Below are 235,744 nucleotides of genomic sequence, written 5' to 3'. Positions count from 1 at the left end.
ATTAGTTTTAAAAGTCTTCTGAAACCATTGTTGCCTATGAGAATTTAGTTTAGATTCCTGACGCTGAATCTGATGACTCATGTTCAAAGGCCACGAGGTCTCTGCGTATGTTTTCCCCTAGATATTCTAAACTGGATACTCGCTTTTTTACCCTGAAGAGGTTGTGTGGGCTGATCTAATGTGATCATGATTCTCTTTTGTGGTCAGTGGCAGGTTCTTGAGTAGCATATACATAGAGTGGGATTGAACATAACTCAGTACTTAAATTGTCTCAAAACTTGTGGGACGGGCTGGTGCTTCTGACTCCGAGTGCTGAAGCTGTGCACCTTCGAATAGAAAGCTGTCCCAGAGTTCTTGAAGAGTTTCGTTTTTTGGTTTGGAGCACGAAGTGGCTATGGTCATGATGATCTTGATTTGTACGTGCGAGGCGCTGCCAGAGGTGGGATATGCCGTGAGTACCTCCCTCACCCCCGGATTCCATTCACTTTATGGTCGCTTGTATATGAACACCTAATGGTAGCCACAGCAGGGACCTGGTTCTCTGCGGTGAACTCTGGTGTGCGCCCTGCAAGCTGGTCATTGACTTCCTGGGGAGGAGATGTGGGGGACATAGGCTCTCTGGTCAGAGGCATGATCGCTGTAATGTTTTTGATATGGCAGCAGAGGTGGCTTTAGCAAAGTTGTCCAGTTTGTAAGTAGGGTCCCAGCTTGCAGCCAGCAGCCACAACTTCTTAAACACAAGGTGCTGACCGTGTTGGTACTTCTAGGGGCAGGGATCAAACACACCAGCCCAGAACCATAACATTTTGTCACCTCACAAGAACAGTGAGATGCATCCCTCATCGTCTTCCTTTAGGGAGTTGATGGATAATGGATCCAGGATGAAGCCTGTGAATGTGGTTGCTACTTCCTCAAGTACCCCTTTAGCAGGCCAGTATGGCCTTTGTAACCTCAGATGGCCATGAATGCTTCAGCCCATGGTCAGCTGGCCAACCAGGTAACATTCTCAGTGAGCAAGGTGTTAGGGCTTCATCTCTTAAGGGTGACTCTAGAAAGAAGTCATTCTTGGCTCCTCAAGGAGCTAGAAGAGGATATAAGTTTCTTTTATAAACTTCATTGTGTCCTTGACCAGGTGGCCCATCCTAATGACAGGAATCTACTTGGATCCTATGTTTCTGAGTCCAGGACCCCTGGGCATCCAGCCTCCCCTGCGGGACAGGCATCTCCTGTCATTTGGCGAAGAAGAAGATGATGCCCTTGAATGCTTTTGTGTCAGGTGTGCAGAATGGAACCTCAAAGGGTAGAGAGCCGTGATCTGATGAGCTTGAACATTCATATTTTAACTCCCATGTTCAACCTTGGGCAGGACAATCTTTTTTAGTATTAGTTTTCTGACCTGCAAAATGATGCTGCTCATTAAAGAAAATTGATTAATAACTTGGAGCCCTTGGGAAAAAGTTTTCCTGTATATGGTCTATGTGATACCATATTGATTACAACTTTGGGCCCTGGTAATTTCCATAGCAGGAGGCTCTATGGATCTGGGGGCCGTTGGGGATGTTAGAGTGGATGGCTGGCAGGGAGTGGGGCTCCTTTCCCACCTTGCCATGTCCAGGTAGGCCAGACAGAATGGGTATTTAAGACACCCTACCCAAACACTTGTGAAGAAGACCCAGGGTCAGAAGAGACCACCCATCTCTCCTTCACATGACCCATCAAAGGCCAAAGGAAGTATTTGAGGAGACTGCCTCTCAAACCGTGTCATGTAAGCAATCTAATACCCTTGACTTTCCTTAACTCAGCTTGATTACTGAATCATGATAATAGCTACCATTTCTATGCTGGGAGATTTGCTATACATTGTATCATATTAACTATGACCCTGCAAGGAAGTCTTGTTCTCTCCATTCTACACGAGACAAAATTGAGGCTCGGAGAGGATACGTTGCTGCCAAGGTTCCTTACCTAGTGGGTGGCAGAGCAGTATTTGAACATGGGTCTGTTGCCTGTAAAAGCCCAAACTCTCGGAGTTCCCGTCGTGGCGCAGTGGTTGACGAATCCGACTAGGAACGATGAGGTTACAGGTTTGATCCCTACCCTTGTTCAGTGGGTTGACAATCTGGCGTTGCTGTGAGCTGTGGTGTGGGTCGCAGACACGGCTCGGATCCCGCATTGCTGTGGCTGTGGCGTGGGCTGGCAGCTACATCCCTGATTCGACCCCTAGCCTGGGAACCTGCACATGCCATGGGAGCGGCCCAAGAGATGGCAAGAAGACCAAAAAAAAAAAAAAAAAAAAGCCCAAACTCTCTGCACGTTGCTGGTTTGTCTCTAGTAGGTTAGCCTCGACTAAGAAACAACCCAGGCACTGGAACACCTGTGTTCACTGACTCTGTCTCACATTCACTTGGTGTCACTATGTGACAGATGAACACTTTGTACCTTTGTTTACCTGTCAGTCATTTGAGGATTTAGGATTTATGAGAAGAAGGCCCCGCTCATTTACCATAGAGAGCTTCTAAGAGATACAGCTATTGTTACTAGCTTTAAAATCTTTTGCCTTCTGGAAAGTTCCATAGAATACCAACTAATGACTTGAGGGAAGTGACTTCCAAGTTTAAATGAATCCTGCATAAAGTATACAGGATACCCTTGAGGATATAACCGAGGAAGAAAATCCTGAAGTTTTAATATCCCCGCTTTGGTTGAAAATCCACAGGTTGCATGCAAATGAAATATTAGAATGAGGTCAGACATACAACACAATACCCTGATGTTTATCTCTGGTAACTAAGTCTGCAGAAAAAGACTCATTTAAATAAATCTTTTGTCTCTAAACTCTCCTTACATGAAACACAGCACCATTTGGCAAAGGCCAAATCTCTGGTGGTTATCTCGCTGAGGAAGCAGACATTTTCAGGAATTCCAGAGTTAAAGAGAGACACACACCTCAAACCAGACTGATGCTATTGGAACTAGAAGCATCGTATCTCCTGCAGGGTGAGGGGTCCTGAACCTCCCTAGGATGAGGTCACCGTCTCTACAACCCCCACCCCACCTGCATCATGGATTTGCACGTGGAGGAGTCTTTCTGAATCTTCCCATCTTGCCAAACCAACAATGCTCCCTCTCTACTCAGAACTCCCCCTCGAAAGAGTTGCCAAGACATTCTTCTGTTTGCCCATTAGCAGAGTCAGGGATATCAGTTTTGTAAGCCAGCTGGAGAGGCTTTGATGGCTTTCACGATACGCTGAAAACAAAATGTTGTGTTACTGTGTAAGAGGGAGATTATGTGTGTGTCATCGTTTTGCACTAGTTCTCATAAATCCTAGGTCTAATCCTCCTCTCAGGTTGTCATTTCATTTCCTATAACTACCTCCCTTGCCCCCACGACCAAGAAAAAAAAAAAAAATTCTGATATTTCTGTTCCATCACTGGGTTTATGGCCTCCCTTTTCCCTTTAGTTCTTTGTATCTCTGCATCTCCACAAACATTTCCAGGGTATCGGGCCTTGTGCAGGAAGCTAGATACACACAAGACAATGTGATCCCTGCTTCTGAACAGCTCACAGACCTGGCAGGAGTGGGAGACAGACACACAAACAACCATTTTCCTTAGCATTTCCTTCCCCCCCACCCCGAGGCTTGAACACCCAAAGCTGTCGCCAACCATCCCCAGTTTCTCTCATTTCTGTTTAATTGTGCAGGGGGAGGGGAAACATTTCTGTTTATGCGTTTGGAGATTTTCCAAAGTATAGAGTAACAGCTCCAAGTGAAATTTGTTGAGTTCCTTGCACATATGCAAAGGGAGGGAATTTAGTCTCCCTGTTGATTTTCGGAGAAGCGAGAACACTTTCAAAGGTGGATTCCAAACTAAGACCCAAGGAGCAAGCCCCTCATTGTGCCATGAATAGGCCATCACACCTGAGCAGTTCCCAGAAAAGGTTAGGAAAGGGCAGTCCGTCGTCGTCGTAGGACCCACTGCGCCTTTAACCTACTCCCGGACAAAGCAGACCTGAGGTGTTGCCTTTGGCAGCAGGGGTGGGCTATTAGCCTGCAGATGGGTGAATGAAATAAAAGACAGAGGGAAGACAGAGTCGTGTTGGTTCCTAGGAACCCAGAGGCATGAAGAGGCAAATGAATTGCATGAGGCGCCATGAAGCCAGTTGTGGCCACTAAAGAGGAAACGCCAAGCTTTGCTCCAGCTCCCCTGGATGTTAATCAAACCCAGGAAACCGAGGCCCTTGGTCATCACTTTGCTGTGTGCCATAGCTGGTGTCCTCTCTGGGGTTTGGGTTGATCTTAAAGTTGATTCCCCAAGCTTCTGGGCTGGATGGGCCATTGCCTTGAGGAAAACCTTCACGCTCCTTTTCCCAGAGGGATTTTTCTGCTGTCTTGTCATGATGATGCCAGCTTGTGTCTCCTCAACAAGTCAAAGCAACAGAATCACACTTGCGCATTCTCATCCACCTGACACTTGCCATCCCATTTGGGGCAGCAAGCTTGTCAGATCCTGGCAGGCTCCTGTGTGCCCCTCTGGAGATGTCTGGAGGTGGGCGTGGCTATGGCAGCCATGCATTTGCCTGCTCCGCAAAGGTCTGGTTTCAACAACTCTGAGATTCCCCTCTACCTTGAAAGTTGTCTTGTTTTGGCATTCCAATTGTGTCTTCCACACAGCCTCTCACATCCGGAAGTAGCACAGAACTCTTTTGTCAGATCATATCTTGAATTTGGGGTCCAAAGTGTCATTGGTAAATAAATACCTATGGAGCGGGGGGAATGAAAAAGGAAGAAAACTCCAGTCCTGGAGTTCCCATCATGGCCCAGCAGAAATGAATCTGACTCAGAACCATGAGGTTGCAGGTTCGATCCCATTGGCCTCGCTCAGTGGGTTAAGGATCTGGCATTGCCATGAGCTGTGGTGTAGGTCGCAGACAGGGCTCAGATCTGGCGTGGCTGTGGCTCTGGCATAGGCCAGCAGCTGTGGCTCCGACTGGACCCCTAGCCTGGGAACCTCCATATGCCATGGGTGTGGCCCTAAAAAACCCCCCCAAAAACAAAACTCCAGTCCTGACTTTTCAGGGGTCGGGCAGGGCTTAGGAGCTTTTGGCGTGGTGGGAAGAGGGGGCCAAGAGAGTGGTTGGCACAAGGACATGGAGAACTTTGGAAGCAGAGCCAGAGACTCTGAGGATTGAGGCCCAGGGAAGTCTGGCACGAGTAAGGCCGGGTATTTAACTGGGAACAGTCGCTCCATTTTTCTCCGCCTTGGCAGTGGGTCAGGGCAATGAGCAGTTCCAGCAAGGGCCACATCCTTCCTATTGTCTCCGCCCCAGCCTCGCTCCTCGGCCCAAACATCTGCTTCAGATTTGGGCCCCTGCCTTCTCCCTGATTCCTGAACCAAACCGCGGATGGCAAGGGTGAGGGGGCAGCTCTGCAGGTGTGGGGCGGGGAGGAGGAGGGGGGAGTCTCTGGGAAAAGCTGCACAAAGGGCTTGTTTCAGGTGCTGCAGAAGGGCCTGACCTTTTAAAATTTTTAAAAATGTGTATATATAATGCACCACGATCTAACCGGTGAGTTGTTTCATTCTCTGGGTAGAGGGAGCAGCCCAGAGTGGGAATTGGGACCAGCTGGCAAAGTCTCTGGGCATCACATGGGCTGCTTTTCAAAGGCGGCTCCGCGTCACTCCAGAGGCAGCAAGTGATTAGTGCCCACAAGGAGCCGTGGAGCAGTGGGGAGGTGCTAACGAGGTCTTAAACACTTCTGCTAGCAGCTGGGGATAGCAGCCCCTGAGCCAGAGCCGCCAAACGAGCCTAGGACCTGAGGGGGCAGGAGGATAGGAACAGGCCCGTGCTAACGGTTAGTCACAGCAGCCTCAGAATTCTCCCTGGAAGGGATTTAAGTTTCTCTGGTACTTGCCCTGAAATCCCAACCCATTTTAAGTGACAGAAACACCCCCAAGAGAAAATGCTGGAAAGCCTAAGGGAATAGTCTCAAACCTCTTGTAAAAATAACAAGAGCCAGCATCTAACATGGTGCCTGCCCTGTTGTAAGCACTGCCTGTATTAACTCATTTAATCCTCACAGCCTACAAGGTTAAGGCAATTACAATAACCATTTTACAGATGAGGAAACTGAGGCACAGAGGAGCAAGATTACATGTCCAGTGATGAGTCTACGTGTCAAGTGGGCCCTGACACCTTATATCACACAAGGTCGAAGGAAGTGGAATTTGGGGGCAGGACAGTTAAATCCAGAGGGTCTGTTCATCCTCCAAACCAGAGACAGAGTGTATGGACCTCTGACTTCTGGGACCACCGAAGCCCAGCTGGCAGGCACTTCTCCATCCAGTCCCGCCATTCTGTGCCTGCTCAGGCTTCTGCTGCTCTTTGAGCCACGCTTTCCACCCACCCCTGCAGGGCAGGTGGTGCCCCTCCATCTCCAGACCCAAGTCAGCTGTAGGAGGTTCCCCAGCGAGCTGCCTGGGCTCCCGGCCCCCAAGGGGGGAGTAGGAGAGAAGCTAAAGGGCAGGAGCTGGCCACGGCCCAAGGACCAGGAGTCCCGTTAAACTTCAAAGCTGCGTGCTGGGAGCCAAGCCCATCACTTGGCTGAAGAGCTGGGGGCCGCAGCGACATCCAGCTCACCCTGATAGGCTTCTGTCTTGAGTAGTGACAGGCCACAGGCCTCTTCCAGCTGCTTCCCCCAGGGCTATGCCAGAGCCCACTTTCCACTTTATATGGGAGCAGCCCCTTTCTGTCAGGAGAGAGGTGTGCTGGTGAGAGGTCCTAGGAGGCCTACCTGACGGGGCCGGAGGCCCAAGGACAGTGGCTCTGCAGGCCTAGTGACTGGTCTGAACAGGCTCAGTTCATCCTGTCTTGGAGCCTCTGTTTATATTATGTGCTCCGTGAGGAGCGCTGCCCATCTCATTCCGTCCAGCATCCTTATCCTTTAAACCCAGCTCATGCCAGAGAATGTGAGGATTTGTGAAATTTCGTGCAAAGTGCTAGCACAGTCTGACACATACTAAGCTTTAAAAAAGGGTAGGTATTGGAGTTCCCGTTGTGTAATGACCTCAGTGGAGTTCAGTAGTAATGAACCCGATTAGTATCCACGAGGACTTGGGTTCGATCCCTGGCCTCACTCACTGGGTTAAGGATCTGGCGTTGCTGTGAGCTGTGGTGTAGGTCAAAGACGCAACTCGGATCCGGAGTTGCTGTGGCTGTGGTGTAGGCCGGCAGCTACAGCTCCAATTTGACCCCTAACCTGGGAACTTCCATATGCCCTGGATGTGGTCCTAAAAAGACCAAAAAAAAAAAGGTAGGTATTGGAGTTCCCTGGTGGCCTAGCAGTTGAGGATCTGGCATTGTCACTGCCATGGCACGGGTTTGATCCCTAGCTGGTGAACTTCTGCAGGACATGGACATGGCCAAAAAAACAAGGTAGGTATCATCGTCATCATTATTATTAATGATGGTAGGAGTTCCCGTTGTGGGGAAATGGAAACAAATCTGACTAGTATACATGAGGATGAGGGTTCGATCCCTGGCCTCGCTCAGAGGGTGGAGTTAAAAGGAAAAGGTTAATCAGTACTTACAGCTATCTTTGGCTTTGCTGTAGATCTGAATTTGGAAGATCTGGATTCAAATCTTGACCTTACCACTTCTTCCTTTTCTTTTTTTTTTTTTTTTTTTTTTTGCTTTTTAGGGCCATACCCGTGGCTTATGGAGGTTCCTAGGCTAGGGGTCCAATCAGAGCTACAACTGCCAGCTGTCCTACGAAGCCAGTGAGGCTTACACCTAGGCCCTCTCACTTGCAGGAGCCACTTCCAAGGTTATGTATTTTTCAAGGTCATATATTTTATCATATTTGCTAAAGATTTTTTTTTGTAATTGTAGTAGGTTTAGAGTACTGTCTCTAAGCCACATTTCTTCTCTGTCACATCTCCCTTGGTGTCAGGTCGAGGGAGGTAGCTGTGGCATCTGGAGGTAGAACTAAGAGAATCTGAGTGGGGAATGTATTCAGTTAGGTTTACTGTCCTGTAGTCATTTATGTTGTGTAATATATTATCTGCTAGCCAACCTGGCTAGAAATGTCTTTCTGGAATATTCCCATTGCACACTGTAGGGGCTTACCTGATGCAGTGGCAGGTGCAGGGCCAGAGACTTACCCCTCTGGCACCAGAAGTCTGCAGGCAGGAGAGGAGAAACAAGGGTTGCGATGCACGGAGCCAGAAGCCAGTCTGCAAAAGATTCTTCCGCTCATCAGGCGGTCAAAGCATATTGCAGTTTTCTGTTGTCTGAAGCTTTGAAAATGTGAGGGGCCGCTTTAAGAAAAAGAATACAAAATTAGGTATGAAGGAGAATATTTATTTAGAGTAAGAAAAAAAAATCAAGTCACAAAATTTTTGAAAAGCTAGCAAATACCACAAGCATCACAAAGTCCAGGAAAGTGATCCAGACCAGCATCTGGATCTGCCCTGCCAGCCACTCCGGGTAGGTCTGCCATTTCTCTTCTGATGGGATGTGGGCAGAGGGAAAGTAAAGATTTCACTTCAGCTTACCCACTTGGGGTTCCCAGGAATAGAGAAAGATGGCAATGACTAAGGATGAATTTTATGCAATCTTTGGGTGCCCTGTGCAGGTCCCTGGAGGGAGGACAAAGATGCTCCCAAAGCCAGCAGCTCAGACGGTTTCCTGAATTGAGGGCTGAGAGCTACAGGCCGGCCTCCCCAGCCCTGGCCTTTGCCATGTTCAAATACAGGCAGCACAGATGTTCTCAGAGGTTGAAGACTACTGTGCCCGATTCCTTAGGAACTTGGGAGGACCCGCCTTGGCCAGCGGGTGGCTCTGCGGGAAGACGAGGTCACATGGCTTCAGGGACACCTCCTAATGTTTACTGGGCACGTCCTTGTGTCTTAAACTGTGTGCCCAGAAGCAGACCCTGCAACAAGGATTTGTGTGAAAGTGAAATTCTTAGGAATCTTCCCAGGGGTGGGGGAGGGAGGCTTAGAAGAGAGAGGCCGAACAAGGATGCGAGGTCACGCAAGAGGCCACTGGGGGACATGGCTCAGTGTTCAGGCAGCTTGGGAGATGGAGGTGTTTATGTCCCTCACCCGGGGCCGCTGGTTAGGGGCTGCCCTTGGGGGCTGAGGGCAGTAACTTCCCAGGCGCTGCCCTGACCTCCACACAGGCGGCCAAAGCAGGTTCTGGCAGGTGATATGGGGACCGGAGGACACGCGGGCAGAGCACTGACCACACACGCTATGCCTGGGCGCTGTCTGCTGCTGCAAATTGCTTCAGCTGCCTGGTCCTTATTCGTGGCTCATTATCACTGATTTTACCACGTCTTGATGATGTCCAAACTGCCCTGTTATTGCCCCCATTTCATGGGTGAAGGCCCTGAAGGTCAGAGACAGCGGCTGTGACATGATCCAGGCCCTTCCTGACCACCACCTCAGGTCTCAGGACTCCTGTTGCTGGCTTCACGAGCCGAGGTGCGGTGTCCGGTCCGCTCACACCTCTCACCCACTGCCGAGGGCAGTGTTGGCACGTGATTGGTGCTCAATATGCGAAGGATTCCAGAATCAAGGGCTCAGCCCCCATACCAAATGCCACGCCTCTGGGGAACCATGTCTCGTAATATGGCACTGTGGTGATGCCCCCTAGGTACCAGCCTCGGTACAGGGTGCCCTTGTGTCCTGGAGCAAATGCCTGCTGGGAGGAGAAGGCAGCCCTGAGCGGGGGTTTGGGGAGTGGCAGGGAGGCCCAGATGTATTCTGACAGCACCCCCATTCACGTCTGCAGCAGCATGTGTGAAATTGCTCCTTCGGCTACCCCAGTCTCCTGAGAATGACAGCTGCTTATTTGGGGATGATTTTCTGTGTGTCCCTTGAGGGCCCCCCAAGTTGGGTGGCATCCTCAGCCTGCACATGAGTTTAACGTCAACGTGTGAGGTCATCCGTAGCATCTGGAATGGGCCACAGAGGGTCGCAGGGCCCTGCCTGGGAGCTCAGAGGGCTGTGGGCAGATCCATAAAGGAAAGTAAGGTGGAGCCTGACTGGAGGTGGAGCCCAGAGCAATTGGATAAAGTATTTAGACTGTTCACAAGCCAAAGAAAAAGCACATTTGCCTTTGGAGACTGTCTGAGGCCCTGCAGAGGTTGAAAGGGAAGGGCTGCCTCCAGCTCTGGGGAGAGCAGTGAGGGGGCCAAACACACCCCCTCCCGTCCTGCCTCCCCTTCACCTGCGCCTGCGTCCCTGGAGAAACAGTGACCACGGTGCCCCGCGGGGCTGCCTCTCCCTGCTGCTGGAGTGGGCAGGGTCTAGGCCAGGAGGGAGAGCGAGATGTCACACTGAAGGGGACCTCAAGCTGGGGAGGGGCTGCAGCCGAGCTGCTCTTGCAGGCTCAGGAGCTCCAGGCTGGTTGCCACCTGCCCTCCCCAACTCAGACTAAATATCCAGCCCCGCGGGTAAGTGAGAAATTCTTGGCCTCAGCCTGCCCGGGCCTCTCTGGCTTAAAATCGCTTTCCTTCATGGAACAGGGGCTGCCGTCTGCCCTTGGCCTGTTCTTCCTGTTCCTCACTCCAGGGGCTCAAGCCGATTGGCAGACTTATCCAAGCATGGAGGGTAGGGCACTGGCCTTGGGACGCAGCCAGGGAGAGGGCGGGAGGGAGAGCCAGAGCGCAGGGACCGACATGGAGTCGGAGACTGTCTGAGAGCAAGAGACAGGCCAAGAGAGGCATGAAGACGAAGCGATGGAGGGAGAGAAACAGAGAGGCTGGAAGACAGAAAGAGAGGGAGAGGAGCAGAGAGAGACGGCGGGGCAGGGTGGGGGGGGACGGACAAACGTATCCCATCGGAAAGCCAGAGGAAGAGAAATGCCAGCGAAGGAGAGAGGGCAGATGATGGGGGCAACAGCTGAGACTGGGCCTGGAGCAGGGGCTCCTGCATCTGAGCGCAGCCTTGCCCATCAGCCTTCAGCGGGGAAACGAAGGCGTTCTCCAAGGTGGGCCGTAGGGGATGCAGCGGGGACTTCCCACATCCCCACATCTGCTTCCCATCTGCATCCCACTCACGGTGGATTTGCATCCCTGGGCTTTCTCTCCAGAGCCACAATCCATTCAAAACAAACCTCAGCTTTTCCTTCGTAGCTGCAAATCCGTGTAGACGTCTGTGGTTCTTCGCGGTGGTGTGGGGCCCCATGGGCTCTGGCAGTGCCAGTGCGGAACCAGGGATGGGGAGTGGATGACAGAGAACGAACACGGGGAGGGGAGAGAGTGACCCCCCTGGCTCTGACCTGAAGAGGACTCGGAATCCTCACTGAAAGGCTTTTTGGAGGCACCCCAAGTCCAGCGGACCTCCCAGGCCCTTCCCCAGAGGCCATACCTGGTGTGCTGGCGACATGGCCGGCTCGTCCTTCCCACATCTAGGGAAGGGATGCACCAGAGCAGAGTCCTCAGCCGTCAGGACTGGCCACATCAAAGCAAGATGCGCAACGTTTTTGGCAAATGGCTCTTATATTAAAAAAAAAAAAAAAAGTTTTAAAAGCGAATAAATGAGCTCTGTAAAAGAGTCCAGGCGCAAGCCCCAGCGTCTATCTCCCTCATGCCATTCTGCCGTGTAGCTGCCTGTCCTCCTGCCTGTCTCCTTCTTCTGCTGCTCCCCTCCCTGGGCCCAAGCTCCATCCCTTCTAGGGCTTTTTTTCGGGGGGGGGGTGCTTTTTAGAGCTGCAACCATGGCATGTGGAAATTCCCAGGCTAGGGATCAAATTGAACAATGCTGGATCTGAGCCAAGCCTGCGACCTATGCCACAGCTCACAGCACGCTGGATCCTTAACTCACTGAACGAGGCCAGGGATCGAACCTGCTTCCTCATGGATACTAGTCAGGTTCTTAACCCACTGAGCCACAATGGGAACTCCTTTTAGTTGTCGTTGTTTGTTTTTCTGGAGCTCTGTTCTTTGTCATTCCACTCCAGCCTCTGGAGCTACTGCCTCTCCTTACCAGCCTTACCCGTTGGTTTATTTAGTCATTCCCTCACTCATTTCACCATTCCTTCAGTAATTCACTTATTCAACCACCGATCTCTTCATGCAGTGTTCACTGAGCACTGTGCTGTGCTTACAGTCCAGCTGCTGTGGATTGAATGTTGTGTCCCCACAGAAATCATGTGCGGGAGCCCTGATCCCCAGTGTGACGGTACTGGTTTGGGGGGGTGTTGAGAGGTGGTCAGGTTTAGATAAGGTCGCAAAAGTGGGGGTTCCACGATGGAATTAGTGTCCTTCTAAGAAGAGGAAGATACCAGAGCACGCTCCAGCTCGCTCTCGCTCTCTCCCCCTCCCTTCCTCTCCGTCTCTGCCCTGTGAAGACTCAGCAAGAAGGCAGCCATCTGCAAACCAAGAAGAGGGTTCTCACCAGACACTGAATCTGATCTCAGACTTCCCAGCCTCCAGACTGCGAGAAATACATTTCCGCTGTTTGAGCCACCCAGTCTGGTATTTTGTTCTGGCAGCCAGAGGTGACCAAGACACCAGTCAGTCAAAGATGCAAATCATATACTGACTGAAAGTTAACACGAGAGGGGGTCGAGAACGGACACTGTAAGAGGTGTTGTAGTCAAGGTATGACAAGGAGGTTTAGGCAGTAAGTTCCCTAGAACTTTGGAGAAGGGAGATGGAAGTCTCAAAGGAAGTGGAAGTTTGGGCTCCCCTGGTCTGCCCTTAGGACATGGCTTCTGCAGGGCACGAGGTGGGAGAGCGCCAGCATGCTTGAGCCACAGCCCTGAAGCTGCCCAGGCCCAGAGTTACAGGAAGACCCCAGGAACAGATGAGGTAATGAAAGGGGGCCTTCCAGGGGGTGAGCCTCTGAGTTACTTCTGAGATTGCCCATAGGGCTCTCCTGCTGACCCTCGGGGACTATTCAGGGCTCCCTCAGTCCTGCCAGAGGGGAGGAGGCATGGCCACAGAAGGCAAGGCCCAAGGCTGGGAATTCAGCCAGACCTGCCTTGCAGGAGAGGCTTGGGCAGCAGAGTTGGAGGGGTGAGAGGATCTAGGTGAGCGGTGGGGAGAGGCTCCAGCTCTAGAGGATAGGGGAGGGGAGGCTGATTACTGTCCTGGGCATGGGTCCCCTTGGGAGGAAGCAGGGGTAGGTGGGCCGGACGTGGGAAGTGGGATGGAGCCGAGACATGTGTAGGAGGGGTCGGGGTGGGGTGGTGGTTTACATCTGAGGACAAGGCAAGAGACAAAGTGCTCAGAGCAAGGGCAGGGGCTCAGAACAGAGTTCGGCGTCCTGCTCTGGCGTCAGCTTTCTGAGGGATGGGAGTTAGCTCAAGACTCCTTCAGTAATGAGTAGGAAAAGGGAATGCATTGGCTTGTGTACCTGAAAAATGCAGAACAGGACAGCCTTCAGGCCCATCCTCAACCTGGGGGCTTGAACAAGGTCATCAGGATTCTGTTTCGCTCGCTTTGGCTCCGCCCTCAGTGGCGTGGCTTAATCGCAGGCCACGCCCCACCTCTCTCCGCTCTCGGGTTCTGACCCTTAAGGAGCCCTGGTGGCCAAGGCAATACAAATGCCTTGACTGTTTAAGACGCCATCCCATGATACTACGGGGAAAACGAATGTTTAGCTATAGGTTTTTTGTTTTTTGGTCTTTTTGCCTTTTCTAGGGCCACTCCCTTGGCATGTGGAGGTTCCCAGGCTAGGGGTCCAATCGGAGCTGTAGCCGCCGGCCTACGCCAGAGCCACAGCAACACGGGATCCAAGCCTCAGCTGCGACCTACACCACAGCTCAGGGCAATGCCGGATTCTTAACCCACTGAGCAAGGCCAAGGATAGAATCTGCAACCTCATGGTTCCTAGTCGGATTCGTTAACCACTGAGCCATGATGGGAACTCCGAAAACGAATATTTAAAAACCGGAAAGTGTAAATGGTTTTGGTGGCAAAAGTACAGCTGTTCCCATGCGCCCACTACTGTCTTTAGAGAGTATTGCAGTCTCAGGGGTTGCGGCTGTGGTGCTAGGGAACAGCAGTGTCTTGGGAGCATTGGGAGACAGGTTCTATCTCTCAGTGGGTTAAGGATCCTGCGGCGTTGCCACAACTGCAGCTTAGGTCATAGCTACAGCTTTGATCTGGTCCCTAGCCCGGGAACTACATATGCTGCGGGGTGGCCAAACCGCAGTCTCTTGCAGGCTTGGACTCCTGGGTTTTCATTCCAGAAGAGTGTAAGCTCCATGAGAACAGAGACTTCCTCTCTTTTGTTCACTGATGGAAACCCCTCCACATAGCATATCGGATAATACGATCCTCAATAGGTACTTTCTGAATGAATTCAGCAGGCTGGGTTCATTGCTAAAAATGCCAGACTCCTGGGTAATGATTATTCACTGTTTAATGTACCAGAATGTTCTAAGCAGTTTAAACATTTCAACTCACTTTGCCATTACACGGCTCCATGGTTAAGTAATGTTATTATCACCTGCATTTTACTGATGGGGAAACAAAGGCACATGGAAATAACACAGTAACAGACCTAGGATGCAGACCTAGGCATCTGGCTCCAGCACCTGTGCTCTTAAGCACCAGGTCATACTGCTTGATAGATGTGTGAAGTCCATGAACTGGATATTTAGGGCAGATAAATTTCCTAGACTGTAATTTCTACAGATACTGTTTATTTTGTCTCCAGCTTCCCTTTACCCTCATAGAGCAATGTAAATGAGTGAATCTGTGGGATCTTGAGACATCTCCTGGCCCTCCCTGCAGCTGAAAATTTAACTGACTACAGCTTCCAGTTGTAGTTGGAATCGCAGAGGGGCTCAATTTCTATGTGTGCGCCTTCTTTTTTTGGCCACGCCCATAGCATGTAGACATTTCCGGGCCAGGGATTGAACCTGTGCCACAACAGTGACCCAAGCTGCTGCAGGGACAACCCTGGACCCTTAACCTGATGTGCCACAAGAGAACTCCACAGGCACCTTCTTTTCCATTCTACCATCCAGTCATTCCAAAATATTTACTGAATCAAATGAGACTGGAACTTCTTGTGGCGCTTGAAAATAAGGAAGTGTTTGGAAAAGAACGAGGCATGGCAGAAGGCCTGGAAACTAACCTGTGGGAGCTTCCAGTGGATGGAGCAATTTGAACAACAAAATAAAATAATAATGACACTGGACTATAATCCATAGACTAAAACAAAGAGCTGTGAGTCCCTAGTGAAGTTTTTTAAAAATTGAAAAACATGAGGAAGAAGGAATAGCTCTTCTTTATAGAAGAATTCCAATAAATAAATATAGGAGTAGTAAGAGAACTACAAACATTAGGCAAAATACCATTAGGCAAACACAATAGTGATGAATGCTAAAATCAGTGGGAAAATGTATGAGAAGGATCAGGATATTTGCATAGTTTTTTTTTTTTTTTTTTAAAAAAACCTTCCCCCACCAAGATGCTAACTAATTACCAAGGGAAGGAGAGTAGTAATTTTACAGTGGAGAAACTGGAGAAACCCGGCAGATACAAGCTTAACCAAGTGATCAAGTTTAACATCATGAGTGATAGACATGTCCTCATGAAATAAGGAGAGCACAGCATCCCTTCTGTGGTTTTCTTATCCAAAATGCATGACCTCACTGTAGTCACAAGAAAACACCAGACATACTCAAGTTGAGAGACAGACTGAAAAACAAAACAAAACAAAACACGGAGGCATACTCCGTACTCATTAAAAGAGTCAAGGTTGTGAAAAACAAGGACAGACTGAAGAACTGTGGCGAATTAGAGGAGATGAAAGAGACTCAACAACTAAATGCCACGAGGAAATGAAACAGAAGGACATTAGGGAACAAAGGGATGAAATTTGTAAAGGGTTCAAGATAAAAAGTTAACACACATATTTACTGAGCACCTGCTTAGCGCAAGCACCCAGGATAAAAAAGCTTCTTGCGGGAGTTCCCATCATGGCTCAGTAGTTAACGACTCCGACTAGGAACCATGAGGTTTCGGGTTCAATCCCTGGCCTTGCTCAGTGGGTTAACGATCCGACGTTGCAGTGAGCTGTGGTGCAGGTTGCAGATGCGGCTCGGATCCCACATTGCTGTGGCTCTGGCGTAGGCCGGTAGCTACAGCTCTGATTGGACCCCTAGCCTGAGAACCTCCATATGCTGCAGGAGTGGTCCAACAAATGGCAAAAAGACAAAAAAAAAAAAAGCTTCTTGGAGTTCCCATCATGGCGCAGCGGAAACGAATCCTACTAGGAACCATGAGGTTACGGGTTCGATCCCTGGCCTTGTTCAGTGGGTTAAGGATCTGGCATCGATGTGAGCTGTGGTGTAGGTCACAGACACAGCTTGGATCCTGCATTGCCATGGCTGTGGTATAGCTCCAATTAGACCCCTTTAGACCCCTAGGCTGGGAACCTCCATATGCCGTGGGTGCAGCCCTAAAACAAGCAAACAAAAAGCTTCCTAGTACAAAGATAACTCTGGTGAACATAACTCCTGCTTCCAAGTAGCAGTGTTTCTCAAACTTCAATATGCATCCAAATCACTGGGGATCTTGTTAATAAACAGATTCTGGTCCAATATGACTGTGATGAGATTTTACATTTCTAATGAGCTCCCAGGTGACTCCGTTGCTGCTGGCCCACAAAGCACATTTCGAGTGACAACGACTTGAAATACAATAGGAGAGCAAAACTTGCACACACATGGCCACAATAAAAGCCAGAGAGTGGGAGTTCCCACTGTGGCACAATGGGATCATTGGTGTCTCAGCAGCGCCAGGACCTAGGATTGATCCTCGGCCAAGCATCGTCGGTTAAAGGATCTGGCGTTGTCACAGCTGCAGTGTAGGTCGCAGCTGTGGCTGGGATCTGATCGCTGGCCTGGGACCTCCATATGCCGTGGAGCGGCCAAAAAAAGAATAAAAAGGAAAAAAAAATAACAAGCCAGAGAATAACTGTGCAGTGAGACCGGAGCGCACATGGGATGGGAGCCAGGGGCTTCTCTAATGGGATCCTGCACCGAGAAGGATCCTCCAGGCTATTCGCTCCTGCTGGCCTCAGCCTGCTTCTCAGAAGTGTTGGCCATTTCTTTCCAGGCTGCCTCTGGCTACAGCCTTTTTGAGCCAGGCCAGGCTGGAGCTAAGTGTGAAGGGACAGGTGCAGGGTGGCTGACGCACTCAGAAATTCCATCAGGGCCTGTGAAAGCTGGTTGCCCACGTGTTCCCGATCAGACCACTGCTGGCCCCACGGGCCTGGTTTTCCCTGGGGCTGTACCCTTTGACCAGCTCCTAGACCGGGAAGTTCGGTGGACGCATTGGATAAGCCCCATGGTTAAGATTCTTTTTTTTTTTTTTTTTTTTTTTTTTTTTAAGGCCGTACCCACAGCATATGGAGGCTCCCAGGCCAGGGGTTGAATCGGAGCTGTTGCTGCTGGCCTACACCACAGCCACAGCAACTCGGGATCCGAGCTGCATCTGCAACCTACACCACAGCTCGTGGCAACGCCGGATCCCCAACCCACTGAGCAAGGGCAGGGATCGAACCCACAGCCTCATGGTTCCTAGTCGGATTTGTTAACCACTGAGCCACAACAGGAACTCCTAAGATTCTTAATTACTCCATTTCTCTATCAGTAAAAGAGGACTAACAGTGGTGTCAACTACATAGGGTTGTTATGGGGATTAAAATAATAATGTAAGCTATCCACCTAGGAGCTGAACACAGAGCCTGCCTGGCAAATAGTGTGGGCTCAAAAATACCCTTTTTTTTTTGCTTTTTAGGGCCGCACCATGGCATATTGAGGTTCCCAGGCTAGGGGTCCAGTCGGAGCTACAGCTGCCGGCCACAGCCATAGCCACAGCAACTCGGGATCCGAGCTGCATCTGCAACCTACACCACAGTTCACGGCAACTTGAGATCCTTAACCCACTGAGCGAGGCCAGGGATCAAACCCGCATCTTCGTGGATCCTAGTTGGGTTTGTTACCCACCGCTGAGCTATGGTGGGAACTCCTCTTTTTTCTCTCTTTTACAGTGTCAAGATGCTTAGCATTGCTGTGCATACAGCGAGGTCCCTGAGACCCAGCGTCTACTCCCAGTGCTGTCTGCCCTGACTCCCTGCCGTCAGCCCTGAGTTCAGTCCCACCTTGTTGATCCAGCTGGGAGGTGATGTTGAAAGCAGCTGATGCTGTTGGTTTGGGGACTTTGGATTGTTTCTGGACCTTGTAGCAGCAGTGTTAAGAGGGCCAGGTTACAGCCACACTTAACGAGGAAAACAGGAGCTAAGTGCCTGCCAGAGGGCAATGGAGCAGAGAACACCAGCCCTTCCTCTGGAGCAGACGCTGTCTGCCTGGGCTCTTGGCTGAGGGGTGTTGTGAGAGCTGACTTCTCTCTTTCCGTTTTCTCTTTAATAGAGAAAAATCTTTCCCAACCTCGGGCCCTCACCGCCCACTATCCAGCCCAGTTTCTAGCTTGGAAATGAGGTTTAAGACCCTGGCTAACTAAGTGATAGCTAACTAAGGCCTTTACCTTGGTTTTCTCAATCATTTCTACAGTCCTACGAGGTAGGTCTTCTTCTTTTTAAATTTGTTTTAAAGGCCACACCCTTGGCACATGGAGGTTCCCAGGCTAGGGGTCCAATCAGAGCTACAGCTGCCAGCCTACGCCACAGCCACAGCAACACCAGATCCGAGCCACATCTGCGACCTTTACCACAGCTCATGGCAACGCCAGATTCTTAACGCACTGAGGGAGGCCAGGGATAAAACTTGCCACCTCCTGGTTCCTAGTTGGATTCATTTCCCTTGCGCCACGACGGGAACTCCTTCTTAGTTTTTAAAATTAACTCTGTGTAGTGGACACCACCGCTTGGATGTCCCCTGGCATGTCATAGTCTAGAAGTATTCATCTCATTTGTACAGAACAGGCAGTGGCGTCTCAGAGAGGCTGTGATCTTTACTGAAGATCATACAGCTAAAGTGGGGAGCAGTGAGGACTTGAATCCAGGCCTCTGACACCTGTTCCCTTGTTCCCCTGTACCTGCTTTCCTCTGGAGAAGGATGGCGGGATGACAGGTACCTGATGCTCACAGGGCAGGAGGGAGAAGTGGGAAGCAGGGGGCTGATGTGGCACAGTTCCACCTCAGGCCAACCTTGGCTGATGAAATCACCTTCCAGGCCCCAAGAGGCTTCCCTCCACCACTCCTTCTAAACTAGCTGGGGGGCAACTGCCCCTGCCTCCTCCTTCATCTTCAGGATCTTTTCACCAGCTTGATCTGCTTGACCTTTGACCCCTTGCAGGGCTGCCGAGGGCTCTGCAATCCCTGTGCTCCCTGGGCCCTGCTGGGGGGCTCTCAGTCCAGCTACTGTCCCCCGGGGGGTGGCTGCCTTTGGCTTCTGCCCCAGGACCTGCAGAAGCCAGCAAGGGTCTCTAGAGGGGCCAGACCCCGGGGGGGTTAGATGACAACCAGCTGGATCAGGGCAGGAAAATCCTCACCTTGGCTCAGATACCTGCAGTGCAGCCCCTTTCGCATCACTGACTTCAACTTCCCTACTTCCTGGGGCTCTCTCTCCCTGCAGCTCTGCTCCAGGAGCCTGCTGACTGCTCCCCTCTCCAGCCCAACTTCCCTGCTAGCTTCCCCTCTAGCTCGGAGCAGTAGCTGTACATGTCAGGAGGCGCCTCTGTTCCCCAGGGCTTGGGAAAATACCCCACATCGGACCTTGACCCCTGGGGTGGAGAGGAATGTTGAGGCCAGAGCTTAAGAGGGATCTGCTGTCCTGGCGGGCAGCCTGCCCCTGCCTCGGGATGAGTGATGCGGAGAGGCCCAGGGGGTCAGGGACTCTGGCAGCGAGGCGGGAGAGACGGAGGGCTCCAGGGGCAGGCAAGGGACAAAATCCCATCCTTGGGGCCCATCCTCCATTCCAGACGCCGGATTGGCTCTCGAGGCTCCCTCTTGAAACATTTGATGTGTGGTGTTCTCAGAGCCTGTCCCAAGATGACACCCTGCCAGCCTTCTCTCCAGGGAAGCTGGAGTAGATCCAGAGTTAACAGAGAGGGCACTGGGGGTGGATGACTGTCAGGTCCTACTCTTCTCATCAGAAAATGCCAAGTAGGGCTGGATTTGGGCTTTCCAAGCTATGTTCTGATAAGCTGTGGGTGTCCTCCGAGGGCCTTGGAGGCTGCAAGGCCAGGGGATGAGACTGTGTGTGTGTGGGGGGGGGGGGGGCTAGTCAGGGGTTCGCGCCTTTTTAGCCAGAGCAGCTCCCCAGTTTCCTGTTTTCATCCTTGAGCTGGCCCGTGAGGTCCTGGCGGTCTGGTGCCTGCCTCCCTTCGTCTTCATCTGTGCTGCCCTGCTGGCCTGGCTTCCCCACAACCATCTTCTGCAATTTCCTCCAGCACAAGTTGCTTCCTTGCCTCTGGGATTTTTCTTGTAATATGTCCTGTCTGGGCTCTCTTCTACCTCTTTGCTTATTTCCTGTGCATCCTTCAGATCACAGCTCAAATGTCACTTCTTTGGGGGATGCCTCTCAAGTCTATGTTGGCCACCTGGCTGCATACATCTTTTTCACAGCGTTACTTCAATTGCAACTCATTAATGATCTACTTATTCAATTATTTGTTCAATGTCTGCCTCCTTCTCTAAACTCACGAGGGCAGGAATCAGGTCTGTGTTGCTGCTGCTGTGTCCCCTAGCACAGTGCCTGGCACAGAGTAGCCATTCAATATATTTGTTGAATGCTGAAATACTGCACGAAGATTTTTGCTCATTTTTTGAAAAGTCTGACACCACTGGCCTACAGCTTCCTTAGGCCTTGTACCATTCTGCATTTACAACTTTAAAACTTGGATGCAGTTAGTTTCATCACCAAATATTTAAACAATTAAAACCTTACCTGGCCTTGGAGTTCCCACTGTGGCTTAACAGGTTAAGGACCTGACGTCTCTGTGAGAATGTGGGTTCGATTCCTGGCCTCTCTCAGTGGGTTAAGGATCAGGCATTGCCATAAGCTGTGGCACAGGTCGCAGCTGCAGCTCCGATTCGACCCCTAGCCCAGGAACTTCCATATGTCACAGATGTGGCTGTAAAAATAAAGCAAAAGATAGGAGTTCCTTTCGTGGTGCAGCAGAAACAAATCCGACTAGGAACCATGAGGTTTCTATCCTTGGCCTCGATCAGCAGGTTAATGATCTGATGTTGCCATGAGCTGTGGTATAGGTCAAAGACACAGCTTGAATCTGGAATTGCTGTGGCTATGGGCCAGCAGCTGTAGCTCCACTTTGACCCCTAGCCTGGGAACCTCCATATGCTGTGGGTGCAGCCCTAAAAAGCAGAAAACAAAACAAAAAAAAAACAAAACCTTTCCTGGCCTTAACTTCCAGGGTGCTCAGAAGGCAGTGAAATGGACAGTAATGGGAAGAAAAATAAAGGAATCCCAAGAAAGGCAGAGCAGGAATCCCAAGAAAGGCAGGGCAGTAGCCCCTGCCCCCAACACAGGAGAGGCACGTGGGGGTGGAGAGGACAGCCTTGCCCAGGGCCCAGTATTGAGTCCCAGGGGTTTCACTTGTCCTAGGGCACAGTGTCCCATGTACATCAGGCTGCCTGGTGAGGGAGGGGTGGCATCTGCTCAGGTCACAACGACCACAGCTCTCAGGCCAGCTGTTTCCTTGCCTTTGAATTGGTGGCTGACCCTGAGCCGTCCCCAGCCTGTTCCAAGCAGTCTAGGAGACTTCCAAGCATGTCTTTTGCAGGCCAGATGTGTGTCCACTGGCTGTGAATTCTTGCATGGAGAACAGGTGGGTGGTAATGACTCTAGCAGGAGCCGAGCGTGACTGGAAGCTGAGGAGACAATTCTGTCGAGTTGTCAAGAACAGAAAAACAGTGCTCTTTCTCTGAGCCTGCTTTTATAGCGGGACAGAGAGATGGAATCCAGGCCTGGAGCGAGAGCCTTGGCCCCCAGGGCAGATTCTGGAGCGTCCGGCCCTTTCCCATACCGCGCCCTGCTCATCTCCCTCTTCTGGAAATCGACATGCCATGTGTAGTGAACATCTGTTCTACACATATGCCCAGCACTCCTTCTCCTTCCTCGCATAACGGAAACTCAATTTTCCTTTGGAGAACTCTGCCTCCCCAATTCCAGGCATTCTTGGTGGGGCTGTCAGCCTTGGGGACCCTTCCAACCATCCACCCCCAAAGGGTGGTCACAGGAGCCCAGGTATGTCCATCAGACTCTCTCCTAGGGGGAGTTCCTGTCGTGGCTCAGTGGTTAACGAATCCGACTAGGAACCATGAGGTTGTGGGTTCGATCCTTGGCCTTGCTCAGTGGGTTAAGGATCTGGCATTGCCGTGAGCTGTGGTGTAGGTCACAAACGTGGCTCAGATCTGGTGTTGCTGTGGCTGTGGCGTAGGCCGGCAGAAACAGCTCCGATTAGACCCCTAGCCTGGGAGCCTCCATATGCCTTGTGAGTGGCCCTAGAAAAGACCAAACAAACAAAAAAAAAAAACCCCAAAAAAACCAAAAAAAACAAACTCTCTCCTAGGGAATTTGAATCTGGGGCGGAGCTGCTACTGGCCATGGAAGGCAGGTGGCTTAGAATCATTCAAAGCCAGCCAAGCCAGCCTGTGGGTTCCTGCCACCTGGGTTCCCATAACTGCTCTGATCCCTGGCTTCCCAGGCCTGGCTGTTGAATAATTCCTTCAGAACCCTGTACCTTTCCAATAAATTATTTCTTCCCACTTAAGTTTATTAGAATCAACTTCTAGAAATTGCAGCCAAAGCTGACGTGTAGAACCATATATGCCTGCATCCCCTGCTTTTCCAGCCCCTGCCCTTCCTCTCTATCCACCTGCAGACCCCCTCTCACTCTCCATACCCTGAAAACCTTTATGCCCCCAACCCTTTTCTTCCCTCCAGGTCTGCTTTCAGGTAAGGTTCTATACCGTCATAATACTGCAGAGTCAATGAAAACGCTGTCTCGGAGTTCCCGTCGTGGCTCAGTGGTTAACGAACCCGACCCATATCCATGTGGATTCAATCCCTGGCCTCACTCAGTAGGTTAAGGATCCGGTGTTGCCGTAAGCTGTGGTGTAGGTTGCAGATGCGGCTCAGATCCCTCGTTGCCGTAGTGTAGGCTGGTGGCTACGGCCCCGATTTGCCCTCTAGCCTGGGAACCTCCCTATGCCGAGAGTGCGGCCCTAAATAGACAAAAGACAAAAAAAGCAAAATACAGACAAACACGTTGTCTTGCTCTTCTAGAGGGATATGTATTTCCAGCCTTGTGTCTAAATGTTAACCGAATGCCTTTGTCTCTTGTTTCCGGAGTGAGAGGTGTTCATGAAGAGATGGAAGGGATATCTGGGGGACAGAGTGGGCCATCCCCAAACACCCTGAGATGGGTCCTGATCACAGCTCCCTGGCACTTATCACTTGCATGCAATGGGAATCACCTTCTCTAGTAGCTGCTTATATCTTGCCCGCCACATACTGTCCCCTGATACTTGTTTTGTCCCCATTGGAGTTACTTCAAGCTATAAGATCTTTTTTTTTTCTTCTTGCATTTTAGGGCCACACCCACAGCACATGGAGATTCTCAGGCTAGGGGTCCAATTGGAGCTACAGCTGCTGGCCTATCCAACAGCCATAGCAACTCCAAGCTGTGTCTGCGACCTACACCATAGCTCATGGTAACACCAGATCCTTAATCCACTGAGCGAGGCCAGGAATCGAACCCACGACTTCATGGTTCCTAGTCAGATTCGTTTCTGCTGCGCCACGATGGGAACTTCTCAAAACGTAAGATTTTGATTCAATGCAACCTACCATGTGCCAGACCCTCAACCATTTGTATCTGGGACACAAACATGCTTAGTTGTTGATGTTTGCAGTCTTGTTATACAAACAGACTCTACCCCACCACGTCTGCTACATGAGCCAAGTGCTCTCTGGGAGCTGAGCCAATTGCCCTGGGACCACAGAGGAGCGAGGACTGCAGAGAGGAGGGGCCCACCATCTAATCCACTTGGCTTCTCTCGCTTGGCTTGTATATAAATTAGGATTCTTGGGAGTTCCCATTGTAGTGCAGTGGAAATGAATCTGACTAGTATCCATGAGGTTGCGGGTTTGATCCCTGGCCTTACTCAGTGGGTCGGGGATCTGGCGTTGCCGTGAGGTGTGGTGTAGGCCAGCAGCTATGGCTCTGATTCAACCCCTGGCCTGGGAACTTCCATATGCCACTGGTGCAGCCCTAAAAAGCAAAATAAATGAATAAATAAATAAATAAATAAATAAGGATTCTTTGGTTGCAAGTGACGACAAAGGATGACTAATTTGTACATTAAAATTTTATTTGAAAGAATAGGGTTAGAAGGAAGACGTTAGGAGCAAACAGAATAGAAATAAGAATTGAACAGGTCAGTATCAAGAAGGTTGGGAATCTAGGCAGTGGTGGGGCTCTCGGGCCCAGAAACTCCTTGGAGTATGTGTGTTTTGGGAGCTGCTCTTGGGCATTCTGGTTATAAACTCTGTGTCTCTGGGTCAAATCATGGGAGAGAATCCTATTGTCCAGTTTGGGTCCTATGCCCTGTGGCAGGTATTGTAGTTGGCTGGCCTGTCAGAATGATATAGAAAAATGGAAGGACAGTTACTTAAGGAGAAGGGATGCTGACACCAGAATAAGGGAAGAGGAGGAATTCTTGGGGTTCCCGTCGTGGTACAGTGGTTAATGAATCCGACTAGGAACCATGAGGTTGTGGGTTCGATCCCTGGCCTCGCTCAGTGGGTTAAGGATCTGGTGTTGCCATGAGCTGTGGTGTAGGTCGCAGACGTGGCTTGGATCCCGAGTTGTTGTGGCTCTGGCGTAGGCCAGCGGCTACAGCTCCAATTCGACCCCTAGCCTGGGAACCTCCACGGGTGCGACCCTAGAAAAGGCAAAAAGACCAAAAAAAAAAAAAAAAAAAAAAAAAAAAAGAGAGAGAGAGAGAGAGAGAAGAGGAGAGGAGAGATGCTGGACAGACAAGATGACAAAGCTCTCCTTGATCACAGGTGATACGCCTGTCTGCTGGATCCACCTTTGGCTTGGGCTGTTTCCATGGCAACCGCAGTCTGGGGCCAAAGGCTAGAACCAATGAAAACTGCACTGTACAGAGCAGACTCAGTCTCCTCATGTTGCAGGTGGAAGAACTGAGGCCTGGACTCCAGAGGTAATGTGTCCCTGGTCACAAGCTCGGTTCTAACCTGCAGCCAGTGCTGAATGAGGAGCACTCAGAAAGTCAGACTGGACTCACAGGCTTCTGCCTCTGGCAGAAAATTTCCACACCAGAAGTGGAGTAGGGCTGAGGGTCCCTGTGGACACCACCAGGAGCCCATGGGAAAGGCTGATGTGGATGCTCCCTAAATATTTGTCTAACGGCCCTGGCCCACCCTGGTGCTGGGAGACAAAGTGGGCTCCCCCACACTTCTGGTGCCATGCCCAAGGGCCAAACAGAAATGCCAGTCTGGATCTCTGCGGGAGTGACCTTCTGGGGCTGTGCCCATCTCCTGTCTCTGGTGGGGCTTTCTAAGCTGGCCCTGGGGCTCCCCAATGGGACCCTTCTTCCAGGCCTCAGGATGGGCCACTGCAGAGAATGCCTCTGTCTTGGTCTTGTCCCTCCCCGGCTAGGCCTCGCCAGGTCCCTGCAGACCCAGACAAGGCCTGAACCTCTTGGTGTTTACAGTCTGTGAATACTTGTGGCCATTTCTGCCGCCCCATCAGAGCCAGGAGGACACATCCATCCTGCCTGCCCTTATTAAGTCAGTCGACCGTCCAGATTTGTCTCTGTTGGGCTACAGCTGACGACCGCCCTGGGCCTTCTCCCTCCCTGGGGTTGGCAGGCTGCCTCGGCAGCCCCTTGGCTCTCTCTCCCCTTTGCCACCGTCGCTCGGCATCTTTCTAATCCCCTTTCCCCCGGGAGGTCTCATTTCAGCCTCAGCTGATCTGCCCTCACCTCCCAAGTTCCTTCCACTGGAACTTCCAGCCTCCAGCTTGAGAATTCAGGGTGTGGAGAGGGGACGGGCCGTGTTCCCAACCTGCTCGGTCCTCTCCTGTCCAGCTGGCATGGGGAGGGCCTTCCCTTTGCTGGCCTTCACATGCTGAGCCGTTTCCGCCCGCTTCCAGCTCATTAGCGCAGGTACGCCGGGAACCAGACCTGTCTCCTGCCCAACACTGAGCTCAGGGCCCACTGCTGCCCAGGGAGGCAGTGGGGAGGGCCCTTCCCACCCCCACCCCTGAGCCCTGGGTTTCCCACCCAGTCTGGAGCCCTTGGCCCGAAATGTGCAGCCCTCCCCCCTCCCCAAACCCGCAGGTCTCTCTCTCTCTCTGGTTTTCCCTGGTCTGGCTCTCCTTCCAGGGTCTGGAAACGGGGACGCCTTTCTGCTTGGTGATTCTATGGATCTAGCCCAGTCTTCCTCAGCCAACCCAGAACCAGTGTGAAAGTCCACAGGCAGGTTTGGCTGGGATGAACTGAGGAGGTCAGGACTCCTAGGGCTGCATGGACTGCCTCAAGCCGTCTAGCCCTTCCCCTGTCTTCTGGAAAAAACATTAAAGCCATCCCGCTTCCTTGGCACTTTGGAGCGGTTCCCCTTGTACTTCAGAATGAACAGACCAGAGGATCTTAGAGGGGGGTGCCGGCACATAGAAGGTGCCCCATAAATGTTTTCTGGATGAATGAATCACCGCTTGAGTGTTTTGGTGAGCAGGCAGCACCGCAGCTTGTCAGATCCACTCTAGGGGCGGTTCGGGAGGGTTCCTTTCCCTTTGCAGTGGAGTCAGAGTTCATGCTGGAGCCATGCCAGCAGCTACAGTCATGACCATTGGCAACTGGGGCCGTGCGGAAGCTCCACACGTCTTTCCAAGCCTTGACAATAAGGCTCTTCCAACTTCTAGATGCTGGTTTTCATTTCTGCACAGTGGTGGCCATTCCTAGCGGGTGACAAAGACAGGGCATCAGGCAAACAAAGCCCCGGTTACAAACGCTGCCTTCAATTCTTCTTGAACCCTCTCCCATGATGTCCCCAGCTCCCTCTTGCCCCTCAGGAGCTGTGTTCCCTCTCCTCCTCTTCCTCCAGCCTCAGGAACCCTCCACGTGTTTACCATGAACTTCATCTTGAATCCTCTCCTTCCCACATCATGCCTCCGGGGAGGGGGTGTCGGATGAGTGTGAGGCGGAGACACAAAGACAGCTGTGGGATGGACCTTTTGGCACAGGTTTTAAAATGAGCGCTGGTCCTCTTATACCGCCTCTCTGGTGGTGCAGCCCCCTTCCTCCGGTCTCCGGGGAGTCCTCGGTTCTCTGCATTGACTTTGGCGAGACCTGCTGTTGTGTGACCACTGACCCCTGAGCTAGCTCATGGCTCAAGGGAACACTCAGTGGCTGAAGGACTCCTGGACAATGGCAGCGGGTTTCAGGAGGCAGAGCCACTCTGCCTTCCCAGAGGTCAAGGCTCAGTGTCTGAGATGCGGAGCCCAAGGGCGTGGATTATTTTTATTTTCACTCCGGTCACCTTCTCTTAGACATACTTCAGGGTTGTAATAAGCCATGTAGGACATGGCAGCAGAATTAAGCACAACTGCCACTGGGTCCTAACAGCGTGGAGTACACCGTTACCCTCCTTGTTCTGAGCCCTGGATTGTACCTAAGATGGCACTAGACCTTTTAGAGGTTTACAGCGTTGGTTTACTTCAAACTAATGGTCAACAGTCTCTGCCCATCCCCACCCCCAAAATAAGGTCATTTCACATGAACTGCTATGGGAGCAAGTATCCTTCATCCTTTAATTATTGCTTTTTTGGGACCAAGATGCAAGACTTTTTCCACTTATCTCTATTATCTCAACTTATCTATATCAGTATATATCTTGCTTCTATCATCCAGTTTTATCATGTATTCCTCCAGTTCTATGTCATGTGAAAATTTGATAAAAATGCTTTTACTGAGTTCCTGCTGTGGCGCAATGGGATTGGTGGCATCTCTGCAGCGCTGGGACATAGGTTCAATCCCCTGCCCAGCACCGTGGGTTAAGGATCTAGTGTTGCCACAGCTGCTGAGTAGGTTGCAACTGTGGCTCGGATCTGATCCCTGGCCTGGGAACTCCATATGTTGCAGGGTGGCAAAAAAAAAAAAAAAAAAAAAAAAAAGAAAAAAGGAAAAAAAATGCTTTTTCTGTCCAACCTCATCCAAATTGTGAGAAATCTTGTACAGGTCCCAGCCCCATCTCCTGGGTCACTATAGATATCAGTGCCCTCCATCCATTCCTCAATGTGGGAAATAACTTTTTAAACATAAATATGTGTGTGTGTACAAATATGTGGGAGATATATATACATGCACACATATATATGTTTAAATATGTATATATATATAGAGAGAGAGAGAGGGAGAGGGAGAGGGAGAGAGAGCCCCTATCCACACTGAATATCATTTGAATTTCTTTTGACTATATTCAAAAACCTGGCAAAATTTCTCAGATCAGGAGCCCCACTGAAAAAAGAAGTGGGGTAGACTCCAGGGTGATTTCGTTTTTGCAAACTTGGCTTTGGTAATCACCACTGTGCCTCTTCCTCGCTGTCGTTTCCACCTTCTCTGTCGTTTTCACCTTCCTGCCTTCCAGAACTCATGCAGATAGAATTCTCTCCAGGATCCTCCCTGGCCAGTTGTCCCACATCCCCAGCCTGGAGTGTTCTGTCCTTGTGTTCACATTGCTCCCTGAGATCATCTCAACCATGACACTTACCATGATAGGCGCAGTGTTCCCCTACTCTGGAAGCTCCTTGAGGATAGGGGCTAAACTTCGTTCTTGGCAATGTTGACACCTGACAAAAAGGGGCTCAATTAGTAAGGGCTGAAAAGCATAGGGCCCTCCCCAGCTCGCTAGGTTGACATCAAGCTCCTATGGCTTATCTGTCTATGGGGCAAAGCCATGAGGGAGGCTGCAGAGTGGGCTTGGATCTTTATGACACTTAGTCATGACATAACTTCAGCTACATTAGCTTGTGGGATTATAGAGGGACCAAGGAAGAGAGAGCCTAGGGGACAGGAGTCTCTAGGGATACAGAGAGAGTAGGCAGTTCAGACAGGAGAAAGGAATGGCAAAGAAGGGACACAGTCGGGTTGGTGGGTCAGGGCATCAGGAGGCTGGGGCCCAGGGCAGACTTGCTGTACTGGCAGCTCCACAATTTCTGTAAAAGAGGAGCCATGTAGGGAGACAGACTGGATGGAAGCAGGTGTGGGGTTGTTTTTAAGCATGACAAGCTCACTGGCCTTGTCGACTGGCATCTGCTTGGGATGGAGATTCAGAGCATGCTGCTACCTCCCCACACAAACGGCTCCTTGCAGTTGACCAGAGGATATCAGTTCCAGAGCTCCAGAATCCCCAGGAGGGGGCCAGGGCTGCCTGGTGTCTTAGAGGTGGAGCACGGGTCCATCTTTCTGACTAGAGCCGGGCACCCCATTAACTCACCCCAGCCTCCCCTTCCGGCCTCATCTCCTTTCCTAACCGCATTCCTATCCAAACTCCAGGCACATCAGTTACTTGCAGTTCCCCCACCAACCCAGCCTTTGTCTTCCATCCACGCCTTTCCCTACGCAGTGCTTCTCCCTGGAATGTCCCTCTCCTACACAGTGAACTCTCCCTTAGCTTTCAAGATTCAAGTCCAAGTCAGGGCCCTCTTAGACACACTCCCTAGCCAACCCCACCTACATAGTTAGTGGTTTTTCTTCAGTGAAACTGCCAGACTGTTAATTCTCATCACAGGGGCAGTGAGGATGTCTTATCCACCCCAGGGCCTAACACAGTGCCTGGCACATACTAGAAAGAGAGGGCCTCATGGTCCCAGCCAAACAGGCTAAGCATTAGAAGGCAGGAGCTTAGAGGCAGCTCAGGGAGCAAGAAGAACTCCAGGCCCCACCACCCCACCAGGTGGCAGGTTGCAGCAGCTAGATAGAGTCTACGTGTGTGTGTGTGTGTGTGTGTGTGTGTGTGTGTGTGTGTGTGTGTGTGAGAGAGAGAGAGAGAGAGAGAGAGGGTGGGGGGGGGGGAGAGGCTAGTCCTCTGCTGAGCAATGGCTCAACCAGAAATGGGGACTGTTTCCCCTCAATCATCATGGACCCTTCTATGCTTCTTCTTGCCATCTGGAAGAAGAGAGATGCTGACAGCTTATCTCCAATATGCCCTCCCTGGCCCTGGGCCGGGCCCTCTCTCTCCACCAGCGGCTTTGGCACTGGCACCTACACTGTCAGAGATGTTCCCAGGCTCTGAGGCCCCACTGCTGACATGCACAGCCACTCTCGGCTTCCTTGGCCCCAGCTTCTTGGGAGAGCTGAGAGAGAAAGAGCTGAGAGGCCTGGGAGTCAGGAGACCCCGGTTCAAGCGCTGGTGCTGCCAGTAGCCGGTCATGTGACCTTGCAAAAGCATCTCTCCCATTTTGGGCCTCAGTTTCCTCAACTGTAGTTTGAAGGAATGGGCTGGCTGATCTCTCAGGGAGGTCTCCTCCAGGGTTCACATTCTGTGGATCTCGCAGTTCTTGGATCCCCGCCCATCCCTTGTCTGTCTGCTCCTCAGATCAAAATCTTAGTGTTGACAGGGAATTTGAGTTCATCCAGTAAAATCCTCTCTTTTTACACCAAAGCCTGGAGAGGGCCAGGGGCATGAACGGGAAACACTGGGGGCACGTGGGGGACCAGAACCAGGGTTTGTGCTCCCTGCTCTGATCTGACCTTGTCCTTTAATGACTGCCTTGTTCCAAAGCCGCTCGGAATAAGTTGATGCAGGGCACAGTGGTGCCTCGATCTTCTTCATGCAATCAGCTCAGGGCCACTGCCTTCTGAGCCTATCACAGAGGCCAACCATCCTGGACTAAGCCCAAGTCCGGCGACCTGAGCTCCAGCCCTCTCTGTGTTACCGAGAACTGCAAAATCCCAGGCAAGTCTACACCTCTCTGGCTTTTATTGTTCTATGGTTATTGCACCCCTTTGGACTGGGAGATCTCAGGAACGAGGATTTACCTCTTATTTTAATCCTAGGGCTTGGCTTTCAAAGTAAAGTTGCTTGGTTCCAACTTTCAATGGGGAATTTGATTTGTCCAGTAACCAGTGACGTCTGCATTCAAATCAGACCACAGAAGTCTTAGGTCACTAACCAGCCAATGAAAAGGCTGCCTTTGGGTCATGTGCGCATCTCTGGTCCAATCAGCTGTGGCCTGGGCTCTCTCTAGGAGCAGTGTTTAAAGGGACTCCTATTACCATCTCCTATTGGTGAGAAAACTGGCTCAAAGAGGTTGTGTCTCTTTAGCCAAGGACACGTAGCTGGGGAATGATGGTGCTGAGTGGAATTCCAAGGCCCCGTGTACTTCCCACTGCCTTGGGTGGGAGAGCTGTGAACTGGTCATGCCAGGCAGAGTGCGGTACAGGCGTTCAGTAGAGGGAGCCGGACCTGGCAGTGGGGTTCTGGAACGTCTTCTTGGAGGAAGCGGGAGTTTTGAGATGGGAATTAAAGGACAGGCGGGCAGGGGTGGGAAGAAGATTCCAGGTAAAGAAAATGGTGCCAGTTGAGGGATTTGGAAAGGGGGAAATTGGAGGGAATTCAGAGTCCCTGGCTCTGTGTTGAATTTGTGCTGTTAGGAGGGGAGGGGTAGGATACAGGCTTGTGTGCCCGGCCCAGTAAGAAGTTGGGCTTGATTGTGAGGTGGTAGGGAGCCTTTGAAGATTGTTGAGTGGGTTTTGGCCTCAGCAGACCTGTGCTACCAGAAAATGTATGATGAGTTGCTTTCAGGTCTGTTTCTCTCTCACTGTTGCCTTTGGGCAGAGGTGGGAGGTGTGGAGTGGAGCCGAGGAGGTGCTGGTGGCACCTCCATCTTCAGGCGCGGACCTGAGGGGTGAGAAGAGAGCGGGTAGTGACCAGGGCTTCGAGACTAGAGGTTGGAGACGCCTTTCCTTCCTCCCTTGGCCATCAGCCTCCTCCGGCCTGAGGTCTGGTCTGGTGAAGCAGAGCACAGAGCATGCCTCTGCTGTCTGTGTGAGTTCCTGAGGAGTGAGATCTTTAATTTTTGTCTGCTGAGTCCCGATGGGCGAGGGGCCAGCCTGTGTTACAACCTCCCAGAGGCCCCTGGGCCAAGGCACTCAGACCAGAGTGGACGGAAACAAGGAATGAGTCATGCAGACCGGCTGGGGCCCACTGGGATCTGGCTGCACCTACCCCTCTTCCCCCACCAGCCTGGTGTCTGTACCTTGTCCTGGGAGTTTGGGGATTTGGGTCTGTCCCTAAGGGCTTGGGGTCCTAGAGAGAGTCTGGGGAGCACTAGGCTAAACCTCCTTGGGTGTCCCCATTCTCAACATATAATCCAGGGGAGAATGAACATCAGAAGATGATGGCAGAAGGTGTCATCCCTCATTCTTCGTCTCAATGAAGAGTGAGCTGCTTTGGGCTTATTCTGGGAAATAGCGGCCCCTGTTTTCCGTCTCCCCAAACTCCTATCCCTTGAAGGATGAGGGATGTCACTGTGTCCAGCAGGAAGCTGAGGTGGTGACAGCCTAGGAGACCCCAAAAGCCAAGAGAAATTACTTCCTGCTCACTTGGTCCTTAAATTCCTGCACAGCCATTCCAGAATCTAGGACAGGGCTGCTTCATCCCTCAGCCTGCAGGGCTTTCTCCCTGGAGATTTGGAAAGGCTAACACAGTGTGTGATTTCTCCGCATCCAAACCACCACACACGGCCCCCACCCCTGACTCCCAGGGGAGCACTCGGAGCCCCTGTGGTCTTACTGGGGGAATTAAAAGGAGGCCTGCCAGGCTGCCCACATCATTTTCCTGCTCAGGTCTTTGGAGACTCTGCCTGGGGAGAAGTTACGCTTCAGCCCCTAGGAGTTCGTGAAGATTCCACTCCAGCCAGAGGCTAAAGGGACTTATGCAGGTAAATAAGAAATGTGGTCTAAGCTTTAGCTAAATGCACAGAGCTTTCAGATCAGCCTCTTTCCCCCCCCCCCCGCCCCCCTGCCCGCCGCCCCATATCAGGGACTGGAAATGAAGGGAAACGGAGTGAAATCAGTTATTTGAAGAGCTGCCCGTTTCACATCATCGCAGGACATCCTGGAGCGAGTGCAGTCTGCTGTAGTGGAAACAGCACGGACTTTGGAGCCGGTCAGACTTTTTAGTCAAATGCTGGCTCAACTCCTAGCTGTATGACCTTGAACAAGAGACTTCACCCCTTGGCGTTTGTGAAATGGGAGTTACATGGCCTACCATGCAGGGCCACAGAGATGCTCTCTCTGTATCCCCTCTCTTTTCCAAAGAGAAAAGCTGAGGGTTGAGATGAGTCTTACTCAGCAATTGAAAATGACTTGAGGAGTTCCTGTCATGGCTCAGTGGGTGAAGAACCCAGCATAGTGTCCCTGAGGACGCAGGCTTGATCCCTGCCCTGGCTCAGTGGGTGAAGAACCCAGCATAGTGTCCCTGAGGACGCAGGCTTGATCTCTGCCCTGGCTCAGTGGGTTAAGGCCGGCGTTGCTGAAAGCTTCGATGTAGGTCACAGATATTGCTGTGGCTATGGCGTAGGCAAGGCACCTGCAGCTCCGATTCAACCCCTAGCCTGGGAACTTCCATATGCGGGGGGTAGGGCCATAAGGAGAAGAAAGAAAGAAAGAAAGAAAGAAAGAAAGAAAGAAAGAAAGAAAGAAAGAAAGAAAGAAAGAAAGAAAGAAAGAAAGATAGAAAGAAAGAAAGGAAGGAAGGAAGGAAGGAAGGAAGGAAGAAAGACAGACAGGTGGGAGGGAAGGAAGGAAGGAAGGAGGGGAGAATGGGAAAAAGAAAGAAAAGAAAAGAAGAAATAAATCAAGCCTACTCTTGATGTAGGGTAAACTTGATTTCCTCCCTTCTCCTTGGTCAGCAGGAGTCAGAGTCTCTGAAACGCACCCTGATAGCTTTTGTCTGCCCTTGACCCAAAAATAGACCCCTAGCTGTAAATAAGACCTAAGGTGGGATGTGCTTGGTGAGGGCTAGTTCGTGACAGCGATTTCAGGTGGTCATCGGCACCCCCCTCCCCACCCCACGGATAGCTGTGAATGCTTCCAGTTCCCAGAGAACCGCAGCTGGAGGTGTGATTCCAGAGCAAAATTCCTCTGGAAACTGACATTTGTTTAGCGTCTGGAACCAGACAAACCAGGAATGAACCGTAGCACAGCCATTTACCAGCTTTGTGACTGTGGGTAATTCATGCTACCTCACTGAGCCTTCGCTTCCTCATCTGCTGCCTGAAGAAATAATAATACTTCCTTCGGAAGATCACGATGAGGATTAAAGGAGACGATGGCAAAATCATGGACATGGAGGACAGATTGTGGTTGCCAAGGGGGAGGGGGATGGACTGGGAATTTGGGGTTCACAGATGCAGACTCTTGCCTTTGGAATGGATAAGCAATGAGATCCTGCTGTATATCACCGGGAACTCTATCTATCTAGTCACTTATGATGGAGCCTGATAATGGGAGAAAAAAGAATGTATACATGTATGTGTAACTGGGTCACCTTGCTGTATAGTAGAAAATTGACAGAACACTGTAAACCAGCTATAATGGAAAAAATAAAAATCATTATGAAAATACAGAAAAAAAAAGAAAAGGAGAAAATGGCCATAAAACACCTAGCACAGTGCCTGGTACCTTTTTACGCTCAGGAAATACCAGCTGGTAATGAAGTAGCAGCGATCGAGCCCCTCCCATCCCAGGGGGAGATAGGGCTGGTTATCTAATTTGCCCTGAAGGTGGGGGTGGCAAGAAAAGCATCCTTATCTCTATATTCAGATGGGAAAATGGAAGCCAAGCATAGCTGAGAACTGAGCTCAGTTCACAGGAGACAGAAACACTCACGTGTCTCCGGAGGGGATGGCGCTGGCAGACTGGGGCGGAGTGCTTGGGAGTTCAGCGGGGAGGCCAGGCCACGGTGGCTGAGGTGGCAGGGTCTTGGCCTTGTGGACCTTGAAGGCCTCATGCAGGAAGGAGCTGGGGCCTTTCCATACAGCCTCCACCTTCCATATTGGAGGCTGAGGCTGCACAGGGCGGGGTCCCCGACAAAAGCAGCTGAGCCCACGGAGCTGCTCCCATCTGGGACGCTGGGGACCCCATCAACCATCCGTCAGCTGTTCTGCCCACTGATTAACCAGGAAATGTGTTATTTGTTCTGAGCTGGGGAACGAGCTCTCCTGGGGAGAGGAATTTGGGACTGGAGGTCCAGTCACTTCCAAGGAAGAAAAATCCCTGGAATTCTTTCAGGAGCTTGGGTCTCAGTAAAGGGAGCAGAAATGAGGTCCTTTTTTTGGGTCCTGATTTATCAAATTAGTTCAGGTTCTGGTAGCTCTCTGGCCACAGTGTTATTCCAACAAGACATGGGAAAACAATTAGCTTGCCCAGGGTGTCCCAGAGCCTGCCATTCCCTCTTGTGGTGCACAGGTCCTGGCAAGCCTTTGCCCACTGGAATCTCTTTATCAGTCCCTTGAGACTCTCTCTGCAGGGCTTGCCAGAGATGATTGCCCTGCCTGGACCTACAAGATGGGTTAGTATGCTTTGCATCATTTGTGCCTCTTTAGGGAGGAAGCCGGAATCACGGGTAAGGAAGTGACATGTGGTGAGTCGGGGGCTTTGCTGGCAACCCTTAGCTCCCCTTCCTTTATGGAGCAGGAAGGTAAAGGGATACAGAAATTTCAGCTACCTCCACATCCCCAGGGAGCTGAGTGGTGGGCTAGCCGGCAGGGAAGAGGCTGGGGGATGCACAGTGGAGGCTTTTAGGTGGTGACAGCTGCAGAGGTGGCTGAAAGAGGTATCATTTCAATTGTCAGGACGGCTGCCGAGGCTCAAGCTCAGGGGAAGGCAAGATGGTGCGGTCTTAAAAGCTTGGGCTCAGTGGGAGATAACCAAGGTTTGGCCATATTTAACACCTGCTACCTACCAGCTGTGTGATCGGGGGCAAACCAGTAGCTTTTCTCAGCCTCAGTTTCCTCTGTTGTGTATATGGAAACGCAACACCTCCTTTCTTTGGTTAAACGGGCCCGTATTTGTAGCATGCTTAACACAGTGCTTAGACCATAGTAGACTCTATACATTTGGGCAGCTTAAAGAGAAAAACAAACAAAAAACTCAACTATTTATGGGAATGGAGATTCTGAAGAACGGCATCAACAGATTCCAGCAGTTACAGGGAAAGGGAGTGATGGGCAGGAAGTGGGGGGCAGACAGGAGGAGGGCGCTGGGATGGGGGGTAGGAGAGGCCGGTATTTAGAGTAGATTAGCCTGGCTGTGGGCCCCCAGGAGAAGAGGGTGGGAATGTCCGAGGACCCCTTGGACTCCCCAAGGCGTGGGAGGGGCGCCTCGTCGGGAGGGAAGAAGTGTGTCTGCACAAGGAGTTTGGCTGAGGTGGACCAGGGAGAGGCTGAATGGGCGGCAGACTTCCAGAAGTGCAGACGGAGGAGACGGAGCGGTAATAATGACTTGGACACATGGGAGGAAAAAATAGCTCAGGGACAAAGAGGATGCCAAGGTTTCTGGCTTTGGGAGGTTCGTGGGGATCTGAGGTGAGCCCTGATGGGTGAAGAGGAGAGAGGAATCAGGCAGGTAATGGGGAGAGAAAGGGAGCCCAGAACTTAAGGATTGACTGGCTAACAGGGCACAGCAAGGGAGGTGTGGTGCTGAGGCTGTCCCATAGCAGTGACGGAGCGGTGTCTCAGAGAGAGAACTGGGCATTCTGGGAACTGGGATGGCATTCGTCCCCAAATGCAAGGTGTAGGATTCAAGAAGATCCTTAGGGCCAGCCCTAAAGGCAGCAAAGCACATGAACTTGGACCAGTAACTACCACCAGGAACTCAGTTTTTCTCTCTGAAAATGGGTCTGAGGATACCAGCCTTCCCTACCCAATGGGATAAAGCTGTCATTCATTCAGTCAGCCATCCATTGAACATGTGTTTCTTGGCTCTCTATTAAATGCACACACTGTTCTAAGTTCCGGGGAAACAGCGGCAAGCCAGGCAGGTGGGCTATCTATTCCTTTGAGTTATCATTGCGGTTTGGGAAGTCAGGCAATAATTTTAGAGGTGGTCAAACAGGATTTTTCCTATGGTCTTTGAACGTCTGCTAAAGCTGCAAAGGCTAGAACAAGAACTAAATGTTTTCACATTCCAAAGAGAAGTACTAGGCATCTTATTAAAGGCAGAGCCAGTTCAACAACTACCCAGCCACATCTCTGGATTCCAGGCTACAAATGGATGGGATTGAAGGAAGTCATTGAGTTATAGGACCATTGCATTAGTAAGCAGGGCTGAGGTTTCCCCAGAGGGTGCTCCCCAATGCAAACCAAGTGAACAGGGCCCTAAGAAGACCAGGTATAGATATTGGCAGCTTCCAAAGAAGATGAGAATAGCATGACTCCCCATAATTCTGCCTCCACTGAGTCTAGTTGAGGTGCTGGAAGCTGCAAGCACCTCTGATGCACCAAAACACAGCAAGAAAGATCTTGGGAGAACCCAACCTATGTCTTTAGGAATTGGAGATGTACATAAATGAAGGCACTTTTGTGTACTTCCTATCTGGAGAATCCTGACTTTGGAGCCTGGCTGGAGTGGCTCTTACACCAGCGTGAGATGCAGCCAACTCACCACTGGTTTGTTGGCTTGGATGGAAAGTCCCATGGGGTGGTAGGGGACACAGGGAAGTTGTCCAGAGAGTGCTTTGCTGAAGTGATGCAGGGTGGGGATCCTGCAGAGAGCATCCCAAGAACCCAAAAGTATACCCATGAAAGAGCCACCACTTGGCACCTGCCAGCCAAGGGCACCTGTCACATACAACTTTGCCACTTGCCCCCTAATATCTGCCCCCAACCCTGACACAGAGAAGTCTTGGCAGAAAAGGAAAGTCAGAAAATCAGACCACACCCTACGTTCCCCACGACAAGGTCTGGAGCCAGGGGACAGGCCCGGTGGAGGGAGAGGAGGGGTATTCAGCTGGATACAAGATTTGATTCAATTGGATGAGGTTTTGATTTGGACAGGACCAGACTTTTTAGAGCCTGGAAATTGGTCTTAATTATAGACATGAAACTGTTCTTGTGACTGGAGGGGATGGGCAAGCCAAGGACTCTGCTTGAGATGTCATTAAGGGTGGAGAAGAGAAATTCACCATAATGTGGCTGAAGGCAGTGAGGGGAGAACCACAGAGCTGCTTCCTGATTGCCCCTCTTCAGGTTCAGCCCATTCAACAAGTCAGTTACACGGGTAAACAAATAGGAGAATTTCAACTAGTCTAGAGCAGTGAAGCTGAACCAGGGTGATGGACTAGAAAGTGATGACTTGGGAGTGGGAAGGCTGCTCTGCGTTGGAGGGGTCAGGGGTGGCCACTCCAGGCGGTGAAGTTGGAGCTGAGAGGTGAAATGATGATGAGGAGCTGGTCCTGTAAAACATCTTGGCGATGAGTGTTCCCAGGGAGAAGGAGCGGGCATCAACGTGGCTTGTTCCAGGAGCAGAGAGGACGCCAGGGCAGCTGCATTGCGGTGGGTGCCCCACAAGAGGAGAGATAGATCTGAGAGGTGGGCAGTCCTACAGGGCTTTGGAGGCCAAGGTCAGGAGTTGAGGTTGTATTTCAGCATGAAGCATTAATTGAGTCGGCCCTTTGTATGGAAAGTTATAAACTGGTGCCTTCCTGCCTGCTCCATCCCCCTGCCTCTCTAGGAAGCCCATAGGCTGCAGGGGGCTGGGACAGCCATGGTTGCCAGGCCTTTAGACTTTAGGGCAGGGGACCATGTGTGTACATAGTGAGCTCACTCTTGAGTGGTACTAAGATGGGTGGCCATTGGCATTCTAGCAGCCCTGCCCTCTCCCTGCCAGCACAAGGAGTTGAGCACACACCCTGGATCCATCAGAGGCTCATCCAATCCGTAGGGAGTGAGGGGTTGAATGGGAGTCTAGGGAATGGACCTCTGAGCCCCAGGCAGGAGGCACCTGCATTTCATTCGCCTCTTGGACACACGCTGTCTCCTTGAGTGACCTTATTCCAGGTCTTCCATGTTTTTTTCCTCCGTGAAAAAGAGGACACCTCTTGCAGGTTCTGTCAACGCCTCAGGCCTGGGCTCGACCCTGACGCAAACAGGAAAGGGATTAAGATCAAGGAAGGAAGGCGGCTGGCAGCGGCAGGTCTCTACAAGACGCAGGACGGCTAAGACGCCGCCAAGTCCACCAGAGGGCGCGCTCCCTCCAGGCGACCTTCCAGCGCGCCCGCGTCCCACCACTGCGGAGGGAGGCGAGCGGCCTCGCGCTGCCCCAGCCCTAGAGGCACCCCTGGCCGACGCCCCCAGTGGCCCGGGAGGAAAACGAAGGACCCGGGGCCCATCCTTCGGAGCCTGTCTATCATGCCGTCTTGGCACCTCTCCTGATATCCTTCAGACGTTCGAGGCTGTAGCCTTGGGTCATCCAACCCGGCGTTTGTCCCTGAGGTCAGGGGCTGGAGATGAATTCTGGACAGGTCAGCAGTTTAGCCTGCCCAGGACAGGAGAAAGGTGGCTCGGGGCTGCCCCTGTCCCAGCAGGCGTCATTTCCCCTACCAGACCTTGGTCCGCCCTGCGCCGCCCCCAGTTCCTCACGGGTTAACCCCCCTCGCCGCCCGCTCGCTTCCCGGTGCCAAAGTGGGTGTTGCTGGAATTCCTCTCTCCCTCTCCCGTAATGAGGGGGCTGAGCTGTCCCTCCGAGGAGGGGGCATGGTGTGGATAAAAGAGACGAAAAGTCAGGGGGAGGTTTCCAAAAATAAAACGCTCCGATTCCCCTTCAGAAGGCTACAGTGACTGGGAGAAGGCGCGAAGGTGCAACAGCAGTGCGCGCGCAGCTGGAGACAGAGCGCGATCGCTGGGCTCAGGGCGCGCAGCCCCGGGCCGCTCCCGCCGCCAGGCCCTCGCTCCAGAGAGAGCCCGGCCCGTAGTCTGACTCGGGGGCCCTAGACGGGGAAAGGCGGGCCACCCGGTGGGGTCCGGAGCGCAGCCCGCTGGCGGCCTGGCGCACCGACAGCTAGCCCCTGGGCTGTTCCCCGCGCGCACCGCTCTGCAGCCGCCCAGGCGCCATGAGGCCCTCGACCACCCGCCGCTGCCCCGGGCGCGCCCTGAGGAACCCCTGGAGGAGCTTCCTGCCGCTCACCCTGGCTCTCTTCGTGGGCTTGGGTCATGCTCAGAGGGACCCGGTGGGAAGATACGAGCCGGCTGGCAGGGACGCGAATCGGCTGCGGCGCCCCGGGGGCAGCCACCCCGCAGCGGCTGCAGCCAAGGTGTACGGTCTGTTCCGGGATCAGGACGCGTCGGTCCCGGGTTTGCCGCCCGAGGAGCGGGCCCAGCCTGGCTGGGGCAGCGCCAGGAGGCCCGCCGAGACCGAGGCCAGGAGGCCGCCCCGCGCGCAGCAGCCGCGTCGAGTCCAGCCACCTGCGCAGACCTGGAGAAGCCGTTCCTTGAGCCAGCAGCAGCCGGCATCCCGGGACCGGGCTGCCGCAGCTCTCCCGCGCCTCGGGACGGTTCAGCGGCCGCGAGCTGCGCGAGGGCGGCTTACGGGGTGAGCATTGGAGAGGGAAGCATGGGGGCTAAAGGGAGCGAGGGCCAGTCTCCCGTGCGCTCTTTCGTGGAGGGATGTGCAGGCGAGAGGAGAGGGCGCCCGGCTCCGCCCTTCGTCCCTCTCTCCTTAGTACTGCAGGGAAACAGACCGAGGTCCCAAAGTTGGGCTCGATCTGACCCGCTTTCAAAGAAAAACACCATCCGTACCCTTTCGTACCAGCTCGTGGTGACCCGACGTTAAATCCTTACCCAAGGAGTGGGTGCGTTCTCCCGCCCTCCCTCAGCCCGCCTCTAACCGGTGCCTGAAGACGCCCGCAACGATGCAGGGATCCGAAAGGGAGGCGAGAGGGGGCAGGAGGGTAGACGTTCCAGGGCTTGAGGCCCAGGGGAAGCCGAGTGGGCTCAGAGCGCGGGTAGGTGGAGGATGTTGAGGCTCCGGAGTGCGAAGGCAGATGCATCTCCAGGAAGGGTGCTGTCAACGAAGTCTGCTCTTGGGGACAAGAGTATGGATTGGGGCACAGATCCGCCTGAGCCCGCGGATGGCTGGGCTGGAAGTGGGGGTAGGCTCGCGGGCAGGAGCCCCCGATATGGCTGAGACACTGCGGGTACGTGGGGTTTGTGTGTGCGCCTATACCGCTCGGTGTCCGCGCGACTCTCACGCTTTTCAGGGCTGAGTCTCCCTGCCCACTCTGCGATTTGCATTTTTCCCTCTCCCTGGGGGGCGCCAGCAACTGCCCTCCGGGGGCACCCTCGCAGCGTGGGGGAGGCTGCCCAGCAACCTGCAGCCCCAGTTAAGGACCCTCACGGCTGCGGAGCGCTTGGCCTTGCCTGAGTATAACAGGTGTCTCCAGAATGGAGGGCACGGGAGTCCCAGGCAGTGCGGGGTGGGGGTGGGGCGTCGCGGTGTCTGGGGAGGAACCCTGCAGGCTTTTTTTGCCTGGGCCCGTTGGGTTCAGTCCCCCAGCATGAAGGACCCGACACCCCCGTTTCTACTCCTGAGGACATTCTTACCTCCTCTCCACTCCTTCATTTCCTTGGCTGTAGCAACCTTCTCTTATATTTCAGCAGGATTCCCTCCCACCCGGCAGACCTCTGCTTAGGGAGGCCTGTCCTGTCTAGTCCTGTCCCAGCTCCCTCTCCCTTCACCCTGCTTTACGTTTCTTCACAGCACTTATTCCCACTTGACCTGTTATGTTTCTGTTTCTGCATTTATGATCTGGGGTCCCAGCCCACACTCTGTAAGCTCTACGAAAAGAGAGGCTTTGTCCCAGCGCCTAGAACAGTGCCTATGTATAGTTGATGCTTGTTACGTATCTGCTCAGTGAGTGAGTGAACGCACCGCTGCCCGCAGAAGGCCCAGCTTAAGGCAGAGTGTGGCCCCACGCACGGCCAAGTCGCTTACATGTAGGATCAGTCAGCAGGCCATAATGGAGCACTTGCCAGGTTTCAGGTTTTTTTCCGTTCCTGGCCCCGGCAAGTGAATACATGCTTCCTAAGAGCCAGTGTGCAGAGCACGGGCCAGGGGAATGGGGCCCTGGGACAAAGGCCATTGTTTCTGCCAGGAGAGCAACTCAATTACATCAAATTGAGCTGGAAAAATGACCAGGTAGGCACTGGTGACATGCTTTCTAGTACCAGGAGCCTCACGTTAAGCATAAAGGAATGAACGGTTGTGGCTGAGGGGCCCAGAGGAGAAGGAGGCCCTGTGAGCCGGAGCCCCTGGGGTTTGATGGGCAGCATGTGGGGAAGCAGAGAGAAGGTGACAGGAGTGGAGCTCCGAGGTGCAGCCCTGCCGGAGGACAAGGGCTTGTCACTGTTGGCCCTGGCCTAGGGGCGGGGCTGCACCCTGGTGTAGGGGAGCCACGGGGCCGAGGTTGGAGGCATAGGCTGGGTCAGATCATAGAGGAGCTTATCCTCTTGGCGTTCGGGAGTAGGGAAAGGTGGGAGAGGAGAGTAGGGGTGGGAGGGTGCACTATTAGCAGTTGTGAAATGAGGTGGTGATGAACAAAGCAGATTATTCCCATAAGGCTGGTAGGTGTGCACAAGTGTGTAAGGACCTGGGCTGGGTGCCACCCACAAGCACCTGCCATACACAGGTGCACACATCACATCACATGCTGAGTTTGGCTCCTCCTCCAGATTATTTTCTGCAGCTTTGAGAAAGAGTGGGTTCCCCTGGACTCCAGCTAGCCACCCCAAGACAGCTGGGAAGAGGCTGAGTGGCAATCTTGTCCATCGTTTTCCTCCACCCAAGTCCATTCCATCTAATGGCTTCGGGCCAGGGCGGCCTCTCTAGCTATTGCCTTGTGAATTGCTCAGGGCCAAGGACTAAGTGCCACCTGCTGGTGAAGCCTGGAATTGCACCACCACTGCTGGGGAGTGCTCATTCATTCAACAACTATTTGGAAGGCCTCCTATATGCCAGGCGTTTTGCAGGACTATGGGAACACAGCAGCGGCCAAGACAGCCTCTTTCCTCCTGGAACTTGCAATGTAGTGGGGATTTGTTGCACACAATGAAGATTTTAAATATGTGCCAGGCACAGTATTAGGTGTCTGTGACACAGCATTGCCAGAGCAGAAATAATTCCTGCACTGTTGAAATTTACAGTCCATGGGGGACTTTTTAAGTCCTTGTTTCCCAATATCCAGTATTTCTTAAACTAGCCTCACAGCATACCACCTTTGTAATATTTTCCTCTATCTTTTTCTTCTTGTTCTATTATTTTTCTTTAACTTTATAAACTGTTAAAAGTAACAGGATTTTGTGGAGTTCCCTTCATGGTTCAGTGGCTAACAAACCCAACTAGGATCCATGAGGATGCGGGTTCAATCCCTGGCCTCTCTCAGTAGGTTAAGGATCTGGTGTTGCCATGTGCTGTGGTGTAAGTCACAGATGCAGCTCAGATCCCGTGTGGCTGTGGCTGTGGCTGGGGTATAGGCCAGCAGCTGCAGTTCCAATTTGATCCCTAGCCTGGGAACTTCCATGTGCCACAGGTGTGGCCCTAAAAAACAACAACAAAAAAAGTAACAGGATTTTATGCTTCATCTATTTTCAGGTACTTTGTATTACGAAGTTTTACGCAAACCTAAAAAAGGTATTGGAAATAATACAACTAACAACCCAGCCTTTTGAAAACTTAATATTTTGGCATATTTTGCTTCTTATTTTTTTTTGGGTAGAGCTCATGGCATGTGGAAATTCCCGGGACCTGGGATTGAACCCCTGCCATGGCAGTGACCCAAGCCATAGCAGTGACACCACCAGATTCTTAACCCACTGCACCACCTGGGAAACTCCTACTTCTGATTTTTTTAGTCGAAATGTCCTGTATACATTTGTCACCCTCTCTCCCCAGTTAACCACTACCTTAAACTTACTCTTGACTTGAATCGATGTTTTTATACTATTACTACAGATGCGTGCATCCATAACGTACACAATATTGTTTTGCATATTTTAAACTTAGATAAGTGATACCATACTGCATCATCCTTTTACAGTTTGCTTTCTCCTTTCCTCATTAGATTTTTGAGATTTAACCATGGTAATACAACCAGTCCAAGTTTACTCATTTTTAACTCTTGGATATTATGCCCTTGTCTGAAAATACCACAGTTTATTTACCCATCCTTCTGTCTTTGGACATTTAGATGAGTTACACATTTTGGTATTACAAACAGGGCTTGACTCATTTTTTTTTACATAAATAAATTCATTTTCAAGGACACTTTGTATCACTATCATAAGTTGAAAATAGTACCACTTGTCATAAAGAGAAGGTATCTGCAGGGAAATTGAAATAAAAACAAAATGTTTTCCAAGTCTAGTCAGATACCATCATCATGGAAGCTCAACCTTGCGGTATGGTCTCCCCATTGGAAAGGGGGGGTTTGCCGGTGTTGGCGGGGGAGGACCTGGCATGAAGACCCAACCTCGGACCGAGACTGCGCCCCCCTGATCTAATCAGATTAGGAAGATCGCTAAAACGGGGATGGCTTTCTCACTGCGCATTTCAGCAGGGCTGCGTGTGGTGAATATGGAAAGCTACAACCCCCTTTCCTACCCTCAGTAATGTTTGTCCACCTTTTTGAGAAACACTGGATTAAGTGAAGCAGAGAGGTATTCAGTGTATGGCACACGTCAGGCACTGACGTTAGACCCTAGGGGCACAAAGAGGAATAGGAAAAAAACCTTCCAGATCCTCAAGACAGAGGCACAGACACCCACAACCTGAGACAATTGGTACTGAAGGGTGTGGTGGCTGGAGAAAGGGGGACGCTGTGCAGATGTTTTACGGGAAGGAGGTGACACTGAATCTGGAAGTCTCGGAGCGTGTCAAGGAATTCACTTGGCAAAGACGACAGGCAAGGCATTCTTGGCGGAGAGAGCAGCAGCAGCAGCAGCAAAACATTGAAGTGAGTCCACATGTGGCGCAACTGGGGGAGAACAAACTTTGCATCCTCGGAGGGTCATAGCTTTGGTTGTGGATGCTGGTGTGATAGGAGCCATTAGACCACACAGGCAGGGGGGTCTGACTGGCTCTGTGGAGGCCAGTGGAGAGCCTTGAAAGGTTTTGTGGGTTTTTTTGTTTTGTTTTGTTTTGTTTTGCTTTTTAGGGCTACACCTGTGGCATATGTAAGTTCCCAGGCTAGGGGTCAAACTGGAGCTACAGCTGCTGGCCTATGACATAGCTCACGGCAATACCGGATTCTTAACCCACTGAGTGAGGCCAAGGATCAAACCCACATCCTTGTGGATCCTAGTTGGGTTCATTTCCGCCGAGCCACAATGGGAACTCCCAAGAGGTTTTTAACAGAGGACTAGAATGATCAGATTTGTTCCAGATGGAAGAGCAACCATCCCAGGCTGTGGGCCACATATGTCCCCAAGGGCTGGGCAATGATACTGAGATTGGGCTCGTGTTTGCCGAGTGGTGCTGCCTGAAAGGCCGGGCTTATATAATCTCTGAGTGGTATCTTCCAGAGAGTCAGAACCACTGAGTCATTCACCCCAGCTAGTCAGGCTGGTTAGCTCTCTCCAGCTGGTCAGAGTCCACTGACTGGTCATCTCCCATCTGGTCACCTCCCAGAGCCTGTACCCGAGACTCTGATTGGACCCCTGTATCTCTCAAATACCCTCTTAGTCCGGGGCTGCTCCACCTGCTTCTCGGCAACCTTTGGTCCCCGCCATGGTTCTGATGACCTTGAGGGCTCTGCCATAGGCAGGCAAGGCAGGCCAAGCTGCTGCCTTCCTACGGTCAGCGACATAGCCATCCTAAGGGCATTGAGGCTGACAGCTGGCTCGGGGGCCTCCTCGAGCTGGGCTCCATGCCGTGACCCTCTCAGCCAGGTGGGCCCCTCAGTCTGTGTCCTCTGGGCTCCCCCAGACCCTGGTTCTTAGAAAACCACCAGGGTGTGCTGTCAGTTTCCTCTCCAAGACCTCACAGGCCCCTAAGAGGCTGGTCACCACCCCAAGGGGTAATGACTTTCAAACGGTGGGGAGTTTCGCCCTCCCGCCCGAGCGCATACACGCAGAGACCCTGGGTCTGAGGACCAGCCCCCTCCCCAGAACCCAGTGTCCTGGTCCCCAGTGGGGAGGGGACCTTCACGGCACTGGGAAGCTGCTGCCGGCAGCAGACCAGAGAGACTTGGATGTGGCCGGAATGGCACAGCCCCTGGAGGAGCAACCTGGGAGGCAGCTCCTCTCAGCTTTGGGCCAAAGGGCCAGGAATCGGCCCCAGCTTTTTCAAGCTGCAGAAATTTATTTTGAATATTTCAAAAGGTTTCAAAAACCACACACGCTTCGGGGTCCACACAAAAGTCAAACAAACTCCTAAGTGGGACCAGATGCTGGCTATGCTGGCCACGAGGTCACAGCAATGGCCCCTTGGTCTGTCACTTGCCCCGACTCTTGGGTCTGTACTTCTGCTGGCCCGCTCACCCTGAGTTTCAGTGTTAGTGGAAGATTTCTGAGGGTAATGACAGGGCCTGTGAAGCCAGAGCCAGGCCCAGCCTGAGCCAAGGAGGCAGAGCAAATGACAGGTCTTCTCCAAGGAGAGCCCTTCTAGGGAGTTCCTTGGGTCAGGACATTTGGTTCTTGAGATTGAGAGTCAGGGGAGGGGCGGGAGTGAAACCTCCTGGTGCTACAGGGGCCTGAGAGCAGAGTGAGCCAGGTGGGTTGATGGCCCGGTGACAGCTGCGGGTCAGTGTCTCCCATGGGTGTCCTTGATGTGAGCGCCAAGATGTAGCTGGGGAGGGACTAGTCCCCATTAAGGGAGTCCCATCAGCCCCCCCCCCCCGAGAAAAGGTTGCTCGCCACACAGAGGCAGCCGAACCCAAGGCCCCATCTTTCTACCAGCTTGCCGCCTCGCCAGCTCCTCTTCAAGAGAAATCCTGGAGCCCCGCTTGCTTGGGGAGCTCAGTCTCACCACACACCAGCCTGCCCGAGGGCTGGGGCCCCTCCCACGGTGCCCTTGTGGCAGGTGATGCATATGTATGTTCTTGAGGTGGTTGTGCGTGTGTTTTCCAGCTTCCCAGGGATTGTCAGCATTTGTTGGCAGGGGCCATGGTGATTATTTTTGGTGAGAGGCCATGTGGAGTTGGAGCATGACTTAGAGTTGGGCCAACTCAGGTTTGACTCTGGCTCTGGCACTTCTTATTGTTTAGCCTTGGCAAGTGTCGGAACCACCTTGAACCTGCTTTTTGATCCTCTTCCTGATCCCTGTCTCCGGGGAGTGCCTGTTTCCATGTCAAGTGCTACATATTCCCATCTCGTTCAATCCTTGTAACAGCTCCTTCAGGCGGGTACTGGTATCTCCATTGTACAGATGTAAAGAGTGAGGCTTCCCAAGGTCAGGCAGAGGACGGCAGAGTCAGGATTCAATCTTAGATGTGAAGGGGAGTTCCTGCTATGGCACAATGGGATTGGCGGCACCTTGGGAACGCTGGGATGAAGGTTCGATCCCTGGCCCAGCACAGTGGGTTAAGGATCTGGCATTGCCCCAGCTGAGGCTTAGGTCACAACTGTGGCTTGGATCTGACCTGGGAAATCTGCATGCCTCGGGGTGGCCAAAAATGGAAGAAAAATAATTAGGTGTGAAGGATCCCAAAGTGCCACCCCCATCCCCTCCAGAGCCATGCAACCTTCCCCAGGAAGCAGGACAGAGCCCGGCCTGGCAGAGTTCCCCCAGGCCCTGCCTGTAGTGGGCGGGACCATCAGTAGGGCTCTGGGAATAATTTGGCTCAGAGCAGCCTTATGCTGACCCTGTTTCGGTGACCCCACAGGAGGAATGTCTGCGGGGGACAGTGCTGCCCGGGATGGACAACGGCAAACAGTACCAACCACTGTATCAAACGTGAGTGCCTCCGCCCCACCCCCTCCCTCTCTGTCCCCCAAGCTGGGCTGGGCACGGCCACCAGAACCTGGAGCAGAGGTGTCTTCCCCAACCTGCCTCTTGAGCAGGCAGCCCCTCTCCAGGGGGAGGCATTGGGAGGAAGGAGATTTAAAAATGCCTCCAACTGGAGTTCTCATTGTGGCGAACCGACCCGACTAGTATCCATGAGAATGCAGATTCGATCCCTGGCCTTGCTCAGTGGGTTCAGGATCTCAGGTGTTGCTGTGAGCTATGGTGTAGGTCGCAGACTCGACTTGGCTCCAGGATTGCTGTAGCTGTGGTGGAGGCCAGCAGCTGTAGCTCCGATTCAACCCCTAGCCTGGAAACTTCTATATGCTGTGGGTACAGCTGTAAAAAGAAAAAAAAAAAAAAAAATGCCTCCAACTGGAAAACAACTTCTCAGATAAAATTCCGGCTTGGGTTTGGGAAGCTTCCTGTATTCCCCACTATGTGGGCTCACCCTTGACTTACCCTGTGGAGCCCCACAGCCCTGTGGTCTGCAGCACACACCTGGCCCCGGAGCCTCTGCACCGCACACTCCCGAGGGCAGCACTCACAGCGCAGCTCTGGGAATCCACCTCTGCTCTGGCCCCTGGCCCGGGGTCCCGGCCCCTTCAGGTGTCTTCCTGGGACTGTCAGATGAGCCTCTGATCCTGTGTCTGGAGCCCCCTCTGGACTGCTCTGAAGCCTGGCAGTCTGGCCCAGATGACAGGAGAGAGAAGTCATGTTCATTACGTGGCGACCAAGGAGGGAGCAGGGAGAGTTGGACTCTGTGCCGCAGCCTCACTGAGGGCGGCAGCCTCGGAGGCGGAAACAGCAACCTGAGAGCAAGTGCCCATGAAGCGCTCTGTGCAAGCGCCTTCATGGGTCCTGTGGGGTGGAGTAACTTGATTCCAAGGCCCTTCTTCTTTTTTTTTTTTTTTAGGGCTGCACCGAGGCATATGGAGGTTCCCAGGCTAGGGGTCGAATTGGAGCTGCAGCTGCCAGCCTACACCACAGCCACAGCAATGCAGGGTCCAAGGCACATCTGTGACCTACACACAGCTTGTGGCAATGCTGGATCCTTAACCCACTGAGCAAGGCCAGGGATCGAACCTGTGTCCTCATGGATACCGGTCGGGTTCGTTACCTCTGAGCTACAACGGGAACTCCAAGGTCCCTCTTCTTAATCACTGTGCCCAGCTGCTAGATATCTTACCTTTATCTTTCTGGGCCTCACTTCATGTGAACCGGGGATGTAGATGAGCTGCTATTACCATTATTATTCCTTCTCCTGCTGCGTGACAGCTACTGCCATTACCATTTCCACCAGCCCTACTACTGCCACTGCTGCCACCATCACTACCACTACTGCCACCACTACCACCATCACTACCACTACTATCACTACCATCACTACCACCATCACTACCATCACTACCACCACTACCACCATCACTACCATCACCACTACCATCACTACCACCACTACCATCATCACTACCATCACTACCACCACTACCACCATCACTACCACCACTACCACCACTACCACCATCACCACCATCACTATCACCACTACCACCACTACCACCATCACCACCACCACTACCACCATCACCACCATCACTACCACCACTACCACCATCACTACCATCACCACCACCACTACCACCATCACCACCATCACTACCATCACTACCACCATCACCACCATCACCACCACCACTACCACCATCACTACCATCACTACCATCACCAATACCACCACTACCACCACCACTACCATCACTACCACCATCACCACCATCACTACCATCACTACCACCATCACCACCATCACCACCACCACTACCACCATCACTATCATCACTACCACCATCACTACCATCACTACCACTACTGCCACCATCACTACCACTACTGCCACCATCACTACTACAACCACCATCACTACTACCACAACCACTGCTACCACCATCACTACTACCACCACTAACATCACTACCACTGCTACCCATGTCACTATTACTACCACTACTATCACCACTATTACTACCACCATCACTACTACCACTACCACTGCTACCACCATCACCAGCACCACTACTACTACTGTCACTACTACCACCACTGCTACCACCATTACCATTATTGCCACCATTGCTACTACCATTACTATTGCTACTACCACCATGACTACTAGTGCTGCCTCTACCACCACCACCATTACTCCTACAATAACAATGCCTACTAGCCAACAGCTGAGGGTTACTCTATGCCCAACACTGTGCTAAGCTCTGCACAGACATCATCTTAGTTAAGCTTCTCAATGAGCCTATAACGTGAGGATTTACGGATCATCCCACTTACAGCTGAGGAAGCCGAGGCTCAGGTTGTTTAGGAAACGTGGCTAAGGAGTCAGTCCTCCGAGTCCTGGAGCTGGGGCTGGATCCAGGCTGTCTGACCCCGTACTTTTATCTATGGGACTTTGTTCCCTCCCAACACCAGCTGAAGCTGGGGCCTTGTGGAGTCTGGGGTCCCCACAGGTGACGACAGACATGGGTCTTTCTTCCTCACACCCAGAGCCCGTCTCGAGCCCTCGTTGGTGCCTAGGTTTTTGTGGCAGCGCCAGAAGCTTGGCCCAGTTGTTCCTCCTGGAGCTGCCTGTACCCTCTGCCCAAAGCCTGGCTGCAAAGCCCTAGTCTCACTTGCACCCCTTCCTGCCCAAGGACAAGCCCCGACTCTTCAGCGTGAGGGCTTCACAGCTAATGGTCCGGACGCATGACAAAGCCCATGGCGTTCCCCTCCCTGGTGGATGCCCTCATTTCTGGTTCTCCTGATGCCTCCTGAGAAGGGGTGAGACAGGAGCGCCATGGGGATGCTTCCACGCCTGTGGGGCCGGGATGCTGGTTCAGCAGCCTCTGGTTCTGCCTCAGACCTCATGGCCCTGCCCCTCTCCCAGTCTGATGCTGGAGCTTGGGCAGAATCTTAGGTCTCCCTGAGGACTCCAGATACAGAAAGCAAGACCCCAAACTCATAAACAAACAGCAAAGCAGATTTCTGCTTGAAAATTCTTTCCCTTTGGGGGGAACCTGGATTAGTGGGGGGCTCTCAGAGGACAGGTGCTTCGTGGCTGGGGGTGGAGTTGGGGGAGGGACCCCTCTTCGTAATTTTAAAGATGAGGACAGCGAGCCACAGATGACTTGCTCAAAGTCACACAGCTCATAAGACCAGGATCTGAGACTCAAAATCAGTGACTGTTCTGGGCAGAGGAGCTAAGGTAGCCCAGTAAGTTTATGCTCAGGAGAAGCCCTGGGGCTGGAGGCTGGACACTGGTATGTTTTAAAGCACCGTAGGTGATTCTAGCCAGGGCTGAAGGCTGCTGAGCAGAGTTTAGGGTCAGTCACAGGAAGATCTGCCTTGGGGGGTGGGGGAGGGTGCTGCTCAAATTTGAATGTTCCCATAGAATCCTCCGGGATTGGGAGTTCTCATCCTGGCGCAGTGGTTAACGAATCTGACTAGAAACCATGAGGTTGTGGGTTCGATCCCTGACCTTGCTCAGTGTGTTGAGGATCTGGTGTGGCCGTGAGCTGTGGTGTAGGTTGCAGATGCAGCTCGGATCCCGCGTTGCTGTGGCTCTGGAGTAGGCTGGTGGCTACAGCTCCGATTGGACCCCTAGCCTGGGAACTTCTATATGCCATGGGAAGTGGCCCTAGAAAAGGCAAAAAGACAAAAAAAAAAAAAAAAAGAATCCTCCGGGATCTTATTAAAGTGCAGACTGCTTCAGCAGGTCCTGGGTGGGGCTGGAGAGACTGTGTTTCTAACAAGCTCCCAGGGGCTGCTGCTGATGCTGGTCCTCGGACCACCCTTTGAGTAGCAGGGCTGAGCAGGGGGTGTGGGGGGTGGGTGCTCTGGAGGCTTGAGAGGGGTTTGGGGCTGGAGATGAGGAGGAGGGTTTGTAAGTCTTAATGAGCTGAGCAGAGAATGTTGCTGAGGTTTTCACTGAAGCTGGAGAGGGGGGCTTCAGAGGGGGTGGGCATCTCGCCAGCTGCCAAGGGGTCTGGGCATGGGCCTGGCTGAAGGTCCTCAGCTGCCTAACTTCAGGACTTTCCAGCATCACTCTCTGCCAGACTGGAGTTTCAACACAGGAAACTCAAGGTTGGGTGAGTCTGCAGATTTTCAAAACGTGTGTGTGTGTGTGTCTGTGTTTGTGTGTGTGTCTGTGTTCTGATGCTCCAAGTAGGGGGCTGCTCCAGCATGTTGGCAGTGCCCCCTTGGCCCGGGGGGTCCTGGGCCCCATCGTTTATCTCCCTGGCCCTCTCCCCCTGCTGCTCCCCCCCCCCACTCCCCTCGTCCTCCCCATGACCCTGGCATGCAGGCTGGCCATGGTCCTGGAGGAATTGCCAGTGGGCGTTAGCCTCTTCGTCTTGCCCACTGAAGGTCTGTGTGCTAATTAGCTGGGCCCAGTGCTGTTTGCTTGTTGCTATTTTGCGGCTAATGAGCCTAATGAGAACCACGTGGGCGGCAGCATGTTGGCCCTGGATGGCTGGGTCCGGAGCTGTGTCAAGTATGGGGCTCTTGGTTCCACACCCGGTCAGCTGGCTTTCCTGCGTCCCCCGCCACCCCGCCCCACCTCCCTGCTCCCCTGTGTCCAGATCTCCTGAGCCCCTCCCCACAGCTGCCCTCCTGGCTGGAGCCGAGACTGCCAATGCCGGGGAATGCTCATGCCTCCGGCCTAGCAGTTTGGCACTAGCAGTTTGCCTCCCCTGGCCTGGCGGGAGACGGGGGCTGACAGGGCGGAGTGTGTGTGTGACATCCCCACAACTGCCAAGAACGAAGTCTAGTCCCAGAACAGCGTGGGGACTCAATCTGTCCCCTAGTCTCTCTCAGAAATCTGTGGGTCCAACCCACTGCCAAGCATGGGGAGTGATGGCCTTTGTCCTCCAGCCCCCACCTCCCACTCTGGATCCCCATCTGCCCCCTTTCCCAGCATCCTAGGTGGCTGTAACCTGCCAGCCATCCCCCTGGCAGGCCCTTCATCCCTGTCCAGTCACCTGACCTCGGGGAACTATGGTGTCTGCAGGTGTCTGTTGCTGGAAGCCCAGCTGCTCTCTTCACCCTGGCGGGGCCTGGAGCTGGGCCCTCACCTCCTTGTCTGGTCTTGGTATCTGCCTTTCCTTCTGTGGCTTTGCCAGCTCTGCCACACGATTTATGTGTTTATGTGTTTGTGGCGGCAGCTGACTGGGGCCTGCTGGCCCTCTCAGCTGAGGGGAAGGACGGTAGGGTGTGGGGTGACTGGATCGTGTTTAGAGTTCGGGCTTTTGGAACTCTGTCCCACCTTCCCAGACTGGCCCGCCCTAATATCCACACACAGCCTTGCGGAGGCTTCTGAAGGCTCCCATGTGGGAAGAGGATTTGAAGAATTCTTTGGCTTCTCATTATCTCAGCCTAGATGAACAGGGGCTGGGGCTGTTCTGGGGGAGGCAGAAGGCTATTGGGGAGGGGGCTAGGTGGGTTACTCTTCCCCACCCCCTTCCCCGACCCCAGCAGCAAGGCTCAAACTTCACAGCATGTGCTTTAGATTCTGATGCCTGATTCAAGGAGTCATGGATTTGAATCCCAGCTATGTGTCCTCAGGCAAGTGCCTGGCCCTCTTCCAACCATAGAGCCTCATCCATTAAGTGGGTCTAACAATCTCTAGGGAGCTGCTTTTAAAGATGAATAATGATAATAATACTACACTGTAGCGCTTACTGTGGATTAGAACTTGATTATTCATTTTCAATCCTCCAACCAACCTTAAACTAGACTTGATCTTTATTCCCATTTACAGATGAGGTTAACTATTTGTCCTTGTAAGGCGGCTGGGAGTCAGCAGAGCCTGGGGATGAATCCAGTTAGCCGGCTCCAGAGGGCAGGGCTTTGGTCACTGCTCATGGGAAATGAGCAAGTGTGTGCAGGGAGCCTGGCACCTGGGAAGTTTAGCTGTCATTTTAATCTAGACCCAAGAGACCGTGCTGCCTGCCTGGGTGTAAGTGCTGACTCTGTTGCTTAGCAACAGGACCCTGGGCAGGATGCTTGAGCTCTCGGAGCCTTGGTTTCCTTTTCTGTAAAATGTGACTCATATTCGTCCCTGCCTCACGGAACTCCAAGGATCAAATGAGGTAACTTAGGGCAAATGTTTAGTTCAAGGCCTGGCATGTTCTGTGTGTTCCATACGTGTTTGGCCTCCATGTTGAGGGCGGGGACTGTGTTTCACAGCAACCGGGGCCTGCAGCACAGTGACAGGTGTTCACTGGATACAAGATAAAGACTCAGCAAGTGTGTACCGAATAACACAGGGCCTTTCCCAGGTGTTCTGCTGCTTCAGGTCCCCTCAACCCTTTGGGAAAACTCCCCCTGGTGCTCAGGAGACCCTGGAATGACCTGGACATTTGCAGTTGTCTTCGGGTCCCAGGCCTCTGTGTGCACAGGGCCATTAGAACAACAGGCCCTCTGGTCCAGTCTCAGTGCTGTGATGTCCCCATGCCTCCTGATGTGAGCTTCTCCTTGGCTTCCCTGAGGGAGCTCCCCCAGTCCACCCACCCCAGCCCTGTAAGTGACCCCATTCCAAAAGGCAAGCCTATGATCAGGTGAGGAGGAGCCCCAACGCTGAGCGAGCCTCCCTGAGTTCAAACCCCTGCTCCACCACTTATTAGCACAGTGCTCTCGGCTAACCTGCTGGGCTGCTCTAAGCTTCATTGTCACCATGTGTCAATGAGGATGAGAATAGTACCTGCAGTAGTTTTAAGACTCTTCAGAGGAGCACACAAATTTAAAGAAGTTGGCCCCAGGGCCTCGTAATGATAAGTGCTCAACAAATGTTAGGGGAAATCATGGGATTTGCAGATTCTTTACTGACCGGTTAAAAACTGCCAGGAGCCAGAGGCTTGAGCCTGTGTGGCTCATCTCTGGATGAACCATCCTAGCAGTTGGTGGGAGTGGTGGGGAGGAAAGCGGAAGGCGCTAAAGGGAATAATCACATGACCTTGGTGGAGACCCCACTGACATGAAGGGAACAGTCCTACCAAGAGACCCAGCCAACATGGTACCTTAGATCTTCCTGTGAGCAGGTGTGTGCCCCAAGCCTTTGTGCTCAATGAAGTATTTAGGAGATGCTCTTACCCAGGGGGTCCTGGAGCAGGGGCCTGTGTCCTGTTGATACCAGGGGGGTACCTACTTGGTACCTGTCTGTTAAAGGACTCAGTGGGTGAAGGATTACACGGAGGACCTGGTGGTTTCCTCCCGCCATGTGCAGCTGCTGCTTCTCGCCCCCTGGGCTGGCTTCTCCTTTCCTACCCAGCATCTTAAGGTTGGACTGCCCCAGGACTTTCCCCAGAGCTTCCAAACCCCCCACGCAGAGGGGGGCCATGCGAAGCCAGTCCAGCATTCGTTGTCCCCCGTTATTGAGCACCCGGAGGCACTGTGCCAGACAGTTAACCTGCAACAATAATAAGAGTGGCAACAGAGTTCCCATGGTGGCGCAGTGGTCAACGAATCCGACTAGAAACCATGAGGTCTTGGGTTCGATCCCTGGCCTTCCTCAGTGGGTTAAGAATCCAGCGTTGCTGTGAACTGTGGTGTAGGTCGAAGACGTGGCTCAGATCTGGCGTTGCTGTGGCTCTGCCATAGGCTGGCAGCTACAGCTCCAATTAGACCCCTAGCCTGGGAACCTCCATATGCCGGGGATGCGGCCCAGAAAAGAGAAAAGACAAAAAAAAAAAAAAGAGTGACACGCCTGCTCTGTGCCAGGGACCACGATAAACCCTTCAACCCCCTTCACCCTATGAGTGGCCACCATGTCACTGTCTGTCCGGGCTCCCTCCTGTGTCCCTGGCAGCTGCTTTTCCTCTACCCAGCAACTGAGTCCTGGGTCCTCGTCTTTTGTCTCTCGCTGCACCGCTCCTGGAATGATCTAATGCATTCCTACGGATGTAACCATTGTCTCTGGGCTCACGACGCCCAGATTTATATCCTTCTTCAGCCAGGCCTCTCCTCCAGCCTCCAGACTCCTTTGGTCCTGCTGCCTCCTCGACATCTGCTCTAGACGCCGTCCAGCCATCCCCAGTCCAGCTTGTCTGAAGCAAGAGGATGGCTTCCCTCCCTCCCTCTGAGCCGACTCCCCTGCACAGTCTTACGCATCCTATTAAAAGGCCTCCCCATCCACCTGAACGCTCGAGCCAGACACCTGGGGACCACTTTGGACAACTTCCTCTCACTCAGTCTTCAATCCAATCTATCATCGAGCCCTGTTTGCTTCCTAAATCTCTTGGGGGAGGCGGTCTGTTGGCTTCTCCCTGCCCCACGGCCACTTTGCACCATTTCCGGGCACCAGCCAGTGACTGCTGCCGCTGGCTGACTGCTCCCACTGCCCCCCTTACTCTCCAGATCTTTCCCCGTCGGTTAGATCACAACACATTCCTATTCAGACCTTCTGTGTCCAGCCTTGTCTCTCAGCCCCTTGCTCACCGCCTCCAGCCTGGGTTCCCGGAATGTGCCGCCCCTGGGCTGTTGCACGGGCTGTGCTTTCTCTCTCTGCGTTTGCTTTTCCTCTTCTCTCTTATGAGGCTGGCTCCTTGTTCCAGGCTTTCCCTAACCACTCTGAATCGAGCTGCCCCGCCAACCTTGTTATTCTGGATCCCGGCCTCTCAATGGTTTCCTCCATCATTCATACCCCAATTTCTGTTCCTCTGCTTGTTTGTTTACTGGTTTTATGAGTCTCTCTGACTAAGTTGGAGGCTCCGTGAAGAAAAGGACACTGTCTGTCTTGCTTACCATCCAAGGCAAACAGTAAATGTTGGACGCATGACCACTTTCTAGTTGAGGGCCCTGGGGCTTGCAGAGGTGAAAATACTTGCCTGAGGTCACAGGGTTGAGATTTAAAGGCAGGTCTTTTTGACTGTCAGGCTGCTCTCTCCTCCACACTTCTGCCCTGGCCATGGCTGAGTTATAAGCGGGAATGGTGTAGGCCTTTCATTTAGACCTTCGTGGGTCCTGGGCGTGGAGCTAGGACCCACGAAGGTCTAAATGAAAGTTTCAGGAGGGCTTGGGTGACTCCACGTCAGCCATAGAACTGTCTTCCAGGCGCTGGGAGAGGCTGGGTCCCTGCCTCGTCCCTGTTGGGGGCTGCTCCAGGACCCTATCCCACCCTTCTCTCATCTCCAGTGGCCTCTCTGTCCCCGAGGCCTTTAAATCCCTGTCTCCTCCCAGACAAAGCCTTTGGGGCTGTGATGGGGTGGACAGGTGACCCTTCTGCTTTAGGGCAGGAGCTAGAGACAAACCCAGGCTTCGGCCCTGGGCCATGAGCCCTGCCCGGGGGTCCCCTGCTCTTGCCTGCTGATCTCTGCCCCAGCCCCCAGCCCCCAGCCCCCAGCCCCCCAGCTGGCCCAACATCTCGGTGTTTGTTAATGCAATTAGCAGGGCGGTCTCTGCTGAGGGGCTGGGGGCCAAGGTCTGACTCACACCTCCCCTTCCTCCCCTCCGGCCGCCAAACGGTAGAGGCCCGCTCGGCCTGCCAGACGGCGTCTGCAGAGCACGCGCAAGGGGCCAAGAACGGCATCTTTCTCTCATTAGAGGCTTTTATGTGAACACAACTGCTATTTTGGAGCCGGGCGCTTGGCTGGCCTCTGGGCCCTGGTGCTGTTTCCAGCCGTCCTAAGCTGTGGCCCCAGCACAGCTGTGGTGAGAATGGGCCGAGTCCTCGGGGACCAGACTTGTCCTAGAGCTGGGGGCTCAGGGCTGAGGTCGGGGCCTGGGGGACCCCGCCCCTGGGCAGAGCTTGGGTGTGGATTCTGAGGGTGCGTGTGGGCCAGACAGGCATTTTCTGGTCTTGGGGGCTATGACATCAGGGTCCCCTTTCTGCGGAAATCACAGGTCAAGGCTGTGGAGAAACAGCTCAGGGCCACAGGTAGACCCCCAGTTAAGTGAATTCCAAGGGCAATCTCAGGCCTGCAAGTAGGGCTCTAAGGGGGGCTACTGGGGGAAGGGCTGAGGTCCGAATCGAGAGATAGGGGACCATCCCGCCTGCAAAGGCTTCTGGGGGTGGAAGGGGACGGGGCCCCATCCGGACGGAGGGATCAGGTACTCAGAGATCCTTAGTGGCCCTCTGACACAGAGTTTAGGAAAGATGGGGGTTTAATCTGGGGAGCAGCTGAGCTTCAGGTGTGGGGGGTGCTGGGCACAGCGTCTCACCTGGAACCCAGGTCTATCTCCCAGACGAGAGGGTATGGTGCTGGGGACCTGGCAGGAGGGCACAGGCACAAGGGACCCACACTGTAGTCAGTGCTTACAGGGATAACTGATGGCCGGGGAAGCATCTCCAGGTCCCAGGAGAGAGAGCTGATGACAAAATCCCTGCCTGATGGTGGGGGTGGGGGAGGGGGTGGGGGAGGGGAGAGCGGTGGGGGAGGGGACTGGCTGTATTTAGCACCAAAAAAGCTGCCCAGCCTCTGCACTGAAGTGCCTGATCCCTCTCTTTCTCGCGGACCCACATTGTCATTGTCTTTTCCTGGGAAAAAGGTCGTGGCAGAGAAGTTCAGAAGCCCTCTGGCTTCTGCCACAGGGGGCATGGTGTTTTGTTTTGTTTTGTTTCTGTTGTTTTTAAGCTTTGCAGTGCCGGCCGGCACAGCTTTCCGTGGAAACATTCTACATCTTGCCATGAGCCGCAGACGCCACGAGCCGCTGGGCTTGAGCTCTTGAAATGTGGCTGGTGCAACTGGGGAACTGGATTTTAAATTTTACTTAATCAGTTTCAATTTCAATAGCCACATATAGCTCATGGCTACAGCAGTAGACTGCATCGAAAGGGTACAAAGTACCGGAGTTCCTGTCGTGGCTCAGCAGTTAATGAAACTAACTAGCATCCATGCGGACGTAGGTTCAATCCCGGGCCTCACTCAGTGGGTTAAGGATGGGGCGTTGCTGTGAGCTGTGGTGTAGGTCGCAGATGGGGCTTAGATCCCGCATGGCTGTGGCTATGGTGTAGGCTGGCATCTATAGCTCCGATTGGACCCCTAGCCTGGGAAGCTCCATATGCTGCGGGTGTGGCCCTAAAAAAAATAGTAAAATAAAATAAAGGATACAAAGTACTTCCACATCCGTGATCTCTGTAGAGACTGACACAACTCTTTGAGGGGGGAACTGTCAGGCCATGTTATGGATGAGACAGCTGAGGCACTGGTTGAGGCATCCCAGTGAGATGGGATGTGCCAAGGTCGCACGGCGGGGATGTGTCCTGTTCTTTTTGCTACTCAGTAGCTGGTCACAGAGGCTCCGAGTGGATGGTAGGAGCAGCCTGCACCGTGGGAGCTGTTTCCAGAATCTCCCGCAGGCTTGCCCATTCTGAGTTTGGTCTCTTCCCAAAGGTAGGGGTTTTGTGTGGAAAATCTGAGCAAACCTCTGCTCGACTGTTTTGGAGTAGAGTGCAAGCAGAAGGGGGCACAACTGGGGGTTGGGGGGCGGTTGGGGAGAGCGAAGCCTTCTATCTCTTACTTTCAAAGCAATTTCGGGAGTTTTCTTTTTATTCCCCTCTCTTTGGCATCCTGCTAACTCCATAGAGCTGGATTCCCAAAGCTGAAACTTTCCACATGTCCAATCCTCAGTGAGAAAGAGAGTGCCAGGGGAGTGTGGAAAAGCCAGGGTTCAGGAGGAGCCCAGATTATGAATGGCTAGAACCTGGCATGAGCGAGCAGGTAGGGGGCGCTGAAAGAGGCATCACCTCAGGTCTCAGAGGGTGCTGGCCTCCCCCAGGGAGGGGCTGGCTGTGTCCTTGATGGTTAAACATGGACCTGGTGGCATCATGCTTGATAACCCATCACCAACACTCCATCAACGAGGGCTCGTTAAACCAGGTATCCCATCCTGGCTGCACTGGCTCAATTGGCTCAGTTGCTCAAATATAGCCCATGGCCTTTGCTCTGGTGGGAAAATGGGAGGAATGAGGACCCAAGAGCCAGACACAATGATGCCCTCCCTGCCATGGCTGCAACTTTTCTCTCTAAAACTCCCCACGGCGCTGCATGAAACTGCCTCTCAAGAGTCTCTTGGCATTTCCTTCCTTGCTTTTTGCAGCGGCCCCGCCGTGGGCCATTCTGCGATGGCCGATCCCCTTTCTGATACTTCGGTTTTGAAATCTGTGGTCAGTTGACTTAGGAATGTTTTGCTTTGGTCTCCTTTAAACAAAAGGCACATGACTGCTATTGCCCTCTCCTTCCCAAAGGGTTCTGAACGCTTGGATTTCATGCACCAGTACATGTCCAAAAATATCTTAGGTACCAAAGGCCAGCTTTTTCGTTTTGCCAAGAGAGGATATTAGAAAAACAAACTACCATTTGCCATCACCTTTAATTAAAAAAGAAAATTTTAACACCAAAAAATAGGAAAGACATAATCTCAAAATAAAAGACGCTTTTCTTTCTGGCGGTGCCCGTGGCATGTGGAAGTTCCCGGACCAGGGATGGAACCCAAGCCACAGCAGTAACAATGCCAAATCCTTAACCTCTGGGGCACCAGGGAACTCCCAAAAGACACTTAAAAATATATATTTTTTGGAGTTCCTGTGGTGGCTCAGGGAAAGCAAATCCGACTGGTAACCATGAGGTTGCGGGTTCAATCCCTGGCCTTGCTCAGTGGGTTAAAGATCCAGTGTTGCCGTGACCCGTGGTGTAGGTTGCAGATATGGCTTGGATCCAGTGTTGCTGTGACTGTGGCTGTAGCTGGCCCTAGCCTGGGAACCTCCATATGCTGTGGGTGCGGCCTTAAAAAAATTTTTTTTAATGTTTTTTATTTACAATGTTACATTAGTTTCAAGTGCATAGGAAAGTGAATCAGTCATGCATATAAATATATCCATCCTTTCTTCCCAAATAGGCTTTAAAGACTATTAAGTAGATTTTCCTGTGCTATACAGTAGGTTCTCGTTGATCGTCTCTTTTATACAGTAGTATGTGTGTATATCATTCCCACCCTCCCAATTCCTCCCTGTCCTCAACAGTTTCACCTATGGTAACACTAAGATTGGTTTTGAAATCAATGATTGGTTTCTGTTTTGCAAATAAGTCCTTTTTTAGTATTTTTTTATTAGATTCCATGTATAAATGATGTCATGTGATATTTGCCAAAAACACTTTTTGAATGGGGAAAAAAAAATAGCCTTACAGGAAACACAGAAAACTGTTTTTTTGTTTTGTTTTGTTTTATGGCACACCAGTAAGGAACTGTCCTAAAAATGTCCTCTTTCAGAGATGGGCACTTGGAGCCATGCTTTGGGGCTCTTTGTGGGTGGTTTCGGGGAGATTGGAGGGAGGGGGAGAAGGTGATGGTCCCATCCCGTAAGGCAGATGCTTGGCCCAGAACGACATGCTTGCACATCTTAGTGAGGAAATCACTTCCTGCTGAGACTTGAGAAGACAACATGGGAGAGGATACCAAAGAGTTGGTGAGAGCCGGCTCCGAAACTCTGAACACCCAACACTTGTTGGAGGACCTTTCTTAGAGGATCTGGCCTTTGTGCAGTTTCATAAATGGTTGGTCCAGAAAGGTTTTCTTCCCAGCGAGTGTTTTCTGCCAACGATTCTGGCTGGTTTGGAAGGAAGCCTTTTGAGAACGTTTATTGGCCACAATATTAAATGTGTACATAAATGCCAATTTTATTTTATTTTTTGGGGGGGTGCACCCATGGCATACGGAAGTTCCCAGGCTAGGGGCTGAATCAGAGCTGCAGCTGCCGGCCTACACCACAGCCACAGCAACACAGGATATGAGCCGCATCTGGGACCTACACCACAGCTCAGGGCAACACCGGATCCTTAACCCACTGAGTGAGGCCAGGGATTGAACCTGCATCCTCATGGATCCTACTGAGGTCTGTTACCTCTGAGCCACAACGGGAACTCCCTAAATGCCAATTTTATAGTTTTTCCCAACCGCCCACTTTCCATGAGCTCTTCATTATACCCGCCAATGTTGCCAACCCTGGTCCTCATTGACTACCTAACTGCCTGGTGGCAAGGGGCTTCCATGGTTCTGAGAACGCCCCACTGGGCAGAGCTTGCCCCATACAGGGAACAGTCTTATCTTTGTACCCTGGGCACCCAGTCTGACCAAGAAAGGAAATGTTTGCGGATGTGTTGGCAAATAAGGCGGAACCAGAAGTAAGGGAATCATAGGGAGGCATGGGGCTTGGCCTGCAGGATTTGGGGTTCTGGATTTCTAGAGAGTGAAAGGTCTTATTGTTGAAGTCAGGATGGGCTACCCTTGGGGCCCAGAAGGGGAAGGATGGAAGGCAGATTGGTTTTCAAAGGCTGTCTTGGGGTTCCTGTTGTGGCTCATCAGGTTAAGAGCCCGACATAGTGTCTGTGAGGATACAGGTTGGATCCCTGGCCTCACTCAGTGGGTTAAGGATCTGGCGTTGTCGTGAGCTGTGGTGTAGGTCACAGATGCGGCGTGGACTTTGTGTTGCTGTGGCTCTGGCGTAGGCTGGTGGCTACAGCTCCGATTTAACCCCTAGCCTGGGGACATCCATATGCCACAGGTGTGGCCCTAAAAAAAAAAAAAGGCAAGGACCACCCACACAGAGGTGGCAGTGAAAGGAAGACTGGGAGAAGCTTCTCCTCACCCACACCAGGTTTGGCTGCAGAGAGGTGTGGGTCTGAGGGGTTAAGCCTGATGGAGCATCTGTGGTCCACGTGGGAAACCTCTCGGGCCTTTCACTTTTACTCCTCCCTTGAATAAATCAGGGCTGACACCTGTCAGGCAAAGCTGCTCCCTCCTTGTTCGCTGGCCCTGGTGTGGCTGCTGGGCTGGCCCCAGGTGACTGTGTCTCTGGCAGTGGTGGTGACAGGAGCCAGGGGTAGCCAGGGGGGAATGGGGGGAAGGAGGGCTAACTCTGTTTGGGCAGGTGGAGTGTTAGCCAAGCAATAGGCCAAACGCCTGCCATGGTGGCAGTCTATGTCCAGGGTTACAATTCTCTGCCATGGTCTCTTTCTCTGGAGGCCTGGAACCTGCCACTGCCACAGCCTCAGAAGCAGGCATTAAGGAAAATGCTCTGGCCTCAGGATCCAGCTCGTGGTCGGAATCAGGCAGTGAGACCTGCCATTTCCCTACTCTGCTCTGAGTAGGCAGGCTGCTCTTGGTTGACATGACGCCCAATGCACTCATCCTTTGCATCTCTGGTCAGCATCACCTCCTCCAGGAAGCCCTCCCTGACTTTCCCTTCTCCTTGCCTCAGCCTGGGTTGGGGCTCTGGCCCACTCTTATCCCATGACATATGTCCTGGCCTCCATGTGAGATGGTACATGCCTTGAGAGAGGACCCTCTTTACCACATGCCTCACATCCAGTGAGTGCTTGGTGAATGTTCCCTGAATGAATACATGAGCTGTAAACATCCTCCCTCAATCTAAGATTGACTGTGTGGGCTCTGGAGCGAGATGGGGTCCTGAGGTCTCCACCTCCAGAGCCAGCCTGGGATGTGCAGCTTCCTAACGGAGCTGTGGGTGGCTAACTTGAAGCCTTTGTCTCATCATCAGCTCCAGGCCAAGGTTCAGAGATGGGTCAGCCCCGCTGGGAGGCAGCGGGGTGGAAAGAGTCAGACAGACCTGGATTCGAATCCTCGATCCACCGTGGACTAGCTGCGTGACCTCAGGCATATCGTTTAAACTCTCTGAGCTTCAGAGGCATTTTTGGTCGTATGAGAATCATAATCACACTTGCTACATGGGATTGTTTTAGGCTTAAATGAGACAGTAGGCAAAGCACAGTGCCTGGCATATCATAAGAACTGAATAGATAGTAGCTACTGTAATAAAGATGATGATGATTGTGCTGTTGTTGGGCACATGCTAGGAGCTAAGGAGGCAGAGGTGTAGGGGACAGTAGCTGCATGTGGGGGTGCTGGCCAATTAGTTGGGAAAATGAAACACATACATAAAAAGCCAGCACACCGGAGTTCCTGCTGTGACGCAATGGGATGGGCAGCATCTTGGGAGCGCGGGGACACGGACGGGTTTGATCCCCAGCCTGGCACAGTGGGTTAAAGATCCAGCGTTGCTGCAGCTGTGGCTTAGGTCGAAACTTCCACTCAGATCTGATGCCCAGCCTGGGAACTCCATAAACTGCAGGGCTGCCAAAAAAAAAAAAAAAAAGCCAGCACAGGGACAGTGGCCTGGCAGGCATGAGTGGCGTGCACTGCCGGTGCTCATCCCAGATGCTCTTCGGAGGGAGCAGTTGCTGGAGGCAGGTCCTCAGGGATGGGGAGGGGCCCTCGAGGAACAGTAGGACTGAGGTAAGTGGAGAGGAACAGGAAGGAGCACCAGGGAGGGGACACAGCACACACAAAGGCAGGGGGAAGAGGAGGTCATACCAGCAGGCCAGGGCCCCAGGGGGGACAGACGACCAAAAGGGGGCACTGAAGTGTATATGTAACCCCACGTCGTCATCATCACTGGGGTGTCCTTCCAGGGTGGTGGGACTGGTCACTGGGTCTTTGATGGCTTGTCCAGAGCAGACAGGCGATCTTCCCCCTCTCCCTGTGCCCCCAGCCGTGTGCCAGCCGCCCTGCCAGAACAGGGGCTCCTGCAGCCGGCCCCAGCTCTGCGTGTGCCGCTCCGGCTTCCGGGGAGCCCGCTGCGAAGAGGTCATTCCTGAGGAGGAATTCGACCCCCAGAACTCCAGGCCGGCACCCCGACGCTCAGCCGAGGGGTCCCCCAACCTGCGCAGGAGCAGCGCGGCCCGAGAAAGCAGCACGGCCAGAATGCGGCCACCAGCACCGCAGCCTCCACCGGCCAGGTAAGTCCCCTCCTTGGTGGGACCCCAGGTCTGGGGCGCAGCCTCTCTGGAGGGGCTTCTTCCTTAGGCCTGTTTGGTGAGGACCTTGCTGAGGGCCAGAGGGTCCTTCCGTCCCCCTCTTCTCACCTCCACTTCCCTGGCCCCGCAGAGGGGCGGTATGCAGGGGAGTGGGTGTTGGGGTGGCACAGGCTCTGGCAGGCGGGGTGCGCGGTGGCAGTGGGAGGGGAATCCTTACCTCTCAGGTCGGGGGAGGAAGCTGAGGTGGGCACGTGCCTGCGACCAGGCTCTCTTGTTTCGAATCCTGGTGTTGCCACTTCCTGGGTGGGTGACCTTGGGCAAGTACTGTGGGGACTATGGTGATAATTGTAATACTGCAATTAATCGGGCTGGTTAATAGGTAAGGATCAGGCTAGTTCATATGAGGAAAGCACTCAGAATGGTGCCTGGCACATAGTAAACCCTATAAATATTTCTTCTCCTCCTGCTTCTCTGCCTGTGGTCCCTGTGACGCGGGAAGAACACTTCTGCCAGAAAAAGCCCCTTCAGTTTGCTCACCCTCAGCGCTAAACTCTCTCTTTGGAGGGGCCAGCGGGAACACGGAGGAGAAGGGGGATGAGAAAAAAGTGGGAAGAGGCGGCGTTCAAGGGCAGAAGTCCCTGGCCTGCTCGCCAGGCCACCTGACTAGCCGTTTCCTAGCTCAGGACAGGAAATCGGAACTTGGTAAACTGGTCCATTTCTGGGAGCTGTGTTTTCCTTTTGGTTTTTCAGGTTCGTTTTTCCATTTGCTTCCTACTTCGGAAGTTCTTTCTGAAATATTTGAACCTTGTCTTGATGAACTCAGGGGAAAAAAAAAGGCTTTGCCCTCGCAGAGGAGGCTGGGAGAATCAGGGCGAGGAGCGGACCTCGAGGCCAGGTGCCCTGCAGGAAAGCTCGGCAGAGAAGGAAAACAGCTTGAGGTTGTCCAGCAACTCTGAAGGGGGAGGGGGAGGGGTGGGGAAAGACCAGGGTCTTGGTAGGGGGGTTTCCAGGGCCCTGGCCCCCCAGGAGAGTGATTTCTGGGGGCAGCCAGGACCAAGAAGAGGGTAAACTCAGGTCAAGTCCCAGGAAGCTGCTAGGTCAAAACCGGAAGAGCCAAACCCTTTGGCCAAAGCTTTGAGATGCTGGGGGAGAGAGGGGGTGGAGCTAAGGACCAGGTGGACAATGCAGGGGGGAGGGCCAACAGCCTGGGATTGGCTGTGACCAGGTGGGCAGGGCTTGAGCCTTGTTCTGGCTGGTCCTGGCTGTGGGTCCAAGGTGGGTGGGCCTGGCATGAAAGCACCTGGAGGAGCCCCAGAGGTGGCAGCTCCAGGGCCAGCCCAGGGCAAAGTGGGAGCAGAGTTCTTCCAGCCTGGCTGTCCCCCTGCATGCTCTTTTCTGGCTTGTGCGATTCATTCCGTTTATGGTGCATTTCGCCCCTGTGTGCGTGCGCGTGAGTGGTGGGGGGTGGTTGCTTGGCAGGTCATGCTGTATGTACCTTGTACCCCGGTGTCAGAGCTGTTTGGCATCCCCTCCCCCAGCTTCCCAGCCTATCCTGCTCCTTCTATTCTTCAAGGCCTAGTCCTACTTCCTCCAAAAAGCACCCCCCTCCATCACTTCCGCCAAGCTCTGACCCCCTGTGGCTCACCCTGGGCAAACCTCCCTGTGGGTCTGTGCCCTGGGACTGCAATCAGACTGTGTGGCCTGTGACCCAGAAGGCAGCGTCAGTTTCCCACTCTATGGATTTTCCCACAGCTCCGCCTGCAGTCCTAGCTCGCAGAAAGTGCTCCATCTGCATTGCTCTCTGCCACTGGTCCCGATTGAAGAATCACCTAACAAAGGGCCCACTTGGCCCTGAACCTTCACCCTGTACTTGGAACCAAGGGCATCATCCCAGTGCTGCTGAGAGCACTGGAGACAGTGAGGCTCCAGGCTTCCCCAGCGCTGCACGTTTCAGTCGACCTTGGGATGGTCCGTGCATTTGCTCACTGGGCCTGAGCTCCCTCCCTGAGAGCAAGGACTCCTGTGTCCCAGTCTCATGAATGTGTCCCTGGTGCCTAACCCTGTGCCTGGCGCCCTGGAGGCACACAGTCAACGCAAGTTGAATGAATAAATGGACAAGGCCGATGCTGGGAGAGGAGGAGGCTGGGAGGGGAGGAGAATGAGCTCTGGGAGGCTTCTTGTGTGTGAGAGGCGGCAGAGGACAAAGTCCCGCGGTAAGGTCTCCGGCCCACAGCAGGACTGTCCTTTTTGAGCTTTGCAGGCTCCCTGTCTAGGGGCTACTGTGATGTTTTTAATGAGCTGCAGCCTCCAGGCCAGCCCAGTCTCTCTCTGCCCTGGCGCCTCAATGCCATGAAATCCGGGAAAGTCCAAGCGGCCTGCTGTCGGCCCAGCTGTGTTTTGCTTTGGGAGGCCAAGTCCCGCTTGCCTGGTGGTGTCAGACACTTCCTGTGAACTTGGCCAGCTTTCCCAAGCACCGCTGGCCTCTCTCCTGATGGCAGCTTGGACAGGCCTTTGGTGTTCAGATAAAGGGAGTGACATGGTGCAGAGGGCATTCTAGGAGGGGAGGCGGGTTTGTGCAAAACATCCAGGGAGGGGCGACACTGCAGGGACAGGCGATGGCCAGAGGCCACCTTCAAGAGAGCACGCAACAGAGGCCAAGAGACTTGTGTCTCAGAAGGAAGACAAGCAGGAGGGGCCAGGAGAGTCTCGGGCAGCACGCAGCCTGCCCTACAGAGAGCCAGATGTGGATTGATGTTGTCCCGCTGTGGCCTGGGCTGGCTGCAGGGGCCTAGAGACTCCCTCCAAGCCCCAGGTCCAAGCTTCATCCCTGAGCTGGGCAGAGAGCAAGAGCCAGGCTGCTGGAGAAGGGCTTTGAGAGACCGGGGAGGAGGTGATTACAACAACCTAGGACCAGCAGGCCTTGGACAACGGTGCTTTCCACTCACGCTTCTCAGGCTGCGACAGGCATGTGAACAACCTGGGAACTTGCTAACATGCAGCTGCTGATTTGGCAGATTTGGGGTGAGCATCTCTAACATGGTCTCAGGTGATGCTGATGCTGCTGGTCCATGGACCACCCCTTGAGTCGTGAGAGTCTGAGCCTGGGCTTTGGATTCAGATAATCCTGGGGTCCATTCTGGATTTATCAGCTGTGAGACACCAGGCAAAGACCCTAACCTCTCTGAGTCAGTGGGCGTCACCTGATAGAATTGCAGCGAGGACGAAAAGAGACCATGTAGGTAGAACACTTGGTATGGTGCCTGATACAGGTTAGTGCTTAATACACGTTAACCATATGGTTCTCTTTGCCATGGGGATTTGGGTGGCAAAAAGCAAATAGAAAACTTTGGTGTGTGTGTGTGTGCACTTGTGTGCGTGCGTGCACATGCGTGTGTGTGCATGAGCACAGACTTGCTCTGAGGAGAAATCCCAGCCCAGTCGGAGCCTCAGGGGTGGTGCGATCCAGCAGTAGCACCGGTAGTGGTTTGGGGCTGGCTTGGCTGTTCCATCAGGACAGTTCTCACAAGCCCTATGTATGTATCGTGGGGCAGGGGCATTGAAGGAGGTGTCACCATATTTCCCAGAATGAGAGGAATCGCCACTGGGTTCACTCCTTAGTCCGACCTGAGGACCTATCGGCAGGGACATCCTCAGTGGGCTTGGTCAGCACTTGGGCAACAAGAGGCCTGGAGGACAGTGTTGAGCAGGACAAGAGGGGCTGCCAGGGAGACAGTGGAAACTGTCTGGGAAACTGTGGACCCCATGGTGGTGGCTCATTAGGGGCATGTTCCTGCTGAAGGCAGTTGGAATCAGCCTTCTTTGTCTTGTCCCTGTCAAGTCTCTCCCTCTCCTTCTGGATCTCCTCCTACCTGCACGTTCCACAAATTGAGCTGCTTAAAACAATGCACACGTATGATCCTACAGTTCTATAGGTCAAACATCTGACATGAGGCTCACCAGCTAAAGTCAAGGTGTTGGCAGCGCTGAGTTTCTGGAGGCTCTAGGGAGAATCTGTTTTCTTGCTCATTCAGGTTGAGCAAGAAACTTGTTGGCAGAATTCACTTCCTTGCAGTTGTGGGACTGAGGTCCTTGCTTCCTTGCTGGCTGTCACTTGAGGGCTATTCCATCTAGAAGCCGCCCACACTCTTTGGCTTGTGGCCACCCTCGTATCTCCAAAGGCAGCAACAGCGGGTGCACTCTTCATACTCTGACCTTTCCCTTTGCCTCCCTTTTTGGCTGAATCTCTCACTGACTCTTCTGCCTTTTCCCACTTTTAAGGGCCTATATGCTTACACAGGGCCCATCTGGATAGTCCAGGACCCTCTCCCTCTTTTAAGGTCAACTGATTAGAAATGGTAATTCCATCTGCAACTTTAGTTTCCTTTTGCGGTTTAATGCAACATATTCAAAGGCATAATGCCAGAGACAAAGGTCATGGGGGCTGACCACATCCACACTGCAGCCCATTCCAGCTGGGACCCTCTGCTGAAGTGTCACAGCTCCTCTTATCAAGGGTTTGCCACAAGGGCAGCTCTACATGAATGATCTGGTCCCCCAAACCCTTCTGACATTCCCAACGTCAGCTCTCACCACTCACTCCCTTCATTCACTCTGCTTCTGTCCTGCTGGCCAACTGTTTTTTTTGTTTCAGACACACCAGGGGTGCTCCCACCTCAGGGCCTTTGCACTCGCCACCCTCCCCCTGCTCCCTGGAGTACCGTGTTCAGTTCCTAGGGCTGCATAACGAATGACCCTAGGAATTGGTTAAACAGAATGGCTTAAAACAATGGAAATGGGTTCTCTCATCGTTCAGAAGGGCAGACAGCCAAAGTTAAAGTGTTGGTAGGTTGTTTGGAAGCTCCGAGGGAGAATCTGTGCCATGCCTCTCCCCTGGCATCTGATGGCTCCCAGAAGTCCTTCGTGTCTCTTGGCTTGTAGCTGCATCATCCTAATTTCTGCTTCTGTTGTCACAAGTCTTTCTTTTATGTGTGTGGGTTGAAGTGGGGGGGATTCTTCTTCTTCTTCTTCTTTTTTTTTTTTTTTGCCTTTTGTCTTTTTAGGGCCACACCTGCGGCATATGGAGGTTCCCAGGCTAGGGGTCCAATTGGAGCTGTCGCTGCCAACCTACGCCACAGCCACAGCAACTCGGGATCTGAGCCCCATCTGCCACCTACACCACAGCTCACGGCAAGAAGCCCTGAGAGGCCTGGCAGTAACACCTTATATTTTGACTTATTCTTTCTCTTACTTCAGTAAAACGGCAGGCCCAGGAGGACAGGGCCTTTGCCTGTTTTCTTTGCAAATGTACCTGTGGCACCTGCGACACCACTGGCCCTGGGTAGAGTGGAGTAAACACGCACGGAGGGCAGCTCAGCTCTCTCCCCGTGGTCTCCCCTCTACTTCTCACACCCCTTGCAGCAGGTTCCCAATGTCCCTGTCCCACTGACAAGGCTCAGAGGTCAGGTCACTTGCCCACTCCTGCAGCCCAGGCTGAGGCTGCCAGGCCTCTTGGGGCTTTTGTCCACGAGGAGAGGGAGGAAGGGAAGGGACATCAGTGCAGCTCCTGCGGAAGGCCTGGCCTCCTTAGTGAGCCCGGGCCACTGAGCATATGTGGCCGTGTGTGCTTGAGTGTCGGGGGGTCAAGGAGCTGAGAGCAGGACCCCAGCATCATTCAGCCCCATGGCTCCACTTGGGTTCTGGGGCCCTTCCTGACATGTGACCTTTAACCTGCTATTGCTAAGAGTGAGCCCACAGGTTTCCCATGAGGGGGTGCCAGGCCTCCTGTGGGGGGTGCGGGGACTCTGCCCCAAGGGGTGCTCTGCACCAGAAGCCACTCCGGGGGTGGGTACCCAGGCATCCTTCCTGACAGAGTGGCAAGGGATGTTCCCAGCTCAACGACCTAGGATCAAATGAGGCCCCTGGAGAGAGGGCCGCATGTGCCAGGAAGCACCCCCCGTGTGTATGCCGGGAAAGCGCTGGGCTCTGGAGTCAGGCCGAATTTAACCCTCCCGAGTCCTCACACACGAGTCATGCAAGCCGCTTCACCTCACTGAAACTCAGTGAGTTTCTTTGACCCTGAAGTGGGAAAACTGATGCCCATCTCACAGGGTGGTTGTGAGAATTCTTTGCAATGATGTACATAGAGTGACTCGCGGGGCGTTTGGCATAGAGTGGACCCCAAAGATGCAAAATCTCACCCACCTATAACAAGTCAGTGAGACACCACATTTGGCAAAGGGTGTTTTCTGTGTGCTACCAGCTGGGCTTATGGATGGGGAAACTGAGGCAGGACAAAGGTTGGCAGCTAGCTTGTGGGCCTATCCTGGGAAAACAGGAGACAGCCAGGCCAGTCTGAAGATGTGCAGGGGCCTCCAAGACTGGCTCCAGCCACAGCCACCTCCCTCTCAGACTCCCTTCTTCCACTCTGGCTGCGCGTGCCTCTGCTCACGCCTCCGGGGCGACAGGACCCCCTGCTGGTCCTCCCTTCTCCGCATTCAAATCCCTCAGACCCAAGACTATTCTCCAATAGGCCTGGGACCTGATAAGAGACCAGCTCATGCTCAGAAACCTTGGAGAGGTCCCTTGTCCTCCCGAGGCCTCAGTGTCCTTTTTTTTTTTCTTTTTTTAATAGTTATTTCCCCAATACAATTTTTTTTTTCTACTGTACCGCATGGTGACCCAGTCACACATACATGTACGCATTCTGTTTTCTCACATTATCATGCTCCATCATACGTGACCAGACATAGTTCCCAGTGCTACACAGCAGGATCTCATTGCTAACTCATTCCAAAGGCGATTGTTTGCATCTGTTAACCCCAAGCTCCCCAATCACCCCACTCCCTCCCCCTCCCCCTTGGCAACCACAAGTCTATTCTGCAAGTCCATGATTTTCTTTTCTGTGGAAAGGTTCATTTGTGCCCTATATTAGATACCAGATATAAGTGACATCATATGGTGTTTGTCTTTCTCTTTCTGACTTACTTCACTCAGTATGAGAGTCTCTAGTTCCATCCATGTTGCTGCAAAGGGCATCATTTTGTTCTTTTTATGGCTGAGTAGTATTCCATTGTGTATATATACCACATCTTCCTAATCCAATCGTCTGTCGATGGACATTTTGGTTGTTTCCACATCTTGGCTATTCTGAAAAGAGCTGCAATGAACATGCGGGGGCATGTGTCTTTTTTAAGCAAAGTTTTGTCCGGATATATGCCCAAGAGTGGTCTCCAGGCCTCAGTTTCCTTATTTGCAAATAGAAGCAACATGTGAATCTTCTCTGAGGTGGAGAGTTAATAGTCTCAGACTCTGACCTCGAGCTTAGCCATTTTCCATCTCTGATGGTGAAATGTGCTAACACCTGCCTGACCCATTTCCAAGGTCATGACAAGGACGCGTGATGACTTTCACCAGGGCAGACCTTAGCTCTCCCTGACAGTGAGGCTGCAGTGGAGTTAATCAGCCTGCATCTTTCCTGCTGTATCACCCGCCTCCTTGGGGCCACCAAGTGGTGCCTCTGCTGGGTTGACTCAGCCCTACAATCCTGACTGAGTCAAGCTTTGGGGACCTCCAGGGGTGGAACGGCTTCCTTCCTTTCCTTTCCTTTTTTAGTCTTATTTTTTTCTGAGTTGTTTTTGTAACTCTGAGCCTCAAGCTTGCCCCTTGGGGGTTTTTCTGGAATTCCCCAACCTTTAGGATCTTGACTCTACTATGTTGAAAAGACTTAAAATCAGGATAATCAGTTTTGCTTGCCAGCTGGGCCACTAACTAGCCTTGTGCATTTGGGCAAGCCACTTAACTTCAGTAAGGCTTAATGTCTCTATCTGTAAAACAGGAAGGCTCATTCGCTTCTCTCTGGGAGGTCGTAAGGATTAACTAAAACAATGGGGCTGAAAGATTGCTTTGTGAGCCGACATGTGCCTTGCAAATGCTCTCATTGATCTTATTTAGCAGTCCTGACAGTGGGCTGGGGTACTTACTTTTGCCTCCTGTACAAGCCTGGGCCATTTTCAGGAGCAGCTCCTCACTGAGGCCCTCCCTGACCACCTTTTAAAGGTTTTAACCTTAGAGTTAGCCTTAGCCACTGGACACAACACAGGGGAAGGTGGGTACTCCACAGTTGTGCAGTATACAACCTGTGCAACTGTACATGAAGACTCTGAACCTGGCTCTTTCCCTGTTTTCCTATTGTTTAATATTGTAATTCTCAACTTGAGAGTTCCCTCCTCTGGTTCACTTTTTAATTTCCAAAGTACTTTTTATTTTCCATGATTTTCCCCCACTGTAATGTGGACTGTTTTGTTCGCTGACATAACCAAGGTCCTAGAACAGTACCTGGCATATAGTAAGCACTCAATAAATAAATAAATATGTACTGAGTGAATATCCCTGTCATCGTGTATCCTCTGTTGCTGCCTGGAGCAAAGAAAGTTGATCTCAGGTCCCCTTCCTTCTGAGCTGACACTCAGCCCACCCCTAGGCATGTGGTTGATCAGGAAAGGGCTCTCCCAATGCTCCCAAGAGGTGGGTACCTGCTTCTTCTGTGCCCCTTGGCCTCAGGAGCCTGGAGCCAGGCAGGCAGAGGGCAATGCTTCTCTCCCCAGGGTGCCTGGAGCACAGCCAGAGCAGGGCTTTGTATACCCTCAGGAGTGCCAGGAGTTTGGTAGGGGCTGCGGCAGCTGTAAAGGGGTCTCCTCCCACATCCTTCCAGCTCTTGGGCCTTTTGAAGGATCCCCTGAATGATTTCCCTGCGGCTGTGTGTTTGGGGGAGGGAGGGCCCAGGGAGAAGGCATCACAAGGAGATGCTCACTTGTGGGTCTCCAGCCAGAACAAACAGGAAAGGTTTCATTTTCCCAAGCCTGAAGTCACAGGAGCCCTGCTGCTGCTTTTTGAAGAGAGTAAAAGAGACCCATGTCTCAGCTGAGGTTCTCCTGCATTGCCCTGCTCTCTCTCCCTGCTGTTTGCCAAGGGTTCTCCAAGTGTGGATGGGCCACATTAAGATTTGAGCAACGTCCCTTGGCACTCAGCCCCTGCCAGCCCCACCCATCCCTGCCCAGCAGAGATGCTTGGAGTAATGGGGTGGATCTGAAGCATTCCATTTCCACCCAGGAGACGAGGGAGGCAGGCTGTGTGTACTGGACTTTTCAGTCCCTAGATACAATACCAGGAGACGTTGGTCTCATCGCAGTCTCTGTGACAGGGTCTCCAAGAATTGTGCAGTGCACAGCCTGTGCAACTGGATGTAGTGACCCTGGACCTGGCTTCTTCCCAGAAGGGAATGGACTCCCATCTCCCCCACAAAGCATGTTGCCTCTCCAGCTGAGTTTGGCTTCTAGGTTTCTCTGAAAGGGACGTGGGTCTCTGAGGTTTGTAGAGTGTTAACATACCCCTCACCATCCCCCATGAATAATTGAGGCCCGGTAGCTAAGGGCCTCAGTGGTCATGAGGAGGGTGGGGCTGCTGTGCCTTCTGTCCGGGCGAGAGCCAGGGCGCTTCTGGGTTGATGAGGATGCCCGCTCAGGCCTCTGAGTGTTCAAGGGAGAAAGAGGGCCATCTAACCCTTCTCTGCTCCCCACCCAGGCAGATTCAAAGGAGGTGATGTCTGCTGCTTGCACACTTCCTCTTACCCTCCGCCCTCTCATATTGAAACTTGAAGGTGAACATCCAGCCCAGGCTGGCCCCTAAATCTTTGATGAAGACTGCATGACTCCCTCTTCTAGGATTATCCCAGGGCTGGGGATGACCAGGACCCTCCCTAGGTTCGGTTCTAGAGAGGGCCTCCCTCCCAGCCCAGCTCAGGCCCCAGCCGTCTACACATCTCTGTGATGGCATCTTCACCTCCTTTCTACCCAGAGCTTGCAGCCAAATGATGGAGAAAGCTGGGAGCATCTTCCTCTTCCGATTTTCCTTCCTCGTCACCAGCAGCAGGGTGTCTTGCTCTCTGCTCTGTTCCAGGCATTGTGCTAGGGCCTCCCCTCCTCTCCTGGTTCCCCCCACACCAAAGTCACCAGCTCAGGTTCACATGGGAAGCGGATGTTGTGAAAACGTCTTTTGGCCAATTGTGTTGAGTCCAACTAGGGGGAGTGGGGGGCAGGGTGCATCTGCTGCTGGGATGGGGGGCAAGCACCCAGGCGCAGAGGGTCAGGGAGACTCCCCACAGCCCCGATCCTAGCCTCACCCTGAGGGGGTGTCTAGCTTTGTGGTTACTGGGATGAATGTTTGGGTTGCAATTGGCGGGCCTAAAATTGGGGTTGAGGTTGATATACTATTTCATAGCAGGGTGGTGATTAGGGGACGATTAGAGTCTAGCCTCAGTGTGGTATTTAGAATGAGGTTTCAACCTCAGGACTGTGGTTAGGGTTGGGTGAGTGTGATGCTGGAGGAGGATTTAGGACTGTGGGTTTTTGGAGTGTGGTATGTTTGTTATTTTAACCTGCCATCGATGGAGCCTTACCGAGCGAGCCAGCCCTCCTGTGCAAAGCCCTTCGCAGTATTAAATGAGGGCACCACCTCATTTAATACTGGGGATGATAACAGCACAGTGGGGAAGTCAGACCTCAGCTTCATCGGGTTCAGTGGCTCCCCAGCCAGTTCATGTGGTGTGAACATACATGCCCATGAGTCCAAGTGGATAATGTCCTGAGTCACACAGCTAAGGGCTCCAGCCTGCTTAGCTGAGACTTTTATCCGTATCAGTCAGGGTTCCAGCAGGAAGCAGATGGCTCACTCAGTGAGGAGCACTGATAAAGGGTCTGTGCAAAGGTGCAGGAAGGGTCAGAGGGAACAACAAGGGAAGCAATCCCCCCCCCCCCAGCTGGCCGGGGCAGAGGGTAACTGTGCAGCGAAGCCCTTCGCCCTGCAGCTCAAAAGGCAAGGGGTCACAGTTACTGGAACCCAGAGTAGCTGCAGCCACAGAAGAGGGTCACAGCGGGGCTATGGGCTCCAGTCAAGGAAAAGAGCCACCCCCACCAGCAGTGGCCCATCAAGAGGGAGCTGGAGGACCAATACCTCCACTCCCTCTGCCGCCTGCTGCCTTCTTGCTGGGGTCCCGTGCGGGCTGAACAGAACTGGATCTCGGAGGGCAAAGGAGCCTCCCAGGGCCCAGAGTGGAGTGGAGAGAAGCCCACAGGAGCAGGTCTCCCACACTTTAACCCATCCTCGCCCTGACTCTATGGGGAGGATACTCCACCAGGAGGAAATGGACTGCACGGGCCATCTGGCACGGCTCCACCCCCCGGTTAGCCGTCTGAGCAGGTGAGCGCAGGCAAGTGCAGAGCAGCAGTGGGAGCTGTCAGGACTGGGTCAGGCAAGGCATCCTGCGTCTTTTTTGAAAAGAAGGAAGCCAGGGAGAGCCTGGAGCAGCTTTCTCCACCACCATGTGCAGAAAGCAAGGAGCTTGTTGGGGCCCTTAAGATGTGAAGGTATGCGATTGCTAGCATCTGACTTTAAAAAGTGGTAAAAACAAACATTTCAAGCTTGTGAGCATACTCATAGCAGTTTAACTGAACTAAGTCCTCTAGGATTTTTATTTTTATTTTTATTTTTTTTGAATGGAAAGTTTAGGGAAAGATGAAGCCAGAATGGAATGGAAAGACAGTCAATGCTCTTTTTCAGATGCCCCGGGGATTGTTCATCCCATCCGGTTGCTTCGTAGGAACTGTAGCTGCCCAGTGAATATCGCCCTCTGTGTGTGTGTGTGTGTGTGTGTGTGTGTGTGTGTGTGTGTGTGTGTGTGTGTGTGTGTGTGTGTGTATGTGAGAGAGAGAGAGAGAGAGAGAGAGAGCGCGAGCGCGTGGGTGGAAAGCTGGGCAGAGAGAACATGCCTCAAAAATCATAGTGTAGATTTTTCAGGCCCTGTGAATTCTCCTTTTGAGCTCAAGGTTTTCAAATATATATCAGGTTTCACCCCTTGTCCGGGATGTAGAGGAAGTTTCTGATTTATGGGTCCAGTAGTTTTTCCAGTTATGCAATCTGTAAATCTGCCATCAGTTAATTAATTTGCCACTGTCAGAAAAGGCACTGTAAGTTTCCCAGGTGAAAATCACTTTAGCAAAGTAAAGTGCTGTTATGATGACAGCAATAAAAAAGGGACTCTGAAATGTATACTTGTTTCCACTTGCGGAATTACTTGAATCAGTGTCTCAGCATTCCTCCTCCTCCAATCACTGGCATGCATACACGTGCACACACACTCACACACACAGCCTGCCTCTGGAGAGGGGCTAAGGAGGAAGATTTAAGCCTTGCGGGATAATTTCCCAGAAAAGGACTAGAAAGGGAAAAATGGGTGAAATGCAAAGTCATCGGATGACCGTGTTTGTAAGATTGGCGGCTTAGGACCCAGAGGGGTGTGTCTGCGTGTCTGTCTGTCTGTCCGCAGATGACATAGTGAAGATTGCTACATGATTTCCAATAGCGAAATTTGAAAACACACTGTTCCTTTGTTAGCCACATAGCTGTGGTTTTGTGTCCATGATTCATTGTGGAAGTGAGTAGCTGCGACAGGCATTTTGTGAGGGTTTTTTTCTTCTTTTTTCTCCTAAAAAAATATTTGTGAAAGGTCTAAAATCCAAAGAAGTCCGGTGCTTTTTGAAAAAAGAAAAAACAACCCTCATTCCTTGCAAAATGAAGATCGCAAATCAAAACTCTGGAGCTACCATATTTCTGCTGCTGGCTGGTCACTACCCTGAAGTTTCCTCCCGGAACCTCAGCCCCTCACCGCTATGTAACATGTGTACCCACGTGTGCACCTGACCAGTGGGGGCGGGGGTGGCATCAGAAGCCTCTCCAGGGACTCTGGTAGTGTCAGAGGTGAAGGGGGTACCCTCTTGAGACCTCAGCCAAGCTACACCCTTGGGGAACAAATGGATTCCACATGTCTTTCTTTTTTTCAGATTCTTGGGTCAAGGTCAAAGCCCCTAGAGCAGGTATTTGTGTGCGGGGGTGGGGGGGTATTGTGACATAATTTATGTCTCATGGTTAGTTAAGTCTGGGGTTTGAAACTCGGCTCTGCTGCTTCACAGTTATGCTGCCCACAGGAAGTGATTTAACCTCATGAGCCTCAGTTTTCTCATCTGTAAGATGGGGTGGCCCACTGCTACCTTACAGAATTGTCAGGAGGATTTACTAATACATGTAAATGCATCTGGCCCCCTTCTGGTGTCCTAGGAATGGCACTCACCTTATTGTCCCCAGACTCTAGAGGTACCTGAGTCTTTTATTTAGAGTAACAGTGCTAACTGGAAACTCTGAGAGCCCTTGAAGGCTTTTCTGGCCCTGGCCAGGTTTCCTGTCACTGCCATGGGTGAGCGGCAGGATGCGGAATATCATCTACCAAAGGCAGAGAGCTTAGGGCTTGAGACCCCATCCCAGCACCTCCCTGCCAGTGGTGTCAGTGGGCAGGTAAAGAGCCTCTCTCTGCCTCAGTTTTCTCTTCTGTAAAATAGTTCTTCTAGGATTGCACTGATCAAGTAGCTCTTGAGTGTAAAGAGCCTAGTAAAAATTTAAAATGAAGCGCCTATACCAGGTGCCTAGCATATGATCGGTTGCTAGGGTCAAGCTGAATGAAGGCTTCAGGGTTGGGCTCCCGGAGAGAAATCTCCTTTGGTCATGGTCCTGGGGCAGAGTTCCAGACCCTGGAAGAACAGCCTGGCAGCAGGCTGCCAAGACTCTGGCCAGCCCTTGAGAAGTATATCCCTGACCCAGAAATGTATCCTTTACCAGCTGCCTTTGTCTATAATAGGCCTGTCCGGGCAGGTCCAGAAGTGGGGTAAAGTCATCTGAAGTCACACGCCTGTGTTTGCTGTCGAATAAGGCAAGCTTGCTAAGCTCTGTGTGTGTGTGTGTGTGCGCGCGCACTTGTGCGCGTATGCAAATGCACACATGGGGGCAGCATGTATGGAAGGTAGGTGAGTCCCCAAACCTCAGGCTGGGAACTCACGGTTCAGGAGGTGGGCGTCTCATGGCCACTTTGGCGATGGTGAGAGGTCCATATACCGAGGTTTTCATGGCTTTGGGAAGTGGTCCAGGCTCAACCCCTTCAAGCTAAGCATCTCTCCTCTCCCTGCTCCTCCCACTCCTCCCCCTGTGGTCTCTAGCACTTGCCAGGTGCCGCAGTTTGTGTCTTCTTTCCCTCTCCACCTCTCCAAGCACTTCTGTTTCTCATGCACTTCTTCGTGGCTCATACAACACCAGCTTGTGGTGAGCATGAGTTCGCAGTGGTGGGAGGAGCCTGAGGAGCTTGGGAGCCCTGCAGACCTGGTTTGAATCCTGGGTGTCTCATAAGACACAAGAGCTAAGACCGCAGGTGCTATGGGGATAGTGAGACCCACCTCACAGGGCACCGGGGACCTTTTAAAGTGATATTTATTCCATGCCTGGGGCTCAGTAAGTAGAGGCTCCAGGAAAGAATAGTCGCCTTCCTAAGAGACCATTTTTAACGGTGTTCTTTCCTGGTAAAAACCCCTTCCTTCAAGTCTTTCCTCTTATACGTGAAATCCTAAGGGTAAGGCCTGGCTGGACTCCTGCTCTAAAGCTCCCAAAGCACAGCTCTCATAGCGGATTAGAGAACCAAATGCAGATGTTGGCCATCTGTGTTTCATTCCCAGCGCCGTTAGTCATTAGCTGTGTGGCCTTAGGCAAGTTACCTAGCTACTCTGTGCCTCACGTGTAAAATGGGGCTAATAATTCCTAGTTCTTAACGATGATTAGATTAGTTAATACATGTAAAGTGCTTAGAATAGTACCTGGCACGTAAGAGCACTATGTAGCCGTCTGCTGTTGTTTATTAGCATCCTTGGCCCCTCCCATTTTCCCAGACAGGCATCCCTACCCCTTGAACACCATCACCAGTGCATTCCTGGATTTGTCCTTTTGCGCTCACGGTTTTCTCTGCCTTGGGTGGACTCTGCCCTCACCATGCTTTCCTCCTGCTCACATCACACAGCCTCTACAAGGGCTTCCCTAGGCACCCAGACCCACGGCTGCATCTGCCCAGGGAGGCCTGGAGCACTGGGGCCAGGCAGCTCACCTGGCCACCTGTTGCTTTTCAGTGCCTGAATTCTATGAAATGCTCACCTGCAGGGACTTGTCCCAGGGCTCCTGTGTCCACATGAGTGTGCTGTGCCCTACGTAAAGGTCAAGGAATGAATGGGGCTAAAATCTAGCCTGCATTTGGTTTGCTCAACCCTGGCCCCCTCCTAAGGAAGCAGGGCAGCCTCTGTAAACTGCCTGCTCAGGGGGCCCCTTTTTTAATCCACACAAAGGAATAGGGTATACTAGCACTCCCCACCCCTCCTGCCTCCCTGCCTGGCTTGTAAGCCCTCAGTGCCCACGTGGGAGCCTGCACCTGCTGAGGTGCTTGCCAGTGGACCGTGGAAGTGGTTAGATGACACATTCGTGACATCCAGGATCCCCACCAGCTGACATGTCTTCCTGGGGGAACTTGGAGCCAAAGGCTTCAGACAGCTCACTGGCCCTGGACGGCTGCTGTGTGGGCCCCAGCCCTGGCTGGGGAGGTGGCTTCAGGGAGGCCAGGAAGCTGGAAGCCACAGCCAAGTTCAGAGTTCAATGTGATGACTATTTGGGGGGTGGAGTGGGGTGGCGACAGCTGTGTGCCCAGCACTGTGATGACTCCGTGAAGGGCATAAGGAGGGTAAGACCCAGTGCCCCCCCCCCAGCCCCCTGCCACTTCCCCTCTGGGAGTCTGTGTCCCTGGCCACACCTCAGCCCTTTAGGTGGTCCTGCTGGGCCCAGAAAGATGCAGAAGAGATCTTGAAGGGGCACTTTCCTTTTCCGAGCTAAGTGACACTGGTGCAGAGAATGACAGGCATTTCCTGGGGCCCTGGGCAGCCCCTCAGAGTACTTTCTTATCCACCTTCTGCCCTTGAGGTTGCCCAGGCATGATCTTATGGCCTGGGCAGCCCACTCTGGCTTCCTGCCTAGCTCCCTGGCCAATCCAGGGGAGAAAAAACACGATACAGAGTCTCAAGGGGCAAGGACTGGGCAGCGTGGCAGCCTGGGAGGCAGACCCCTCAGTGGAAAAGCAGTTGCAGTTGATGGAAGCATGAGGATCCGGGGGGGGGCAGGGCACAATGAGGTGCAGAAGGGTCTCTGGACCCTTGGGAGACTGAGGCAGCACTGCCGTAAGTCTGTTCTAGAGGCGGGGACCAGGCCTCCGGCCCTCACGGGGTGTCCTGCAGATGCTCTCCCAGATGTGTATGGCTCTTAACTTCCTGCCAGGATGTGGGATGCTGTGCTCTCTCCAGAGCCACCAGCTGAGCAGAACTAAGTGCAGTTCTGGGCAGAAGAGGCTCCCCCAAGGTTCTGTCCGTTCCCCCTCCCCTCAGCCTGGCAGGGGCGCCCCCTGGGGTCTATGTGCTGGAGCTGCAGACCTCTCAGACCTGGGTGTGGCCACAGAGAAAAGGTCCAGGCATAGACCCCAGGGCAGAGGAGTGTGACCCACAGACAACTGGGTGGGGCTGGGTGGGGGCCTCAGGTTGACCAGTGAGGCCCTAGGGTTCAGGTGAGTGGGCACAGCAAGACCAGCAGCAGGACAGACCTTGAGACACATGGGGAGGCTGGCTCTCGGCCCTTTTGGCGGGTGGAGGGGCACCAGAGTATGAGGATGCTGATGGTGGTGATGCAGCATCTGTGTGCCAGGCTGCAGGGGGCGGGTGGAGGCGGGGTCCCATGGGACCCCACCCCCACCCCCGCTGAGCATGCCACCCCACTTGACTCTCAGAGGTTGTGGCCCTGAGCCCTGCCCTGAGCAGGAATGCCTGCTGCTTCCTTCCTGGCACAAACAGGAGCCCGGCTCCTCAATTCCACAGACAAGTTGCTCCTATCTCTCCAGGAACCACTGTGTTGCTGGGAAACCCAGGCTTTTTAGACATGCTTCCTCATGCCAGGCTGAAACCTGGCCCCCTGTGACATGGTCCTGGGACCATGTCTTTTGGAAATCCAGTCTCTTTCCTGCCACATCCTCTTGACATCTGGTGACACATAAAGCAGTGTGGAGGCAGGACAGCAAGGTTGCTGATGCCCCCAACACAGGACCGTCAGGGGACCCAAGTGCCTGGGGACAAAGAGTGCACTGTATAGCCAGGGGAAACTTATAAACACCCAGCTACAGGCCAACATAGACTTTCAGGGTTCAAATCCTGACTCCTCCATTTTCTACGCCGCGCTGTCCAATGTGGTAGCCACTGGCCACAAAGGGACTATTGACATTTCATTTCATCTCATGTAAACTTCAGTTCCTCAGTCACACCAGCTGCAGTTCCAAGTGCTTAAAAGCCACAAGGGGCTAAGAGCTGGCGTGCTGGACGGCACAGACCACAGAGCATGTCCAACATCACAGAAAGTTCTCTTGGACAATGAGGTTCTAGATGAATGACGCTGGACGAGTTCCTTCACCTCGCTGTACTTCAGTCTCATTTTCTGAAAAATGAGGTTCATCACAGTCCCCTAGCGCCTCGGGTGGTTGTGGAGGTTAGATAACGCCATGCAACTATGACGGTTCATACACAGCACGGAGTTAGTGCTCAGTAAATGTCCATTGCTCTTGTCTAGGACAAGTGGGGCAGAGTTCAAGTCCTCTCCTTCTTACAGGGGTACCTGGGAATCCACCAGTGTGGCACCTCTGATGCTCAGAGGCTAGGGAGTGAGGGTTGCTGTCTTAGCCCAGCCTGGGCCTCACCTGCTTGGCCCCCAAACTACATATCACCTAGTAGGCTCCTGGCTCTGTACCAAAGCCACGGTGTCCCCTCCTCTTCACCCACCAGAGCCGGAGGCCCCCTTGTTCCCTGCCAGGGCAAGGCAGGTTTGCAACGGGAGCTGGAGCCCCACGCCTGGAAACACTACCTTGGGTCCCTGGGGATTTGGCACAAGGACCTTCTGACCATGGCCTGGGTGTGAGGCCATCAAGGAAGAGAGAGGGAGCAGAGCATTCTGCTGTGAGGGCTTCCCCCTGCCTCACCAGGACCCAGATTCTCAGTGAAGGCTGAGCCATGTGGTAGGTGCCAGAGTGCATTCATCTGCAGTGAGCTGTGCCTGTCATCGCGGGAAGCAGGAGTGGGGGCCTGGGGGCAGAGATGGAGTTCCAGGACAGCTCTCTGGTCTGGTGCTCTGCCCCGTTCCCTCCTACCTCTCTGACACCTCCAACAGCCTCTTCCTCCATCTGCCCCTCCAGCCTTGGTGTTCCCCAGACCCCCTCCACGCCCTTATTTATTCTCTCCTCCTGTATTTCTCGGTGTTGAGGTGTCAGGGCACCTGGCAGTCATAAGGAACCCCAGGAATGGTCAATGCGATGCATTCCCTAATTAGACTTTGGGAATAGTTTTATCAGCAGAAACAACGACGACAGTCATCTCTGTGCAAAAGAAAAACCTGCTCTAGGCACACGCACGCAGGTAGCCATGAAAGGAGCAGGCTGTCAAGTGAAGTGTCACGGGCTGTGGCCACAGTTTCCCATCAATGTTCCTGGACGGCCTGTGTATCTGCTTTACCGTGTGCCAGTGGGCAAGCGGTAGCCGGCGCCAAAGCGCAAGGCAAATTTATGGGAGCAAAACCTAACCCTGAGACCAGTCTATTTGTTCACACACTTCCCTCTTTGAAACCGGGAAGTGTTCGCAGAGCTCACGCCTCCGTGCAGCAGTGGAACTCTGAATCGTGGTTTGTTATGCATACTCTCCTGGAGTGAAACCCCCCTGCAGCCACCACCTCTCCACCATGAGGCCTTTGGCCATGTCCGCAGCCCCAGCCTCTCTCCTGAGTGCTGCTTCCTGGGTGTTTCCACCTGGAGATCCATAATGAGGCACCAGCTCTCACCATGGCCCAGACCGAGCCACTCATTGGATCTCTTGTTGAGATCTTGGCTCTTGGAACCCCCTCGACTGGTTTGTCTAAGCCACAGCTGGGGACTATCCGTGTATTAAATATCCTTGAATCTATGCCCTCTTCTTGGTCCCATCCTTGGTCCCTGCTAGCCTAGACCACAGCCAAAGCCTTCCAGTGGGCCCTCCCGTCTCTGGTCCATCCACCACCAGGGAGTCTTTCCCAAGAGTCATGAGCATTTGAAGGTCGTGTCCTAGACCTGCGTGAAGACTGCTAGCATCTCAAGGCTAATATGTAGCTCTCCCTGTGCCCCCACACCTTTGCTGGGGTGCTGGTTCCTTTGCCCAGTCTCCACTGGAGCAGAGAGGGTCAGAGGGTCTTTGCCATCCTTGGACCTAGATGCCTGGCACATAGAAGGGTTTCAGTAAGTGCTTCTTGGATGAGTGAAGGAGGGTGGGCTGCTCCAAAATTGTCCAGGGACTCTCCTTCACCCATTTGGTACAGCCCAGGCGCCTCTGATATTTCAAGCTCTCCACCACATGGATCCGAACCTATTCTCCTTTAATCCCTGACAGCCTCAGGGAAATGACAAACAATGGAGTGGGGATTGGGGATGAATTTAGCCAGTTTAGAAACCTTGCTTCTGCACGTAGGAGTTCTGTAACTGCAGCAAGGCGCAGAGCCTCCCTACCCTCTATTTTCTTTACTAGGACATGGGGAGAAGGAGTGTCCGACTCTTGGGTTTATGGAGAGGCTTTCATGAGATTACACATGTGGCACGTGTTGTTGGCACGGGATCTGGCACAGAGCAAGCATTCATTAAATTGTAGCACCAGTTTGCTCCCCATCCACCCACTTCTGACTCCCTCTCCCAGCACACACACACACACACACACACACACACACACACACACACACACACACACACACACACACAGGAAACCACTTCTTAATTCTCAGGATGTCCTTCCAAGGTTACTTTATGGATATACAAATAAACTCAACATGTATCCTTATTTTCTCTATTTTTACACAAAAGTTTATACACCCCACACCAGGAGTCAGCAAACTTTTCCCATAAAAGGCCAGATAGTAAATATTTTCGGCTTCGTATGACACGTGTGTCTGCAACTACTCAGCTCTGCCACTGCAGAGCAAAAGCACTTGTAGACAATGAGTGTGGCTTGTTGCAAATGAACTGTATTTATGGAAACTTTCGTTTGAACTTCATATCACTGTCTTGTGTCATGAAATATTATTCTTCTTTTGATTTTTGCCAACCATTTAAAAATATTAAAAAACCACTCTTAGGTCACGGTCTTTACAAAAACAGTTGATGCGCCAGATTTGGGTGGTTTTGTCACTTTTCTATGTATTTTGGAGAGCTTGTCCTATGAATGTAAATGAGCTGGGCCTTTCAGTTTTGAAAGCATAGGACTCTTATCCGGTGGATGTTTTTTAGTTTGTTTAACCAATCTCCTACTAAGGGACACTTAAGTTGTTTCTATTCTTTATAAAATATTTTGCTCTTACAAAACAGTGCTGCTATGAATAATCTCCACCCACCATTTTGGACATTTACAAGCGTCTTAGGTCAGATTCCCCTACAGGTGGACCTGGGGCATGAATTTCGGTATTTGTAATTTATTGGGGGAGGGCTCGGGGGAAGAGGAAAGCGGAATGGGGAGGTGAAAAGAGTCAAGCAAGAATTGATCATGAGAAAATCAAGCCAAGGCCTAATTAAGAGTGGACCTTGGAGAACTGTCCTACCTTAAGACAGGGGCATGAGCTGTGAGGGGTGCCGTAGGTCAAAGACTCGGCTCAGATCCCACGTTGCTCTGGCTGTGGTGTAGGCTGGCTGCTACAGCTCCAGTTCAGCCCCTAGCCTGGGAACTTCCATATGCTGTGTATGTGTCCCTAAAATAAATGCAATAATAACCCGAATAAGATGATGCATTTAGGAGTTCCCTGGTGGCTCCATGAGTTAAGGATCCAGCATTGTTACTGCTGAGGCTCTGGTTACTGCTATGGCATGGATTCGATCCTTGGCCCAGGAATTTTGTATGCTGTGGGTGCAACCGAAATAAAATAAAATAAAATGCAGGTGTGACTCAATGGTGGCCGTGACACTTGAAAAGTTTTAAAAAAGAAAAATATGCATTTAAGGCCCTTGCTCAGTGGTCAATCTGTGGGAGCTATAACTATTCCATGCACCTTGTGGTAATGTTTTAAACTTTTTTTTGGCAGCAGAACACTTATTGAAAGAAATAGGATGTGGAAGCCCATTTATAAATTAGCGTGAAGCCACCAGGCTAGGGTGAAAGTGGGTGGGATGGGGGGGCAGAGATGTGTCTCCCTATCACTGTTTGAAAGCCTTAGTCACTGTGTTGGGCAGGATGTGGGCAGGCCACATTTAACTTCATGGCATCATTATGGGTAGGCACTGTCCAGGGGGTTTTCATTCAAGTCTGAGGACCTCAGCCAGCTGGGATGGGAAAGTTTTCTTCCCAAATTGGTCAAAAAAAGCCCAAGAGTCCTTGGATCCAAGCAACTCTTGGGGGATCATATAGCCCAGTGGCTCCCCCCTTGGCACCATACTGGTCTGTGATGGAGTTTTTGTTGGTCCATAAAGGCATGAAGAAAATAAAATCAATGAGGTGAGAGGTCCATGAAGTTTAGTGTATTCAAAGGTTTCTTATTGGCATTGAAATGTCTTTTCTTTCCTGAAATTATGGCGAAAATAATCAATAGTTGTGTGTGTTTGTGTGTGTGTTTTAACATCTTAACCTCAATAAAAAGTTGGCAACTTTATGTTGGTCCCCTAAATGTGTTTCACAATTTTATGGATCCATGGAATCCTGAAATCTAGAGCCAGCAGTTCAGCCCATCATGGCAGCTCTGCCTGCACCTCCCTGGAACAATCCCAGAGAGATAATCTTGTGCCAAGCGAGTTGGAGAACTGCTATCCTTTGATGAAATCGTAGCCGCTCTTCCAAGGCTGAGAGTGGACAGAGCCTCCCCCAGGGACTGTCCTCCAAGAATGTCACCTCCCCCATGAAGCTTTCACTTGTCTCTTTGCCACCCCTCTCTCGGAGCCAGCGCTGGGCTGAGAGCCCGCAGCCCTCCACACATGGGGGACCTCCCTCCCGCCCACCACCAAAGACTGGGCTGGGGCTTATGATGGGAGACAGTAGTCGGCCTTAAAGGGGTGCTTTCAGCGTAAGACATAGGAGCTAGCAAAGAACCGGGGCTTCCTTCTTTACTTTGTTGTGAGCCTCTCAGAAGGCAGGACTCCTCCTCTTTCTCTTTCCTTAGGACTTCTTGATTTTTTCATTTTACCCGGCATCCCCATCACAGCGGTAGATGACAATGGACTGGGTTCAGAAGGGTGTGGTTGTTTAAAATGTGTTGACAGCAGATTAGTCACTTGGCCCTTCATATGTAAGGATGCTTGGACAGTATAACAAGATAGTTGGGATGTCTTTACTTAGATGAAGAAGAATTTTTAGTGGCTTGGGGAGAGGTGTTTTGTCTGAATTGTAGCTGGCACTTTTTTCTCTTTGTTCAAGTGATTTTAAAGTTCTGGCATAGTTTCCTACTTGTGACCATTTATTTATATATACAAAATAACCACACGGTCTCATGGTTCCTCATCATCCTCATCACAGCCCAATGAGGTGAGTGGCACTAGTCCTGCTTTACTGATGAAGAATCTGAGCTCAGTGACCACTCAAGACTGTACTGCGGGCAGGCGGCAGAACTGACACCTGCCTGGCCCAAATCCTGTCCTCTCTCTGTATAGTCAGGTCCTACCTACAACTAGAGAATACAATTTTTTTTCCTTCTCTGCAGAGTGAAACCACTGCCCCTTAAGGGATCTGAACTCAGGCATCTTGAGCCATTAGCATTGAGTTCCAATGAGAGAAACAAATGACAGCAACAATAACAATCATGAGAGCAAACCACCAAGAGAGGATCCTTTGAGTTTCCACCTAAGCCAGATTGGAGAGCTCTTTGTCAGCGTCAAGTTCAGAGATGTCCCAGGCGGTCTGGGCAGACCCTTATCTCCCTGGATGCTCTGTGATGCTGACATGAAGCCGAGCCATGACACTGGCTTGGTGCCATGAGGAGGAGATTCCTGCGGACCCACCACCTCACTTACCTCTCACTCTTGGGTGCACTCGGGGAAGCCATTGAAAGGATCGGGTTTCTGCTGCAGCTGGTTGTGCCGACCTTCTCCTGGGAATGAGGAGCAGGTACCTGAGGGTTGGGCTCCCAGTTCTGGTCCATTACAGCTCTGGCCAGCTAACGGGGCTCCTCTCCCACTCCAGCCCTCAAACTTGAGAAGCAAGATGAGTCATGGTTGGGGCAGCCAGGGTGAGGATTTGCTGCTGGTCGCGCTGGAGGGAGAGCAGCACTGAAGCTCACGGGAGCCAAATCCCGGACCAACAGGGCTGAGGCAGGGCTGGAAGGTGCCAGACTCTGACACCACTCCTGGTTTGGCTTCTGCCAGGAAGGGGTAAAAGGAAGATTGCTCATGGCTCGGGCACCCAGGGCCAAGTGAACTGGAGGAGGGATGATGGAGAGAGAGCAGGTCCCAGGCTCTTGAGCCCACTCGGGCAAGGAATCCAGTGGAGAGGCAAGGGGTGGGATCTCCCAGAGGAGAGAGCACCATCCCAAGCCTGAGCACATGCTCTGGGCTGGTTTGTTGGCTGGTACGAGAGTCAAATCGCCCTGGGTCAGAATCCTGGGGTCCCGATTTACCTGCTCTATAACTGTGGGCAAGTGTTGCTCTCTCACCTTCAGTGCCCACAATGTGCTCACACCTGCCACCGCCCAGACACTGTCAGGTATACAGTGGCTCGTATACATTGTGACAGTGACAGAGTATTTACAACAGAGGCTGCCTTGCAGAATGGCCTGTCTGATTATAAACGTGAAAAGTGTTCAAACTGATGACAAACAACTCAAATAGTTAGGATATCAAAGGAGATGAGCAGAAAATTTTCACAAGTGGTAAATAGATGTATGAAAAAATTCAACCTCAGAAATAAGTAAAAAAGGAGATAAACCACCATTGAATATCACTTATGATTACTATTGAGAGTTATTGATTTATGAAAAATTAATACTATGCTATGCTGGCAAGGCTGCACTCTGAGTGGTACATTTATACATTTTGGTGTTTTGGGTTTTTTCAGTTTTTTTCTTTATGCATTTTGATGCAGCCCTTTCAGGGAGCCCTACCCCAGTGTATACCTACAGCCATAAATGTCTGTAACTTTGATACCATCATTCTTGTCCAGGGAATTAATCCTAAAATAATAATCTTTTTCAAAATGTTTCTTATAAGAATTTTTCAAGTATATAGAATAAAAAATAATTGAATTCCCCTAAACCAAGGGAACTTTTTTTTTTTTTTTTTGGTCTTTTCAGGGCCACACTAGCGGAATAGGGAAATTCCCAGGCTAGCAGTGGAATCGGAGCTATAGCGGCTGGCCTACACCACAGCCACAGCAATGCCAGATCTGAGCTGCATCTGTGACCTACACCACAGCTCATGGCTGTTAACACCACTGGATCCTTAACCCACTGAGCAAGGTCAGGGATCGAAACTGCATCCTCATGGATGTTAGACAGATTTGTTTCTGCTGAGCCACAATGGGAACTCTCTCAAGGGAATATTTTAACAGAAGAAAAAAAGCCATGGGAGTCAGTCTGCTCACAGTTAAAAATTAAAAACAATCTAAATATGTAACAGAAGAATGTCTGAACAAATTGTGTGATTCGTCCTCAGATAGACTATCATGTAGCAATTAAGATGATAAATAGGAAAATCGTGGAAGTATGTAAAATACAATCTACATTAAGTGAAAAATCAGAATTTAGGAGTTCTTGTTGTGGCTCATCAGGTTAAGAACCCGACCAGTATCCATGAGGATATGGGTTCCATCCCTGCCCCTGCTCAGTGAGTTAAGGATCCAGCGTTGCTGTGAGCTGTGTGTGGTGTAGGCCACAGACGTGGCTCGGATCCGAGGATCCGGTGTTGCTGTGGCTGTGGCAGAGGCTGGCAGCTGCAGCTTCAATTTGACCCCTAGCCTGGGGACTTCCATATGCCACAGGTGTGGCCCTTCAAAAAAAAAAATCCAGGATTTAAATTGTATCTACAGGAGTTCCCTGGTGGCCTAGCAGTTAGGATCTGGTATTGTCACTGCTGTGGCAGGAGTCCAGTCACTAGCCTGGGAACTATGGCACGCTGCAGACAAGACAAAAAATAAATAGATAGATAGATAGATAGATAGATAGATAGATAGATAGATAGATAGATAGATAGATAGTATCTACAGTGAGGACAGTGTAAGAGCATATACTTGAGCAAAAGTTGAAAGAAGATATGCCAAAGCATTTGTTGTGTTTGGATGAGAGGATGGTGAATTCATTTTTTTCTCCTTGAATATTGCTGTGTATTATTTTTACAATAAAATTAACGAGAGGAATATTTGAGGTTCCGCCCTTGAAACAATCTGTGAACCTGTATTTGATGGGCACCTATTCCTCAATCAATGTGTATGAAAGGTTGTATTAAGATGTGGCAAGGGGTAGGCACAGGATTAGGTTTTAGGGAAGGGGCTGGTGCAAAAGGGTCTCAGAGACGCTTATGGGACCAGTCTAACACCCTCATTTTGCAATCGAGGGCCCTGAGGCCCGGGGAGGCTAAGTGACTTGCCCAGAATACTCGGCTAAAGCCTGGCCAGTCCACGTAGGGGCAGGCACGCCCACTGAACTAGCCAGCTGGCCTAAGCTCTGGCCCCCTGGCCCAGAGCACCTCCATTTTCCTGGAGTTGGCAAGAAGGCAGCCAAATCAAGAGCACCCTTCTAGTGCAGAGGTGGGGGGTGAGCATCCCAGAGAAGAAGGGTGCAGAGACTGCTCCTGGGATGCAAGCCCCGCCCCCCGGTTGTCTCCACAGGACCCTGAGCAGGCTCAGCCAAACCCACCCCTCCCAGCAGCATATGGGGCTGTCCCAGACTGTCCGACTTTATCCGGCTGCAGCGGCCAGTGGCCAGCTGACTTCCAATGCTCTGCCCGTGGGGCCAGGCCCCGAGCGGAGGGATGGTGCCCAGCAGACAGCGTATGTGGACCACCTGTCATCCCCCTGGGGTAAGAACGCCCTGACTCAGGAACCTGGAAGAGCAGGGCATCTAAATCTCTGACCTTCTTCTCTCCATCTTTAATCCCCCCCCCCGAAGGGCTGTGTTGTCACCCTGTCCCTCATCCTTCAGCTAATGCACAGTTGTCAAGCACTGGCTTTGTGCCAGGCTCCAGGGGTCCCAACCCAGCTGATGGGGATTTTGCCCTTTTGAGATATCTAGACTTTGATTGCTGCTCCATTTCTTCCCCATCTGTCACCAGTCCTGCCTTTGCTTCCTTCATATCTAGTCGTGAATGTCACCTCCCCGGCTCTGATCCTTTCACCTCATCCTTCCCACAAACCCCAACCCTCCTGGACCAACCTGACCAGTCGCATCCTTAGCACCTGCTTCCCAGAGGAGACGGCCGAGCATCCCTACATATTCACGCCTCCGAATGCTCTTGGTCATTGCCCAGCAATCCTTCCCTGGGTGCCTAGACACTCTTCTCTCTTTCATTCTTTGGAGCAGCCATTCCAAGCTGCCCCCACCTTCCACAGCCCCAGCCCATGGCCTTGATTTCTACTCCCCAGAGCCCTACACCTTCCTGCCCACCTGCTCCCCCACACACATGGGTCATTCCCTTACCTCAACCTGTGCTTGGGCTGACTGCCTTTCTTTGTTTTCCATTTTAAAAATTGAGGTGAGGAGTTCCCTGGTAGCCTAGTAGTTAAGGATCTGGTGTTGTCACTGCTGTGGCTCGAGTCACCACCGTGGCTCGGGTTTGATCCCTGGCCCGGGAACTTCTGTATGCCTCCAGCTCCGCCAAAACAAAATGGAGGTGAAATTAACCATGAAATTAACCATTTTAAAGTGTCCACATCAGTGGTGTTTAGTATATCCATGATTTTATGCAGCCACCACCCCAATCTAATTATAGAACATTGCTGTCACTCCTCAAAGAAGCCCTGTGCCCGTTACGCAGTCACTCCCTTCCCCACCCCCACCCTCACCGAGGCCCCTGGCCACTAATCTACGTCCTGTCCTTATAGATGGGCATATCCTGGACATTTCATATAAGAGGAGTCGTACCATTAGGGGCCTTTTGTGTCTGGCTCTCTCACATTGTGTGATGTTTTGGAGATTAATCCATGCTGTGGACAGTGCGCATCAGGGCTTCAGTCCTTTTTATAGCTGTTGACCTTGTCATCTTGAAAAGGAGGCGCCCGTGTTTCTGTCCCCCTCTCTCAGCCCTCTCCCTCTTTCCCTATAGCGTACAATTGCTTCCAGCTCTGCCATTCTCTCTCATGCTGTCTCTCTCTCTCTCTCTCTCTCTCTCTCTCTCTCTCTCTCTCTCACACACACACACACACACACCCCTGGCCATCTCTCCCCTTCCCTCCGCCTTCCCTTCTCTCTCCTCCCTTCACATTCCAGCTACATAGACTTTTTATATTTCCCTTCCCAGCCCCTCTGCTGCCTGGCTTCCCTCCCGGGGTCCCCTAAACTGAATGAATGCCCCTCCTTTGTATGTCCACTGCCAACCCCCCACCCCCCGTGTTAGATGATGTGACCTCAGCTCACACTGCGGCACTGGCCTCCCAACAAGTCACGAGTCACGCTGCTTCCCCATCCACCTGCGCACTCCAGTTGGAAGGCATTCGCGCCCCCACTTCCTCTTTGATCTCCTACCGAAAACTTTCCACGACCTCCCACCACCCACTGCATGAAGTGCCCTAGTGCCCTATCCTTGTTTTGGCCGGCAGCGTCCCCCAGACCTGACTCTGATCATTTTTTCAGGCTTTATCTTCCTCCACGTCTCTTGAAAACCTTTCTATGCTGGCAAATCCAAGCAATGTTCTATTCTCTGCCCTTTGGCACAAAGCCCAGCTGTGGTCTTTGCCAGCCGTGTGACTTGGGGTGCCACCTATCCTTCTCTGAGCCTCAGTTTCTTTAACTGTCCAATGGAAATATTAGCTTGGATGTAGGATCATTGCCAGTCTTCAATCATCTTCACCTACCCCCAAATGGCCATTTCTAAGGGTTCAACCTAAAATAGTACTCAAGCGGGTTGAGAGTTACTGTGTGTGAAGCATGAACTTCTTGGCTGGCCTGGTGGCATCCCTCAATAGATGTCAGACCATGCGCTGTTACCCCACCCCCACTGTGGGACTTTGCACCCAGGGTTACTTAGCAAATGCCCTTAGGATGGATTCCGCTCAGTCCCGTGGGCCTTTCTAACCAGCCTCTGGAGGTCACATCTGTGGCTCTCAGCCCTGCCCCCTGGACCCAAGCCCTCTCTCTGCAGGGCTGAACCTCACAGAGAAAATCAAGAAGATCAAGATCGTCTTCACACCGACCATCTGCAAGCAGACCTGTGCCCATGGGCGCTGTGCCAACAGCTGTGAGCGTGGCGACACCACCACCCTGTACAGCCAGGGTGGCCACGGGCATGACCCCAAGTCTGGCTTCCGCATCTGTGAGTCCATTCCCGGCTCAGATGATTCCCGGCTGGTCCGGGGGGTGGGTACAGGGGTGGCCAGGGGGCCGGGCCTATCCCCGGCTGGAACCTGGCTCTTCTGCCAGAAGGAAGCCCAGGGCTCTCACCCTGTGGCCCCTGTGGGGTCTCCAGTCACAGAGCGCTGAGTCCTCCCCTGGTTCGGTTGCATGTGACTCGAAGCAAGTCACGTAACCCCTCTGAGTCCAGGTTTCCTTTACAGAAAACTGAGGGGGTGAATAGGGTCACTCCCCCCCTCCCCCGCCCCAGTGTGTGCCGGGCTGAGGAAAGGCAAGACTTGGTTATTATCCATCCTCCTTTGCTCCCAGGCCTCCTGGAAAGTCCCTGCATTTCAAGGGGCACGGGGTTCCCCAAGCCATCCAAATTTGGTGTCCTGCTCCCCCTGCTGCCCTGTTGTCACCCACCAGCCACATAGCAGATGCTGCTGTGTTCTTCCACCGCCGGTCACCTTGAGGTCGATGTTGCAGATTTCTGCCAGATCCCCTGCCTGAACGGAGGCCGCTGCATCGGCAGGGACGAATGCTGGTGCCCCGCCAACTCCACCGGGAAGTTCTGCCACTTGCCCGCCCCCAGGCTGGACCCGGAGCCTCCAGAGAGGGGCCCCCGCCACAGGACCCCACTGGAGGGCTCCTTGAAGCAGTCCACCTTCACGCTGCCTCTCTCCAACCAGCTGGGTGAGTGCAGGGCTGGGAGGCACCCTGGGGAACTGGGGGTATGTGTGACGGAGGTGCTGGCACCTTGATGGAGGGGACGGGAAGCTGTCTCCAGCCCTCCCTTCTCCTCCACCCTTAGGGCTCAGTCTCATCCACTAAGGTTTTCTCTGCCCTTCTATCTGGATTCATCAAGTTTTTGTTTGTTTGTTTTCTCCCCTGCCCACTACGGGGCGCTATGGGTAAGACAGATGTGTACAAGGGTAGAGTCCTGCCCTCAAGGAATCCATGGGCCTGGACAAGAGAGGGAGAATGGATGAGAAAGACAAGAGCATCGCAGTGCACGTCCTTTCCCCTGCCTTCCATTATTAGGGGCCAGATAAAGGGGACACAAAATTCAGAATTCCGTAGGAGGTCCGGGGATGGGTGAGCCCTGCGCCCAGGGCATTCAGGGAAGGCTGCATGGAGGAGGCGATCTTCAGTTAGGGCTTAAGCCACAGGGTAGGCTTTGGTTAAGCAGGAGAAGTGGGAGGGGTTCCTGAGCAGATGGACTGGTGTGAACAAGGGTGGGGAGTTGGGACCGCTCAGGGTGGGTCGGGCTGAGTATAGGGGTTCATAGGGGGTGGGGGAATCAGGAGGGTCGTTTGAAAGTCGGTCGTGAAGGTTCTTCATGAAGAGGTAGGGAGCAAAGGGGTTTGTGCTTCGTCTTGTCCTCACTGGGGACTTGTTCTCAAATTCTAGACTTTGAATAGAGAGGAATGATGTGATAGGAAAGTACTGGGGAGACCCACAGCCCGTGGCCCTCCTGGCCCAGGGCTGGCGGGCACTCCTCAGAGGGTGGGGCCCTAGTTCCCCGCCTCTGATCCCAGCCCCTGTGCCCAGCCTCCGTCAACCCCTCCTTGGTGAAGGTGCACATCCACCACCCGCCTGAGGCCTCCGTGCAGGTCCACCAGGTGGCTCGGGTGCGGGGCGAGGCTGAGGGGGCCCCCGAGGAGAACAGCGTGGAGACCAGACCCTCGCCCCGGTTCCCCACCGGCCCTGGCCACAGCCCCTGGAGCAGCAACAGCATCCCCACTCGGTCCAGAGAGGCTCCTCGGCCACCACCCCCAGCGGTGCCCCGTCTTCGGCCACTTCTGGGGCGGTGCTACCTGAGCGCTGTGAATGGACAGGTGAGACGGCAGCGCCCACAACTCCTCCCTCCACTGCCCCCCCTCCTCCCCCCTTCCTGTTGGATGGAATGCGAGTGTCTGTGGGGTCTCCCATTCCCCAGATGGGAAAAGTCAGGGCAGAAATTTGCCTGAGAGTGGAGAGGCTGGACCTCCTACCTGGGCTCCCCTTGGTACCTGTCAGTGCCAGGCACACAGAAGAGGACCCAAGCAAGGCCTCCTCTGAAGGGGAACCAGCATCCTCAGGTCCCAGCAAATACTCTCCTGGAGCTGGGTATGGGACCCTAGCTACGTGGACGGTGGGGTTATTGGATCTGGCAAGGAGTTTGGTATTCAGTTAAGAGTGGAGTCACAGAGACGTGAAATTAGCAAATGCAGGCTTGAACCTCAAAGCCTTGGGGGTGCAAAGAGAAAAGGCACCCCATCCCCTCCCGTACCCGGCAGCATCTGCCTTTGCTGTTGGGACATCAAGTGACCTTTTCTGAGTCCAGACACCTAAGAACAGGGGCTAAGCCAGACCCAGGGTGCTTTTCCCTCAGGTTGCAGTTAGATGTTTCAACAAACCCCTCCTGGGATTAGGGAACTGGAGGAGGTGGGGAGTAGCCAAGTGACAGGGACTCTGAGTCCCCAGGTCTCCTGCCTCTCAGCTGTGGTATCGCCAAGCATGGACCCTGCTCCCGGGAGGTGGCCCTGGCATTCCTTGGGGTTTGGTGGCAGACGGCCCATCCTTTGGGACCTCTCTGTCTGTGGGCTGAGGACACAGATGGGGGTAGTTTGCAGACTTCGCAGAGAAGCTCTTGTCCTGTCTGGATGTGTCCCCAAGCTGAGGGTCGGGCACAGTGGACCTCAGGTTTCTCTGCTTCCTTCTGGGACAACTGCTAACTCCCTCCTCCCCTCCCTTGGGTGGGGATGTCCTCTGGCAGGATGTGGGGGTGAGCTCATGTCTCAGGCTTTCCTGGGACATCTCTGTGGACGACAGGGGAGGGAAGCAGGTGACAAGTGTCTATGGCTTTTTCCCAGTGTGCCAACCCCCTGCTGGAGCTGACTGCACAAGAGGACTGCTGTGGCAGTGTGGGAGCCTTCTGGGGGGTGACCTCCTGTGCCCCCTGCCCACCCAGACCAGGTGAGTGCTGGGTGCCTGGGTTGTGAGCAAAGCCCTCCCAGGGCCTTCCCAGGGCCTGGCATCTGCTGCAGGTACCTACCCCCCTGAGTCTCCTACTAAGCTCTCAGAGGCCAGGCGGGTAGAACAGGCTGGTAAACTGGGCAGGCTTTCCAGATCTGCCCGGAGTGTGTTCTGGCTGGTGGCAGAGGCTCCTGATGGCTCAGCCAGCTAGGACCCTCTGCCAGGGCAGCGTGGCCTGCCCCCTCCATCTGACTGCCTGGGAGGGCTACTCCCTTTTGTCAGTTGTTCTTGCCCACATTTGAGGGATTCCCATTCCATGCAGGGCCCTCTCCTATCCCTCTTCCCCGCTTCCATGTACCCCCTCCCCGGGGGCCAGAGATCTTGATTTAGTGACTCAGTATTTCCCTCATTCTCTCCCTGTTTCCTGCCTCCCCATCTTTGAATCAGGGTTGGGCATCTGTCCCAGAAGGTCCTTGGCCTTGGGGTATGAGAAATTCAACTCTCAGCCCTCTTTTGGAGGATGGGAAAACCCAATGTATTCATTCATTCATTCATTTCTTCAGCAAATACTAGCCAGGTGCTTCATGTATCCTGCGCACAGACAATTGAGGAGTGAGAGCAAAATGCTACTCTCACCGGGATCGATCTGCTGTTGGGAGGCAGGTGACAAGGTGCCTGTGCCTGTCTTCCTCCCGCAGGCCTCACTGCTGGGCCTGGGCCTGGGCTGGGCATGTATTATTTTGCCTGTCAGCAGTCGACTGGGTGAGTCAGCCCTGTGGGGGGCCTGGCCCAGCGCCTGAAGGTGGGAGGGGCAGGACTGTTGCTAACTTCAGGCTCAGCTGTGGAGCACTGGCCATATTTTCCAAACTAAAAATAAACATGGGCAGTTTCACAGCATGACAGAACTTTTGGTGAAGTGGCAAAGGGTAGTATTAAGCTTCCGAGGCTTGAGCATCCATCACATGGCGGGTACCCATCCCAGCTCTCTGCCGGGTCTACGATCTGTGCAATGGAGACTAGTAATGCCAGCCTCGCAGGGCTGCTGTGGAGAGTAGATGAGATGGTGCCTGTACTTAGCATTAGGTCGCGAAACGGCAGCAGTTATATTAAGAAGTATCCCTCCAAGAAGGGAAAAGGGACTGGACCCACTGTCCCATGGGAAGGAATGTGAGCAACTGCTCAGCATCTCCCCCTACAGGCCAGAGATGTTTTCACCTCTTTTCTTCTTTCCTTGTTTTCCTTCCTCCTTCCGGTCAGACCCATCCTTGAGACGTCTGTATCCTATACCCCATTCAGCCAACGAATATTTGCATAAATGAAGATCCCATCCGAAGTATCCATAGTGTACAGTCCTGAACAAACAGTGGGGAGTTAGACACAGTGTCCCCCTTCTCCAAGCTTGCAGTCTGGTGGGGGAGGGAGACACAGACAGCAGAAATGGGGCTACTCTTAGCTCCTGTAGCACCTTTGCGCAAATTAGAAAAAAAGCTGCCCCTTTCATATTCTCAAAACAGTCTTTATAAATAGACAAATCCAGGACGCCAAAGATTCTGTTAGATATGGTACTTTTGTGCAGTGCACAACCTGCACATCTGTACATCCTTCCCCAGACTGGTGGATGAGGGAAAGCTTCTTGTAGGAGGTGACATCCAGGATGAGATCTGAAGAAGTAGGCCAAAGAGATGGGGAAGAGCATAACAGCCCAAGGAAATTGCAGAGGCAGATGAGATCAAGAGAGTAAGAACAATCCTGGAGCATAGCACACCCAAGGCAGAGCTCTCGCCCCCCTCCCTGTCCCAGGTAGTGAGTGCCTCCACTCACCACTCCCTCGCTGTGTTCAGCACATCTCAGCAAGCTGGGCACCAGGGTGCAGACCCTGGAATGTTCAGCATTCCAGCACACTGAGCAAGAAATTACAAAGACAGGGCAATGTAAACATTTAAAACACATTCAAGTGCAGCTGGGCATTGTACAGAGAAGGCGCGAGACGCCGGGGAACTTTGTTTGTGTTGACAGCGTGCCAGCCACCTCGCTCCACGCCCGAGCCTGGGGCCAGGGTGGGGAACGCTTCTTTAGGTAGGCAAGACAGGCCAGCTACTGTGCGAGAAGCAGAGGAAGAGAAGGCGAGCTGCTGGGAATGGGTGGCAAGACAGGCACGAATCCTGAGTTCTAGAACATTCTCAGCCCCTGTGGCTTTGCCCCCTGAGCCTCTATTTCTCTTCTGATAAAATAAGTCTGTGACTCGCAAGAGAAGGGCTTTGTCATTCCAACAAGGTGGTCTGGTAGAATCCGGGAGTGAGGGGAGCAAGAAAGCCAGCAGCGGGCGGTGCGGGAGCCACATGACTGTGGCTTCCCCTTAATCATCTTTGGCTTCTGAGGCTGTGTGGGGTACTGAAGAAGGTCTCTGCAAAATGCTGCTACTTCTGACACAGCAAAGGGCTGCCCTTGAAATCTCCGTTACATAGCATAGACAACTCCCTTTTCTTCCAGAAAAATCCTCAGTGCCTTCTTTCTCGGGGAAAGGGCTCAAGGAGTCTGTGTAGGGTAGGCTTTGGTCCCCACGCTTTCTCCCTTCACCGGGAACGACAGATGCAGCTGATCCGCCAGGATCTGGCCTGGGCCATGTCTTCCTGACCCCTGGGGAGTTATCAAAGGTCCCGCCTCGGAGCTTCTCCAGTGCCCTTGCCAGGGTCTGGAGAGCACACAGCTCTCAAAAGCCACTTTGATGGAGGCCACATTTTGGAGTTTTCATCCGAGAAAGACAGACATCTGGGTTGACTGGAAAGTTGGCCGCTGCCCCATCTGGCTTGGCACTGGCTGTGGCAACCCCAAGACCCCTTCAGGGGGGCAGGCAGGGCTGGCACACGGTGCGTGGCCCACGGTGGTGAGACCCAGCTGTCTGCCATGAAACCATCGCTCCATCTGCCTGGTGTGGGATGAATTCACCTCAGAACCCAAGCCCCTCCCTTTATCTCCAGGGAAAGCTGATTCTATTGCTCTGCCCCTTCAAGGAATTCTGCCTCTTTCCCCCTAAAAAACAATAATAGCCACCAGTCCCTGAATTTTTACACAAAGCGGTACTTTTCACCTTTGGTATCTCATTTCAATATCACAACCTGCAGGCTAAGGATCTTTATTCCCATTTGTCAGATGAGGAAAATGAAGCTCAAGGTGGGCTGAGGGACATGTTCAAGGTCACATGACGAGGAGGGGGGAGCTAGGAGTCAAATCACGGCTGACCAGGATCTCCCGTATCTTTCTGGGGAGGCTGGGGGCTGCCGACAGACACACGAATCGGGATGCTGGACTAGTTCGCCGTCAGGTGGATGCATCTCAGGGTGGTGTTCCGTGTGGACAGAAAGGACAACATCCCGCAAGGAGACCGGGTTGAACAGACAGGGCAGCAACCTGCAGTGCAGGCTTGAGTGACCAGTGTTGAAAGAATCACCCAGGGGTAGGCTTGTTCCCTGTGGCTGGGGGGACAGGGGTGAAGCGGGGGTGGGGGTTGGGGAGCAAATGCCAATATGCAGACGTTTCTAGTAGGCAGAGTTCAACTCAAAACTGAGCAAGGTGTTCTCATGATGGCTCCGTGGGTTAAGAACCCAACACAGTGTCTGTGAGTGCAGGTTCAATCCCTGGCCTTGCTCCGTGGGTTAAGGACCTGGCATTGCTGCAGGCTGCAGTGTAGGTCGCAGATTCGGCTCAGATCTGGTGTCGCCATGGCTGTGGTGTAGGCCGGCAGCTGTAGCTCCAATTCAGCCCATAGCCAAAGAACTTCCACATGCTGCAGGTGCAGCCATAAAAAAACAAAAACAAAAACTGAGCACAAGGAACAACTTATTAAAAACTGCAGCTTCCCAGCAATGTAATGGGATGTTTCCAGAAGTCCTGAGCTCCCCACCACCAGGAGTGTGTCTCCCAAGAACAGATGCATGGAAGGAGTTGGGGAAGGAAATTGATGTTTGAGCGAATGGAGGTCTGTACATACGTCTGAACATTTATCTGAAACCCTCCAATGGGAGGAAAACCTTGGTTTGGCTTGGTTTGGCCATGGCCCTTGCCCACGCGGAGTGTTCCAGGCATGGATCTGTGATGCCAGCCCCTGGGGAGGGCAGGCGTGTGGAGGTGATGTCTGAGGAGGTTGAAGCAGAGAACCCTGCAGCATTGCTTTCATCACGTCCTCGATAGCAGCTCTTTATCCAGAGGACTTCGTAATTGCCAGGCCCCATGCTGAGTTCCTTCTCACTTCCTTGCATCCTAACGGATCTCTAGGTGGGTGTTACTGTCTTCATTTTCCAGATGAGGGAATCGGGCCTGAACCCCCAGGTCTGTGTGTCCCCAGGTCCCTGCTTCTCAGTGCTCTGCTTCTTGTGTATTTGGCTTGGATGTTTGCTAAACTAGAGGACCTCAGCTGGGGGAACAGCTGTGCCGGGGTGGGGCTCCTGTTCCCTGTGACTCTGGGTCAGACGCCCAGTCTCCTGCCCTAAAGAAATGAGATGTTCAGAATTCCAGTTGTTGGGGCTGAAAAAAGCCATGACTCTTTGGCTTGGGGATGTTCTGAGAACTTCTTCCAAGGGACTCGAAGCCTCCTGGGAATTGTGACTTGGTTCAAGTGAGCGCCCTCCCTACCCCAGCAGGGGTGTCCCTGACACGTAGCCTCTCTGACCTGGAGAGCCCCAAGGAAGGATGGGGTTGGGGTGGGTGGAGTGGCACCTGTCGAGAGCCAGGGGTCTAACCAGACCCCTTTCCACCTCATTGTTGGTGGTGACCAAGACACCCACTTTGGCTCTGGTGCCACCCCAAGGAAGCAGACAGAGCCCATCTTTGGGTGGAATTTCAGCAGTCATGGGGGGGTGGGGTGGTATCCATTGGGACTTCCCCAAGGAGGAAAATATGGAACAAGGGACATTATGATAATTGCCCTATATGACAAACATCATGCTCAGTGTTCCATATGCTTGTTGAGTGTTCACAATAACCCTTCGAGAAAGGAATTGTCATCCCCATTTTACTGATAAGAAAATCAAGGCTCAGAGAGGTTGGGTAACTTGCCCAAGCCTCTCCAGCTCGTAAGAGGCAACAGGCCAGCTTGCTGTCCTCAAAACTGTGTTGCTGGAAAGAAGGAAGGGAGGGAGGGACGGAGGGAGGGAGAAAAGAAGGAAGGAACGGAGGAGGGAAGGAAGGAACAGAGGAGGGAAGGAAGGAACAGAAGAGGGAAGGAAGGGAGGAAGCCTTGGGGAGCATCCACAGGGACGGTGCCAGGCATCGTGCTAGTTTAATCTGACATCGAACGTTTCAGTAAAGTTAATCCTTGCAAAAATCCACGGAGTGAGTTTCTGTCCCCACTTCTACATATGAAGAAGTTACGACCGAAGGAGGTTAAGCAAGGCGCCCCAGGTCACACAGTCAGAGTGGAGCCAGGAATTCGAGGCAAGTCTGGCTGCCTCGGTACCCACCCTCTTTCCACTGCTCCACGGGAGACAAAGTTTCTTTCCAGCTTACCCACCGGAGGTTTGCCACTCAGGGGTGCGGCTCCAGCCTGCTCACGTGCCTCCGTGCATCAAGCTAAGCCTCGTCTGGGGTGTGTGTGGCTATCTCTGTTCTCTGGGCAGAGGCTGGGTGGCAGGGGACCCTCCACATCTCCCTGCTGCAGCCATCTGTCATTGCAGACTGAGATCCGCATGGCTTGTAAACAGCCCCCTGGCCAGACATATGTCTCCACCATCTCCTCCCTGAGCTCTGTTGCAGAGTCAGGGCCAAAACTGTCTCCGGCAATTAGTTTGCCCTTGTTGAGGCCTCCTTGGGAATTCCAGCAGCCAAGGGTGAGACCCAGCACGGCGGGGGCAGGCTGCAGTCAGGGGTTCCTCTGCTTCCTTCCCTGTCTGTGAGTTCCCGAGCGCAGCCGTGAGTGCACGGGGCCGGGACCAGCACCAGAGACCGGAGTTCCAGGCACACCTGGCCCAGGTTTCCTTACCAGGAAAGTCACGCACATCTGCCCTACATGCTTCCCAGGCATTTGGTGACATTCAGATTCCTCGGAGTTCAGGTTGAGCCCAGTTAACCCCTCAGCAGCTGCTTTGGCTTCTCAAGTCAGAGTCTCAGCTGCAAGGCCACTGGCTGCTCCCTAGAAGTCTCTTTGAAGCACCCGTGGGAATTCCAGCATAGGCACTCTCTCTTTCCAGATCTTGCAGGTCCTCTGCTCTCTGCCTGTTGCTTTGTCCTTGATCTGGTCGAGGGTCCGGGAGTGGTGGTGGATTTCCCGATTCCGCGTGGTGCCTTGGTCGTACATGCGGTGGAGCGTTTACCCCGTGTCTAACTAGCTCCTCTGACCTCCTTCTGGACATCCCTGCCCTTTTTGTCCCATGCATTCTCCCAGTCCCTTGTTCAAAAAAGGGAGAGGGGGAGTTCCCAGGAAGGGTGCTGCTCTTTCTGCTGGGCAGACATCTCCCTGTGGCTTTCTGGGCCCAGGATGCTTGACCGAGATAGCTCCTAAGGCTTGTCATGAATTCATTTGTTCATTCATTTCTTTGTAGGCATTAGAGGGGAAGGGGTCAGAATTTATCCTCTGAAGGCAAATTGTCTAGGTTCATAATCCCAGCTCCATCCACCAGCTGGGTGACCGTGAGCATATTCCCTAACCTCTCTGTGCCTCAGTTTACCCATCCGTAAATTGGGGATAATATTCATATCTCCAAGGGCTGTTATAAGGATGAAGTTACTACCTGTAGAGTCTTTGTTTTTTGTTTTCGTTTTTCACTTTTTAGGGCTACACCTGCAGCATGTGGAGGTTCCCAGGCTAGGGGTCCAATCGGAGCTGCAGCTGCCGGCCACAGCCACAGCCACAGCCACGGCAAAGCGGGATCCAAGCCATGTCTGCGACCTATACTGCAGCTCACACCAATGACAGAGCCTTAACCCACTGAGCGAGGCCAGGGATTGAACCCAAATCCTCATGGATACTAGTCGGGTTCTTAACCCACTGAGCCTCCACGGGAACTCCTGTAAAGCCTGTTTTAGTGCTTTAGTAAGCACTGTTTTAGTGTTTGCTATTATTATTATTCATCCCATTTTGATTGAGTGTCTCTACTGTTCCATGTGCTGTGCTTGACTCTAGAGACAGCACAAGGACAAAGAAGGCAAGGTCCCTGTCCTCACAGAGCTTATGCTTCAGCAGGGGAAAGGAACACGCAAATGGGCAGCCGCAGCACAACACACTAAGTGCTGTGACGAGGGAAGGCCTGTGTGTATTGGGAGCACTGGAGAGGGGGGCCTGGCGACACCCGCCCTCCCCATCTGTGCCCAAATCTCTCCCCAAGCCAAGCTTTCTCCCCTCCACACTTCCTGCACCTTGGCCTTCTTTCCCCTGAAGAGATGTAAGCAGATTTTTCTGGATTGGAGGCTGCCCTTGGTCTTATAGAAGCCGGGAACCAGCGCCTTGTGAGCGGCCTCTGTGCGGTACGAGCAAGGGAGCTGAGGGCCCTGGTTCGGGGTAGGGCGGGAATTGCTGGCAGAAATGGGTGTTTTGCCTCCGGGAACACAGGCTTTGACATTCCCTTCCCTCTGGCAGCCTGCCTTCTCGAGGGGTTGTCCAGCCAACCGTTTCTCTCCAGGCCAGCGATAGGGCAGAGTCCTCTCGGGAGGAAATGACTTTATAGAAAAAGTGCACAATTCCAGCCTAACAAATGAGCCCAGCTCCTCTCAGTTTACACATTCCTTGGGTTCTCAAGGTTTGCTGCAGGTGCCACTGCGGCTTCCACCCTTACTCTGATCCCAGCTCTCTGCCGCTCCTCTCCTGCCCATTAAAGAGGCCAAGTCCTGGAGCTCCCTGGTTGCTTAGCCAGTTAAGCATCCAGCATTGTCATTGCTGTGGCGCAGTAGCTGTTGTGACAAGGGTTCGATCCCTGGCCTTGTAGCTTCCACATGACACAGGTATGGCCAATGCCCTCCTCCACCAAAAGCACCACCGAAAAAGCAAGGTCCTTCTGCCTCCTTTCCCCCTCCTGGCACCAGCTTGCTGCCCTGGCCTCCCTGCCCCTCCTCCCGGTATGGGAGGGATGTGCCCTTCCCAGCCAGAGGCTTGGCTTCAGCTCTGATGGGCCCCCAACTGAGCTTCACCTTCTAAATCTGCAAAATGGGCATAATGCCCCCTGCTCTGCAGGGTTATTGTGAGAAACAGGACAATATGCATCAAAGGCCTTGTGCCTCTAAAATGCTGTCCAAATGTCCCCCTGTCACTGTTCCTTGGCCTCCTGGCATCAGCCTTGCATTATTCTTTCCACCTTCTGCTCCTCATAATGTCCTCAAATCAATCGGCTTGCTTTCTGAGTTTCTCCAGACAACTTCCCCGCTTTCTTTCCTCCTCCCTGTCCTCCATTCATGCCACCAGGCCCTGTGCCAGGCGCTCACACTTCCCAGCCTCAGCCCCATCCCTCTTCTCCATGTCTGTGTTTTCAGAATCCTCACTTGTCCCCACACAGCAGCCTTGTAGGCTGGTGCTTAATCCCCGTGTGGAACAACAGGCCAACACTGGAGAAAAGCATCCTTGGCAGAAAAAAAATATTACAAATCCAACTTACAATTCTTTAATCTTAAAAAAATTAAACTTTACTAATTTATGTCCTCACTTGGTCTCCATGTCGGGCTGTCACATGTCCATCCTACTTGGCGCACAAGTGTCCTCAGGGAAGAGCGGGGCTTCCAGGGGACCATGGCGCCTCCTCACGTTTGTCTTTGGAATCACGACATGTAAAAAAATAAATAACAAAAACCAAGAAACCAAAAAGCCAGCATGTAACATGTGACGATGCTCCGTGTGTGTAGGTTTTCAGTCAGGTGGTCTAGTTTAACTAAAGCAACTCTCACCAAGTGGAGAAATGACTCTAAAAAATTACTGCAAAGAAATAGGATTTAAAATAATACAAATAATCATTTAAAAATGCAATGCTGACACTTCTCCTCTGCCAGGTAATCAGCCCTATTCCAAGGCAAAAATAATGAGGTCCTCTCAGATGTGACCCAAAAGGGACCCCAGGAGTCAAGTGATCAAGAGCGCTCTCTGAGGAGTTCCCATCGTGGCTCAGTGGTTAATGAAGCCAACCAGTAACCATGACTTTGCGGGTTCAATCCCTGGCCTCGCTCAGTGGGTTAAAGTATCTGGCATTGCTGTGAGCTGCAGTGTAGGTGGAAGACGCAGCTTGGATCTGGCGTTGGTGTGGCTGTGGTGTAGGCTGGCAGCTGCAGATTCGATTTGACCCCTGACCTGGGAACCTGCCACTGGTGTGGGCCTAAAAAGCAAAAATTAAAAAAAAAAAAAAAATATATATATATATATATATATATATATATAGAGAGAGAGAGAGAGAGAGAGAGGAAACTCAATATTGTGTAAGCCACTAAAGGCTCAAGACATATTCTCATTAGTAATTGACTTCTTGAATAAAAATAAGGCTTACCTGGAGTTCCCTGGTAGCTTAGTGGGTTAAGGATCTGGCATAGTCACTGCTGTGGTGCAGGCTCAATTCCTGGCCTGGGAACTTCAGCATGCCACAGGCACAGCACATGTATATACATGTATATACATAAATATACATGTATATTTATCTGATTTACCCAAAAACTCTGTCCGTGCAGCCCCTGATGTTAGGGCCGGCAAGGTGATGGAGCTGGAAAATGCTTATGCCAAGTCCCCTCACCACAGCGTTCACAGGCAAACTACGGCCACAAACAGGTCAAAGCCAGGAGAAGACAAACTGCCACAGGAAGTTCTCATGCAGTTAAATTTATAAAACAAGACCTCTCAAGTGTAATGGTGTCCTTATGGGACTTTGTATCTGAAGAGTGTCTGTGGAAATCCCTGCAGCCCTTGAGAATGGCTGGCTCTGTTTTGGCACAGGAATCACCGAACTGAAAGATGAGGTCTTTATTTTTCTAAACAAAAAGATGGGTGTTCCACATTTGCTGGCTTTTTCTGTGATGACAGGTGGCTGTTAGGAGTATGCCACCTGCTAGGGCTTTTCAAGAAAAAAAATTTAAAAACCCACCTTCAAAGCACCTCTTTGGAGGTTGACATACGAGTCTGTCCCTCCAAGGTAATGATGGTTTTTCTTTCCCCTGTTTTTACTGAATGTCAATTTTTTAAGTACACATTTTTCTCTCCCTCTCTTTAAAGTAAAATGGAATGTTACGAAATCAAGATAGGACCTGTATCCAGCACCAAAATACTGAGAATTATTGCCTTGTTGGTCCCTCTGGACTCAGACCTCTGCCCAGTTATGTTCGCTATAAACTTCAAGCAGGGCTGCTTTTCAAGAAAGTTGTGGTGGAGAGAGCCTTTTGAAAATGGATGTTTGGAAACAATTCCATCATGGTGTGATTTGTTGCTATAATTCCTCTCTATTTGCATACTTGAAAACTGAGATTTTCTAACTTTTTTCTTGAATTTGTAAAAACAACTTACTGACCTCAGGGAGCATGGAAATCTACTAAGTAGATTTCAACAACGGCATCAGACAGTTGGTGAGTGCGAGTGCATGAATGTCATGGTTTTATAAGAACAGCCAACAGCCAGTTTCTTCCATCTCCATCTGGGCTTCTTTGCCAGCTATGGCAGCGTTGAAACCACCGATCAAAATAAACTGAACCAGACTGTGAATCGTCATATCCAGACATTTAAAAACTAATAAAATCACAGCGTTCTCATTGTGGTGCAGAGGAAACGAATCCGACTAGTATCCAAGGATGCCGAGTTTGATCCCTGGCCTCACTCAGTGGGTCAGGGAACTTGCATTGCTGTGGCTGTGGTGCAGGCTGACAGCTGTAGCTCTGCATCGACCCCCAGCCTGGGACCCTCCATATGCTGCAGGTGTGGCCCTAAAAAGCAAAGACAAACAAACAAACAAAAACCTAATAAAAATCAGTAAGACCACTATAGTTGTACAAGGTATAACCAGTAGGAGAAAGTGGGTGATGGAGGCCCAGGACCTCTCTGTTCTATTTTTTTACAACTTCCTGCAAATCTATAATCATTTCAAAAACCAAAAGTAAAAATACATACCTAAATAAAATGTGTTCAATCACCTTACATTGTGGCATTGCTATCACATAATATATAATGTATCTAATGTTATCAAGATGTATACTCAGTATCATTTTTAGTAATAACAAGGTGGGAGTAGCTTGATAAGAGCCAGGGGAGGGATTTCGGCCAAAGAGGCACTGCCACTCAAGGCAGTGGTTTAGGGGAAGGGGGCCTCAGAGCTGCAGACCAGGCTGGACATCCAGACTGCACCCCACTTCCCAGCCTGGGTGACAGAGGAACCCCAAGGGGCTTCTAGTGAGACCAGTCTGTATCTTCACTCCTTAGCCTCCCCAGTGATTGAAAATGGCCAGCTGGAGTGTCCGCAGGGGTACAAGAGACTGAACCTCACTCACTGCGAAGGTAAGGATGACCAGGGCCCGGGCTGGGCTTGGGGAGGAGAGGACACCCCCACCCCAGATAGATGGAGCGGCTGTCACTGTCAGTCTCCGCGGGGCACCTGGAAACCCCAGCGTGGGGGAACTGCAGGGGCTGCGGTTTCCAGGGTCCAAGTGGGTCAGAGGTTAGTGAGAGTGCAAAACTGAGACAGGCCCTGGGAGCCACCCCCGGCCCCCATCTCCACTCACCCGCACCCAGACTGTACCCTCTCTAGGGCTATGCGTTGCTGTGTCTGAAAGTGCCACGCCAGTCACCACACATCCACTCACCTCCTGGGCTGCTCTTCCTGGAATGGGAGCCTTTTGATGCCTGGGCGGGAGATCAAATTGGCCTAAGTTGGAGACTTCTGTGGACTTCCCCCTAGCAAAGCGTCTTCAGCTGCTTAGGCCTCCTTCCCACAGCGGGAGGAGGCGAGGGAGGGCACAGTTGGAGGAGACAGAGGTGGGGTGGGGGTCGGGGGAGACCATTAAGCCCAGTCCCTGACCTTGCTTCCTGGCTGGGGCCTGGGTGCTTGGCATTAGAGAACACCCAGAGGGGCAAGGCCCAGGAACACCTCAGGACAGGGAAGTGGGAAGGGGGCTTGCTCTGAGCAGGGAGCTCTTGTTGGCAATAGGTGTGCTATAAACTGGGCCTTCCAGCCGGCGGGAGGCTCCTGAGGCAGAGGCAGCTTCCTGCATGGAGAGCTTGGAAACCTGAGCAAATCACTGTCTATATGGCTTGCTTTGGGTAAAGCCAGGTCAGAGACAGGGGATTGACTCAGATGGCCTCCCAGTCCCCTCCCCCAGGGGCTTCTTCAGGAGAGAGGATTTTGAGGAAGGCCTGGGGTGTGAGGGGGCGGGTTCTCTGCCTGTAGGGTGCCAGGACCTAGAGGGCATTTGGGAGCCACAGATAATAACGGTGTTTGGATGGGGCAAAAGGTCAGGCCTCTGTCCCAGCCCAACCTGGGGTCAGCCTCCCTTGGGGGCCATAAACCAAGGACCTAGTGGACAGGGGGTGTGGAGAGAAGTCTGTATATCTGCCCTTAGGGAGCATAGTAGCTGTTCATAACCAAACCATCCCCGGGGCCTCTCCGCTGGGCAGGGTTCCCAGTCTGCAGTGTGAAAGCTATTCCCAGGATCTCAAATGAGTTCTCCATCCTCCCTCCACTGAGTTCCCAGGATACAGGATGCCAAGGGCCCCTCCCCAGGAGGCCTGCCCTGAAACCTCCCCCTTCCCTGTGGCTATGACTGTGTCTGGGATGGGCCCCTCGCACCCCCACACCACATGCACCATCCCTCCTCTCTCTCCTTCTCTCTTGCTTCCACGGGGTACTTTTAGGGTGTGGCTCTGAGCTGCATACATTGTGCTAAGTGTGATGGATAAGACACAGCCTCTGCCCTAGGCGAGGAACGATGCCTAAACAATTCACACAGTGAGAGAAGGTGTCTCAATGGAAAGAGGCACTGGGTGCCGTGAGGATCCCGTGATCCTCCACATGCCGCAGGTGTGGCCCTAAAAAGACAACAGACAGGAAAAAAAAAATGAGTAGAATTGGAGCTCCCTTGTGGCTCAGCAGGTTAAGGATCCAGTGCTGTCACTGCTCTGGTTACTGCTGTGTTGCAGATTCAATCCCTGGCCTGGGAACTTCTTTATGCCTCTGGAGCAGCCAAAAAAATGTTTAATTAAATTAAATTAATTAATGTATTTAGTCCTTTCAGGGCTGCACCTATGGCACATGGAAATTCCCAGGCTAGGGGTTGAAATGGAGCTGTAGCCACCGGCCTACACCACGGCCGCAGCAATGTGGGATCCAAGCTGCATCTGAGACCTACACCGCAGCTCATGGCAACGCTGGATCCCTGACCCACTGAGCAAGGCCAGGGATCGAACCCACATCCTCATGGATACTAGTCAGGTTTATTACCATGAGCCACAACAGAAACTCCAAAAAATGTTTTTAATGAGTAAAGTCCATCGGCTGAAGGGGCTGGGAGATTCCAGGCTGAGGGAACAGCACAAGCGAAGGAGCGGTTTACACTGGCCGATGTATGGCCAGTGCACCTACAGGAGATAACCCGGGCATCTCAGGATCTCCTCGGAGCCACCAGCCCACCCACAGGCTTTTGGAAAATGGTGAAGGGCCTTGGTTACCAGGTGAGAGTTTAGAGGCTCCCTTTAGAAGGCGATGGGGAGCCCAGAGGCTTCTCAAACAGACGAGGGCAAGTCAGGTTTGTGTTTAGACATCACTCTGGCCACAGTCTGGAGGCAAATGGATCAGTTCCCCTTCCCAGCTCTCCCACTCCATCGAACATCCAGTCAAGGAGCAGTTCCCCTTAGTGCCCAAGCTGGGTCATCTTTCAGCCCTTTTATTCCTGTGCTCAGGGCCAACTTCCCCAAAGCCTGCAGGTGAGCAGGTGGTTCTGAGGACACCTGGCCGCCATGTGTTACCTCCCAGCCCTGGAGGTGGGTGCCCCTCATGCATTTTTCTTGCTCACCATCCTTGCTGCCATCACCATCAGCAGCAGAGTCCCTGACTTCCTAGAGCTTAGAGTGTGAGGGTTGGGATTTCCTCTGCCCTTTTAAGCCTCCTCCCCTGTTTCCCAGTGCCTGCCCCCAACATCCCACCTCCTCTTCCTTGTCAGGTCCCCTCCATCCTGCATCCTCTTACTGCAGACGTGGTCCTTGCATCTTGGGTCTGGCAGAGATGCTCCAGCGTCTCTCAAGGAAGACTGAATAGGAGGGACTGGGCAGTCCATTCTCCACCCTCCAACTCAAACTCTCCCCTCATATGCTCCCCCTGTTCCTTCCCAGGATGTCACTTACTAGCTGAGTGACTTTGGGCAAGTTACTCCTAGAGCCTCAGTTTCCTTACCTATAAAATGGGACCCTGTGGACCTACTTGATAAAATTGTGAGACATAGGAGTTCCCCCTGGTGGTCTAGTGGTTAAGGTCTCAGCATTGTCATGGCTGTGGCTTGGATTCGATCCCTGGCCTGGGAACTCCCACCATAGGCATGGCCAAAAAAAGTAAGAATTAAATAAGGTATCATATGTGAACCACCTGGCACATACCAGGCACTCAATAAACATTAGTTCTTAATGTTATGATCATTATTATCAGTTACTAGATCGAGTGATTTGCAATTTTTATCTCATTCTATCCCTCTGATAGGACTACATGGCAGTTACTATTATTATCCGCACTTTAAAAATGAGAAACTGAAGCCCAGAGAGAGGGACCGCCCTTAGTAAACAGCAGCTCTCTTGTTGTTGGCCTTCTACTTGGAGAAGCATCCACGGGCTCTGGCCCTGCCCCTCCCCTCCGTCAGGCCTCAATGGGGAGGGTGCTTGGTCATCTCCCCCAACCTTGCAGATGTCAACGAGTGCTTGACCTTGGGCCTGTGCGAGGACTCAGAGTGCGTGAACACCAGGGGCAGCTACCTGTGCACCTGCCGACCTGGCCTCCTGCTGGACCCGTCCAGGAGCCGCTGCGTGTGTGAGTGCTGGCGGGACCAGGGTGGGGACACTGGGAGGCGAGAGGGGACCCTCGGGGTCTATGGGCCAGGCTGAGAGCAGAAATGCCCCCAGGCCCCATCACAGGGCCCAGGGGCTGATACTCCCCTGGGAATTGGGCCCAAAGTACCAAACCTGATCTGCCCCCTCCTGCAGGGCTGGAGCCGGTCCCTGCTTCTCTTTTGGCTTCAGGTTGTTTCTTTGGGGCTGTTGCAGTTGAGGATTTTCTCCTTCCTCTGTTTTTGTTTGTTTGTTTGTTTGTTTTTTAATCGCTGCTGTCCCATCTGTTGCCTCACTCACTTTGGTGGGGGTCGGGGTGTGTTGCCTCTGCTGGAACATCTGGCTGAGCGATGGCTGCCTCGTCCAGCACCTGAGCTTAGCAGCCTGGTCCCTTAGCTTCAGACCTTTCTTAAGAAGCCTGCCCACAGTAGGAGCAGCCCTGCTGTCGGCGCCAGGGTTCTCACAATCCTGCAGTCCCTGTGCTTCTGAACGTGCTCCGTGTCCTTGTCGCTAGTCACATCAGCACTGTGTCTGCATGTGTACATGTGCGTACATCCGGGCCATGGTTTCCAGTGACTTCTGTGGCTTCCAACTGGGACAGGCCCAGGCTGGCAGCCGCCCCCACCCCCGCCTGTCCCTCCCCACGGCAGAGCTGACACCACAGCCCAGACCAGGGAGGCCTGACCAGAACTGAATAGAACCAGAATCAGAACCAGAACAAGCTGGCCTCTGCAAAGTTGCAGCCCAGGTCAGGTGGGCCCCCCAAGACCTGGCAGAGCTGCCTCTAGTCAGCCCAGCCCTCTGTAAACCGCCAGGTACTGGGTCTGGGAGGCCACGGGGTGAACAGACTCCAGCCCGCACCATCCAGAGGAAGCACCCGCGTACGAGGGAGACGGGGCCCAGTGTTGCCAGGGCAAGGAGAGAGTAAGGGCCTTAAGAGGGGACAGCAGAGAATGAGGGGACACAGGCCACTCTCAGGAAGACGTCATGCCGACAGAGCCTTGTCATCAAGGCCTTGATGGGTGTATAGCTCTTCCTTCTCCCCTCCCCGTCCCCAGCCCTATGGCACAGGTGTCCAGCGTCTCGGGTGACTTTCATTTATTAGTTGCTGGAAAGAGAGCAGGAGGCAGAGGTGGCCCTTGGGGGCTTGGATGTTCTTTCATTTTTCTCCCTCCCTAGTGTGACCCCCTCCAGCCGCTTCTAATGAGTCACCTCCCTGAAGGTGGGAGGGGACAGACGTGAAATTTCTATTCCCTTCCTTTTGGAGCTTTGCCCCCTCCCTGCCCCGACACAGGCCAGGAGAGCAGTGCCTCTGCAGGATCCTCTGTGCCATTGCAACCTCCTGATAGTCCCAGCTGGGTCTCTTCCACCCTGGGGCTCGACGGGACCAAGCCTTTCCCTACAGTATTCCAGGGGAAGCAGCTGCTGGAGGTGGAAAGGGCACTTAGAGACCCAGGCACATGGACAGGCTGATGATTGCTCGGGGCAGAACATGGGACCTCTGACAAGGCATTTGCACATACCTCACTGTGAAGAAATTTTCTTTGTCAGGAGTCTTTGGGTGGCAAGTGACAGAAACCCAACTCAGACCACCTGAAGCAAAAATAATTAATTGGCCCACACGACTAGGAAGTCCAGGGAGGTCAGCATCAGGCTGGGTTGGATCCAGGCACCCACAGTGTCTTTACCATGTGTCTTGCTCTGTTTCCTCTGTGTTGACTTCAAAACCCTTCAGAAGTGGCCACCTTGGAGTTCCTGTTGTAGCTCAGCAGGTTAAGGATTCTATGAGGATTTGGGTTCGATCCCTGACCTCTCTCAAAGGGTCAAGGATCTGTTGTTGCCACAAGCTGCAGCGCAGGTCACAGATGCACTTCGGATCTGGCATGGTTCTGGGTGTGGTGTGTAGGCCGGCAGCTATAGCTCCGATTGAACCCTTGTCTCGGGAGCTTCCATATGCCATAGGTGGGACCATAAAAAGACCAAAAAAAAGTGGCCACCAGATACTCCAGGCCTATATCCTCCTAGCCTTGCAAACTCACCCAGAAAATAGAAAAATAAAAACCACCTCCTTTCTGATAACCCAGGAAAAGTCTTAAAGTTGACTATTATCATTAGGTCAACTAGGTCATGTGCCCGTCCCTGACCCAATCCCTGTGACCAGGGGTATAGACTACACACCTTCAGCCAGGCAGTGGGGTCTGCCTCCACTCCACATGGGCCAAAAGTAGAGGAATGGGTGGATCCCATAGGAAAACCATGATGCTGTTACCAGAATAGGGAGCCTAGAAGCCAAACAGGCGGAAATACAGGTGTCCACTGCCTATGCCATTGTCATCATAACTCTTATTTCACCCATGAAGAAGGTGAAGCCCAGGGAGGTGATGCGGCTCATGGTAGACCAGGGATTTGAACTTAGTCTGCTGAGTCCTGGGTCCTGACTAGGACCTCCCCAGGGTCATCCATTGTTCAGCTTTGAGTGTCACCTTCTTCACCCCACCCACCCCATCGCAGCCCTCTAAAGACTTCAGTCTCTCTCTGTCTTTTTTTTTTTTTTTTTTAATTTTATGGCTGCACTCATGGAATATGGAAGTTCCTGGGCCAGAGACTGAAGTCAAGCTTCAGCTGCTGCAGCGCGGGATCCTTTAACCCTCTGTGCCAGGCAGGGATCGAACCTGCACCTCTGCAGCAACCTGAGACGCTGCAGTCGGATTCTTAACTCATTGTGCCAGAGCGGGAACTCCTCAGTCTCTTTCGATATGGCGTGGCCTCCTCATTTTCCATTGAGATGACTTCTAAGATTATGGTTTTGAATATTTTCTATCTAAGCACAAGCAGGGGGCTATGGGGATGGGATGGTTACTATCTAAACCCAACGTGGCTCACTCTACAGTCCACAGGATTTTGATTCATGCATCCAGCCAGGCAGCCACCAGTCCAACGAGCATTTATTGAGTATCCACATGCACCAGACACTGCCCGGGGTGCCCGGCTGCCAAGATGACTGAGGCAGGGCCCCTGCCCTAAAGCTCCCCATCAGGCCCCTGGTTCTCCCCTCCTCTCATCTCCCCAGGGCTGTGGCCCTCAGAGCACGCTGCTCCCCACTCGTGCTCCCCATGCTGGGCTTTTGTCAACTCTTGTGGACTCAGCACCTGGAGACAAGCAGAGCACCCCCATCCCTGCCTTCAGCTGCCCCACATGAGGGTGAGCGGCAAGGGTCCCCTCAAACAGGTGACACGAGGAGGTGCTAAAGCGCTCCTGCAGCTGCTCTTCCTAATGTGTCTGAGCATTTTCAGAGCCCCAGCTGAGCACAGGCCAGTCCAGTCTGAGTGCACACCGACGGCCACTCCTCCATCCACTGGCCCGGGCCTGCCCTCTCCCCTCCCGCTGGCCACCTGCCCATCCCCTCCCGCCGTGTGTGTTGCAGCGGACAAGGCCGTCTCCATGCAGCAGGGGCTGTGCTACCGGTTGCTGGGGCCCGGCACCTGCGCCCTGCCTCTGGCCCAGCGGATCACCAAGCAGATATGCTGCTGCAGCCGAGTGGGCAAAGCCTGGGGCAGCAAGTGTGAGACGTGCCCCTTGCCTGGCACAGGTAACCTTCTGTCCCCATCCCAGCACCGGCCACCAAGGGGCTTCCCTTCAAGCCAGTGGCCCTTTTCCCCCACCCGGACCTAACCTCAGGCCAGAAGATGCTTAGTCTTTGTATTCAACTCCTTCACCCAACCCGGGTTAACCCTAACCCTCCCTCCTTGCTGCCACAATTGCCCTGTCTGCCAAAGGGAGGGAAGGGGGGGGCCTGGGTTCTTGCATTGTCCCCTGACTGTTGATCGTGCAGAGGCCTTCCGGGAGATCTGCCCTGCTGGCCACGGCTACACCTACTCAAGCTCAGACATCCGCCTGTCCATGAGGAAAGCCGAGGAGGAGGAACTGGCCCGGCCTTCATGGGAGCATGTGCAGAAGAGCCATGGGACCCCACCTGGGCCAGCAGACAGGCAGCCACTCCGGGCAGCCACCGGCACCTGGTTGGAGGCGGAGACCATCCCTGACAAGGGTATCTGGGCTGGGGAAGATGCCTGGGAGAGTCCCCCGCCTGGGTGGGGGGGGGTTACAGCACCTCAAAGATCCCCTGGGTGGCATCCATCTCGGGGGGCACTGGGGAAGGGAGATTGGAGCAACTCAGCCCCAGGAACCTGCTCTCATGGGCTGGCTGGCGGGAGCAGCCTCACTTCCTCCTTCTCCCGTATGGGGTCGAGAGGTACCCATGTCCCAGGGAGTTGCTGGTAGAGGTGGGAGGCATCAGCAGCATCCCCCTGCCTCAGCTGATCAGACCTTTCCATCCCCTGTCCCCAGCCATGCAGCCTCTGGGGCTGGTGCTTGCTGCAAAGCCTGAAGAGCTGGCAGGTGGATCTTGGGGAATCTGGGGGCTTTAGAGCCCCTCCCCTGGCCTTAGAATGAGAGCACTGGCACCACCCCAACTGCCTTGGGCCCAGGAGGGGTGGAACTGGAAAGAGATGGGGATGGGCACCCCTGGCAGGTGCCCTAGGGGACCATGCAGAAGGCACATCCCAGTTGCTGGTGGCACGGAGCACAGGAGGCCACGGACACATTAGGACAGGGAGAACTGTGGTGGCCAGGGCGTCTCCAGGAATCTGGAAGAGACCGACAGGGCAGTTAGGCAGAGCCCCGGTCATTGTGGTAACTGGACACTGGTCAGGCCAGGGGCAACTCTTCACCTTCTTAGAACCGTTCCCCTGGCCCGTAGCCTGGGGTGGGGGCGGAGTGACCCTGTGTGTCGGGGGCACTGGGGAGGGAGGAGGGAGCATGCAAGGAGTGGGGTTACAGCCAGGACTGGTGCAGCGGACTGGCCTGGAGCGGGTGGGACTCCTGCCACCAGAGGTGTTAAAGGAAAGCCTGAGGTCTCCTCTCACCAAGCAAGTCACCTTGTGGGCTTTCTAGACCCGGATTCTGGGATCTGTGCCCGCCAGAAGGGTGGGAGGGGCAGGGGCAGGTAAGCAGAGACTCAGCTCGCTCTGCTGCGCCGACCCTGCTGGGGACAAGATCAGGAGGTCACCAGCCTGAACCAGCCCAGCCGTGGGTGGAGGGGAGGAGGCAGCCAGACTGCCGCTTCTGCCAGCTCATGCTCTCACCTTCCCTTCCCAGGTGACACTCAGGCTGGCCAGGTAAGTGCATCCTCCCCCCAGGAGCCAGGCCAGGGTGGCAGAGAACAGGACTCGGTAGCACTGAGGCTGCAGGGCAGTGACCTGTGAGGGAGGACACGGGGAAAGATGGACTGGGGGGTGGGGGGCTTTGGCTTGCAGAGAAGCTGATGTGAGAGTTGATCCAAAGACCCAATTTTTCCCTCAAGAAAGTAATAACAACAGCTCCTGTTTTTGGAGCAGCTGCCACGCAAGGTCTCTCGTTCAGGATGGCCTGGGGCCCCTGCAGAAAGGAAGTAGGAACGTGGTCTGTTAGTCCTAGCTGTCACTCAAACTTGAAACACAGCCGATGGAGTCTAGAACTGAGTCCAGATTAACTCCAGATTCGGCACTCTGTGAGCCCGCCTTGCCAAAGCCTCAAGGTCTCCTCTCTGAGTGGCTCCCGGGGAACTAGAGGCAGAACTGTGAATGGCCTCAAACCACTGCACCGAGAAAGGGGGATCCCGCCCCCTGTCCCGAGCCCGGGATTTCCCTGCAAAGAACTGAGTGTCCGCCTAGGAAAATCTTCCAGAAGAGTGAAGCTGCTTCTTCCCTCATCAGTCTGCCAGTCCCGACCTTGTCCCCTGTCCCTCCAACCTACCTCCCTGACTGTCCCCATGTATCATTTCTCCAGGCAGCTTTTTCTCTTCCTGGAGAAGCCCCCATTGTCCTCGCAGACCAAAACCCTACTTCTGTGTCCTCACAGCCCCCAGCCAGTCTCCTTGCCCTCTCATTCCCTGGCAATTCTTCTCCCCCTTGCTCCCCACAGCCCACCTGCCTCTGTCTGTGGGCTGTGGTGAGGGACCCCAGGCCACACCACACGGGGGTCAGTGTCATTACCCTGGCCCTGTGATCCTAGGTAGACCCGTTGACCTCTCGAGCCTCCATTGCTCTAGTTGAGACATGGAGCTCACTGCACGGACACGATGTGTGGGGGTATAAGCTTGAGATGGCACATGACATACATCGGCTCATTTAATCCTTACAGCCCCTTATCACAAAATAATTGAGAAGATTAATTAAGACGGTGGACCCAAAGTGCTTAGCAGAAAGCTGGGCATGTTGGTAAGAACTCACTCACGCCTGAAAGGGATGAGAAAATGAAGCAGGGAGTTAGTTGGACAGCAAGGCTGCAGGCAGGGGTGAGTGTGGCAGAGGGAAGCACAGCACGGGATGACAGAGAAGCCAAGAGTGACTTTCTCCCATTTCTGCACAGGTCACAACCAGTGTTACCCAGCTTGCTACCTGGGTCCCAGGTGAGTCCCTCCTCCTAGTGGCTCCCAGGACACAGAGAAGGGAGGGAAGGAGAGACCTCAATCTAGGAGCGAAGACAGAGCACATGAGTTGATGCATGAGGCTCAAATTAGATGAGGCTGTGGATGATGTGACGTGTGAACACTTTTTCTGGGGGCTCTGGATATCTAAGGTGTTGTCAGTTCAGTGAAAGACACCACGATGCCTTTCTGCACTCGGCGGTGCTGCTCAGCATATAAAGGAGACCAGAGTCTCCGGAGGAGACAGTTTGGGGGGGTGGGGGGATGTGCTTGGGTTGCAGGATGGCAATCCTGTGAAATTGGATTGAGATGATCATTATACAACTACAGATGTGATAAATTCATTGAATAATAATTTAAAAAAAAAAAGGAAAAAAAATAAAGAGACCAAAGAGGAAGGGGCTGGCTGCAGCGGGGGTGGGTCGGGTCCCAGAGCCTTGCTTCCTGGGGCTGGGGACAGGACATGGTCAGAAGTCAGGTCTGGCTTCCTCTGCTATGATGTGGACGCTAGTGCCTGCCTCGCTGCCTAAGGCAGATGAGGTGCTAGGGTTTGTGGCAGAGCTCTGCAAACTGTAAAGCACTTTGCAGACGAAGGAGAATGCTGGAGCGGGAATCAGGAGATGCAGGCTTCCGCTGTGTCTCCAAAAAGCTAGCAGCCTTGGGCGAGGGGCCGTTTCTGTAAGCCTCTGTCTCCGTGCCTGCGAAGTGGGGGGTGAGATGGGATGTGCTCCGAGCCCTGTGAGGACTCTTAGAGGCTCGGACTCTGTTTGCGGCAAGGTCAAGTTTCAGGAGACTGGGAGGCAGAGGGACTGACCTGTCCTAGGCTCCACCCTGTGTTCTAGCCAGGATGGCAGAGTCGGGGGAAGGGCACTGTGTCTCTGGAGGGACCGGAAGCCAGCAGCCAAGGGGCGGTGGCCCTCCCCCCTCTCCTACCCCCCCCCAGGAGATGCCATAGGAAGACCAACGCCATCACTGCCTGCACGGGGGATCCCGGAGGCCCAGGAAGAAGAGCAAGTGACCGCCCCCACAGATGTGCTGGTGACCCCGGCCCCCCCAGGTACCTGCAGCCTACCCCTCGAGGTGTGCTGGCAGAGCACAGGGTCCAGTTACTCCCACTGGGCTCAGCACCCCTGTTCCTCCCACAAGAGCACAAGGCGCCCCGAGGGAGTGGGGGAGTCCCATCCAGAAGGCGGTCAAGCCAAGGCAGGAGAAAGAGAGGGGACGCTTGGAGGGGGGTCACGGGGAGGCCTTCCAGGGGAATCCAGGGGGCCCTCTCAAGCAACGGGAACACAGGGGGCCTCCGGGAGCCTGGCTCCTCCAGGCCATTGACCCTGAGTCGGCCGAGTGCCCTGGCAGTGGGTAGCCTTCTGCCCACAGGGAGGGCCGACTTTCACGAAAGAAAATGGTTCTATTTCTTGAAGTTGTGTCACTGCCCGTGAGCCTGTGTTCCCCACTCTGGCTGCGGTGGTGAGGGGGGTGGTGTGGGGAGATCACTGGCAAAGCCACCTTGCTCTGGAATGTGCCCTCCTCAAAGGCTCCTTGTCTGGGGACTTGGCTCGGGAGAAGCAGGGCCAGTGTTGCTGCGGCTGCTCCCTGCTCACCAGCGTGCTCACAGTGTGTCCCCATGAGTGTCCTCAGGGCCTTGCTGCTCGTAATCTCACAGACTCAGGCCCCCTTGGGGTGAGGGGTGTTTCCAGATCTCCTCCAGCACAGTGAGAGCCCCTGCAGACTGGCAGAACAGCCTAGAGCGTGTGGGTGGGGCTGGGGTGGGGGTGGCCTTCCCAGGGCGTCCCTGCTGCCCTGTCCCAGGACCCCTCTTCTCTGGGCTCAGGGCACTGCCGCAGGGAGTGTCCTAGGACCCTGTGCTCCACAGGCAAGATGAGCTGGGATGAGGAGCTCAGCTAGGGGTTTAGCTATGTGGGCACAGAATCCCGCCACAACGACAGCCTATATCGCCTGATGGCCCGTCCCCCTCCTTGCTGTCCTCCACCCTCACCCCTCTGGGAGGACATGTCGAACCTGGCTGGAGGGAGTTCCCGTCATGGCTCAGCAGAAACAAACCCAACTAGTATCCGCGAAGATGCCAGTTCAATCCCTGGCCTCGCTCAGTGGGTTAAAGGTCTGGCGTTGCCGTGGGCTGTGGTGCAGGTCACAGACGTGGCTCGGATCTGGTGTTGCTGTGGCTGTGGTGTAGGCCGGCAGCTGTAGCTCCAATTCGACCCCTAGCCTGGGAACTTCCCTAGGCCACGGGTGCGGCCCTAAAAAGAGAATAAATAAATAGAACCTGGCCGGAGGTCCTCATATGTGCCCAGACGGACACAAACTTGGAGGGCCAAGGACAGGGTAGCCTCTCAAACAGGCCAGCGTGCACGTTCAATTCAGTCCAGTTTAGCAAAGCCTGTCGAGGCCTGCTGTGCACAACACAAGCCACATCCCGACCCATGCCTGTGGGTCTCCGGGGTTTCCTTAGTGCTGTGGGGCAGGGGCAGGAGCCTGGGTGTGTGGGCTTCCAACTGAGACCTGGAGGGAAAGCTACCTTGCTTCTGCGGTCAGTCATGTGTGCATTAGGCATGCTGTAAGCGCCAGTGGCTATTCTAGCACAAAGGACACAGTTCAGAAGAGCTATATTCTCTGTCTTCTATGCAGTCTCAGCCCTGAGTCCTGGTGAGACTCGCAACTGCTGGTGAATTCAGTATCCATCTCTCATCTTTCCCTCCATCACCACCCCCGCAAGGCGGTCCTTGTTGGATTCATCTGTTACCTTCTCTCCCACCCCATCCGTCTGCCATCTTGCTTCCTTTCTGAGCAAGCTGTGTGGTGTTACCCATGACCCCCTGGCTTACAGGCCTGTCTCAACGTGACATCCAAGGCCCTGCTCGTTTGGCCCCCGCCCACCTCTCCCCTCTTCTCCTGGCAGTTCTCCCAGGACCCTACCAGATCTGTCTGTCTGTCTAGGGAAAACTGGGCCGGAGTTGCCAGGGAAGGGCAGCACCCGCTGTGGGTGGGGGCTGGCTCTGCATTCAGGGCGAGGTCCGGCAGGAGGCCTCAGCAGGGGAGGGGGGCCCTTTGCTGGGACATGGGACTCAGGTCACTGGAACCCATCGGGTCTAGGTCAGAGGGATGGATGCACTACTGCAAGCCTCATCCTGGTAGGACTCAGTGTCCTGGCAGGAGGTGCCTTGGGGTTTTATATAGGACCAGACTCTACATGGATGTGGGAGGGCCCAGCTAAGGCCGGGGTGAGGCTTCAGTGGGTCCTCTGAGGCGCTGTGTGCCCTGCCCCACACTCCTCCCACTCCACTCCACTGCCTTTGCCCATCTGCAGCCTGCCATGACCTCTGCTTTGTTCCGTCCACAGCCATTGACAGATGTGCCACTGGAGCCACCAACATCTGTGGCCCTGGAACCTGTGTGAACCTCCCAGATGGATACAAATGCATCTGCAGCCCCGGCTACCGGCTGCACCCCAGCCAGGCCTACTGCACGGGTACGCTCACAGGCAGCCCCACCCGGTGGCTGGGGTGGGCGGGGGAAGGGCTGGAGGACAGTCCAGAGTCCAGGAAGCTGAAGGTCCAAGCAGGGCTGTGTGATTGATGGGTCGAGAAGCATAGGCCCTGTGGACAAGGCTAACCTTGACGTCAAGGAGCACTGTCTGATGAGTCTCCAGGACTCTGGGGGGAGCGGGAAGCCCTTCCAACTGGTACTGGGAGCCCTCAGCTCTGAGATCAGCCCACCCCTCAAACTGGCCATCCTGCTGCCCAGAGGCAGACTGAAGCCTGCCCTTGAAAATGTCTACACCACGGCCACCCCTGGGCTAGAGGTTTGGAGACACAACAAATAAATCATCCAGTGTGGGCCTGACCCACTCCCCCAGTATTTTTATACAGGAGAGACACATCCACTGCGCCTTGAAGGAGAAACAAAGTGATCACAGGGCCACTGGGAGGGAGAGGGACATGGGGCGGGGAGGAGGTGCGGGTTCTTGAATGAGCCCAATGGACTGACCTCATGGCTCCCAACCACAGAGATTTTTCATCTCCCAGCCTCCTCGGGTCCCTCATCCCCTCCTTGCCCCACAGTACGACCCTGTGTCCAGCCCTTAGCAGGGCAGGTTGCCATGCCAACCTCCCCACCTCTCTCTGCTCAGATGACAATGAGTGTCTGAGGGACCCCTGCAAGGGAAGAGGGCGCTGTGTCAACCGCGTGGGCTCCTATTCCTGCTTCTGCTACCCTGGCTACATGCTGGCCACCTCAGGGGCCACACAGGAATGCCAAGGTAAGCCGAGCCGCCCTTGCCTCTGGGATGGGCACAGGACCCCACAGGTAGGGTTGGGGTGGAAGAGAATCCAGGCATTTGCAGCACCCAGGCACAGCACTGCAGTGTGGGAAGTGCAGGGGCTCCGGGAACTGAGACCAGGGCTCTGAGACCCCTGAGACCAGGGCTCTGAGGTACAAATCTGAAAGACAGCAACACTCATGAATGCTCCAAGGAAGCTGGAGCCAAGAGGGTGAGGGGATCGGGGGACATGGCTGGAGAGGAAGACAAAAAGCCAGGTTCCAAAATTCTCAGTGACAAGGAGCTTCTTTACTATCAGATAAGGGTGACCCAGGGACTCTGGGCAGCCTGGGGAGCGGGCATGCCTTTGCAAGAGGAGCGTGGGTCCTCAGCTGCTCAGAGACACCTGCAAGGCTTTCAGCCTGGGGCTGCTGCACAAAGATGCTTCCAACAAAGACCCTTTAAACTGCAGCATTTATCCTGCGCACAAAACACTCCACACGCTTTTTAAATGAATGAGTTTGCAGAGACTAGAATGCAGAGCTTTCTAAGCAGCACCGTAAGAGTCACAACCCAGCTGGAATCCTTCCCCTGGAGAGTGGCACTGCTGTTCTTGGGGCTCACATTGCTGGTTCTGGCCCGGGCACTGGGTGAGCTCTAGCTAGGCTGCTGCCCTGAGTAAGGCGGGAGGGGTGGTGCTGTGGGATGAGGAGGCGACTGGCTCTTTACAGAAGAATGGGGGAAGGTTTCCCAAAGAGGTGTCAGAATAATAGCTACCATTTAACGGCACGCCTCTTATGCCAGCCCCGTCCTAACCCCTTTATGTGGTGAGGCTCATCATCCCAACTCCATGCAGTAGAAATCCTCACCCCCATTGTACAGTTTAGCAAACTGAGGCTTGGAGAGATGAATGGAAACACTTAGGGACAATCACACCTAATGCAGGGGAACTGGGAACAGAATTAAAGTCATCCTGGTCCCAAAGCCTGGTTTGCTTCTAACTGCCTCCCTCTGGTGAAGCAATGGAGGGAACAGAGGGTATTTCGTGGAAAGGGAGCCATTTCAGCAGAGAGCAGAGCAATGGACAAGCCTGGCGGGCCCTGAGAGTAATGATAAATCCAGTGTGTCTGGAACCCGGGGTATGTGGAGGAAGTGGCAGGAGCCAATGCCAGTTTGCAAAGTGTCTTGAGCGCCAGGCTGAAGTGCTTGGCCGCCGTCCCGCAGACAGTGGCAGCCAGCAGAGGTTTGTAAGCAGAGGGTAGCGATGCGGTCGGCTGGCTTTTGGGGAGGTGATTCAGGCAGCAGTGCTCTGAACAGGCTGGAGTTGGCGAGGGCAGAAGCTGGGGGCAAGGAAGGGGCTTCTCTGGGCTTCGGAGGCTTGGCAAGTATTACGGGCCAGAAGCACTGCTCCCTGCAGGTCTAGCCCGCAGTGCTGGCCTGGGTCAGGCAGTGGCCGCTGCAGGGAAGGGTGTCACCGAGGCTGGCGCCAGACAAGGGGTTCTGCTGCATGCCAGCCTGGGTGTCCTGATGTCTCTGCCAGCCCCGGAGCTTGGGAGGGGGCAGGAAGCTCAAGCTCAGCTGTCAGACCTTCTCCCAATGGGGGCTTGGCTGCCGAGGGATGGGGACTCATCCAGGACAACACCACTCTGAGTTTTGCTGCTTTCTAAATAACAATATCTCCATTTTGTGTGTGTGCTTGTCTTTTTGTCTTTTTAGGGCCACGCCCGTGGCATATGGAGGTTCCCAGGCTAGGGGTCCAATCAGAGCTGTTGCTGCCAGCTTACGCTAGAGCCACAGCAACACCAGATCCGACCTGTGTCGGCCACCTACACCATAGCTCACAGCAACGCTGGATCTTTAACCCACTGACCAAGGCCATGGATCGAACCCACAACCTCATGGTCCCTAGTCGGATTCGTTTCCGCTGCGCCACGATGGGAACTCCAATATCTCCTTATTTTAAAATTTACTTTATTTTTATTTGTAAATTATTTCTTTAATTTATATAATCAATATAAAGTATTACAATTCTAGAATTGGAATTAAGTATAAATAATTGACTAATATAAATTATTTGGATATTAAATATTTAAAATAACATTTGCTTTACTCGTCAGTATGAGCATCTCTTTGTATATTAGCCTTTGGGTTTCTTTCTCCAGAAAGTGCTCGTTGCTGTCTTTTGCTCAGTTTACCAGTGACTGTTGCTGTTTTTCTTGGGGCTCTTTAGGCATTCCTTATATATTCCAGATACTTACCTGGGTTTAGACATTACACCTCTTCCATTCTGTCCTCTGCCCTTTGACCTTATCCACCTGTCCTTCTTTTAATAGAAATATTTAATTCTGGAGTTCCCGTCGTGGCGCAGTGGTTAACGAATCCGACTAGGAACCATGAGGTTGCGGGTTCGGTCCCTGCCCTTGCTCAGTGGGTTAACGATCCGGCGTTGCCGTGAGCTTTGGTGTAGGTTGCAGACGCGGCTCGGATCCCGAGTTGCTGTGGCTCTGGCGTAGGCCAGTGGCTACAGCTCCGATTCAACCCCTAGCCTGGGAACCTCCATATGCCGCGGGAGCGGCCCAAGAAATAGCAACAACAACAAAAGACAAAAAAAAAAAAAAAAAAAAAAAAGAAATATTTAATTCTGATGTATTGAAATTTACCTTTTTGCCTTATTTTTTATGCTTTGGGAGTTTTATTAAGAAGTTCACCCCCATCCTTAAGTCACAAAGATATTCTCTTATAGCTTCTTTCCTTAAAGTTACCGTTTTCCTTTCATGACATGTTTTAATCTATCTGGAGTCCATCTTTTTTCTTTCAATTTTTTTTTTTTTTTAAATGGCCACCTGCAGCATAGTGAGGTTCCCAGGCTATGGGTCTCATCAGAGCTGCAACTGTCAGCCTACCCCACAGCCACAGCAACGCGGGATCCAAGCCGCGTCTGCAACCTACCCCACAGCTCACGGCAACACCCGATTCCTAACCCACTGAGTGAGGCCAGGGGTCAAACCTGAGTCCTCATGGATGCTAATGGGGCTCGTAACCTGCTGAGCCACGACAGGAACTCCCAAAGTCCATCTTTGTGTGTGTGTTAAGATCCAGGTTTTTTCCACTTTCGTTTCATTTTTATCCGTGGAGCAAGGCAGTTTTCCCAGCCTCATCTCTCAGGCAGTCACCCCCGCCCCATCGGTTCGTGGGCCTGTTATCAAGTTCCCTTTTTCTCTTCCATTGGGATGAGAGCTTCTCAAAGGGAGGACCAGTTCTTTAAGAACTGCCTGGAGTGTCATTAAAATGCAGATTCCCAGGCCCTTCCCATAATGCTGGGTCAGAATCTCTGGACATGGGCCAGGGAATGTACATTGCCTACCTTCTGCCTGTGACCCGGGCACTAAAGTGTCCTGAAGTCTTGCTCAGCTGAAAACACTGTCTGTAAACAAGGGCTTATTATTCTGTTCAAATACTTACGGGGATTCTGTGCTAGGACACTAAGATGATAAAGGTGGGGAGAGAAACACATTTGCGGAGTTCCCGTCGTGGCGCAGTGGTTAACGAATCCGACTAGGAACCATGAGGTTGCGGGTTCAGTCTCTGCCCTTGCTCAGTGGGTTAACGATCCAGCGTTGCCGTGAGCTGTGGTGTAGGTTGCAGACGTGGCTCAGATCCCGCGTTGCTGTGGCTCTGGCGTAGGCCAGTGGCTACAGCTCCGATTCGACCCCTAGCCTGGGAACTTCCATATGCCGCAGGAGCGGCCCAAAGAAATAGCAAAAAGACAAAAATAAAATAAAATAAAATAAACGCATTTGCTCCAGGGGCTGATGCCTAAGGCACCCCTGGGAAGGGCCGTATGGGTTGGGAGGAGAGAGCAGCCTCACTGAGAGCTGAGAAGGCCACAGCCCAGCTGGTGGATGGGAAGCCCTTCCAGGCAAGGGAATAGCATGTGCAGAAGCTCCGAAGCAGGTTCTGTGCGGCTGAGGTGGGGAGGCATGTGGGAGGCAGGAGCCAAGGGGAGAGAACCAGGCAGGGGGCCAGAGCCCGAACCATCTTACCTGTGAGACTGAGGAGCTTGGATTTTATGGAGTAGGTTTTGGTTTTTGTTTGTTTGTTTTGTTGTTGTTGTTGTTTTGCTTTTTAGGGCTACACCTGCAGCATATGGAAGTTCCCAGGCTAGGGATCAAATTGGAGCTACAGCTGCCAGCCTACACCACAGCCACAGTAACATGGGATCTGAGCCACATCTGCAACCTACACCACAGCTCACGGCAACACCGGATTCCTAACCCATTGAATGAGGCCAGGGATCAAACCTGAGGCCTCATGGATACTAGTCAGATTCGTTTCCACTGAGCCACAACAGGAACTCCCTGGAGTAGGTTTAGTACTGGAATAAAGAGGAGTTCCTGTCATGGCTCAGTGATTAACAAATCCGACTAGGAACCATGAGGTTGCGGGCTCGATCCCTGGCCTTTCTCAGTGGGTTAAGGATCCGGCATTGCCGTGAACTGTGGTGTAGGCCATGGACGCAGCTCAGATCCCGTGTTGCTGTGGCTCTGGCATAGGCCGGTGGCTACAGCTCTAATTCGACCCCTAGCCTGGGAACCTCCATATGCCGTGAGAGCAGCCCAAGAAATGGCAAAAAGACAAAAAAAAAAAAAGAAAAAAGAAAAAAAGACCAGCCCTTGCATCGGGTGAGGAGACAGCTGTGAGGGTCCCCATGGGTCCCCAGAGCAGCCCCCCTAGGAGAAAGGAACACTGGATGGGTGGCCTTGGCGGGGATGGCCTCTAAAGGGATGTCCCAGGACCCTCTGCAGGGCTGACCCCAACTCAAGACTTTTCTGTGTGTTCGCAGACATAGACGAGTGTGAACAGCCAGGGCTGTGCAGCGGGGGGCGGTGCACCAACACAGTGGGTTCCTACCACTGCGAGTGTGACCAGGGCTACATCATGGTCAGGAAGGGACATTGCCAAGGTAAGGAATGGGGTGTTCCTCCACCATCTCCTGGTCCCTCCCCATGCACTGCTAACCACCAGCTCCCCTTCCAGCTAATCCCTTGATGCCAAGCCCACTCCTGTGCACAGAGAGAACTGCCTGGGGATCCCGGAGCCCTTCTGTCCCCTCAGTGAGATTTTGGCATCCTGTCCGCCCTGGCAGCAGGGGCACACAGTAACTTCATGTACATGGGATCCCGGGAACAGCCCCCCGTGTACTGCTGCCGCCCACCTTGAGTCACACAGCAGAGGGAGAGTCCGTCTACCTGGGAGGTACTGGGGGCTTCGGGCTTGGCCTGCTTGCTGAAGCTGGTTAGGCTGTGAGCTCCTCGGAGCTGGACCATATCCTTAGATGACCTCATATGGACACCTGACAAATGCCCATGTGTTGGATACCCCAACAAATGCCAGTTGAATAGATGAATGAATGAGACCTTATCCCAGCCCCCTTTCCCAGGCCCTGCCACAAGGTGGTGGTGACAGTGCCAACCGATGTCCTCACAGACTGGCTTGAGCCTGCCACCGTCATGCCAGCTCCTGGCAACCCTGCCACTTCCACCTTCTGCCAGGCTGGGGTGTCAGATGCTTATAAGAGGCCTGGGTCAAGTGCTCCCAAGACTGGCTGGGACAGGAATGGGGGAGGGTAAGTCACAGTTCCCTCTGGAAAGAAGTTCTGCCCTGGATCCGAAGTGGCCCAGTGCCTGCTGGCCTCCAGGAAGGACTTGCCTAAGATGCAGAGAGTCCTGGAGCTAAGGGACGAGCTTGTTTGTCTAGTGAAGGGAGATCCCCCTTCCCAAATCCACCTCCATGGAGGCAGAGTCCAGAGCCCTGGCAGGTCTTGGCAAAAGGGGAGAAGTCGCTAGACGTGTAGGACAGACCCTCCCTGTCTGCCCCCCCTACCCTGGCGTGTCACCTTCCTCTCTCAATGCCTCCCCCCTTTCAACTCGGGCTACTCATGATCCAAGCCAGAAGCCACCCCCTTTGTCCTCATTAGCATGCTGGGGATGACAGCCAGGCACTTTGGGGGATAAGGGAGAGCGAAGGGAATTAGCATTTGATGGGTGCCTGCTCTGTGCCAGGTGTTTGCTAGGGACTTGAGAGCCTCAAAAAGCATCATTAACTCGACATTAGATTTTATTAAAAAGTAAAGCAATGAGTTCCCTCGTGGTCCAGCAGGTTAAGGATCCAGCATTGCCACTGCAGCGGCTTGGGTTGCTGCTGTGCCGCAGGTTCAGTCTCTGGCTTGGGAACCCTCCCCCACAAAAAAAGTAAAGCAAAACTAAAGGAAATGAACTAGGAACATACCAGAATATTAAGAAGATCGGATTATACTAACCAGTCCTCATTGAGGGCACAGGCTCTGGCAGAGACAGGCCTGGGTTTGGCTCTTGTCTCCATGTCTGAACATGGCAGCCGTCGTGCCCCCTCAGAGGCTCTTGTGGGGCCTGAATGAACCACCACGTACACACGCACATGCAGCCCCCTGTGGCCGGTGGTGGCACTTCTCTCTGAGGGCCTATTCTCGCTCAGGTTGCGTTTCGCCCACGCCCAAGTCCGTGCTGCTAAAGCATCCCCTTCCCTTCCAGAGAACAGGTTCCAGACACGCACCTCAGCTGGGGGGTCAGGCCGAGTTCCTGGCCCAGGGCAGACTCCCAAGTCTGCTGAAAGAAAGACTGATGCAGCCTGCACCCTTTTCCAGGTTTCCATCCGTAACCACAGACCCGGCCCATCACCCCGGGAGCCCAGTCAATTTCCTCTCCCTCTTTCTTCTTCCTCCAACTAAGAAACCACTCTCTCCACTTAAACGCAGAGTCTCTGCTGAAAGGCCTGAGCGGTCTGGACAGCAGCCCATCTAAAGTCTCGATGGCATGTCCGTTGTAGCAGGACTCTGGGTTCCCACCCAAAGGGGTTAGCTGCCCCTGCAGACTGTCCCCCACCCACGTCCAAGGTCACCTGAGCTTCTGACCCCTGACTGAACACCCCCCCCACCCTGTGCTGTCATAGGGAACAGAGGAAGCGCCCTTGCCTTTCCTCCTGCAGAGGCTGCAGTGGGGTTAGAGAAGCTCCAGGATCCACGCACCCCTCCCACCCCCCCGTACAGACAGCAGGCCGGCAAGCTGGTCCCAGGGTGACTGTTTCCACGGGTCTTCTGGGGCCATTCCAGCAGCCTCATACCAAGAGGATGTGAAGGTTTAGTTAGGCACGTGGTCTCATTCTTCAGTTGGCAAACATTTGTTGAGCACCAGCTGTGTTCCAGCCATGAGCTAGGAGTAGAGCAATAAAAAGACAGATAGCCCCTGCCCCCAACAAGCAGGGTAAACCCTACCAAAACATACCATACTCTTATTTTTTTTTAAGTGCTGCTCCCCCCCCCCCTTTTTAGGGCTGCACCTGCGGCATACGGAAGTTCCCAGGTTAGGAGTTGAATTGGAGCTCTAGCTGCTAGCCTACCCCAGAGACACAGCAATGCCATATCTGGGCCACATCTGCGACCTACACCACAGCTTGCAGCAACACAGGATCCTTAACCCACTGAACAAGGCCAGAAATCGAACTCGCATCCTTATGGATACTAGTTGGTTCACAACCTGGGAGCCACAGTGGGAACTCCCCATAATCTTAGACTAAAATCTAAACCCTAGGCTAGGCAGAAAAATCTGGCTCCAGTCCAGGTACCAAGAGGTTGGTGGAATAGCCTCAGGATATCTGGTGACATCAGAGCCTGTGCTTTTAACATGGAACCCAGAATCTTTATCTGGCTACTTTAGTTGGCTTGGCTAGTGGCTCTGGCTCAGGTGGAGACTGGGGGGCTCCTTTGACCCTCTGCCCTCCCTCTCTCACTTGCCGACAGACCGCTCATGCATGATCACCGCTGGCTGGGGCTCTGGTCTGAGGAAGGTGGCAGTGCTGTGTCAGGATAAGCCAGGTTATGCTGCATTAACAACCAACCCCAATCTTAGTGACTTAGAACACTGCCAATTTGATATCTGACTAAGGCCACATGTCCATCATGGGTCAGCTGGGTCCTGCCCCACATTTCCTCACCCTGGAACCAGGCTAAAGGATCAGCCAACATCTTTAAGGTGGCCGGTATTCACGGACAAAAGAAAGAGCACTCTGCAGGGTTGCACCCAAATACAGGCTTGGGTCCATAAATTACACACGTCATTTCTATTCATAGCTATTGGCCAGCGCTAGTCCCCTGGCTCCGCCCAAGCGCAAGGGACCAGGAGGCACAAGCCCACTGTGGCCCAGAAAGTGGAGAGCTGCAATCCCTAGAGACAGCATGCACCCCACAAGTCCCCTGATGCCCGGTGTGAGAGAGCTGAGGCAGCCCCTCCATAGAGGTGCCCAGAACTTTTGGACCCTCCTTGCCACACTGCCTGCTCTCTGCAGGAGAGGTCCAAAGACTCCATTTTCTTCTCAGTCTGGCCTTAGAGGAAGATCCTCGCCTCTTCCTCTTTCTCTTCCTCCCCAAGTCTCGAATCCCTGAAGCAGGGGTTGTATGCCATCCCCAGTGACTTTGCCCATCTTCCTTCTGGTTCCTCAGCCAAGGCCAGCAGGCCACGGTGCTGGTCAAAACTGGTGGTCCTAGAACCTTCATTCTCTCCCACCTGCCTCATTCCCTCCCTCTCTGTCTTTACAGGGACCCTTAGGGTAGTTTAGCTGGGTATCACCACAACCCGAGGGGCTCTTGACAGCCCTTGTTCCAGAGATGAGCCTTATCTCGATGTCCCCGAGATTGCCTGAGAGTTCTGGGTGTCTCCTTGCCTGTAGCATCAGAATAACCACCTGCCCCGGGATGTCTTCCTCTTCTGGACCCTCCGGGTGAAGTTTTAGCCTTGAGAGGTAGTCGGTTCCCTGGGACAGAGGGCTTTGCTGTGCCTGGTCTTCTGCAGACCAAACCTCCTCAGAGGAGATTCATCTTCACCCTCCACTTCCAGGCCCCTGCTCTGTTCCGTAAAGCCAACCGCTGGCTTGAGTCTTTTGCAGCAAGCTTGTGTTCTGACCCTTAGCCCTGCCTCCTGCCTTTCCTGCCCGGGGCGCCGAGTAGGTTCTCCTCCCGGGCAGCAAGGCCTCTGAATCTGCATGAACTGGTGGACTTCCTGGAGTTCCCATTGTGGCTCAGTGGGTTAAGAACCCGACTAGTATCCATGAGGACCCGGGTTCAATCCCTGGCCCTGTTCAATGGGTTAAGGATCCAGCATTGGCATCACCTTGAGCGGTGGTGTAGGTCACAGACATGGCTCTGATCCCTCATTGCTGTGGCTGTGGTGTAGGCTGGCAGCCGTAGCTCCAATTAGACCCCCTAGCCTGGGAACCTCCGTATGCCGCAGGTGTGGTCCTAAAAAGCAAAAATAATAATAAATAAATAGAGCTGGTGGACTTGCTGCAGGAGAATGACAAGTTCCAGTGTAGGGAGGATAAATCCTCCTGTTGCCTATGGAGCTCTGTCCATCACGGGTCGTGAGTGGTGACTGGGAGCCCGGACACGGGACTGGAGGAGCATAATGACCTCCTGCAGGCCGCACACAGAGTTCAGTCCCCAGGTCCCAACCTCTCTAACTCAGCCCAGGCTGCCGGGCACTTTGGGAGAGGGACTCCCCTATATGCCAGGTCACATGGGGAAGCAGGCTCTTCCTCCCACTCCTTGTGCTCACTCCCCCAGGACTGGCTGTTCCTCTCCCACCATGAGTCACTTCTTCCCCTGCTTGTCTGGCTAGGACTCAGCCTCATCCTTTCTGGCTGACTGTCCTGGCTCTCATCAGAGTGGGTGCCGGGGCACCACATGGTTCTCAGGAGGGAGAAAAGTCTCCTCTCCAACAGAGAAGAGCCCAGCCTCCACCCCTCACTCAAGGCTGACCTTGGCCCCAGCTGAGATCAGGGGCCTTCCTGGCCACATCTCCTGGGGCGGGCAAGCCCATTTTGCCTTCGTTGCCCAGCTATGATCTATTCTGGGGCCGCTGGGGCCTGCTGTGCCAAGTACGTCCAATCCAGTTGTTGTCACCACTTGTCAGGGAGCAAGGGAGATACGCAGGCCCTTTGCAACAGTCCAGCTCGTGAAGCTGAGCACCCTTCCCTCCCTCATCCAGGGGGAGCACAGCCTCCCACACAGCGGAATCTCCCTTTCAAAGTTCTTCCATTTCTCTTTTGTCCAGGACAGTGGGTGGGAGGCAGAGCTGGGAACACAAGACACCATTCATTTTTTCCTAGTTTTCGTCTGTACGGAAACTGACATCCCTCCTTCTCCCAGACCAAGAAGGGTGGGGTCAAGCCTTTGCTTCTTCACACTTCACCCAATGTGCTGAGGTTCCCCGAGGTGACCAGGGGCGGGGTGGCTATTTTGCAGATATCAACGAATGCCGTCACCCCGGCACCTGCCCCGATGGGCGATGCGTCAACTCCCCCGGCTCCTACACTTGCCTGCCCTGCGAGGAGGGCTACAGGGGCCAGAGCGGCAGCTGCGTAGGTGAGGGCGGCCGGCCAAGGCCCTGGGAGGGCTGCTTGGCCCGGGGACCCTGGCTGAGCCCACACACAGGGAGGGGACGAGGTGGGCAGAGGGAAGTGGCTTGGCGGCTATTGTCCTCCATGAGCCGGCTGGGCCCCCGGATGACTCTGGGTACCAGATGGGTGTGCTTCAGTTACTGGTGCTCTGCCCTCTGAATCAGCTAGGGTGGGGGCCCCTTTGGCTCCTTGGCCATCTCTGCCCAGGAGCTACGGCCCAAGGTCCCAGAATGTTCTGTAGCTGGATCCTGGGAAGTAGAGCGAGGGGCCCAGCAGCTTTGGAGGAGGCCGACGCCGGTGGTGTGCACAGTGGCCAGGCCCTGCTGTGGTTCCCAGGGAGGAGGTGTCCTCTGCTCTTCAGCATCTCAAGCGCAGTGTCTAAACGGCAATGCCTGGCTGAACAGTGCGGGCAGCCTGTCAGCTGTAGAAGGCGCTCTTTCCCCTCAGCCCCCGCAGGAAGACGGCCCAGGGTTCAGAATGCTGGGAGGGACTGGGTTGTGAATAGATGCTTTGAAGCGCTGGAGAGGGCAGGCATTTCCCAGGCCCTTGAGACTGTCCCTCAGCCGCCCAGGCAAAACTTGGCCTCTCTCTGCGTTCCCCACTCACCTCCTGAAGCTGGTTGGTGGGCTGGGAACATGGGCTCAAATCAGTTCGGTTGGCAGGTAGGAGAGCAGAGAGGTTCAGACCCCCTATACGGTGACTCGGGGGTCTTGGACACTTGATCCAGGTGTCCTCAGATGGCAAGCCAGTCCCAGGGCCAGGGGACCTGGCCCCCTTTTCTAGGATATATGCGGGGTGCTCTGTGTCACTCGATAGAGCTGAAGTGAGCTCGGGGGAGGGGGGGTAGGAGGGGCACCCTGCCTCGGTAGCAAGAAGGACCTCATGTCCTTCCTGGGGTGCTCATGGTCCCTCTGAATGCTGATTCCCTGGCCTTGTCATTGAGATGTTCTCTGCCTGACGACGAAGGCTGCGTGAGGGGAGGGGAGGCCAGCCTGCCGTCTTGGACTTCTCTCCCGCAGATGTGAACGAGTGTCTGACCCCTGGGGTCTGCGCCCATGGGACGTGCCTCAACCTGGAGGGCTCCTTCAGATGCTCTTGCGAGCCCGGCTATGAGGTCACCTCAGACGAGAAGGGCTGCCAAGGTACAGAGGTCCGAGGCACCCTTTGTCCACAGCAAAGCAGCCTGCAGCTCCTTCCCTTTGGCCCCACATCCCTAAGCCTGCTGACCCAACGCATCGCTGCCAAGACCCATCCTCTTCCCCCACCCCCGGCCCCCGCCAGCCTCTGGCCCAGCCTGGCACATCTATCCTGCAGAACCCCACCCAGAGCTCAATGGCCTGTTTCAGATGTCGACGAGTGTGCCAGCCGGGCCTCGTGCCCCACGGGCCTCTGCCTCAACACCGAGGGCTCCTTCACCTGCTCGGCCTGCGAGAGTGGGTACTGGGTGAACGAGGATGGCACTGCCTGTGAAGGTAACCCTGGGGAAGGGGGTGGCAGGGGGGCCCGAGAATGCAGGTCTTCCTACCTCCCAAAGACACTCCATTTGTCCCACAGCTTGCGGCTGATGCTGCGGGTCTCCAGGCTGGGCTAGCGGACCCTATGAATGCGCTGGGCCCCAAGGAGAGCTCCCCTTGTCACCACCCAAGAGGACAGGAAGGAAAGGGAGTCACAGAGACGGGTGGATGGCAGAGCTGCCCAGGAGCTGAGCTCTGAAGGCTCACAGCCTGCCTTCCCCAGGGCCCCACAGAGTCCGACAAGCTCAGAGAGGGAGCCAGAGGCGTGGGGTGGTCCCTGCCTCAGCAGGTGGAGGGAGGCCTCCCGGGCCCCCGGGTGACTGGCTGGCTGTCTGCCCCAGACCTAGATGAGTGTGCCTTTCCGGGAGTCTGCCCCTCGGGAGTCTGCGCCAACACTGCCGGCTCCTTCTCCTGCAGGGACTGCGAGGAGGGCTACCGGCCCAGCGCCCTGGGCCACACCTGTGAGGGTGAGAGGCCCCCGTGGGGGAGAAGAGCACAGACGAGACGCAGGAGACTGACCCACCACCCTTAGAGAAGGGGGTTCGCCTCAGATGGTGCCTAGCTGGGGACACCCATGCTCACCTCTCCCCCACCGGCAGAGGGAAAGGGGACAGCGGACCTGGGTCTAGGGGCCAGTGAGCCACTGGATCACAAGCTTCAGCATGTGTCAGAACCACTGGGGGAGTCTGTTCCACCTGCAGCTTCCCAGGCCCTGTCCCAGACCTGCTAAATGAGCCATTGCTGGGGGGACCTTGGGATCTGTCATCTAACAAGCTTCCCTAGGTCCCTTGTAAGGGTGGGTGCTGGGACTTTATTCTGAAGAATCTAAGCCTGTATCAGGCGATCTGTAGGCTCAAGTTTCTGTTACCTTCTCAGGTTCTCCACATCTGTTTCTTTGGCTGATTTCTCATGTGCCTTCCCATTGCTTCCCAGTAAAATCTGAGCCATCTCAGCCATGACGAGGGCAGTGGGGTGTGGCCACCCTAGACCAGGGCTGCTGGGAGAAGCCAAGTGTCCCCAAGGTGGGCACTGTGTGGGCAGCTGGAGAAGCCCAGCCAGAGGTGGGGGGAGGCTGCTGGGCTGGGGCAGCAGCAGAGGGAGCCGCAGTCATCCTGCTCCCCATGCCCCCTTGCCAGCTTCTCCAGTTGTTCCGCTTTAGCAGCGGATGATGTCCCTATGGGCCCAGCCCCTCAGGCAGGTGACACGCCCCCTGGAGACCCCCGTGGCCCTTCCTGCCCTTGGGAGGTGCTGCCATTGGCTGCCATCCTGCCTGTGTGACCCTGCAGATGTGGATGAGTGTGCAGACCCCCAGAGCAGGTGCCTGGGAGGCGAGTGCAAGAACACGGCCGGCTCCTACCAGTGCCTCTGTCCCCAGGGCTTCCAGCTGACCAATGGCTCCGTGTGTGAGGGTGAGTGGCTCAGGTCTCCCCTCCGGGGACAGGGGCAGAGTGTGTGGGGAGGGGGGAACATTCCTGGGAGACCCCACGGCCCACCTTCTCCCTGCAGACGTGGACGAGTGTGTGGGAGAAGAGTACTGCGCGCCACGGGGCGAGTGTCTCAACAGCCACGGCTCCTTCTTCTGTCTCTGCGCCCCGGGCTTTGCCAGCGCAGACGGGGGCACCAGCTGCCAGGGTGAGCATCCAGCAGCAGGGGGCGCTAGAGGCCACGTCTAGAGTCAATAAAATGCTCGCGGGCCCCACCCGGGATGGGAAGATGGGGAGGACGAGTGAGGAGATGGGAACCACGTGCCAGGGAGGGACTCAGACTTCCTCCAGGGCCTCTCGTGAGGGCTGTGGCGGGTGCCTTCAGAACTGAGCGTCGCCCTTCTCCCCTTGACCGAACCTGACCGAGTTCCAGCCTGGCCCCTGGCTTCCAGCTCTGGACTCTTACTTGGATCTTCTGCCCTGTTCTCCTCCGAGCCACTCCCTGGCCCTCGTCTGGGCTGCTCGGGGTCCCCGGGGACCCATGTCTGGATCTGCTGATCAATGTCTCTATTCTAGATGTGGACGAGTGTGCAGTCACTGATCGGTGTCTCAGGGGGCAGTGTGTCAACACCGAGGGGTCCTTCAACTGCCTGTGCGAGACTGGCTTCCAGCCCTCCCCAGAGAGCGAGGAGTGTGTGGGTAAGGGCTTGGGGTGGGGGGAGCAGACAGGGCCCGGCCCCACATCTGCCACCTCCGCCCTGCCTGCTCCTCAGCTCCCTGGGACCAAGAACTGCAGCTTCCAGGAAGCAGAGCATTTTCAAAGATAAATTGTTCAACGGATCATGCATTTATTGAGACTCTGCTGACTCAGGGACAGTCTCAAGATTACAAAATTGAAGACAATCAGGTCCTTGTGCTAGCAGAACACGCAATCTAGTTTTTAAAGCCAACTCGATGCAGTAGACATTTATTAAACACCATCTGGGCTCAATGTCTTTTGCTGGGGCAAAGGGACAGTTATGGACAATCCTAAAACTGAGCAAGGGAGACAGGGGTGAAGACACCTCTCCCTAAGACACTTTGGAGGTTTTACATGAAGAGAAATAGAAAGTGCTCTGCCATAGAGAAAGGGGAGTGGGAGAAGCAGTGTCAGCGGAGGCCGGGAGCTCAGTGCTTTCCTCAGCAGCAGAGAGCTCTCCTCCCAGATGCTCAGCCCTCCTGGGCCAGGAGAAATGACCCTGAACTTGCTATTTTGAGGTTGAGATCTGCACAGTAATTTGGAACAGATCAAGGACCCCAGAGCTTGTGGGACATGGCCTTGCAATGCCAGAGAGGTGGGGTCAGAGCAGTGGCTTGGCCACTTGCGTCCCTTCCCACGGCTCTGGGGACAGATATTGACAAGTGTGAGGACTCGGGAGACTCGGCGTGTGGGGCCTGGAGGTGTGAGAACAGCCCTGGCTCCCACCGCTGCATCCTGGGCTGCCAGCCTGGCTTCCACGTGGCCCCTGCGGGAGACGGCATTGGTGAGGAGGGAGGTGGAGCCAGCGCCAGAGGGCTGAGGACACCTGTTTTTCATGTATCCGGCTAGACACTATTTCCAGCTGTTTGAGTTTGTATATTCTCCACACAGCAGCGCTTACCCAAACATTGAAGAGGAATGTTAATGTTAGCGTTCTCTTGTCCTGGGTTCAGAAGTTGGTTTTCAGAGCTCTTGGTGTTAGCAGCCCGAATAAGTAAATATTCCCAGCAAATAGAGCGCACACCCTGCACTGCAGCCTCCCCTGTCCCACAGATATAGATGAGTGCGCCAACGACACCGTGTGTGGGAGCCATGGATACTGCGACAACACTGAGGGCTCCTTCCGCTGCCTCTGTGACCAGGGCTTCGAGACTTCAGCCTCCGGCTGGGACTGCGTTGGTGAGCAGCCAGTGGGCTAGCCAGGCGCTGAGCCAAGGAAGGGAAGGCTCTTAACCCCATCTAGACAGAGCTTGACTTTCCTGGATAGAGGGGCCCTAAAACCCTCCTCCTGAAATATTCGTGGTCACTGGGCTCCAAAGTAGGTCCTCTTGCGGGGGCAAAGAAAGGAGATTTCGGTGCCAACCTCCAGGGCAGCATTGTCGGGCTGGTGAGGGCCGCGAGGCCATGTTCTACCAGCAGGGGGAGCAAGCGCACCACTGATGGTGCCGCTCTTCTCCAGAGACCTGGGGGTCTCAAGAGGCACATCTGGGGAAGGGCAGAGGGAGGAGCCCTACCTCTTTGTCCATTTAATGACCCTTTTTGCCACCTGTCTCCTTCCTCTCCCTTCCCGCGGCCTCTGTTCATCTGTTCCTCCTTCCTGCTCTTCCCCCAAGGCCCAGCCTGTTTCTTTGCGGGGATGAGAGGGGGTCCTGCCCGCTGGGCTAGAGGCCAGGGCAGGGGTCTGGGCTGCCTCTGTGCCACCCACCAGCCTGTCCTCCTGCCTGGCAGATGTGAACGAGTGTGAGCTCATGCTGGCGGTGTGCGGGACGGCGCTCTGCGAGAACGTGGAGGGCTCCTTCCTGTGCCTCTGCGCCAACGACCTGGAGGAGTATGATGCTCAGGAGGGGCACTGCCGCCCACGGTTGGCTGGAGGTGAGCCCCATACCCCCACCCGTCGTTAGGCACCACCACCCTACGGCTTAAAAGCACTTCCACTGCTCCAGCTCTTGAGAGGGCTCCTGGGCCGAGACTGGGCAGGGTGGGCAGGGGTGCAGCTCAGGAATGGCGTGCAGAGGGGAGAGGAGCCTGAAAGTTTTGGCAAATATCAAGACAAGAGGAGTCTGCTCCAGGCAGGGAATTTCCAGGAGGTTGCAGGGCTGCAACGACCCTTCAGGAGGCTCAAGAAACTCCAGCGCCAATTTAGGGGGGTCCCAGGGAATCTCAGATTGCACCTTGAGGGGACCCTCAATCCAATCCCTTGGGTGAGTGAGTCCTTGAAGCTGAGCTACACTTGACTTTCCCCTTCTCATTCCACCCTGGACTGCTGGGTTCAGCCTCAGTCCAGGCTGGACTAGGACCCAGCCGGGCTTCTCTGCTCAGGGGCAAAGCAAGGACGACCTAGAACAAGGAAGGGTGGGAGGGGCTGGAGTATAGTGTGCAGCAGAGGAATGGGCAGAGGACAGCTCATAAGGCATCCCAGGGACGGGGGACACCCTGCTGTGGTGGAGGAAGGCAGGGGGTATACCCCGGAAAGAGCAGGGAATCTGGTCCCGGAGGAACTGGGGTCACCTCCCTGCTGTGCCACTAGGTGGCTGTGATAATTCACCTAGCTTCTCTAAAAAAAGAGAAGCCTCTTCTATAAAAGAGAACTAGTGATGCTAATACCCACCTGATAAGGTTGTTGAGCGCATCAAGTGGGATAATATAGGAAAGCATTTTATACACTGTTAAGTGCTGAATAAACCTTAAATTTTTATTTATTTTTTTAATTTATTTATTTTGTCTTTTTGGCTTTTCTTGAGCTGCTCCTGCGGCATATGGAGGTTCCCAGGCTAGGGGTCCAATCGGAGCTATAGCCACTGGCCTACGCCACAGCCATAGCAACGCAGGATCCGAGCCTCGTCTTCGACCTACACCACAGCTCATGGCAACGCCGGATCCTTAACCCACTGAGCAAGGCCAGGGATCGAACTCGCAACCTCATGGTTCCTAGTCGGATTCGTTAACCACTGCGCCATGTTGGGAACTCCTAAATGTTAAATTTTAAAAATAAATCCAAAGGCTAGGGTGCCCCACGGGGCCATGAACAGACAATACTAAGGGGCATCTATGACACCTAGGTCAGAGTATCCCTGAGGCCTCACCAGGGGACCGCTCCCCCGTCCCCATCCGCATGGAATGCTACTCTGGGCAGAAGGGCCAGCCGCCCTGCTCCAGCCTTCTGGGCCGGAACACCACACAGGCTGAGTGCTGCTGCACCCAGGGCACTGGCTGGGGAGATGCCTGTGACCTCTGCCCAGCTGAGGACTCAGGTAAGGCCCCTCAAGCATCCCAAATCTTCTCAGGATCATTTCTACAGGGTGACACTGAAAACAGGTGGGGTTGGGGGTGGGCAGAGCCCTCTCTCTAAGCTTGGATGCCTCCCTGCACAGTTGAATTCAGCGAGATCTGCCCTAGTGGAAAAGGCTACGTCCCTGTGGAAGGAGCCTGGATGTTTGGACAGACCACGTACACAGGTAGCCTCCCTACAGACCCTCCTCCCCTCATGCCCCCACTCACTTCAGTGAGCCCAGCCTGATCCTCCCGTAAGCTCTGCGCATAGCCCCAGCCTCTCAGTTGCTTCCAACATTCTCGTCCCAGGGCTGCAGATTTTTAGCTGGAAGTTCTGACCTGAGCTCCTCCTGGAGTGTCCACCCAAGCCCACCTCAGTTTCTCTGCTCCCCCAAGGCTGAACCCTCCAGAACAAACTAGGATGCCTTGACTAACCCAGTCACAGGGCACAGGGTCAGAAGCCAGAGCAGCCGCTGATCTGCCTGGCCCCAACTTACAAAACCAGGAACTTTGGGGAATTCACATTCAGAGAGTGATTCATGTGTGGGCTCATTCCTGGAACTGGAAAAGGAAATCATAGAAACAGAAGTAGTTCCCCTTGAGTGCTTGCTATGTGCCAAGCATTATTTTAAGTACCCTATGTGTAGTAACTTTTTTTTTTTTTTTGTCTTTTTAGGGCCGTACCCACGGCATATGGAGGTTCCCAGGCTAGAGGTCGAATCAGAGCTGCAGCTGCCGGCCTACACCCCAGCCACAGCAATGCAGGATCCAAGCCACATCTGTGACCTACACCACAGCTCACGGCAATGCTGGATCCTTAACCCACTGAACAAGGCCAGGGATTGAACCTGCATCCTCATGGATGGTAATCAGATTCTTTTCCGCTGAGCCACAATGGGAAAGAACTCCTGTATTAACCTTTTAATTCCCATAACAACTCTAAGCGGTTACATGGTAGTACCTATTCTTTTTGAGGTGGGAAACTGAGGCAAGGAGAACTTAACTTGCCCAAAGTCATCTAACTAGAAAGTGGCAAGACAGGCTGCAAACCCAGTAAGCCTGGCTTTGGAGCCCCTGGTCCTAAGAACCACAATAGTGCTTCTGGTCGTCCCCTCACCTGAGCTCTGCCCTCCCGCAGATGCTGACGAGTGTGTGATGTTCGGGCCTGCTCTCTGCCGGAATGGCCGCTGCCTCAACACGGTGCCCGGCTACATCTGCCTGTGCAATCCCGGCTACCACTATGATGCCAGCCGCCACAAGTGTGAGGGTGAGGACACGCACCCCCATCCCCACCCCGGGGCCCACAGCTGAGGGCTCACCCGCTCCTGCCAGCCAGCCCAGCGCTTGCTGGGAGCTCCCCTTCCTGGGAGCAGTGGGGGGCACTCAGGGCCTTCAGGGATTGTGCAAGGGGACCTACTGGGAAGGCGTCCCTGGGGAGACTGGGCTGCGGCTGGGGTCGGGGTGGGGAGCAGGGTGTACCTCCTCATTATCAGCTACAAGAAAACTGCCTCCCCTGACACCTTCCTTGGCACTGCCCCCACGCTCCTTCCACCTTCCTGCCACCCAGATCACGACGAGTGCCAGGACATGGCGTGTGAGAATGGCGAGTGTGTGAACACAGAGGGCTCCTTCCACTGCTTCTGCAGCCCACCCCTCACCCTGGACCTCAGCCAGCAGCGCTGCGTGAACAGCACCAGTGGCCTGGGTCAGTGGGCCGGGAGGGGGTGGGGGCAGGGGCCGCGGGGGGGGTGGGTGGACCTGGGCTGGCGGGGCTCACAGGCCTCCGTGCTCTGTGCCACCAGAGGACCTGCCTGACCACGACATCCACACGGACATCTGTTGGAAAAAAGTCACCAATTATGTGTGCAGCCACCCCCTGCACGGGCGCCGCACCACCTACACGGAGTGCTGCTGCCAGGATGGCGAGGCCTGGAGCCAGCAGTGCGCGCTGTGTCCCCCCAGGAGCTCTGGTGAGCGGGGGGCGGGGCGGGGGAGATGCCCGCGGGGCTGGGCCCTGCCCGGGGGGTGTCCCCGAAGGGCAGGCCACAGCCTTGTCTTCCGTCCCTGTTGTTTGGGGACAGTGCAGGGCAGGGCGTGGGTGGGGAGAGGGCGCTGCCAGGAACTCAGTCCCAGCCCACCCCCTCTCCTTGGGTCCGTGACCCTGAGTGGCGGGGACAGCACTCCAGGCCTTGGCTCCTGGGAGCTGGGCCAGCTCCTCTCTCCCTCCTGACAGAGGTCTACGCTCAGCTGTGCAACGTGGCCCGGATTGAAGCAGAGCGGGAGGCTGGGGTCCACTTCCGGCCGGGCTATGAGTATGGCCCCGGGCCCGAGGACCTGCACTACGGCCTCTACGGCCCAGAGGGGGCCCCCTTCTACAACTACCTGGGCCCCGAGGACGCCATCCCCGAGCCACTCTTCCCCAACACAGTCAGCCGCCCAGAGGACCACACCCTGGTCCTCGAGCCTCCCCTGCAACCCTCAGAACTCCAGTCTCACTACGTGGCCAGCCATCCAGGTCTGTGTTGCTGAAAAAGTGGGGAAGGGGTGGGCTCCGAAGCTGGCTTCCGTCTCCTCCATCTGCGAGTCACTGTCAGCAGGGAAGGGAAAAGACCCCTAAGCCCTCTCACGGGTCACTCGAGGGACACCACCAAATTCCCGGGTCAGACCCTAACAACTCTCTGTGATGGGCCAACACAGGGGACACAGAGGGGTTTGGGACTTCACCCCAACCTCAAAGCTGCCTGTAGGAGGTGAGAGGGAGGCAGCGGTACAATCCGCCTCCCCCCACGCCACTTACGGTATGCGGAGTAGCTGCTCTACAAGTTCAAACTTATGCCCTGAGGCATTCTCGTCGTGGCTTAGTGGTTAACGAATCTGACTAGGAACCATGAGGTTGCAGGTTCGATCCCTGGCCTTGCTCAGTGGGTTAAGGATCCGGTGTTGCCATGAGCTGTGGTGTAGGTTGCAGACTCGACTCGGATCCCGTGTTGCAGTGGCTCTGGCGTAGGCTGGCGGCTACAGCTCCGATTAGACCCCTACCTGGGAACCTCCATATGCCGTGAGAGCGGCCCAAGAAATGGCAAAAAAAACCACTTATGCCCTGAAATGGGAAGGGAGGATTTCTAATCACTTTAAAAGTCCACTCTGGTGACACGGTTTGTAAGTGGCAACAGCCCCTTCACTCAGGACTTGGATTCTAACACAGAGATCGGGCCTGGCATCTGTGCAATGGACATGGTACCTGCCATGGGCACAGCCACCATATCAGACTGATCAAAACTGCACTGAGGGAGTTCCCGTCGTGGCGCAGTGGTTAACGAATCCGACTAGGAACCATGAGGTTGCGGGTTCGGTCCCTGCCCTTGCTCAGTGGGTTAACGATTCGGCGTTGCCGTGAGCTGTGGTGTAGATTGCAGACGCGGCTCGGATCTCGCGTTGCTGTGGCTCTGGCGTAGGCCGGAGACTACAGCTCCAATTGGATCCCTAGCCTGGGAACCTCCATATGCTGCGGGGGCGGCCCAAGAAATAGCAAAAAAAAACAAACAAACAAACAAAAAAAAAACTGCACTGAGATTGGGGAACAGGGTTTCTTAGAGAATGAAGAGAGGCAGATCTCATAGAAGTTTTGTTTTGTGGTCAGGATAATCCTCTTTTGCTACCAATCCTCTCCACCCCAAAAAACTAGGTAAAGATTTTAACAAAACACCCTGCCATCAACCACAACAAAATCCAAACCATATAGAGACACCCACCTGCTCAGGAGCCCTGGCGCTCTGAGAGCAGCAAGCCCCAACCTTCCCAGAGACCTCCTCTAAAGTACAGCTCGCCTCGCCATCTAAAATGACACATACTTATTTTTCAAGAGTATTGCCTTTTGTTTCAGCATCTTTGTGTGAGAGTGTTATGACCCTCCCCACCCCAAACCCAAGAGTTCACTGGGGGCCACCCTTTGAGCAGAGGGTGAGGGCCCCAGGGTGGAATACAAGGCCTCAGCCTCCTTCTCTCTCTGACTGCCCCCAACAGAGAACCAGGCTGGCTTTGAAGGGCTTCAGGCAGAGGAGTGCGGCATCCTGAACGGCTGTGACAATGGCCGCTGCGTGCGTGTGCGGGAGGGCTACACCTGCGACTGCTTCGAGGGCTTCCAGCTGGACACGGCCCAGATGGCCTGTGTGGGTAAGTTTAGAATAGAGAGACTGTGCCCAGGGAGCAGGATGGCCCTGGATGGCTCAGGTGGAAAAGTCAGACTGGCCCCACGGCTCTCTCAGCCTAGCTGGGAAAGCCACTGCTGCCCCCTAGCGGGTCTGCCGGGTGCCAGGCCGAGTGGTGAGAGCTCCGAAGGTCTAAGCACGCTGTGTGTTCAGAAGGCCCTTTCCACGGAGGTTCCTACACAGAAGAAAGGCAGGGACAATAGAGCCTGGTCATAGTATGGGCTCACTTCTGCCAGCTTTGTCTCTGTGAGTTGCTTCATTTGGGGCAGTGACTTCATCCTCTGGCTGCCACATCTAGGATTCCACTGCAGGGCAGGGGTCAGGGTTTAGTGGCCAGAGGGCCAGAGGCACCTGGGCTCCCTACAGGTCTCTCCCCCTTCTCCTCCTCTTAGATGTGAATGAGTGTGATGACTTGAACGGGCCTGCTGCACTCTGTGTCCATGGTCACTGCGAGAACACGGAGGGCTCCTACCGCTGCCACTGCCCCCCAGGTTATGTGGCTGAAGCAGGTCCCCCACACTGCACTGCCAAGGAGTAGACGTGAGGGGTCAGTATGAGCAGTTAGCTGGAAGTGGACCCCCGCCACAGGCGGGGCCTTGAGGAAGCCTTCCTAGCTGGGGAGGCACCATGAAGCCATCTGAAGACATCGGGCAGGGGGCCCTGCAGCCCAGCTCCCAGCCAGCCTCGCCTGCTCTTCATCTCCCCCAGCTTCAGCTCTGGCTGGGAGCCTCTGTCACCGCCTCCACAGCGCCATGCCCTTGCTTGGCTCAAACACCACCAATTGCTTTAATGCTTCAGCCACTGGCCATGAGGCCCAGTCTGCCATCTGCCCTGGCCTTGCTGTGGGCTGCCTACCAAAGGATGGCCGTCAACCAGCCCTACAAGCTGTGCAGACATGCCAGGCCCTTCGCCTGACACTGCACGCCCCCCTTTCCAGCCATGATCCACAGATCATCCTGATGATTCCACATCTGGGTCAGAGGCTACATGTGCCCCGGGCTGGTCCTTCAGCATCTACTGAGCAAAAAAGGGAGGAGTTGGAGGGGGCCACTCCACTACCTCCTCTCAAGAACCATCACATCACGGCCACCAAGCCAATCTGGTCTGGGCCAGATTTTGCCACATCTTCACCCTCTTGCCAGTTCTGTAGCCCCAGGGAGGGGCAGAAGATCCCCTCATCTCAGAGAAGCAAGACTGATGCTAGCTTGCTAGTAAGAGATGCAAATGAAGGGGAGCAAGGAGCCTGAGAGAGCAGCAAGAGGGCAACAGCAAAATACAGGGGGAATTGGTAAGAAAGGGGGAGCCAGGGCTTTACACAAGTCTCAAGAAAATATCCAGTAGTTTCAGGTAAATAAGCATTCAAAATCTACCCAGCGACAGCTCCTGCGCAACACGGCCAGGTGCCTGTCTCCAAAGACCTGCATTAAAGACATACTGCTTCTTACCGAAACAAATATCTCCTGGGTTCTCCTTTTGTGGACATCAATTTGATGTGCTAAAAATAAAGAGATCTATCTTCTAGCTCGTGAAATAGCGTAATCTTGTTTAGAGGAAGCCAGATTTCCTATGGCGTTTCTTCTCTACTCAGAAGCGTCTGTCCTCTTCCCCTTCGTAAAATGGATGGCTGGCACCCCCGAGTTTACTAGTAGAGACTCCGACCTTGACTCGCGGGGAGTTTAGAACCACGGTGGAATAAAGAAATGTACATCCGGGCTCTTCTGTTTTTTGTTTTTATTTCATATTAAACCAAACTTCTTTACCATGTTGGTTGAGTCTAAATGTTAGAGATGGGGCTGTGCTACCCTCTTGACAGCTCGGCCAACAGCCTCTGGTTGGGTTCCAAAAGGTTTGCTACTCTTCCAAGACAAGGAAAGCTCTGACTTTGCATTTCTCTGATGGATGACAATGGAGATGAAGAAGGCTCCATGTGCCTGAAGACATGGAGATGAATGTTCTTTTCTTAATTTAAACTGTCCTCTCCTAGCTGCTGCGCCGATTGTCAGCCATCACATAATAACTTACTAAATGCTTGCTAAGTGCCAGACACTGTGTTGAATGCTTTACAGGTTTCATTTAATCATCCAACAACCCTACTGTTTTTATTCCCAATTTACAGATGAGGAGACTGGACTTACAAAAATATATAGTTCTTTAATGTACGAAAATATTCTGACCTTTATTCATAATAAAAAGAAATGCAAGTTAAACTACATCGAGACACTCTTTAATATGTCAAGCTGGCAAAGATTTAAGTTTGTTAAAACTCTTAGTCGGCAAGCATCTGGGGAAAGAGATACACATACGTAGCTGACAGGAGTGTATACTGACACAACTTCTAAAGTGGATAATACGGCAACATCTTTCGAAATTATAAAAGCACTTCCTCTTTAAATCAGTAATTCCACCTCAGGAATTTAAATGTAACCTTCAGGTAGAGTCTCACCAAAGGTAAAATGACATATGTAAGAGGTTATTATAGCATTATTTGTAATAGCAAAAGGTGAGAAACAATTCATTGCTATGGAGTCCTGAAAGAAAGAAAAAAAAAAAAAAAGTGGCCCTAAATGCCTGGATAAGATGTCCAAAATGGATTAAGGGGAAAAGGAAGGCTGTACAACAAAGTGTAACATGTGCTGCTATTGCTATTTGTCTAAACAAAGAGGGAAAAGAATTGGATCTGCTCACCTCATCCTTGGCACTCCACCGCACAGCACACAGCCAAAGGACTTGCCTTTCCTCGAGATACCCCACTGGCACTGCCCCTCCTCCTGCCCCGTGCCCTCCTGCTCACCCTTGCAGAGATGTTTCATACGTACACACATACTTCCAAACATATAGAAATACAAAGAGCATACTACGCATGCTCTTCTGCACTTTGCTTTTTTGACTTAATACACACTTGCACATAAAGGGCTGTCTGGTTCTAATTTACGACCGTATACTTCTCCACTGAATGGATAAATCATAATTTATTTAATCAGTCCCACTGATGGATATTTCCATTGTTTCCTACCTTTTGCTATTATAAATAATGCTGTAACGAATACCCTTGGGCATATTTCACATGGTACCTATGGGATTATGCATGTGGGGTAAAATCTTAGGAACAGTAGTAGCTTGTGGGGAGAGCGACACGGTGGATGGGCACAGGACTGGGAGACTTCCCATTGTATCCCCTTTTGTGTCTCTCTGAATTTTGTACCATATGTATTATCTATTCAAAAAAATAAAATATTTTTAAATACAGCTGCTGGACATGGACTGCTTAGACACTCCCTTTATATATTTGTCTGACTATATTTTCCAGTTAAAGCCAGATGATAATTATTCTCAAACTACTTCCTTTAAGCAGCAAACTTAGAGTTCCCGTCGTGGCGCAGTGGTTAACGAATCCGACTAGGAACCATGAGGTTGCGGGTTCGATCCCTGGCCTTGCTCATTTTAACGATCCAACGTTGACGTGAGCGGATCCCGCGTTGCTGTGGCTCTGGCGTAGGCCGGCGGCTACAGCTCCGATTAGACCCCTACCTGGGAACTCCATATGCCGCGAGAGCAGCCCAAGAAATGGCAAAAAGACAAAAAAAACCCCAAAAAACAGCAAACTTCAGTCCAGGGCCAGAGTTCCCAGGAGGGCCACACCGTGATGATCAGCCGGGCCCGCTTCTCTGCAGAGGACACTCCTGCCAAGTGTCACTGCTCACGCTTTGTAACAAGACCAAAAGAATGGGGCTCAATTCCCAGAAGACAGAGGCAGGACACCCACTTTAGTGGTCCTTTCCTCTCTCACTTCTCAACCTCTTTTTTCCTAATTCCTTGGAAGAGGTCACATTCCCGCACAAAGAAACTAAGGGCGGGTGTGACACCTATAGTTTATATTCCACTGGTCACTACCAATCACGTGCCTGAAGAACATGATTGCACAAGGAAAGCTCTGGATGTTGACCAAGAGGCCCCCGCTTTTGAGCAGGTCTTGCACAATTAAGTCTGGCTACAGCCAAGGTGGGGCTGGCTGCCCCAGGCAGTCACTAGCTTATAAAGTTAAATAAAACCAAGTCTGCAGTAAGTAGCGTCTTGCTAACTTCTCCTCAAAGCAATGGAGAGGCAAAAAAAAAAAAAAAAAAAATCCTCTAATTGATACAGGAAGAATATAATGTTTTCCTAAATGAAATGCAGTGAGGAAACTTTGTGAAAAGGTCTGCTGGCTTTCATGGCCCGCCAGGGAGAAGGCCCTGGTCAGAAAGGCCTGCAGAAGATCCTAAGCCTATTTTACCACAGCTCCTGTTTATTCCAAGCCAATTGCCCGCTGTCCCCTTGGTGCTATGATCCCCCTATGCCCTGTGTTCTTGAAACTTCTACAGCACCTTCCTCCAACAGAGACCTCTTGTCACCACCTCAGGTTTCCCTATGAAGCTTTCTCAGTCTGATGAAGTAAGATGATTTTTCCCAAAGCCACCCTTTCTAAACACAAGCGTCCAATTCTTCCATTAATAGGAGGTCCTTACACATAGGCGTTTGAGGAGGCCCTCCTCCTGCCTAATTGGAATTTAATGTTTATTGAGCCACTAAAACTATTACGTTTGTGCTAAAATCTCCAAATCAATTAAAAAAATAAACACAAAAATATCCCGGAAGAACAGGTTTAACACTTCATACACAACAACAAAAAAAATCTTTTTAAGGAAGATGAAAGGACTCACTCTGAGCAGGTGTTGGCAGCAACTTTCAATGGCTCAGTAAAGTCACACAGACACTTCCACCATATGCTGCTTTCTGCCTCCTTCCATGGAAATCTGCTTAAAAAAAACCCTTGCTGTTTCTGAGCATCCCCTTCTTTCCTTTTTGTACATGCTGCACACACCATGGGTTTTTTTCTCTAAGTCTTAGGTTTTCCCATGTTGAAAATGTAAGTATGTAAGTTTCTATCTCAGATACATTGTCTCAAAACTCTGTATTTCTGTGTTCTGGATGGTGAATTCTTACACTGAACCCCCTTAATTCCAATCCAGTATAGAAATGTTTCAAGCTAGTCCAGAAATGCAAGACTTGCTGATAGGACCTTTTAGGCTCTTGAGGAAAAAACCAAGAATTCTTGCAGAATCAACTTGGTTGTGGCTTCCCCAACATCAGCATTCATTAATCATGTCATGGTGGTGGTGGTTTTATCTTTTTTTAGCTGTCTGTCCATGCGTGCTGGCTGCTCCAAGCACTGTCACATACACACCAGGACTATTTCTAGCGCTTTAGCCTATTTAAGTGCTATACCTAAACAAGTACCTTAAAATTCATTGGAATTTGTGGCTAAAAAGCTCTTCTTTCAGTGACTCTAAAGTTACCAAGTTAAGAAAATGAAAATAGATACCCTGTTAAATTTGAATTTCAGATAAACAGCAAATATTTTTTAGTTTTCACTGGGACACACTTCTACTAAAAATTATTTGCTGTATATCTGAAATTCACATTTAAGTGGGAAGTTCCTGTTGTGGCTGATCAATAACGAACCCGACTAGTATCCACGAGGATGCAGGTTCGATCCCTGACCTCGCTCATTGGGTTAAGGCTCTGTCATTGCTATGTGCTGCAGTGTAGGTTGCAGATGTGGCTCGGATCCCGAGTTGCTGTGGCTGTGGCCAGCAGCTACAGCTCCAATTTGACCCTTGCCTAGGAACCTCCATATGCCACGGCTGAGGCCCTAAAAAAAAAAAAAAAAAAAAAAATTAAATGGGCATCCTGTATTTTATCTGGTAGCCCAAACTTTAAAAAAAAAAAAAAAATCCCAAAGTATCTATCATCTCTATCAACAACTTGCTATGCGGTGAGACCATAGGCATTTTACACTATAAGGTAAGGGGAGCAACATACCCTAAACAGATTAAATCATTAAATGATCACAGAATCTTGAAATGTCTGTGTGAATATGGAATATTGAGGCTATTTCTCAAATGATTCAAGTATCAGTAAGATTCAGGTCCAAGTTTTCTGGGTGATGGAGCTATTGGTTTTGTGAATCTGGCAGATTCATGAGTATGAGAAGAAAACATGTTTGCTGTAACAAGTGGGAAGTAGATAATGGGCTGCAGAGAAAATAAGGGTAAGTCAACTAGCACACTCAGGAAGGGTGAGATGAAAAAAAGAACATTTCATTTGCCTTTCTCATCCTCTCTGGTCTAGTAATCAGTGTTCAAAAGCTACCCAATCTGTGACCCTGATCCATAAAACAAGTAAATCAGGACTTTCTTTAAAATGAAGCTTTTATACATAATTATACACATATATACAAACAGCTCTGAAGGCCAGAGAAGTAACTCCAAATTCTGGAACCCTGGAGGCTCTACAGATTATACTGGGTTTCAACCAGTTAATAAGTCTCAGCATCTAGAGGCTTGGCCTTACAATTGGAGAAATTAAATCAAGACTAAAAGCTTCATATTCTGAAAATAAATAGTGGCAAAATACGGCACTCCTGGACTGAGAGAAATAAAATGGAAAAAAGAACATGATTGGAAGGAAACCTCTAGAATTCTTCAAATCCCAGGTTCTTCAAATTGGTACAAATGAGAGCAATCTCTGGGTCACCTGCTATCACGTCAAAGTTTAACAGAGAAGGATGACCCACAGGAGCAGCCTTGCTGCGCTTGAGGATTGTTCAACACTTGAAATGAGCTTCGGATCAGTTCTTGACTGAAGTCCACCTGGGCCCCTTTCACGAAGGCCAAGCTATCAGAATCAACCACCACTCTTGCCCCACCCTGTTCAAATACCCTGAAAAGACAGGAGGAAGACATTAATGAATATTGTAAACACCAAAAACATAACACCCTCTGAGCCCAGAGGTGCACATCTTCTGTTTTCTGAAATACAGAGGAAGCTTTCCTGTTACCTTTGACAGGTGCTGGTTTTCTCTGAGGCAAAAGGGTTCACTAGAATGACTCCTAGGAAGCGTGTAGAGATTTAGGGCCTGGAATCTAAACCAGTCTGACTCTCTACCAACTATGCTATGGACCTAGACAGGGCAGTTTTCCTCCTAGGACTTCGTTATTTTGAATCAAGACAATGAATCTTCACTGTACCCCCACTCTGTGAGAAGGGTGGTGTTCAGGACCCTCGGAAAAACCTCTTAAATTTGTAATAAAAGGAGTTCCCATCATGGCACAGCAGAAATGACTCCAACTAGGAACCATGAAGATGAGGGTTCGATCCCTGGCCTCGCTCAGTAGGTTAAGAATCTGGTGTTGCTGTGTGCTGTGGTGCCAAGGTCGCAGACAGGACTGGGATCCTGCGTTGCTGTGGCTGTGGTGTAGGCCAGCAGCTGCAGCTCTGATTCGACCCCTAGCCTGGGAACCTCCCTATGCAGCGGGTGCGGCCCTTTTTAAAAAGCAAAAATAATAATAATAAATAAATTTGGAATAAAAGAGCACCTTAAGGCACTTTTATCCCTCCCACACATTCTCTGAGCACCCACCCCTTTCTCCTTGCCTGTCGTCGGGGTTGATAACTGTATCCAGTGAAAATTTGTATTGGAATCCGGAGCATCCTCCTCCCTCCACCTCCAGTCTGAGGAATTCTGACCCTTCGGTGATTTCCAGAAGCCTCTGAAATGCAGGAAGGGAGGTCAAGAATTCCAGGCAAGGGAGAGAGACGGATAAGCCAAGGGAAAGTACCCCTACTCCCAGCCCTCGCCAGCCACGGGCGCCCCGTGTCCGGCCTCTTACCTGGACGCAGCTGTCGGTAAGGTGGATCTGCCCTTCGCCAGCTTCAGGGTTGGAGGACGACATTTCCCGAAGAGCCCAAGGTCCGCGAGAGGCCGCGAGGAGCCTGCTGAGCAAGGAAGGAGGGTGAGCCTGGGAGCAAAAGGGCAGCCGGTAACCTCTACCTGGACAGCCTCACGCCAAACCTGATGTCCCTCCACCTGGACAGCCTCACGCCAAACCTTCACCTCCTCCACACGCCTTAGTTTCCCCTTAGTCTCGGGGGCGCAGAACCAAACACCCTTCCCAAATGACTTCCTAGGCTTGCTGGTACCTGCCCCTTTGCCAGGGGGTGACCGCTCTCAGAGCCGCAGCTGTTATGTATAAACCCCGAACGGCCGCCATTTTCCTCTACAAACCCCGCCTCTCGCACTGCCCCAATCCCCTTCTCGGCCTGGGCCTCGGGAGGCGGGACTCATAGAGGCCCCGCCTTTAGGCACACCTATTGGATGGTGCAGGAGGAGGAAGGATTTGATTGGTTAGAGATGCTCCCCAAGCGGGGACACACCCACAAAGCCCCCGCGGAGCGCTGGAGGGAGGAGCAGGGAGGAACGCAGAGGGCTGCAGCTTCTCTCGCTGCGGAGCAGGCCAGATGGGCGGAGATAGGGAATGTCTGGGACCCTGTGTCTGGCTTCCTAGAGCCGGGGGCGGGGCGCAGGCGGACCTCGGTCCCAGTTGCTGGTCACGGGTCGCCTGACTGGGCTCCTCCCTCGGCCCGCCCCTGAAGGTTTATCTTGTGACCGCGGCAGCTGGCTTTCCTTCCGTGAGCTTGAAACCTCCTGAGCTGCGATGCATTTCTTGGCCGCTGCGTTCCTGCTCCTGACACTCAGCGCTTCTGCCCTGGCCGAGCCGGTGCATTTCAGGGACTGCGGTGAGCCCCGGGGCCAGTCCAATGTTCCCACGCCCTCTGCGGGAACCCCCGCCGGAACCTGATGCTAAGACCTCAGGCTGGGTTGGGTGGGTCCCGCGGGCGGCTAGACTCAGCCTCAGACTTCTCGTGAAGTGGGCTAAAATGAGTTAGGGTAGGGGACAAGGTAGTGGCCTCGATAAAACCCGACTACTCACAACGTTGTCTCTTTCCTTGGAAAGCGTGTTTGGGGCCCCAGGATATTCCTGGAGATGGGCCTATGCTGAAGTTTCCTAAAGTTTGTAGGGCAAACATCCGAAGGTTCTTATTCAGCGTAGTGGGTAAGGGATGCGGTTCAAAACTTTTTCTTTATGTAAAAATACGTATTTATTTATGTATTTAAGATTTTGGATGACCTCTCCCTCCACACTCCCTTTGCTTTTTTAAATTTCCCTTTTGCTGAGAAGTCAAAAGTCAGTTCTCCTTTTCATTGTTGGTTCCATTAGGGATTTCCTTGGTCTGTGGAATTTTGTGATGCTGACAAGTTTGTTTCTCCCTCCTGTTTTTGAAACTCCTCTTTCTGGTCACAACTTGTGACAGTGACACATAACCCTCTCTGGCTGTTGTGGTTGGCATGTGTGCTGAAAAACACAACAGGCGAGTAGAAATTGTAAATTCCTTCAGTCAGGTCTATCAAATTAACTGTTCTTGCAGAACTTTTCTGAGGTAGAGAAGTGTAATGATAAAGAGGCATGGAACGGATTTTATAAAACTTGTGAGCTGGAGGGAACCTCGGCGATCCTGGAGTGAATCACCAAATTCCAGAAACGTTAGCTAACTTACCCAGTCACACAGCAGAATGACACCCAGAATAAATGTGCTCCTTTCTATCTAGTGCCCAGGTAATGCTGACTGCTCAATAAATATGCGCTGGAAAAGTGAATGAGACAATAAATACTCTTTCCACTATGTTATCCGAATTCATGTTGAGCCAAAAGCAAAGTTGGAGACTAGGGGACAGGACTGATAGAAGAACAAAAACCACTGGCTTGTTAATCCTTAACAAATGCTCCCCCATGGAACTAGGAGACTGGCACTTGAAAGATGCTATTATTACCTCAAATTACTGTCTTTGCCTCCACTAAACTTAGTGGCCAACATTTGGATGAAGACACTGTGTTAGCTCGACCAACTCATTCCGTTCTCACAATCTGTTTTACAGATGAGGAAACAGGCACCTAGAGTAACTTGCCCAAGTTCTTAGAGCTAGTAAGCAGTAAGAAACTAGTGAGTGTTTGTAAGTCACTTGGGGTTTCAAAGTTAACAGTAAAAAAACAACCACCACCTAAGGAAACTAAACCCCAGCATTGTTCTGCTCATTGGAAAAAAAAGCAGGTGAACATCTATGGCAAGAACTTCTTAAGGGAAAGAGGGCTTCCGTTACAGACTTTCAGTTTACTTTTGAATTGGGAAGTACAATATTAAAAACCTTAGGGCCCACATCAAAAGGATTTTTGAGTTCCACTCTAGGCCCCTTTCCCCTGGAGTGGTATTTCCAGGTGAGAAATAGGGTCCCAGTGTCTAGTTTTGCAACTTTTGTAGGTTAGGACTAAGAGGTTTGCTCTTTTGACATTGGAGATCCAAGAACTTCTTATCAAAAAGAAAAAACAAACCAAAAAAAAAAAAAAAAAACTGGATGAAGGAGCTTCAAGTACTACCCTTTACTCAGTTCCTACTTGATCACGTAACCCAGCCTTACCGAAAGCAGGTAGACACTGGAAGTTGAAAGCTGTAGCCTCAACACTGATTTTCAGTAAGTTGTTGATTAAAGTTCCAATTCTCCCCTGGCCTAGAAGATGGGACAGAGTGGAAGAGAGTGCTCGGAGAAGAGAATCTTGTATTTATTGTTTGAGGACTTTGCCATGATGGAGCCACAAGTTGGGGATAATAGACTGCAACAGTCTCATTTTCCGACCTAGCTGGAGCAGTGTTGGTTAACATGACAAAGTGCGTTCAACTTGCTGTTTCCTGTCTTCATGCATTTGCCTTTGGAGACAGAAAGAGCCCATTCTATTGTCTAGATCCATAATTTCTACCCACAGAAAAAATTTGAGTTGAGAGACTCACATGCTTTTTTTTTTTTTTTTTTTTTTTTGTCTTTCGTCTTTTGTCTTTTCAGGGCTGCACTTGTGGCATATGGAAGTTCCCAGGCTAGGGGTCATATTGGAGCTGTAGCCTCTGGCCTACGCCACAGTCACAGCAATGCCAGATCCGAGCTGAGTCTGCGACCTACACCACAGCCCAGATCCCTAACCCACTGAGTGAGGCCAGGGATCAAACCCACATCCTCATGGATGCTAGTCAGGTTCGTTAGCCACCAAGCCAGGACGAGAACTCCCTAGACTCACCTTTTGTATCAAAAGGAAGTTTGCTAACCCGCTCAGGAACAGCTACCCTAGATCGAATTCATGAACTAAATCCCCATACAATGAAAACTTATATAGCATTACTATGTTCCAAGCAGATATTTTAGAGCTATATGTGTATTAGCTCACCTAATGCACAGATACTCGGTGCTATTGTTATCCTATGAGATGGATACTATTATTATACCCAGAAAGGTTAAGTAACTTGCCTTGAGGTTCCACAGTAAGTAGTGGGGCCAGTGAGATTTCAAATCCAGGCATCGGATCCCAGAGTCCAGCTCTCAGCAGTGTTATAAGAGTGGTGGAGCTGAAGCCCTTACTCTCTTGTCCACTTGGCATTCTCTCCCAGTCAGCTGCCCAGTTTCAGGGGCCTGGATGAAGGAAGAGGATGTTTAAAGATTTGTCCTGGAGTTCCCGTCGTGGCGCAGTGGTTAACGAATCTGACTAGGAACCATGAGGTTGCGGGTTCGATCCCTGGCCTTGCTCAGTGGGTTAACAATCCGGCGTTGAAGCTGTGGTGTAGGTTGCAGACGCGGCTCGGATCCTGCGTTGCTGTGGCTCTGGCGTAGGCCGGTGGCTACAGCTCCGATTCAACCCCTAGCCTGGGAACCTCCATATGCCGCGGGAGCGGCCCAAGAAATAGCAACAACAACAAAAGACAAAAAAATAAATAAAAAAAAATTAAAAAAAAAAAAGATTTGTCCTTAACCTTTTTTGGTCAAGGTACTTTTGTCCTTGTCTTGACTGGGGGGGAGAAAAAAAAAAAAGACACACCCTGCCTCAAAGACACTTATTTTAAAGAACACAGACTCCAGGGCAGAGTGTTCATCTGTTTACCGTGGATGCATGCCTCATTTCCCACTGAGAGGGGTATACAAGACCGCTGATTTGGAGATACCAGGGCAGGAATGAACGGTGGTGGGGCAGGGCCGTTTGGGAGCAGCCTTTCTCAAGATTCCAAAAAGTAGTGGCTCTGTGACTTGAGCCATTGCTCATACTTTGTGTGTGCTGCTTTAAAATCCTATGTCAGGGTGGAAGGAGGAGTGGGAATGATTTTTCCCGGGTACGACCCTCCCAGGATATAGAGCAGGGGGGGCCGGCTATATGTACTCAGTCATTTCCTTAATTCCCCTTCACCCATCAGATACGAGCAGTTCCCCGAGCCCATTGATGGTCAGAGGAGAAGGAGCTCGCCTTCACTGGGAGGGCGGAGCGCCTTCCCATTAGGTAGGAGACGGAGTGGCTTGTTTTCCTTCCCATTCCTTTACATTTTTCTTCTTTTGCAGGCTCGGGGGTTGGAGTGATAAAGGAAGTGAATGTTAACCCATGTCCCACCCAGCCCTGCCAGCTGCACAAAGGACAGTCTTACAGTGTGAATGTCACCTTCACCAGTAGTGAGTATACGTGGTTCTTACCTTCAAATTCACCTGAAAGCATAGCATCAGTCTCAAGTATTGCAATGAGCATGGGAACATGAGGGCAGGGAATTGCAGTCAGGAATTCTGTGACCTCACCTCCGCCCTGGGCAAAGCTAGGATGCCCTCTGCCCTGACAAACCCTTCTCATGACTGGCTTCCCATATGTGTGTTACCTCGAGTCTATCGGAGTTGTCAGACTCCCTTGAAGCAGACAGGGGATTTCCATGTGTTCACAGGTCAGAGAAGACAGCTTGGCTTCTCTCTGTCCTATTTTGGTCCATGTGGGACAGCAGATTTCATGGGATGTCAATTCTGTTTGGCTACAGACTGCACAGTGTTAATAGAGACCTCAATTCTGTAGACGTTGGACCTCCTCCAAAATGTTATTTCAAGCAATATGTCTTCCAGCTATTAAGTCTATATTCTGCCTGAAAATGTACGGACAATCTTTAGACTATAAGGTTTAGGGAACTCACTGGGAAACAGTCAAGAAATTTGAACTTTTGAAGTTTTCATTGTGGCTCAGCAATAACAAACCCGACTAGTATCCATGAGGACGCAGGTTCAATCCCTGGCTTCGCTCAGTGGATTAAGGATCCAGCGTTGCCGTGAGCTGTGGTGTAGTTTGGAGACATGGTTTGGATTTGGCATGGTTGTGGCTCTGGCGTAGGTCAGCAACTGCAGCTCTAATATGACCCCTAGCCTGGGAACCTCCATATGCTGCAGGTGTAGCCCTAAAAAGACAGAAAGGAAGGAAGCTGAACTTTGTTCTTCAACTTGAAGAAATATTATTAGAACTAGTTGCTTCCTGATACCACATTCATCTCCTTCAGATTCCCAGGAACCTAGACGAATGTAAAATCCTCGTTTCTAGAAAGGGCATCTGCTTTGAATCTTTCCCTCATTTTATATACTATGGAACTAGACAGGCTAATAAGGAATTCTCAGGCGTTCCCTTAGGGCTCAGCAGGTTAAGGATCCTGTGTTGTCAGTGCTGCGGCTTGGGTCGCTGCTGTGACAGGGGTTTGATCCTTTGATCCCTGGGCCAGGAATTTCCACATGCCACAGGTGTGCCCCCGCTCCAAAAAAAGAAAAAAACAGTCTCAAAGTTCTTATCACCTCTTGTTCGTAAGCCTAAAGACAGTTCTAAGTTCTAGAGTTGTTGTCTCTGGAGTTCCCGGTGTGACTCAGAGGAAACGAATCTGACTAACGTCCATGAGGACGCAGGTTTGATCCCTGGCCTCACTCAGTGGGTTAAGGATCCGGCATTGCCCTGAGCTGTGGTGTGGGTTGCAGACACTGCTTGGATCCTGCATTGCTGTGGCTGTAGCTCTGATTCAGCCCCTGGCCTGGAAACCTCCATATGCCCTAAAAAGACCAAAAAAATAAAATAAATAAATACAGTTGTTGTCTCTCCTGGACAATGCCTTATCACCTGTGCTGTTCCAAATCAAAAAAGTGCCTTCTAAACAAAATTCCCAACCCAGACAGAAATAAACGGAGTCAATGCTCTGGATCTCCAGAATAACCTAATAGCTCATAGGTTGCTTTAAAGGTATTCCTCCTGCCTGTCTTGTGACTCGGAGGGTAGAGGTTAGCAAGAAGTGTACCTCTTTCTCTTACCCAGTTTCCAAAGAGTTACCGCTTTCACAGCCCATGGCGTCTCTATGGAGACTCCTAGTCCCTCTTTCCAGGTTGTCTCCCACTTTCTTCCTCATTCCTAATGGAATCCTTTGGGCAGGGTATTTGAGAATTCCGAGATCAGTCTCCCATCCATTGTTAAGTTGCACAACACACTTTGACAGAGTCTGATATAAAGAGCAAACAGCAAGTTCATTGCCAAAAATCAGTTAGGTTGTTGCATTGGATTATATATCCAGGTAGCTCTGATTCTCCTGAGAAACTCTGAAAAGCAGTGAAGAGCAACAGAGAGTTCAGAGCAAAGAAAACAGCCCCCACTGATGGCTTTTTTTTTTTTTTGCATAATGCAGTAATTTTTCAGGTTTCAGACCGAGTGCTTGCTTTGTAGCATTCACAGAGTCCTAAACATAACAACAAAGAGAAGTAAGACCCCAGGAATGAAGAGGCACAGACGCAATTTGCCAACACAGCAGTGCCATGGCTTGAGAATATCCTGAGAATGTCTGAATTTTTCAGTTCCGCTTTGGCAGCGGGCTGTTTCCTTCGCCCTCTGATTGTCTTGTTTTCTCCTAGACACTCAGTCGAAAGGCAGCAAAGCCGTGGTGCACGGCATCGTGATGGGTGTCCCGATTCCGTTTCCCATCCCCGACCCCGATGGTTGTAAGAGCGGAATCAACTGCCCCATCCAGAAAGACCAGACCTACAGCTACCTGAATAAACTGCCAGTGAAGGCCGAGTACCCCTCTGTAAGTGACATGGTTGAGGACCCCGAAGGCCTTGTGACTAGATTACAAATCTGAGGAGAGGGGCCAGGAAGAAAAGACTGGAGTGGGACTCCTTTATCTCCCTGGGGTAGACGTGCACACCGGGGGAAGGGAGATAAGTCTGAGTGAAGAACTCATGCGTTGGGGCCGAGAGCTTTCACTGCGTCCCTTTGATCCTTGTCTGCAGCCTGCTGGTGAGCCTCGGCCTAACGCTGCCTTCTTTATGTGTGATATTTCCCCCGATTCTTGGGCCCACCTCTGTGGATCACCCTTTACTGATGAAGAGCTTTCAGCCGCCTGTGCTCCGTGATGTGAACAGAGTCTATTCTGCTCAGAAATATTACAGCCGAGCTTTAGAGCGAGGTCTTGTATTTCAACACCTGCGCAGTGTTACAAGTTTTGGTCAGGTATCAAATAGTTCAAGCATTCGAGCAGCCATAGCATTGGTCATCAGAAAAACCTGGTTCCCCCGTTAATCTCTGAAGCAGAGAGCAGTAGTTTGTTAGTCCGCAGCAAAGTGGTGGCTTTTTCCTCTCTTCTTTCTCTCCTCTACCCTCGTCTTTCACCTCTGGCTCACCTTGCTATCCCTGTTTCTTTTTCAACCCAACACTTGTGATATCGAGCCCACTGGAATGGGCCTGTGGCAAAGATATGAATCTTGATAAGACTGGAGGAAGAGATCCCTTGTGACACAGCAGGTTAAGGATCCAGCCTTGTCACTGCCACAGCTCAGGTACAGGTTCAACCCCTGGCCTGGGAACCTCCATCTGCTATGGGTGCAGCCAAAAAAAAAAAAAAAAAAAAAAAAAGGACAGAAAGGACAAAGAATGGAAGAAATAAAGGGATTACTTTTTTCCATGAAGAAAAGGAGCTGTATTTCTTAAAAGGAGATTTAGTAGAACTGGGAGCAATCTGGCCATTTATTACCAAGAAACCACATGTAATTAAAGAACATTCTAAAGAGACTCCAATATAGGGAGTCTCTGCTTAAGGGATATCAGAGATCCTAAAGGTCAAGAGCAGATGTGTAGGTTACTCTGCAGAGCAGCCATGTGATCATGGGCATTTCTGAGCCTCAGGAACTCAGGGTCTGGTTAGGGCCTGATGCAGAGTAGACACTTCATATGTGGTCGTTCTTGTTAAGTGAATTACATTTCATTTGAAAACCAGCTTAATCTTTGTTAATTTGAGCCTGAAGGGAAACAGTAATTAATATATACTAGTCTTGGAGTTCCCATTGTGGCTCAGCAGTAACAAACCTGACTAGTATCCATGAGAGCTCAGGTTCGATCCCTGGCCTCGTTCAGTGGGTTAAGGATCTGATGTTGCTCTGCGCTGTGGTGTAGGTCACATATGAGGCTCTGTCCCCTGTTGCTGTGGCTGTGGGTTGGCCAGCAGCTGTAGCTCCAGTTCAGCCCCCAGCCTGGGAACTTCCATATGCCGCAGGTGCAGCCCTAAAAAGTTCAAAAGAAAAAAGAGAGAGAGAGAGTTTGTAACTAAGAGCAAGTAAACCGGAGTTCCCGTCGTGGCGCAGTGGTTAACGAATCCAACTAGGAACCATGAGGTTGTGGGTTCGGTCCCTGCCCTTGCTCAGTGGGTTAACGATCCGGCGTTGCCGTGAGCTGTGGTGTAGGTTGCAGACGCGGCTCGGATCCTGCGTTGCTGTGGCTCTGGCGTAGGCCAGTGGCTACAGCTCCGATTAGACCCCTAGCCTGGGAACCTCCATATGCCGCGGGAGCGGCCCAAGAAATAGGAACAACAACAAAAAAAAAAAAGACAAAAAGACAAAAAAAAAAAAAAAAAGCAAGTAAACCAATATCCACATAAGAAAGGACTGGTAAAGTGCCAGTAATTTATTAAGGATTAGAAGAGACAATTCCTAGTATGCATGTAGCAAGTCAAGGCAGAGATCTCTAAGGAGGTATATTATCAAAAAACAGTTTAAGGGCAGTGATCAAAACTATATTGCCGGAGTTCCTGTCGTGGCGCAGTGGTTAACGAATCCGACTAGGAACCATGAGGTTGCGGGTTCGGTCCCTGCCCCTGCTCAGTGGGTTAAAGATCCGCATTGCCGTGAGCTGTGGTGTAGGTTGCAGACGCAGCTCGGATCCCGCGTTGCTGTGGCTCTGGCGTAGGCCAGTGGCTACAGCTCCGATTCGACCCCTAGCCTGGGAACCTCCATATGCCGCAGGAGCGGCCCAAAGAAATAGCAAAAAGACAAAAAAAAAAAACTATATTGCCACAGAGGGTCATTGTCCCTGAAATTACTCATACAACCTTAAACTTCTTTGGACATTCTTTGTGTTTTGCTATTTCCTTTTCCAGCTAACAAGTTTCCTGGGACCTAAGAATCTTAATATTTTACTCTCTGCTCTGCATAAAGTTGGAAAAACTGGGTCAGATGGTCAAAATGCATGCAAAATTGTTTCAAGGTGAAATTATTTTTCATGTCCAGCTTCATTTGTGTACCATTGATCTAAGAGGGAAAAGAATGCTTTAGAAACTGTATTTGTAAGCTGACTAGACCGGGATGTGGTATTGCTAACACCAAGTCCTAGGTGTAACTTGGTTTGTCCTCTCAGCTTAAGGACACAGGCTGTGCCTACATCCCCAGTAGCCTTCATGATGAAATGATTTAAGAAGAGGATGAGGAATTAGGCAGTTTGTAACAATTTACATCTGAGATTCATAGGTAAACCCCTTCTGGATTGAGGTGAGGTCTTGGATTCACTTTTCCCAACTCTTTTTCTCTTTCTCCAGATAAAACTGGTGGTGGAGTGGAAACTTCAGGATGACAATGACCAGTGTCTCTTCTGCTGGCAAATCCCAGTACAGATTGAAAGCTAGAGCTCTTCAGTGCCACTCTGTGCATCTGGGGGTGACAGAACAGGGATGGAGGGAGGGGAGGAGAAATCAAGTCTAAACTCACTCAGTGCCATAAGATGAAAGGAATTTCCCAGAAGGCTGTTTCATGCCTCTGAACCTCCAAAAGCAACTAAGACCCTATTTCCTGAGAGCTCAGAACTGTTGCCCTTGTAACATCCTTTGTTTAAGGGTTGAAGGAGAGGAGGGCATGAGAATGTAGGGATTGATTTAATTGCCTTCAGTTTTTGTTTTTTTCCTTTTGGAATCAGGAGGGTCCAACCAGACAAGACCCGAATGAGGCTGCTTGGGGATACCGGCTAACTTGCCCTAGGGTTACCGGGCCTTGCAGCGGAGGACGGGTTTCAAACCACATCCCACTAGCTGGGATCTCCCACCTGCAGGTTCCTCCTCTCCACGTGCCTCAGTGCATCTGGCCATTGAGCCTCCTTCCTGACGCTCGGCATCACCTCTAGCTCTGCTGCTTTACGGGTGCAGCCGTGTCCAATGTTGCAGTGGGGGAAGGTGTTCCATGACAGAAATTCACCTCCAATGGCTGGTTCTATGTGGTTAGCTCATGTCTCCTTTTCTATCTTAGGCGGTTTTCATTAAATGTAGCACTTCCTTAGCAGATGCTTGACTTTTTTCTTTTTTTTTTTAAACAGCATTAACCTGTAGCCTCTTTATGCACCTGGAAATGTCCCTTTGAATAAAAAAAAAACTTGACAGTCTTGTCTTCTGCATTTTGGCTGTGGACACCTGCTTTCACACAGATTATATTCTCCTGGATCCAGGGAAGGGGGGCACCCAGTCCTGGGGTCCCAGAGTGCAGTAAAGACAGGGCTTTCAGTAACTGCCTTTCCTCCTCTTCTCACAGTTAGGCCTCACCTCTCTGTCTTACACGACAGGACTTTCTGGTTTGCTTCATTTTGCCCAGTCCTATATCACCAAGCGTGCTTGAGAGAAGCCCGGAAAGCAGACATCACCTAGAATAACAATATCTACAAGGTGAAGGAGACTGAACTTGGGGTGGGGGCAGGACGTCAGAAGTTACAAGTGAACATAAGCATGGGAACCTTTGGGAACCTTCTGCCATGAAGAAAGCCTAGAAGGTGACATGTGAAGGAGGAGCAGGTAGTGGCTGAATTATTTATAAGGCTTTCAGTGTCCTGCTCTTGAAGTTCAAAGTATAGTCATGGGGCACACGTTTGGCTGTCTGTTTCGAATCAGGGTGCTTTCAGCTTTTAGCTGTTGCGGGGAATACAACCCTGTTCACAAAGGAGTTGGGAAACTTGGACCTTAGAAAGTCATCCCTTATAGGTTGGGTGCTTATGCAGCCAATTTGTCATTTGGTCCAGGTCTTTTCATCCCACTAATTTCACTAGATTCCTTGGGCTTGTGAGTTTCCCAGGAAAACCACAAGGGGACAGCCATAGATTGGGAATGACATTACCAAAAGCCAAGATTTCCTCGTTAATTCGGGGAGCCATCCAACCACTATACACCAGCTAAGATGTTTGTGTTTTCTATCACATTGTGTCTAGAAGGACAGGCTCCTCTGTCTCCCGTGCTGGACCCTGGCTCTGTCAGACTTGTCTGAATTCCAAGGGCGGCGACCTGCTGTGGCTTCTGCCTTCAGACTGCTGGTCGTTGGATCCTGGCTTCCCTGGGATTACCAGAATGATCTTTAAATCCCTTAACCTCTCTGTGCTTCAGTTTCCTTATCTGTTAAGATAGGGATAATAACAGTAGAGCTCTGAGGCTTAAATGAGGCAATGCGTTAAAACATCTAGAATGACCCCTGGCACCTGGTACACAATCAGTCGTTGTTTGCTGTTCTCAGAGACAGACATTGTTCTCATCTGGGTATGAGGGAAAACCAGAAGGTTCAATCTGCTGTGTGAGGATATGTCACCTCACGGAAATGAGGCCATCCTCTGGGCACGGGAACTTTCCCACATGCCCGGCAAGGCTCAGTTCTCCTAGGCGTCCGCTCTCTTCCCCATTCCCAGAAGACTCATGTTGCTAAGCTTCCTTGAGGCTAACAGCTGCCTGCCCTGCATTTTGTATTCCTGCTCTTATGTTGAGAGAAGGCAGCAGAAAAGCAGTTCCACTGGTGTATACCCTTCATCAGAGCAGAGGAATCACGCCACAGCGTAGAACTATTTACCAGCCATTGTGAGGCTCCATGGAGCCTGCAGCAGTGAGCCGGGGCGGGCTCCCTTGGCGGGATTAGTTTGAAAGGTCATCTCTGTACAGATGGTTCCCAGCATCCCACCCCCGCAAAAAGGTCATGCTCTTCCCGGTGACACACTACACTTTCCCAGTCCACTGAGCAAGCCACGGAGGCTTAGCTCCTCTCGTGTGAATTCCAGGGTAGAGAAACCCCAAACTCCGGTGGTTTAATAACCATGAGGGGCACTCCTACTTACAGAATGGAGGGAACTCAATACCTAATATTCCCAGTTCGGGTGAGTATTAGGTGGGAGGCCTGGCATTTAGTCCAATCCTCAGGCTAATGAAAAGCAATGAGCATGGAGTAATTGCTAATCCCCTATGCTTGGTTTTGAAATCTTAGTTGACTTTTGAAAGGAAACAGGTTGATCCTAATTATACTTTGCAAAGGTTGATCAAACAGTCTGTTTTCTGAGAACACCCATGTAGGAAGGTGGCTTGACATAGGTGAGGTCTGGACTAAGGGAAGATGATCTGAGATTAGCCAGTCACATCAGACCATCCAAAAAGCAAATGTTGCTTAAATGACTGCGTTGGGATGAGGACAGGACCGTGATACATAGGAAGAGCCTTGACACAGAGGAAAAAGTTCTGTGTGAGAAACGCTGTCAAGGTGATGGTTACCTTGAACGAGTTTTCTTTCCAAGGGCTCTTTGGATGGGAGATAGAACAGGAAAAAGAGCCTGGGGGATTTAAAGGTCTGAGATACTCGGCTGAGGGGTGTGCCGCGATGGCGGTGGGGGAATGGGAAAGGCAGTCCGGTGTGACCCGAGGTAGAAGGTGGTGCTGGCTCTCCACAGGTGTTGTCTAAAAAAGTCTTGAGAAGAGTTGCGTCATCTGGGGTGGTTGTGTTTTCTTCTATGGAGCGAATCCCCCAGCCTAGCCCTCGGATTCTTCACTGAATCCTATTCACTTACAGCTGTCAGTTGACTGGCAACTAAATGGTCTGGGTGTTGGTTGCCATGGAAACAGCTAAAAGGTCCATTGCTATGGGAACCTACCATGCTTTTCAGGGGTTTGGTTCCTGAAAAGGAGTGGAGGCGGGGGTGCAGGGTGGAGCCCAGGAGATGGGCTGCAGAGGTGGCTCGAGGGTCCTAGGAGAAGGTGAGCAAAGTGGTCAGCGGGCATGGGTGGCTCCTTATGGCTGAGAGAGAAGAAGAGCAGTGGTGTCTTCTTGCTGCAGGCATTCCCGCCTGTGCTCTGCTCCTTACCCCATGGTGCCAAGCACAGATATTTGCTGTCCCAAATGGAGAATAAGGGCACAAGATCCTGGAGCAGACCTAGCGTGTGAGCGCTGCTCCCCTCCTCTGCCGGGCTCTGAGCGGGAAAGGCTTGGCTCCCCTCTGCCTGGAAGCCTGCTCTCCACACATCATGTGTCCCAGATAAGCAGCCAGCAGGTAAAAGGATGAGCTTAGCTCTGACTGCCAGTGGGTCAAGACGATAAGGAGCCTGGCGGACAAAATGGATGGCTGCTGGCCTGGAACATGGCAGAGAGGCTGGGGGCTCCAGGTGAGGAAGCAGAAGGGCTTCTTTTCTCAGCATTAGAGAAATGCACTACCCTGCTCCCTCACCCCCCTACCCACCCACAGGTCTCTCCCACAAAGAAGAGGGGTCCTAGAGAGAGCAAATTATTAAAGATGGGGTTTCACGAAGGTCCTCAGTGGAGCTGCACAACAGTTATAAGATTCCTTCCTGAGTTTTGCTATCCAGGGATATCACCGACACCAGTGCCTAATGGTAAGATGACCTTTTACCGAAATAAGGAAAAAACGTCCCAGTGGCTCTGCCATTAGTTACTGTCACTGTGTAATATTATAAATGGAAGGTGTTGGGCTAGATAATCTCTAACGTCTCTGTCAGAATTACCAGCTTATGATTCATTGAGACACAGGAGGGAAGTTCGAGCACCATGAGCAAGCAGGTGCAGCCTAGTCAGACCTGTGCGAGTTTAGGGGCTTAGGACACGGCCTAGGGCCAGGACATTAGATTCAGAGAACATCTCAGACAGGTGTGGCCCAGGGAAATTTCCCCCAATTCTCCAGAATTCTGAGACAGGGAGTCTTGACTTTCTCTCCTCACCTTGCCTTCTCCTGCCTGGAGCGACTGGATTCAGCCTCTCCCAGGGACCTCTAGAGTCCAGGAGCCTGGCCCCAGAGACAGATGTCACCGGAATTTGAACTACGCCGCAGGACCATGGAGCGTGTCCCCAGGATCTGTGGGGAGGTTTTTTTCCACTTTGGGAACAGGGTAGATGTTTATAGATTTCTATAATGTTTAAATTTTTACATACGTAAGGGTTTCTATCCCACCTCCAACTCTCTCCAGCTGATTGACATTGGCTGAGTTCTTGAATTTACTCTCAAGGCCTCAATCTCCTCAGCTGTAAAATAGGAAGGTAAGAGTCCCCACTTGGGGTGTGTCTAATGATGACTCGAGGTGGAGGATGCAAAGCGCTCACATCACCAGGTGCCTGACTCTAATAAGTGCTTGATTATTTATTATTATCTTCTTAGTTAAGAAAAGAAGCTTGCATCCATGGAAACTGCTTGGTGGCCTAGAATCATAGGCATTTGCCATGGATTTGTCTTCCAGCTTTAACTTCAGGTGCCATTCAAGACCAGTGGGCTCCCTGATGGGCTCCCTGTGGTTTGCCTTCATTAAGGCAGATTCTAATCCTCTCTTTATGACACTTGGCCATATTCTTTTTTACGTGTAATTTTTGGGTGTCAGCTTACCTTCCAACTGTAAATATCTTGAGAATAGAGACTGCCCTTTTCCTCTTTAAGGAAATGCCTAAAACTCAGCACTCAGCAATTATTTAGTGAGTTTTTTCTTTTCTTTTTAGGCCTGCACCCAAGGCATATGGAGGCTCCCAGGTGAGGGGTCGAATCGGAGCTGCAGCTGCCGACATATGTCACAGCCACAGCAACGTGGGATCTGAGCCGCATCTGTGACCTACACTGCAGTTCATGGCAATGCCTGATCCTTAACCCACTGAGTGAGGTCAGGGGTGGAACCCACATCCTCATGGATACTAGTCAGGCTTGTTACCACTGAGCCATGACGGGAGATCCTATTTAGTGATTTTTTTTTTTTCGTCTTTTTAGGGCCATACCCATGGCATATGGAGTTTCCCAGGTTAGGAATCAAATCAGGGCTGTAGCTGCTGGCCTACACCACAGCCATAGCAACACGGGATCCGGGCTGCATTTGCAACCTATACCACAGCTCACGGCAATGCTGGATCCTTAACCCACTAAGCAAGGCCAGAGATTGAACTTGTGTCCTCATGGATGCTAGTCAGATCTGTTTCCGCTGAGCCACCACCGGAACTCTGCAAATTTTTTTTGATGTAGAAAAAAAATGTCATGATTCTTTAGGTTTTGAATCGGACCACTGAGCCCTACCATAGCTTTGGTCTCCAAAGGGGTGGGAAGAGTAAGAGCTGGTTTGGTTTCATTCTCCTGAAGGAGGGTGTGGTAGTGCCTATCCTGGGTGGGTAGTTCTAGCACAGGCCTCTGGCTCCCATCTTGTGGAAGCCAGGTGTCATCTGGGTCCAGCGCTCATTGACAACTCTAGCTTGTCTCCAGCCCACAGGCTCCCTGGCCTTGTGCTTGGGAGGAAATAGCTCCCTCTCCCCTCCTGGCAGCGGTCAGTCTTCAGTTTCATGCCGAGAGCCTCCCAGCTGCTCTTGGCTGCTTGCGTCTGGGTCAGGATGCCAGCTCTGTAGCTGCAGGTTGAATCAGGTTGCCTCCAAGAGCCCAAGAGAAAGCAGATCTGGCTTATCTAACTCTCTCCCTTCTCTGGTACCCGAATCTCTGCAGCCCAGGGTCCCAGAGCTTGCCAGTGCTCAGCTCAGCAGGAACAAGGCCCACAGAGCTACCTGGAGCATCTCCCAGACTGTGGCTGCTGAGAACCTCCTCCTTCCAAGGTGGGGAAAGGAAAACGCAGGAGTCGGGAAGAAGGAAGTGGAATGAATGGCAGAGAAAAGCCTTGAGGCCAGACCGATTTGCCGTAGTAACTTGGATGGGTCATTTAACCACTTTTAGCTCAATACTTCACAGGGATCTTGTATGGACAAAAGGAAACAAGGGGTGTGCACACCGATCTTGGACCTACAAAGGCTACTTGTACTTAGAATATTCGTATCATAGGCCAGTGGAGAGGACTGGGCATTTATCCAGCTTTGTTCCTGTTGACTTGATGAGCTGGACAGACCCACGGAAACACCCACAAGAAAAACAAGGACAAGGTCCTGGATTTGATAACTCTAAGAACAAATTTAAGATTTTGCAACAAAACAGATGTCAAAGACAGCTGGCTCTCCTGAAATTTTTGCTGTGAGTCCTGAGGGTGCAGACAGTTAGGCAACTGCTCCCTTCCATCATCCTGATCCCCTCACAGAATTTATATGGGCAGGACAGTGTGTGTTTCTTCAGGCAACACTTACTGAGCACCTATTATGCGCCAGGCACTCTGCTGGGCCCTGTGATAGAAAAAAACAAGTAGGGCAAGGTCCCTGCCTTCAAGGAACGCAGAGTCTAGTGGTAGAGGCAAACAGCAAACCTTGATGGCAGTACAATGGAACAATGCCATGACAGTCGCAGGCCCAGAATGCCATGGCGCCCAGAGGCAAAATCACTGTGGCAACTTGGCATGGAAGGGGCAGAGCCAGGTCAGGCTTCTGCTGGGAGCATGGCTGGAAATGGAGATGTCTCATGTGGTACTAGATCTTTATCCATTCATCATCTATCCTTCTGAGGATATGCTTGTCTTCTGAGGTTTTGTGGAATATTTCTACCCCACCCCCATTTTTAGGCTGCACCTGCAGCATACGGAAGTTTCAGGGCCAGGGGTTGACTCAGAGCTGCAGCTGCAGCCACACCACAGCCACAGCCTCAGTGGATCCAAACCACATGGGCAATGTATGCCACAGCTTGTGGCAACACCAGATCCTTAATCCACTGAACAAAGCCAGGAATCAAACCCACATCCTCAGAGACAATGTTGGGTCCTTAACCTGCTGAGCCACAACGGGAATTCCTGGAATGTTTCTTGTAGTGAATTTACCTTCTCCTGAACTTCTGGTATTGGTTCACTTATTTGTACGTAAAGTTCCTCCTCTCTATTTACTCTGGGACTAAGGAAGCATATTTGGTTGTGTCCTGACTGTGCATCCAGTATGGATGTCTCTCTCCAGCTCAAAGGGCTGATTTGGGTTTTAGAATCCTGGCCCCATCTGACCCACTTCTTCTTTCTCTGTCTGTGCTCCAGCCACACACGGGCTCCTTTCAGTTCCTCAAGTTGGCTGTGCTCCCCTCCCCCAGCCACGCGACTCTCACACACGCCCTTCTCTCCATCTGGAATACCACCCCCCAACTTAGTTGACTTTCATTAACTCTTCCTCATCCTCGTACTTCTGTGAGATGTCTCCTCCTCAAGGAAGCCTTCCCTGACTACCTCCCCCAGATCAGATCAAGTACACACTTGGCTCTACGGTCTCAGAGCACCCAGCTTCCTCCCTTTTTGGTGCAATTCCAAAATTCCACACTGGGGATTTCCCGCTGTGGCACACTGGTAACAAACCTGACTAGTCTCCATGAAGATGCGGGTTCAATCCCTGGCCTTCCTCAGTGGGTTAAGCATCCGATTGCCGTGAGCTGTGGTGTAGGTCGCAGATGCAGCTCAGATCTGGTGTTGCTGTGACTGTGGTGTAGGTTGGCAGCTACAGCTCCATTTGACTCCTAGCGGGTGTGGCCCTAAAAAGACAACAACAACAAAAAAATTCCAAGCTGGTAAGATTTTGTGATTAATGCCATCACTCTCAATAACTTGTAAACATTTCCATTTTGCTCATCACTATATGACAGTTTCTAGCACAGCACTTAGTCTGAGGAACAGGTGGCCCATAAATATTTTTTTGAAAGAATTAATTACTGGAATGATTAATGACTTTCGGGGGCCACTCTTTGCCTTGGGCCTAAAAGGCTCTGTGTCCAAAACTAAGAACAATGCCGATTGTAAAACTAGGGACCAGAACTGAATGGGGAGCCCCCAAAAAAGAAGAGGCACAAAAAGAAATGATCAGGAGTGGGATGTCCCAGGACAAGCATGCTTCCCGCTTGTAGGCGTGGAGAGCCAAGGCAGGGAAAATGAAAAGACTGGAGCCCCCGGCAGGGTCAGACCTAGGATGTGGGCTGGAAAGGAGGGAGAACGGATAAGTAGGTATTGAGCTATTACCCTGATTCTCAGGGGATACTTGTGTCTCTTGGGTATAAGATAATGTGCTGGAGTACAAAAGACAGGATAACCATCCCATCTCCCTACTGCTTCAGTTATAACTAGTCTTTGAGGAGTGTGCGATTGTGGGAGAGCAGGATTATTTTATATTAAAACCAATACTGAGAGGGTTCCCGTTGTGGCGCAGTGGAAATGAATCCGACTAGTATCCATGAGGATGAGGGTTCGATCTCTGGCCTTATCCAATGGGTCAGGGATCTGGCGTTGCCATGACCTATGGTGCAGGTTGCAGTCGCAGCTCAGATCCTGCGTTTCTGTGGCTGTGGTGTAGGCTGGCAGCTGTAGCTCCAATTTGACCCCTAGTCTGGGAAATTCCGTATGCCACAGGTGCAGCCCTAAAAAAGCAAAAAAATAAAAAAATAAAACCAATACCGATATAGAGTAGAATGTAAATTGCATATGATTATAAAAACTCACAAGATTTTAAAGACATTAATGCTATGACTTTAGGGGTCGTTCAGTGAAAGAATCTAAAAAGCATTACTACTTCAAAGTATTGTGTTCCAAAGGATTCTGTATGATTGAAGTTTTATAGATCAAATACCATTAGATATGCATGAAGAATAGGCTCTGTGGGTTTTTTTTTTGTTGCTTTTTTTTTTTTTTTTTTGCTTTTTAGGGCCACCCCCTCAGCATATGGAGGTTCCTAGGCTAGGGGTGGAATGGGAGCTACAGCTGCCAACCTACACCACAGCCACAGCCACAGCAGATCCAAGCCACACCTGTGACTTCCACCACAGCTAATGGCAATGCTGGGTGCTTCACCCGTTGAGCGAGGCCAGGGATCGAACCTGCAATCGCATGGTTTCTAGTCAGATTTGTTTCTGCTGCGCCACAACAGGAACTCCAAGAATAGGCTCTTCTGAGGCAAGATTTTTCCTATTCATTTTTGTACCACACACCACTTCCTCAAAGACCTACCACAGCAGTAGTTGCGCGTGAGGTGGTGAACTGCATCCATAGCAAACCACTCGTTCTTAGTCTTAGTCTGGTCTGTAAATTGCATGCTGGATTTTATTTATTATTATTATTTTTTCTCTTTTTATGGCCGCACCTGCGGCATGGGGAAGTTCTCTGGCTAGGGGTCAAATCAGAGCTACAGCTGCCGGCATACACTACAGCCACAGCAATGCCAGATCTGAGCCACCTCTGCGACCTACACCACGCTTGTGGCAACACCAGATCCTTTACTCACTGAGCAAGGACAGGGTGGAACCAACATCCCTGGTCAGCATCCTCACGGACATTATGCCGAGGTTCTTAACCTGCTGAGCCACAATGGGAACTCCTCGCTGGATTTTTAAGATTTTATTTTATTTTATTTTATTTTATTTTTCTTTGTCTTTTTGCTATTTCTTGGGCCGCTCCCGCGGCATATGGAGGTTCCCAGGCTAGAGGTCGAATCGGAGCTGTAGTCTCCGGCCTACGCCAGAGCCACAGCAACTCGGGATCCGAGCCGCGTCTGCAACCTATACCACAGGTCACGGCAATGCTGGATCGTTAACCCACTGAGCAAGGGCAGGGACCGAACCCGCAACCTTATGGTTCCTAGTCGGATTCGTTAACCACTGCGCCATGACGGGAACTCCCCTCGCTGGATTTTATTATCAAGATGGTTCTGTCTACCCACTCCTCCAGAGAGAGTTGGGGCTGCTGCTGTGTCTCTCTGGGGAGGAGCTAAACAAAGAGGCTCCGTGGATCGTTGTGTCCTAACTATTCCAGGATGAAATTGTGGGGGAAACAATGGGGAGATGACAAGAGTGAGATGAGAGCAGAAAAGTGTGCAGAGAATTTAACTACTTGCCATTGGCTGTAAGGAAATGATTCTCTAGTTTCTCTGCATGTCCCTTGTTTTCGGTGTTTACCTTGACTCCCAAGAGAAACTGAGCTTTTTGAAGTCAGGACTGTGTCTGTTTTTCACAAAAAGCTCCTGGAAACCATGCACAATAAATGCTTGTCCACAGGCCCGCCAGGCAACTCCCAGAGGCAGAGTTGATAAAATCTTGGCAAAGATAACCACCCAAGTTGCAAAGCCAGGAAGAGCAAAGTTCTCAGAGGTCGAGTGGGTGTGTGAGGCAGGCTGGTGGGTCCTTGTGACGAGAGTGGGGCTGGGAGTGGTGACTACAGGGATTGCTTTTCCGCAGGGGCTGAGACGAAGGAGACAGTGTTCTCAGACTTAATCATTGCTTTTAACTCCCCCAATGTCATCTCTAATGGTCCCTGGCGGGTGCCACTCAGAGCCTCCACCCCCAGCCACCGCCCCCCCCCGCCCCCTGCCCCAACTCTGCCTACCTGAGCAAATTCTCCCCAGCTTCTCAGCCACCCTGTATCTCAGATCCGTGTCTGCCACCTCCCTTTCCAAGGCATCGTGTCCCTGTCCCTATTCACTCAGGGAAGGGGAAGGCGGGAGTTTGCATCTCGGCGGGAAATGTATCAAATGTATCACCTCCACCAGCCCAGAAGCTGCTCCCTGGGGAAGGGACCAGAGGCTGTCTGGTAAAACGTGGCATGCTGAGGGGCCTCGCTGGTGGAGGGCAGGGGAGGTGCCAGCAGCGAGTGATGTGGTTTAGAAGCAGGGGGCCAGGCTGCACCCTTGACAGGAAAAGGTTGGAAATAAGCCAAATAGAACAGAATGGAAAAACACGAATCATCTGCGGTTTAAAAAGGGGGGGGGGCCTAGAGTCAAGGACATGAGACTTGTTGCCGGAGAAGTTAGAGAGGAAGACAGGACCCGGGCAGCGCTCTCTCTCTCTCCCCCTCCTGACTTCATTTTCTCCTTTTCTCATAACCTCCACGGTAAATCACCTGCAAATTGTAACCGCACAGCCTGCAACCACTTGAAATGGCAATCTGGCAGCCCGGAGATTGGCATTCAGGGACTGTCTTTGTCGCAAAAAGCTGAATTCTTGTTTATGTTGGTAAATTAATTGCTGGCAGAGAGGGCTTTTCATTTTCCAACCCGAACAATACAAAAAGAGGCTGCAGGGTTGAAAAGCCCCTCAAGGGTGCTCGGGGTTACATGGCCCGTCCCATCAGCAAACATGCCCCATCTTTGGCCTCTCTGGATTGAACACCATGAAACAGGCCAGGACTAGATGCTGAGCCCGATGTGTGCCCACAAGTAGCCCCTAAGCCTTCATCCCTTCGCAATGTGTGAGCAGCCCAAACAAAGCAGCCTGCCCTCCTAGGGATGGGTGACAGTGTCTGCACCTTATCAACAACCCCTGCCACGGCTTACAGGTGACAAGCACTTCTGAGTGGCTTTATAGGAGGACACCCTGTGGCCACGTCTTAGTGAAAAGGCTCTGGGACGTCTCAGTGTCATCAAGGTCACTGTGGCCTCTGCACATGATGCTGTCTCACCATCTTCCCCAGCACCCGACGTGACCTTGTCAGGAGACAGCCCAGTGACCTTGTCAGCAGCCCGTCCCAGTCCCCTCCTCAGGGAACCAGAGGGAGGGGTGCCTTTGGGTTGGATGAGCGTCCTAGGGACTTCCCAGAACCCGCAGACGCATACTTCACAGATGCACACACTACAGATATGCCAATCCTAGAACGTGGTCAAGTGAAGGGAGAGCAAGATTCCAGTGAGGTTATTTGGAAGGTATTTTCTTCTTGATTCATCAGAGAGGAAAGGGAAGGGCCTTTCAGGTGGTGGGTGAGGGGCTGGTCTAGAGCCAGGAGGATGTCGAAAGCTGACGGTCTACAGGGGCGTGGGTCAGGTGGGTAGGTGCCTGGGGTAGAGATGGGGGCTCAGGTCAATAAGAAGCTAGTGGCCTTGGTGACTTGGTGACTCGCTTGATGCTTGATGAGTAACTCAGGCTCTATGGGGGAGGCAGGCCTGAACACACAGCAGGTGCCCACGTGGGGGTGCAGGGGGAGGAGTGATGATGCCAGCCCAGGTGTGTGAGAGGAGCTGGAACTGGGGGGTTGGAGCAAAGGGTCCAAACAGGAACTTTGCTATATTGGGAGCTCAGAGGCTGCACCCGAGGAAATCCTGCGGAAAGAAAGCGGATGGCAGGTGAATGCCTTTGAGAAAGAAGGCAGAGGAAATGCAAAGGAGAAAAAGAAGTAGACTCTGGGCTTCACTGGAGCAAGTTTATAAGAGCAGGAGAAAGAAGAGCCTAGAAGAAGCAGAGTCCTGCCCTCTGGCCAGTGAATGATACCTGTCAAGAAGTTTTAATATTTAAAAAGAAAGACTTTCACATCCGTAATCTGTTTGGATCAGACTATCTCTGAGACGTAGGAAAGGTCAGAGGCCATCTCCTTCTAACAAGGAAGGGATTGGAGGCGCATGATAAAAATAACTTGCCTGAGGTCTGGGTCACACCTCATTCCTCTCCTAGGACAGCCCAAGAGGAAGAGCAAGGAATTCCATAGGACAGGCTTTCTCTTGCCCCGAGCCTTCCCGCCTTACCCGTAACCTTGTTCCCTGGGCCCCACGGGGTCCTCAAGGCCCTCTGGGGACCTCAAGGCTCTGCTGAGCCCTCTAGACAGTCGGGGAGGCCAGATCCTGACTCCATGTCCTCTCGGCTCCTCCTCTGAAGTCTTGCTGCCTCAAGCCTCCTTGCCAGCCCCACGTCAGCCTGCTTCTCCTCGAGGGCCAGCTGTGGGTTGGGATCATCCCCTGGCCAGCCCCTTCCACCCCAGCCTCCTGCTTGCCTGGCAAGGGCCTCTCCTCGGCCCCTGCTCATCCTTTCCTGGGTTTTCTCTTATTGGTAAAGAGAATTGGCGGGATGGGAGCTTGCTGGGGTTTTACGGCTCAGATGAGGGGTTTTCGTTTCAGTCCTTTTTTTTTTTTGCTTTTTAGGGCCGCACCTGTGGCATATGGAGGTTCCCAGGCTAGGGGTCGAATCAGAGCTACAGCTGCCGGCCTATGCCAGAGCCACAGCAATGCCAGATCCGAGCCACGTCTGCAACCTACACCACAGCTCACGGCAATGCTGGATCCTTAACCCACTGAGTGAGGCCAGGGGTCAAACCCAAGTCCTCATGGATACTAGTTGGGTTCATTTCCACTAATCCACAATGGGAACTCCCTCATTTCAGTCCAGATGAGGGACAGCGGATGGGCTATTCTCCCCCGCCCCCACCGGCTGCAAGCAGCAGTTTCATTCTGGCTTCTCAAATCTGGGTATCCTTGGGGAGCTGAGCCACCCTTTGTCTAAAAGAATTCTTTCCAGGAAATTCAATATCCAAATTGATAAGAAGACTCAACCCTGACAGGAGAGGTAGGAGAGCCCTGTCAGTCCATCGTTTCTCTTCCTTCCCACTCGAGCCGTGTTTGGACGTGTCCACCATCCAGCCAGTACCGGTAGAGTTCTGCACCTGCCATGGCCCCAGCGACAGGTTTACCGATGAACACCACGCAGGACCTGCTCCTTGCAATCGTGCCGCCTCAGCAAACTAGGTAGCTGCAAAATTTTCCCACCCGGGCACAAGCCCCCACCCTGCCTGTCACTCAGGCTCCCAGCAGCCAGCGCTAAAGATAGAATTGAGGGCAGCGTTTTAAGTCAGCAGCAGCAGACCTGGCTGGCCAAGCGGGGATGGGGAGCTAGGCCCAGTTAGGAGACGTCCTCTGAGCTGCAGGGCTGCATCTCTGGAGTGGCCCATGCCCCTGAGACTGGCAACAACCACTGCTGGTCTCCCCCTGTGGACAGAGCCCTGGGCGAGGCAGGCAGAGCCTCCATCTGACACCTCGCTCCAGATGCCAGCTTTCCCTGGACCTCAGATAGACTCTCCTGGCTTCTTCTCTTCTGTAGCCACAGTGTTGCTGACCCTTCGATTCTTCCCAAAGCCAGTGCAGACCCCACTTCTACAGGTCTGCTCCACCCTTGTGCTAACTTTCACAGGTTAGCGTGCAGCCAAGGGAAACTGGGGGATGAGGCCCAGGACTGGGGAGGGATTCTGCTGGCTGGCAGAACCTGGATGTCATCTCCAGAACTTTCTGGAGGATGAGGTCACCATCAGCCCCCACCCATCTGGATTTCCTCTTCCTATCTTTGAGCCCCCGCTGCTTCTCTTTGCTGCTCTCTAGTAATGGGCCAGCTGATACTCTCTGATGGCAGGGAGGTGAGTAACGTGGGGGAGGATAAAACCCTGGATTTGTTCCCACTCCCGGCCACAGCTCTCCCTCCTGCAGGCACAGTGGACTGGAGGTGGCTGAGGAGCCCTGGGAAGCAAAGCAGAAGAGAGGACCGGCCACTTGGAGCAGCTCATGCCTCCTCGGAAATGCAGGAGGGTCATGAAAGCTGTTTCCTCTTGTACCTCGGCTGACGGGGGGGGGGGGGGGGTCACCGGAGCACCTCACTGGCACCAGCACAGCACCAGACAAAGTGACAGAGACAAGATGCCGCCTGCCATCCTCCAGATGGCTGGTGTGCTGGTGTCAGCTGTGATTTCCGGTTTGGGGAGAGCCCTCAAAGAGGGGCGGCCTGGAAAGCTGGGGGTGGGCATCTCTGCTGGATGTCCACCCTTCCCCCCCGAGTGCCAGAGCGGGGACTACCATGCCAAGAACCTGCTTTCCAGGGACAGAAATAGTATGAAGGGTGGGGTGCGGGGGCTGGGGCTGCCACATACTGCTTTTCCATGGGCATTCTGGGTAAGAATAATAATGAAGCTATTAATAACTTCTTACCTCTGTATAAGTCTTAAAGACCTTTCTCTAGATGTTTTCACCGCCTGCACACCCATTATCTCATTTGATTTTTTAAGGCAACTCTGTGACTCTGTGCGGTCATCACCCCCATTTGATAGATAAGGAAACTGAGGCAAGAGGAAGGGATTGCCATGTGCTAATCAGGTCATTCTGCTAATAAATGGCTGAGCAGGGACCACGATCCAGATTTCCTTGGGTCATCTCTTCAATTGTCTCATTTGGAATGTGGTTCCAAAAAGCCAGGGCTTTCTGTCGGGCAATTCTGAAGTCATCTCTGGGGACCATGTGATACGAAGTCTTCCAAGGCCTTTGTACCCTGGGTCAATTAATTAAGACTGATTTACCCAGTGCCCCAAGCCTTATGGCAGATCCCAAAGACAGCCAGCAACAATACATGGCTCTCCGAGTTCCCGTGGCGGCTCAGTGGCTACGATCCTGACTAATACCCTGAGGATACAGGTTTGATCCCTGGCCTTGCTCAATGGGTTAAGTATCTGGCATTGCCACGATCTGTGGTGTAGGTCAAGACGCAGCTTAGATCTGGCATTGCTGTGGCTGTGGCTAGGCCGGTGGCTACAGCTCCAATTTGACCCCTAGCCTGGGAACCTCCATATGCCACAGGCATGGTCCTAAAAAGCAAAAACAAACAAACAGTACATGGTTCTTGGAGTTCTCTTGCGGTGGAGCATGTTAAGGATCTTGTGCTGTCACTGCAGTGGCTTGGGTCACTGCTGTGGTGCAGGTTTGATCCCTGACCCAGGAACTTCCGCATGATATGTGTGTGGCCAAAAAACAAAACAAAACAAACAACAACATAAAACAAAAAAACAAATACAACTCCCCCCACTGGCCCCAACACATGGTTCTTGCTATCAAGGAACTCACAGTTCAACAAGCACAGGGTTCATTTGAGATCCAAGGTAATACAGGGCATTGTGGGAGCAGAGAAGTGAAGCCCTAAGCCAGTCTAGTGTATCCGAGAGGACTTCCTAGAGGAGATGAGGCATGACCCAGTTCCTTAGCCAAGGTTATTCGCTCCTCTTTTCAATATCCATCCATGCTTGTCTTCACACCACTCTTCCCTACCTATAACCCCAGGCTCTGGCCAATTTCAGGACCGGGGCCCCCAAGCACTCTGACCCTGAAGACCAGAATGTCCCCATTCTGCAGCCCAGAGGTTGCCATAGTCACACTCCACTACTGGAAATGGACAAGACATTACGTTGACATTACGTTCTGAGCTCACTGCCAGCCTGGACTTCGTGTTCTGCAGCCATGGAAGGTGTGCCTCCTGGGGTGCGGTGAATTACGCAATCCACCTGCCCACCCTTACCTCAGTCTACCCAGGAATCATCTCAGATTTGCAAAAAACTAACCTACTTTTAAAAATCTGCTGATCAGACTCCACATTGCTCTAGCTATTTCCTGGCATTTAACGCTTCTCTATTTTAACCTGGATCTGTCATTTTATCTTTACTAAAATTTACCTTTCGCTATTTGGTCTTTGGAAGAGACAGGGCAGTTGGTCATATTTCTCAAAGCCAGAGGACTCTGTAGACTTGAAAATAATAATGAAACCACCCTGCAGTCTTTTCCACCTGAAGTTGATGAATCTCAGTTACTCCCCACATTAATTATGCCACTATCCTCACTTCCTTCAGGCCTTTCCCCTCCTCCTTTAGTTGAGGGATTCCAGTGGGGACAAAGAATAGCCCGAAGGGGCTGATCTGAATTGATGACAATGGGAGAAGGAAGGAGCCTTGGGACTCTTTGGAGTGCAGGGAGTGCCAGGAGATCAGGTTTGTAGAAGCCAGATGATGTTCAAAGAAGGGGACCCTGAGAACAGAAGCCTGAGGTGCAACAACTCTCAAAGACAGACAAATGGGAGGAAAGAAGCTTGTGGCCACAACCAAGGAGGGGCCAAAAGGTAAAGGAAATCCAGGAGCCTGTGACCTCACAGGAACCAAGGAAGGAAGTGCTTGTGAAGAAGGAAGGACTCAACAGGCTGGAATGCTGCAGAGAGTCCACCTAAGATAAGGACTGAGAAGTAGCGTTTCGATTGCAAAATAAGGAAGTCCCTGGGGCCTCAGTGAGCCCAGTCTGAGTGAAGCACAAAATATGGAGACAGCCAAGGCGCACAACTCACTGAATAGGTCTGGCTAAAAAGGGGGGTGTGGTACCCAGCCTCCACGATGGCCCCCGATGAGCCTCTCCTCCTGGTGTTCTCCCCTCCCACATCGTATCAGGGTTGTTCTGTGTGACCAAAGGAGTATAGCCAACGTGATGGACTATCCCTCCAAGATACTAGTGAGGCAGAATAATAACTCAGGTAGTCAGTGTAGGACTTTGATGCCTTCTTTGATATGGCCATTAATTAATATTTGTCGCTTAAGAGCTCCAGGGAGTAACATCCCCACAGGCCTTGTTTACTACAGGGAATGTACCTATGCCCAGGTGGACATTAATCTCTAACCCCCTTTGACTCAGCTTATGGGAAGAAAAGGGCAAAGAAACCATGAGACTTATGGGACATTTCCACCCCCAAGACCCCTATTGGACAAGGACTGATATAGGTAATTGGGCAAGGCCAATGGGAGAAGACCACATCTTTCTGGACCTCACGTTGGTACCCCCATCCTTAAGGGACTAAAAACCCCTATAAGACAATAGAGAGGGGGGCTCTTCTCCCCACTCCCAGCTGTCCTGGGAGCTGTCTGCTTTCCTGCAATAAAGATTTTCTTGCTTGCTGCCTGTGTGTTAGCGAAGTTCATTCTTCAGCTGCATGAACAAGAACCCAGATTCCGGTAACATCTTTCCGGCATGGCTAGTATAAAATTGTGGACCAATACGCAATAATGAGGCTGTAAAGGACAAAGAGCTTTATTTGGGGTCTTAAAAACCATAATTCACAGAGTTCCCTGGTGTCTTGACAGGTTAAGCATCCAGTGCTGCGTTGCTGTGTCTCAGATCACTGCTGCAGCTTAGGTTTGATCCCTGGCCCAGGAAATTCTGCATGCCACGGGCAGAGCCAAAACAAACAAACAAACAAAAAATAAGAAACAAAAAACAAAAATAAAAGAATTCAATTCAGGCCATACAGATTCAAGTAAAACCCAAATCTTCTTTCAGGGAAGAGAACGTGTCAAGGGCTTATAAAAAGGGAAAAGCGAGGCTGTGCTCTGTACTCTGATGCAAGAAAAGAATCCTTTGTCCCCAAGGAATAGGCTCTTAAGAGTTGTTTTAGGGTAAGGGTCCCAAGAGCAGATAGACAATCACGAGATATTTTAAGGTAAGTGTCGATAAGTATCTTGAGTTTCTAGTAGGTGTCCTGTATGCCTTTGTGAAGATAACAAATGGTCAGAAGGTCAGATTCCATCCAGGCTGAGATCCAACTGTGTCACCCTTCCTTACTGGCCTCCCAGCTCTATTTTAGGGAGCTCTGTTAGCAATACCAACTCCATTTTGATTTTTTTTTTTTTTCCACAAAAGATATGACTTCCATTTGAGCCACTTTCTTTTGGACCACTCACTCTAGGGAAATACATCTGCCACATCACAAGGCCAATGTGATGAGAAATGGCGGCCACTGGCCAACAGCCCTACGCGAGCCATAGAGGGAGCAGATCCTCCAGCCTGGTCACACCTTCACATAATTGCTGCAACATCTTGACTGCAGCCTCGTGAGATACACAAGCCATCCTGTTTGGCTGAACCTAGATTCTAGACCCTTGGGAACCAAATGAGATAATGAATATTTGTTGTTTTGTGTTGGTTGTTGTAAGCTTCAAAATGTTGGGGTGAAATTGTTGCATGAGCAATAATGAATCCAGAGGTATTGAGATAAGCATGAGGGAAGGAGGCAGAGGATTGCTTTGTTTTGTTTTTAAAGAGGGAGTCCCAATCATGTTTAAATGCTAATGAGAAGAAACCAGTAGAGAGAAAGAAACGCAGGATAAGAGAGAAGTGCATGGAAAACCAATCAAATGAGATTTCAAAAGCAGGTGGAAAGGGAGAGGGTCTGATGGACTTGAAGGGATTAGCCTAAATTACTAGGAAGGGTATCCAGATCCCCACTTCACCGCTGTGACCAGACAGCAAAGAAGGAAAGAATAGAGTCCGCTTGACGGCCGATTGTGGATGGAATCTCTACCAAATGATTCTTACTTTCTCTGAAGCTTATTGCTGAGAATGTGGAGAGAGATTCTGGGAAAGGTGGTGTCTTGAGGAGAGAGGAGAAGGTCTGAAATAGCTTATGAGCTCTAGAGAGAGTGGACTAAAGGCAAGAAAGAAAATTTCTTTGGGCCACTCTGAAGGCTTGGTTGTGATGCAGGCTGTGGTTGTGTAGTCCCCTCCCTCTGTGCAGCTCTGTGATTTTTTTTTCTCCAAGAGCAGCCCAGGATCCTAGATAGAGGTGTGGGGAAGGCAAATAATTCAATTAACTTTGGGCTGGGGCTTTGCCAAAAGGGTGTCTTGCGAAGACAAGGAAGCAACAGAGGTGAGGCTCTCAGTGTAAAAGCAATTTGAAAAAATGGTATACGGGAGTTGCTGTTGCGGCTCAGTGGGTAAGAACCTGACTAGTATCCATGAAGTTGCAGGTTCAATCCCTGGCCTTGTTCAGTGGGATAAGGACCCAGCATTGCTGCAAGCTGCAGTGTAGATTGCAGATGTGGCTTGGATCCGGTGTTGCTGTGGCTGTGGTGTAGGCTGGCAGCTGTAGCTCCGATTCAACCCCTAGCCTGGGAACTACCATGTGCCACAAGTTAAGCCTTAAAGAGAAAGAAAAAAAAAATTAAATGGAAAATTCCAGAAATGGGAATTCCCGTCATGGCGCAGCGGAAATGAATCCAACTAGGAACCATAAGGTTGCGGGTTCGATCCCTGGCCTCACTCAGTGGGTTAAGGATCCGGCTTTGCCATGAGCTGTGGTGTAGGTCACAGTCGAGGCTCGGATCTGGCGTTGCTGTGGCTGTGACGTAGGCCGGTGGCTACAGCTCCGATTAGACCCCTAGCCTGGGAACCTCCATATGCTGTGGGTGCGGCCCTGAAAGAACAAAATACAAAAAAAAAAAAAAAAAAAAAAAAGGAAAATTCCAGAAATAATTCATAAGTTATTTTTTTCAGAAAAAGAAAACATGAAACACAGAATGAAATGGAAAACAGAGGGCGCTGATCCACTTGATCCTTAACCCACTCAGCGAGGCCAGGGATCGAATCTGCATCCTTATGGATGCTAGTCAAGTTCGTTAACTGCTGAGCCATGACAGGAATTCCTTGGCTACCAATTTTTAAAGGCACCTACCCAGGCAGTGAGTTACGGGGGCTGGGAGAGCTGGAACCTCTCTGAAGGGGTCAGGAGCAGCCCTGGAGTCTGTTTTTGTTTTTGTTTTTGTTTGGCCACACCCTCAGCATGCAAAATTTCCCGGGCCAGGGATCAAACCCATGCTACAACAGCGACAACACCAGGTCTTTTAATCTCTAGGCCACCAGGAAACTCCCAGCCGCAACTATTCCTCATGGTTCTGAGGGAGTCCTTGTCTGCGTGCGGAGGCTGGAGCCATGACTCGACCTGTGTGGGAAGTAGCCGTGGCCTTTGGTGGCTGGAGGTAAAGAAGTAGCTGAGACCTGGATAATTACACTGGCTGCAGGTTCAGACAAGAGCTCCTGGACCAGAGTCTGACCCCATGGCCTGAGGATGTGGAGCACCTGGTATAGTTTGGGAGGTGTTTGATTGGCTCAAGGTTAGCAGGATATAAGAACAAGTCCTTCCATGTTCAGAATCTTCGTCATGAGACTCACCATGTGACACATCACGCCTTCTCTTAGGAGGCCCCATTGCCTGCTGGTTTCTGGTTCCAGAAGCTTTCCCCCATCAGGCCCTCTTTCCTCTGCAGACAGTGCCACCCTGGCCCGCTGGGGCCCTCTGCTGTTCTCAAAGCCCCACCCTGACTGTTCCAAATAGCCCAGCATTTCATCCATCTTTCTAGATGCTGCTCATGACACAGATACATTCACACCTTGCCCATCCCCACCCCTGCTTACCATCGGGTCAGATGGAACATGTACTGCCCAGGCCACGGCAGAGGAATGGAGGGCAAACATCCTTGCCTGCCTTATCCATAGGATGGGGCCAATTGTGTTTGCTTACTTTCTTCAGAGCAGCCACGTGAAGATCGATGAGATGATGTATGTATGTAATTTTTGGTTAACAGAACTGGTCAAAAGTGCCCATCAGATTACATTCTGGGTACAAAGGAGAACCACGTAGATGCCAATAGTGGCTTTCTGGGTTTCTCTATAATAACAGGCATCGGCACAGGACTTTCTAATCTACAAAGCACTTTCGCAAACATGCTGAAACGCAATCATATTTGAAAGCGCCAAACCTGGAGCCTTGACATACGGCATTTCCTCAGTAAATGAGAGCCATTATTTTCTCACTCAGTCATCACAGCTCCATTTTATAGATGAGAGAACTGAGGCTTAGGGAGGTTAATGAACCCACCCAAAGTTCTCTCAGGATTTGGAACTAGAGTCCTCTGATTCCAAATCATGGGCACATTAAGTGCCATCCAGTGCCTCTGCAGGAGACTGTAGGCTTCATTCCTTGAAGATCCTAAACTTTGCAGAGGGCAGAGAGTCACCTGGAAGGGGACATGAATGCAATGCTTTGGGTGTCTTTTCTGTCCCATTCCGCAGGACAACCCTGAGAAGCAACCCACAGCAAACCTAAATCCAGGAACAAGAGGAGGAAGAGGGGAAGGAGGAGGGGAGAGGGAAAAAATAAACAACGCAGCTGAAGACAGCCAGGGAAAGTGACTGTGAGCAGTGAGGCAGAGCCTTGATGGATAGCAATGTCTCTGGAGGAGGAGAAGCAAGGCCCGGAGGATGGAGGGAGCGTGCCAGAGGGGCTGGGAGAGCAGTTCTTGGTGAATCAGGCGTGCAGGGGGCTGTGTGTTCCTTCTCAGTGCAGGATGTTGATGGCTTATTGACCCGAGGCATGGGCTGGGGGTGGGGGGTGGCACTGCAGGAGGAAAGCTGCTCAGGACTAGCTGGGGGGCAAGTGAAGAAACGGGGCTCTGGGCAAGGGTGGGAAAGGAAGCCCAGGGAGAGAGGGGGGGAATGTGAAAGAGAAAGGGTCGGAGGAGATGGGTGGGCATGACTCCTTGCAGAGCCAGAGGGGGCACTGACCCAATACCCAGCTGGGTGGCCTGAGGGCAGCGGGGCTCTTTGGGGGCAACAAGAAAGGATCAGCCACGCTGCCCTGCTTTCCCCAGGCCACAGCTCTCCCTTGGACACTCTGGCCCTACTGACAAGCCCACGCTGGTCCTAGATGCTTAGCATGCATCGGACAACACACAGACGATTGCGACAAAATTAGCCAATTTCCAAAACCCATTAAAGACGCCTCCTGATAGCATCTCTCTCAGGGCCATTTTCAAAAGCGTGAACCGCCTGGGGAGGCTTCACGGTGACTGATTCTGGGCGCTCCTTTCCTCCCCCTCCGCCTGATTCCAGGGCCTGAGTCGTCTCTCTGGGTGGCTCTTGGAATCCTTGCCAGCACTCTCCGTGCCTCCCTGGGAAGTCGAATTGCACGCACCGAGCCCTGACTGATGACCACTGCAATGTGCCAGGCCACTGGACCGTGGGTGCAGCTCCAGCTTGGCAGAACTGACTGCGTGACCTTCCCCTCCCTGAGCTCCACTGACCCTTCTTTTAAGACAGAAGCAAAATGGGTATATAACCCACTGGGAACAGACAATGGAATCAAGAAAATCATAGAGTTGAAAAGGGTCTTCAAAATTACCTACTTTTTTTTTTTAGGGCTGCACCTGTGGCACACGGAAGTCCCCGGTTAGGAATCAAATTGGAGCTAAGGCTGCTGGCCTACGCCCCCCAAATTACCAACTCTACCCCCCCTCACTTTATATGTAAGAAAACCAAGGCCCAGAGAGGGGATGCGACTGTCCAGCGTCACACAGCTAAATAACAGTAAAGCCAGGACAAGCAGTCAGATCCCCAGCACCAGGGTTTCTGCTCTCCCCAAGGCTCAGTCTGGTGAAGAGCACTGGTCAGACATGGTATAACCATCCGACTCCTAGAAGGTGCTGGAACTGGAGTCCAAAGACCTGAGTCCAAATCCCAACTTCGTGCCTTAGAAGCCATATAAGCTTTTTGGCAAGTGATTTAACCTTCTTAGCCTCCGTTTCCTCGCCTGTATGAGGACTTTCTCTATGGAGTTTAGTGATCACATGAGAAGATGGCATTTGCCCAGCACATAATAGATACTAATATTCCATTTTCTCTACACCTCACTCTTGCCCTCCTTCCTCCCCTGTTCCATAAGCCGTTCTAGCTTGTATTTAATTATAAATTCCTTGAGGGAAAGGACTGCTTAATTCATCTTTAGAAACCTGGTGCCTGGTACATGGTAGGGCCTTAAGAGAAGATTCCGCAATGCTGGGAAAACATCTCAGAGCAGTCCTTGGTCCGTCTGTGTGGCCTTTGCTGCAGTTTTCTCATCAGGAATTTTCTCCAGTAGCTCAGGGAGGGGAGAGGGAGTGGTATGAGGCAGACCCACTGCCTGCTTGCCATCCGAGGTCAACGGCACAGCCACCACGGACATCGGGAGCCATCCCCTGAGATGTGGGGTCGGGGCGGCCAGGGCAGCTACTGAAGGGAGTCTCACCCCCTTTGTAGAGAAAGGCACCACCGAGGGACTCGAATCAGCCAGTGATGCGGGAGGAAGAATAGCAGGGCTGGGGAGAAATGGAGCCAAGGAGGCAGTCGGAGCTTCTGATAAAGAGGGGCTGAAAGGAGTTCCCGTCGTGGCGCAGTGGAAACGAATCCGACTAGGAACCATGAGGTTGCGGGTTCAGTCCTTGCCCTTACTCAGTGGGTTAAGGATCCGGCGTTGCCGTGAGCTGTGGTGTAGGTCGCAGCCACGGCTCGGATCCCGCATTGCTGTGGCTGTGGTGTAGGCCAGTGGCTACAGCTCCAATTCAACCCCTAGCCTGGGAACCTCCATATGCCATGTGTGCAGCCCTAGAAAAGGCAAAAAGACAAAAAAAAAAAAAAAAAAAAAAAAAAAAAAAGAGGGGCTGAGAAAGGAAAGACGGAAAGACAGAAGCCTGAAGGGAGGAGAGGCTGGAGTGAGAGCAGGATGTCTCAGGGGCCAGTCATATTGGGGAAGAGGGAGAGGGACTAGGATTTTCTGCTTGGGTGGGGCCGCAGCCCCGGATGGGATGGCGGCGAGCAGGGGGAGATGTGCCGGACTCTGGGGCAGCCAGCGCAGCGACAGAGAAGCTGTTCTCCTCCAGGCCAGCCTCCTCCCCAGTCCTTCCCTTCCAGGCAGAATGTAAAAAAAATAATAAGAATGGACAGCCAGCCCCAGAGTAGGGATGGTGGGGAGGGTAAAATGCAAGGTGACAGATGTGACGGGAAATGCAGCAGTGGTGTGATCCCTCTGCTCAGTCTGGACCAGCAGCTCTTGGCCCAGTGGCACATTAGAATCACCTGGGGAGCTTTCAAAAGGTATTGATGTTCAAGCTCGTCCCCCAGAGACGCTGATAGAAGTAGTCTGGGGTGGGAGTTCCTGTTGCGGCGCAGCAGAAACAAATCTGACTAGGGACCATGAGGTTGCAGGTTCGATCCCTGGCCTCGATCAGTCAGTTAAGGAGCTGGTGTTGCCATGAGTGGTGGTGTAGCTCACAGACGCGCTCGGATCTGGCATGACTGTGGCTGTGGCGTAGGCCAGCGGCTGTAGCTCTGATTGACTCCTAGCCTGGGAACCTCCATATGCTGCAGGTGCAGCCCTAAAAAGCAAAAAAAAAAAGAAAGAAAGAAAAAGAAGTGGTCTGGGGTAGACCTCAGATGCAGGAGTTTTTAAAAACTCCCCAGAGGATTCTAATGTGCAGCCAGAGCTGGGAGAGGATGTGGTGAAGAAAGATGGGTCCTCTGGGTCTCTCGGTGCTTCATGTGGCCGTCCACAGAGACCACAAGAGTGGGTGGAGTATCACTGGGGACCACTCCAGGATCCCTGATTGGAGCTCAGAGGAGATTCACAGCTAAACTGGGAACCGAGTGGCTCTGCCTCTCCCTGCTATGGTCCTTAGACAAGTGACTCTGTTGCTCAGACTTCATCTACTTGAAGAGGGCATGGTCTAGGCCAGGAGCAGGTGATTCCCAATGGCCTGGGACCACTCTTGGGCTATGATGCTAAGAACAATCCTCCTTGGAGTTCCCGTCCCGTGGCGCAGTGGTTAACGAGTCGGACTAGGAACCATGAGGTTGCGGGTTCAAGCCCTGGCCTTGCTCTGTGGGTTAAGGATCCGGCGTTGCGCTGCCAAGAAACTGTGGTGGAGGTTGCAGACGTGGCTCGGATTCTGCGTTGCTGTGGCTCTGGCGTAGGCGGGCAGCTGCGGCCCCGATTCGACCTCCAGCCTGGGAACCTCCATATGCCGCGGGAGCGGCCAAGGAAATGGCAAAAAGACCAAAAGAAAAAAAAAAAAAGAACAATCCTCCTTGTGGGGACTGCGTGACTTCTCTTTCTCGTCCCCGCCCCTCCAAGTTGGCAGATGAGTCCCAGAGAAGGGGAGTCTTATCCACGCCCCGCCTCCTGGGTTCCATTGCCTGCAGCACAGAGGGAGGGTTCTTCTTCTGGCTCTTCTTGACCCACCACCTCTCATGCCCCTCCTCCCCATCCACCTTGCTACTTCTCTTTTTGTTTGAGGAAGAAACGTGGAAGAAATGGCTGATACATGGGTGTATCAGTCAGGGTCCTCCAGAGAAACAGAACGGGAAGCTACATATATATTAAGAGATTTCTTTCAAGGAATCGGCTTATGCAGTGGTAGAAACTGACAGGTCTGAAATCTGCAGGGAAGGTCCACAGGCTGGAAAGTCTTAGGCAGGAGGTGAGGCAGCATGCCTGAGACAGAATTCCTTCCTCCTCAGGCAAACCTCGGTTTTGCTTTTAAGGCTTTCCTACTGATTATATGAATCTTACCCACATGATCAAAGATGGTCTTCTTTGGCGTTCCTGTCATGGCCCAGCGGTTAACGAACCCGACTAGCATCCATGAGAATACAGGTTTGATCCCTGGCCTTGCTCAGTGGGTTAAGGATCTGGTGATGTCGTGAGCTGTGGTCCCGCGTTGGTGTGGCTGTGGTGTAGGCTGGCCGTTACAGCTCCGATTAGACCCCTAGCCTGGGAACCTCCATATGCCGTGGGTGTGGCCCTAAAAAGACAAAAAGACACACACAAAAAAAGATGATCTCTTTTACTTAAAGTCACCTGGTTGTAGATGTTGACCACAAGTACAAAATACTTTCATAGAAACACATAGGTTAGTGTTTGATTAACTGAATGCTATAGCCCAGCCATGCTGACACATAAAACTAAACATCACAATGGGTGATTTTTTTTCCCTTTGAATTGATGTGTATTTATTTTAATGCGTATCAGGAAAATTCTAACTGCTTGTGAAAACCTTGATTTCATAGCTCTCATTGCTAGGATGAGGCTAAGCTTAAAAAGTGAGTCAATTTAAAGAAAAATATTAGGTAAACAATAGTAGGTGGTACTTGACAAGACAGAAGTGATGACAGTGAGGGAGTCCCTTTTGTGGCTCAGTGGGTTAAGTATCTGGTGTTGTCTCTAGGCAGGGCGGGTTCCATCTCTGGCCTGGCATAGTGGGTTAAGGATCTGGCACTGCCACAGGTTGCAGCTGCAGTTTAGATTCCACCCCTGGCCTGGGAACTTCCATTTAAAAAAAAAAAAATGATGACGGTGGTTCATTATGACCAAAACTGGGGAAACGATGATGTTTTACTCATGTTAAGAACACAAGTTTTGGGAGTTCCCATCGTGGTGCAGTGGTTAACCAATCCGACTAGGAACCATGAGGTTGTGTGTTCGATCCCTGGCCTTGCTCAGTGGGTTAACGATCCGGCATTGCTGTGAGCTGTGGTGTAGGTTGAAGACGCAGTTTGGATCCCGCATTGCTGGCATTACTGTGGCTCTGGCGTAGGCCGGTGGCTACAGATCCAAATAGACCCCTAGCCTGGGAACTTCCATATGCTGTGGGAGTGGCCCTAGAAAAGACAAAAAAAAAAAAAAAAAAAAAAAGAACACAAGTTTTGAGTTACCGTTGTGGTTCAGTGGTTAACCAATCCAACTAGGAACCATGAGGTTGCGGGTTCGATCCCTGGCCTCACTCATTGGGTTAAGGATCCGGTGGTGCAGTGAGCTGTGGTGTAGGTTGCAGACATGGCTTGGATCTGGCGTTGCTGTGGCTCTGGCATAGACTGGCAGCTGTAGCTCCAATTAGACCCATAGCCTGGGAACTTCCATATGTCTCGGGTTCGGCCCTAGAAAAGACAAATCGACCAACCCCCCTCCCAAAAAAAACACAAGTTTTGGAGTCAGAGAGATCTGCAGAAGCAACGCCGAGTAGTTATGTTGCGAGCCACTGGGGAAGTCCTGGAGTCAGACAGACCTGAATTTAGACCAGTTTTACCATTATCCAGCTGTGTGACCTTGTATACATTACTTATTTTATTTCATTAACTTATTTGTTATTTCCTTCTTTCTTTGTGTTTTTATTCAGTACTTTAACTTCTTTTTAGAAGAGTTTTATTGAGATATAATTAACATACATTAAACTGCACATAAAGTTTTTGACACATGGGTATATATCAATTTATATTTCATGTATCTGTGTGTATATACATATGTATCTCCATGAAACTATCACCATAGTTGAAATACTGAACACACCCATCACTCCTGAAAGTCTCCTCCTATCCCTTCGTAAGCGCTCCTTTCTATTCTCCCCTACCCTTCCCTCACCACCAGGCAACAACTGATCTGCTTCCTGTCACTACAGATCAGTGTTTTATATGAGTTTCTAGAGTTTTATATTAATGGAGTAATCGAATATGTACTCTTTTTTCATCTGATTCTTTCACTCAGCATAATTATCTTAATAATTAACATAATCACTCAGCATACTGTGTATCCATAATTCATCCCATCTTATTGTTGGGTAGTATTCCATCGTATAGATATACCACAGTTCATTCATCCATTCATCAGTTGATGGATTTGCGAGTTGTTGCTGGCTTGGAACCATTACAAATAAAGCTGCTTTGACCATATAGATACAAGCCTTTTTGTGGGCCAATGCTTTCTTTTCTCATGGGTAAATACCTAGGAGTAGAATGGCTAAATATACATTAATTTTGACCAAAAAAAAAAAAAAAAAAAAAAAAAACAGGCAGCTATTTTCACTGAAATGCCAATGAATCCACAGATTGGTTTGGGGAGAATTGACATCAGTCTTCTGACCTATGAACAAGGAATAACTTTCCATTTATTTCAGCCTTCTTTAATGTCCCTTAGTAACATTTTGTAGTTTCCAGTGTGCAGGTCTTGCACATCTTTTATGAGATTTACCCCTAAGAACTTCGTATTTATGATGCTATTATAAATAGTATAGGTTTTTCAATTTTCAGTTTCTATTAATTCATTGGAGGTATAGAGAAATATCATTGCTTTTTACACCTTATATCTTGTAATCTTGCTTAGATAATTTGAATGAAGTTTTTTTTTTCTTTTGGCCATACCCATGCAAGTGGAAGTTCCTGGGTTAGGGACTAAATACATGCCACAGCTATAAGCAGAGCCACAGCAGTGACAATGCCAGATCCTTAATCCACTGAGCCCTGAAGGAAAATCCAGATGTACATTTTTGTAGATTCCATTGGATTTTCTGCATAGTCATATTGTCTCTATATAAAGATCATTTTACTTCTTTTCTGTTATTTCTTTTTGTCATATTGCACTGGCTAGAAACTTGGTACAATGTTGAACAGAAGTGGTAAGAACAGACATCTTCCTCTTACTCCTGACCTTTGGGGGAAAACGTTCGTTCTTGGACTAAGTGTGATATTTCTATCAATTTTTCATAGTTGATTTCTTTTTTTCCAAATAATGGAGTTCCATTACCCTACTTTGCTGAGAGTTTTTATCAAGAATGGATATTGGATTTTGGTAAGTTTTTTGCATCTGTTAAAAACATCCTCTGTTTTTTCTTTTTCTTTTGTTTTTTCTTTTTTGTCTTTTGTCTTTTTGGGGGCCGCACCTGTGGCATATGGAGGTTCCCAGGCTAGGGGTCGAATCAGAGATGTAGCCACCAGCCTATGCCACAGTCACAGTAATGCCAGATCTGAGCCACGTCTGCAGCGTACACCACAGCTCATGGCAATGCCGAATCCTTAACCCACTGAGCGAAGCCAGGGATCAAACCCACAACCTCATAGTTCCTAATTGGATTGTTTCTGCTGCACCATGACAGGAACTCTTCTTTTTTTAGGTTATTAATATGATGATTGCATTGGTTGATTTTTGAAAATTAAACAAACTTTGTATTCTTGGGATAAACTCCACTTGGTTGTGATGTATTATCCAATTGTATATTGTATGTATCCAACATATCCAATTATATATTGTTAGATTTTATTTGCAAAATATTTTTTTTGAATTTTTGCCTCTGTATTCTTGTAGGACATTGATCTTTAGTTTTCTTTTCTTATGATACCTTTGCCTGATTTTGGCAACAGGGTAGTGCTGGGCTCATAGAATGAATAGATAAGTGTTTCCTTTCTTTTCCATGTTCTCAAAGAGTTTGCTTATACATAATTAGTATTGTTTCTTCTTTGAAGATTTGATAAACTTCACCAGTGAGGCCTTCTGTACTTGGAGTTTTATTTGTGGGAGGATTTTTAAGTAAAAATTAAATTTCACTATTTGATATAAGGATATTCATTTTATCTATTTCTTCTCATGTGAACTTTGGTGGTTATCTCTTAAGGAACTAGTGTATTTCATCTAAGTAGTCAAAATAATTGGAACCACATTATTCATATTTCCTTGCTATCCTTTTAATATCTGTGAATTTGTAGTGGTGTCACCTCTTTCATTCTTTTTTTTTTATTTTTTGTCTTTTTTTTTTGCCATTTCTTGGGCCGCTCCAGCAGCATATGGAGGTTCCCAGGGTAGGGGTCTAATCGGAGCTGCAGCTGCCAGCCTACGCCAGAGCCACAGCAACGCGGGATCCAAACTGAGTCTTCGACCTCCACCACAGCTCACGGCAATGCTGGATCGTTAACCCACTGAGCAAGGGCAGGGATCGAACCCGCAACCTCATGGTTCCTAGTCAGATTCATTAACCACTGCACCACGACGGGAACTCCCCTCTTTCATTCTTAATATTGGTCACTTGTGTCTTCTTTCTTTTTTCCTGACCAGTCTAGCTAGAGATTTGTCACTTTTATTTGGGTTCTCTCAAAGAATTATCATTGGATTTCATTGTTTTTTTTTTTTTTCTTTTTTGTCCCTCTGTTTTCCATTTCATTGATTTCTGCTCGGATCTTTATTATTTTCTTTCTTCTGCTTATTTGGGGTTTAATTTTTTTTTTTTCTTTTCTAGATGGAAGTTGAGATCATTTCAAGACCTTTGTTCAAAAAACAAAACAAACAAAAAAGGAGTTCCCGTCATTGCTCAGGGGAAACAAATCTGACTTGCATCCATGAGGGCGAAGGTTCTATCCCTGGCCTCATTCAGTGGGTTGAGGATCCGGTGTTGCTGGGAGCTTTGGTGCAGGTTGCAGACATGGTTTGGATTCTGCATTGCTGTGGCTGTGGTGTAGGCCAGCAGCTACAGCTCCGATTTGACCCCTAGCCTGGGAACCTCCATATGCCACGGGTGTGGCCCTAAAAAAGAAAAAAGACTTTTGTTCATTTCTAATATAGAATTGCTAAGTACTGCTTTAGTTGCATCCCACACATTTTGACGTGCTGTGCTGTCATTTTCATCCAGTTCGAAATGTTTTATAATTCCCCTTCTGATTTATTTTATTTTATTTTGCTTTTTAGGGCCGCACCTGTGGCATATGGAAGTTTTCAGTCTAGGGGTCAAATTGGAGCCAGAGTAGACAGCCTACACCACAGCCACAGCAACTTGGGATCCAAGCTGCATCTGCAACCTACATCACAGCTCACGGCCACGCTGGACCATTAAACCACTAAGCAAGGCCAGGGATCAAACCTGGATCCTCGAGGATCCTAGTTGGGTTCGTTAACTGCTGAGCCACAAAGGGAACTTCCCTGATTTATTTTTTAAATCAAAATGTCTTCTCACCCATGAATCCATTAGAAGTGTGTTGTTTAGTTTTAACAATTTGGTGATTTTTTTCAGATATTTTTCTGATGTTGATTTCTTTATTTCATTCCATTAAAACAATTCCATCGTGGCCGCAAAACATACTTCATGTGACTTGAATTCTTTTAAATTTATAGAGACCATTGGCCCAGAAGTTGGTCTTCTTATTAAACAGTCTGCGTGCACTTAAAATGAATGGATGTAGAATAGTGTGTTTAAATTTCCAATTATGATTATGGATATTCTATCAGGTTTTGTCTCATGTGTTTTGAAGCTCTATTATTAGGATTTTCATGTCCTCTTGATCAACTGTCCCCTTTATCATTATGAAATATGGCCGCTCCAGTTTTCTTTTGACTAATGGTAGCAACTTTTAGCCTATGGTGCCTTTTTATTTTAGGTATGTTTCTTATAAGCATCATTTAGTTCGGTCTTGGTTTTGGGGGGTTTCATATTTTTTTTTAGTCCAATCTGACAATCACTTCCTTTTAATTTACATTTAATACGATAATTGATACTATTAGCTTTAACTTATTATCTTAGTATTCATTTTCTGTTTGTCTCATCTCTTCTATATTTCCAGAAGACCTCCAAAACCTCTTTCCTGGTTTGTTTTTTTATTAAACGTTCTTATGATTCTATTTTGTCTCTTTCTTGGCTTATTAGCTATAAGTATTTGTTTTCTTCCTTTAATGCTTGCTTTAAGTTTTGTACTCTACATTTATTTATTATTTATTTATTTATTTATTTAGTCTTTTTGCCTTTTCTAGGGCTGAACCCGCGACATATGGAGGTTCCCAGGCTAGGGATCGAATAGGAACTGTAGCCACCAGCCTATGCCAGAGCCACAGCAACGCAGGATCTGAGCCGCGTCTGCAACCTACACCACAGCTCATGGCAAGCCAGATCCTTAAGCCACTGAGTACGGCCAGGGATTGAACCCCCAACCTCATGGTTCCTAGTTGGATTCATTTCTGCTGCACCACGACGGGAACTCCTGACTGTTGTTAACATAATATAACACGGTTTATTTAATTTAATGTTCATGTATTTTATTATTTTCCTTTTTTAGTTTTACGTTTTAGATGTGTCTCTTTTAAATAGCATATAGCAGTATTTTTTTAAAAATCAAAGGATCTTTTACAATAGCATTTAACCTATGTACTTTAATTGCAATAAACAATATTTGGATTAATTTCTACTTTTTGGGGGGGGGGGGCTAACCTGCAACATATGGAGTTCCCAGACTAAGGGTTGAATCGGAGCTGCAGCTGCTGGCTTATGCCACAACCACAGCAATGCTGGGTCCTTAACCCACTGAGTGAGGCCAAGGATCAAACCCATATCCTCATGGATACAAGTCAGGTTCATAACATGCTGAGCCATAGTGGGAACTCCCTCTACATTGTATTTTACACATTTCATTTGTCTCATCCTTTCTAAGTCCACACCCACTTCTTGATCCCTTTCACATTAATTGAAATTTTTCACTCCTTTTTTTTTTTTTTTTTTTTTTTGTCTTTTTAGGGCCACACCCGCAGCGTATGGAGGTTTCCCAGGCCAGAGGTCAAATGGGAGCTGTAGCCACTGGCCTACACCACAGCTCACAGCAACGCAGTATCCTTAAACTGCTGAGTGAGGCCAGGGATCGAACCTGCATCCTCATGGATGCTAGTCAGATTCGTTTCCACTGAGCCATGATGGGAACTCCTCACTCTATTTTTTCCTGGTTGTGTTTGGAAGATACGTTCTCTGTCATTTTCTTAGAAAAAGTCTTCATGTTTAAATTATTGAAATTTAAAGTAGGAGTTCCCATGGTGGCTCAGAAATAACGAACACAACTAGTGTCCATGAGGATGAGGGTTAAATCCCTGGCCTTGCTTAGTGGGTTAAGGATCTGGTGTTGCCATGAGCTGTGGTATAGATTGCAGATGTGGCTCAGATCCCAAGTTGCTGTGGCTGTGACATAAGCTGGCAGCTGCAGCTCTGTTTCAACTCCTAGCCTGGGAATTTCCCTAAGCGGTGGGGGCAGCCCTAAAAAGACAAAAACAAAAACAAAAAACTATTGACATTTAAAGTAAATTAATATTTTTAACATCTTCTCAAACATTACAAGACTCTTGGACCACTTAGGCTCTGTCTTCTGAGCCCTGGAGAAAGTAGCTTTCATCTTTTCCTATCCCAGCTGTCCTCCAGGTCTCCCTTTCAAGAGGGCTGAATCCACTTCGTAGATCTAGAATATAAGCTTCTCTAATGACGTGTGGAGGCGCTAAAGTCAGGGACCTGGATCTTTCGAACATCGTATATCTTTTTCTCTAAGGCAAACACCTGCAGTCCCAGGTTACTCTGGGCGCGGAGCACAGTCCAAAGTAATTTATACCCAACCTGTATTATACCTTCAAGAATGGCAGGCTGCTGTCCAGTCTCTCTTCCGTTCATCGTTGTGAAACACTGTTCTATATTCATTGTGATAGTTTCCTCACTTCTCGCTCTCTCCTCCACCCCAGCTTCCACCCCGTCACTCTGCATCTACAGCTCTGGCTAAGGTCACCGAGGATTCCTGTGTTGTTAAATGCAATGAGCATCTTTCAGTCCTATTTTACCTGACCTTTCCTCATCTTTCCACATGGCTGAGCACTCCTTCTTTCATGAATCATTCTTGCCTTCACTCTGTGACCCACGATTTCTAGGCTGGGTTTAACCTCCCCCACCCCCTTGTCACATTTTCAGGTTCATTCTTCTTACCCCAAATGAAATGCTGGGTTTCCTGGAGGTTGAGACGCAGGTCCTTTCCTTTCTTTACATTAATGCTTTATTCCTGGGGCATCTCATTCATATGCACAGTTTCAATTGCTGTCTCTGCTAATTTTCCCCAAATTGTTTTTCCTGTTCAGACCCACAGATCCAGCTGCCTGCTGGACAATTAAACTTGAATGTCTCAAGGACACCACAAGCCAACAAGTCCAAAATCACTCAGGCTCGTTCCTCAACACCCGCTGCTCCCCTGGGAGTACCCCTCCTGGAGAATGGTACCATTAGCCAGCCAAACCAGACACCTGGGCAACATCTGTGACAAATTCCTCTTCCTCACTAGCCCCCCGACCCCACCCCATCCCATTACCAAGTCCGGTTTATCTCCTAAATAGCTCTCTAATCTGTTTACTTCTTTCTAACTCCCTCCATTCCCATCCCTTTCTAAACTTCTATCTTGGAGTTTCCATTGTGGCTCAGTGGTAAAGAACCTGACTAGTATCCATTCCATCCCTGGCCTCACTCAGTGGGTTAAGGATACAGGATTGCCATGGGCTGTGGTGTAGGTCACAGATGTGGCTCGGATCCCGAGTTGCTGTGGCTGTAGCGTAGGCTGGCCACTGTAGCTCTGATTCAACCCCTGGCCTGGGAACTTCCCTATGCCTCAGATGTGACCCTAAAAAGACAAAGAAAATCTAAATAAATAAACAAACGACCACCTCATTTCAGGTGGGCCTGAGTAGTGGCCTCTTAGCTGGTGTGCCTAAGCTCGTTTTACCCCCTTCCTCCAGACCTGTTCTTAGTTAGAGATGTCTTCTAAAGGAAAATCTGATCATAGCAGCTCCCTGCTTAACACCTCAATGGCCTCCCACAGATTTTTTTTTTTTTTTGTCTTTTTTGTTGTTGTTGTTGTTGTTGTTGTTGTTATTTCTTGGGCCGCTCCCGCGGCATATGGAGGTTCCCAGGCTAGGGGTTGAATTGGAGCTGTAGCCACCGGCCTACGCCAGAGCCACAGCAACGCGGGATCCGAGCCGCGTCTGCAACCTACACCACAGCTCACGGCAACGCCGGATCGTTAACCCACTGAGCAAGGGCAGGGACCGAACCCGCAACCTCATGGTTCCTAGTCGGATTCGTTAACCACTGCGCCACGACGGGCACTCCTTTTTTTTTTTTTTTTTTTTTTGTCTTTTTTGTTGTTGTTGTTGTTGTTGTTGATCTCCCACTGATTTTAGGACAAAATCAAAACATTGTGGGACCATAATTAGATCTTCACCCACTCTTGGTTCCCTTATATTCACTTCCTTTCAGCCTTACTGGGCTTCCTCCTTGTCTGCCGCCTCAGGACTTTTGCACATCCCATTTCCTGTCTTATCCAGTTAGCTATCTTCATTCTTCAGTGCTCAATGCAAGTATCACCTTCCTAGGAAAACCTTGCCCAAAATTCTTTATCACATCAGACCCCTCTGTTATAGGTTCTTATAACTGTTGCCATTCTTAGCTGTGCTTTTCACAGTTACAATTTTATACTCATTAGCACGATTATCCAGTCATCGCCTGTGTTCCACACTGGACAGTAAGTTCCATCTGGTATTGCTTATAATTGTATTCCCTGTGCCTAACGCAGTGCCGGGCTTCACAGTGAGACCTCCTCAAATATTGTAGGATAAAAGATCCAAAAAGATAAGTAATATTTTTAAAATAGGTGCTATTATTAACCCCATGTTACATAATGAAGAAATTGAGGCTCAGATAGGTTAAGTGTATTGCTGAGCTGGGAAGTGGCTGAGTCGAAATTCGAGCCTGCCTTTCTGATTCCAGAGCCTGCAGTGCTTAAGCAGCGCTCTGCCTCCCCAGGTGGACCAAACACCAAATCCAAACTAACCAGCAGATTCCTAAGGACATCCGTCCCCTGCAAACACTTCTGCGTAGTCTTGAACATCAAAGGCAGAATCCTGCAAATCAGAACATAGTCCTAGAATCCTGGAGCTGGGTGAGATTTAGAAATCCTCTGGTGACAAGATACAATCTGTCCAAAGTCACACAGCAAGGTGGAGGCAGATTTAGGGTTAGAATGCCTAACTCCAAACTCAGCACTTTACCCTGAATTCTGTATATCTACTCTGCTCCTCCAGGGCAGGAGCTTTGTGTCCAAAGACCAAAGCTGAATCTACCAGGAGCAATGGCCTCCAAACTTTTTGGACTGTGATCAGTTTGGGATGGGAAGAGGCAGGCAGAAAGCAAGAGATCCCTGGATCTACTTATTCTCACTTCCCACAAGAAAAGAACTCAATGCTATTAGGGGCTATTGTACAAGCAACTTTAGGGGGAATCCCTGTGCATCTGGTCTAGCAGTAGGAGTATGGCTGCTTCATATTTGAACTACCTCACTTGTTCTGCCCCAGACACTGTTCTAAACTGCCAAACCCAATAACTGCATTATCTGTTCTAGCACATACAACTCCATGAGGGAGGAACTGTGATTATGCCCACTTTACAGATAAAGAAACTGAAGTTTAGAGGGATTGAGAAATTTACCCAAAATTACAGAGATTCTGAATGACAGAGTAGGGACTTGAATCCAAATGTTCTAGGTCAATGGACTTCCCGTGTGGCTCACAAATATTCTAGGTCTAGGCTCTTAACTGCTATCATTAAGTTCCATCAAAGACTAAAGCCATGCACATATGTCTTAAAGTAGTTGGAAATTCATTCCTTTCACTACTGCTTGCCTAGCACATTTACCATTTCATTTTAAAAACTAGCTTAGGAGTTCCAGTGAGGCACAATGGGATAGGTGGTCTCTGAAGCCCTGGCACACAGGTTCAATCCCTAGTCCACCACAGTGGGTTAAGGATCTGCCATTGCTGCAGCTGTGGTGGCTGCAACTGTGGCTTGGATCTGATCCCTGGCCGGGGACCTCCATATGCCGTGCGGTGGCCAAAAAAAAAGAGAAACTGGTTTAATAAAAACAAACATGAGGTATCTTATATGTTCAGACATAGACATATTATTAAGGAAAAAAAAATCTGGTAGACTATGTAAGACGTCTTATGAATACTAAAAAGTATAAATATAGGAGTTCCCATCATGGCTCAATGGAAATGAATCTGACTAGTATACATAAGGATGCAGGTTTGATCCTTGGCCTCGCTCAGTGGGTTAAGGATCCGGCATTGCTGTGAGCTGTGGTGTAGATCACAGATGCGGTTCAGATTCAGAGTTGCTGTGGCTGTGGTGTAGGCCGGCAGCTATAGCTCTGATTCTACCCCTAGCCTGGGAACCTCCATATGCCGTGGAAGCGGCCCAAAAATGGCAAAAAGACACACACACACACACACACACACACACACACAAAAGAAACCACACTGCTTTTATTGTGCTCTTTAGGATTACATCAAGTGAGGAGTGGGTTGTAGGTGCAGGATATAGGTTTTTAAAAATTTTTTAAAAGTCACATAGCCAGTTGTTGATTAAGTTTTATTTTGACCTTCAGGCATTTAACAATCATTAGCACTGAGGAAGCTTGGCGTCAGCTATCTATGCTTAGCATTCTAGAGAATCACCATTGTGCCCAGTGTGCCTAGGTTTGCACCTCGGTTCTCCTTGCTAATGCATATCCTGCTAACGACCTCTTATAAACCCCTTGGGGCCATGAGGCTCATCTTCCTCTTATTCTTTAGAGGACATATCATGCTTGTGCAAAAAGTGTGCCTATTTGCACAGGTCTGAGTGACTAGACCAACGCATTTGTCCTCATTCAGCTGACCCTATGAATAACTTATGCATTTAGGTCTTTGTTCTTAAGCTTAAGTCATTTACCAGCACTGCGACTGTTTTTCAAGCAGGAATATGGGGTAAAGTAAAGCAGGACAAGATGGAGTTTTCAGCATAGAAAATAGAAGCAAAGAGGCTAAGAAAAGATTGTAGAAACATATCTCGTGACAATATATATTAAAAGCCTGGAAGGTACCGTGAATGTTTGTTTCCATCAAGTTTCCTTGCCTTTCTAGGAGTTCCCATCATGGCTCAGTGGTTAATGAACCAGAGTAGTAAACATGAGGTTGCAGGTTCGATACGTGGCCTCGCTCAGTAGGTTAAGGGTCCAGTGTTGCTGTGAGCTGTGTGTAGGTCACAGATGCAGCTCGGATCCCATGTGGCTGTGGCTGTGGCATAGGCCAGCAGCTACAGCTCCAATTTGACCCCTAGCCTGGGAACCTCCATATGCCAGTGCCGTGGGTGTGGCCCTAAAAAGACAAAAAGAGAAAAAAAAAGTTTCCTTGCCTTTCTAATCTGCAAATACTTCTTACTGGTTTCCTTGCCTGAATGTTCTGTGTTGTCTAGCCACTGGATTTTCCCAGTGGCTCATATATATATGTATATTTCCAGAAGGCTACACTGTAAACTATTGATCTCTTAGGAGTGGGCCTGGGGAGGCCATAGCATGGAGCAGCATTTTCCTCTCTACTCCTCTACTTGATGAGAAATTATTTGTATAATTTTTTAACTTGAAATATATACTGTAAATGTAAATAAACATCATTTCCTAGAATGTTTAACTAAAAACCCAACAGAAACTACACTGATTCAATATTTGCAGTAATTTAATCCCCCTTTCACATTCAAACCAACAACCCATGACCATGAAGGCCAAGTTAAGAGTGGTACATCAATGCGGGCACAGAATCTGATCAGGATGCAAATCCCTGATTCTACAATTTATCTGCTTATGATTTCAGGGAGGTTTCTTAACCTCTATGAACCTTGGTTTCCTCATATGTGAAATGGGGACAATGCTGCTTCACAGAATTGTGGTGGGGATAAGAGAGAGAATAAGCATTGATCACTTAGTACAGAGCTTGACAGGTAGTCAGCAGTCAACATGGCTGGTAGCCATCATTATACGCTGATTATAGAGCCTTCTTCTCCCATCACAGCGATTCCAGCTCTGCTCATGCTTGTATGAAAGGGGATGAGAGTCTGCCCAGAGTCAAGGAATCAAGGGGCAGTCAGGCTTGTGGGTAGAAAAAAGGGTTAATGGGCTTTTTAGGTTTTCAATCTGTGTGCCATCCATGAGACTTCTAGGACCTCCAGCTCTACTTTAAGAATTATTAGCTATTTGTTCTGAGAAGAAAAAAGCATGTAAGTCTTTGTGGGTGGGGATGTTTGAGGACTGTACTTCAAGCTCTTTTTGGGGCCGGCCTACGCACAGCCCCGGCAACTTGGGATCTGAGCTGCATCTGCGACCTACACCACAGCTCATGGCAACTGCCAGATCCCTGACCCACTGAGCGAGGCCAGGGATCGATACCCCCATTTCCCCTGCACCACAGTGGGAACTCCCTCAAGCTGCTTTTCTTTGGTTTTGTTTCATTGCTCATCTATTCCCTGCCTCCAACCTCCAGTCAGGACCTTTACAAGCTTAGAAAATTCATCAACCTTAGGAATTTCTGCAGGTCAGTTTGACCCAAGTAGGAATCCAAGGCTGGGACCCAACCCCTTAATCAAAAATTCTGAAATTCAAAACACTCTCAAGATCAAAAGGTTTTTGGTAAGTCTGAGCCAAACAAACTCATTTGAAGGAAGACCCTGACCTGCGATGAGGCTCTTCAATATCTTTATTGATCAAACTTGGGATGATTAGCTATATTTTTTTTTGACGAAATATCAATGTGCTTGATTAAGTGGCGCTGCCCCAGACCTCGGTAAGGATTTTATGTAACACACAGTAGATGAACCCTATTACCCTGTTTATTTAAATCTGAAAATTTTTGAATTCTGAAAAACATCTGGCTCCTAGATTTTCCAGTAATATACGGTGGGCCCTGTCCTTCCAGCCAGGCTCTCAAGTCGTCCTTGTCCACAGCCCAACTGCTTCCCTATCATTCATTGCCTGGGTCATCCATGAGGGCACACAAACCTGGCTGAGTTTCTCGGGGGCCCACTGGGAACTCAGCACCATGGACAGTCACATACCCCCATGGCTGCTGCCAAACAAATTGACTAACATCTTGGATTCAGTTTTCCTCCACGTAGGGAGAGACTGGTGCCATGCAGCCTGTCAGAGAAATGCAACCATTGTTTTCTAATCGTAAAACAGAAGGTATGGGGGGGGGGTGCAGTTAACCTGGTCTGGGCAGAGAAAATAAATGTGTTTCTTATCTTTTTCCTCCAGCTGGTTCCAGGCTCTTCTCCTCTGACATTCTTAAAAGCCTGGCAGGTACTTTGAATGTGTGTTTCCATCAAGTTTCCTTGCCTTTCTAATCTGCAAATACTTCCGGCTGGTTTCCTTTCCTGAGTGCTCTGTGTTGCCTAGCCACTGGATTCTCCCAGCCGCATCTGCCCCCCAACCAGGTAACTAGGCAGAGGCCTTGTTAGAAGTGGACAGGAGGTTCCCACTGGACTCCTGCCAGCCCTGGTCACTCTAATGAAAGGGAGGTAAAGTAAGCTGCAGGCTCCCAGTGTTGTCCATGCTCTGATTATCGTTAGGTCCCTAAGGAGGAAAAGAAGGGCAACCGTGAGCTGGTTTCCATCACTGCTAAGGGAAGCCACATCCAGCCTCAAGGAAAACAAAGCCTCAGCTGGTAAGTATAAAGTCCTAAGATATTAGAGCTGCAAGGGGCCTTAGAGCCTCTTTGCTGGAGGCAGTAGAAGCAGAAAGTTTGCTTTTCTTTAATCAACAAAAATCTATTAATTATCTACTTATGTCAGGCATAGCCTGGTTACTAAGGATGAAAAATACAGCCCCATCATCCTCCCCAAAGCTCAGAGTCAAGTGGGAGAGAAAGGGAGACCAGTACGGTGTGTTGAAGTTCCCTGGTGGCCTAGCGGTTAAGGATTCTGCCTTGTCACTGCTGTGACCCTAATTCAATCCCTGGCCTAGGAACTTCCACATGCCGTGGGCATGACCAAAAAAGTAACAATAATAAAATAAATAGGAGTTTCCATTGTGGCTCAGCAGGCTATGAATCCATTTAGTATCCAGGAGGATGCAGGTCTAATCCCTGGTCTCGCTCAGTGGGTTAAGGATCCAGTGTTGCCACAAGTTGCAGTGTAGGTGCAGATGTGGCTAGGATCCTGTGTTGCTGTGGTTGTGGTGTAGACTGGCAACTGCAGCTCTGATTTGACCCCTAGCCTGGGAACTTCCATGTGCCGCAGGTGTTGGGCCTAAACAGAAAAACAAAATAAAATAAATGTACAGTGTGCTGAGTGCTACAGTACAGGTGCATAGAGTTACTTACAGGGAGCCAGAGAAGTGGAATCAAGCCAGGCTGAGGAGTCTAGGAAAAGTCACCCAAGGACGAAACACCTGAGCGTAGACTTTTAGGGATGTGCAGGTGGGTGAGCAGAGAATTTCAAGGAGGTGGAACAGCACATGCAAAGGCAAGGCCCTGTTCAAGAACTCAGACTCATCACCTCTCTGTATTTGTAGGTATTTGGTCTTATTCTACAGCTAAAATCATCTTGTCTCTGATGACCAAGATCTTGGATCTCTTTGTATCCCAGAACCTGCTCTCTTCCCTACATGTAAGAAGCGCTCCATCAGCAGCTATCAGTGGTAATGGGTTTAAGGCCTCACCCATCAGGACTGTAGCCATGCAGATGATTTCACAGTAGAAACCAGAATGTGACAGTACAACCTTGAACACGTTCTCTGCTCCTACACTTGATGGGCTGCCCAGAGTGGGACTTTTGGCCTCAGGTCTCCAGCAAACTGCACATTTGAAATTGAAATTGCTCCTGACTTCCTGTGGCTGAAAGTTCCTCAGAAAAGTGTGTGGCCTAGAACTCACGTTCTTTTTTTTTTTTTCTTTTTCTTTTTAGAGCAGCACCCATGGCTTATGGAGGTTCCCAGGCTAGGGTCCAACTGGAGCTACAGCTGCCAGCCATAGCCACAGCAACACCAAATCTGAGCTGTGTCTGTGACCTACACCACAGCTCACAGCAAAGAGGGCAACGCTGGATACTTAACCCACTGAGAGAGGCCAGGGATCAAACCCGCAACCTCACGGTTCCTAGTCGGATTCGTTTCTGCTGCGCCACGATGGGAACTCCCTAGAACTCACGTTCTTGAGAAGATTTAGTTTGGGGCTCCAGCACTTTTTTGTCAGCCCATGGACACCAGGAGAATTCCACAGCCTCTCTGAGTTACTGCTTTTCTTCCAAAAAATATCAAAATTGTTCTTGGGTTACTTATCTCAGGGGCATAGGATGAGGGTAAAAGGAGGGTAGTCTGAGTCACAGCGAGCCCTCTGAAAACACACAACATCCCTCACTCATCTTATAAACAATTGTTCTACTCATAAAGAATTGGAAAGCCTAGATGCCCCTGCTGCCAAGCAGCTGTTGGTCTTTGCCAATTCCTCCTCTCTCTCTGGGCCTTCTTTCTTTCCCGGTGGTAGATTCTACAGATGACTCTCACAGATCTCACATTGCTCCATGATTTTTTTTTTTCCTAGTGCCTATAAACTAAAAGCCTCAGGCAAGCTTTGCAAACTGTGTTCTGGGACAGCTGTGTGTTAATCCCGTGTCACATCATAACTCATGTCCATGGGTACCAAAGCTCCCAGCCTTGGCTGGATGGATTGCAGCAGGGATAGGTCTAGCTGTCCCTGGCAAACTGCAGTGGCCACGATCCAGAAAGGTCCTCTCTGGCTGGAGATTTGAGGACTGGGGAGTGGCCAGGCAACTGAGAGAGAGATACAAGTTGCAAGCCCAGGGAAAAGCCTTCCCCTGGATGTAAGCATCATTTAACTGCAGGAAATGGTTCCTATAACACTGGGGCAACCCACTACCGCTTGACGTGAACCTTGGCATTGAAAAGAAGTCAATCTGGAGTTCCCGTTGTGGCGCAGCGGAAACGGATCCAACTAGGAACCATGAGGTTGCTAGTTCAATCCCTGGCCTTGTTCAGTGGGTTAAGGATCTGGTGTTACCATGAGCTGTGGTGTAGGTTGCAGACACAGCTCGGATCTGGCGTTGCTGTGGCTGTGGCGTAGGCCGGCAGCTGTAGCTCTGATTCGACCCCTAGCCTGGGAACTTCCATATGCCACAAGTGCGGCCCTAAAAAGAGAAAAGACAGGAAAAAAAAAGAAAGAAAAGAATTCAATCTTTTACAGGTTGCTGTGTCTCTCTCTCATCCTCTTTTCCGTCTGCCCTTTACCTTGCCTCTTCACTCATGCACTCTCACCTCTTGGGGTTCCCTGACCACTCTTGGGGCTCCAGCTCTCCTTGCTTGCCCCCTTTTCTCCCCAAGTTGTCTCCTCTGCCCCCTGCTTCTCTCCTGACACGTTTCCCCTGCTCTGCCTCTGCCCTGCTGCTTTCCTCTCTGCCTTCCTTTTTTCTGTGAGGATCACTAGGGCTTCAGTCCACCCAGCTGTAAGGAGGACACACCCTTTTGAAACTGTGACCTCATTTACAATCATTCTCCCACTGTGCAGGCCAGGGGGAGAGGTCACCCCCCCGAACCCCGCCATTATCCCTGCTAGGAGTGATGAAATTGAGAGAGGAGAGGAGTCTTCAAAGGGCACCCAACACACCAATTATTCAATTCAGTCAATATCAGCTTTTATTTAAGTTTTTAATATATATATAAATAATTTTAAGGTAACACATGTACACTGCAGGGAATTTAGAAAATACCAAAAAGAAAAAAGAGGAAAATGAACCATGGTTGCCTCCATCCAGAGATCACCCTTAATAGTATCTTGCTTTAATTCCTCCTATTTTTTCTAGGCTTTTTTTTTTTTTTTTGCATACTTGTGGTTATATTCTGTCTGTACAATTTTGTAACCTACTTTTTTCCACTTCATATTATAACATAAGCATTTCCCTCATGGTATTCTAAACCTTTTTTTTTTTTTTTTTTTTTTTTGTCTTTTTGCCTTTTCTGGGGCCGCTCCTGCGGCATATGGAAGTTCCCAGGCTAGGGGTCAAATCGGAGCTGTGGCCGCCGGCCTACACCAGAGCCACAGCAACACGGGATCCAAGCCGCTTCTGCAACCTACACCACAGCTCACAGCAACGCCGGATCCTTAACCCACTGAGCGAGGCCAGGGATCAAACCCGCAACCTTGTGGTTTGTAGTCGGATTCGGTTAACTAACCACTGCGCCACGACGGGAACTCCTCTAAACCCCTTTAAAAGCATTATTTAAATTTCTTTACCCTGTGTCCTGTTTTAAGACATTTATATGTGTTCCAAATGTTCTCTAACAGTAATCAAAACCGTGACAGTCAGTTTTATGTGCAAAGTTTATACAATCAGTGTGGTGTCAAATTGAAGAGTGAGGCTGGCTGCCTAGCGTGGAATCTGGGCTCCACTCTTATAAGCCATATAACCTTGGGTAAATTATGCATCTCAGGGTTTTTTTCTTTGTTTTGGTTTGGTTTGGGTTTTGGGGGTTTTTTTTGTTTGTTTGTTTTTTCTTTTTAGGGCTGCATCCTTGGCACATGGAGGTTCCCAGGTTAGGGGTCGAATTGGAGCTACAGCTGCTAGCCACAGCCACAGCCACAGCAATGCAGGGTCTGAGCCAAGTCTGAGACTTACAACCACAGCTCACAGCAATGCCAGATCCTTAACCCACTGAGCGAGGCCAGGAATCAAACCCAAAACCTCATGGTTCCTAGTCGGAATCATTTCTGCTGCACGATGATGGGCACTCCATGTGTCTCAGTTTTCATACCTGTACAATTGGGTTGATGAAAGTGGAATTGTTAAAATTAAATTAGATGATTCATCTAAAGCAGTTAGAACAGTGCCTGACATTTTTGAGTGTTTACTCTAGAAATGTGACCTATTAGTGTTTTCTTATTTATTTATTTACCTTCCTGTCTTTTCTAATACTGCACCGGCGGCATATGGAGGTTCCCAGGCTAGGGGTCTAATCGGAGCTGTAGGTGCCAGCCTACGCCACAGCCACAACAATGCCAGATCCGAGTGGCGTCTTCGACCTACACCACAGCTCATGGCAACGCCGGATCTTCAACCCACTGAGCAAGGCCAGGGATCGAACCTGCAACAGCATGGTTCCTAGTTGGATTCATTTCCACTGAGCCACGACGAGAACTCCGTGTTTTCTTAGGATAGATTTCCAGTAGTGGATTTACTTTGGCCCTTGATGTATAGTGCCAAATTGCTTTCCAAAAAAGAACACACCTGTACTGACAAACCTACCATGACTTGAATTGGGCCTGCCAAGTCTTGTGTTCTTTCTATGAGCCGCAGCCTTCAGGCAAGGGCTAGAAATCCATGCATTAATTGTTCTCTTAATGCAAAAGAAACGGATTATTGTTAAGATTAAGTGAAACAGGAGTTCCCTGGTGATCTAGTGAGTTAAGGGTCCAGGACTGGATGGGTTCGATCCCTGATCTTGCTCAGTGAGATTAAGGAGCCAGCATTGGCAAGAGCTGCAGCAAAGATCACAGATGCAGCTCAGATCCTGCATTGCTGTGGCCGTGGTGTAGGCCAGCAGTTGCAACTCTGATTGATCCCCAGCCCAGGAACTTCCACATGCCGCAGGCGTGGCCAAAGGAGGAAAAAAAAAAAATGATAAATGCACTTGACACAGAGTAGGGACCCAGAATGGGGCTCTTTTAACTTACCCTAAGCTGATGATGTAACAAATTCTCCAGCTTCTCCAAGAACGTTTTCTTAGCATCAGTAGCTCTTTTCCTTTCAGCTCCCCACCTCCCTAGACCCTGATCTGGCAAGGAGTGAAGGGTCATTTCCCTCAATGGCGCATTCGACACGAAGGTACGTGCAGCAGAGAGGCATAAGAAAGTGTTTTTCTACACACAGAGGAGGAAAAGTCCTTTCCCAGCTTAGAAATTCACCCCTGGGGCAAACACAACTAACACACACACACTCTCACACACACACCCAGATGGGAGCAGTCCCAGGTCCCGGATGTAGCTCTTCTGAGGATTCCTTGAGGGCAAGACCTGGCAGGAGTCTGGGGCCCTCTCTGAGAAGTCTCAGTTCAGGCTGAAGGCATAGAAGGCCTCCCCCTGCAGACCCTGCCCGGCTGAGCTTCTAGAGCAAGAGAAAGGCAGGATCCCAGGTCAGTTTTGCCAACAGCCAGTAGAGCAGGCAAGGTGCTCAACACCCTAATTTTTTGACAGGCTGTGGCTATTGAACAAAACCTCCTCTAAAGCCAGGCCCACATGCTTTGAAATGGTTTCCATCTCAATATCACAAAAAATAATTCAGCTTTAACTTATTTCCGTTGGCTCTTATTTACCATTCCTTTATTTCCCTACTAATCTGTTACTTCTAGATTTTTGTATCACATAATGATAGACAATAAAAGTGGTTGATCTCCTCAAAAAAAAAAAAAAGGCTCCCTTTCAGGTGAAATTTGATGGCACAAGGCCCACGTTCTCTACTGCGTCAGGAACCTCTAGTTGCCAAAATCAAAGAGTAAGGGTTTTCATGTGCTTTGGGGGGTTTATTTCCCTTTTGTTTTTTCTTTATTTTTATGATGCTCTGTTGGAAGATCTGGCCTGACTCAGCTAGACGAAGGGGACCCAAGAGGGACCGCGCCGGGAGGGAGGAGCAGCAGAAAGGCATCTTTCCTTTGGCCCACTTGAACTTGGACTGCTTTTTCCAACTTGGAAGCTGCTTAACTTCTCTGGGACTCATTTTTCTCAGCTGTAACCTGGGAATGATAGATATTCACGAGGAACATAAGAGATAACGGCGGAGCAGCTGCTTCAGAAACTGTGCATGTGAGACAAATATCAAGCCTCCTTATTCTTCCCCTCATTTTCATTTTTATTATGGTACCAAGTGAGAAACCCAATCAGTCTGCTCACCACTGTTGATAATTACCCTCCACCCCCTCCAACACACATATACCCTCTCACATTCCCGCTCCGGAAAATGGGCAAGTGCCAACAGGGCAGCTTCCTCTGCCAATGAGCCAATATGCTCGCATGCCCCGAGGCAGCCTGTGGACGCCAGAGCTGACGTTGGTGGAGTTTTGAGCTGCACAATCTGTGGTTGCTGGCTTTCTCCACCTTATGCTCTGGTTCTGCCTTCCAAAGTTGCCGTAACGCACCCATTCTCCTTCCCAGGCTTGAGTGAGCCTGCGCCTGGCAGGAGAGCAGGGAGTTCTGCAGGAATGGTGCTGAGAGCTCTCCTTAGCTTCTTTTCTGGGCATGAATTGGGCTGTTGCTAAAGAAATTGTCTTCACAAGTCAGTTTTGCCATCTCCTATGGAGAGAAGGGGGCAGCTGTGGTAAGGTACTTCCAAAGTCCCCCAAAAAAGTTTAAGAGGAGTTCCCCAGAGGCCTAGCAGTTAAGGATTCAGCATTCTCACTGCTGTAGCTGGACTTAGATTCCAGGCTCATGAACTTCCCTGGGCCGGGGAACTTCTGCATGCTGCAGGTGCAGCCAAAGAAAAAAAACAAAAGAAGTTTCGGAAACAGGCTGCAGACCCCTTTGCTGGTAAGGGTGGTGAGGGAGGGGGAGAAAGATCTGCCTCTAACCAAAGTCTGACTCAGAAGTAGTGAAGATTGCCAGTGTTCTCTCTTGGGTCCAGAGTCATCCTTGTACCCAGAAATGAACTTCTCCTTGGAGCCACGTCCATGGGAATAGGATTTGGCGGATGGGCAGCCCAAAGGCCTTCTTGTCCCTGCACTCTGTCGGCTTGTCTTCCCCCACCACCACCACCCCCGCCCCATTACCCAGGGCTTTGTGGGTCCCAGCCACGTAGCCTTGAACGTGAACTTAACTTGGAGGTACTGAGCTCACTGCGACAGGGGTGGGACTTGCCCTCCCCCTTATGGGGAGCATCTCTTCCAAGATGTGGCCTATTGATGTCGTGAACAAAGCAGATCTCTCCACGCTTGGTGCCGACTTACATTCCTTAGGGAACTCTGTGAGCAAACCAATTCCTTGTAGAAATAGCTAAGAGTTTGTGCATGAAAGAGCTTATGAAGGCAGGTCCCCTGGTGGAAAGAGATTAGCAACCGAAGCTGATTCCAACAGAAACAGAGCCCATCATGTTATTCTGTTTGGGGAATGTCAGAGAGGTGGGAGCTGAACAAGACAGGAAGGCATCTCTTCCAAGGTTTTTACCCAGTGCCCACTTCATCCCTTATCTATGGACCTTGCTCTGGTCCCAGCTAGGAAACCTGCTGCCTCCTGCAGGAAGCCTTCCAGGGCTGTTCTGCTCCACGGAGCTCTCTATTCCAAACCTGGACCTTTCCCTTTTCCACTACGACAATTGAGATTTGGGGGTCAAGAAAATTTCCTGAGACCTAAAGAGAGAATGAAATTGAAACAGACAGTGTAAAAGCCTAGAAACTGAGGGATTTGTGGTATTTCCTAGTAATACCCTGGGTAAGCAGATTTCACTTGCTCCCTTCCCAATGGTCTCCTGTAGGTAACTTCCCTGAAGCAGGGGTCCCCAACATTCCTCTTAATACCCTGCCCCCTTCCCCACAATTAATCTCTCCACTCTGTTCTCCCCTAGAAGTCTCAAACCCATCCCATGCTCCCCAGAGATTCTGCCTTTATTCACACTCTCCCCATGTCTTTCCTGGACTCTGCCAAAGCTTCCTCACCAGTCCTCCAGCCTCATCTCTCCAGCCTTTCTACCCAGAATTTCCTCTTCTCCTGGCCTGATGAAGGTCTCATCCTTCTAATACAACTCAGCTCAAATGTCGTCTCCTCCAGGAAGCCTCTTGGGCTTCCCCAGGTAGAGTTAATCATTTCCTTCTCTGTGCCCATTTCACTCACCCTATGAAAGCATTTATCTTCATGTGTTGGACTTGCTGGTTAACATGTCTAGAAACCCCACCATCCTTCATGGCAGTTCCTTTGAAGACCCAGATGATGGTTTATACTTTGCATTTTCAGGGTCTAGCAGGGGAACTGCAAGAAATGCTCTGTAGAGAAGGGGAAGGAGAAAGAAAGGAAGGGAATGGCAAATGGAAAGGAAATGTTGCCTAGGTATAGATCCTTCAGTTCCTGAGCTGCCTCCTATATCTTGTGAAGCATAAAAGGTAATTTCCCTGCAAGAAACACTTACTGCTGCATTGACCCACCCGTCTCTGTTACAGGTCTCACGACAGTGCTGATTGCCCTATAGTTTCTTCAGCACTGCTGAAGAGGTTTACAACCCTAAGGAAGTAAAGGCCCAGGGAGATGAAGCAGCTGTCTGAGGTCACACAGCCAACTCGTGACAAAGATCAGCCTGGAACTCAGGTCTCTTGGTACCCAGGCCAGAGCCCTTGACACAACACCAACTGCCTCTCTCTTCAAGTTTTCCCTCCAGGCAACAGCATATAATTATCAACATTAATATTTAGAATTTATATGCGGCTTTTGCTTCACTGGCTTTTTTATTATCCTTTTGATTAGTAATTCAGTATGCAGCCCAGACATGAAGCAAAGCCAGGGTAAGGAGGGGAGGCCAAGGCCAAGTAGGGGGCCATGAGCCCCTGTGAAAGGGAGGTCAGAGGGGAATAAAGGTACAAGAGGGCCTTGACTCAAGGGACAGTATCTTGTATAGGGATGGGGGGTGGGATGTCTGTGCAGATGTTATGTGGGCCTCAGAGTGAGTGGTCTAAGAGCTTTCCTGGTCCTGTGGCTTCCCCTCTGATGGGGCAGGAGCAAGAAGAACAAGAACATAGTGGGAGTTCCCCAGTGGTCTAGTGGTTAGGCAATGCACATTTTCACCTCTGCAGGCCGAGTTCTATCCCTGGTCTGGGAACTGAGACCTCACAGCAAGCCACTGGATGTCAAGGTTAAAAAAAATTTAATATCCAACAGGTTGAACACCAATACCAGCTCCGAGACAGACCACAAGGCTTAGGAAGTTCTCTGCCCAACCCTGAAAAAAAGGAGACCCAAGCTCCATGACAGGGGCTCTTGGCTCCTATAGCGCATGCTAGGAGCTAAATGGAACTGGTCCAGATCCCACATGTCATGTGAGAGTCAGCGGGTCCTGGAGCCCACCGTTCGGTGTGCTATGGTAACTCTAGTTGAAGGGAGAAGGACTCCCACTGCCAGAGCCTGATTCTCAGTGTCTCCTTCCATTCTCAGCCCCAGCTTCAACCTGCTCTGGGGTTTACTTTGCAGACCCCTATTTACCGGTAGAAAATGAGAATCCGCTCCCCTTCCAACCTCCTAGTACTATGGTGGGACTCAAGAGCTTGTAAAAAAAAAAAAAAAAAAATAGCCTCATCTACTCAAAATACTCAAAATGAGGATATTCCTATGCTTTTTTTTTTTTTTTTTTTTTTAAGGAAACTGGGGGTTGGGGGGGATAAAGAGCAGCACAGTCAGGGAGACAAAGCATCGGGGAACCCTGGCTGATATCTGAAGATATCAGGTACCCCTCTGGGAGAACCAAGGGGAACACTCACCCATTGAGGCCAATTTGGGGCCAATGTGTCCCATATGCCATCTCATTTTGTCCTCATATGACCTCTATGAGGTGATTCAGCTCCCCCGTTTTGCTAAGGAGAAACCCAAGTCTTTGAGAGGTTAAGTAACTTACTCAACGTTATATAGTTAATAAGAGAGACACTAGGACCAAACCTCAGGCCCACAGTCTTTAAAGCCTGTGCACTTCTAAAATCTCTAAATTGAGAGGTTTAATCTCTTAAGAGCTTGGCGTCTTCGTGTGTAAAATAGGAGGGAAAATGATCTTGCCTTATAGATTTAAGAAAATTAAATTAGATTATATTGGTTAACATCGTTAAAAACCCGGCATGGTGTCTGGTATATAGTAGGCGCTCAATAAGTGCTTTTTGTTTGCTTGTGTTTCTTTTTAGGGCAGATCAATACTAAAACTCAAGGCTTGGGAGCCTTTGGGCTCCAAAATGCTTCAAGGAGACGGAGCACCACCCATCGCTTCTGGGGGAATGCAGGAGTAGGGTGAGGAAAAGGGCTGGGGAAGAGGGCTCGGCTCCAGGAACCAAGGAAGCCTGTTCCAGCTGCGCGCCCCTTGCTCCGCCGCCTCCTCCGGGCTCCCCCGACTTCCCGCCCCGCCCCGCCCCGCCCCCGAGCGGGTCCGGAGTGCCTGGTGGGCTGATTCCGGAGCGTAGAAGGGAGCACGGAGCACGGAGGCGAGAGGGAGGCGGCGGCGGCGGCGGAGGGAGGCGGGGAGGCGGGGGACCCTCCTCGCTGCTCTCCCAAGTCGGCGCAGAGCCGCCTCGGGCCGGGCCGAGGACTGCGCGGCGGCGGCGGGGCCGGGTCAGGATGCGGGGCTCCCGGGACCACGCCGGGCTGGGCGGGCGGCGGCGGCGGCGGCGGGAGGCGGGCGGGAGCTGTCCGCGGTGCTGAAGCGGCGGCGGCGGCGGCGGCGGCGGCGGCAGCAGGGACCCGGGGCCAGGAGGCGAGGCGCCCTTCTGGGAGCTTCACCGAAGCCGCGAGGCGAGGGCGCAGTCGCTCACCGGCTCATGCCCGGCCCCCAAGCCCCGCGGAGGAGGTGGGATTGTCCTCGGCGGGACAGGTAAGGAGCCGTCTGGGGGCTCAGCGGGAGCGCAGAGCTAGGTGCCTCGCTGGTACTGAGCTAGAGGGGGCAGCGGGACCCCTCTCAGGATGGGGGCTCTGACTTCCTGCTGGCAGCCCGACATCGCGCCAAGTCCATTCCTCCCCCTCCCCCTACCGGCTGGAGATGCTGGGAGGGGCCTGAGGGACTGGGGCCCAGACAGGCACCTGAGTACACTGACCCTACACTACCAGGCCTTGACCCTGACCTTAGGCAGCTCTGAGACACCCTTCCCACAAGGAACTGATGAGAGTCTCCTGGACTCCTGGTACCCCAGTCCCCACCAGGGCTCTGCGACATAGGGCAATCTAAGCCAGCTTCACTAAGCTCCCCTCTCCTCCTCCAAGCCTGCTCATCAGGGTGCCTGGGGTGGCTGTGGTCCCCTTGCCTCAAGATTTCTTTGCCCTGGAACTGGCCCTTGGGTCAGGCCCATTTCTCCAGAGAAGGAAGGAGGTACCAGAAGATACCTCAGGTTTTTTCCTACAGCCCTCTCGACTCTCACGGAAGGATGCTGGTTTTGCATCACATTGCTTAGTGCGGTGAGGGCAGAGTGGGGGAACCTGAGTCCCATTTTCTATTATGTGACCGAATACCAGTGACCCTAGACAGAGCCTCCATTCGGAGTGCTCCCTCTTTCTGGCAAGAGTGTGCTGAATGAGCTCATTCAGGCCTGCAAAGTGCTTCCAATTCTTCAGAACAGAGTTCTCTGAGTGGCAGAATGTAGTGATCAAAATAAAACTGCGTAGGGGAGGACTGGCCTGTCGCTGTGGCTGACCACTGCTTTATCCCTAGCCTCTCAACCCAGCACAACTTCCCCACTGCCAGTCATACAAAGAGCACTAGACGAGGAGTTCCTGGCTGGGCACCAACATTTACTGGCTTTAGGCTGGTTATTGAGCTCTCTGAACCTTGATCTCTGCATACAGAAAGTGGGGATAAGGTAGCTGCTCTGTTCACCTCAGAGAACTGCCTAGGAATCAACCAAACAACATCCATGATTGAAGGCTTGTCAACTGTATGTCACCATACAAGCGGGAGCTGCCGTCACTGTCCCCATCCACGAGCCAGGCCTGCTGGCAGAGACCTGATCGTTGCCACACTTACCCCATTTTCTCCTAGTCCAGCCATGGCTCTCTTTGTCCTTGGCCTTCCTGGGGCCCCAGAGTCAGTGGAGCTCAATTTACAAATCTCGGGGAGCCAAAAGGGTTCACTCCCTTTCTAGTCTTCTGTCATCGCCTATAGAAGACAATATAGGGTGAGAGTCTGACTCACTGTTTGTTTGTTTATTTTTTTCCCCAAAATCACAGATCGAGGGAAACAGCTCCTTGAAGGCAAGGATTGTGTTGTTTTCATCTCTTTGCCTTCCTCCACACCTCCCCTCCCCCATAGCACCTGGAAGATAGTAAGGCCTCAGTAATTGGGTGTAAAATAAGAGAATGAAGTTTTAAAATATCTCAGAATAAAAGCATTTGACTAGAAGTCAGGAGCCCGGTGTTCTGGTCCCAGAACTGCCACAGACTGTCTCGGGCAGCTCCTTTCCCCTCTGTGGTCTTCAGTTTTCTCATCTATAAAAGAAGAGGGTTGGGCTAGAGGAGTTTTAAGATTCCGAGCCCTGATGTTTTGCGGGGTTCTCCGAGCGCCATTCTGAGCCCACGAATCCCTCAGTTCTCCTTGAACACAGAAGACCAGCTTCATTAACCTGGTTTAGAGAGTAAGTTAATGTCCTTCCAGTGAAGAGTTGGATTTTATTAATGAAGTGGAAGTGAGCAAAGGAACTAGAAAAGGCCATTTATAATTTCACTGTTTCCTTAAGCTCTCCCTCTCTTCCTTATTTCTCTGAGAAAGCCTTGAGGGTGTACAGAGCCCCTGCCTCTCAGCCAAGAGGCCCGGAAAGCACTCTCCGCACAACATCCCTGCGAGTCACCAAGGGCCAGGGACCCGGTGCTTGGCCATCTCCTCCAGGGACCCTGCCTGACTCTTAAGAAGCCTAGAAGAGAGGACAGTCAGGAAAGATCCATCCCTGGGGAGAGCGTTTTTTTTTTTTAATATATAAGACAAAATGAGCTTCTCTGACAAAAATTTTCCTCAAGCGGCAATGTTCAGAAAAACCTTAGCTAATTGGCACTTGGGTAGAGCTGAGTAAGCCATGCCAACGACCTCCCCGACCTGCCCTGTAAGCGCCCAGCCTGGGTGGGGGAATCAACCCCTCCCCCATGTCAGCACTTTCTGGCTCCCAGCTGTTGGTGCAGCGCTGGCAAGAATCAGCTCTCCAGAGTTAATGGCCAGTCACTAAACCTCGTAACAAAGTGACGGCAACGGTGGCAGCAGAAAGCATAGAAAGGGGCTTTATTTTCTGCAAGACTAGTCTGTGGGGGTGCTGGCCTGCTGCTGGCACTGGAACAATGCACCACCCCTCCTTGTATAGCTGTCTGGGTAGACATCCCCACCCCCAGAGCTGTCAGGGTTCAGGGCACCGCTGGGCACCCAGGCAGATACATCTGGCTTCTCTCCCAACCAGGGAAAACTACCCACTGGCTACTCTTTCTTTCCTCCTCCAGCCCCCTCCCTACTGAGGCTCCTATCCTCACCCCCTTTGCCAGGACTCAAAGAAGAGAGTCAACCCTGGCATGTGATTGGTTGATCTCAGTTATCTGGGGCTGAGGGTGGAGGGGGTGGGTGGCAGGGAGATCTGAGAAAGAGGAAGAGATCAATGTGATAGGGTCATTAAGAAATGATTGTGTGTGTGTGTGTGTGTGTTGGGAAGAAAGAGATTGAAACTGAAATACACACATGTACGCCCCTTCCTCTGGTGATACACATGAAATGACAGAGGCAAAGAATATCTAGATAAATCTGTACATTATTAATTACTTTCAAGTTTAAAAGGCCAATCCATCTGTGCATCCTAGAGGGACTTCCAGCCCTAAAGTACACCACTCCAGGGAGAAAAAGCAGAAGGAACATGCTGCACTTTGGGAAGAAGAAACATCCAGATCTCTAAACCTCTGGCATTTTACAACCTCCTCCCTTCGCATGAGCTCAGTGGACAGCCTGCCTGGAGCAAGGCCCCCTCTGCTGCAAGGCAGGGGACACTAAGGACCGATCTCACCCCCATTCTTTGTATCCAGGTCCTCTCTTCTCTTGCCTTCTCCTTCATTCGCTCTTCCTCCTCCCTGCAGCTGCCACCACCGCTCTGCCCCTCCCAGCCTCACCCCCCTGCCCCACACAAACCAAGCAGGGAGTGAGGGCTTGATGCTCTACTTCTCCATTAGATGTGTTATCTTCCACCATTAGATGCACTATTTGCTTCTAAGTGGTTGGAAATGAGCTGCTTCAGTGGAGAGACAGGTTGTTTCGGCAAGAATACGATTTGATTTCCGCCTGCAAATGGACTAATTTGAGCACTGGTGCCACCATCCCAATCCTCCCAGAAATTTTCACCTTTGTCAGCCACAAACCCAACCCCCAGGTGAGCAGTTTTTGCTCTGAGAGAGGGGCCAGTCCAGCCTGTAGGAGCCCAGGGTAGCAGTGGGTAAAAACAAGGATAGACTGATGTTGCCAGGAAAAGAGCAACTAAGAAGCCTCCCATGGGAGCTGAGAGGTGTTCAAGCTCTTTATCTCTCTTTCTGGATTTCCCCTTCTCACCCTCCATAGGTCCTTCAATCATTCTCAAATCTCTCTCCAGGCCTTACCACTGCCCACAGCTTCAACTCCATACATCCATTTGCTAGGTGCAATGTCTTTCCTTATATCTTGAAGGCACTTCAGAACCAAACTCATGCACTTCTTTCCTCTTCCTTGTATGGGCATGGGTGTGGGTTTCATTTTTCCAGCTTGGTGCTTGGTGGCCCTTTTCAATCTAAATATTCTTTTTTTTTTTTTTTTCCAGCTCAGGAAATACCATCTGATTTTGCTTCTTTATTATTTGTCTCCTCAAGCTGCTCTGTTGTGTCCATCTGACACTCTTATTAGATGGCTGTTGGCCTTCCTGGACTCTCTACCCTGTCTCTTAACTCTCATATCTTCCATCTTTTTGTCTTTTTGCTCTATGTCTTGGGAAATTTCATTAGCTTTTTCTTGTACATTAAAAAGTTAGTCTTTAATTGTGTCCCTTCTATTACCCAGTTTCTCTATTGAAGTTTTGAAAATTTAGACAATTATTCTTTCATTTCCAAAGTACTTTTTTGCTCTTTGATTACTCCTTTTTCATAGTAGCCCATTCTTGTTTCATAGATGCAGTGTCTTCTTCTCTCTGAGGATGTGAATTGAAAAAAATTCTAGAGATCTTTTCTATAACTTGAATGATTTGGGAATCTTATCGGGTCAGTTTTCTATATGTTTAATCTTCCTCTTTTATTTTCATGTATCTGTTTTTCATCATTCTTTGTTGTTCATTTGGACTTATATATTGACTGGCATAGGCAGCTGGTGTGGGTTTCATCTGAGATGGGTAAGTCTGCTTCCCTAACAAGCCTCACCTTGGAAGAGGAATTGTTCTTACCTCTGGTGTTTGGGACGGTAAGTGTCTCTGAACTGATCTCCTCCCCAAGGAATCTCATCTGCTCTTTATCTCCTAGAAATTCCTCTGTGTTTCTGGTCTGCTGATATCATTCTTTTCTGTTTTCCAGTTTTGTTGTGATTTCCTTTTGAAAATATATCTCCTGTCATTTTAATGGAAACTAAAGAGGGAGAAGAGGTGGTAAGTTGTGCTCAGGCTGCTTCCTTGAACGAGTAGCTGCCCCTAGATTGATGTTTTTTTTTGTTGTTTTTTTTTTTTTGTTTTTTTTTTTTTGGCCTAAGTTGGTGGCATCTTCTACTTAGTTGACAAAACCAGAAATCTGGGAGTCACTCTTGTTCCTCCCTCTCCCTGACTTACAGTTAACTGCAAAGTCCTATTCATTTTCCCCTTAACTACTCTCAGGGATGACTCTTCCTCTCCATCCATTTGCCATGGATCAGGTTCAGATCCTCATCCTCTCCCACCTGCATTTTTACAATAGTCTCTCTCTCTTTTTTTTTTCTTTTTACAGCCATTCCTGTGGCATATGGAAGTTTCTGGGCTACGGGTCGAATCAGAGCTGCAGCTGCCAGCCTATACCACAGCCCCAGCAATGCCAGATCCAGCCATATCTGCAACATATCCAGCGATGCTGGATCCTTAACCTACTAAGTGAGGTCAGGGATCGAACCCTCATTCTCACAGACACTGCGTCAGGTTCTTAACCCTCTCAGCCACAAGAGGAACTCCCCAATAGTCTCTTAATAGGACTCCTAGTTTCCATTTTCATACTCCTCAAATCCTGTCCATCCACTGCTGCCACCCAGAGTGTTCTAAAACAGAAGTATGGCCATATCACTTCCTTGCTACAATCATCATTGGCTCCCCAATGCCCAGAGGAATAACCTTCTCTGCAAAGGATAGGAGGCCTTCCCACTTCTCTTGCCTCGTTCCACCAAAGCCAAGTCCCCTGGCTTCCCCTCAGTACCGTAGTGGATTCCCATGCCTCTGTTCTGTTTCCTCTGCTAGAAATGTTCTTCTATCATTGTCTCACTTAATGACTTGTCTTTTTCCTTCAAGACTCAGTTCAGGAGTTCCCTGGTGGCCCAACAGATTAAGGATTTGGCATTGTCACTGCCATGGTTTAGGTCACTGCTGTGACCTGGTTTCAATATCTGGCCTGGGAAATTCTGCATGCTGTGGTGGCCAAAAAAAAGGTCTCAATTCAGATGCTACCTGCTCTGAAAGCCTTTTCCTAGTCCCACCATCACCTCCACTCCTCTCTTAGGACAGGAGTCCCTTATCAGTGCATCTGTAATACTCCAAGTACTGCTAACATAACTAACTCCATGGCATTGAAACTTTCTATTTGCTAATCTGTATTTTCTACCCATCCTCAAAGCAGGTACTACATCTTGTTTATTTTTGCATTCCAAGTACTGCTCTGAGCTGCTTAAGAAATGTTAGTTAGTGATGGAGGATAATGTGAAAAAAAAGAATGTATGTATTTATAACTGGGTCACTTTGATGTACACCAAAAATTGACAGAACATTGTAAATCAAGTATAATAAACAATTGGGGTTCTTTTGCTGTTTTTTTTTTTTTAATTATCTTTTTGCCATTTCTTGGGCCCCTCCCGCGGCATATGGAGGTTCCCAGGCTAGGGGTCTAATTGGAGCTGTAGCTGCCAGCCTATGCCAGGGCCACAGCAACGCGGGATCCGAGCCGTGTCTGTGACCTATACCACAGCTCACGGCAACGCCGGATCGTAAACCCACTGAGCAAGGGCAGGGATCGAACACACAACCTCATGGTTCCTAGTCGGATTCGTTAACCACTGCGCTGCCACGGGAAGTCCCTAAACAATTGTTTTTAAAGAAGGAAATGTTTGTTGGGAGCTCCCTGGTGGCTCAATGAGTTAAAGATCCAGTGTTGTCATTGCTGTGGCTCAGGTCGCTGCTATGCCACAGGTTCAATCCCTGGCCTGGGAACCTCTCACACTATAGGTGTGACAAAAAGAAAGAGAGAAAGAAAAAGAGTTTCCATCGTAGCTCAGTGGTTAACGAATCCAGCTAGGAACCATGAGGTTGCGGGTTCAATCCCTGGCCTCACCCAGCGGGTTAAGGATCCAGCATTGCCATGAGCTGTGTGTAGATCACAGATGCAGCTCAGATCCTGTGAGGGAGTGGCCCTAGAAAAGGCAAAAAGACAAAAAAAAGAAAAAGAAAGAAAGAGAAAGAAATGTTTGTTGTGCATTACTGAATGTGCCTCCACCAGATATGCTCCATCCATCCCACGTCCTGGAAAGTACTTTCTTTTTTTAAATTGAAATATAGATGATTTATAATGTTGTGTTCATTTCAGGTGTATATCAAAGTGACTCAGTTATACATACATATATATCTGTTTTTTCAGATTCTTTTCCCTTCTAGGTTGTTACAAAATATTAATAGACAGTGCTCCACAGTAAGTCCTTGTTGGTTAACTATTTTATATATAGCCGTGTGTGTGTGTCCCTTTGGCAGCCATAAGTTTGTTTTCTATGTTGGAAAGTACTTTCTGAAGGAGGAACCTCAGCCTTCCTAACTCATTCATTCACTAATGCATTCATACATTCATGAGAGCAACTGTTCATGGCATGCCCACTATATGCCAGGCAAGGGGCTGCAAGTACAAAGACAGACAGAGTCCCTGCTCTCAGGAAGCTCCCAAGATCTGGTGAGGGAGAAAGGCACTAATCAACGAATCACACATATATAAATAGAGGCTGTGATAAGCTCTTTGAGAGGAAGAGCTGGAGCCTGGAGAGTAGATAACCAGGCAACCTAAATCTAGGCTGAGGATGTAGGATAACCTCCCTGAGGAAGTGACTTTGGAGCTGAGAGCTGAAGTAGTCTGACGCGAGTGGAGCCAGTGCTTCTGAGAAGCGAGGCTGTGAGGTAAAGGAGAGAGAGGACAGGAGCTGAAAGGGAGAAATGGCACCGAGGAAAGACGTTATCTCTTCCTGCCTAATGACCTCAAAATGTAGTGGCTAAAACAATGGACGTGTTCTTGTATCTCATGACATTGGGGGTCAGATATCTATGCAGGGTTGAGCTAACCCCCTCCATGTGGCATGGACAGAGGTCACTCCGTGGTGTTCAGCAGACAGATGGGCTGGTCTGAAGAATCCAAGATGGCTTCACTCACGTGTCTGGCATCTTGGGGATGACCAGAAGGCCGGGCCCAGCAGGCTCCATTGGCCGGAGCATCACACACTTGCCTCTCCAGCACGGCAGCCTCCGTGTAACTTAGAGCTTAGGGTTCCACCACTGAGATCTAGCGAGCAAGGTGAAAGACACATGGCCTTTTATAACCTGGCCTCTGAAATCTCATAGCACCACTTTCGCTGTGATTAAAGCCATCATAAAGCCACGCAGATGAGAGAGAAGGGACACAGACCCCGGCCGCTCCATGGGAGAATGTCAAAGTATTGGCAGTCAGGTTTTACAGTTGCCACAATTTCTTTTTTAAGCCAAGGAAACGACAATGTGTTTAAGTGCCATTAGGAAGGATCGGGAATTAGGAGCATTTGAAGACCGAGGAGAGAGAAAGGATAATCAATGGTGTTAGCGTCGGAGGCGGCAAACCAAAGCAAAGAAAGCAAAATTCCCCATTTTCCCTCAATTCTGCTCCCCACCCCCAATGCCTGATTCTTTCTCTTTTCACTGTCAGATGCAACAAGCTGCAACCATGACTCCAAGCTGGCTTCGTGGCCCTCTTGATTACGCACCAGAAATCATCAAACCCAGCCCCAAGCTATCTACAAACAGCCACCAAAGTCACAACACTTCACAGTTTATAGAACAGTTTGCATACTATCGGCCTAGAAGACGGTCTCGCACCTATTCTTGCCCCTTAAAGACGGCACCTCTTCCCTTCCCTGGATCGTAATCATTTCTGTTTAATCTTCTGCCCTGCTAGGAAGTTCTGGCTTTTATCTTACAGCTTAGAAGCAATCTCTTTTGTTGCCCTGAGAGATAGTGGTCAGTGGTTAAGCTTCCTTACAATGGCTCTGTAATTATTTGAATCCAGACCTTAAGGTTATCTAGGCAGACACCCCTGGGCTGCTAAATCACCCCAAATCTCTTAATCTTTTCTCCAAACTCCCATTTCCCATTCCCTTCACTAAGGCCTCTGGGTTTAACCCATTCCAGACCGACTCGGGTAGGCTCTGAAAGGCGAAGTAAATGAGAGCCCAGGCTTTGGCGACTCACTTACACCTAATTTTAAATCTAGGATCTGTCGCAGTTCAATCTTGGGCAAGTTACTTAATATTTCTGAGCCTCAGTTTCCTCATCTGATAAATGGGAAATCATAAGAGTCAGCTTCATTGGTTGTTGTACAGTTTTATGAGGGGTTTTGTTGTTGTCATTGTTGTTCTGTCTTTTGTCCTTTTAGGGCAGCACCCACGGCATATGGAGGTTCCCAGGCTTAGGGGTCTAATCGGAGCTGTAGATGCCGGCCTACGCCACAGCCGTAGCAACACCAGATCCAAGCCATGTCTGCCACCAACACCGCAGCTCACAGCAATGCTGGATCCTGAACCCACTGAGCGAGGCCAGGGATTGAACCCACCACCTTATGGTTCCTAGTTGGATTTGTTTCTGCTGCACCATGACAGGAACTCCGGTTGTTGCACAGTTTTGAGATAAAGTATATGAAACACAGGGCTTGTGTGAGGATGCAGTAAGTAGTGGCCATTATAATTTTACATGGTTCTGATAAGGACTAGCCCCATCCCAAGGATGATGACCCAACTCCTGGTCTCACATCACACTGTCCCTGCCCTGCAGTCTCTCTCTCTCTCCCTCTCTCTCTCTTTTTTTTTTTTTTTTTTTGGTCTTTTAAGGGCCACACCTGCATCATATGGAGGTTCCCAGGCTAGGGGACAAAGTGGAGCTACAGCTGCCGGTCTACACCACAGCCATAGCAACACCAGATCTGAGCTGTGTCTGCAGCCTACCCCACAGCTCAAGGCAACACCGGATCCTTAACCCACTGAGCCAGGCCAGGGATCGAACCTGGGTCCTCATGGATTCTAGTCAGATTCATTTCCACTGAGCCACGATGGGAACTCCCCTGTGGTTTCTTTTTATGAGTGTTCTTGGTGCCTCTTCCCAAGCATTTCAGAGCCCTCAAATAGTGCGTGCAACAAACCTCCCCTAAACCCCACTCCCACAGCTAATCCTAGAGGGACTGATGCTGTTCAGGCCAGTATGAGCTCTGATCAGACAGACCTGGATCAAAGGGAGTTCTGCCACGCTCCAGCTGTGTGATCTCAGAAAACCTATTAACATCTCTGAGCTGCAGTCTCCCAACCTTGTGAAAGAAGCTAGATTAAATGAGATACTGCATTGAAGCACTTGGCATGGTTTTCAGAAAAAACAAGCCCTCAAAAAATGGCAGCCAACACATAGTATCACCAGAATGCCGTGACTTGGGAATCAGACTTCCAGGGTTCATGTCCAGCTCACCACTCACCAGCTGTGTGCCTGTGGACGCATAACTTTCTCATGCTTCAAAGTCTTTATCTGTAAAATGGAGATAAGGATTCACGGAGTTACTGTAAGAATTAAATGAGATAATACATCACACTTAGGACAGAGCCTAGAACACAGCAAGAACTTAGTAAGTGCGAGGTGTTCTTATTATTTCATCCTTTAACTTTGAACATTTTAGTATTTTTATATGTAAGGTACGTTGATTAAAAGCATAGAGTTGTGTTGTGTTGTTCTAAAAATCTAGTATCTTTAAAAAAAAAAAATCAGGTTTGTGAGTTCCCCTTGTGGCTCAGCAGGTTAAGAACCCGATTAGTATCCATAAGGATTCTTGTTCAATCCCTGGCCTCACTCAGAGGCTTAAGGATCTGGCATTGCCATGAACTGCAGTGTAGGTCACAGATGCAGCTCGGATCCCACATTGCTGTGGCGTAGGCCAGCAGCTGCAGCTCCAATTTGACCCCTGGCCCAGGAAACTTCCATATACTGCAGGTGTGGCCCTAAAAAAAAAAAAAAAAAAAAAAAAAAAATTAGCTTGAGGTATATAGACAAAAACAGTCACTAATTTGAAGTGTACAATTCAGTGAGTTTTGTGAAATGTGTATAGTCATGTGACTACTACCACAATCAAGTTATGGAACAGTTCCATCACTCCAAAAGTTCTCAAGCCCCTTGGTAGTCTGTCCCCTACCTCTGCCACTCCTGGCCCTTAACAGCCACTGATCTGCTTTCTGTCACTACCGTTTTGCCTTTTCTAGAATTTCATATAAATGGAATAAGACACTATGTGACTCTCTTTGCCTTTTCATGGGCAATTTCACTCTATTTATATTCAATATAATTACTGATATAGTTGAGTCTAAGTCTTACATCTTACTATTTGTTTTCTATTTGTCTCAGCATCTCTATATTCCTTTTTTCTATCTTGCTGCATTTTGGATAAATTCAGTATCGTTATCATTTCATATTACCCATCTATTAGCTTACTGTTACACATTCATTTACTCTTCTTTCAGTGATTATCAGAACAGTGGTTCTTAAGGTGAGTCCCTGGACCAGCCAATTCAACATCACCTGGAAACTGCTAGAAATGAAATTCTCAAGCCCCATCTCAGAATCATAAACTGTGAGGACAGGAGCCAGCACTCTGGGTTTAACAAGTCCTTCAGGTGATGCTGATGCTTGCTAATTTGAGAACGGCAACCTGAGACTTTTGCTTCTGGCAGGCAGCAAGCAAGGCTATATGCAGATCATCTTAATCCAGTTAGGGGCAGGGCTGATTCAAAGTCTGGTTTCAGTCTTCACGAGGGCTGGTCTGTTTCAGGTCTGCTCCTATTCCTAGGGTTAGCCCTAAGGAGGTCTCAATTAAAAACAGGGCAATTTACTGGGGTCCTTCCTCCACAATGGGCCCCAAACTCCAGTTTGTCTTCTGGCCCCAGATCCTACTGGGAGAAGGGGAAAGGGCTGCCAAAGGTCAGGTTCATCTGGCCATGTTTCTCTTTATTCTGGAATCTTGGGCCCTTGACCCTCACATTCTTCCTCCCTTAGTGATTCTTCAATGCCTCCATACCGTTCCCTAGCTTTCCTAGCTAGCACCGGTGGGTTTGGTGTGACCCAGGTGGTCCACAACTGCTGGAGAGGAAGCCCCCTGCTCTATTGTTATTCTCCCACTAGAATTATAGAGTCAAAAATGAGCAGTTGGAACAGTTCAGTTCCTGGCAAGTGGCAAAAATCTCCATAAGTGTGAGTTATTCTTCTCCCAATAGAATCCCAGGGTCATGTTGAGCTGAGCTGTTAAAAATCAACCCCTTCTCTTCTTTCCATATGTTTTATAGATAAGCCAACTGATGTCATACGTATGACTGGACTCCAGTGGGAGGCTGTATTCAGACTCCAGTGGATTCCTGGAGGGTTTCCTGTCCCTAGTCTGGGAGGTGGTGATGTGCCCTCCTTCCCAAAATTAGGATGTGGGAAACCTTAGGGCCCAGCTCAGTTCTCAGCTCAAAAGGAAACAAGCCAGGGACTGTGGCCTCACAGGTCCATCTTTCTCCCTCTCCTCTTGTGGGGCCCAGACCCTCAACCATGAGGGCACATCTGGAATAATCTTCTTACCTTCAGAATCCCAGACATCTCATGTCTTTCCTCTGGAGCAGCATGCACGCGTGCACACACACGCACACGCACGCTCACCAGCAAGCAGCACATGTACACAGTACCACACACAGTCTGGAAGGACACAGCCCAGGTGAGACCAGGCAGCAGAGGTGGAGATGAAAATTTCTCTGCTTTGAGTGTTGGTCCCTTATTCCAGGGAACAGAGACAAACAGCCCTGAGCAACAGACCAAAGGCTCAGCCCAGGCCAAGGGTAGGCTGCTGGCCAGGACTTGGTGCTGGGTCCCCAGGGTCAGCTCAGGGAACTCCTGTGTGACCCTGGCAGGATATGGAAAGAACATGACCTGTTAAAGAACCATGGCCCTTGGCTGGACAGTGAGCAGCCCCGGACTTGGTTGCTTTATGGAAGTGGAGGTTTGGGTGTGAATAGGTGCTTGTGTGTGTGTGTGTGTGTGCATGTTGTGCATGAATGTGCATGTGTGTGTGTTGTGTGCCTGTCTGTGCATATCGGAGGGGGGCAGGTTTTGATGCTGTGCTCAGCCTCCGATCCCAGAAGGAACGCCCCAGCCTAGGGAGGCTTTAAACTGATTTTAGATGATTTAGCTCAGAAGAAATTATTAATTTTTTGCTGGTTTAAAAGTAGTGCATGCTCATCGTAAAAAAATGAATGTGGAAAACAGAAAAAAACATAGTGTAAAAAAAAAAAAATGAAAAGCACCTGTGCTCCCACCCCCGGAGCGAATCACTGTTGACATTTTGGTGGAGTTAAGATTACATGCTCATACAGTGTTCTTCCTTCTCACTGAATCTGCAGAGAGCATTTTCTCATGTTATTCCTCTTTGCAAACCTGTTTGAAGGCCTTGAACTCTGTGCTGTTGCACCATAATTTATTTAATTTGTCCCCGATTGTCAGACATTAGGATGGTTTCCAACTTGTCCCTATTGTGGAAAACCCAGGATCGTACATCTTTGTACGTGAAGTGTTGAGAACTTCTGCCTAAAGGCACCATCAGGCTTGGGTGTATTTGTGGGGAGGGGGCGGGGATCCAGGAAAGGCTGTGTGGCTTGAGTTTCAGAGGCTCAGCTGAATGAACTTTGATAAAGAGAGGGTGGCTGGCAGGAGCAAGGGCATGAGCTGGGACACAGCCACCCCTGCCTGCCCTGGATGAGTGCCCTGCAAATGCCCCCAAAGGCTCCAGAGCTCCAGGACCCAATTCCCAGACACAAGCACCCCTCCTTTCCTTCTGGGGGATCAGAGCTGGGCCTCCTGATGAGGCAGGCATAGAACAGGAGTGAATTTGATGCATTAATCTGTCCTGAGAGCCCTAGGGCTGGTCCCCCCAATCCTACTCCCTCAGAAAGGCCCCTCTGCCCACACGGATGGAAGACCAGGGGATGGGAGAAATGAGAGGGGGAGGGGCAGGGGGCGGGGTGGTAGAGGGGCGGGGCTGGGAGAGGAGCAGCCCAGGGGCAATTGAGAAGCCAGGCAAGGACTCCATGACTCCACTGCACATCTAGCAAATAGACGTGGTCTGGGTGGGGTTACTTGGGGGTTTTGGCTGCACTCGTGGCATGGGGAAGTGCCTGGGATTGAACCTGCACCAGGGTAGTGACCTGAGCCACAGCATTGACAATGCTGGATCCTTAACACACTGAGCCACCAGGGAACTCTGTGAATACATATTTGACTTTCTTTTGCCTCCCTCAACCTGCTGGGGGCGCCATGGTGGGGAAGGTGATGACTGCACTCCCTGGGCTCTGAGTGTGCCCATTTATCCCTAGCTATTGAAAGAGGGCAGGAGTTCCCATTGTGGCACAGTGGTTAATGAACCGGACTAGGAGCCCTGAGGTTGTGGGTTCGATCCCTGGCCTCGCTCAGTGGGTTAAGGATATGGTGTTGCTGTGAGCTGTGGTATAGGTCATAGACGCCGGATCCCGCGTTGCTGTAGCTCTGGCTTAGGTGGGTGGCTACAGCTCCAATTCAACCCCTAGCCTGGGAACCTCCATATGCCACGGGAAGCAACCCTAGAAAAGGCAAAAAGACAAAAACATAAAATAAAAGAAAGAGGGCAGTGGAATTCCCCTTGTAGCTCAGTGGGTTAAGAACCTGACTAGCATCCATGAGGATGCAGGTTCAATCCCTGGCCTCACTCAGTGGATTAAGGATCCAGCATTGCTGCAAGCTTCAGTGTAGGTTATAGATGCAGCTCAGATCCCACATTACTGTGGCGGTGACCTTCCAGCAGCTGCAGCTTCAATTTGACCCCTAGCCTGGGAACTTCCATATGCCGCAGCTGTGGCCATAAAAAGACAAAAAAAGAAAGAAAGAGGGCAAGGAGTTGGGGGGATTTCACTTTTGTGGGGCTCCCTGAAGCTATGGGATCATGGTATATTAGTGCCCCCATCAATCAGTGGCATTTAATCCCATTCCTCTTGTTACAGAAGCGCCAGGACAAAAAGCTAGTGGGGGTAGATCTGGAATAGAAACTCAGTGTACCTGACTCTGAATCCATGGGCCCACGTCCTTCAGTGCCACATCTGTGGATCACATCTGCTGGCAGTGGGGAGGCTGTGGCAGGGGCTCAGAAACTGCCACTGGGCGTTAGAGAGCCCAGCCCTGCTGGGAATCTGCCCAGAGGAACCCAGGCATGAGCTTGGCCCTGGGAGGCCTCTGCCTTGGGTGCCCAGCCCTCACCTGCAGGAAGGAGCTCCTCCACATCCGCTCATCTAAGATCATGTTTGACCCCTGGAGAGGAAGGCGGAGGGAGAAGTAGGGAGGCCCAGCATTTGTGAGCAACCCCAGAAAATAGTGGCCCAAGCTCTCCCCACTCCCCAGCCTGCTGGCTCTGCCTGTGGAGAAGCTTCTGCCACAGCTGCTTAATGTACCAACAGGGCCTCCGGCACCTGGCTGTCCAGGGTCTCCAGCATCATCTGTGCCCTTCCTGGGTGAAGAGTTGGTCACTTGGACCACATGTTCTTCTTTGTGCCCCTCCCGGATTCTCTCTTAGACAGTCTTGGAGCCCCTGCCCCAAGGTCACACCTCTGAGCCACGGGCAGACCCGCCTCACCCCTTTGCCCCCAGGCAGGCAATGGCCCACCCTCCGTCCTCATGGCCCAGTCAGGGGAGCCTGGCCCCCCAGACACTCCCTCACTGCCCTTCCCTAGTCCGGCCTGGCCCCCTCCTCCCATCTCTTGGTCCCACTCCCTGGGCGTTATTTCTGGGGCCATTTCTCTGTTTTCAAGTTTCTCCAAGGACCAGCTTTCTAGAATCCAGCCACTTCTCCTGAGGCAAAGGAAGAGATGGCCTTTGCCAGGCTTTGGCTGTAAAGACTTGGTGGGGAGTGGGACTGGGGGGCATAAACCCAGCTCTGAGGACTGAAATATCTCCCCACTTTTCCCTTTACCACTAGCAGGGCGCCTGATAGAGGCCAGAGATGGCCCTGGCCAGAGACGGGGGAGAAGACAGGTTCCAATGCCCAGGAATAACCACAGGAACCCCTCCCACTTATAATCCACAATGTCCTTGCATCTCGGCCATCTCTTTGGATCCTCAAAACAACCTTGTGGGGTGGGCAGGGGTATCATCTGCATTTTACAGATGAGGAAACTCAGAAGGTATGAAAATTTGCTCAAAGTATCATGGCCAAGATTAACTCTCCAGGGAGGTCCCATCATGGCTCAGCGGTTAACGAACGTAACTAGCATCCATGAGGAGGCAGGTTCAATCCCTGGCCTTGCTCAGTGGGTTAAGGACTCAGCGCTTCCGTGAGCTGTGGTGTAGGTTGCAGACGTGGCTTGGATCCCGCATTGCTGTGGCTGTGGCGCAGGCCAGCGGCTATAGCTCCAATTGGACCCCTAGCCTGAGAACCTCCATAAGCCATGGGTGTGGCCCTAAAAAGACAAAAAGTAAAAAAAAAAAAAAAAAGAAAAAAAGACTGACTCGCCAACCTCCAGATTATAAATTCAGGGCAAGACAGCACCTTGTCCCCTACCTGCTTCATGATGTACCTGGGAGAGGCACAGAGGGGCTCCTGAGGCCACCTGGCCTGCCCTCCATCTCTCTCCAGACCCCACTTCTACCTGCCACACCCCAGAGTGTGTGCGGATTTGTTATGGACACTCAAAGCCTGCCTTTTCCTCCTTCAGCCAGTCTGAGCAACCATCATGTGCCCTTCCCAAGTGCACAGTAGGTATGCAGGACTGGCTGAAAGAGGAAGAGGTGGCCCTTGAGTGTGTCTACCCTTCTGGCTGGGATGTATGAGTCCAGACCTCAGCACCCAAGAAGCCCCACCCCAAATGCCACCCTGTGCCTTAGAGGGGAGATTGGCCTGAGGTGCATGCCCCTAAGACCACACCCGAGAGAAGCTCTGCCCCCAGGAAGCGCGTGAGCATGTGAATTAAGCCTGGTCCCACCCAACCCTGGAACAAATCCTCCCTCAACCCAATATCCTGTCAGTACCTCCCAAGGCCCACCCCCTTTTCTCCACCTCCCCGTGGTAGGGTCCAAGGGTCCTCAGCTTACCTGAAACCAAGGCAAAGCCTCCTCTCAGTGTCACAGCCCACCCTCTCCAAGCCACTCCCCACACACTGCCAGGAGGAAGCCTTCAGGACCCAAATCTGACCTCTCACCCCTTGTAAGACTCCCGGAGACCCCTTAGACCTAAACAGGGCTACACATTTTGGCCCCCACGTCCATCTCACACGTTCTCTATACCCTGAGCCACGCCAGCCTTCTCCCAGGCTCTCAGACATACCATCCTTTATCCCGCTTGAAATGTGTCCCCCCTCCCCTCACCTTGTCAACATCTTCCTTCAGATCTCAGCTCCAAAGCCTCGACGGTGCCTCTGTATCTCTTCCATCCATTGTATGTACCTGCACCCTCTGCTGTCCTTCTCCTTCAGGGTAGGCGTCTCCTCCACCAGACTGCAAGCTCCGGGAAGACAAAGTGGGCATCCTTCTCCCCGTCCCTGCTTCCTGGCTTTCTCACCATCGCATCCCCAGTATCTGTACGGTGCCTGGCTGTCGCTGATGCTCGGTAACCCTGTGTTGAATGGATAAACAATTGAGCCAACTCTATGAGGTAACTACTGGGCTATCCCTGATTTGCAAACAAAGAAACAGAGGCTCTAAGAGGCTGAGCAGCCAGCTTAAGGCCCCGGAGCCGGCCTGTGATAAAGCCGGGGTCCGAAGCAAGTTAGGTACAGAGTCTGTGCTTTTCACCACTTCCGGCCCTGCATCCAGCACACCCGGATCAGTGTACATCTGTCCTGCTCTCCCAGCAGGCTCTCTGAGGACGGCTCAGCTGGCCACCAAGTCCAAGGGCTCGGGGGCTTCCCTCCCTGGAGCTGCCACCAGAGCCATGGAGAGTCTGAGTGAGCTACAGAACCCACTGCTCCCTCGGAACCCCGCGCACCTCCAAGGCCCCTACCCTTTCCCCGAGGCTTCTCCCGCCTGGCCATGCAGAGAGAAGATCTATTCCTACCTCCTGGGGGGTGCTGGCCCCGCTCACGCCCACCAGCTCCTGGACCCAGGGTCCCTGCAGCTGGCCGTGGAGGCCTGGTACAGGCCCAATGGCCTCCTGGGGAGGGACAAGGTCAAGGAGCCCAGAGTGGGCAGCTGTGAGACCAGCTTCACAGAGAGCAGGGAGCCCCTGGCTGGGCCTACGGAGCGGCCCACAGAACCCAGCGAAGCCGAAGAGGATGTCACCATCCAGACTGTGTCCTACGGGGTTCAAGAGGAGCTCCAAGGCCAGGAGGACGACCAGGAGGAGGAGGAGGTGAGTGCACATGTTTAAAATGCAGGTTCTTGCGCCTTGCTCAGTGGATTAAGGATCTGGGTTGCCACAAGCTGCGGTGTAGGTTGTAGACGCAGCTCAGATCTGGCATTGCTGTGGCTGTGGTGCAGGCCAGCAGCTGTAGCTCCCATTTGACCCTTAGCCTGGGAACCTCTATATGCCACAGGTGCAGCCTTAAAAAGAAAAAAAAAAAAAAAAAAAAAAAATGCAGGTTCTTGGAGTTCCCTTGTGGCACAGGGAGTTAAGGATACAGAGTTGTCACTGCTGTGGCTGAGGTAACTTTTTTAGTAAGTTTTTTAAAATGCACGTTCTCAGGCCCACCTCCAGGTGTTGAGATTCCATAGGCCTAGCTTGGGGCCAGGGAATCTGTATGTGACCAAGAAAATGCACTTCTGACACAGATATTGTCCACACTTTGAGAAACACTAGCTTAGGTGACTAATTCTTTTAAAATATTTATTGCATTAGGATCTTTTTTTTTTTTTTTTTTTTTTTTTTGTCTTATTGTCCTTTTTAGGGCTGCACTCATGGCATATGGAGGTTCCCAGGCTAGGAGTCAAATCAGAGTTGTAGCCGCCGGCCTACACCATAGCCACAGCAACGCTGGATCCAAGCCACATCTGCGACCTACACCACAGCTCACGGCAAGGCCGGATCCCCAACCCACTGAGCGAGGCCAGGGATCAAACCTGCAACATGATGGACACTGGTGGGATTAATTACCACTGACCCACAACAGGAATTCCAGTTCTTATTTTCTTAATTCTATAAGCAATTTAAACTCAATACAGAAAACCACTCAGAGATAACTATTATTTTAGTGGATGATCTTGTCTTTTTTATTCATATTTTTTCCAACCCTACTCCCCCAAAGAGATCTCACTATACACAGTTCTGTAAGAGAATTGTCCCTATATTTCGAACTAAAACATATTTCAGTGCTGTTCCATGTAATTTAACATTTTTCTACAAAGCGGTTTTTCAGAGTTGCATAGTATCCCATTGTAAGTTCTTACATCACTTAGTAACTCAATCTCTTGGTCACTGGATGTTGACATTGTTTCTAATCTTTCACAATGACGATCCTATGATGAAGATTCCAGTACAGATACACTTGTCTCCTAGCGATAAGTTACTGAGGGTGGCATCATTGGGCCATGGTCAAGGCTTTTGGTAAGAGTGTGCCAAACCCAACCCACACTCCCACCAATAGAAGATGAGATGACCTGTTGCCCCCCATCACTGCCAATGGGTGATCCTGGGCAAGGTCACAAGAGCCCACTTGTGTTTTGCAGAGTGATGCAACCTCGACAGAGAGTGAAAGCGAGGACAACTTCCTTACGCTGCCTCCCAGGGACCACCTGGGTCTCTCTATCTTCTCCATGCTCTGCTGCTTCTGGCCACTGGGCATCGCCGCCTTCTACTTCTCCCAGGGGGTAAGAGCCTATGGGGCCCAGGGCTTCTGATCTGGCCACCCCCTCCCCTGGGGGGCCCTGAGGGCCAGGGCCTGGCGGGTGGGGGCTGTTTGGCTGGGCCTGGAGATGCTCCCTTTCATCAGCGCCTCTCTCTCCCTAGACCAGCAAGGCCATCTCCAAGGGAGACTTCCGCCTGGCCAGCACCACCTCCCGCCGGGCGCTCTTCCTGGCCACACTCTCCATCGCCGTGGGGGCCGGGATCTATGTGGCTGTGGTGGTGGCCCTGGCAGCTTACATGTCCCAGACAGGCCATGGCTAGTGGCCAGGAAGGCCTGGTGTCCTGACTCCCCTGCTCTGCCTGGGGAGGCAGTGGGGGCTCAGGGTAGTGGACTCTGGGGAATCCTGGCCCCTGAAGACAACCCATGAGGGTGGCTTGTCAAGAGGAGGCGTCCCAGGCTGCCACCTGCGGAGCACAACCTTCACTTCTTGCCCATTGCAACCAGCCCACAGCAGGGCCGGGGGCGTCCCGCTGCAGCCCAGGCTGTGCTAGGAAGCAGGAAAGGGTAGGGCTCCCCGCCAGGCCATCCAGCCCACCTCTGCCTGGGAGCTGCCTCCGTTCTGCTCCTCCCTAAAGGGTCTCCTGCCCTCCAAGCAGCCCCCTACCCAGCTCTGCTAACCTCTCCAGGAGAAAGAGCAGATCACAGGGCGAGAATGGGATGCCAGGGGACAGAGGAGCTGACCCAGTCCTTTCAGCCACAAGAGTCTCCACCTGGGGACACCTTGAACTTCCCCTTCTCCACTCTCTGGCCCGTGATGTCCAGACCTCGGCCAGACAAGACGGAAATACATGGAGACAGAACGACCCCTGGGTCTTTCTGGTTCTGGAGGGTGCTTACCTCTCCCGGGGAGCTTGTGAGACAGTGCGGATTCTAGGCAGAGAAGAGGGGTCTCAGGTGTGTTAACTCTGTCCTCAGGGCAGGTTCTAGAGCTTCTCTGTGCAGGAACAAAAGGCAGATGCAATGACAGAGAGCCTGGAGGACCCTGAAATGTTGTTGGACCACTCAGGGCCCCCCATGCTGCCCCTTCCCTGCCCACATCATCCTTTTCTGGGCTCCTCTTGGAGGGCTCTGGGCTGGCACCATCCCAGGTAGATAGAGAGTGAGTGCCATCAGGCCAGCAGCCACTGAGTGAGCACAGGATCCTAGGTCCGGCCTTTGGGGGAAGTAGCGAGGAGACCTTGAGTAGTGAGGAGACGGGCATAGGGCTGAGGTGGCAGCTGAGTAACCCAAGAAGGCTTCCTAGAGGAGGTGAGCAAGATCCAGATGGATGAGGAGACTGTATTTAAGGGATAGTAATGGATAATCCTTACTATTCATGAGCAGAGATGTGGCAGGAGCCTCCCAAAGGGGGCTCAAAGCTGTTTGGGTTATGCCTAGACTATCCAGACTGGAGCCAAACTGAGGGCTCCACCAACGCAAAGAAGAAGGTTAGGCCTGGCTCTCAAAGGCCAGTCATGTTTTCCCACCTCTGAAAGCTAGGGGGTCAGGGATGGACCCCTGGTCAGCCTTGGAGCTTCTTCACCGGCACACCCCCCCACCTCTCTCAGAGCTGCTGCCAACACCCTCAGCCGCTAGAGAACATCCAGAATTTTTAGAGACATTCAGACAGGCAGGGGGAAGCACACTGGGAGGGCAGGCCTGTCAGGGTTCAAGCTCTAGGACCTCACTGTGCATGATTTTGGGGACTGATCATTCCCAGGGCTGCATCCAGAGCTCGGGGCTATGGATCTACCACCTTGTCCCACCATCCTCCTAACCCCAGGCGTTACCCAGTCCTCCGCCCACTGCATCCCCTGCAGTCTCCCAGGCCCCGGATCAGCAGTTTTAATGTCCCATTATTGTATATATTTATCCTTGTAATAAACATTTCTGTAACACCTGGTGCCCTCTGGGCCTCTTACTGGCCTCGCCTGCCTCCACCTTGGCCTGTGTCCCATTCTTCCCCAAGGCTGATCTCCACCCCCAGATCTATAGCTCCAGGCCCCTAGCAGCCTTCCCAAGAGGACATGCCCACATCCGTGCCTTAGGAGGAGGGCCGGGTGCTCTGGCTTGGAGGGCTTCTCTGCTTGGAGTAGCCTGGATGCAAAGCACTGGCAAGCTGACTCTGCAAGACAAGAAGAGAAGCCCTTCTGGATGTGAGAGCCTTAGAGGTCAGGAGGAAGGGCTCAAGGGTCCATTGATCTGCCTGGAGCTACCAAGGATGGACACAGGATATGAGGGTACCAAGGAGCCCCACTCCCCGATGGCCTTGCTCTGCTTCTTCGTATCTCCCTATGAGGAGGCTGCTCCTGGGTGGTGTGGGGAGGAAACCCTCTCGGCCTGCCTCAGACCCCAGCCTCAGCACCAAATCCCCAATATCCTCTTGGCCCCAGGCCCCCAGGAGCCTGCCTGGGCTGGCAGAGGAAACAGCCTGGCCTCGAGGTCACTGCATGGAGGGCCCTGGCACACCCACACCCATATGTGCCTACTAGCAAGACACAGCTCTACAGGCACATACATGCTGCACAGGCTGGGTACCACTGAGACAGGGATTAGTGTGTGATATATATTAGGAGATGCTCTTGGGATAACATTTGAGGAAGGGAGCAGAAGAAGGCAGATCTGAATGAGAGGAGGCCAGGCTGCAATGCAGGCCCAAGTGAGGGTCTGGGCCAACCCAAGATGGGCTCTGAAGGTTGACCCATGGTAGGATGAAGAGCCAGGCCTTTATACCTGCTTACCAATCAGTCCTTGGATGTGGGCTACCCAGAAAAAGGCTGTGACCACAGGCAAGGCAGCTTCCTTCAGTGGGGGCTGCTCCCAAAGGGGGTTTGTCCTGAGGCTGTTTGCTGACAGCACCTGTAGCAGCTGGAGGACTGGGCCCCTTATTCTGGGGGTGGCGGGGGGAGGGGCACCTGAGCAGCACATCATGGTACCAACTATGCAGCAGCAGCCCAGTGGTGCCACCTAGATCCCCTTGGCATTTACCTCCCCACACTGAAGGCTGTTCCTGGGAACCCCACGACACTTTGCCCACCGGCCGGACAAGCCAAAAGTGCCTTCAACCACTGACAGAGGGGAGCTTGTGCACAATACCCCAGATTTCCCGCCCTCTGGATGGGAGGTCACTAGTCACGTTGTACGCATGCTCAGGATTCCCCAGCAGGACTGGGCTTCAGAGGCCTGCAGTGGCAATTGGCTGAAATGCATGTCCCTCCTGGTCCTCTTCCCCATTCCCCTGCTGTGCTCCCGGGGATCAGCTCCCAATAAACTACCTACAATTGAACCTTTGTCAGAGGTGGCTTCCCAGGGAACTCAAACTAAGACACAGACCCACACACACACCTGTACATAAATACTCACCATATACATGCCCACACCTACACACACGCCCATGCATGCA

General features: G+C 51.4%; 4 protein-coding genes across 20 annotated transcripts; 3 read left to right on the top strand and 1 right to left on the bottom strand.

Moving 5' to 3' along the window:
- The first annotated feature begins 39,785 nt into the window (after positions 1-39,785).
- On the top strand, positions 39,786-145,772 carry LTBP2 (latent transforming growth factor beta binding protein 2). Of its 5 annotated transcripts, none has more exons than XR_014811095.1 (35): positions 39,786-40,578; positions 47,864-47,934; positions 64,532-64,778; positions 90,599-90,789; positions 93,067-93,237; positions 93,744-93,950; positions 94,809-95,095; positions 96,113-96,215; positions 107,578-107,652; positions 111,041-111,163; positions 114,605-114,769; positions 115,013-115,228; positions 116,338-116,357; positions 117,589-117,628; positions 118,590-118,703; positions 121,005-121,133; positions 121,794-121,922; positions 126,766-126,885; positions 132,256-132,375; positions 133,430-133,552; positions 133,757-133,882; positions 134,342-134,391; positions 135,211-135,333; positions 135,431-135,556; positions 135,925-136,047; positions 137,141-137,266; positions 137,816-137,959; positions 139,147-139,338; positions 139,459-139,542; positions 140,496-140,624; positions 140,925-141,062; positions 141,160-141,327; positions 141,591-141,872; positions 143,381-143,530; positions 143,958-145,277. XR_014811095.1 is itself a non-coding variant. In XM_005656404.4 (35 exons), exons 1-35 carry the CDS (start codon positions 40,100-40,102, stop codon positions 144,101-144,103), a joined length of 5,313 nt encoding a protein of 1,770 aa, XP_005656461.2. In that variant the 5' UTR covers positions 39,786-40,099; the 3' UTR covers positions 144,104-145,772. The 5 variants fall into 5 exon arrangements, 4 of the variants coding, with proteins under 4 accessions (XP_005656461.2, XP_013844616.2, XP_084825798.1 ...); XM_005656404.4 differs by having other exon boundaries at positions 134,266-134,391; positions 143,958-145,772; XM_013989162.3 differs by lacking the exon at positions 126,766-126,885 and having other exon boundaries at positions 134,266-134,391; positions 143,958-145,772.
- Positions 145,697-151,672, bottom strand: ISCA2 (iron-sulfur cluster assembly 2). 10 transcript variants are annotated; one of them, XM_084969813.1, is made up of 4 exons: positions 151,457-151,672; positions 151,275-151,380; positions 151,025-151,154; positions 145,697-150,324 (listed from the first exon to the last, which is right to left on the bottom strand). In XM_084969813.1, the coding sequence occupies exons 2-4, from the start codon at positions 151,335-151,337 to the stop codon at positions 150,266-150,268; spliced, it is 252 nt and encodes an 83-aa protein (XP_084825939.1). In that variant the 5' UTR covers positions 151,338-151,380; positions 151,457-151,672; the 3' UTR covers positions 145,697-150,265. The 10 variants fall into 10 exon arrangements, with proteins under 10 accessions (XP_084825939.1, XP_084825936.1, XP_084825940.1 ...); XM_084969810.1 differs by having other exon boundaries at positions 151,039-151,154; XM_084969814.1 differs by having other exon boundaries at positions 151,275-151,377.
- A 389-nt stretch (positions 151,673-152,061) lies between these two features.
- On the top strand, positions 152,062-161,993 carry NPC2 (NPC intracellular cholesterol transporter 2). 2 transcript variants are annotated; one of them, XR_014809104.1, is made up of 4 exons: positions 152,062-152,181; positions 155,870-155,977; positions 158,216-159,912; positions 160,215-161,993. XR_014809104.1 is itself a non-coding variant. In NM_214206.1 (4 exon segments), coding segments are annotated over 4 exon segments (450 nt in total). In that variant the 5' UTR covers positions 152,070-152,099; the 3' UTR covers positions 161,254-161,993.
- A 50,751-nt stretch (positions 161,994-212,744) lies between these two features.
- On the top strand, positions 212,745-234,239 carry SYNDIG1L (synapse differentiation inducing 1 like). Of its 3 annotated transcripts, none has more exons than XM_003128664.5 (4): positions 212,745-212,901; positions 229,996-230,870; positions 232,184-232,324; positions 232,464-234,239. In XM_003128664.5, the coding sequence occupies exons 2-4, from the start codon at positions 230,145-230,147 to the stop codon at positions 232,620-232,622; spliced, it is 1,026 nt and encodes a 341-aa protein (XP_003128712.4). In that variant the 5' UTR covers positions 212,745-212,901; positions 229,996-230,144; the 3' UTR covers positions 232,623-234,239. The 3 variants fall into 3 exon arrangements, with proteins under 3 accessions (XP_003128712.4, XP_084823171.1, XP_084823172.1); XM_084967045.1 differs by lacking the exon at positions 212,745-212,901 and adding an exon at positions 221,469-222,007 and having other exon boundaries at positions 228,836-230,870; XM_084967046.1 differs by lacking the exon at positions 212,745-212,901 and having other exon boundaries at positions 229,996-230,174; positions 230,374-230,870.
- The last annotated feature ends 1,505 nt before the right edge of the window (positions 234,240-235,744 follow it).

This window comes from Sus scrofa, chromosome 7, assembly GCF_054392235.1.
Source record: "Sus scrofa isolate SSC_HxYL_T2T_F1_AM1 chromosome 7, Sscrofa_HxYL_maternal_Yorkshire_Landrace_v2.0, whole genome shotgun sequence".
Taxonomy (NCBI): Eukaryota; Metazoa; Chordata; class Mammalia; order Artiodactyla; family Suidae; genus Sus; species Sus scrofa.
This window is presented reverse-complemented; position numbering and strand designations above follow the sequence as displayed.

What these genes read in the sequence shown, in the direction of transcription:
- LTBP2 (XM_005656404.4), top strand. Translation starts at nt 40,100, where the DNA reads ATGAGGCCCTCGACCACCCGCCGCTGCCCCGGGCGCGCCCTGAGGAAC. An exon ending in CCGCAGCCTCCACCGGCCAG is followed by an intron (nt 64,779 to 90,598) that starts GTAAGTCCCCTC and finishes TTGTCTCCACAG; the next exon opens with GACCCTGAGCAGGCTCAGCC. An exon ending in GGTGACCCCGGCCCCCCCAG is followed by an intron (nt 118,704 to 121,004) that starts GTACCTGCAGCC and finishes TTCCGTCCACAG; the next exon opens with CCATTGACAGATGTGCCACT.
- ISCA2 (XM_084969807.1), bottom strand. Translation starts at nt 151,655, where the DNA reads ATGGCGGCCGTTCGGGGTTTATACATAACAGCTGCGGCTCTGAGAGCG. An exon ending in ACCCCCTGGCAAAGGGGCAG is followed by an intron (nt 151,381 to 151,584) that starts GTACCAGCAAGC and finishes TTCCTTGCTCAG; the next exon opens with CAGGCTCCTCGCGGCCTCTC. An exon ending in GTTATCAACCCCGACGACAG is followed by an intron (nt 150,325 to 151,038) that starts GCAAGGAGAAAG and finishes CTGTCTTTTCAG; the next exon opens with GGTATTTGAACAGGGTGGGG.
- SYNDIG1L (XM_003128664.5), top strand. Translation starts at nt 230,145, where the DNA reads ATGGATAAACAATTGAGCCAACTCTATGAGGTAACTACTGGGCTATCC. An exon ending in ACGACCAGGAGGAGGAGGAG is followed by an intron (nt 230,871 to 232,183) that starts GTGAGTGCACAT and finishes TGTGTTTTGCAG; the next exon opens with AGTGATGCAACCTCGACAGA. An exon ending in CCTTCTACTTCTCCCAGGGG is followed by an intron (nt 232,325 to 232,463) that starts GTAAGAGCCTAT and finishes CTCTCTCCCTAG; the next exon opens with ACCAGCAAGGCCATCTCCAA.